Source organism: Lutjanus erythropterus, chromosome 16, assembly GCF_056507025.1.
Source record: "Lutjanus erythropterus isolate fLutEry1 chromosome 16, fLutEry1.hap2, whole genome shotgun sequence".
NCBI classification, from domain to species: Eukaryota; Metazoa; Chordata; class Actinopteri; order Lutjaniformes; family Lutjanidae; genus Lutjanus; species Lutjanus erythropterus.
This window is the reverse complement of record NC_139332.1, coordinates 5,082,427-5,370,784: the sequence shown is the minus strand read 5'-3', so window position 1 is coordinate 5,370,784 and position 288,358 is coordinate 5,082,427. Positions and strand designations below refer to the sequence as shown.

Here is a 288,358-nt window from a genome sequence, read left to right as displayed (position 1 = left end):
AAAACAGGCACTCTAATTTGACTCGCTGGGGTCTTTACCAGCTTAAACACACAAATAAGAAAACTGTACTGCTGTTTGGCTATTAGGAGTCCAAACTCTATGGCCTTATCTACAATTGGCATTGTTACATAGAAAAAAAATTAAAGAATAGGGGCCCTTTCAGTGTGCCTCCCTCTGAGTGGACGAACCTGACATACCACTATCTTACTCAATCTTCAGGTAACATTTGCCGTATTTTGCCGTTTTGGTACTGTTGAACCAAACTCCATTCTAAAAACAGCTGTTTTATGGTAGGATCACATTTTTTCACTTTACAGACTTTAGTTCCACCATCATTAAAACTCTCTTCCGATTCACTTCGATACACAGAGACAATCGGCACGTTGTTTACTCAGTAACATCATGAACTGACTCTCGTCCATCCTTATCTCTTCTATCATTCTTTCTCTCTTATATTTTTGCATCTTTCGCTTTTCGTTTGAATTACACCTTCATTTTACCTTAAGTCAAAAGTTTTTTCATATACAGAAAAATAATTTTGTTTCTTCATGAGTGATAGAATAGTGATATTTTTAGGAATACTTAGGCTACACATCTTTGGCTGTCAAATGTCCATCAGCTGTCATATCCTGCTGTTTATCGCCACTAATAATAATTTGATAATAACAGTGTGTCAGCGTTAAAATGGCAAAACAGAAAGCAGACCAAATGATGAACTATTTTATCAATCAACGCCTTCAAATCTGCAAAAAATAACAAAATGAGAATTTAAAATGAAACTAATAGTGCACTGTGATGCTGTGATGTGTCGTCTTCTCTTCAGCCTCTGCTGCACATGTTGGCCTCAGCTGAAACAGTCAGAAGAACTGAGGTAAGACTTTACATTAAGTCATTAGGTGTGTTGTGAAGCATCCTAGACGTAAACCTGGCTTTAATTAACAAGATAATCACCAGAACACTGTATTCAATCTTAAGTCAAAGTGTATTTAACCCCACATCTACAGTTTTATTATATTCTCCTGTAATTTAACACCATCCTCCTGCACTCTGAATGTGTTTATAATGAAATCGGAGTGCCCTAAGAGAACAACTATCCTGATTGGTAGCTCATAACTTCTCTTCAAAAAGCACATTTCCTCAGTCAGTGCTACATTTCAAACACCACTTAATGGCCCCCCAGTCCCCTCCCCCACCGCTTTAATGTGTTGCAGGTTTTCATGAAAGCACTGTGGAAGTTAAAGCAGCACCTGGACTGTTAACTGAGGACATGAAAGCCTGAGCGAGGACCCTCGCCGTCCAGCTGCTGTCATCGATGGACAGCGTGGGGGGTCATCTTCAGACTGATTGTTGCTCTCGCGGCTCCTTGATTTTGATGCATGTATGTATGAGTATGATTTAACCAGGAACCATGAATAAGTACTTCTTTATATAATATTACTTTGACATGGAAATGGTCTTATCTCAAATGGTCATGTCAGGTTATTGCAGCTCGGGACACATATTTGCACAAACCTCTGATGGACTTTGGATTATCTTGAACATTGACAAGACAGGAATTATCAATTAAAGGTGGGAGGAATTAATTGCAACCAGGTGACATTTTTGACTATTTAGTCCTGGATTCAATCTCCTCCACCATCACTGTGATCTTGTCTTTTTAAGAAACCTGATTTTCTCTTCTGGTCCGCGGCTTTATCTGACGAAACCCTCATCTGTGCTGCATTATATGAGGGTAAATCACTGTCATCAGTGTAAGGCAGGTGCCGTCATTTTTAAGTTAAGTTGAGATTTATAGATCGCAGGTGTCACTTATGCATTTTACTCTCAGAACCTGCATGAGAAAGTTGTTTTATGCTCAGTATCTTTTATGAATCAAACTTCAGCACAGTCGGAAATGATCTCAAGTCGAAGTTCAAGTACAAACCTAAGAACATTTTTGTAAATGAGGCTGCATTCTTAGAGTCTTTTGCATTTTTTGTGGACCTTACCTGAAACTTATCAGCAAGAGTCAATGGGAAACATGCAAGAACAATATCGTATTCCTGTCTTAAATTCTTCTTACTTTTTGTTGTACGAAGGGCTCGTACTAACATGCCATGTCAGATTCAGCAAATGCTCTGTATCTGTATGAGAAACACCATAAAAGGCTATGCTTCCTGTCCAGTATGTCAGGAAGTGTTCATTCATGAAAATGTCACCAGAGAGTAAAAAGAAGAACTTAAGTTTGGAGTCTGACGTCCTGTTTTCAGGGATCCGTAAAGGAAAATCTGTCATTTTAACAGCATCAGCAGTGGAATTAAAACACCTGCTACAGCAAAGCAACGTGAAAATCGGGTGCTGTTAAAGCTGTGCCACTTGAGGGTCGGACTGTCACTGAAATAAAGAGGAAACATCTCAATATGGAAATGGCTTCAAAACGTCTCGCCGCATCAGGGCGATCGATGACTGTAACGGGTGCAGTCAGACAGGATAATGTCAACATGATAATGAAGTGTAATTTATTTTTCAGACTCAAAATGTCTTCAAACTAATGAAATTGGTTTGGATCACAGCAGAATAACTGCACACGACTCTACAACAGGTCTGGACCTCATGAATTGTGTTCGTATCTGAAAGAAAATTCTCATTAATCACTCATAAATCACTCAAACACGCCACTTCAATGATGCACTAACAAAATTTTATTCTAAACAAATTTGATATCTAACTTGAAAATCTTCAGTCTATGCAAGGATACTTTGTGTAGGAATTACTGTCCTGTTGGTTGGTTGGTTGGTTGGTTGGTTGGTGGAGGGTAAAGGGGTGGGGTGGGTGGTGAGGGATAGTTGTATTAGGCAACCTGTTGTACTATCTGGAATGAGTTAGTGTTGCAATAAACAAGGGATAAAAACATTCCACACTGTCTAATATGATATTATGTCATGTCTTGTGAGCACAAGATAATATTCTTGCACAAACAAGATGTCAAATATCTTGTGAGCACCTGTTTGCACAAGCGATCATTTTGTATGAACAAGATATTAGTTAATATGAGATAATATCTTGCATGTGCAAGTTCAGACAAGTCATTATCTTGTATGAGCAAGACTTTGCGTGTATAAAAATCTTTTATTTTTTACAGGACTTGTCATGACTTTCTCTTGATCCTGCCTCGTAAATTTCTACTTTAATTAATAAGTCCTACATTTCCCAGAATGCCTTTTGATAAACCAAGGAGAAGGAGAATAAATATGTTGCAAAGACTACCTGGTTGGCTAGAACACTATAAAAAAAAAATCAAGGCAACTTACTGCAATAGATTTTTGAGTTTTGAGTCCAACTCAGATTCTCAAATTTTTAAATAAAAAGAGTTTTGCCAACTTAAAACTGCCAGTTGAGATAATTTACTTTTCCTGTTTTATAAAATTAACTATTTGAGTTATAGAAACTAAAAAAAAGATTTGAAAAATTGTTCACAGTGAGTTGTGAACTTCATTTGTCATCATTTGAGTGGCTGAAAATTAAATGGTTTTAATCTAAAACATAAAAAAATATTAACGATTATTCATTTCTGCTCCAATGAGTTTACTCAGTAATCTTTAAAATGATTTTTGGGGGTTTCTAAAACTCGAACCTTCAAGTTTATCTAAAGAAGAATATCTCAACAAAGATTAGTAGTTGATAAAACTTTTTTCGAAACTTTTTCAAGTTTTAAGTGTATTGCAGTAAGTTGCCTTGAAATGTTGAGTTTTCTCAATTTTTTTTGTTTTTACAGTGTAGGTGAATTTTGTGAATCAGTGACTGAGCAGACTAACACTCGTTGCTGGCCTCCTCGCAGCAGCAGTACCCGCCTCGGTCTGAGCAGGAGATGACACTTTGCTGCGGTTTGAGTCTCTGACTGCGTTGCAAAACCAAAGTGGAGCAACAGTGGCAGAGTTAATTATGGTTGACACATCGGGAGGGGGAAGGGGAGTCCTCATCCCTCCCTCTTCCCTTCTTCCCTTCCTCCCTTCCTCCTTCACATGCTGCGGGAGGAAGAGTCTGACAGAAAAGGAGAAGTCGCTGATGCATGGATAGTAATGTAACATTTGCAATGAGAAGTAAGTGATCAATGGGAGTGAAAAGGCCACAGTTAGCCAGTGAATAAAAATGTTCTAGGTCTGCATAATCATGTATATTATTATGCAGGTCTAATGTGTTGGAGTGGAGACAGTCTTTGTTTGCAGTTAGGACAGACATGCTCTCATTCCTGCAGCCAAAATGCCAAACTGGTTATTATGTCAAACAACACAGACAGTTAGTCCAAACAGCAGGTGGCTGAACACTCATTTTTCATATTTACTTTCACCATTTTTGTGTCCTTATATTTAGTTTTGCATATATGTTTGGACAGGACCAAACCCAGGATCTTAGAAATATTGAAGCCGTGAGCCCCAGTCCCCCTGACATGCTCCATAAAATCCCTGCCACACACAAAAATGAAATATTTCTCCTTTTGAAAAACAAAAATAGAAAATGTTTATATGTCATATTTATTGAACAGTTGCAAATATATTTTCATTACACTGTATTTTTTAACATGAAGGTCTAACAGAAGATGCAGTCAGCATGTTTCAACCACCAGAGAGATTAGCAGGATGCACTGCTGCAGACCACCCCGGGAGGAGAGCGGATAAGAGCCATGCTAACCCAGCCTGGACTTAAAATCCCCATGAAACATCCCAAAAAAATCAACCTTGCGTTTCGAGTCTGAAACAAATCATAATGTGACAGTGAGTTTCCAGCCTCACTGATACGTTAGCTAAGCAGTAGCCCACTAGCCTCGACTTACCGTTCTGTAACTTCAAATGTCGAGCAAAGCTGGTAGCTGTTGCAGCTTTGTCTGTAATTTTCAACCTAAACAATTCACACTGTGATTTTTTTTTCTTTTGCCAACTTGTAGTTTTTGTACGCGAACAAAATTATCTTTGGTTTCATTTTTTCCAACTGGAGCTCAGTAATGTAACATCTTGGTTCTTCATGGTTGTCTGCTGTACCTTGATTGAATGCTTGATTGGTGTCCAAGTGAAGTTGCCTGTTGCCAAGTTGTCTTCATTGATTTTGTCAAGTCGAGTCTGAAATCATCAAATTTGTGCCTCAAGTCTGACTTGAGTCCAAGTCATGTGACTCAGTTCACACCTCTGGTGAAGACTTCCCTCGAGGGGACCACTTTCATGGCATGGTGTTTATCAAAATGTTTTTAATCTGCTGATTTGTTAAAGTCTGTGTAAAGAAAAAAAAAGTTTCTTTCATCTAAACACATTATAAATGTTAGAAAAATAGTTGCTGAAAACATGTGAAAAGACTGAGAACTACTGAACTGTGGAGTCACACTGGTAAACTGATGTTCGCAATTTTTGTGTTCAGGAGCCATGATCTATGCTATATAAGTCCCATGAACCAACACACAAGAGACATCACCACCCCCTCTCCTCACCTTCACTAACAGCCAGTTACGAACCTACTGTACCTTCAGCAGCTCTCTTAGTCCAAATCAGTCCAGCAGTTCACTTCAGTTCCAACAACCTGACACAGAAGAAAAAAACATACCATCCGGTCACCGTCCTCTGGCTCTCATGCCTTAAACATGTCTGGACATGTCCAATAAAGCTGCTAGACAGAGTCCATGTTTCAGGTCATTTTCAGGTCGTAGTGGTGTTTGACATTGAGACAGTGGAGTGGACACGCCCCCAGCGTTTCAGAACAGAGAAAACTGTTCATTCTTCCATGACTTTGAGACCTAGTTTTATGTGACAAACTGAGAACACAGTTTATTGTTGCTTTACAAGATCTTTCATGCTGTAAAACACTTTAGAACGGCCTGAAGTTGACACCTGTGTTATTACATAATACTGGGGCCTCATCTTCCAGAGGACTTTGGGGCAACCTAGAGGAAAATTGTGAATTTTACTGATTTATTTCTGTTGTTCCCCAGTCAGTCATCTAGAAACTTCTCTCTGGAGAAGCTGGATTTGAGTTAGATAGGCTTCATACTATGAAACTTCAATAAAAGTCCCACTTTATAACTCTGTGCTCCTTTCATGACAACCACTCTGTTTTAACCTGAAACACATTTCACATGTCAGGCCGTTTTATAAAGCGCTACAATGGCCTTTTAAAACTGTCACTCAACTCTCGGTCGCCTTCTTTTAGTGCTGGGTTGTAAACTCAGGCTAACGGCTAACAATAGCCTGGTTTTATCACTTCCTGGCAATAAGTCGGTTCATTAACAAGCTACACAAGGTTATGCATTATTTTTATTTTCACATCAGACTCCCTAAATATCTTACAGAAATGACTCAATGTATTTCAAACACAGTTTTCCTGAGATAGCATTGTAAATACTTTACTTTAAGCAAAACGATAAAAAGTGTCATAAACATGGCTTCCATTAGAAGTCCTCCCCAAATATACAAGAATGGCAAGAATGGACGCATCTATGGACAGCTGCTGACACCACAGAGTCCACACATACGCACAGTCGATCAACATCAAATTGGGGATACACAGATGTCCACACAGAGCCTTCACATACATCCTCTTCGGATGAAATTTACAGGCCTTTGCACACTTGCGGATGTGCAAAGTTAAATACCAGTTTAAGTAGCACGTGAGCAAATCGCAAGCATGTCTGAAGTGTTAAAACCTTCAAGTCCCAAGTTACTGTGGTGAGAATCAAGCAAGTTAAGTCATTGCTCAAACCAAGCAAGTCACAAATTATACAAAATTCTGATAATCTACCCAAGTTATTAAATCAAACACAGTTGTGTTAGCTAGTAACATGCCTGCATAGATTAATGAGTTATGTGGCCTCAAATCAATCAGTCCCAATTGTCTTTTTTGTCTTTTTTTGTTCCAGTCCCATTCATGATAGCTGATTTGTGCATTGCCTGTCTGCTGCTCACCAGCAGGTTGCCAGGTTTGGGTACACAGCACAATAACCCAAATGTAACTTCTCCTCATAACTAGAAAAATGTTAATATTTAATTACAAAATGTCAAGTCCTATTGAGTCATCTGTCTCAACTAGTCTATGTCAAGTCTGAAGTCATGCATACCAAGTCAAAGTCAAGTGCTTTCTGTCGTTTTCAAGCAAGTTTCAGTCCTCAAATTTATGACTCTAGTCTGACTTGAATGAAGTCATGTGACTAAAGTCCCCCACCTCTAGAGAATGGAGAAACCATCAATTTTAAACAACTGACACGAATAAGTAAAGTATTTAGCACATGCTGCAGGTGTAATAGATAGATTGTTAAGTAAACGGTGGTTAAGAAAGAGATGAAGTCTTGACTGTTCTTGAGAAAGGTCTCAGTAAGTTAATGGCTTTCTTTTCTAATCCTGGTTTTGAGTAACTGCTCCTGTCTTCTGTATGTTTCCATTCAATCACACTGAGCTCTTTTGTTGTGTTCTCTACGCTCTGTTATGACAGCTTTATTTCTGCTTGACTTCACTCTTTGACACTGACGCTGTGTTAAACATTAAAATGATGAATCTCGATGACAATGTCAGGACGTCTGTCTGCTGCTGGACCAACACTTCCGGCGAGAAGAGGCACGCGTCCAGCGGCAGCATCAAGTTCGTCATTGTTCACGAGAATACCGGAAAGCAGACTTATCGAGCCTTGTAAAATAAAAGTGCCAAATTTCAACGACTGTATCAAACTGTTGTCGCGGACAATTACCTCTCATTTGACGGCAATGTGGACATGGGGGGTTTCAGTGCCAGTGACACAATTTGCAACCGAATGAATAATTTTAGATTTTTTAAATAAAAAAGTAAAACGTAATTTTTTTTTTACAAGTTTCCAGCAATATTTTTAAGAAATATGCTCAATCACAATCACTAAATATAAATAATAAATAAACAAGTTGTAATAATAATAATAATAATAATAATAATAATAATAATAACAATAATAATGATAGAATAATGAGATGACTATTGGATTTTAATAAAAGAAAATACTCTCAGTATATTTTTTTTATACGTTCAATATATAACAATTTATTATTTAGTTTGTGTTAATTCACATTCATCTAAATTTTAGTATTATTCTATTGGGCACTATTTTTTGGTCCTTATACGCTTTATATTTATTACTCTTATTGTTTTCATTCTTATGTAACTGTAATTTTTGAGCAATCTGTGGCACAAGAATTTCCTCAGGGATCAATTCTTTCTTTATGTGAAGTTCAAGAAGGATCCTACAGATTTTCTGCACATTTTCTCGCGAGTATTACCTGTCTTCTCGTCAAATTTATTATTTATGTATTTATTTTGTCTAAATACACTTTGTTACTATTAATGTATATATTGCATTAGGTACATTTTTCTTGTTTTTCATTAATTTTGTGTGCAGTGAATGTTCCGTTCTTAAAGGTTACATATTAAGCTATTTTGTGCATTTGCTGCTCTGACACGTAAGTGTTCGTTCATGCATCAGTAAAGTTAATCTTATCTCATTTTTTCTTATCAATAATATTGCCGTCTCAATTTATCCATGCTTTTATTTTTTGAGATAATGACCGGAAGTATAGTTCTTCTTCGTTGTAGGAATTTTGACACTGGTGCGTCCAGGCGGCGGAGGCACACACACATAGGCTGTGCACACACACAAAGAAAGGTATCAAATACTCTATATTTGTATTCCAGCGCATCATATTGTGGCAGTTTGTGTAATGTGTGTATTTTAGAGGCTCTTTGGACTACAAATGTGTCCGTGTTACCGTCAGAGGACAATTTAGGAGTCGGTCCATCCTGTGACTGAGCACTGAGATCAGCTGCATGTCGACGGATACAGCTTTAAAAACGCGAGGAAAACCTTTAAGTGGACGGCGTGTTGTGTTTGTTTTGAATGTCGTAATTGGCGTTATAACGCGTTAGAAACGGTCTGACAGCGCTGGGGGAGCAGGCAGACTCGTGTAGGTGAAAGTTTGATTCGCCTGTGAATTGTTGAGGTGTAGTGTTGGGGGCTCCCTGCCGACTGCGACATCGCCCCGTCGATGTATTTCTGCTTTTCCACTCCGACCTGTTCGCCTCCATCGAGATCAGAGGTCCTGTGTGTCGTGTACGGCTCCGTGGTGTCGGGCAGAACTAGGCCTTCAGCCGAACTATTTCACCAAATGATTTCCTTTGTCGCAGCCCGACGGGGCTAAAAATAACGCCCGACTGCAAACATTAGCCGAGGTCAGAATTCAGCGTTATGAAAGAGGAAAACGCTCCGCCGATAAGTTCCTCAATAACGTCCACACTGAGGCGATTTAAACTGATGGATCCAGTTAACCCGGGTCAACGTTTAGTCCAGGCCTGCTAGTTAAAACGGCGGAAGCGTTTATGGAGTCAGGATTCACAGTTGCAATCTATAGCTTCGATGTGCACCGTTTACGTGCGATGAAAACGGCGTGCAAGACCCCTTTAAAAAAAAATCCTCAAATTTAAAGTTTACGCGCTTATCAGCACCAGTTTCCACTTAAGAAACCAGGCTGTGCGACTGTAAAAGAATTTCATGGCTCCTCTGTTAAATTCGGCATACAGGTGTACCTCCAGACAGCTGCAATTAAAAGATAGTATGAGTCAATGTTCATAAAGTCTTAGAGTATTGGATGGATGCCGAATGTTGGAGTGCAATCTGAATGCTGTAAGACTAAAGACTTGCACAACCTGTCTTCATTTGGCCTTTAAAAAGCACTACAGTTAAATGTTAGCTTTTAAACTGGGGTTGGATTTGGATTGGAGATGTTTCAGTCCAGACCTGGTTCTAGTGTTTGGAGTCAGGAATCATACTTTCCACTTCAGAAAACATGATGCTGGAACTATATGGATCCTCTGTTAAATTCAGCATACAGGTGTACCACCAGCCATCTGCACATTTCAATTAAATCTTAGTAGAAAAAGACAGTAAAGTATTTAAGTATTGGATGCATGCCAAATTTTGAAATTCAACATTGAAGATTTTATTTTTCAGATCTCAAGTTTTGCACAAACTGTAATCATGTGGCTTTAACCAATCATCTACAGTTAAATGTTAGTGTTTTAAACAGGTTAAATTTGGAGTAAAAATGATTTAGTCCAGGCATGGTAGTTAAACCCACAGAGGCCTGTATGGGGTCAGGATTTGTAGTTGTGTTCTATAGACACCGTTTACTTGTGCAGGACTCCTTTAAAAATATTCAAATTTAAAGTTTACACACTAATCAGCATCAGTTTCCACTTGAGAAACCATGGCATTGGACTGTAAATGAACTGTATGGCTCCTTTGTTAAATTTGACATATAGGTGTACCCCCAGACAGCTGCACATTGCAATAAAATCTCAACCTAGTTTGGTTCACAAGAGTCATGCTTCTAGTAGAAAAATACAGTGGGAGTGAATGCAGTTTCATTACAGTATTTGTGCACCAGATACATGCTGAATTTTAGAGTGCAACTTGAAAAAGTTCTTCTCAAGTCACACACTAGCTGTAACCATTTACCTTTAAGCAGAGCTCTAAAGTTAAATGTTAGGGTTTTAAACTAGGGTTAGATTTGGAGTAAAGATAATTTTGTCCCAGCATAGTAGTTGAAACCATTTATAGAGTCAGTGGCTGCACCGTGGGATTCCTAGTGGCAGTCTTAGCCTTGATACACACTGTTTATGTGAGTGTATGTATGGGAGCATTTTTTTAGTATTAGTGTGCAGTGCATGCTGAATTTTGTAGCACAACCTGAAGATTTTTTTTTTAAGATTTAAAGTCACAAGCTGTAATAATTTGCCTGTAAGCAAGGCTCTACAGTTAAATGTTAGATGTTAGATGTGGAGTAAAGATGATTCAGAGCAAAGGTGGTTTGGCTCGCGTTACCTTTCTAAATCTTTTGTTTTCTTTGTTCCCCAGGCTCGGTATGTCGGATGAAGATTCCCGTGCCAGCACCAGCTCTTCCTCCTCTTCATCCTCAACTCATCAGCAGCAGCAGCAACAACAGCAGCAGGACGCGAACCCCTCAAAGAAACGAGAAAGCAAAGCCAGCATGAGCAAGACCTCCAAACTCCTCTCTACTAGTGCTAAAAGGTGAGGAAAGATTGGACTGTGATCGCTGACCTCAGGTTGTAGTCCTTTCAAGTTTTATTTTGCACTGTCTACAGTGATCGGTTTCAAGTTTTATAGCTGCAGTTTATCCCAGATATACTGCTCCCTTGTTCCTAGGACTGATGTACTCTTTAGGGAGTATTAATCACTTGTCCCAACAGCTGAAAACAATCTGCAGCCAGTTAGAAGTCCAGGTACACAGAGACTTACCTGTCCAAAACCAGATTATTCTTTGTTTTCTAGTTTCTTAAATTTAAAGACATAAGGTTAATTATTTGTAGACACTGACTAGTATCTACAGTAGACACCAGTTGGCACAAACCCAGTTTGGAGAGTTCTGGTGTAGAAAGCTAAGTAATGTACTGCTGTGGAAACACCTGTATCATTTAAGTGTACGTTAAATTTAAAATGTATCCCGTGCTTTTCCTTGCTGTCAGACAGCCTTTTCCAACACTAAACCACCGTTATATAAGCCAAATATCGCTCAATCCAAACAACCAAACTCCATTGGCAAAATCATTAATTTTACCTCACAGAACACAGGAGTTGCTGGTCTATTGTTGCCTTGATTGGTTAGTTTATTTGTATTAATGTGTGATTTCAGTGAATCCAAACTAATTTTTTAAAACACAGTAACACAAATAAACTAACAGATCGAGGCAGCGTTAGACCAGCATCTCCCATGTTCTGTGAGGTAAAATTAATGATTTTGCCAATGGAGTTTGGTTGAGCAAGAGAGACTTATATTTAGTTTATTTAATGGCCGTTTCCCTTTGGAAAAGGCTGTGTGACTGCAAGGTAAAGTGTTGAAAATATTCTAAATATAGCGTACGCCTAAACTGATGGATTTTTTTAGGTTGCTCAAATGTTTTTGCTGCTGACCCTGTCCACAGCAGAGCATTGCTTAGATTCCTACACTTGTACTGTACAAACTGGGTGGCCTGCAACCCACCATTTACTGTAGATAATACACTTACTATGATAAGTACCTCATACAGTCCCACTTCAAAAAATCTGCACTATCCCTTTTTGAGGGCCATTTTAGTAATTGAGAGGTGTGATTCTTTTGTGAGATTTCTGTCAAAAAAGCTTTTCATGACTCTTGAAGGTCTTAGTTTGACACAGACAGAAAAAGGTTATTTTCCTGTAAAGCAGCTTTTTCTCATTCCCATTAAGCCACCTCTACCTTCTATCCAGGCTTTGAGTTTGGATTTACAGTATTTGATCAGAGCTCAGCAACTGATGCAAGGCTCTTATTTGCCGTTTTTTTTTTTTTTTGCAGAATTCAGAAGGAATTGGCTGACATTACATTGGATCCACCGCCAAACTGCAGGTGAGTGCGTGGCATCATTATTAATGTGTCATTAGGAACATCTGGGTCATTGACATGTGTGTGCCTCAGTGGCAGTGAGTGTGGTTGTGTTTTTTAAATGAGGACATTTAGTCTGTTATGAGAAATTAATGCAAAGTAGTCCTTCATGTGGGCGTCTTGAACGTGAAGGTTGAAAAGCCCCTCATCGTCTGTATGCCGGAGTGGAAAAAGACCTTTCTGCTTCACTGCCTCGTATGTCTAGTCAATCCAAAGACAAAGAGGGACTGAAGAGTCTGCCCAGCAAAATGTGCTCTCTGTTTCTGTCTTCAGACTTTTAAGTATAGATTGAATACAAGGTTTAGTCCTCATACCTATGTAGAGAAATCTGAGTTAAGGTTATGTCTTTGTTTTATATTACTCTTTTCACACTTCAGTTGAACATTATTGTTGGAATGAAAGTTAAACCTGAATATTTTATTGTATCTGGCTGAAATACTGTTTGCCTTTGGCAACTGTCAAGTACTGAAAGCTGACATCGAATGTCTCATCCAATTCAGAGTCTGGATTACTTGTTCTTTTAAGAACTTTAAGATAGTTCCCGATTTCAATGAAAATTTTGCCAATTTTGGACTATTTATCAAGGCAAAGTTCTTGTACAACTAAGAAAACATTTAATATCTGGTATATTTGTCATCTTTTGTTAAATAGAAAAGGGCAATTTGTAAGAAAAAAAAAAGCTTATTGAAGGAAGGTATTATCTAGGGCTGCAACCAATGATTTTTTTCATTATTGATTAATCTGATAATTATTTCCTTGATTAATCAGTTAGTTGTTTGGTTTATAAAATGTCATAAAATTGTGAAAAATGTTGATCAGTCTTTCCTGAAATCCGAGATGACATTGTTGTTTTGTCCACAACCCAAAAATATTCAGTTTACTGTCAGACAGGGGTAAAGAAACCAGAAAATATTCACATTTAAGAAGCTGAAATTGGATTTGGTCACGCTTTACAATAAGGATCTGTTAATTAGCATGAGTTAACGCTTAACATGTTGCTTATTTTTAATTATTGATTAAGCAACAAGTGTATGAACATCTACATCAAAGTAAAGGAAAAAGCAAACATCTACTTATAGATCATGCCTTGTGTCCACTGGTCTCAACTTTTGCCAAAAAATAAGTCAGAAGTGATGGACCATTTCATGCACAGTTATTACTCTTAAATCTCTTAAATGAACATTTATAAAAATGTTTTTATCTTTGCTGTGAACTTCATAATATACATGTTAATTAACATTATCAACCACATACTAATAATTGTTAGTACCCTAATTAACATGTAAACAGAATATAATGCTTATTATAGCACTAACTGACTGTTAATGCTTATTAACAGCATCTTTATGTAATGTATGAATTGATTAATCAGTGGACCCTATTGTAAAGTGTTAACAAGCATTTGGAGATTTTCTATTAAAAAATTTCCCAAACAAGTCCTCAGCGATTATCAAAGTAGTTCATGATTGATTTAATTGTTGATTAATAATAGATTAACCGATTAATGGTTGCAGCTCTAGTATTTTACAAAGTCTTCTTTTGGAATTGGTACCAAAACTCACACTGACACTAGTATTGAAGAACAATATCCACAGTGTCTTAATAAGCTGCAGGAGGTGAATAGTTCATTTTGGAGGTTATAATGATAACTGTAGTTGGTAAATTTACTCAGTTGGAGCTTGAGTTGAGATGATCTGTTCTAATGTTTCTACTGGGTGATTATACCTTCATACTTCACTCACTGGACAATGGACTGATGTTGCTGATCGACCTACAGAGCCAGATTCCATGGTGTGATGTTTTCATGACAGCCGTCTGGGGCTTAATTTGTTTGCCTGCTGTTCTAATGTTTGTGAGGATCATTGAGATACGGAAAGGAAGAGGAAGAAAGGGGGTGACTATACAGAGAGACAGAGACATTGTGCTTGGAGCCTGCAGTCATAATTATGGTTAGCTGTCTGGTCGTCTGAAAGTCTCACAGAGAAATTGTAGGGGCTAAACACACATATATCACATCAACAAATATCCAAACTCAGGTATTGGAATTGGATCAGAACTAATAAGGTGGATTAGCGCATCTGTAGCTGGAGCTAATTAGTGTTTATTTTGTGAGTTGGCCTAAACGACAAGAAAAACTGCTGCCTGTTGTGTGGTTAAGTTGTTATCAGTACGCTGCTGGTTAGGCCAAAGAGGGTTTTTATCGAAGAAGATGGACCACTCAGTAGACTTTTGATGTGTGGGGAAAAAATGGACAGTGGGCACTCTTGTCTTTTGGTGGCTCAAAAACACCAGCTGAGGGGTGAGTCTTGGTCTATATAAACAATCTAGGCGATGTCCGCGGGTCAGATAGACAGGTTGGTATTTGCTGAAGACTGCAAAAAAACAAGACGAGACTGCTTGTAAACAAAATAGTTTCCTGTCAAACTTCATGCTCTTTATATCGTTGTTGGAAGCACTTCTCCTTAAAAACTGGATGTGGACCTGGGGGATTTTAGTTTGTTATTAAAGCTGTGTTCCCACCACAGGAGCTTACCCCAGGGACTAGAAACCTTTGGAGGAACTCAGTGCATTTCCACCACAGTGACCAGGGTCTAAACTAAGTTCTGGGGACATTAGTTTATCCCCCCAAAAGTCCTTCCTCACTGGGTAGTACTTTCCAATAGTACAGGAACTTTGGTGTTGGGGCTTGCAGTGCTGAACATTTGTGATTGATTGAGTACTCGCAGCATTTTTATTTCAGCCAGTGTTTTTGTAAAATCTGCAGCCGCAAACCAGTTTGTTTTTTGTTCACTATGCTTGGACACACCAGCATGATATTACAGAAGAAAGCGGATGGAGTGACGACAAAGTCCAGGTGTTCATTGTTGTAATGAAGCCTGCCCAAAAGTGACGTGTAGAAACAGACATTGTGTTTTTACATGTCACTGGTCTAATATGCCTGATCTTAATGGGTCTTTAGACTGTGGTGAAAACATAGACAACAATAAGCTGAATCTATCTGTCTGTCTCAATCTATTTAGCTGTTATGAAAAAGCATAAAAGGAATCCAATCTAGATATGAGCTAAACTGGTGACTGTATCTACAGAAATCCACCCACCTTTTCTTAAAAGTAGACTTTCTGGCGTGAACTGTGGAAGGACCTCAAAAACAAGTAACTGTATCATTTTATCTGATTCTATTCAAACAAGATACATCTGTGACTGTGTTTGCTACCAGCTCTTTTAAAAAAAGTCTGGATCACAAATACAGACATGGAATAAACGCCCCAAAAATGGCAATTTGGTATTAACTTCAAATTGTTCAGCCCTAGTTGTTAGTTACCATTTCTAGCAGCGGCACTAAGTTGAGGTTTGCACCTTGTCCTGAGTGTATTGACATATTCAGGCCCAGGTTGGCATGCCTAGAAAGCACATCTCTCACCTATGAAATGGTTTTTTGTTTGCCAAATTTAGTCTGTTTGACCTGTCTTTGAAACAAGCCAGGCAGGTTTAGACACGTGTCCTGAGGATGAATTATCACTGCGTGTTACACATGTTTTAGCTACTACAGGTCTCCTGCTACCACTTGTGCAATACGTCTGAGACACAGAGCTGATTCAGTCTGAATCTCTGCGATTGCTATGCATAGGGGGCTTGGATGAATTGTATTGGGTCACTGAAGTGAAGCTGTTGCAATGCTGTGTTGGCACACCCTCGTTACAGTAAGGATCCAGTACAGAACCAGGAGTTGAGAGAGGTGTAAGCAAAGGAAAAAGGTTAAGTAAGACTTGATGCCCCGTCTGAGTACTTTTCTAACAGTTCAGGTATCTTGAAGTGATGACACGTCTGTTGCTGAGTGTATGCAGTAAAGTCAGTGAGGTGTGTCTAGCTGCAGGCCGTTATGTGGAGACAATAAAGGGCTCAAAACCACGAGTTGCACAGCCGAGACCCAAAACAAGCATTCAGACCATGAACCCCGGCCACACAGGAGCTGTTTTCATTCAACACTCCCCAGTCTGTCTCTGTGTGTATGTGAGTCATAAATCTCAACTTTAGAAACATTTAACTGTACCTCCCCAAACCCCCTGTGGTGTCACAGATTAACTCCTTCCACTGAGGCCTGCTGGAAGCTCTGATGGCTTAGAGAGAAAAAGATTTGATGAAGGCAGGATTGTTTATAGAGATTCAGTTACGTACAACATTTTAACTTCAATTTCTGGACTACAGACAATGATGCTGGTTACTTGTAGATAAGCTTGTTAAGTTTGAAACAACCAGCCCTGATTCATCTGAAATACAACTTTTAACTGTATTTTTTATGGTATGAAATGATGTATTTGACCCGTGGTTCCTCATCTAAATTCAGGGAGATAGTGGTGGCAGGTATGCAGGACAGTAGCAATGGCCAAAGACTTTTTGGGCAAGTGAAAGTCAAGTTTCTATTCAGATGAAACAAGTCCAACTCAAGAAAGTCAAGTTTAAGTAGCATTTTCAGTTAGTCGAGACACTTCTAAGTCAAGTGGAGACAGGACAAGTACAGATAGGTTCCAGGCACTCGAGACATGTTCAAGTGAAGTCAAGACAAGTCCAAATAAAGTCTCCAGTTAGTTGAGACAAGTGTAAGTCACGTTGATATAAGTCCAGGTAGAGTTTCCAGGCACCTGAGACAGTTTCAAGTGAAGTCAAGAGAAGTCCAGTCAGTCAAGTTCAAGTCAAGTCGAGACAAGACAAGCCCATGTAGAGTCTCTAGTCAAGTTGAGACAAGATGAGGCTAAGTAGAGTTTTAAATCAGTGGAGAAATGTTTGAGACAAGAAAGGTCCAAGTAGAGTTTCCAGTCAGTTGAGATGATATCAAGTTGAGATAAGACCAAGTAGTGCTACTAGTCAGTTGGGATCAGTCCAAGACAAGCGCAATCAGAGTTTACAGTCAGTCAGTACAAGGAGAGTTTCTAGTTAGTTGAGACAAGTCTAAGTCAAATTGATATACGTCCAGGTAGAGTTTCCAGGCACCTGAGACAGTTTCAAGTGAAGTCAAGACAAGTCCATGATGAGTTTTCAGTCACTTGAGACAAGACGAGTTTCAAGTTGGTCTAAATGTGTCTAAGTCAAGGTTCAAGTCTTTGTAAATAATCAGCAAGTCTCTAGTCTTTTCTGTAAATGGTGATCATCAGTGACGCTGCATTTAAACATTTCTGTTTAAAGCTGGTTTTTTTTGTTTTTGTTTTTTTTACCATAACTGAGATCAAAGTCTTTCAGTGCAGTCACACACCTTCACAATTATATTGTGAAGGTGTGCACAGCATGTCTGTCACCGTCTTAGATAATTGTTATTGTCTTGGGATTTTTGTCAGGTCAGAACATGTGACTTGAACTTTTTTTTAGATTGATTGACTGCAGCAAAAAATATTTCCCAACTAATGGACTATTTCTTTCTGTTCAGTAGACTATCCTAAAAGTTACAGTGTCTTTTTGAGGAAATGACCTTTCTTCTTAAAATGAAACCATTTATTTGTGGTGACCAGTGGGCCTGTGGCTGAGTGCCACAGACTGGGTGGGGAAGTCAGAAAATATTAACACGTTGTTGGTTTTGGTTTTCCCATGAGATTTGTTGACCAACTCCAGTCTTTCTATAAGTCATATCCCAGTCACATGTCTGCAGCTCTGGTGAGGATGTTGGCTTTTAAGTTTAATAAATGTCAGTGTCAACCTGTGAGATCTCGTGAGCACTACAGATCTGCATTGTCTGGCTTCTCTGTTTGTTTATTCTGCAACACCCAACTTTAAGAGACATTGTTTTCACCTGGCCAGATCAGCTGAAGAAGGAAATGCTTCAGAGTTGAGATAAACACGTGTGGTGGTTTGACCGCACCCTGCGTGATTTATCTTTCTATCTCACCACCGACGCCGAGACAGGCCTCATCTCTTCATTTTGTTCAGTTCCACTTGCTGAAAAACCCTCTATTCACCGCCACGTGCAGAAAGGGGATTTTTAGTGGATTTTGGTTCTCTCTGCTTCATTTAGCACAGAATCTGCTCATTAGGGTATGAATGGAGCTGGCCTGCTACGCCTTGCAGATGCTCTTTAATGGATTACACATCGATGAGTCAGTTGGTTGTCGTCTCATTTCTCCTGAGGTTGTGTTTCAGGCCCCCCTCGCTCTTAAAATGGACACTGACTGATGGAGAAAAGACTTCTCCTGACTACTTTCCATTATCATCAGCGCCTCTCTGGTAGCAAACTTTGTTTTATGAGCACTATAAGGCAGACTCTTTCATCTGTCATTTATCAAAATCTAATTATGCTCCACACAGGGAATGCCGAGCAGGCCCCTCTTATTTTTCTACTGCCTCGTTGCCACTCAAGTGTGAACTGCAGACATCACAGGCCTGCTTCACCCCCCTCCCTCCATCCCTCCCTCCCTCCTGCTTGCCCCGTGTTGCTTTTATTCACCAGGTTTTATTCCTTTTCCTCTTGACCAGCTATTTTATTTATTGCTTGCTTCCTGACACATTATTCTCTCTATCTTTCACTCCGCCTTGCGTCCTCTCTGGCTGTCGTTCACTATATCTCCTCTTAAGATGTTGCCCTCGGGTGTCAGATGGATTCCTGACATTCCAGGGTTGGGGCTCATGACAGCTAAGGAAAGTTAGATGCTGTGGCCGGTGGGGTAGTTGGTGTTGAGGAGGCTTGGACAGATATAGTGGCTTAAAGACTGTTATTAATATTTTTAGCTTGGAAATCACTTAATTTAGCTATATTTTGTGCCTTTTTACCAACAGCTAAAGACATGGCCTGTGCCTGAGAGTGTGTCTGTGTGTGTTAAACCAGGCCTGGTGTGAACCATCTGAGCTGCATGTGATCCCTCTGTTCAGGCGCCGATGTTAGCAGCAGCTCTCTCCTCACACACCTCTGCAGTGTGTGTTACCGGCTTGCATGAGGTTTTCTCAACAGCTTCTTCATATCTATAAAAAGCCTCGTCCCTGGAGAGGAAGTGGCTGGCCCGTACACCGTTGTTACTTCGGAAAGCCCTGAAAGCAGCGCCGAGCTCTGAGCTGCTGCTGCTGCTGCTGCAAAGATGGAAGTTAGAAGAAGTTTCCCTTCTGCGTGCCAGGCTTTAGCTGGGCAGCAAGGGGAAGTAGAGGTTTCATTTTATCTCCCGTCAGCTGCAGGTAGGGCTGAGAATCAAAACCCCTGTAATACTTTTTGAAGGCATTTGTGTAAGGCTAACACTACACCATCACAACCATGTCATGACTCTTGTCATGATCATGGAGTCATTATGAACAGCATTAAGTCAACTAGGGCATTTTTTAAGTGGTAGAAGTTTAGTTGAGGTCAAGGCAATTGTTCATAACACTGTTAGAAATGCATATGACAGTGTAATAGCGCTTAATGACAGCTTTACGTTAAGTCCGACATATATCACTGAGAATATTCATGACACAATTATAATAATCTCAGGGCAGCCAGTGCCAAAACCAACCATGTATGACAGGACAATGTAATGTTAACCTATGAAGCATAAAGGGCTGCTATGACATGTTTATGACAGATCATATTGTATTGGTTGAAGATGCAGAACCAGCAAATGTAGAAGCAGCCGTTTCAAGCCCTCTTTGTGTCCAGTGTCCATTACTTTACTCCCACGGGCTCATTCCTCACCTTGATAGTGCTCTGTGCAGCATAAATTATAATTCCATTTTTAATTTTAAAATATCTACATATTTATATCTTTATCACAATGGGCTCATGCAGTATTTTACAAATCTTTTTTATGCTATTTTGTCTGTTGTATTTTATGTGTTTCCCATGGTTGCATGTATTTACTGTCCAGGTGTAGTACCTTGCGATGTTGTTTTGTATTGTATTTGTTTGTGATGTAATGTGAGGGTGTACTGCACTCATGATGATTGCAGCAGTGAGCAGCTTATTGCCCAAGCCAAATCTCCCCTCGGGAACAATAAAGTAGGCTATATCTTATGACAACAGCAATAAACATTCATAAAGACGCCTTCACGTACAAGATAGGTGTCATATTAGTCTTTCAGTATGCACAATCCTTCAAATAAAGTGTTACAGACTGAAATGTGTGTGTGGAGCGTGACATATTCACAACCCTGATACTACAAAAGTTGGGATGTTATGTAAAACATGAATAAAAGCAGAATGCAATGATTTGCAAAAATGTTTTGACCTATATTCATTTGAATATAATAAAAAGACAATATTTAAACTGTTTAACTTAATTGTTTTCTGTAAATATAGACTTCATCTGAATTTGATGCCTGCAACATGTTCCAAAAAAGTTGTGACAGGATCATGTGTACCACTGTGATATATCACCTTTTATTTTAACAACACTCAGTCAGTGTTTGTGAACTGAGGACACCAATTCTTGAAGTTTAGAAAGTGAAATTCTTCCTCATTCTTGCTTGATATACAACTTCAGCTGCTCAACAGTCCAGGGTCTCTGTTGTTGTATTTTGTGCTTCATAATGCACCACACATTTTCAACAGGACACAGATCTGGACTGCAGGCAGGTCAGTCTAGTACCTGAACTCTTTTACTTTGAAGACACGCTGTTGGAACACATGTACAATGTGTCTTGGCATCGTCTCGCTGAAATAAGCAGGGACATCTCTGAAAAAGACATCATCTGGATGACAGCGTATGTCGCTCCAATACCTGTATGTACCTGTCAGCATTAATGGGGCCTTCACAGTTGGCGCTAGTAACAATCTGGATGGTCCTTTTCCTCTTCAGCCTGGACAACATGATGTCTGTGATTAGTGAAAACAATCTGAACTATGGACTCATTTGTAGATGCAGAGACAAACTGTGTTTACTGACAACAGTTTTCTAAAGTGTTCCTGAGCCCATGTAGTATCCTTTATACAATGATGTGGGTTTTTAATGCAGTGCTGCCTGAGGGGTCAAAGGTCACAGACATTCAGTGTTAGTTTTAAGCCTTGCCCCTTTCGTGCAGAGATTTCTCTGGATTCTCTGAATCTTTTCATGACATTTTGGACTGTAGATGTGAAATCCCGAAATTCCTACAGTTTTGTGTTTAGAAATGTTCTTGTTGGATTATTTGCCCACATAGTCAGTTTGCACTGAATTGAATTGAACTGAATACAAGTCGAAAATGATTTGCAAATCATTGTGTACTGTTGTTATGTACATGTTACACAACATCCAGACTTTTTTGAGTTTGAGGTTGTATGTTTCTCAAATTTAAGGCATCAAAAAAGTACTCCTTTTGTAATAGTACAGAAATGCAGATTTTGTATCAGAAATAGTTAGCAAAAATTTAAACAATAACCAGCTACAGTCAGACCTGACAGTGCGAGGGTTTTTTTCAGGTATCTTTTTTTTCATTCCTGACATGTCCTGTAGCGCCTCAACCAGGCCGAAATATCCAATTGTTCATGAGAAATGTAGAACCATATTGGGATACTGCTGTGAAATGTGCTGCTCACATTCATGCTCGCAACAGGACAAATCATTAAGAGATTGGTGACCCCATGACTTTTGCTCTAGCTGAGGGATACATTGTAGTGTCATTGCTGCTAATGCTCTAAGAATAGCAAAAAGTCATCAGTAAGGTGTTTATTCCACTGGGCTATAATGACCACTGCAGCCACTAGATGATGCTGATGGGGCTTTTTTTTCACATGTATGACGATTTGCCTGATATCATTCATAACAGTTAATGGTTGTTAACATCATTTTTTTAAACATCATTTTTCTGGCATTTACGTGTATTAACATTCGAGTAAGTTTCTTACTGATGTCATGGTACTGATTTCATCCATTTCCCTCAGCCCCTATAATAAATCCAATCTGTTTACATGTATCAGACTTGAATCTGACACTGTTTCAGTGGAGGAATACAAATGCTACCATATTACATTCATCCTGCACTGTCCTCATAAAGCACAGAGAACATTTGCAGGCTGATTGCCATTGTATTAAATTGGTGGGGTGAGAGGGGGGGGGGGTGTGTGGTGCCGTTGCATGGAGTCTCTTTGGCACTCAAGTGAAGTGCAGTCATTATATTGTCTCAGTCAGGCAGCTTATTACAGTGTTTCTCCTTGTCATCACAATACCATTGCAGGCAGATCGTGGTGATTGAAAACGAAGCCCAGTGTGCGCTGATGGATGTGTGTATGTTACGGTCTACAATCAAGAGATGAGGCCGACACCGCAGTAGCTTTAGAGCAAAGGCGCAATGAAACAGCACAAAGTGTTGAGATGGAGAAAAATAGATTAATTGAAACACAAGTGATAACAAAGGCATGCTCAGTACAGAAGGGAGAATATTAAGAAAGAGATGTCTCCCTGGTGTTGGATTTGACTTTTTCTTGTTTGGTCAAAACTGTAAAAGTGCAGTGATGATATCAGAACTTTGATTTGATTGGTATCTGTGAGGGCAAATATTAAAATCATTATCTTAATGCTGCATTCACATGATATTTGAAGAACAGGGAGCATTAATGTATTATTCCAATATGGTTACCCAGAGTTGCCACTGCTTCCAACTGTTGTTCTTATTTTCTCTCCCACGTCAAGAACAGAATGGAACTCCCTCCTTCCAGTAACTGAAAAATATCCTGAATAAGCATGTTTTGTTGTCTTATATTTATAGCAATTTGTAAACAGTGAAATTAGATGCAAAACATTCTTTTTAATTATTGTTAATGTTTGATTTTATTCAAATGTAGCTGCCAGCAAAGGGGGCTTTGCTTCTAGTGGTTTGTCAGTTTTGTGGTTCTTTTTGGCTCATGGCAGTAGTAGCTGTCAAAACCATCTGTGACTTTTGTACGTTACTCCAGGACCTTGTACTTTATTCTGTGCCATGATTAAAGCTTTAGGTTGCTGTAGGTTGCTGTAGGTTGCTGTGGGTTTTAGTTTCGAAAGTCAGCAGGTGTTCAAAAACATGCAAAGAAGTTAACACCTAACAGGAATTAGTGGTTAAGTTGGCAAGCATGACTAACTAGCTAACAACAAAGCTAATATGATAATGGTGCTCCCAAATAATGACTGTTAAATCTGAAAAGCTGATGCTTTGTGGACTTTTTGGAAAGGGGAGGGGGGATAAAATCCTCAAAACAATGTTTGAAATTTGACTTTGCATATCCTTGCAAACCGCTTTTCAGTTGTCAGCTCAACCAGTGAAAACACCTACTCAGAGGTTTCAAGGCTTTGACATTGTTTCCACATACACAGTAGCCTACATCAAAAACTGCTCTATCCCCTTTTGAGAGTTTTTTTTAATAATATGCACAATACAATATTTCTTAAGCAAAAAGTGAGAAGAATTCAGTTTGACTTAAAATACTCCACTTCTCTCCAGCTCTCATTTGCTTAATTATTTCTCTTTCTGAATGACTTAAAACTCAACTTTCATGTAACACTAGTGGTGAAAAGTTGCATATTTAAGGTCTACATGTTAGAGCTCATTGTGGCTGCTGCGGATGAATTCTGTCTGCTAACTGAACGTATTCATCCACTGTTGTCCTCCGCTGTGCTGCAGGAGTCTGTTTCGGCTGAACCGCTGTGTGCCTGTTTGAAAGGTTAAAGGCTTAGAAAAAATGAAACGGCTGAAATGTCAGCACTCTTCTTGCAGTGTGTGTATTTGTGTGTACACACAGAGGCCGCAGAAGAAGCCCCCCCCCTCCCCGACATTGAAGTGAATGACAACAGTGATAGCATGGCATATTACTGCCTCACACAAAGCACTGGGTAGCCTTTGTGTGCGTCGATCGGAGGCAGGCGGGGAGGAAGCCCCGGCTCTCTCTGCGGCTCGTCTGTGGATGTGAGACGCCTCTGTTGTCAGGCGAGAGAAACCTCAGTCTGGTTGATTCAGTGGGAAATGATACAATATCTATTCTTGGCAGAGCAGCGGGTCCTGACTGAGGTCTTGTGGTGTGACCAGTATATTAGCAGGTCAGGGCTCTCCTACAGGAACGCTGCTAACACACTGTAAATGAACTGCATTCCTCTGGAGGGACATGTGGTATGTTTCCTTATAACAGGGGGGTGTTTCCCCTCAGTTATTTTCACATCTGGATAGCACACTGTGGCTCTTCCATTATACGTGTTTTGATTTGGCCGCTCCTTAAAACAATTATACTAAGACTAGAGCCTGGATGCTGATTTTTGGGGCCAATACTGATTATAGGGAGTGAAAAAAATCCAACATCAGTCATTGTTCTTTATACAGAGTATAATGTGCATAAACACAACATTTTTGCAATGATCCATCAAGTGTGATTATCAAATAGTTGTACCAAATGTATGTAATGGAATCAGGATATTTTACAGTTTAATAATAAACTTTATTGTCCAAAATGATATCAGGGTGCTGAAACGGTAAACTAACTAGTATATTCAATAATTACAAATAACTAAATATACTTTATGTATGTATATATGAAACTTGAATAAAAAAAAGGAACAGGTAGACACAAAATGCTGTCTGTAAAGCTAACAAATCAAAAGAATTTGCATTATGTTGCTTTAAAAAAAAAGTTTTCATATTGGACAACACATATGCTTTAAGGATATAGACTATATAGCTGTGATAGGCCTGTTTTGGGCTGATTATATTGGCCAACCAACCAAGACTTTCCCTCTGGTAAATATCCTCATGTCCCTGGGAGATCATTACCTTCATGCCAGCAGCTGCTTATAATATGTCCAGTGTAGTTACTGAGAAGATTGACCTTTTTAGTGTTTTGCATTATGACCTCAAAATCCATTTCAAAATAATTTTTTCAGGAATTATCTTTATATTTTAGCGGTTCCCAGACTGGGTGTCAGGACGTCTCAAGGGGTCACAGCATAAAGCTGCATAATGTCAATATTTCTATGACAGAGAAATGTAAATTTTTATTTCTTTTACTTTCCCAAAATCTTTGGGAAGGTTTTGGGAAAGTAAGAGTGAGGGTGTGCATGAACAACAGGCAGCTTGTTCGCAGCTAATCTCTCATACAACTTAACTGTATGCTCAAGGGTCGCAGGTATTTCTGGTGATTCACAATTTTTTGAAAAACCTTAACTTATACCGACTGTAGACTCCTCACCGCTTTTAAACAGCTGGTAGGAGCCACAAGTCATCAACAACTGCTATAAAACAAAGCTTTATTTACTAGCAGTGTAATTAGTTGCATGTAATTGAATTACAAAATGAATGTAATTGTAATCCGGTACAGTTGCTGAGAAAAAAATGTGCAATTGAATGACCGTTACTAATCAAAATATTGGTGATTAACAAAGGCGTCACATCCAGATCTTTTTGAGTTTCCATTAAATGAATCAAGAAAACCTGCAGCCTGTTTAACATTGTTTGGCTATAAAGAGTCCCAAACCAAAAAGGCTGAGAAGCAGCATTGTATTTGATGCTGCCAGGTTTATTTTTGGTTTTGGTGTCAGTTTCAGATGAGTTCCAACAGACTGTATCTGTCTACTACAGAATGATCTTTATCTCATCCACTACACTCACCTCCTGTGACAACAAAGTCAACTGTACTACAAAACTGGTACTTAGCTTAAGACTTGAGCCAAGTTCTAGTTTTCCTTCTTTTATGATCATTTTGATTTTCTCCCTTTTTATGTTTTTGCTAGCAGCTAATTATCACTCATTACAGTGTTAGCATGGAGTACTGGAGCTGACAGTACTGTAGGACAATATACTGAGGAATAAAACCTGCCTTATATGAAGAAAATATGAAATGTGTGATCATAGTAAGTACAGCAGTAGTGAGATGCCATAAAGGGGAGAACAGGTTTTATAAATCTGGCCTGCTCTGATCTCTTGGCCACTTGTTCACTGCTGAACTTCATATGTCTGCAGAACCAGTAAATGTTTTACATTAAGTGTCCCCACTGAGGACATGGAAATGATTTGGTGTCTGTCCCAGCAGTGATTTGAACTGTTATGAGAGTAGTTTAAAGATTGTTAAAAAGTCTGAAGTCTGGAATAGTGTAGAGCAGTGTTTCCCAAACACTGGGGACCAACTTTTTTAAAATGACAAACTATTGCGCCTCTAATCACAACAGGTCTTATCAATACATTCTGTGAAAAGATCATTCATGCATAAATGAACGTCCCTGACCATTTTTACTGCCATTTCTGCACCACCATATACATTAAAACTTTAGAAATGAGAAATAAATTCATTAAAACTGAGTTAAAGTTAAGTAAGTTAAAGGACAAGAACACAGGACATTTCAGTCTACTTCAAAAAGGAGACCAAATAAGTGCCTGTAGGTGGAATGAACAGGCTCTTATTTTTGCCTCTCATCAGTAAATCAATAGACATATTGTAAAAACTTTGTAAAAGGTGTACTGCTGATATAAATCTTAAAATTTGCAGAATTCCCTCCATAGTCTTTTATTTATCTGCGGACCAAAATAAAATCTCCTGTAACCCACCTGTGGGTCCCGACCCACTCACTGGGAATTGCTGCTCTCCAAACCTGGATGTCCTAACTTCCACCATGGGTCACCAGAACTTCATGGGGGTCACGAGGCCTTGTCGATTTTTAAGGGGTGTAAAAATAAAAAGACATACATAGTTGGGCAATATCGCAGCATTTCAGTGATTTTTTTTTTTTTTGTGAAGAAAACTAAATATTTTTAAAGTTTTGATTTGTATTTTAAAGGAGCAATATGTAAGGCGGTACTTCAGTCCAAATAGTGAGCTGATACAGATGAAGTGAGTTGTTTCTCCCTTGCCTGCAGGCTGCAAGGACACTGAACCTAAATGAGTACAGGACTGTGTGCATCATTGTACTATATTATGTATGTATGTGATCAGCTGTTAATAACTGTCAGTTGTCTGTGGATGTTAAGTTCAGCCTGTTACCCTGAAAACAAAAAGCCCACTGCTCTGAAAATACACACTCTGGACTGGAGTTTGAGTTAAGTGGCTGCCCGTCTCACTGCCTGCCAAACTCCATTAACATTTAGCTCAATTTAACAGTTATTAACATCTCCTCTTTCTAAAAGATTATTTCCTCTTATGACTCATAAACAGACATTTACTCACTTGGCAAACATTCAGCATTAATTTGAACTCTATTAAATGTGAAACTGGTAAACAAAAATAGACATTACAGACTGGAATTGAAATTTCAAAGGAGAACATGCTGTCTGCAGCATTGTTGTTAGAGAGGGTGGTAATTTCAATTTAGCTTGTTTCCTTAATCTTCCATGACATATTATGGTCATTTTAAGATTTAGTACAGGAAATATAGAACATATTTCATACAGGATAAGGTCTGATATTTCTAAAACTCTAGAATTCACACCAAAACAGTATAGATGGATGAAAAGCACTACTGGCCAGAGGAAAAATCTATGTAATTTTGATTTTGGGGTGAGCTGTCCCTTCAAGGAAAAAGGATGGAAATCACTATAGTGTTGAAAATTCCTGATAGTGCTTCTTTGTGTGTGTTTGCCTCTCTCTTGAGGACACGTCTCTGCTCTCGTTCTCAGCGGAGATAAAAAGTGTGCAGAGTGGAGCTTCTGCTTCACAAAGTCAGATTATTGCCTGACATTTACCTCTGCTGTCGTTACTCAGAACAGACAGATACACAAGCCACTTATTATTACACGAGCAGTGTGTGGAGTAACTGCTTATGTGCTCACAATCCGATTTGTGTGCTGAATTATTCTTGGAATAGCTGCGTCTGAATAATGTATTATTTTTGTGTTTGTTTATTTAAAACATTCAGATTAGTTCTGTGTCTGTATTTTGCATGTGTAATTTTCCACTGAAGCGACTCTTTTATTTTTCTCTGACAAACATGCTTTAAGAGCTCCACTTGTGTAAAAATGAAATGGCAAACTGTAAAGTGCAGTTTGGAGCGCTTCATCAAGCAGTCGATTATGTGAAAACATCTCCAGTATTAAAGCGCTAACAGAGGCTGCTGTTGACTTACTGTGTTGCTGCTGTTGAATCAAGGCTCTTGTGAAGCGGCTGCAGTCACCAGCCGTGCCACTCTTCAGCTTTATCTCCACGGGCAAACAAAGTCCTGTTGATCTTTTTCCTTTTATCCCTCCCCACTCTGTTGGCGTAATGACTCACACGAGTGATTGCACTCTATTGTTTTAATGAATTACCAATAAGATGAGTAGATTCCTGACGGCAAAACATTAGAAAGATGGTGATTATATAGACATTTAAGTCACTTTGGTCATTTAGCTAATGTTTATTCACTTTAGCCATTGCAACAGCAGAATAAGCCTCAGCACTTAGAAGATAAACAGTCAAAGAAAATCAGAATACAGTTAAACGGATAGTTCACCCGAAAATGAAAATTCAGCCATTATCTACTCACCCTCATGCTGACTGAGGGTCAGGTTTATTTTGTTGGTCCACAAAACGAATTTTCATTTTTGGGTGAACTATCCCTTTAAGGTAAAAGTAAGGTAAAGTAAAGCCCCCTACAGAGTGTTGGATGGCACTCAGATCACTTTCTAATTCACAATGAAAATAATTTGGTGACACTTGATTTCTGGATACAGATGATGTGTGGAGCTGCTGTCAATAAAAAATGAGCAGATGAATTTGGCTTTATTTTGCCACCTCATACCAGTCCCAAACCACTGCCATCAAGAGTCACACCACACTAGCTTCAGTATTGTATGTCATATTTGTATTTTTAGATTTGTGTTAGTGTTTTGTGTGTGTAAATTGCTTGTTTATGTGTACTTCGGTTTGCATGCTGGCTTGTTTTGAATTGCCTCTTGAAGGATTAATTAAGTATCTGGAATTTAATTGATGAATATCACTGCTTTGGCTAAAATGTCATGGTTTTAATGCGACCAAGCAGAGATGATGTGCCCTTATTTTGTGTTATGTCTATGCTCTAATTCAGTGTTCCCCGATCCTGGTCCTCAGGGACCCTGTCCTGCATGTTTTAGATGTTTCTCTGCTCCAACACACCTGATTCAAATGATCAGGTTGTTATCAGGCTTCTGCAGAGGCTTGATGACGAGCTGATCATTTGAATCAGGTGTGTTGGAGCAGAGAAACATCTAAAACATGCAGGACAGGGGTCCCTGAGGACCAGGGTTGGGAAACACTGCTCTAATTGGTCTGTTTGACAGAGGCAGATGCTTTTATTCATTACCTGACCTGCAAATTGTGTCTCAGTAGACTTAAAAACAGTTCAGTGGAGTTGCTGCTGAAGGAGGGGCTTTTAATTGAACAAACACTGAAAACATTCTGCTTAGAAATTAGTATCATAGTTCTACAGTCACATAAGCAGTATCACTGAAAATCTGTGGTTAAGTTGAGCAACTACACTTGTTTTCATCAGTGAAAGACATTCTTGTTTTGTAGTGTCCAAATGTTAATCATGAGTAAATGTGTCCTGTGTCCCAACAGTGCCGGTCCTAAAGGAGACAACATCTATGAGTGGAGGTCGACCATCCTGGGCCCTCCAGGTTCCGTCTACGAGGGAGGAGTGTTCTTCCTGGACATCGCCTTCACACCAGACTACCCTTTCAAACCACCCAAGGTGAGTTCTGCACAGCTGTTAGTGTAAATCAAGCCACAAATGGCTCTATTACACAGGGGTGTCATATTCATGTGTTCCACTAGAGGGCGTCCTTGCACTTTGGCATGCAGCTAAATGAACTCAGCAGCTCACACTTAGTCTTTTTTCACCAGGCCTTTCTAATATTTGTGATCACTCAGCCATACTGTTTTAAGCTGCAGCTGCCACAACCAAACTCCATTCAAAAAAACAAAGAAATTTTCTCTGACTCCCTGTTTCCAAACATAGACATTTCATAAAATATTTCCTGATATATTTTCTAAATCTTCAGCCACTGTTCTTCATATCAGCATAAATGTAGTGTATTGGGCAGCATGTTTAAAGATGCACTTCTGCTCACTGGACTGGATGTTTGAGCTGCTGACCTCTTTTCAGATATAGTCTGGAGTGATACTTAATAAGACAAGAGGCATAAAATTTGGCATTTTATTTATGGAGTTTGGTGGAGAAGAGAAAAGGGATCGTAAATAAAAAAAAGCTGTGGAATACAGCCTCATCTTTTCTCTTGTGTTTGTGTCCAGGTGACGTTCCGTACGAGGATCTACCACTGTAACATCAACAGTCAAGGTGTGATCTGTCTGGACATCCTGAAGGACAACTGGAGTCCTGCCCTCACCATCTCCAAGGTCCTACTGTCCATCTGCTCCCTGCTCACTGACTGCAACCCTGGTGAGAGCTGCAACGAACGCACGCACGCACGCACGCACGCACGCACACACACAAATCTGCAAAACCTCCCTGCAGCTTCTGTTTGTGCCAATATTAAATATTTTTTCTTTCATCTTTTAAAATGTATTTTTAAATTTTAAAGTATATCGACAAACAAGGTGGAAAGTGTCTGAAAAAGAATAAATGGGATAATATTACTTTGAAATACATTATGTAATTGAATGTATATTTTACAGCTTTTTCCACTTTTTTAACTTCATTTTTGTTGGGGGGTTTTTGACAAAAATCACAACAGACAGGGTCATCATGGGTGAAGGGAAATGTCTAACATGTAAAAGAAAAAAAGATTTGAATCTAGGTTACATTATACTATAAAAATCTGTGGTTCTTTTGTGTCCATGATTGCCCTTTGAGATCTTACAAGTGTTTATGATCCATCCAATTTGTGCAAATCCAGAGTATTTCTTAAGGAGGGAGACGTCTTCCCATTCAACACTTAAAAGTCCATTCTGTCAGGCAAATACAAAAGTATATAAAGAAATCACCTCAGATTCAAATAGGACACTCCATTTCTTCCAGTATTTTTCACAGTTTTTGGCAGCACATCTCAGAGAAAGTCAGTTGTTCCATAGTATAAATTTCTTGAACTATTTCGAAGCACTGAGGGATCGTAGAAGACTCTTTGCTCAGCCATTTTCTGGTTATTACTTTTTTTACTGCTTGTATTTGCAACAAATATCTGTCCTGTTTTTTTTTTCAGCCCAGTTGGCACATTTTTCTCAAATATATAAGGCTATAACAGGTGAACTCCCTCCACAAATCTGAGCTTGATGTAGTAGACATTTTCTTACATGTGTCCAGTTAACTTTAAGTCAGCCTCTTTGTCCCTCCTTGATTTAACTTACAAAAAACCCTTTCTGATTGTAAAGAAGGAGGCCGACTCCACTTTTGAAATATTCCACACAGGTTAGTTAATGATGTTAGTGAGTAAATGAACTCTGCCGACCGTTCCTGTTTTTTTCTGTGACAGCGGCACATAAATTGAGCTGTCCTCCCTTCTGATAATGAATCTTGTCAACGGCATGGAGTAAGACAGGAAGTAGGGCTATAACCAACCTATTTCCTACTTCTCTGAGCTCATGGTAAAAGCTTCATCTAAAAAGCACAAAGTAGAGACAGCGTGTCCACTCTGAGCAGATAAATCTGGGGCTGAATTTCACCAATGCCCCCCATAAATGTATAATGAGATCTGTGCCCTTGTACTAAAAATAATAAAACAATGAATACATAATATGGGGTCAGAACAAATGTTGGTTGCAGCTCATCTCAGTAACTGCAGTAACTCAGCTCTCTTCTTTAAAGGGCCTATCAGCAGTAAGTCCCCTCTGGTCTCTGATGTCAGAGGAGAGACCATAAAACTCTAATATAAGCAGGCGTACATGAATTTCAAGACTCCACTTAAATTTTTTTAATGTTCACTTTATTAAATCTACTCTTGACCCCAGCTCTTATTACAGAGCCTTATAGTCTCATATGTCCACATTAAGCTCCTCAGGCTGTTTTGTGTCCAGACTGCCTGAGGAAAAGCCCTTAGTGAAAATATATTTTTAAAATATTTACTGCAGCATTATGGCTCTTAAAGTCATCTTGTTATTTTATCTGAAGGTTCATTTAATTTGACAGTGTGTGACTTTATAACAACACAAATGCTGGATCTGAATAGACCTGTTTCACAGCAGTCGTATTGATACGAAATAGTGGAGTGAACACGGCCTGTTTGAGCTGGATGGAACAGAACCTTACTTAGCATCATTGGTAACACCATGTCAGTATGGCTGATCTGAGACAGGTCTATTACTGGTTCGGCCAAAAACACACATTCCCTCATTATACAGATAAAATAAGGTCCTTCTGGACCTCACAACCATCCAGCCCACTGTCTCCTCCAAGTTCACGTATGCAGCCTTCAAGTGAGCTTGTGGTCATGGCGTGGGAAGTTGTGTACATGATCTGCTTGGTGTTCAGGTGTTAAGATCATAAGAACACTGCTGCTGTCAGCATTTGGAAGCCACCAAGGGTAAAAATTACAATGCAGTATGATGATAAGTTGGCCCCCACCATTTCTGAAAACTTCAGCAAACATGTCACAAACTGTGAATTCAAAAGTTTTCAGAAAATGTTGTCTTTGGATGTTGTTAATACCACAAGAGGGGGACGTTCACGTGGCCTCGTCTCCAGAACACGACCTCATTTGCAGCAGAATTACACAAACTGTGAAGTACTGCTTCATTATCTGCCAGAGACCACAAAAAAGTTTTTCTGTGCTGGAATACTCTGTCTCCAGGTTTCCAGGCTGTAAATTAGTTTAAGGTAATTTGATTAAAAACAACTTTAGTAAATGTATTTAAATAGGCAAAAAAATACTGTGGGGCCCTGAGGAGGATACCTGATTGGTCTGATACAGAACATGTGGTGGGTTTGTGTATGTATGTTACATTGTAGGGCTGCAACTAAGTGTTTCCCAAAGTCTACAAATTTCTTGTTTTGAAGACTAAAGAAACCAAAAAATAAAAAATGTAATATGCTCAAATCAGAGAATTTGGACTCTTTTTTCCTTAAAAAATGACTCATACCAATTAATCGCTTATCAAAATAGTTGGTGATTAATTTAATAATCAATTAATCGTTGCAGCTTTCTTACAGTTTGCCAGAGGGAGAACCAAGTTGTTGTTTATCAACAGTCTCAAGTCTTTCTACTCAAGTCCCATGTTAAGACTTGTCAAGTCTCTGAATGTAACATCACTTTAACAACAGAGCCTCACCCTAATGCTCTTTGTGCAACTTAAAATGCTTAACAAAGTTAGACGTTGTTGCATCTCCTTCTGTAATTTTCACCAACTCGTAGTTTTTCTACATGAAAAAAAAAAAAAAAGATCTGAGGTATCATTTTTTCCAGATGGTGCTCAGTAATGTGACATTAGTTCTTTGTTGTTCTCTCCTGTAACCTGGTTGCATGCAGTCAGATTGTTTTAAACAAAGTGGTTTGTGGGAATTAAGTGTCAACTTGCTCAGAATAACATCAGGAAATGAACTGATTGGTGGATTCACATTTTTAAATAATAGACTTCTTTAGGCTTTGAGGAAGGTATTTTCAAATGAAAAGACATCAAAGTCATTGTATTTGACTGGTTGAAGAACCATTGTGTTAAGTAACTTAAATTTGAATTAAAATGTGTTTATATATGTATTTTCTGAACTTATATGAAAAATAGAAAAACAAAAATATACCCAGGTCTTTAAGTCCAATAATAAGTGTAAAGAAGCAGCATGAAGAAATCTTGATGCCATGTTTTGTGTTTGTGTGTTGACAGCTGACCCTCTGGTTGGAAGCATCGCCACACAGTACACAACAAACAGACCCGAACACGACAGGATAGCCAAACAGTGGACCAAACGCTACGCCACATAATCGCCAGAGGAGCTGCTGCTTGGACGACTTGGGGATGTGGGGGCGTCAGCTCGGGGGGTGCGGCTCCTGGCAGAGGAGGGAGGCGGGGCAGGTAGAGGGGAGGGTGGATTTTTATCTGGGAATTGAAGTCTTAACTCCTGACATTTTGTTGTTTATTGTATTTTTTAAGTTATCTGCGGCCCAACTATAATCCAATCTGGCAATAATGCATTTAGTGTTTTTCTCTTTGACTTTTTAGCTTGTGCTTGAAGATGGACATTAATACTAAACTGCTAGATGAAACGTGTCACAGCATGATTCCCAGTCGATTCTGTCAGTGTAAAATTCTCACATGTATTCAGTTCCAGTTGGTGTTTGCTTCCCCCTCCAAACTCCCGGTCTTTGAAAAGGTGTTTTACACATGTAGACATGTTTAGATATGGATGGATATTGGTTGTGATTTGTGTTCTGTACTGATAAAAAGCTGTTCTGTTTCTCCCTTGAAAATTAAACATGACCAACAGAAGCATCAGACTCTGTGATTTCCATCATCAAACGTGACTGTGTTCAGTAAACACCACTTGAGAGGATGAAATATGAAGAGGCTACATTTTATTCAGTGCATCTTAAGACAGAGTTACAGAGCAGAGAATAATTTAGGGTTAGCATGACTCACTCTGTTCTACTAGCAGCACATTAAATGTTATTACTTTGAAACATTAAGGACACAGAAAACAGCGCAGATCATCATCCTTCACATTGTTTCATTTTTCCAGGAATGTGGCTCATTAAAGTGACAAAAATAAATTAGTTAAAAAATAAATATTTCCTCTCAACACTGACAGTTCTACTGTTAGAAAGGCTCACACACACAGCTTTAACTAATAGCCCTATTGGATCATAACACAGGCTGGACGACACACAAGTGCAACTAACGCCAGACACACACATTATGGAGTCTTAAATCACAAGTAAAGGCAGTACCATGAAGATTATTGCTGCCAGGCCATGTTTTAATATATGAGATGGACTGGACGAAGGCTAGCTGAGTCCTGCCAGAGGACATCCATTCATGCTGCATTCACATCAGATGGGAAATAACATTATAGGTAGGAGATAACTGTTTGAAAACACTGTTCTATAGAGCTGATTGAACAGTTTCAGATTTCGAGTCTTAGTACAACAATCACCTGCCTGTATGTGTGAACATTGTCCAAACTGATTATTTTCATTGTTTAGTAAACATTTAGTTTAACATTTCAAAAAAAAGTGTGGAAAATGCTCAAAATGCACATCTACAAATTGACTGTGAACTATAGTATTGAAAGTAATAAAGCTAGTTAAAAATGAGCCAAGTGGCCTTTTAAGACCTCAGTTGAGTCTTTATTGTTTTGGCTTGCAGCTATACTAGACCATCAGTGGTTGTTCATTAAAATAAAGATCCTTTTATGTGCATCTATGACTTTTATCTTTTTTCCATTGCAACAAAAAGAGCTATAGAGTATCTTTTTTTATATTAATGTTGTATCAGAGTTTAAATTTCTGGTATTGTGACAACTCTAGTGTGTATGTTGAAAGAGGTACAGGCTGCTGTTTTTCCTGGTGCAGAAATGTATACACTAAAACCAACAAAAAAAAAAGTCTGAATTAGATTGAGTGGATTACTTTCACTGTGGCTCTAGATCAGGATCTCTTGGGACAGGAAGGAGGAATGATTACAGCAAAGAATAATGACTCTTTAAATGTAAATATGGGCATGTGAGTATTGTACTAACTTAAGACAGACTAGGAAAAAATCTGAACTGACCCTTTAACTTGGAATGACAAACATTTCAATTGAAAAGGACAGTGAACAACACACATTTTTATGTCAGTTCACAAGATCTGTGTCTCAAGTCTTTGGTACTAAAGTGCTTGTCCATGCTAAGATGGATTGGAGTGTTTAACTGTACAGAAAACAGATGTTACACATGTGGATTTGGTTTGTGGTTAAGACTTATGTTTGGTTTGCTGTAAAAGATCAACTACAACATGCTTCCCCACTGGATTAATTAATGCACAGGGAAATATGCTTATTTGCTTTTTCCTGTGAAGTGAGTGAGTAGATCAATATAATGTCTGTGTGTAAAAGTACAGACAGAGTCAGGATATGATTAGCCTAGCTTAGCATAAAGACTGACAGGCAGAGAAACAGTTTTTTCTGGCTCTGTCAAAAGTTCAACAACACCACTTCTAAAGCTCACTGATTAACACTTATCTTATTTGTTCAACCCAAACAAACAGATATGGCTACGGTTGTGAGGTTGATGTTAACAGGGAACTATAATAGAGCTAATTTTTCAAAATAAAAGCCCCAGACCATGACTGTATCTCAACATGGAACTCAGGATGAGGCAGTTTTTTTTCTTTCAAAATAAAAGGGATGGACCTAGATTAATCTCAGTGATACAGGTACTGCTATTAATACTTATTTAGTACTGATAATATTAGTATGAACATGCACACCAAGCATCATGCAAGCTCAAAATTTTGTGAGACGTTTTATAGAAATGTAAAAATATGTTGGACCCGTTTCTTCACTTTTGATTGGATCAAGCTAGCTACTTCCCCCTGCTCCCAGTCTTTATGCTAAGCTAGGCTAACAATGTTCTGACCACACATCTGTACTTAACATACAGGCTGATATCAATGTTCTCATCTCACTGTCAGACAGAGAGCAAAAAATCATGTTCCCCTAAAACTGTTATCTATGTTACCTGTACATTTACACAGAAGCAACCTGTGTCCATGTTGTCCTGCTGGTTCTTCCCACGTGAGGTGAATGCAGCCTTCTAACAGGAGCACAAAGGAGTGAGAGGTGTCACATGTCGTTGGACGGGGTGCCTTTGCTTTTGCGCCCCGGCAGAGGGAAGGCAGACTTGCTCTGAGGCTGTGTGAGGCGGCTGGTCAGCTGGGTGAACGGTTCGATGAGGGAGTTGCGCTCAGTGACACTCACCTCCCACAGCTTCACCTTCTCGCCCCGCGCCCACTGCTGCGCCACCTCCTGGTCCACCTGACGACGCTCCCGCAGGTCTGTCTTGTTCCCCAGCACGATGACGGTCACCTGAGAACACAACACACACACCTGAACCAAACCCCATTCTGATTTTAAAGATTAAATCAAAGTACATTGAGGGCTGCAACTAACAATATTTTCACTGTTGATTAAACTGTCAATTAATTGATTAATGAATTCGCAGACTTGGTCCAAACACATTTTTCAAATCTTTCCTGTAACGGCTATATTTGTTATCAATCAGTTAATCATTTTCTACATTAACTGATTAGTTGTTTGCTCCATAAAATATTGATGAGTGCTTCCCGAAGCCCAAGATGACGTCCTAAAATGACTTGTTTCACATTTAAGAAGCTGAAATCAGAGAACTTAAATATTTTATTCCTAAAAAATGACTCAAACTGATTAATCAATTATCAAACTAGTTGGCAATTAACTTAATAACCGATTTATCGTTGCAGCTAACTACATTAGGCACTTTAGTGAATGGAGGAAACAAAACAACAATAATTTATATATACTGTGGTCTTGCCCTTCACCCAGTATCCAGTCATAACTGTTGGCTTAAAAACCTGCATCTCAACATTTGGTAAAGATCCATGTTTTCACATAATCTGAAGGTTTGTATAGTCAACAAACTCAATATTCAATAGAAGCGTCAAAATGTGAGAGAAGAAGTCTTACAGTCTTCAGTGGATTTTGTTTTAATACTTTTTGGACAGACATCAGTGATGATGGCAGAGAGATTAGGAACAGAGCTAACTTGCCTACAGAGTCAGGTAAAATATCCACACAAAATAAATGTCACTCAGCAGACATAAGTAAGGCAAGCAAGTGAAGAAGCTGAAAAAACAAAAAGCACTACATTTTGTACAGCAAACTAGAATAACCTCCTGGCAGTTCTGTGCCTCCACCAATCAGTTAAGTTGTAGTTTACATGCATGTCCGTCCAAACTCATATACTGCATGTAGTGAAGACTCAAGGAATTTAACTGAAGGTATTAAATGTATTTTTGGTGAAATGGAAGCTATCATTAAATTGATGTGTGATTCCAGTGAATAATTTCTGGAAAGAAACATAATGTCTTCACTTAGAGACTATTTTCACAGAGGACGACAGGGGACTGATTGAGAGCTGTGTAACATGGCGGAACAACAATCACCTGAAGCTCTACATCAGCAAAACCAATGAGCTGGATACAAAGAAGCTACAAATTCTCAAGTGTGGATGCTTCACATGTCTTCAACCTGCCAGCAGCACAGCAGATCTCTACAATCGGCAGAGTTTCAAGGTGGGCACCCAAGATTACTGTCAGCAATTCATTATCCGACCAAATGTGAAATGCGGTCACAATCTCCCTTTCTGTTTCTGAGTTTAAACACTGAATAACAGCTAGGTAATGGTTTCTGCAGAACATTATGTCACAGTGAAGTCACCTTTGACCTTTATAAAAGGTTATCAACTAATTCAAATGATCAGGTTGTTATCAGGCTTCTACAGAGGCTTGATGACGACCTGATAATTTGAATCAGGTGTGTTGGAGCAGGGAAACATCTAAAACATGCAGGGCAGTGTGCCTTGATGACCAGTGTTGGGAAACACTGGGTTAAAGCATACTTTGAACCAGCAGCCGCACCTCTTTTTTATCTCTGGATTTGTCGATTTCCTTCTTCAGAATGTCCACCTTCTTGAAAGACTCCAGGCTGTCCACGCTGTAGACGAGGACGAAGCCATCTGCCACCGAGTAGTAGTGTTTGGGCAGGTCTTGTCCATCGTGAAGTCCTTTGGTGTCATAAAGCCTCAGCTGCTCTTTCACACCGCGGTCGGTCTCCACTGAGGCCACATACACGTCCTCCTGCGTCTCATTGGACTCAGAACCTGGAAAATAAAGACACCACAACACGTTAGAGGAAGGTACACTGCAATCAGCTGTGAGTGCAAACTACAGGAGCCATTCTGACATGAAATAGTGGTATAAACACAGGTGTTACCAGAGATATTAATTCTGGTTCTGTTGCAGTCAGGTCAAACAGAGTGAGGCTGCTGCTGTTGTGCATGTTGGCTCCAACTGGAACCAGCTTTAATTAGTAACATTGTGAATACCTGTGTTTACTCTACTATTTCAGAACAATATGGCTGCCGTGATAATGTCACTTACCCACAGCGTGATTTCCGTACAGCAGCTGTTCCAGTATGGCAGTTTTCCCAACTGCTGCCTGTCCACACACCACAACTTTACAGCCTTTTCCCATTTTCGAGCCTACAACGTATGAACACAAACGACACTTAGTTTATAGTCATATGTTAGACACGCTCAGCCCCAAACAACTCTGACCGGTCTGGTCTGGTCTGGTCCTAGCGTTGGCTCATTATGACAGCGTTTTGTTGTTTAGCATAACTAGCTAATAGGCTAGCCGGAGCAACTAAATCTGCGTCACCTAAAGACACCAATTACAGTCCAGCAGTGAACCACTATTTGTTCATTACTCCTGCCTTCAGTTAAACTTACTTACTTGTATCAAGTGGATATGTAGCTGTCTATCAAGTCTTTAAATGCAGCATCACAGCCAGAGCATCCATCCTGCTCTGCTGGCTCCGACGACGTCTTTTGACACTGCGCATGCGCGACGCCTGGAGCTCACTAATGCCAGCAAAGTGCGCAAATGTATATAAAAAATATCCAACAAATGCATGTCTCTCCAAATCTTTAGATATTGAAAACAGTGTTTAATCAGAATATCCAACGCATTCATACATCATCCACCAAAATGGAAAACTGGAGTGTAAAAAAGATAAATGTAACAGTGAATTAATTGTTAACGTTTTCTACATGGTAAATAAATATCACATACATGAACGCAAAATGACCAAGGTTACCAAGGTTCCCTGGATATTTTGTGTGAATTTAAAAAAATAGATATTATGACTTATAAGCAATAAAATTTCAAGATAATACATTTCTTCCTCTTTTTTCATGCATCCCATAATGTTTATTATAAACCTAACTGTTTAAATTCGCTCTTTGGGTATCATTATGTTAAGTATGCTACATGTCTGCAATGTTAGTAGTTTGAAATTTTGTTAGTAAAGTGTAAAAAGTAATGGGATACGATTTTTTTTTTGTTTGAATTTGACTTAAAACTCTTAAAATGTGCAATTATAACATAATAGTTGTGACAGAATATATACAGGCACTGTGGTGGTGACTAGACAAATATACAAACGTTAAAAGTATAAATTTATGCATTTTCGTCTGTAGTCGATGTGGCATCATTTGCAAGATATCAAGATATCAGTATGCACTTAAAATGTTTTCTCTACAAGTATTTTTATTTAACGTATTTTGTCTGTAGACTCTACTATGTGTTTTTTTTAATTATGAAATTCCTTTTGAATTGAATATTAATTTAAATACGAAATACTGTGCGTGTTAGATTCTTAAACTCTCCACAAAAGTATCAAAGTGTGAGGGGAGGAACAAAAAACAAAGAAGACTACACTTCCCATGAACCCAACAAAGGAAACGCGTCACTGTCGTTTTCATAAGGCATACTGGTCACGTACGCTCTCTCTTTCCGGCTGGTACGCCATCATGTAAGCGAGTTTTCTATGCTTTCGTACTAAACTGAATCCATTAAAATCATAATGTATATACATTCATCTGTCTTTTTAATTCAGGACATTGTTTATTGACATAACAGAGATATATACGCCTTAAGTATTTTTGAACTAACATTGTTAATAACAAAGATTATAGCCCTGTTTAGCGGTGCTGAGATACAGTCTATCCGGTAGCCATTGACCCCGCTGGCTGCAGTAGCAGGCTAATGTGTTAGCATGCTTTCTAGTACTTTGTTTAAAATTACCAGAGTTTTCGCGTTTTAGTGTATGTTGAAACCGGCACTTGATTTTTTTGTTTCTGTGGTAATTTCAACAATAATCGGGTAAAGTTGGGAATTAAGAGCTACAAGGCTAGTGTTAGCATGCTAGCTTTACTTCTACAGTGATTACTATGTAGCAAGCATGGACTCCTGTACCATTATAACGTGTATTTTTTATCAGCCATAGCAATATAATGCGCTGTATGTGCATTAAGACTATTGCAGGACACTGACCAACTGTGAATTCGTAGCTTTCTGGCAGTAGTTTTCTAGTTTGGCCTGACTTCTCTGGATGTACGGAGTGTCGGTGGTTTGAATCATGTGTCAGTCTGACCAGAGCTACAGGCTTCAGATAGACTTAAATCGAAACGGCAGCAGCTTCACTTTTTAACCTGGGCTTGAGAGCAAGTAATTTAAAGTGCTGGATGACTTGTTTTTGGAGGAAATAACTTGCAGGCTTTCAGATGGCACATGACTGAAACCTTCTCAGTATGCTTTGTGAAAATATTGCAAATCTCAGATATCTTGGATTGAACTGCTGATGCTGGCTGCATGTTGTCCAGCAACAACCTTGTAATGTTGACCATAATCAACTATGAGCCTGCTGTTTTGGGTATCTGCAGACCCCAGTGGTATAATTTTGTCATTTCACAAGTTTCTTATTGTCAGTTTTTCATGACTTTGTCAATTTGTTCCCACTGACTGTGTGTCATGTGTTAACTGTGTTTTTTTGTTTTTGGAAATATCAATATTGGGGTCCTGGGGGACTCCAGCCAACAGAACTGAATTCTACCACTGCTGATTTATTTGATTGAACTATTGTGTATGACAGTTGTTTCACATGATAGTTTGTTCTTAAATGTTGGTAGGATAAGTGTAGAAGATGCTTACCTTACAAGTCTGTTTCTTTCTTTTCTTCAGATAAGTCAACATGGGAGCATATAGGTATATGCAGGAGTTATGGCGCAAGAAGCAGTCCGATGTGATGCGCTTCCTGCTCCGTGTCCGTTGCTGGCAGTACCGTCAGCTGTCCAACCTCCACCGCGCTCCTAGACCCACCAGACCCGACAAGGCCCGTAGGCTGGGCTATAAGGCCAAGCAGGGTGAGTGTTGAGGCAGTATTATACCTGACCATGTGTGAACTGTCTGCCACCTTTCTGCAACCTTGCTAATTGTGCTGTTTGATTCAAACAGGATACGTAATCTACCGTGTCCGTGTGCGCCGTGGAGGCCGCAAACGCCCTGTGCCCAAGGGTGCCACCTATGGCAAGCCAGTGCACCATGGCGTCAACCAGATCAAGTTTGCCCGCAGTCTGCAGTCCACTGCTGAGGTACGTTCATCTGTTTATTAGACTGACTTCAAGGCTAGAAGGCAAGTTTTGTTTGTGCTGCTTTGACTGTCCTTCAGTGTGAATTGAACCTGAAATAGTTTGTACAATTACTCTGATTGCAAATGTTAATATGAACAGGACATTAAGAATGTGGAAGGTAAGATTGCTTGAAAAGCTGCTCATGATAACTTATTTGCCACAATTAATAAAAGAACTTAGAGAATGGTTTAGGAGAGCATAATGAGTCAGCTGACTGAACAGATTCTGTTGGTTGTTAAACAGCAGTTAAAAGGTGTTTAAATGTCCTGGGAACTTTAACGTCATCCAGCAGCTTGGTCCACCTCTCCAATGTATGTTTAGAGTATCATTCATTGGATAGAAAGCCAAAGCCCATGCTTGGTTTTGAAGTGCAGCATACATATTTAGATTTACAGATAAAACCAAGAGTTGATAAATGCACTTCATAATTAAATTTCTTAATGGGCTCCTGATACAAAATAGAGCTCCAACCTTTAATTGATTAGTTGTCAACTATTAAATTGTCATCTATTTGGATGATCAATAATCATTTTTGAGAAAAAAATGTCAAAGTTCTGATTTGAGCTTCTTAAATAAGAATATTTTGATTTCTTTAGTTCTCTGTGAAAGTGAACTGAATCTTTGAGTTGTGGACAAATCACCTTAGGCTTTGAGAAACTGAACAAGATTTTTCAGCATTTTATGAACTAAACAACTAATCAAGAAAATGATCAACAGATAGCCCTATATTCAAAACAAATGATTTTTTAAGGGTTGCTGACAAACCTAGCCTAGCTTATCCAAAACTTGTTTTTTGGTATTAAATATTTTGATGGACATTTGACAGTAGGATTAGTCGATTAGTCACTGGACATTTGCATTGCATTAAATACTTACAAATGAACTCCTCTTCATCATCCCTGGAGTTTCCATACATCCTCTCTGGAATGGTACTATGTATCCAGTCATCAAACTGGCTTCTGAAAGTATGAGGCTGTGTTCCAGTCTAAAAGGACCACTAAATGAGCTACCTGGCTAATTGCAGCTCAGTTGGCAGCAGTGTGCCAGTGACTTTTTGTTTTAACTTTTTTCACAATCATTTTGACATGAACTAGGTTAAACACAGATGTTCCCAATGATACTAATTAAGCTTCCATTCAGGTCAGAGTCAGGGTTGCTATTGTGCTATGTTGGGTCACTGGAAAGGCCCTACTACAATAAATGCAATGTGACCTTAATTAGTATCCTTGGTAACACCTGTGTTTACATACGATTTCATGTCATTATGACTGTTGTGTCAGTTGAAGCTCTCTGGTTTTGGGACTGATGGTTGATAAAACATATAATCTGAAGTTGCCATTGTAAGGCTTTTTATTGACAAAACCATAAAACGATTGGCAGATAATCAGTAATCAAAATTGGTTACAACCTTGGAACACATCTGCTGCTCCTACAAGTCCAGATGTTATAACAGCACATCTTCAGCATAGTTTACCTGATTAAAATTTGCCAACACACGTGTAACTATTGATTTTAAAAGCTGCGTTGCTAAGCTGTTGTTACACACTCTGGTTCACTAGTAGGGATTACTGGGAATACTAAATTGGAAATGAGCCATTGTAAATGTTACACCTGTTTCCTGTCACCTGGATGTTATCCTTATGTAGGATCTGTTATACCTATACTGTTTGACAGTAGTGTTTTCATATTTGTGACTGTAGTAGTCGTCTGTATTGTGTATGAGACGAGGGTTATTTGAGTTCATGTCCTGTAGTAGACTGTGTTGTTTGAACAGTTGTTTTGATGACGTTTTAGATGGAATTTATTTGCAGCTCTTCCATCTGTTGTGGATGCTGTCAGACCAACATCTGCAACATCATTTATTGTTATAAAGGCACTTGAATATGATATTAAACATTAAATGTCAGATGAACAGCTGTTGAATATAATGAATTTGGTTGAATTTAAAGCAGGCCACCAAAAATGAGCGTTCTATCTATTTTTAACTGGTGCCACCTTTTTATAGGATTTCTGGGTGCTGGGATGTAATTTCTTGCTGTCACAGCATGAAGTTGCCATTTCAGCCTTCAAATTGTGCCATATTAATACTGCTGAAACTAATGATTGTTTGCATATGAATCTGTTGATCCCTCCCACTCCAGATAAGTAGTTTAGTCCATTGAATGTCAGAAAATTGTGAAAAGTATTTTTTTCACAGAGCCCAAGATTATGTCTTTGTCTCTTCTTTCATCCATAGTTCAAAGATGTTCAGTTTCTTATTGTAAAGACACAAGAAAATATTTTAAGGAGCTGGACTTATTTATGTATTTTTTCTTAAAATATATATTCAAACTGATTAATCAATCAAAATAGTGATTAATTTAATAGTTGAGTAATTATTCATTATTGCAACACTACATATTGTGTGATTGTTGTGATTGTGTAGGTCTGTCAGAGTTATTGACTCTGTATTGTTTTCCAGGAGCGTGCTGGCCGTCACTGCGGAGCCCTCAGAGTGCTGAACTCCTACTGGGTGGGCGAGGACTCCACCTACAAGTTCTTTGAGGTGATCCTGATCGACCCCTTCCACAAGGCCGTCAGACGCAACCCAGACACCCAATGGATCACAAAGGCTGTGCACAAGCACAGAGAGATGCGTGGCCTGACATCTGCAGGAAAGAAGAGCCGCGGCCTGGGCAAGGGCCACAAGTTCCACCTGACCATCGGAGGCTCCCGCCGTGCAGCCTGGAAGAGGCGCAACACCCTGCAGCTGCACCGTTATCGTTAGAGCATGCCACCTGTCTGTACATTCAAAAAATAAACATCCTTTTTATGGTGACAGGCTGTTTGTCTGCTTCATTCTGTTGTTACAGCATTAATATTTCATGCAGAACTGGCCTTTGGGGTGTTTGACAGCTCATACTATCAGTGTGTATAAATCTCTAACATTTACTAATAGATTGTGTACAGCTGGATGGTTTTAAGGCTACACATGCACACATAAGTGATGATTGAAAGGGATTATGTACTGTCAGTACACATTGTTTTAGTGTGTTAGGAAAATGTAGCAGACTGTACATTTAATTAATGGTTACTTTGAAATTGTCAAATTTGTCAGTCTTAAACATCTGCAAGCAGTAGCACACACTTGGCCAATATGGTTTTACCTCAGATGATGTAGCAGTTCATGTGCAGGTTTTTAACCATAATGAACGTTAATGTTTTTTATGTTTTAATATTATAGCTGTGGCCTGGTTCAGTGAATATTTACAGTCAAGTAAGGGACAATGCAGAATAATAGATAAATACAGAAAATCCCAGGAAAAGTTTGGGAACCACTGATGTAGGAAGAGAAACAAAAAATATTCTTTCCAAGTTCCTTGCTTTATGTGTGAAATGTGGGAAAAGGTTTTGCTGAGTGAAAAAAAAGCCAAGATAATTTGTAGTAATCCTTCCTTTATGTAAACTGGTTAAAAAGAAAAAAAAAAGATTTTATTGCAATACTCATTTTGGCCACAAGAGGCTGGATTGCACCACTACCCCATGTTCTAAATAAAACTAAACCCATTCACAGATTTATGGCGACAATAAAAATACATTTCTAGCCAAAGAAAAGACGAAGTGATGTTATTTCTTACCAACAACAATATATGCACCTTGTATTTAGAGTTCAGGGATAACTCAGAACTCACCTGGACTGAAATATGAATGCTCTTAGTTGTATTCAGAACATGGGGCAGAGGTGCACTGCAGCTTATTGTGGCAAAAATGAGTATTACAACAACAACCACTGAAAAATTATCCTGACAACAACAAAATCACCTGCCAAAACTTTTTCCCCATGTGTTCGTAGAGGTGAAAAATACAAAAATGACCCCGCAAAAAGTTAAAAAAGACAGCAGTCTAAAATGTCCAAGTTGGACCCAGAAAGACACAGACGGAGACATACAGACAGGCAAACTGTTAATAATTTCAAACCTTGAGCTGCTTCAGGTGTAATTGTCTCTATATGAGGTTTTAACTGCAAAGAAGTCAGGCTGGTGAAACTGACCAATCACCTGTGAGCAATGACATTTAATTTTAAATACTCCAAAAAAAGGAAGAAGTAGAGACAATGTCCCACTGAAATTACAGCTGTTTAATGAAACACTGTAATTACTACAGCTAAAAACCACATACGGTGAGTGAGAGGACAGGATGCCGAACACGATGGTGCAGATTTTATTTCTGTGGTGTGAAAAATGAGGCCACCACCATGATGGAAAAAACTGATCATCTGCTTTCTTCCAGAAATGTTGGCTCTCACTTAACATGGGGGTGAATAGGACGGTTGGTTGGACTTGTTCTTTTGGACCTCGGCCAATCAAAACCACCGTTTGCTTCGGCAGTCACACCTCTGTGACCAGCACGACTTCTCCTACAATCTGATGTATAATTTGTGTATGTAGAGTGAACACTGTAACCGTGGCCGCGAGCTTAAGAGAAAATGTCTAGATGGAATTAAACCAAAGTCCTGATTGGATTTTGATCCCAGTGCTCAGAATACCAGTGAGTGGAGAATGAGATCAATCATTTCCAAAGTGTTGGTCAAACTCCAGAACTGCCCTGCTGCCTGCGACCTGAACAAAGACACCCCCTCACATACAGTCCTCATGATGGACATTTGACTGTAAACCACAGTGATGATAACACATTCCTCATCTACTGGCTGATTTTCCTCCAGTTGTAGTAAAAACACAACTTAAACAACAAAAATGAATAATCTTGACCCTGATGTTCTTTGTCAGTACTGACCTATTTCTAAACCCTGAGCCATTTTTAAGATGTTATAAAATGTGGTCTGAAGTGTCATGTGTAATAAACTTAAACACATGCACAGCACAGAGGCAACAATAATGACTTCCCTGTCTTACACTGATTCTCATGGTGTGTGTGTGTGTGTGTGTGTGTGTGTGTGTGTGTGTGTGTGTGTGTGTGTGTGTGTTACTGTAGGTGAGGAGGAGGGCTGTGAGTTCATTTGCAGTGTGGGAAAAGTGTCATCTTAGAGGTGTTTGGGTGTGAGGTGTTGAAGACTTATATTTACATCAGTAGAGCTGCCATCAGCTCTGTAGATGTAAAGGTAAAGCTCGTAGTTTTATGGATTCCAATGCCACTCATTCTTGAGAGTTGGCACAAAACTCTTACTCTTCGATTATGCTGGAAAATATATTTGAAAAGATCAAACTCTGGGTGTTGAACCTTGTAACTGGCCAACCTCCTAGTGATTACATTTCTTATTGTTCTGACATTTTTTCATTTCACAGCATAGATTTGTAGTGAGCAGCAGTTTCACTTTTTGTGAAGTTGCTCAGAGTTCTCTTAATGCTAAACAAAATACAATTTTTTTTTAAACCATTATTCTTATTTATGTTGTGGTTGAGACACGTCCAATAGCAATATTATTTAATAAATTTGTCTAAAAATAGAAATAGGATAAAAATCTGAGACACAACTTTAAAGGGCCAACATTTTAATTCAAAAATCTGTTTTTTTTTCAGAGGTCATGATTTGTCTCAACTCTCAAGAACAGGTATTTTATTAATTTTATTATTTACACCTGCACTTTACCCACTGGCACATTGTCAAAATGTCTTCTGTGTGTGTTACTAGGATCAATTCACATGTATAAATGTCTTCTGTAAATAAGACCTATACCAGTAGGATCAATTCATCGTTGGTTTGGGTCATTCCACAGGATTTGTTGTTCAAGTAAAGCTATGTTTGACAGAAAAACATAAACTTATTTATAGGCTAGGATACTATGGAAGAATACTTTCAAATGTCGTATTGCCTCTAGTTCTAGTAATAATGAAGCATTTTAAATGTTATAAATGTGTCCTGGAGTTCTTGCAGTTTGATCCACAGCTCTGTCTGGAATGTAAAGATCCGTCTGATGATCTTGAAGGTTAAGAGCTTCTTTTACATGTTCATCTGACACGTTATTTTCTTTTCACACACATAATTGGCTCCGCATATTTCACATTAGTGGAAGACTTTCATTCCTTTCAAGGTGCACACTGGGACAGGAAGTTAAAAAAATCAATTTGTATTGATGTATTATGTACTCAGGTTGGGGCTGGTTGAAAGAGAATGAGTAATGCAGACGTTTCTCTTTTAACTGCACATGATCACCGTGGCACTTGGAAATTTTAGCTTCATGAATATTTCCATTGTAAGTGCACCCTTAATTCTCTTACCAACTAGTTTGCTTTGATAAATATTTGATTGGACATGAAGTATATTATAGCAAGTTATAATTATATGAATATAAAAGGAAGAGCATAGTGAGCATGCAGAGAGCTGTTATTCACACCAGCAGGATAGTTGGACACATTTCATATGGCTTTAAATATGACAGGCAGGCTTTTCTTTTCTGTTAAAGTAGAGGAAATACTGCAACCTGCAGTCCTTAGACTAAATCAACCAGAGACTGAAATGACACAGACACTACAACCATTTCAAAATAATTAAAAACCAACACTTTCTATAATGCACGTCTATAATGCATTATAATGCATCATATACATACTTATCATGATGCTTATACTGTGCTTATAGGAATTTATAATTATAGTTATAAACACTCAAATATATGACATCCATGTCTATAATGCATGTCTATAATGTATTATAATGCAGAACACTGTGCTTATAGCAACGTATAATTATGGTAATAAACCTGCTCTATAACAATAATCTTAGCACATTATAAAGCATTTTATAACAACTAGAAGTCAAAAATAACAGTGTATTGTAATTCTCATAGAGGTAATAATTATAACATTTTTTCTAATGCATTATGATCATTATTAGAAAATTATAATACATTATAATATAATATATAATGTATTATGAAGTATTTGGGGATTGAATTGCTTAACCTAAAGCACCTAATGGCCATTTACAGTAACTTAATGCATTATAAACTGTTATAATGTATTACAGCTAAGCGAGTGGTAATATACTGATCCTTCTGTCAGTGACCAGCAATTATGATATTTGATCTTATAGTCATTATAAAATGCTGTATATTTTATTATTATAAAATAATATGAATATTTTTGAATGTGAATGTCATTATAATGCATTAGAGACATGGACATCATAGAAAGTGTTGCCAAAGTAGCTTTTAAATGTAGTATTTCTTCTTATTCATAGTAATCTTCAGGTAAGTTTGTGCTGATCTGTGGCAAACATTAACATTTAAGAGTTAAAGAAGTGGAGTTACACAACTTTAACAGTTAAGCAGAGCTAACACTTGTCCTGAATGTGGGGACGAGAATAATTTCCTGCCCCAAGATGTTAAGATTATTTTAACTGCAGTGTCATATCGTGTCAGTAAATTATAAGGCACTCAGGACAGACCGCTGACCACTACTATACTATACATTATTCCTGTTCTTCAACTTTGGCCTGTTTTAGTGAGCAGTGTCTTCACTGTCATTATGACAATTACTGCCTCCCAGCTTGTTTGGCATCGTCAAAAACAAGAGGCATGTTTTTCCTCATTTTTAACCTTTAAACTGAAGCATTTCTGGCCCAGGACAACAACAATCTAATCTGCTGGCCATCATCTGCCCTGGAGCAGTTCACAGGTAGGGGATCTTTCTGCTCTGTCACTTTCCCCACCTTGAGTGTGTTGAGATGGACCTGTCTGGTCACACAGCTGCTTCTCTGACCTTTAAACCACCACTGCCCCACATGGCACTTAGTACCGTATGCTTTCACCTCATTTTACCTTCAGTGGGAAGGTAAAATGAGGTGACATTTTATGGTTTTCAAGCAGCAGCACCTCTAAAATAGTACACTCAGCTAAACTAGAACAAGCAATGATCAGCAAAAACAACCAAGGGACTGAGCCTCAACAGAGGGAAATGTTCTGTGCCTGCTGGAGAGGAAAGTACACGTGAGTGGTCTGTATTCATGCATTCATTCATTCATTCATTCATTCAGTCAGGGTCTCTCTTACATTAAAACAGTAACAAAAGACCCAGGTTGATGATGTCTTAGTAGCAGGGGAGCATTTTTCATTGTTAAACAACCTGTATTGTAAATGAAAAATCTATCTGACGTGACCCAGGCAGAGGTCATCTTCACAGATGAGGTCAAGTATTAAAGTTGGTCAGTTAGTTGGAGGAAGAGTTTCAGTCGATCAAGTTTCATTTATCCATTAGTCACAGAAAAAAATAACCACGCTCTGTTTGGTTGCTGCACCCACAGATTTATAATATAACCAGACAGGGCATTGTTGCTCAGCCATGCTACCAGTATTCGCAGTATTGCAGCGAAAAATTCCCCACTGGCTCAAAAAGCATTTTCTCCCATAACTGACTGAATTAAGTGCTGACTTGCTGAGAATAAATAGCGTTAACATTAGCTGAGTCAGGAAATGAAGGGAAATATTTGTGGATTCACACTGGAAACATGTATTTTTTCATGTTTCTGTTTTACAGTCATTGTGAAAATGGGCACAAATAGATGTAGACACACCTTAAATCACATGTTAGCACACAGCTGTGGCTATATATAGCTTATAGTGCCCAAATTATCATGACTTTATCATATCTGCTGGTGAATCATTGGCAACCTTATCTCAGTTCCTACCATGACATATTAAAGATAACTAATTAGTTTATTGCTCTCATATCCAAACAGACCTCATTATGATTCATTGAGCAAAAGTACTTTGTGTGATGGGTATTTTCTGCATACTGCCAACAAATTACTGTGAAGCTGGCTAACAACCTAAATGATGTTTTATTATTAATGCTGGGTGCACAAATTCTCACTACACTCTGTTTGTTATGAATTCCACTTATTGTAGAAGAAAGTGGTGTATGTATGTTTTTATACATGTTGCACTGGTGTGAGATTTTCACAGATAAACATCTTAGAAAATGTCACGGCTTCACGTTATGACAGCAGTATTACATTGACCCTTAAGGGTGTAAAGATGTAACAATGTTGAAAAAAATCAATGTACAATAAACAAGAAAAAATGGCGTCTTGAAAAAACATCACTCATTCTTGAAAGGTGGGTCAAAATCGTATTTTGAGGGGGTTTTGACTTTTAATCTTCAGTTCTGCTGGTATATATATTTTAAGAGATCAAACTGTTGGCTATTGAACCTTGTAATGAACTAATCTTCAAGTGATCACATTTTCTATTAATGCAGATGTCAACTCCATCACATGGAAAATCCAGCAGAGTTGACGTCTTACAGAGTTGACAAAATTTTACAATTTTTCATTTCACAGCAAAGTCATAGTGAGCAGCTGTTTCAATTTTGATCCTGATTCCTGATTAGCACCTTACTATTTTCCCCCACCCGTACTCTGCAAACTCTTGGCGGTTGCTTGTCTTCTTGAGTCTTCATAAGCTAGCGACGGATGCCAAATCAACAAAAAATAAGTCTTCCAGGAAAAGAGAGAATTTAACTGTCGCAGCTCCAGGCAGATTTTTTTCTTTTTTTTTGAACAAAAATGGCTCTTTTGATTGTAAAAGTTGCAGACTCCTGGCCTAGATGGTGCAAACAGTGTAACTGTTAGGTCAAACTTAGAGAGCCAAGTTATGACTAACTTAGCTTAAGGCTAGGCATAAGCCCTGTTGATGCAACCATCCCCTGGAGTCGACACCACATTTTACATTTGGTGCCACCAGGTCAGAATGAGCAGGAAATCTGCTGGATTCGGGCACAAAATAGTACAGTACAACTGTGCTGTTTGTCAGGTATAAATATAGCGATGCAGCTTTCTGCTGCCCTGCAGGAATATGGGACTCAGTAAAGTGAGGATGCTCTGTTAGCTGCAGCTGAAATATTTCACTGGGTCATGGTGACAGCATTAGCCAAAACAGAGTTTCCCTGATCTACAGAGTGAAAAGGTCAAATGAGAACATGGAAGGGTGGAGTGAGAACAACGGTCATCTCTCACGTTACTCTCTCTCTATTGTCCCTCCTCACATTAGTCTGTGGGGCGGCTTTGACCCCTGACCTGCTCTGTAAAAATCCTCCCAGTAAAGAAAGTGGAAACCGGGATGGTACGGCGTGGGACTGCTTCCTCCTCAAAGGTCTCATTGTAGTGAGTGAGGAAACATTAGCTGGGATTGAGGGGTGCCTTGGGAGATGTCTGGTGCTCCATCTTTGTGTGGAGCTCTGGTCGTCAGACGGAGAGGAGGGAAGCTTTTTCATGTCATGTTAACCCAGGAAGAATTTAGAGTGGGGGAGAGTGCTGGAAAGGCTCGTGACCTCGTGCCTTGGAACTGGATCCACTAGTCTGATGTGTATCTTATTCAAACAGTATCCAGGGCTGAATAAATACTGCTGTTTGTAAAGTGATCTCATGTAATACAAATAACACAACTATTGAAACATTTGTTATTGTGTTATCAGTGAGTTTTAAAGGAAATAATTGTAATACGTTAGATTTTAAAGGGATGTGATTTTTTCTGACTCTGCAGTTCCTCTCAGCTCTATGGAGCTTTTTAGCCTCTTTTTTTTCACTTTCTCTGTTTTGGTTTTCCAGCCCAAACCTCACTGACCCCCTTTCCAGCAGCGGCAGACAGCTGCTGTCAGTGAAACAGCTCAGATAAAACCTGCTCAGCAGCAAACAGCAGACAGACACAGGGATTAGTAAGTGAATCCACTGTAAATACAGAAACAAACTGAGAAAACTCAAAACTTCAAGGCAACTTACTGCAATAGATTTTTCACCAGCTTTGAAAAAGTCTTACTAACTACTATTTTTTGTTTAGATAATTTACTTTTCTCCTTTAGATTAACTTTAATCTTCTTTTAGAACCCCACAAAAATTGTATTTAAAAAATATTGAGTAAACTAAGTGAATAATGGTTAATATTTTAGCATTTTCACATAAAACCATTTAATTTTGACCCAAATAGTGGCAATTTTTGAAATACAATTTGCTTTTTGTTTCTAAAACTCAAAGATTCAAGTCTATCTAAAAGGGAAAAGTAAATTATTTGAACTGAAAATTCCAGGTTGGCAAAACTTTTTTTTTCATTTACTTTAAAACAGCCTAAAAACTCAAAAATCTATTGTTGTAAATTGACTGGAAATTTTGAGTTGAGGTTGAGTCAGCTTTTTTTTAAAAAACAATATATAGTGAAGCATTTATCAGCTAGAGAGGCAGATAGTTTTCTCACGAGTCTGTGGAGGCCAAAACAGAGCTACAGGTAGGGCTGAATGATTTTGAAGAAATATCTAATTGCAATAATTTCGACTGATATTGCAATTGTGATCTGATTTCTGACTAGGATTATTAAAACGATTATGATGTGTTATTTTCTTCAGGGATCTGTTTTCTTAAGTTTAGAGAATGATGTCTGGGCCACGATATTTAATTTTAAATGGTATTTTGACACACATGCCACCTTTAGCAAAGATTGAACATTCTGTGATTTGAAATTTGCAGTAGAACATATTGACCAGCTGTTCAGGTCTACCTAGGAGGAGAGTGAATACTGGACTGGTCAAATATGTCCCTAGTCTATTCATGACAGAAGACATATCAAGAGCTGATCAAGCCGGGCAGGCAGTCGGACACAGGAACGGCACAGAGCTTCTGGTCACTTTTCAGACTGTAGACTTATGACTGTAAAAACAGACAAAACTGAGCAAATCAACAAAACTGGGCAGGAAAAAGGCTTTGCTTCTGAAATGGTCCTGGTGAGGAGCACAGCATCGTCACAGACCTGTGCCTGGTGGCATCAAGGCATTAGACTCTAATCTCACAACTCACCATCACTTTAGAGTAAGTGCAAATTTTTTACGCAAGTTAAAAAATGTTTGATTAGTCTTCACCTCTGTTTGCCTCAGAGGAAATTCCACCCACTTATGTCTTTCCATTAGGGTTGGGTCCACAGTGATGTCTTTAAATGTCTTTTTTTTTTTTTGTTGTCAGTCAAAAGCCCAAAAATATTCAGTTTAAGAGTTGCTGATTCATTTTCTAGCAATCAGCTAATTAATTAAACAACTAATCTTTACAGTTTCACTTTCCACAAACTTTGTTTGCAATTGCACCACATTTACACTCATCAGCTGGTCAGAAAGTGAGTCAGAGGAAGGGAGCATGTGAACGCAGACAGATGTTTACAGGTGTTTAAGATGAAATTAAACTCTCAGAGTGAAATGATATCAGGGCACTGAAACAGTAAACTGTCACTAGTATTTATAAAAAATATAAATAACTACAAGTAAAAAACATGCAAATTATATGTAAAATATTATGAGGGGTGGAAGTAACAAAAAATAGAGTTTTTTTAAAAATTTAATAATAAAAGTAATGAAAAAGTATGTGAAGTGAAAAACAGTTATAAATTGTCAATGAATTTAATAAGCTTGATTGACATTTTATTTTAAATAGTGTTGCTCTGATAATCAACGGTCTACAGTTTATCATTGACACCACCAGCAGACATTTATCATTTATAGCAAGTGGTCAAAATGTTAAACCACACCCACTGACAAAAGGACAAAAGGTTTTGGACTCTCAACTTGCACGCATGGCCCGATCATGAGCTTTTATCTTGTGTCAATCGAGTTTATCAAATCAATTTCGACACCTCTATTTTTATCAGTTATTTTTTGTTACTTCCACCCCTGAGGCCACTTTCTTTAAATGGTGGATGTAAGATGAAGGAAATAATGAAACATGGTTCTGTTTTCATCATATCAGGATTCTTTCAATCAAATCGGCTTTAAATTAGTCAAATCACTTGATAATTTATCACTCCATTTTTTATGTCACATCCATTTTTACCCAGGGGCGTGTCTATACTTTTTTAAATGGTGTGGCCCAAGTGGGTAACTGACACACACACAGGGGTGGCATGAAGTACATGTGTGCCCACAGCACACACTTAATATCATTACTTTATTTGAAATAGCATTAATTTACCATGACTGTATCTTACAGTTTCCTACATTTCTGAGTTTAAAACTTTTATTTAAAATATAAATAGTCCTACCAATCACACCACCACAAAAATATACAAATGTAATATAAAGCTCTCACACTTTATTTAGTCCTCATAATTCTACCTCCATTTCACCTCTATTCTCAGGCTATGAAACTCCTATTTTCTTTTTTTTTAAAGGCAATTTTTTGGGCTTTTTGGCCTTTATTTAGACGGCTGAAGATATGACAGGAAAAGGGGGGAGAGAGAGAGAGGATGACACACAGCAAATTTGCCACAGGCAGGAATTGAACAGGCAGCCACTGCCGAGGACTGATAGCCTCAACAAGTTCCTCAGCATTCTGCCGTGTAAAATAGTTTCACTTTCATGGTTTATTATTAACTCATCTGTTTGCTGCATACATTTTTTTGTGTATATTTTTTGTTTCTGTGGTTAGCATAACAGGAACTACAACTACAGTGATATCTCATTATACAAATGTAAAATGATCGAGAAATTCAATTAACCTCATAAAAAATTTTGAATAATGCATATTTTCAATTACTTGCTGGTTCAAACTAAGGTCGCACGTCTCACTGGATAGATAGCCAATCATACTTGAGGATGATAGGGTGGCATTTGGGGCAGCCAGTGCACCTCCAGCCCCCCCTCTAGAAAAGCCCCTGTTTTTACCCCTCTAGTTTTCATTTCACATGCATTTTCATCACCCTTTTTTAAATCAATTAATGTGTTACTTCACCCACTCATGAATATGTCCTACTTGCAAATAAAAACAGTATGAATTATGTTATGTTAAAAAAAAAAGCTTTCACATAGGCACATATTTTGCAACATGTATGCTGATATAAATATATACCAATAGCTGTGATATTTACAAAACTTGTAACACAACCTGTCCATCGCCATGGCAGTAATTAAAAGAATGGAGAAAAGTACTTTTATGAAGGAAAAAAGTTTTTTGCAGTATAAGAAAAGAATATAGAAAATAAAATATATAGCAAATGAGAGGAAACTTTTACTTGCATGTAGAGATCCCTGCCAAGTATTTCACCAGAACTTTTTGACTCAACCTTTGATCTCATTTCACACAAAGCACAAGTACAAATTTATATCCAGACTAATATGATATGAATCATAATTATAAACCTGTATGTTGCAACGTACGTGTCTTTTTTGGACTCGGGATGTACTTGCCAACTGTTTTGTTCACTTTGATTGGTGAAAGTATGTCAGTGGGTTACATTGACACCAGTGCAGGGCTGCAGGGAAGGAGGAGCCGATGAACTGGGTCACATGGTTTCACACTGCTCGCTACTCGAAACAGTCAGTCCTCCAACCCAGCGGAGTTGCGCCTTCACCGCAGCTTTTCCCCTGTATTATCGTTGAATGGAGTCCGGCGAATATTCAGGTGTAGCTACATTCAACTGAAAACGTCCGAGCGGAGAGAATTCACCGACGACTTCCAGGACGAAAAAACTGCCATTTCGGCGCTGCTGAAACCTGAAAACTTCGGTTTGATGTGCGATTTTTTTTCTTCCTGTGTCAAAATATCTTCGGTTCTTGTTTGTCACTGACAACCGGCCGTAGTTTTTTACGGTCTTTGCCGCGTATACGTGTCGGTCAGTGTAAATGTTGTAGCTTAAACAGCCAACCGGGATTAATCAGCGACTTTTCAGTTGCTGAACACTTAAACAGAAAAACGGCTTCAGTACTGAGGTAGCAGAGGAGGAGGAAAACCCCCAAAACTCACAGGATATGGAGTCGACCAAAGCTGGTAAGTGCCATTTAATAGTCATTTAAATGACAGCAGCTGCAGCTCGTTGCTACTGAGGCTACATTCAATGAAATTAGGTTCTGTGAAAGTAGCACGACTAGCATAAGGAAGGCACTTTCATGTTGTATATTTTTATTAGTCATTACATTCTGTCGAAGCACGTATATGTTTTATTTGCGTGTTAACATGTATTAGTGTGTTAATGTCAAACTGGGTTAGGAGTACCAGTGGGCTGTTGTTATTACCCAAGTCGAAGGCTCCGGCAGCACTGCAGTCGTCTCTTCTCACATGGACCCAACAGCCTAGCCATGTGCACCTGTGTTTACGCTCCCTGTGCGTCGCCGCTCATTCGCCGAGCGGCGCCGTGACGTAGCCATTGCATAATTCCTCCCCTCGAGCTGGTGTGGGGTCTAGCCGCGGATACACGTGAGGCATCTCACAACAGTTCGCGGTGACCCAGTTTTCCCGGGGAAGAACATGCCTGCTCCACGTGGGGGCGTGTTGAAAAAAACGTCTAGAGTTATGGCGCATTCATGGCCCGTGGGATATTCAAAAGTCTTTTTGTGTTTGCAGTTTTATTCATGGCCTTTGGTTGAAAAATATTTCTGGAAGTGACATTCAACACAGTTTCTATGTGTTAGTAAACAATCTAATATAATATTACATTATTATGTTATATTAGTATATAGAAAGAGTGTAAAATGTCTTATTCTCTTTAAAAAAACTAACATTAACGCTTTTGTTATATTCCATTAAATAATACTGCTTACAAAATAGAATTACAGCATAGACATGGCGTCATTTCTCGCCAAGTATTTGGTTTAAGTAGGCCAACAGCAGGTTTCTCGTTGTTTGTGAGTGACTTTTCCCATTGGACATGAATGCAGCATTTTTTTTTCTGTATTCAGTTTCCAGCTATGTCAAGTTTGAGGAATTAATCAAACCAAGACAACAGGTCTGGTGACCTAGATAAAACACGATACACATTAAGTATAATGTAAAGGAATATTATATAAAATCTTATGGTATGTCACTGTAGTACCATGTAATTATGTACTGAGCAAGACTAATTCATGTTGAAATTGGTGCACACCACATTATTAAGATTATTGCACTCTGAATTGATTTGTGGTGTTTTGACAAAGGTTTTATTTTGGAAAAATAGGTTTAGAAGTTATGCTTTCCCGTCTCCTCTTTCCTTGTCTGGTTTAACAAGGGAGTGTTTTTAAACTGCATAATGATAATGGACCTTTTTATGACTTTTTATACCAGTAATGACATGTTATGCTTGAAATGTTGCTTGGAATGTTTCTGAGAAAATGTCCTTGAATTTATTGAAGTGGCCTTTTAATTAGGTCAACTTTTTAGAGTGATGTGTTTCATTTCCTGTGGAAAATATTCACCACAGTCAGACTATTATTCCCAGTCAACCCTTATACAAGTACTACTATGTATTAATGGTCAATATTTGTCTGAAAATCATAAAATTGCAATATAAGCTGCAGTGTCTATTTGCTTGAGGTGAAATGTATAGGATATATTAGTGCATCAGTTGCATGAAATAAAATCGACCTATATAAAATGTGATTTGGCCCTTCATCCATTGGTTAAAGGGGCCTGTATACGTGAATGGCTGCAGGGAGGGGCTAGACTACCTACTACACACACCCTGGTGAAGCTGACATTATGTAATGGCTGTTACCTAATCATTGAGAATGGCAGAGGAAGAAATCAGGTCAGCCTATGTTGAGGGGGAAAAACTGGCTCAGCGGCGGCAGCAGGCCGTCTGCTTGCCTCCTACTGGCTGAGGAGCTGTTGTCGTATTATATCTGCCCTCTTTTATGTTAAGCTCGTCAGTTCCACACAGCAAAACCGCCCAGGGCTGGTGATGGTTGGAGTTATATTTCATCTGAGGGAAAGGAAACAGCAGGGAATTGTCAGGAGCAGAGATGGTCACCATGACAGGAGAGACAAAGAGAAAAGCGCCACCTACAGAAACTTGAATATCTTCATCAGTATTTTAATTAATATTAAATGTTACTCAACTAGGAGGAAGTAGTGCGTTTGTTGGGGACTATTTTCTGCAGTGGATTAATACACACTTGTTTATTTAATATTTGTGACAGCAGGCAAGTGTATGTGGGACTGACTCAGAATAAACTACAGTGTGTGTGATCACGGTATTGGAGGTCAGCCAGTGCATCAGTGTGACTCGCTGATGTGTTTTATATGTACATATATATATATATATTTTACATCAATGGATCTCTGGTGCAGAGGAAGAAAATATATCAGGCTTTGATTGTGGCAGCCCTTTAACATTTATCAACCGTTCTGACAATTTAACACAGCATTAAAACAATTTTAACATGTTGCAATATACATTTTCACATGTAAAAAAATACTTTTCATAAGTGAAAACTGATTGATGGACATCTTTAAAGTAGGGCCTGACTGATACTGGATTTTTGGCCGATGCCTTTATTACGGAGTGAGAAAAGTCACATATCATCATGTTGGCTGATATTCTTTATACAGAAAATAAAAAATACACAGGGACATATATTTTTTTGCAGTGATCCCTTAAAAGTGGTAAACAAGGATTTGTAATTGAGAAAGGATGATTTACAGTTAAACAATAAATGTGATTGTCCAAAATTATATCAGGACACTGAAGCAGTAAACTTTGGCTGCTATTTTTTAACAGCTAAATTAAAAAAACACACACACACAAATAGAGCAACCTGAATTAAGAAAAAGGATATTTATATACATTCTGCATAGAAAGCTATCAAATAATAACAAACAAACAAAAAAAAGGTTTTATTTAAGCTCATATTGGACAACATGTATGTCAGTACTGAAATAGACTGATACAGCTGTGCCAATATCGGGCCAGGCTTTAGTCTTAAACTTAATTTTATGTATGCCAGTAATTCCTTTTTGAATTTCCACATGTTGAAAGAGAATTGGGATTATTTTCATTAGATTTGAATTTTGGATATGTTGTCCTAATTAGCATCTTCATTTTGGATAAGTACATTGAAGATAGTACAGTGACATTTTGTTTAATTCCTTCTCTGATATCTAAAATTCAAGTCTGGCTTGTTGTAAAATGAATTGTAGATACATCAGATATTATCATTAATAATACAAATATAATTTTATCAAAGTACAGTTATAATCAGACATCTGGAATTACATTCTAACTGGTAGAGCCCAACCGATACTGGACGTTGTATAAAGATAAAAAGTTGTCATATTGGCTCACTGGGCAACATGTACATCAATACGGGTACAGTCAGATATAGCTGTGATATGCAAATATTGGACCGATAATATCGGCCGGCTGATATCAGTCTTGCTCTCACAATTCCAAGCTGACATATTAATAATTGAATATTAACTTGTCAGAAGTAAATTTTAAATATCTAAAATTTCATTTGTGATATCTGTCAGCAATTGTAGAGATCTACAATGAATATTGACCTTCAAAAGACTTGTTGATATCAATAATTAATTGAGATGTAGATGTCTTTAATTAGAATTGCAGCTTGTCAATATTAAACCCTCTCTCTCTGCTGTTGCTCACCAGGAGGCGTAATAGCCTACATCAGCTCGTCCAGCTCCAGCTCCAGCCCGGAGTCGTGCCACAGCGACTCGTCCAATGGCAGCTACCAGTCATCCTCCCCGCCCCACGGCTCCTCGCCCAGCCGCCACCAGCAGGGTCAGCCGGCTGACCCCGCACTCCCCACCTCCGGTGGCCAAAACCTTCCAGGGACCCAGAAAAGTGGACGCTCCTCCTCCACTGCCAAATGTGGCATTACAAGTAAGACAGTTAATCCACTGTGTATGTAAAAATGCTTTTTTTGGGTAGTAGATCGACCCTGCATGCACACATGTATACATTGTTGGACCAGATGTGTTTTATTCTAGTGGGAGACAGTTAAAGCAGCTGCAGGACACTTTGATATTTTGTAGATTTTGGAGCACCCTGTGGACAAAAGTGGTAATGTTTCCACTGTCATAACCACAAGATATAATGTCAGAATTAAAAGCAGCTAAATACTAATCTTTCATTTCTTCTTGACTGACTATGGTGCTGTGATTTTCTTTGTCTGGGAAAATGTGAACATAGGCTTGTATAATCTGACTTCAGGGAAAATCCAACGTGGTGGCAGACATTAAGAATAACTCTGCAGACACGGCTGATGGTCTTATTTGATTACATTCATATTGGGGCATCAGTAATAAATTGAGACATTAATTTCTTAACCAGTTAAAAAAGTCCTTGTAGTGCATTTAAGGACAAGTACCCCAGAGGCTGTCAAAAGTGCATTTTCTCAAACTTTAAGTCAGCAGACAACTCAATAAGATCCAGAAAAGTAAATCTGAGAATAGATTTTATTGTAGGATGGTAGCAGAACCAAAGGTCCACTCATTAAAATGAAAATTCAGAGGGGGATGATTTTCAGGGACAGGTGTGTCAAAATGAGTAGAAAACACTCACCTAGGAGGTAAGAAATCAATTGAATCTTGGTTTAGTTTGTCAAATACTCAGCAATAATGGCACTTTTTATTCATTTTAAAGGGATAAAAAACCCAAAAAAGAAAATTCAGTCATTATCTACTCACCCTCATGCTGACTGACGGTCAGGTTTAGTTTTTTAGTCCACAAAACACTGCTGGAGTTTCACAGGAAAACAGTGTTGCAGAATCTCCCAAATTTCCAGTTTTCAAACAGGAAAAAAAAAACAACTGGAAAAAAGCATAAAATGCCTCCATACTGCTAGTGTGGCGTAATCCAAGTCTTCTAAAGCCAAATGTGCCCTCTTAGATGCCCCTATTATAGATAGAATAGGATGAAGTGTCCTCAAAGTGTGCCCAAAATGTGATAAAGTGCTCTCTGGGGTGCCCTGCTAGCCTGCACACTAGAAAATTATTTGGCTTCTAGGTGGTGCACTGTCAGTCACATGATAAACAATTTGAATCTAAACCAGGGACTGTTTCACCATAAATGCTTGCTGACTTTCACTGCACTGGTGCCCTCTTTTTTTTTTTTTTTTTATAATTTTTTGCCTCTGTCCCTCGGACAGCCTGAGTCCACCACTGACTGGTTTTGTATAAAAGTGTTTTTCTCTCCATCAGAAATCAACGGCCTGGTGCTGCTGTGTAAGGTGTGCGGCGACGTCGCCTCTGGCTTCCACTATGGTGTCCACGCCTGTGAGGGCTGCAAGGTGAGGACACACACACACACACACACACACACACACAGACACACACACACTGAATCAGACTGTGCTGCAGTGACTTTGGGTTGTAGTTGAAGTGGGTCACGGCCAGCGTTGCCATCTGTACGGTTACAACCGGAGACTGAGGTAAACTAGTTCACTCTCCCCATATTTATATCAGCTGCCCCCCATACTTCACACTGCTGTGTGGCCTAGTTAGCCGTGGGGAGCACACACACCACAGCACGCCTCAGACAGGAAACAAGCACACACACACACACACACACACACACACACACACACACACACACACACACACACACACACACACAGGTTGTAGAGTGAGTCATTGATGAGCTAATATTAAACAGCTTGACTGAAACTCAAAGCTACAAAGAATGTAAATAACTTAATGATTGATTATTTGTGTATATATATATATATATATATATATATATGTGGATTATTATTTGTGTCCTCACTGTCTGTCTCTGTGGACACACAGGGCTTCTTCAGGAGGAGCATCCAGCAGAACATCCAGTATAAGAAGTGCCTTAAGAACGAGAGCTGCCCCATCATGAGGATCAACAGGAACCGCTGCCAGCAGTGCCGCTTCAAGAAATGCCTCATGGTGGGCATGTCCAGAGACTGTGAGTATCTGTCTGTAGTCTGCACTGTCAGCAGTCACTCAAATGTAGTGTTATACTGCCATAAAGTTGTGCAAAATAGAGAATCTAACTGTTTAAAGTTAAATGAATATCTAAGAAAAAATGAAATAAATCACATGTATAAACCTGAATTTGTGCTTAATCCAACACATTTTAAAATCCAGCTCACTAAACAGGATTGGATTATTGTAATGCTATGTAATAGACTTTATTTATTCATTTATTTATTCATTTTGAATATTCATTTTTTATCATGTTTCATTTATTGAATATTGTTTATTTAATATAATATACAAATATAATAATATTAATACCTTTTAAGCTTATTAATTTTTAAATTTTGATCCTTTTTACTTCCTCTTGTCTTTGTTCTGACTGATGGAAAGAAAATGTCTTTTTGTGTCTATAGATTTCTCGTAAATTTTACCAAATGTTAGCAATATAAAATGCCTCTTGGCATATTTAGACATAACATTTCTGAAAACTGGAGAAGTTTTATAGTGGTTATTTTTTTTACCCTAGTCACCTGTAGACTCTTTCTAAATGTATGGAACTTTACAGTACGTATCTTTAAAGGCCGTTTTCTCACATTCTTTTTCAGACACTCTGAGCTAGAAATCTCAGTAGAAACTGGATAAGTTTTCTGGTGAAATCTATTAGTTAAATTTGTTTTGACTGTTTTCATCTGTAGTGTTTTGCCAAATGTATGGAATTGTACAACACGTCACACAGGATTTTATTACTGAAGAATAAAAAATTATTACCTGACTCTTAACTGTCTAACTCAAAACTGTAAAACTGAAGGTGACTGAATTCTCTCCTCATCTTGACTCAGCTGTGCGCTTCGGCCGGATCCCTAAGCGGGAGAAGCAGCGCATGCTGCTGGAGATGCAGAGTGCCATGAACAACATGATGAACAACAGCCAGCTGCACAGCAGCCAGACGATATCCATCGGCAAACCGCTGCCAGCCAGTGCCACAGAACCTACCTCCGAGGACGCCGGCCCTGCCCCCTCATGCTCACCATCCAGCCAATCGGACACCAGCTCCGACCTGGAGCCCACCGTGGCCATGGACACCAGCCCCAGCTCAGCATCGCCCAGCACATCGGATAGCAGCGAGGAGGAGGTGATCGGCTCCGTGACCAGGGCCCACCAGGAGACCTTCATGTACAACCAGGAGCAGAGCAGCCTGACGGTTGAGGGCCCGTCCCCCACAGGCCCCCTGAACAACAGCTCCCCCAAAATCACCACTAACCACCACAGGACGGAGGAGCAGCGGCAGGATGCCTGGAACCACCACAACAACCTGGTCACCATGGCAGCACAGGACCCGCCCTCCAGCACAGGACCCCAGCCTCAGGAGGACAATGCCACGACCAACCACTGCCCCTTCAGACTGTCCAGGAGCGCCGCCACCACCAGCCACTGTCCAGCCTACACACATGGAGCGTTCAGAGCTCCGCCCACAGAGGGCCCCATCAATGGAGCCTACACCGGGCCCCTGTGGAGAGGAGGCAACAGGATGCATCTGGTAAGATCACAGAAGAAAGAAACACAATTCAACATGCTTTAATTAAGGAACCAAAATGTATTAAAATGCCATTTATACATCAATTAGAGGTAAAAAAAAAAAAAAAAACCAAACAAAACTGAATAAATTTAAACAAATATCTACAGACAAAAGACATGTCAGGGAAACTGAAATTAAAGTTGTAGTGCAGAAATATTTGGCCTGAGAAAACATCTTAAACCAGCATTAATTGACCCTTTTGGCCACTTGGGGGCAGCAAAACAAATTCATCTGACACATTCTCCTTACATATAAATGATATGGTACACACCTCCACATCCAGCCAACACAGAGCAACATTAGTGTTCATTTGGATTCGTGTTTCTGGCCACCTTTGGCTCCATCAAATCCTGAGGGAAGTATCTGTCTCTTCAGTTGCTGAGCGCTCCATCAACTAGCCTCCAACTGTGTGTTGGCTGTTTGGTGTTGGACAGGAAGTGTGCAGTGGGTTAAGAGCCTTACATCTGGGAAAAAAAACCAGGAAAACTATGCAGGGTTTTCCCTCCAAAACAATCCATAGACTAATGCAAAAAAAATCTCTCTTAATCATCACACAAGACCCACCAGCAGTGTGTGGCAGTGCCTGCATCTAGAGACCCCACCCTCTGGCTGTACCGTCTTATTTTCTCATTATTTTGTTGCTTGGCATGATTTACCAACCCTTAACATCAGTACTGACGTCCTGAGTTTGGGACTAACTATATATTCTACATACAGAGTAAAAGGCTCTGTGGAGCTGAGGTGGCGACCAGTAATTCTCTGTGTTTATCACGACAGTGTATGGAAACCTATTTAGGTCAATATTAAATAGATACATAAAAAATAATTATACTTATCAAACAAACATGTTTATGAAATAAATCCTGAAATACATAAATTAGGTCGTGAAAATATAAATAATGTAAATATAAATGTATAAATAAGTCAATATAGCTCAAACTCAGTGGACAAGACTTCAGTGATCATATTCAAGTCCCAAATCAAAGCTGTTGTCCTCAAATCTTTGTGTTAATTAAATTTTTTTTTGTACTGGGACAGATTCAACACCATTTCAGGTTTTACAGACTTTTTTTTTTGCCAAAGCTGGACCACATACTTTGTCAAATTTATGATTATTAGAATGTATAATATAAAAGTCAAACTATATGAGCCTCAGCCTTATTTACTGTCAGTTATAAGCAGTCAAACAGACAGTATTTCATCCCTCTATCTTCTGTCCTGCCATCAGGTTTGTCCGATGAACACATCGGCTTACGTGGATCCTCAGAAGTCTGGCCATGAAGTGTGGGAGGAGTTCTCTCACAGCTTCACCCCTGCTGTCAGGGAGGTGGTGGAGTTTGCCAAGAAGATCCCAGGCTTCAGAGACCTGTCCCAGCCCGATCAGGTCAGCCTGCTGAAGGCTGGAACATTTGAGGTACACAACATTTTCCTCAGCCATGTTCCTTAGATCTATCTCAGTGTTCATAGAAAGCTGACCAGACTTGACTGAGAAGTTTGTGTTCTGCAGGTGTTAGTGGTTCGCTTCGCCTCTCTCTTTGACGTAAAGGACCGCACCGTTACCTTTCTGGGTGGGAAAAAATACAGCGTGGACACTCTGAGGGCCATGGGGGCCGGGGACCTCCTCAACTCCATGTTTGACTTCAGCGAAAAGCTCATCAACCTGGGCCTCAGTGAGGAGGAGATGAGTCTCTTCACTGCTGTGGTGCTGGTCTCTGCAGGTGGGTTTGTAACCTGTGAAAAAAAAAAAAAAAAAAAAAACGCAAAACAAAAGTTTGGCATCAAAGTTCATTCTTGAGTCCATTTGAGTTGTGATTGTTCTGTTCAATATTTTTGGAAATAAATAATAAATATTTAAGTAATAAATAGTAATAAATATTTACTTAGTTGCTGAGAGTTAGAACAGAAGATCAACACCACTCTCATCTGTATGCTAAATATGAAGCTGGAGTCGCCTAGCTTAGTTTAGCATAAAAACCAAAAACAGCCAAAGAATCTCTATCCTGTCATAAAATCCACCAACCAGCATCACTAAAGCTCACCAACATGTTTTTTGTACAGATTTTTCTAACACTGGGACAGATCCAGCCAGCCTGCTTCCCCCTGCTTAATTCTAAGCTAAGCCAATTGGCTGCTGGCTGTGGATTCGTATTTATTGGATAGATATGAGACAGTGATGACGACCTTTTTGTTACCCTGAATAAACATATTTTTGTGCATATTTTTAACCCTAGGACAGAGTCAGACTAGCTGTTTCCTCCAACTTCCAGTCTTGATGCTAAGCTAAGCTAATTGGCTGCTGGCTGTAGATTCTAATTTAATTGACAGGCACAAGAGGCAGCAGTATTGATCCTTTTATATTACTCTGAATTAACATATTTCCCAAAGTGTTAATCTGGAGATGGCTATCTTAGCTTAGCGTAAAACAACAACTAGCCTGGCTGTAGCGGCCTGCACGTCTGAAGCTCAATAAATCACAGTTTTTGTACAGATTTTTAACTCTAGGACAGAGTCAGGCTAGCTGTCTCCTACTGTTTCCAGCCCTGATGCTAAGCTAAGCTAAATTAGCCACTACGGCCGTAGATTTTAATTTGATTGACAGATATGAGAGGCAAAAATATCAATCCCTTTGTGGTATTTTGAATAAGCGTATTTCTCAAAATGGAATTCTGAAGTCGGCTAGCTTAGCTTAGCATAAACCTTGGAAATAAGGAAAACATCTCCAGAATTGCTTTCTGCACCTTTAATTCCTATCATCGCTCAGCCTAAAATCATCACTGTCTGCTCTTCCAGATCGTTCTGGCATCGAGAACGTGAACTCTGTGGAGGCCCTGCAGGAGACGCTGATTCGCGCCCTGCGGAGCCTCATCACCAAGAACCACCCCAACGAGTCGGCCATCTTCACCAAGCTGCTGCTCAAACTGCCCGACCTGCGCTCGCTCAACAACATGCACTCTGAGCAGCTGCTGGCCTTCAAGGTCCATTCCTGAAGTTTCCTCGAGTACTTGACACAACCCCGACACAAACTATTTAACGGTCATATGTGACGGGACCTGGAGGCCGCCTCACCTCCCAACCCCCCAACCACACCTCCTGCACCTCCACACTTCCCCCATGAGGTTTTGGGTTCTGTTCCTTAAGTCTTTAAATTGAACTTAAAGCTCAAACCAGACACTTAAAGGGGGAAGAAGACCATAAAATGTTCTTGTACTGTACTGTAGGGCGTAATGCCTATGTGATGGTAATGCATACATACAGACACACTGATTGATGTATATGTTTCTTGTGTTTGTGTGTAGCATACTGTATGTTTGCAACTGTACAAACGGTAGAAGCACTTTCCTGTATAGTGTAGACTGGTATTTTTGCATTCATAGTGCAATATGTGACTGCTTTTTGAGTTGAGCTGTATAGTGAGGAGTCAAGAAACTTTATGTATAATTTTCAGTGGCACACGATAATTTGAACAGGTGCTGTGCTCATGTGATGAGCGGGAAGTTGTGTTTAAAAAAAAAAAACAAAAACAGACGCTGAATGACTGAGGTAGAAATCTCTTTAAAAAGCAGACGACAATGAGAAGAATGTGGATGTAAAGCTGCTAAAGAGCTCCAGCTTTCCAGTTCGGTCACCACAGAATGTTTAATTTGAATGAATTCGGGAAGCAAGAGAAGGCGATGTCTTTATTTCAGGCTTTTCATGCAGTTGTTTACGTGCTATGCTGTGTTATTTGTCAGTTGCGGGTCATTTTCTTTTCTAAATTATTTGGGCATTGTGACAAATCAAATGTATCAGTGTCACTCTATCGCTCGCTGATTTCCACACCTGGATCATTGGAAATGGAGAAGCACTGAACCAATTAAATTGAATTCTGGACTTGTTTAAACATTAAGGAAATACATTTACCTTTCTCATATATTTTGCTTTCACTAAGAAAAAAAAGCCCAAGACTTTCTGTGATTGCCGTGTCTATAATGCATTATAAATATACTAGTAATGTGTCATTCTGTGCTCATAGCATTGTGATTATTGTTATAAGCACTCATAAGTATTCCCAATGCATTATAATAATTATTTACAACATTATAAAGCATTTTATAATGATTTAAAAGGACAAGTGTCATAATGCGTCATAAATGGTCACTCACTGCCAGTTCTTTTTTTTTTTTTTTTTTTGCAAGAATCATAGTGCTTTATACCACCCTAACCCATAAAGGATAGGTTATTACATCAGGGAATTTCATTACTTCACTTAAAGCAGCCAGTGACCACTTAGAGTAACTTATAATCACATTATAATGCATTATAACAGTGATTACAGTGCATTAAAATGATAAGGATGTATTGCAGTTGTGAGAATTATACACTATCTTTCTTGCAAGAAAATGCCAATGACTGACCAGCATTTATGAGGCATTATGATACTTGAGCTTTATAAGGCATTATATAATATACATTATGTTATTATTATTGTAAATTATTATAAATATATATATATATAAATGCTCATAACTACAATCATATAGTGCTATTAGCAGATTATAAAAAGTATTATGGCTATTTCTGGGTGCTTATAATGACCACTGAGTTACTTACATTATGATTATAATGCATTATAATGCATTGTAACAGTTACTATAATGCATTATGAAATGATTGTAAAGTATTACAACAATGAAAATTGCAAAAAAAAAGTCAAGGACTGACCAACAGTTATGAGGTGTTATGATACTTGACCTTATCTGTCATTATATGATGTGTTATGATTAAAGTATCATGAATATTTATGAGCACTTATAATTATGAAGTGCTATAAGCAGATTATATAGAGCATTCTCTATTTTTGTGTGTTTATAACTATACTTAAATAGTGCTATAAGGAGATTACAATACATCATAAGTGTTTATAATGCATTACAGACATGGGCATCATTGAAAGTGTTACCAAAAAAAGGAAAAAAAGTGTTTCTGAGATGGTCATGTCTACTATCCTGTCGTGTCCCAGGTCGTGTCGAGTCTCCTACCTGCTCAGTGGTCAAATCCGAGACTTGATGTTGCTGTCTGAGATTGGACAGCAGAGAAAATGTTGTCTCACGGTCACCAGCAACTCCCATTTGCTTGAATAAACTTCATTTCTGTTTTACAAAGTGTACAGGCTTTAGCTGAGTGTAGTTAAACTGAATAGGTAGGACTATTTCATATAAAATATGATTGTAATATCACTGAAGTGATTGTAATTTAAAGAAATTAGCGGAGTCGAGGTGACGGCTGAGTTGCTGGTGTTCACATATTTTTGCGACGCCATCTTTTTTGTTCCCTGTCGGTGAATTCAGAACGTCTGGCCTTTGAATATCCAGAGCTTCTGTCATTGTGTTAACAGTGCTGACATGTGGTTCTGTTCTCCTCTGTGAAAGGATTGCAGTATGCATAGATTTCTATATAAATACATACATACTATCATACATACATAACTGTATAGATGAATATATCTATATAAATAAATTTTATAAATGCAATTCATGTTGTGTAGTGGTTACTAAATTTGTCTGATGTTGATGTTGTGTCCATGTTTAGTTGATTTTCAGGTGATTACCCTGCAAATTCAGAACTAACAGAGCAGGGCCAGCAAGCCCTCAGCTCAAGTCAGGATTAACACACTTTGAAATGTGTCAGTTTCAAAGCTTTTGTTGCCTGGGACTACCTGCTACCTTAGCCTGCGGTTAAGATGGTTCTAAAAGGCTCATACTGCATAGTCTCAGCCCAGGCCTAAGAGTGAACCCAAGGATAACCTAGAATTCACATTACACTTCAACTAACCCCGGTTTAACGTCATGTGACATGTGAATCATGTTTCCATTCTAGAATGATGTGTGACCACTCTTTAATAGCCTTCACACTTGTCTGACACCTTTTAGCCCTGTGTTTAGTTGATTTTCATGTATAACTCTGGGCTAATCTTGCTCCAGAGCAGAGTCAGCCAATCTTACACTAAAATTGGGGTTAGCCAGGAACGTGCCAAGATTGTGCCAGTGTAGTGCTTTTCATGCTGCAGTTAGCCTGAGGCTAAAAGCATTCTTAAAACCTTCTTAACCCCAGGCTAAGAAAGCTTTCACACTGGCACATTCCTAAGTGGGCTAATCCTGAGTTTAGCCTAGGCCCTGCACCCCAGAGTTTGTGGTTTTATCCCCTAAAAATAAACTTATCACTCAGCTAAAGGGTGCCAGCGTGAAATGGCCCTGGTAGAGTAGTCATGTGTCATTCTAGAATTTAAACACTAGTCATTTGTTGCAGCAGACATTTAACCTCGGACTAGTAAAAGTGCAGTGTGAATCATATCGCCCTGTGTTTAGGTTAACCCTGGTCTAAAAACGTGTGTGAAAAGAGGCTAAGTTATGCCAGAGTCTGCTCTTAGCTAAGACTATGCAATGTGAAAAATGTTATTAGCCTGGGAAGACCAGCTCCCTTAGCCTGGGGCTAAGAGGGTTCTAAGTATGCTTTTACCGTATGGCTAAGTGCAGGCTGAAAATCCATAGTGTTGATTCTGTTCATAACTCGAGCTCCACAGAGAGCTGTGGACTCAAAGTTCAAGACAGAACATGACTGCACTAGAACAACAGCAGCTGCCACAATGTAAAACTAATTCATATTTCATTCACTACAATAACCGAGCAATACATTTAGCCGGAAAGCTTTACAGCTCATTGGGCTCACTATCAATTTGGGGCTTGTTTTTATTCATTACTATTAAGCTCTAAAGATGCAGCATTTCAGTTTTAAGTCTTGAAACTGCAGCTGAAATGAAGAGGCTTTCCATCCTGTTTATTTGTCTGTCCCTTAATTAGCAGGACATTTTAATAGCTATTCAACAGATTTCAGTTTAATTTGTGGAAATGCAGACATTGACAAAGCATAATTGCAATTAACCTGTCAAGGGGTGGGATAAATGAGGCAGCAAGTGAACGGTCAGTTCTTCAAGTTGGTGTAGGAAACAGGAAAAATGGGCAGCGTGAGGATCTGAGGGACTCTGACAAGGGCCACACTGTGATGGTTTGATGACTGGGTCAGAGCATCTCTAAAACAGCAGGTCTTGTGGGGTCTGTGGTTAGTCCCTATCAAAAGTGGTCCAAGATAGGACAGCCGATGAACCAGTGACAAGGTCATGGACATCTGAGGCTCAGTTATGTTATTTTTAAAGAAAATGCACAGCTGACCATTTAGAGCTGTCAAATATTGCAAGTGCATATCTGACAAGTTAGATTAGGTGTGCCTAACAGTTATGCAGATATTATACGTTTATTTTCATTTTGCATTTGTGTGGTCGTGTTGCCCAGGGTGCAACTTCGCTCAGTGTGGATGAAGTGATCAGAGGACACATCCGAAAATATTGCAAATCTCGCGAGAGTGACTGTTTTGAGACGAACCGTAAATTTCCCTAACGCTAACCAAGTATATAAAACCATAGACCCAGACGTTTTTTTTTTTCTTTTCTTTTTTTTTTTTTTTTACCACAGTGTTGTCTCCTTATAATTTGGTTATATAACGTGCTCAATGAAGAAACGACACGTGCAAATCACGTGAGAAATACACAATGAAAGATTATGAGTTTAAATCATAAATAACATAAATTGTATCACTGATTATGAAATTTTCTGATTATTTTGGCCTTTATCTCAGAATTTGGCTTTGTAACTACTAATGACTTTTTTTAAAATCTCTCTCTCTCTCTCGCCCTCTCTGTGTGTGTGTGTGTGTGAAGACGTTTATATAAGCTGTAGTTTATATATACCTGAGGGTAATGATGGATGATTATTCCACAGCTCTGACCAAACCAAATCTAACAAAAACATTCATTTATATTTTGTCTTGTAAAGTTTATCAAAAAACCTCACTAACATATTTTGGCTTTTATAGAAGATTTTGCCTGAGAGTTCATTATGCCCTGACACAATCGGCCAATTCAGTAGTGTCATTTCAGTGTCAGAATAATAAACAATATTAGAAATTTCCCATCATGGGCTGCAAAATTTATCATGGTTCCCTAGATACAAATAATTAAAAAAAAAAGGAAGCCAAGCTTTAAAGAGTCACAAAACATTATTGAATTCTGGTCATTCATAATCCATCAGAAAATTATTATCCTTCTTCTTCTTATCATTCGTCTTCTTCTTCTTCTTCTTCTTCTTCTTCTTCTTCTTATTATTATTATTAGTAGTAGTAGTAGTAGCAGTAGTAGATGTTGTATATTTTTATAGTCTTGCATATGACTTTATAGTATGTTAATATATCTATTTTATATTTTTTTACTTCTTATTTTTTAAGCACAGATTTTTCAGATACTTAGATTACTTCAGATTAAAAATATTAGTTTTATGTTTTTCCTATGAAAAAATATATGCAAAAATATTTTTTAAAAACAGACTTGGCTAAGTCTCTTCTGAAAGATTTAAAAAAAACTAATGCATTGGAATGAAAGATAATTGATGAGTACAAATATGCAGTTTTTATCGTAAATACTGAGGTTGGTTTGAATGTGTACAACTCTGAATTCTGCTGACTTCATTTATTTTGTGTTTGATTGTAGATGGTTCCAGGTGGACTGCTCTGGTCTTCACACTGTGAGAAACTATGGAGGAGTCTTCAGGTTAGTCCACTTTCTACTGTTCATTCTGATTATACATATAAGTGTAAATACAGCGGTACAACGGCCCCCAGTTCTGAGAAGAAGAGTTGGTCACCAGCCTGAAAGCTAAACAATGTACTGCTGTGAACAGAGTCAGCAATGAAATGTATTTTCAAATCTTCTTCTCCAGATGAAAAGACGCCAACAAATACCACATCATCATGATTGTAATAGTTTTTTTTTGTTTTTTTTTCAGTCAAATGCAGGTTTTAAAGCAGTGCTGACTGAGGGGTCAAAGGTCACAGATATTGAATGTCACCTCTTACATGCAGTGATTTCTCTGAATTCTCTAAATCTCTTCATGATATTATAGATTTGACATAGTGAGATCTCTAACTTCCTGTCCTGTTTTAAAATATATTGCAGGCATTAAGTATTATTAGTATTCTATTGATCAGGTATTTATAATTTTTAGCATCTAATTTTACTTTTAAATACCCCAAATAATTATACAAACATGTAAATGAATGTATCAGTACAATAGCTATTAACATCATAGTTATCAATAATGTGTTCACTTCAACCTGTTATGTATTGATTTAAGTTGTATATGAAATATTTGACCTGGTCTCACAACCTGACTGTGATCAGTTGGACCACCTGACAGTAATGACAGCAAATATGATGAATTATTGCATTTTTATTTCAAACACAAAAAAGTGTTTGTTTGTTTTTTAGTCAACAATCTCTAATGAAAGTTAGTTTACTACGAAGTTCATGCATTTATGATAAAATAACATTTGACTGTTTTTACATCAGCTGTACCACCTGACATCACAAGAGTTTCAGTCGCCTACAAGAGCTGCATGATGTGTCAAAAAATGAATTTGTAATATGTGATATGATTAGTGGAAATGATGAATTTTGCATCACAATTTTCATGTTCACTGAAAAAAAGTGATGATGTGATATTTATTGAGGTCTGAACCAAACAAACATGTTTTCTTTGACCTGGAGAAGATTTTTAGCTCAGATCATCTCTGCAGCTCTACACTACCTCATTATAAGACTGTTTTCTCACACATTTTTACTTTTTCAAAAAACAAGCAATTTGGATTTTGCACTTGGCCATATTGTGAGTTTATTGTGATTTTATTGTGATTTTATTGTGATTGTGATTCATTGTGCAGCTCTACTACCTACCAGTTGAAAGTAAGTATTTGGAGCAGAAGTCTCCTGTTTCCTGTTCAAACCTCTTTTCCTCACTATTAAAGTACAACTATTACAGTTCTGACACCCCGACATTTGACAACATACAAATTGCTGATTTGATAGTTTTTTTTTCAATAAGCTCAACATCTTTACCACTATGGGTCTTGCAATTTTTTAGTTTTGAAAGCTTTCAAACATAAAATCATGTCACAGTATTTTATTTTAACTAACTATCATTAAAATATCATTTTTAATAGTTTTCTCTTCTGGTTGCACCATCTGACATTTTGGGTAGTTTGAGATGTTAAAACATAAAATATATTATTTGAATGTTTGGATTTTTTTTTTTTTTTTTTTCGAACTAAACAGCCTCCACAGTTTACAGTGATATCTGCCATTAATTGATTCAATTATTTTAAAAGGACATTTTGCACTTGGACACAAAAGTCTGTCTGCTGTGTCACTGACCCTGATATAAATGCAGGGGTGGAAGTAACTAATTACAAATACTCAGATTACTGTAATTAAGTAGTTTTTGGCGTACTTGTACTTTTATGAGTAGATTTTCAAGTCTGTACTTTTATTCGCACTTAAGTATGCATTACAAGATGTAATCTACTTAGTTACTTTAAAAATCTTAGTGAGTACTGAGTATGATTTGAGTTCATATCCAAAACTTTCATCTGAATGTTAGTCGCCAATCAGGTGATCTGATCACAAACAAGCCAATAAAAACACGACATACAAGTGAAAAACAAAACAAAACACTGCAGCAGCACACATCTGGAGTAAGGATGTTAATGATTAATTATTAATCAATTAATCGCTGTTAAGAATTTAACCAATAAAAAATGTATTGATGGATTGAATAGTCGTGGCAGTAACTTCACCTCATTTGATGTTTTGTCTGCTGGAGCTGTTTGTTGAATAAGGAAAATTAAACTAAGACTTAAAAAAAACAGAAAGGAAAAATGTGCTTTGTATCTTATAAATTATTAATGATTAATAATCATTTTCAACTATGATTTAAGGAAAATGCACAAAGTTTGTAACCCTTTCTAGAGGTGACTGACATCAACTTTTAGAAATAACTAACACTGAGCAGTTTTTGTGACAAAAACTTTGTACTTCTACTGTTCTTAAATATGTATGCAACACCAGTACTTTTAGTTGTAATGGAGTAATATTTTAGCAGTGTAACGGTACTTGTACTTGAGTACAGATGTTCAGTACTCTTTCCACCTCTGTATAATTGAACTAAGTGATGGAGGCAGCAGTAGAACAGAAACTCCTCTGTTCTGTGAGTTAAAATGATGTTTCTGACAGTTGACTGTGGGACTTGGACAGATATTTGTCTTCTGTAACGGTGGTTTCCTAAAAGAACAGGCCGCCTCACAGTGAGGTAAAGATACTGTAGGAAACACACTGACTGTGGATCAGTCGCTCAGACAACCACACTTCAAATAACCTGACTTTTATTTCTCTTACACTTGTAGATATGCAGCCTCAATGGAGGACATGTTGGAAGACAACCAAGTGAGAGGACATCTTCACTGTGGTGAGATATTTATTCTCAGTATGACCAACTGCTGCAGACAAAATGTTTTCAATTGAGTCGCTTCTTTGTTAAAGGAGCAATCTGTAAAATATGGCCAGAATTTAAAATTAAAGCATGCAACAAATGAACAAACATTATCAAGTTTGTTTTTCCAATATTCAATAACCAAATGTAGTTGAAAGCAGCAGTCAGCAGTGACTCTGGGGACGTGCTGCCTCCTTCAACACATGGCCATATTTTACATTCTGATCCTTTAAAGCTGTAATATGTAATATATGAAAAGTTTAGAGAATTTCCACTGAAGCCAAATGGACAGTTCACCCCCTAAATCAAAAATACATTTCTTCCACTGGCATGTCGTACTTTTTTTTATCCATCTAGATTGTTTTGGCGTAAAATGCAGACTTTTACAATGACTTTTGAAGGCCAGAGTCGTAGCAATTTCTGCCTTCTCTTCAGTATAATGGGACTAAATGGCACTTAGCTTTCAGTGCTCAAAGCACCAAAAATACATTTAAAAATTTCAAAACCAAAATAATAATCCACAGACCTTGTTCTAAGCAGTTTCATTTAAGAACTACTTTTTTCTAGTAGTAACGTAGTCCTGATTTTTGGAGAGACACGCTGGTTTTTAATTTTTCTCATCTACTTTTTGGTGCTTTAAGGACCACAGTCTAAGTGTCATTTAGTCCCATTATGTTGGAGAGAAGGCAGACATCTCTACGGCTGATATCTCTCACCAAAAATATTTAGATGGATAAACAGCACTACGGACCAGAGGGGAGAAAAGTATTTTTGACTGCAGATGAACTGTCGCTTTAAGAGTTGCTTTTCACTTGGGTTTTGAATTTTACAGGCAGACGCCCCCCAGTGGTCCACTGTCACTGTCAGCTTCTTACATCTTCTTAGTGACGGGGGGACTCTGTCCTCTGTTGTCGTCTCCCACCTGGCTGGAATGCACCACTTGGGCGAAAAGGAGGCAAAAATTAGTGAAAAATTCAGCATAATCCCCTGCTTGTACCTCTGTGAAGACGCGGGGGGGGGGTACTGTCCCCTCCCAGCCTCACACCTCCCTCCACGCCGGGTTCTGAATGGCTGAAGCAGGGGTTTGAACCAGGCAGTGCACTGCCTGCTGACTCTGTAGCCACAACGAACCTCCACAACGCCACCAGAATCCCTTTGCACTGAGGGACTGTTGGACTTCAAAACTGTGCATACAATATTATGTTAAGGTATACATGGATATGCACGTTTGTATTTTATCTGCAGGCTCGGTACTTTTGTGTACATGCATAACATAATATCAAGTCATTTAAGTTTACTTATTTAAAAAGTGTATCCATATATGTACATTTATTTTCTGTTTGCTCCATCAACATGAATTAATAAAAAGTTTGTTCACAAAAAAATAATACTGTGTCAAGATGAAACTGGTGATTTACACTCCTACTCTTTATGCCTGATTAAATCATGTTTTGGTAAAAATCTGACAGAAATCTAGGAACGTTTTTATAGAAAATATATTTTAAAACAAATATGATTGTAATAGTACATTTTTACACCTCGTGTCATCAGTAGTTCTTGTTAGTTTAAACATGTTCTGGGACGAGGCTGTTTTCTGACACAGAGAAAGTTTAAAGCAAACCAAAACATTTCCTCAATTAGACATATTTCATATATTTATATATGAATCCTTAAAGAATAACTTCTCACCAAAAACTGTATTAGAGTGTTGGTATTAATATTGAATATTTAATGTTTGTTGTTACTCACTTTGTAAGTTGCTTTGTAATTGTGGAACAACTTTTCCACATTTGTCTGGACACCTTTATCTGCACACAGTAGAACTGGACAGGTAGAGATAACAGATAACAGACTTGGAGAATATCAAAGGAAGCTGGCAGACCCCAAAAGTCCAGGTCCTGAAAGGTGAGTTCAGTTTCTCCAGAATAAATAAAGGTCTCATTCATTCATTCAATCATCTTTTTGTCTTGTTGATTTTTATTTCACATATAATCATCAGCTTCTTCCAAAAATAAACGGTTGCTTTAGCCGTCCCATTGTAACATCACGTGTGAAAAACAAAACTACAGCTGATAGATTTTGAAATCAAACACTCAGGCTGCTACAGGAAACCTTCACACACACCTGCTGTGTGATAGAAAGATTCACAGATTTTCCTCACAAACATGAAATCATACTTTGATACGGTTTCCTACAGTAAGAATCTCATTCTGAAGTTTCACTGGTTTACAGTTGGACATGAGGGCGAATTTAAAGTCCACATTTCATAAAGAGAAATATATGTACAGAAATAAAGTGAAAGGTCACGTCTACAATCGACAATCTACAATTTAAGCCCCATTCATACTGAGTTCATTTCTTCAGGAGAGCTGGGGAGACTGTTTTTCTGTCAACCTTTTTTTAGTGTAGAAAAAATAGATTTGGAAAAAACTTCAAAATGGCAGAAAAAAGGTCAAGACACAAACGGATGTGACTTCTGTGGATAGATGAGGCTCCTACACATTTTTCCTCTGCAGAAATCTCTTCTCACATTTACCAAAGAGGAGGAAAACTAACCTGAACATATTAAATCAATGACATTATATTCATATATTTGCAGTGGTGGACAGTAACAAAGTACATTTACTTGAGTACTGTACTTAAGTACATTTTTTGAGTATCTGTACTTTACTTGAGTATTTGTTTTCTTGGAAACTTATTACTTTCACTCCACTACATTTCAAAGACAAATATTGTACTTTTGACTCCACTACATTTCTAGGAAAGTTGTCATTACTTGTTACTTTTTAAGCTATGCATAGCTTCAAAGTCAGCTGTTGCTGTTTTTCTTTTCTAAAATACAATTGGCCACACGCTGTGTTCATCACAGAAGGAAACCAATCACAGTACCCGCTCTCAACTGGGATTGATGTAAAAACAGAAATACATCAACCAGGTGCTCTGAAACAAGCACAAGCAAGCTCTCCCTCTTTCATTTAAACAAAACTCAGTAATGTTGACGGCAGGAGAAAGACAAAATTAAATCTTAAGATGTTATTATAATTCTAAAAAGAGAAATAATTCCAGGTAGGCTTTTAATGTTGGATTATTTTTATTGGGGGGGAAAAATACCACATAATTAATGTAGACAATATCTGTCCTTTTTGTTTCTGATTGTATTTCTATGCTGAAGTTTTTATATGTGTTTCTATAGACTTTGTAAGAGTACTTCATTAGGTGGTTTCAGTTACAAGATTCTGTAAATGCACTGTTAGAAAAATACAACCATGTATTGATATTAGAAAATGTACTTTGTACTTTGTACTTTTGAATACTTAAGTATTTTTAAAAGCATGTACTTCTGAATACTTAAGTATTTTCAAAAACAAGTACTCTGGTACTTTAACTTGAGTCAAATTTTGACTGAGCAACTTTCTCTTGTAGTTGAGTAATATTTGACCAGGAGTATCTATACTTTGACTCAAGTACTGGGGTTGAGTACTTTGTCCGCCACTGTATATTTGTATAATGTTCACCCCTATATTTTTTAGCTTCTTTTACAAGTAACTGTAAATGAGTTGAAAAAAGTTGTTCATTGACTGTTTCCATGGAAATACTCATGAATGCAGCCATAAAGGTCTAGTTTTCTTTAATTTGGAAGAGAAAAAGTTTGGCTGCAAAAGCCAGAATTTGTTGGTCTCTGGCACATTCTGCTGCAGACGACTCAACACCAGAGTAAAATGACGCTTCTGGTGCTTTGACTGTTTCTGACTGATCACAACTTTTGTAATTGAGAATCATTCAACATGATTTAGGGCATCAGACAACAGTTTGCATGACTGGTCAATGCAAAAAAATTCAAAAGCATTTTCAGACATTTAAGGGGATTTTAATCATGGGGATAAGTCTGCTGTAAAAAGCACAATGTAAATTCACATCATTTCTTCCCTCATTTGTTGGAAAATGCTACACTCCAAGTGCCAAGTGTTATTACTATTATTCTTTCATTTTTTACAATTCTGAATTTTCTATTCAAAAAACAAAAAGAAAAAGAAAAAGAAAAGGGGCAATAGTCTGGAAACACAAATATTTTTTTACAGTGTTCCATACTGTGTAGGAACCCTGATAGACTCTTCTGCACCAACAAAATCTGGCGAAAAAGTTTCTTTGTGAGACTTCAGGTCCAAAAGTTTCAGGCTGTTAGCAGCTTCCTGTAAAGACAACTATAACTGGATTATTTTGATATTGACAAGAGCTTAGAAATCTGATTAATCACAGACAACTTCTGAAGCATCTTTCATTGATGATTTCTAAACAGATTTATGGAGGTTTGATTGTGATGGACATCAGAGACGTCACACTGAATGATATCAACATGTGGTTCAGCTTCAGGTTTTATTTATAGCATCAAAAGTAAACATGCTTATGATGCAGAAAAAACTGACTTATTTTTACTACTATAGTTGCAGCTGTCAGTTATTCTTTTGATTATTTGATTAGTTGTTTGATTCATAATATGTTATAGTGGAAACAAAGGAACAAACAAACTTTTTACAAAAGTAAAAAAAAGATTTTGATTATTGATGAATTGTACTTGTAATTGTACCATTAAAAAATGGCAGAAAAAGCTGTTTTCAGCCTTTCAAACATGGAGATTCACAACTTTTAATGTCATGTCATTTCTTTAACATCAACATTTACTTTTGGCCAGCGGCCCTCAACCACATTTCATTTTTGGTCCTTCATAGGACAGAATTTGGACGTCTAGTCCTGAAAACCTTCTTAAAACATGTGAAAACAATCTGTTGTTGCTGTTTTTGTGTTTTTATCAATTATTAACTTAAAATGATCTGGAAATGAATGTCTGAAGCTTGCAACAAAGAAAGATGCAGCAATTCACCCTTCACTAAGCCCCGCCCTCCTTAGTTACTGTTGCTAAGTCTGATAAACTTTCCATTCTCGTGCTGCATGTATGCAGTTTACAGTGATATCAGTGGCAGATTGAACATCGAAGCAACTGTTGAAACATGAGGTTTTTCAATCCTTAGAGAAGTTAACAAAAGCAGCTTCTCATTTCTGATGATGGTGGATTTTGTCCGTTAAAATAATGACTCACAAGTAGGTTTCATAAGTGTAGCAGGCTGATGTAAGCTAATGCTGACTCCCTGACTCGGCCGAAAAGTCTGTTTTAATGTTTCCATCTGACACATTTTAAAACAAGAACCCTGTGGAAGTGTAAATGTAAAGTCACCTGACTGCTGTGTATGTGGTATAATGTAAATGCTAAAAGACTGAAGCTAAAGCTAACTTAATGTCAATGTCAGCAGACACTGGTCGGATGGTGAAATACAGCAGGTATATCTACATGATAGATGACAGAAATACACTCATTAACATGAAAAAAGGAAGTGGAAGGACTTGTTAGGTTAGTGCAGCAGACTTGGAGACAGGTCACTCAGCCAGACGAGCCAGACCGCGATTGCGGAAGATAGCTGGGAAAGAAGCTAAGCTAATTCGGCTTAGACCTGAGACAGTGAACCAGAGAGAGATGCATCATCACTGACCCACTCTGATTCTACATCAGCCCACATCCTCCTCCTCAAACCCCCACAGAACAAATTCAGATGCAGTGGGATCTAACAAGTTTGTCTGGAGGTAAAGTTTCTGCAGCTAGTAAGCTAGTGTTAGTTAGCCAGACATGCTAACTTCTCAGAGCCTCCTGCACACCTTCAACATGGAGAGAAATGAAAAGCTTGACAGCTCTAGTTACGGTTGCTAAGCTATGATTGGACAGTTGCTGTTGGAGGTGGGTCTGTTTGCTGCATTCAAATTACAAAGACAGTGTCTTTGAAAATACTTCAGTAAGTTCATGTGCAGCAGCTGATTTACAGCAGATTGTGAATAAATGTAATGAAGTAAAAAAAAGACATGATTATTGCCTCTGAAACATGGTGGAGAAGAAGAATCAGAAAAGTATTGTACTTGAGTGTGCAAGTGTGCGACTTACTCTCTGAGGGTTTAGGATAGTACTTCCCGAAGACCTTGTCTTTTGGGATGTCGGGGTAGAGGAAGCGGAGCGGGTTCTCGGGGATGTTTTCAGCGGCCATCACCTTGTAGGTGCGGATGATGTTGGGCAGGGAGTCGGCGGTCAGCTCCTTCTTCGTGTTCGGCTCCACAGAGTGGAAGACCGGCTTGTCTGGGTTCCAAAATGACAGATATTACAAACTCAAGTTCAAACAGTGGAAAAATTCAAAACTTGGCTCTGCTTGTGGATGTTCTACTAAAAGAAATGTCAAAAAAAAAACAGGAAGTACCATTCATTTCACAATATTTTACTTTTCCAAATGTGTTGAGTTTGACAAATCAAAATGAGTAATCCATCATAAGCTGACATGAGTGACTGATGGTGTGCTCACCGTGGACGTGGTGTTGGATCCAGGTGAAGGTGATGCTCCCTCTCTGCTGCTCTCACTGAAGCTGAGCAGGAAGGTCCCGGGACACTTGTCTCTCAGCAGAGTCTTCTCCCTCTCCTTGCTGATGAAGCCCATGATGGAGCTGCACACAGACGACAAAGACATTTACAAATCCACTCTGGACGTCTCAGAAATGGTCACCACTCACTCTGAAAATCACAAAACACAAAAACGCTGCTCAGCCATCGTTCCACAGGGGAAGCAGGTGTCTTTTAATCACATCCAGGATTCCTTCGATCCACAGCCAGAAGAGAAAAGCTTCTCATTGGCACTTTGCTGCAGGACAAAAGACACAGATGTTTAGTTGAGCAAAGATGAATTAACTGTACAGATATCGCTTATGAAAAAAGTAAAAGAAATACATTTTGCTTTAATCTTTATTTATATTTCTAGTATTATGTTAGTATGCACCAACATGCCACAGCAAATTCCTTGAAAGTGAAAACCTACTTGGCAATAAACTCATTTCTGATTTTGACATTTTCATAACCTGGCTGACTGAGTCTCACCTTGCAGAACTTGGTCCAGGGAATGAGTCCCTCTGGGTTCCTCTGGGCTTTGGCTCCTGCAGAGAAACATTCAGGTTGACATTAAACAGACCTTAAAAACATCTGCAGCTATCAGAAGAGTTCTCTTGTTGCATTTTTGCTTTTTTTGTGTTTGATCGTACCCAGCAGTTTGTCGGCCAGCATGTTCAGCTGCTCCTGGTTCAGGCCTCGCTTGGTGACGGAGGAGAACTGCCAGCTGAGAACCTCCAACAGCTGAGACCATTTTGCTGGAGGAGGAGTGAGGAAGAAAAAAAAATCACTTATTTATCCAACAATTTTTTACATAAACAAGTGACACATAGAAACATTTGCAACAACCTTAATTTTAGTTATATAAATATAAAGAATTGCACTTTCTCTAAAACCTTTTGTACAGTTATGATTACAGACTTTCCCTCTACCTCCTTACACTCTAATGCACCATAAAGAAGCTAAAGATGAATCTGACTTTCATAAATCTTCTATAGATGATGTGATATTTGTAGGTCACCTTGGTCTCGGTGGTCAGCATGTTGTATGACAGGATGGAGGCCCAGCCGCTGGGCAGCTGACACATATTAGAGATGATCACAACAGGGAGAGGGACATGGCCTACAACAACAACAACAACAACAACAAAACACATGCAAACAAGATGTTAACAATAACTTGAAAATTTCACATGAAATTTTGAGTGTGTCTGATGCTCGCTGCCAACTAGTATCCCCACCATAATGCCAGCAGTATTAATAGCAGTAGATGTATCATTGAGGTTGTGTGTCTGTGTCTGTCTGTGCCCATGCTGTCGCACCCATGTGTGTATGTACATGAGTGTGTGTGTGTCTCTGTGTATGTCTGTAAAAGTCCTCTTACAGATAGAAAGAACAGCTTTTGTGTGTGTGTATATAAAGTTTCTAAAATGTCAAAATCGGACACTTCAGGTGTAATTCTCTCTGTATGAGGTTTGAACAGCCAAAAAACAGCTTTAAGTCGATCCACCAATCAGAAGACAGGAGCAGCCTGCGGTTGGTGAAACTGGCCAATCACCTGTATGTTACAGCACAGAGAAATTTGAATACTGAAAGGACCAAAAGAAAGAAAGAAAGAATTTAACTTGAAGCAGATCAAGGTTTGAATTTATGAACAGCTGAAATAGACCGCAGTCTAAAATGTCAAAATTGGACACAGAAAGACAAGACAGACAGAAGCAGACAGACAGGCAGACAGAGTGACAGAGAGAGACAGACATTTTAAACTGTTAATAATGTCAAACCTTGAGCTGCTTCTGGTGTAACTGTCTCTGTATGAGGTTTGAACCATAGACATATATATGTAGACGCCGCACTGAGCACTGAATCATACGTCGACGTCGCCGCCATATTGGATGTGGCAAGAGTGAACGGAGAATATGCCTTATTCATTCATGCAGAGTGGCAACACACTGAAAAAGCTGTGCAAGGCCATTCTTTTCCAAGGCTTCCAATTTACAAACACACACACAGACTGTAGTTGTATAGTTGTATAGATATATGTATGTATATACGTTAGGGGTGCAACGGATCAAAAAACTCATGGTTCGGATTATTATCACAGGTTTGGGTTCGGATCAGCAAAAAAGAAAAAAAGTGGTGGGATTAGGGTTAAATTATTTTAAAAATGCACTTATCTCTGATCTTTGTCTGTAATTATCACCATAGTTATGTAATGTAATAATAATGATAATAGTAATGATGGTGATATATTAAAAACTTCAGACATACAGTGCTGTACTATGTGTATATTATACATATATTAGATCAACTACTACAACTACGCTCTGTAGTCTGGCTCAATGTCCCGCCTACAGCAGCACATCTGATTGGTTAGAAGTCATGATCAATCAATCAATCAGCAGACACACTGTGTCACAGACGGGGTGAGACAGAGCTGCACCGGTGATCAGAGAGGAGCTGTGTAGAAGTTAAGACAGCTGATATCACCACAGTTTCAATGAACATCACAGTTTTATGATCTGTTTCTTTGGTGATAGCAGAGTTACATCAGTGAAAAAAGTTATGGTCTGGATTTCACTCAAGGTGATGTGACGGCTTTGAAATCAGAGATGAGCTGCACACAGCAGCATCTGTCCTGTCTGTTCACTGTAACTCTGCATTGAGATTTCAGGTATTATAACTTATACAAAAGTAACAGTGACAGTAAAACTATGATGCTCACATGTGGTCCGCGGATCACATGCATGCCGAACCGCAGAGGGCGATCCGTACGGGACACGGGTCAACTGCGATCCGTTGCAGCCCTAATATATGTTCATCAATGCCCCCCTGTACAGATAGATGTGTGTATATGTTCATCAATCACTGAATATCAAAATGATTAATCAAAATCAGTTAAATGTAAATGTCTGTGCTCTTTATTCAGAAAACCCATATTATTAGTGTTTTTACTTAAGTAAATGATGAATATTTTGAATAATGAATATTTATGAAGTGAATATTTTCTCCAGCACAGCTCACCTGTCTGAAGATCACCTGGTCTCAGAGTGAGGCTGAGTTCCACTGTCATTATGTTCTCCTCAGAGAGTTTATCATCTTCCTCTGATTGTTGTTGCTTTATGATGTCAGCTGATCAGGTTCTTTAACTCCCAGCTTCTCTTCGTTCTCCTCTCAAAACACCTTGTTTATGGTGACTTCACGGATTTCATGACTCCAAAAATTGCGCCCCAAGCCGGAAAAACATGACCTACCCGTAACTGTGGACATCGTAAAACATTTTAGTGCACATTATACATTTTACTCTCTAACTTCACAATATTATCGCTGCTCATTCAAAGAAATATACGATATACATTTTCAAGTAAGTCTTCTTCACTGAAGTTTTAAAAGGTGGGGCGGCGCCCTCTATTGACCAGCTGCCACTGCTCATGAATAAGAAGAATACATGAGACTGAATCTTCTGCACAGCATGTTTGCATATTCCCAATTGACTTTTGGCAACTTTTTTTCAAATACAAAGCAACAGAACGAGTTGTAATGGAAACTCAGGTGCAACAGCATGAGTATCATAAAGAGGATGCTGTGCAGAGAATTTCATTCATCTAAAACCTGTGAAGATTGAAGGCTCAGCAGTGTGACTGACTGTGGTAGTGTCACTATCCATCAGCAGATGGCAACAGGCAGCTTCCTCTCTCTGTGTCCACTTGCAGCCACTCCCTGCAGCCTGGGACTCAGACACCATCTGCAGCCTGCTCATGTTGCCTCTGGAAACCACATTAGAAGTGATTTCAGTTCCCTGGAAGCAAAACATACTACGAAGAATCAATACACGCTTCAGATTAATATTTTAGTTTATAACGACAGCCTCAAACTCAAGATTAATGTTGAACCTTTGTCTATTCAAGTGAATCTGTGAAAAGATGCATAACTACATGTATACTCATATATTGGACATCAGTTCATCATTGTCCTGTCATATACATTATACATATATAGTGTCAGGATCTGTGGGTGATGTCAGTCATGTAATTTGTACCAAAGTTTGGCTGAAGACCAGAAAGTGGGAAGATATTATGATAGGAATTTAGACTTTCCACCAATTTTGCAGTCAAATGTTTAATGAAGACATTAATATTAAGATTTAACTTGGTGAGTGTGACTTAATTAACCTGCAGAGTGGAAGAAGTACGATACAAGTATTACAGCCAGGAAAAGGGGATTCTTTTTTATTCATCTATTTATTTTGCATTTCTAGGGTATGGAAAATAGAAATGTTGAGAATGAAGTCAAAACGCCAACTTTATTCTTGACATTTCAACTTTATTCTTGAAATGCAGGATAATAAAAAAAAATATATTTATTTACTGTAATGAATAATAAAATAACAATGACGTGTCATTAGAGAGAGAGCAAGGAAACATTAAATTGGAATACTTGCTTCTGTGTCAGCAATGCTGTAGCCACTGTGCCCCCCCCCCCCCCCCCATTGAAATTCCTATTCCACTATTCCAGCCAGAATAACTTGTTGTTTGCCCGAATTCAAATTAATGCTGAATGATGAGTAAGTGTCTGTCTATGAGTGGTAAGAAATCATCAATAATCTCGTAGAAGGCGTAGATGTTTATAACTGTTAAATTGAACGAAATGTTAATGGAGTTTGGCAGGCAGTGAGACAGGCAGTCACTGTGGTCTGTGGGCAAAGTGGGCAAACTTTACTTTGACAGACAACTGATAATTATAACCAGCTGATCAACTTACAGTGGAGGACTCATCCCCACTTGTTATCATCAATTTGTGATGTTGCACACGTCCTGCACTCCTGTGGCCCGCCTGAGCTTTCCCGAGTCTGGGGAGGAGGGGATGGAGGGAAACAACTTGCTTCATCCTTTGTATATTAAACAAGACTTCAGCCTGTTTAATATACAGTCTGTGGCTCCAACTCTCTATAATGTACTGCTGTACTATTTTTTTTTCCATGCACAATTGCTGGAAATTTGCCCACTAGTTACATGCTGTCCTGTTATGTCTAATGGCAAAAGTTTTCATGCCTGTACTGAATGGTCACATTCAAAGGTGCAGTCATCTCTCTACAAGAATTTAGACGTAATGTCTTTCTCTCTCCAAAAGCTAACATTAGCCGCTAACGTTATGATACCTTTCATCATGAAACAATAGGTCTTACCCATTCTGTCTCTTCATAGCTGGTAAAAGGACCAGGAGTTGCTGGGTAAAACAATTAAGGTAAGACAGCAAGATTTATGTTGATGACCTATATTGTGCAAGACGAGAGATGTAGTTCACTGAGTGGTTTAAACAAACAAACAAAAAACAACACTAACATTAGTTAGAGGACTCTGCTGTGGAAAACTGGTGATGTTAGACAAGGTAACAAGAAGTTTGTCTGAAGCTTATTCTTTGGTTTACCTCAAATGAATTAGTAGCGCCTCTGTACCAGCTCATTAAAAGGATTCTTAAAAAACATAATCTAACTTTTTAAAATGCAAAAGTAAACAAGGTATGGAAGATAATCAAGGCCTAAATAAATAGATAATTAAATAAAATCATAAGTAAAAAATAATACATTTGAATCGCTTGTGACTGATTGTGATTTTGTCATTTTTTTAAATACAAAAGTAAGAAATTTCACTTAAATTTCAACAAAATTAAAAGCACAAAACAAAATTCTCTCAAAACCATCTTTATTCTCAAGAGCCAATTCACATTAGCTGCAATCATCAACAATCATGAGCATTAAAATCATTTCCTCTCGAGGTCCTCCATGCTCACGTCAAAGACCTGTCCACAGCTGGACACGGATTACCGGACCATGTTTCCAGTAAAAACACAGAGTGCAAATCAGCATCTGGTCAGATTCACTACTACGCCTCCACACACTTTATCTCCCTTTCTCTCCGTGACGGTTTTTCCAGTACGTGTTGAACAGATGAGTTGAACAAGAAGACACTCAAACACACAAGGAGAGAGATCTGTGTTGACAGTGGATGACTTTTTGTCTGATGCTGGTTACACTTTGACCAAGAAGTTGTCCTTAAATGTGTTCATGTGTAGCTGTGCTGCTTTGTATTGACAGTGAAGTCCAGCTACAGTAATAACTGATTTATTTTTTTCATTAATCTCAGAACTAATGTGCTAATTTCCATGTTTTGTTTTTTTTAATGATCCATAATGTCTTGCTCATTGTTCTTTTGCAGAGATGTGGAAATGGATTTGAGAGCAAGATACTGTATTTTTTTTTTTTTTACGCTATGCAAAACAATATCATGTTCATATTATGCTAACAACATCCGTAAAAAAAATCTGCAGTCTGAAAATATACATCCTTTTTTCCTTTGTACTGTAAAATAGCTTTTCTATGGTGCAACTCTCGTTATTGGTTTGTAACTGAGTAACCTAAAGAGTAACAACTCGTGGGAGAGATAACAGTGTACTGGCACCTCGTCAGGAACAGTAAACATTTTCTGAACCACCAGTCAGCATTGACTATGTTTACATGCACCAACAGCACTGTGCATACGATAATTCAAGTAATTATGTGTGTGACGCGTAGAAATCCAACATATTCTCGCGGCCATTAACGCCACTTTATACACGCAAAAGACAAACATTCGTATCGGAAACTACAAAAGGTTCCTCATGCTAACTCAATTTTCTGTTTGCACATAGTTTTCAAAATTGCCATTTTTAGTTTAGTTTTTTAGGTTAAAGCTGCACTAGTAGTATTTTTTTATACAGGTAGTCGAATGACTACCTGTGATATGATGGTGTCACTTGCGGTGAAGAAGCACTTTCTTCTTTCACCTCATTGTTTTAAGTTTTACTGTTTAGTTTCTGCCTCCACAAGGGTCGCCATCCATCACGTACACGGGACACTCATTCTTAAGAACTTGGAGAGAACTGTATTTTGAAGGGGGGTTGATTTTTACTCTTCAATTATGCTGTAAAATGTATTTTAAAAGATCAAACTCTCGGCTATTAAACCTTGCAACGGGCCAACCTCCTAGTGATTTAACTTTTTATCACATTTATTAAATTAATTACAGCGTTGACAAATGAAACATTTTTTGATTTCACAGCAGAGTCGTAGTGAGCTGCCATTTTATTTTTTAAAGTGTCTCAGAGTACTCTTAATGCTTATTAAAATACACATTTTTAAACCATAATTCTTATATAGCTTTTATTTAGAAGGTCCAAGGTCCAGGATCCATAGGGTATATCAAATTAGTGTTGGTATTAATATATTTTTAAAATTAACTTGAGTCAAATGACTTCCTGTCATATGAAGGGCTCACTTGCAGTGAAGGAGCGTTTAAGCCTCCACCAGCTCACTGTTTTTCTTTTACGGCTCACGACTGTACTGTTTAGGTTCTACCTCCACTAGGGTTGCCACCCGTTGTGTATACAGGACTGTCCCATGTTGAAAACTGGGCTGTCATAATATCAAATTTTCACTCTGCTATTAGCATGGCCAAAAGATTTCATAATAACCACATTACTGTGAAAAAACTATAATGCCGTCTGTGAAACACATCTAACTTTGTTATTTGTGCATTTCTTTCAAATGAATTACACTCAAAGTACGAGTGTAGGGAGGTGGAGAGAGAGTACTTTCTGCCCCCCATTGTGGACTGACTGCAACATTCAGCAGGGGACTGTTATGTCTGAGTAGGGTAAGGGCAGAGGATACATCCTGGAGTTGCTTTGACATCAATCATTTCGCCCTTGTACATAATCTGATGTCGCAGGTCAGTCTCTAAGTGCGTCACTAAACAGAAACTGAGGACATTCTCAAAGCTTTCCTTGCTAAAACTCAGTGGAAACAATTGGAGAGTTTAAAAAACCTGCATTGCAGGACCAATCTTTATGGCAGCCCTTCATATTGGGGTGGTGCCATGGAAAATCGTGAGCCTTCCACTGAGGAGAAATGGATGAAAGCTCGTCCATCGTAGGAACATAGGGGACAGCGTGTCCAAGAAGGTGAATCTTTTTAAAAACGTAAGGGTACGCCCCTTACATTTGTTTGTTTGCCATTCTCACCGCCATTCATGCAACTGTTTTGCATTTCTAAACTTCCAGACCATCAGTGGGCGCCGAGATCTCAGATCGTCTGGTATCACGAGACGAGATGCAACTGTGCTTTACCTTTATTGACTTTTTCTTTTCTTTACATTCATGTTGACAAGAGCAGCGAGGACTTTGAAACTGATGCATAAAAAGCACAAACTGGTGCATAAAAATTCACCCGAATGCAGGAAATGAAGTGTCCTGATGCTCAAAATCTCACTGGGATAGACCCCCAAAAATATCATGGATACAGGTCTGTGTCTGGGACATTTTGGCTTCATTTTTGTACAATAAGACGAAAGTGGGGACATCTTTATTTATGTCAGTGTGGCAACCCTAGCCTCAACATTCCCATCAACTGCTTTACTGGAAAGCTCAGATACCTCCCCTCCCTTAAACGTCACACAGACAAAGTTAGCGGCTAGCTGGTGAGCATCATGAAGCACATGCAGCAGCAGCTATCGAGCCACAACGTTTGCTCAGAAGTTGTTGAAGGTCAAAACAGATTTGAAGGAGAATGAACATTAGACTTACATTCATCAGGTCACCAAAAACACAACTCCAAAATAATGCTAATTCCACGTCTTCAGGTGAGTGAATAGGCAATAGTTTGCTAACATTTTAGCCATTATCAACTGTATAAGGCCATAATTTGTAAAATGAGTGTGAGTTTCATCTTGTTCAGATGGCCAACTAAAAGAGACTAACACAGGTTTGAGGTTACTGTAAATACTTTTGGTTGACGGTAGTTTTGGTCACTTTCCTTGCTGTAAAAACTCACTGGTTGAGCTAACAGTCCATTCCTTTTAAATATCAAATAAAACTGAATGAAAATGAAAAGCATGACAGTTGTAAGCGGTAAGGAGATTAAACTGAAATGTCATGGCTAAATTACACTGCTGTAATGTCTAATACTAATGATGTATTGTTGGACTTTTATTCTGGAAGTTTCACTCTTGCACAAGATGTGATAACAAGACAATGAAAGCTCCAATTACTCTGGCCTAGAAAGCTTTTATAATGCAACGCTCAATCAACTCGTGCCTCTCCTCAAAGACCATTAGCCTTGAAATGAGTTCATACTTTGAGAAACCTGGGGCTGGCTGCACAGGCAGACTTCAATCACACTTTAGACCAGTGTCAAAGTTCATCAATTTCACAGAACCATCCAATCTTGACGCTCTATAAACACAGGTTGAGATTTTTGTTAATTTATACTGACTGCCGATAAGCAGGGAGCGAACGTTCTTGGTCCAAACTGGCCCTGCAAGCATTAGTTCCTCACTGCAGGTTCACTGAAGGAAATGGATGACAATATTCCACAAACTTTGGTTCACAACAGCTAAAAGAAAGCACGGGAAAGATGTTGAAGAAATTGTGCTAATATACCAGTTGGAGGACTGGGGGATAAACAGTGGAGGTTAATGCAGAGTTAATCATGATAGTGTGATATCATCTGGCTTAAGACTACTAATTAATGTTTTTATTAGCAACAAATGTTACAGTGGTCATCATAGACAGTTAATACCCAACTGTGCAGCTCTACAAAGATTTGTGTTTTTTAGCCCTATGTTTTAGTTTCAGTTTGATGTATAGTTTGGTCTCACAAATCTCATCAGCACTGTTTTTCAGCCAAAAATCTCCCGTCAAGAACCCAACGTCAATTAGGCAAACTTAGGGCACTCAAGTACAGACCTCCGACAAGGCCAGATACCCCATCTCACAATGTTCACAAAAGTGGAAAATTATTTGTGTGTCCGCCCTGTGATTCAGATTTGTTCCAAAATTTAATGAATTCAGCTCAAGGCCCTTTTCCACCAAATTAGCTCTGGTTCGGTTCAAGATTCTTAGAAACTTGGTGCTATTTAGGAAACCAGCCACCAATTTTGAGCCAAACCATTGTCACTAAGGATGTCATCAACAGATTTTGCACATTACACAGTGACCTGTAGAATATGACATTCCCACTTTGGTTCCCAAGGAAAACATCAAGACATCTTTTGGTTCCAGCTTTTCCGATTCCAAACCCATCTATTTTTTAAGGAAATGCTTCAAATGGTTCAAACTTTGGTGTGCAACTAGAACGGGCCCAGATCCATGTTAGTGAAGAAGGCCTACAAGTTTCATGAAAACTGAGCCAGTAGTTTTTTTGTAATCCTGCCGACAGATGGCACCAAAGACATACCCTTTAGTGGAGGTAACTAGTTGGTGAAAAAAGTTCCAACCCTTTGTTGGCCCAAAAAAAAAAAAAAAAAAAAAAAAATCAAAAGATTCATTTTTGAAATGACTCATTTTTTATTTTGTACACGTATCTTGACTTTCAGTGTGGCCCTTAACTTGTGCAGGATCCCAGAAATATTTACAGAAACTCTGGGACTCCAGGAACTTCACTTGCATTTCGATCTAAGGAATGAAGTTCCAGTTCTGGTTTCTGAGACATAGATTAAGCCTTCCAAAAAGCCCCTGCACTTGAGGTAGTATGTATTTCTGTAATTGTCCAGCAGCTCTCAGGCTGAAGTTAAATTACTGATGTTACTGACTGGTCAAACACAAGCCTCCAAACTGCTACAGCATGTGTACAGGGTCATGTCTAGAAGGGAATCCCCAGCACCCCGAAAGATCTTGCAACAGTGATCATTTTAACCCAAACCATGATCTTTTGCTAACTCTAACCTGGTGTGTTCTGGCTCTATACCTGACCAGATTCTACCATAGCGTTCCAAGTTTCACAAATCTTGGGTTCCCTTCTAGACAGCTTTGATTCAGACTGCAAGCAAGCAAGCATTGGTGCTGGGATATCAGGGCTTAGCACAGGAATTTCTTTCATTGATGTTGACATTTAATAAAGTTGCAGCCGAATTCCTGAGACTAGTGTAAAAGTGTATAAAAATCGAAAAAAGAGGTAATAGAGATCAAGCGTTCAATGTGGTCCAGTACTAAGGTAGAACATCAAACAGTCATGAAGCAGTAAATTACAAAAGACAACCAGATGATGGCGCTGTCATCCATCTCATTGCACTTCTTTAATGCCTTTTAGGTCTAATTTGCTCATGTAAAGTTTGCTGGTCTAATCTTCACGGTTCTTCAGATGCAATGGAAACGCACCAAAGGGACTGTGAGGTCATTTAGTTCCTGAGTTGAGTTCCTGGGACTGTTTGGTTGAAAGTCTAAGTGCAGAATTAAGAGTGGCCTAACTCTAGGTCAGTCTAACATATGCATACTTGTGCAACCAGCCCCTGGTTGTGATAACGAGCAAATTCATTTCACATTTTTTCATTTTTTGTTCATCTTGTGCCTGTAGCAACTGACATTCAAATGAGTTTAGCTCAATTTATGATCATTCTACCAACATATTAATTTTTACTCAACGTTTTCTACTTTGTTAACTGGTTTATTTATGGCACCAGGCAACAACTCATCATAGTGATGACTTTAACAGGACTATGGACAACAGGGGTGCATGTAAACGTGGCCAATGTTACTTTTCCAAAATGGCTCTGGCTCAGCGCGGCCCGGCACGTCGGCCGGGATGACCGCCCGAGCCCGGGTGCCTTATTCCCCCCGTTCACTCTCTCCCTCTGATTGTCTGTGCATTTATTTTTGAGACTGTACAGTTTGTGAGGTGTGTGTGTGAGGTCCGGGTCATTCAAACACTGCAGCAAGTCTATTGCTTTGATAAAAGGCATCACTTCACAGAAAAGAGAGAGAGAGAAAAAAAAACACAAGCTGCTTTGAGGAGTAGTGTGAAGCTCGAAAAAGCGAGATATACAAAGCAAATGTGTGTCACATTGCAAACGACAATACCATAGCGAGGCTTTTTAGAAGAACAACACAAAAAAAAGAACATACCAGCTAAAATCAAAGAAAGGAAAGAGAGCTACGTTTTCACAATCTCACCAGCTTTCTCAGTGTACCTCGCTGATGATGAGTCATACTGTTTTTTTTGTTTTTTTTGGGCCCGCCAATGTTCACAAATCCCACTGGTTGGTCACAGTGGTGGGGTCTGACCCATATCTTATCCAGGCACACGCATATATGCATACATGTGCATGTGTACAGTATGTGTACTGTATGTGCTGTATATGTGCATGTTTGTGTGTTAGTGTATATGCATGCCATCATAAGAGGGTGGTGGGCTGTTATACAAACATAATGTTCATTTCTGCATGTAAATAACAATACAGTTCAATCAGTCATTTCCCCAACCCACCATAGCACCATGACGTCACTGTTTCAACACACAGTCTCCCGTTTTCAGAGAGTTGTGAAAAAAAACAAAAGAAAAGAAAACGCTTGAAATCATTGTGTGTGGGACCCCACGGCAACATGACCGAGATGAAACATTTAAAACTCATTATAGAAGCTGCTAACGTGGACTAACACGTGAGCCGGAGGGGCGACTCGGCGTGAGCGGCATGCACTAACTAGCATAACCAGTCAAGTCTTATATATCGCTATGAAAGCCCAGCAGGGATTCAATAAGGAGGGCATCATTCACTTGGTTTTGGCACAGCATGTGGCATCGTTACACAGAAACAAGTACTATACTGTATGATTGTCTTTTCCTGACATCAGTGTCATTATGTGCTTTAGTTTAGACCTGACCAGTCTCTGGAGGAGATCATGAACAGACAAGCTCTTTTTTAATGCTTCTGCTTGCGTTCCTTTTTGATGTTGGAAGCCTGAGTCACCAGCGGGTTGGTTGGAATTACAACCATTTGGTGTCTCCATGGTCTGGTTTGGAAAAAGAAAGACAGAAAACACAGACACAAGTAAGATTTTCTTCACCCGGATAGTCTTCTTTTAAAAACGCAGCTACAACAGCATGTTAGAGCCATGGAGGGAGTTAAATTCATGCCCTGTAATACTTCTGCCATTCCATGTGCTGGCATTTATTTCCAGCTACAACTAACAATTATTTTCAGTGTTGATAAATCTATTAATAATTACCTGATTAATCGCTTGCTGCTTATTTCACTTATTTTATCTGACCAAATCCTCCAAAGATATTCAGTTTACTATCACATAAGCAGTGGTAGGAAAGTTGCTGGAATTTAGTAATAAGTTAAAGCGACTTCTCTCACAAGTATTTCAATGTCTTTTCCAATTACTGCATATAAAAGTTATTACTTTCATTACTTACCCTACCAGGAAAAGTATTTTTTATTAATACACACATAGCTGTATTATTTTACTGACAACTGACAATTTTTTATCATTACCATTGTACCCATTATCACAGTTAGGCGTTATTAATACTTGCGACCACTAGAGGGCAGCAACAATTAACATTCTTACATGTAAGCTGCACTTTTATTGTGTGTGGTTTAGCCAGGGGTGTCAAACTGAAGTTTCACCAGCATTTTGGTTGTATATAAACTTTAATATGGACCTGATCATTACAGAATTTGATGATATCCTATGGAAATTAAGTTGTGATTAAATTACCCGTTTTTTGAGTTGAGTTTGGTTTGATATTCTTCATATACAAGAACTTGGACGATATCCAATGGATATTAAGTGTTGGAGTTTGGTTTCAAGTACAACTTTTTTTTCTTTTGAAAACATCACCCCCTTTCATTTTATTGAAAAAAAAAAAAAAACTTCTGTAATGGCTCTAACATGCTGTCATAGTACAACAGCTAAGGTCATCCATGATATTTAGCGATGTTTGCTAGGTAGTTAGCACAGCACATTAGCAACTGTCAGTGCACTTTCACATTTTTAAATTCCATATTTAGCTACTTACCACAAAGGTAAGTATTGGGCAGAATTGTGCTTGTATTTTACTAAAAAATGAAATTGGGTGTTTTGAAGATTACAAATAAATTCAACAGTACTGTTGTGTAGTGTTAACAGATGGGATGTCAGAGAAAGGCTTCGCAGAAATGCCCAGTTTGCTCGCATTGGGTTGCATTGGGCTGTTCTGTTGTAAAGTTCAGATTTTTCCGACATCTCTGGAACGCAGCATTAGGACTCGACGTTGTGACGAGCGGCTACCCAGAGACTTACAAAGGAGCTGTTGTCCATTATGAGCGCTGCTGTTAACGGGTCAGGTCACAGTATGATGGTGAGGCACTGACACTCACCAGAGGGATGACTGACTATATGACAGTTAATCTACGTATTAACCAACAAACGGGTCCAATAAAGTCGAGCAGGTGGGGGAAATGCTAACAGATCACTAACAACGTCTTGTTTTGTGTGTCAGGTGAGCAGCCATTTTGAACTTTTCAACATAAAGGAAGGAAAATACAACATTTGCATGGTTTTCTAATGAATGAACAAGTGTTGATAAAATCACCATTATGCCAACTGTACAATCATCAACACAAAATAAATCTATAGTAAAATCCGAGGTGAGAGGTTATATCCACAACAATAACAACAACAAAACAAACCCAAAAAAAAAAAAAAAAAAGAGAACAAAATGCTATTCACATGTACCCGCACTGTAAGGAATGGTTCCATCCAAAACTAGACCAGAGAGCTACTCCTAAACTATGGAATGAAGTGACACTCAGTAGTGCTAATAGAGAGTTCGTTGTGACGGGCCTTCTGCTGGTTCCACCCCTGAGACCACCAGGGTTCCCAGGCGCTGACGTATGCGCACACACACATACACACATACATACATGCACGCACACACACACATACATTAAAATCCATTGGTCAGTCCTCGAAGACCTCCAGGAAGAGAGGAGGGAATAGCTCGGTAGGACACTCCACTTTCATGTGAAGGAATCGGCTGGCGTGGCAGGCGCCGATCATCCGCAGGTCCGTCACCTTCATTAGCAGCTTGGGCCAGAAATGCGCCACTTTGTGTTTGCGGTAGTTGATGTAATGTTCAAAGGCCAGTAGGAACTCCTCTTGGCAGCGCTCGATTCGCTCCACGCTACTCAGGCCCGACCGATCTGATGACAAAAGACGAAGACAATGTCATTAGTTAGTGTACTGTAGGAATTTAAATAGAAATGTCCACACTATCAATATGTTATCACACCCAATTCGTCAAATATAGCAGCTTGGTCAGTGGTACTACACTTAAAACTAACAAAGTAGATACCCCTCTAGTGTCAGTTAGCAACAATAAATATACAATGTCCAGGTACACTTTGAGAATAAACGTTAGGTTTAGGAAAAAATTGTGGTTTTTTAGTTGATATTCTTGTACTTCTGTGAAATATAATATGAAATCCAACGCAATGTAATGCAACGCAAAAAGAAGTCTACATTGACTTTTGGTTTCACAAGGCACACAAACCATGATTTTTCAGATTGAAATTCCTGTGTTTGTAACTTCATGTATGAAACATAATGTAACGTGAAAGCAGATTACCTGAGAAATAACTATTGCTTTACGCTCTCTGAAAATGTTTGTTGTTTAATTGTTTTCCTCAGTTAGTTTTAGGAAAAGATCATTTTGGGTTGAAATGAGTGACAAAGTTATATACAAGTTCACGTATTGCAACGTAACACAATGTTAAAAATAAGGTAACATAAGGTAAAAGAAAAAAGGTAACGCAAGGTAATGGGGGAAAAAGATTACAAGGCAAAATAAGGTAACAGAAAATAAAGGAACATTAGGTAACTGAAAAAAGGTAACATAAGGTAATGTAACATGATGTAAAAAGTCAACATTGACTTTCGGCTTTACATGGGACATGGTATTGTAAGTATGAAATGTAATGTAACATAATACAACATTATACTATGCTACATAACATACATATGTAACATACATACATATATAACTAAAGTGAATGTAGGCAGAACCAGGAGGTATATCTATAAACTATAATGAATGTTTAAAATAGGCAATTTGGGTATTCTACCCTCCCCCTTTGTTTCCTCTTCCAAACTAACTGGACTAACCTGGAGGTTTATTTACAGCCTGTCTAGTCACAGTTCACACACTTCCTGTGTTAAGTTTTCCTGTGCAATGAGGGATTATCAACAACATTTCTGATACGTTCACTTTCAGGTTCATCTCCAATTTAAGAGGTTCAGATAATCTGTCTAGACTGCTTACGACCTGTCTGATCATCCGACTTCTGCTGTAGTGATCCACGATCACTGATCACTGTAGTGAGTTCAATGTTATACATGATGGAAATGATGGCTGCAGCTATAAAAAATAGGTCCAAGTTGTAATAAACCAAGAATTACCTTGACAAGGCCAGATTCTCTCAGAATATTCTTACTTTTATTTCAAGTTTCATATGAATGTAATCAACAGCTACAATCATTGGATTCTCTCAGAGCAGCAAAGTAAATCCACAATGTGCTTTTGTTCTAATTGCTTTAATTTATGGACCATCAGAGGTGCTGTATCATTTTTCAGTTCTTCTTTTGCAGAATAACAACTGTAATTCAAAAAATGTGTAACATGATTTCTACTTCAAGTAGTTGCTGCAACTATGTGGTTTCAATCACTAGTTCAGTAGGTGAGCTAGCGCTACTTTTGTACCTATGTACCTAGCTTACTAGCTAGCTAGATAAATATGTTTGAGTTTATGAGTATATACAATTATTTATTTCATGAAATGTTTAATTTCAGAAGCTATTTTGGTCTAAAATGCAAGTAGTCTTTTTTTTTTTATTCTTCCACAAAAATTGTCATCTTTAAAGAAAACAATTATAGCATCAACTTTCAATCCAAAAACATTGGTTTTCACCCTCTAGTCTTGAAAATGGTATTGATTAAAGCACAGTGGCTGAGGGGCAGACAGATGGGCAGGATATCCCCATGTCATGTCTACATGTACACACAGCAGAACAGTATTGATCTTCAATGAGATGCGGCGCGTCACACAGCGAAATGGCACCGGAGCCAAAACCAAGCTATAGCTGGACAGTAAAGCTCCTCAGAATGATTATGGTGATTAATTGATTGAACTGCAGGTTTTTATGGATTTCATGTCAGAAAAATACATGTTAAAAAAAAAAACACAGTGTTCATACAATCTGTTCATGAGAGCAAATCATTATTTGAGAAATAACCATTGCTTTACTCTCTAAAAATGTACATTGCTAAAGCATACATTATATATATATATTTTCTATATTCTGTATATATATTTATAGGTATATATATATGGCTTCCCAAGAGGAAAAAAGAGTCTGGAGATAAATGCCAAGCTTTAGAAAAAGGCCACCAGGAATGTAACGGATATGTTAACGTGTTAAATAAGACTGAAAATCTTACCGGATGAAAGCAGGATGACAGCCTGGAGCAGAGCCACCTCAGAGTCATCCAAGTTAAAGGACGACAGTGACACGCCAAGGTCAAAGATGGCATCCGAGACTACTCCCAAGCCTCCGTTCTTAAGCTGCCCTCGCGTGACTGCCATCTCACCATTTAGCGTGAGGGTCTCACTCTCTGGGTCGTAGCGAACGGCAGCTCGCAGTGACATGATCTCCATGCAACAACCTTTCAACAGGATGATCTGGTCTTCACAAGGCAGCTGTTAGAAAGAGAAAGAGGAAAGCTTTGTTAGCAGAAGAATATAGCTAACAGCTAACCATAGCATACACAGCCTTGTATTTTAAAACTGCTGAAAAATTCAGACTCAAATAGTGTTCAGATAATGACAGATAACAGGGAATGATAAATCCTTTGAATAATTAAAGTCACCATTAGTTTACGTTTCTGCTATGAAGAAGCAGCTAACTGTTTTCTAGCTAACTACTTAAAAAGCTAATTTGACAAAACATTAGCATTAGCAATACATAAAATAAAATCTTGTTGTGATGGGACACTTATACAACTGCATTCAATCAAAGCCTTAATCAGTTTTTACTATATTTTTATAAAATTATGTTATCTAAAGGTTTGAACACTATTTTACAGTACAATCTGGATAAATATTAGGCAGGTGTTTAAAACAGTTGAATAAATAAGGCAATAATGACAGATAAAAATCTTTGGACATAAAAATCACAATAAATGTACATTTCTACAGTGAATTTTAGCATAAAGATGAAGCTAACTGTTTGATAGCTAACTAGTCAGACAGCTAATTGAATCATTTGCATTAACAATACATTAACAGTGAGCAGCTGACCCAGTAGTATTAATGAATTATCATGAGTGAATTGTTAAATAATAATTTCCAGCCAAAAATGGTACAGAAATGTTTTTGGTCAGCTCTGTTACAGAAGCAGAGATACTACATGACATCTCTTTTCCACAACCTGGAAACCTCCCTGTGTGCTTTAAGGCAGCTGTATATAAAATCAAGCTAATAAATTAGCTGAAGTAGACTCAATGTTAACTTTCTGAGTTTAGAGTTTGCTCTATTGCCATAAAACTTAACTTTAATAAACTTTTTTTTTCCAGCTCCATAAATTCTGTAGAGTTTTCTGGAACTATGTAATTTGGCACAAATTACATGTCAAATGTAGACAGGGTTGAATTTGTAGGGGAGACTGGGGGATACTGTAACAGGGGGCAAATGTAACTCTGATGTCGTGCATTGCGTGCCCTGATTGATTGTCTTGTCCTTATTAGCGAAAATATATCAATTGTATTATGAAATAGTACACATATACTATATTTTTCCTATATCGAAATATTGAGTATCCCAAGCAGTCTGTAAGCTATGAGGTAACATGTAAAAAATGCTACAATTGCCCTGGTCGCTCTTACACGTCAAATTACTTGCTAACTGCTAATGCTAAATAATGACTGAATATATAATTATTATTTTGAGATCTATAATGATAAGATATATTTTTTTGAAAATAAATACTATTTATGAATATATTTGAACCTTGGATGTGGTCTTTTAAAAATGTGATATCTATGCTAAACTTCTTAAAGTTATCAGTATTCTCTGGTAATCGAAACATGTACTGGTGGTACTGTTTATGGACGACTTCAAACATATTTTTGGCATATTTGTACTGTATTTTGGTCTAGTATGTTGTTGCCTTCACTGTAAATCCACTGTAATGTGCCTGCAGCATTATGAAGTTCAGTTCAGTTAGTCAAATAAGCAGCCGCACTTACCTCACAAAACATAGGCAGTTTTTTGGCAAAGTCCACCACTCGGGTTATGGCAGGGGTGATTATTTTTGTAAACTGACTGAAGGCTTCTATATCCACTTTGTTTCCTTCAGGTGCATTGACCATGGACGCTTGACCAATTTCCTCAGGCTGAAACAGCAAACAGAGAGAAGGTCAGTGTCTGAACAACCTCTCCAAATTTGAGTACAAAAATACAAAGCTCATCTATTAAGAACAGTATTAGACTTTATGTACAAAGACATAACGTATGTAACAAGCTCAAAGGTAACATGAGAAGGGTAAAGCATAAATGGTCAAATACAAAAATGGAGTAACTTGAAGGTGAGATAAATTAACACTATGTGAAGTGGTTTACTTTCGGTTTAGCAAGATTTTGACTAAGTGATGTGATGTAAAAACATAAAAATGGCAATAGTCACTACAGTATGGAAGCCCTGAGAGGCAAGTGAGAAAAAAATTCTGGTGAAGCGTTTGATCTAATGTGTTTTTCTCCTGTGTTTCTGACTTAAGAGCAGGTGACAAAAAGCTTAACCTTTCTAAATTTGTGAAACAGGTAGAATAAAAGTTTTTTGCCGTGCAAAAAAAGTTTTGATAGGTGAAAGTTTTTTTTTCAAGCGAATCAATTACTTGTTGCTGTAATACTCATTTTGACCACAAGAGGCTGAAGTGCACCACCTGCCCATGTTCCTCCAGCTGAGTTACAATTTCTTCATACACTCTAAACACAGTTTACATGTTAGCAAATTATGTCAGTGTTCTCAGTTTCCAGATTCATTCACTGATATTATCATGATATAAAAAACTGCAGGTACTCTCTACCATTAATATATCTCATTTTGGGAGTCACTGGCACAGACTAGCTGTGAGTGCGTGAAGAAATTTAAAGTCATCTGGAATTTTGAAAAATGATGCTGACCCCCAAAAAATTTGGGAAAAAAAAAGCTTTTTCCCACCTGTATCACAGAAGAAAAAAATGTATAAATGGATCACAAGAATGTTTTTTCTTACTTTCCTCTCAGAGCTTCTGTACTGTAGACATGTAACGCTCATATTTGTACCACACTTAAATAAATATATTATGCATGTAAATATATTCCGTATCCTCAACACTGATGTTGGTGATGAAACTATACAGGCTGAAAGGCCCTACATCGGTTGGAATAAGTATTTTCTCTGCTGTGTCTTACCTTAGTTTCCTTCACCCCCGCTGCACTCTGGTCAGAAGTATAGAATAAATTACATGTTATTTCATTAAGAAGCATAGCTTCCTCGACCTGTTGGATAATCAACAGGAATCGTGAAGTTTCAATGAAGAACCCGTGTCAAGCCAACTAAAAAGAAAACAAGTTAAACTGAGGACAGATGAAAGAGTGTGCAGAGAGAAAACAGGTGAGGACAGAAATCCAGGATGGGTTTCTATGGTGAGATTCAGGCTCAGGACCATGACTTCAAACAGGTCCTCAGAAACACTCCAACGACCGTCGACGACACGGAAATGAATTATTCTATTGTAAACAATGTATGACAGTTTAAACAAAACCCTTAAATGACTTCAATTAATCAAACTGTTTGTTTTTTTTACCCCATGTTGAAACACTTCATACTTGTAACAAGCTTTAGTTAATAGGTAATAAGGCCCTCATAAGATGCTTATTAACATTAATTTGTGTTAATAAGACTATGTAAGCATTGTGAGATTATAAGACTTTTATAAGCACTTATAAGACACTGATTAACAGTTTATAGACTATTTAAGATTAAGGTTAAAGATTAAGATTAATTAATCCTTTATTATGCACTTATTAACAGTTAACTATGTATTTTGGCGGTACCGAGTCTAAAGAATGAACAGTGCTTATAAAGGTTAAGTACCCCTTTATTATGCACATTTTAACAGTCACCAGATCTTTAAAAAAGAACAGTGCTTTTTAAGGTTAATTAAACCTTTATTCTGCACTTATTGTTGACTATGCATTTTGGGGGTACCTGAGCTAAAGGTTAATTGCTCCTTTATTATGCACTTGTTACCAGTTAATCATCACCTTTCTTTTGAACTATTAGTATTTTGAGGCTTTTTGTCTTTGTTGGACAGTGACAGCTGCAGAGAGAATGGAGAGGGGACGTCACAAGCTGGAGTCATGAAGCATGCACTGCACCAGGTGAGCTACTGAAGGATTTCATGAAAGTGGAGCCCAACTGAACTCAGCTCAGCTCAACTCAACTCAACTCAACATCTTTTATGAAACACCTTTCATATAACCATGCAGCCCAAAGTAAGGCTGGGCAGTATGGCCTAAAGTTCATACATTACAGTGTAATTTGAAGCATGCATGGTAATGTTATATCCTGCAGTATATTTGTTTTGTTTTTTTATTCAAACACATATGAATGTTAATAAACATCTTATGAAGGCCTTATTACTTATTAGCTGATGCCTTTTAGAAGCACCTTAATACAAAGTGTTACCCAACATTCTTACAGAATTAAACAGAAGTAGTGAAATAGATTTCACTATTTTTCTATGAACTGATGTGTGTGAAGTGACTTTTGGAAAATTTAGCAAATGTGACTTCTCCAGTACTCTCAAAATTTAAGAATACGCCGCAAATTCCACAACGGATGAGAACTCCTCTACCACGACCAAAAAAAACCGAGTCCATTCACTTTTACGTGAGTGTGCAAGTGTTCGTTCTGATCACGCCATAGAAACCCAAGATAAAGTCAACAGCTGAGACGCACTTTCAATCTGGACAGAGCAATTATACACTTGACAGATAAGAAAACAAATTAGTCAACAAAGGGTGAGGTGTGAAATCAAAAGCTACAAACACAAAGAGAGAAAAATGAAACAGCATGAAAAAAGCAAGTTATTATTAGTATTAGTGATTAAGGATCATTGCTCGGAAAGCCATAAAAAAGACAAGAATAAGATGTTCCATTATAAATTAGTGCTGCTGCGTTGAGGAACACACTTTTCTCCATCGTCCAGCTAATTCTCCCCACTCTACAAGGAGATACAAAAAAACACATGGACATATTAACACAGGGAACAGTGGAACAGTGGTGGAGGTGGAGGTGGAGGAGACAGGGGTACGATATGGACGGGGGGGGGTTCTGTGAGGGGTGGGACGGGGGGGTTGGGGGTGGACTGGATAAGGCAGGGTAATCAATACAATGAGGGCTGTGGTGAGGAGGGAGGGAGGAGGAGGACGTCTCACCAGGAATTTCCGCTTCTGCTTCCAGTGGTTGCCCTGGGCGTTCGTGGCCATATGGGCCTCAGTCACCATACGGATGAGGTCCCACTCCTCCTGGGTGGGCTCCAGTCGGTCCCACACCGTCTTCTGCAGTTCCTCCCTCCGACGGCGCTCCCGGTTCTCCTCGATTAGCTTCCGCTTGGCCAGCCTCTTGCTGTTGTCCAACACCACTGGGGGCGAGGGAGGAGGGGGCAGGAGCAGGAGAAGAAGAGGAAAAAGCGAGACAATGAGAGTGGACAGGAAGGAGGAGGAAGACGAGGAGGGAAAAGCATGAAATAATGAATCGGTGATGCGGTTTAAAATACAGGGCAAATGAAATGCATTCAATTTAGTTGAAATGTCGAGAATAAAGTCGAAATGTTTAGAATTAAATCAAAATGTTGTCAATAAAGTCAAACTGTCAAGAATAAAATTGAAATACCAATAATAAAGTCAAAATATCAAGAATAAAATTTAGATATAATAAATAAACTTAAAATGTCAAGAACAAAATTGAAATGATAAAATAATGTTGAAATGTCAAAAACAAAGTTGAAATTTTGAGCATTAAGTTGAAATGCCAAGAATGAAGTCAAAATGTCAAAAATAAAGTCAAAATATTATAAAATGAGTTCAAAATGTTTAGAATAAAATTTAAATATCAAGGATTAAGTAAATGTGTTTAGAATAAAATTTAAATATCAAGAATTAAGTCGGACATGTTGAAAATAAAGTTCAGTGTCGAGAATAAAGACAAAATGTCAAGAATACAGTAGAATTACTTATAGTAAACCAAAATGTTTAGAACAAAATAGATATATCTAATAAAATTTAAATGTAAAGAATAAAGTTGAAATGTCAAGAAAAAGTTGAAACATTGAAACGAATTAAGACAAAATGTCAAAAATAAAATAAAAATGTAGAGAATATTGAAATGTTGAGAATAAAGCCAAAATGTCCAACATATATGTATATATATATATATATATATATATATGTATATATATATATATATATATATATATATATATATATATATATATATATATATATATATATATATATATATATATATATATATATATATTATTATTATTATTATTATTATTATTATTATTATTATTATTATTATTATTTATTTATTTATTTATTTTTGCCTATATATGTTAAGTAAATGTCCAAAGGACAGTCTCCCTCTGTGGTCCCTGGGCATGTTGACACATTAAACACATTAAAAGAAGCAGACACAACTGGCCGTCTTTGCCTGTTTGACTTACAGTCGGTTGCCATTCCCACTGCAATGCACTTCTTGAAGCGACATTCCTGGCACTGGTTTCGGGTCACTTTGTCGATGACACATTTCCCCTCGTACTTACAAGCGTAGGTTGGGTTGAGATTCTTCTGGATCGTCCGCCTGAAGAAACCCTGGAGAGCAGACACACACACATGCTCAGAAACGCCTGGAACAAATTCACTTCATATAGAAGAAGTCTACACCTAACACTTTATAATAACCATCATTAATAAATGCTGAAATGATCTTTACTTAAACATTAGTTAATAGTTATTCATCTGTTAACAGTCAAATAATGTTTATATATGCTTTATAAACCATTTATTAAGGACTTGTTAAGTTTTATAAACTTGCAACTTTATAATGGCCGTTTAAACAATGTTTATAAACACTATACTCTGATCACCTCTTATCAGGTTTGATACAATATATAATATATAAACTAATTATTTTTAATTATATCCCAAAATAAACTTAATCTGGATTACAAATCCTAATAAAAAACTATATTTTTAATTAGCTATAGTGTTTGTAAGATACATAAAATAACATATATACACATCTAAACTGTTTCACTAACACAAAGAAGTACAAACAAAACATAAAAAATAAAGTCTTTCATGTTCTTAAAATGTACTGCATTTTAATTTGTAATGGACTGTTTCTGTTGTTTTTGTTTTTTGGCATTATTCACATTCCTTACTATCATTAACAAATGTTTAATATAGTATATTAAATGTTATAGTGTGTGTAATCTGATCAGAATGTTACTCTTATTGGCTTAATATATAACTTATAAACTAATTATTATACATTATGTTTCTTAACAGTAAAATAATTATCAGGTAGTTTATTAATGATGGTCATTATAAAATGTTACCATGGAGACTCGCATGTGTTACCTTGCAACCTTCGCAGGTAATGCAGCGATAGTGATAGCCTGTGGCTTTGTCCCCGCACACTACACATAGCTCATCCTTGTCCAGGTAACTTGGAATGTACCCTGAAGAGAAGAGCAGATGGTTAACATTAGATTTTACTGGTGAACAAAAAAAAAAAAAAAAAAAATCCCAAAAAACACACAGGATTTGTAGTCTGAACTGTATTTCATGACCACCGCAGTTTCATTCACCAGAGCTCTCACATCAGAGTTTAGTTGACCTAAAACTTAAATAAACTTAATAATAAGATCACATTTTTAATGTTTCTGTTATCTTTTACAAAAGGTTCTTCTTTACCTTCTCATGTAGGAAAAAAATTAAACTGCAATCGCAGGGGGATCAAAGAGGAGGATAACTGCTATTTATAGATAGATAGATATTTATAGATTATGTGCAGTAAATCTACTGCTCCTTTGTGCTGCTTTGAAACATCTGATTGATACGGAGAAAATCAAATATCACACCATTTATCAGATATCTCAATACTGATATTTATCAAAATTGGGAAAATATTCTAGGGATGCTTTCGCAAAATAATAACACTGATGTTGTTCATAAATAACTGATAATTGATTAAATTACAAAGTGGGTAAAGGCAGATGATAGAACAGCTAGAACAGACAGAAAAAAATAGATCCTTCCACTGTAATTCAGACTTTAACACCAGGAAAAGACAACACTTATATCACAATATCATGATAACCAAAATCTAAGACAATATCTAGCCTCATATCATGATATCGATTTAATATTGACATGTAGACCAGCCCTCGGGTTACATCTAATAATATTTGACTAGACACACTTCTACAGAAAGCACTGCTACTTCCTGTTAACTTATTTAACTCCTGACCCAATTTTGGGGTTGGCCTTAATGAGTTCAGTCCTTGACCTCTGTAATGACAGATGACCTGGAGTTCAAGAAACTGATTAATACATTTTTTTGAGTTTGTTAAGAAAGCATCGGCCTTCTGTTGCTTCACCACCAATCAATAAGGTGCCCCCCGCCTGCCCGCCTCAAACACACTCACAAACTCTGAGCATCAGATGCACCAAGAGCTGCCTGTCACCGCATCACGCCTTAAATCTTGGATTTACGCTTTATCAGACTTAATTTGAAAATCCCAGATGTCATTGATTCATTGATCTTGGATGGGAAGCTAATTACCAAAAATGTTAAAACTACAGCAGAAAGATGGAGCATAAAAACCATAAAACAACAGAAACAAATTAAATCAGTCAAGTCCAGACCTGACACACAGAGCAATTCTGCCAAAGCAAAAACAGTCACCTTTCTTATGCGCCCCCTGCATCCACTGCAGGTGAGAGAAGTCAGGTTTGATCTCAGGGAAATATTCAGGCTGGTGATGGAAGTGACTAAGAGGGATCTCCATGCTGCAAAACTCGCTCTTAAAAACAGGAGGGCCGCCGGCGTAAGAGCAGGAGTAGTGCTGGCTGGGCGGCCAAGCCTGCTCCATCATGCAGGGCGGATGATGGTGCAGGGGCTGGGGTTCACAGTGTCCGTACCCGTGCCCCTCACCTGAGTACATGCAGTGCTCCCCACCGCCCTGCACCATGTAGCCATCCATCCCTGCGTGAGGCACCTCGTACATGTCCGGCATGCAGTAGTTCATCATGGAGAACTACATAAAAAAAAAAGTTCCAAGTCAACTCCAAGAACAGCCCGTTCTCAAAAAAGAAACTCAGCTTCTAAAAAAAAAGAGAACAAAACGTCACAGAGCTTGACCCGACGTAGCTGCACAAACGTTTCATCCACCAAATCCACAGGCTACAGACTACACCTAACAACTGCCCCACCCGCCACCACCCGGCCGAATTGGGAAGCAGAGATTTATGACGACGTCGAGCTCTAATCTTACACTCCACAAATCCTCGATGTGCCACAGACAGAGGCGATGCCACAGATTAAGACCTCGCGTGTTGCACCTACAGTAAATACCATCCGACAACATCTGAGCCGAAAACAATCTTAAAGGAAAAATTCCAAGAAAACTTAATACTTTAAAAGCCTTTTGAAGCAGGGCCTCATATCGTAAGCGGTTCTCTTAACCCACGTTAACGTTCCTAACCCTCTAACCTTTAACCTGTGCATTAACTCCCTTCCTTATCCGGTGGGTATCTTAAACAGAATCCGCAAACAAGCTCAGTTAGGACAATGCAAAATAATTATTCCTGCCAACCATGTAGTGAATATTATGAGACTAAGAAGATTTAAACAATTGCTTTGACATTTCACCCATTAAGACTGTAACTGCAACTAAAACATGTTACTGACTGACTGACTGACTGAGCACTGACCTGCAGCTCAATGTGGGAATGACTGAGAATAAATGACACTTTTTAAAAGATCAACACCCCAAATAAAAAAGATTAAACAATTCAAGAAGTTTTATTTTAATTAAAAAATACGAAAATTTGAAAAAATAAACGGAAAAGAGAAAGTTAAATATTTTCTATTTTTAAAATTTATTGCAATGGACTGTTTTCATTGTTGTTTTTTTTGTCATTATTAACACTCCATACTATTTAAAATCTTTTTCATCTAAAATAAGAATAAAACTATGCATACAAAAACATGTACATACATCTAAACAGTCCCATCAATTCCATGAAATTCTATTCACATTCCGTAGTATTTATACTGAAATCTTACTAAATAAAAACATTTTCTAAAATAAGAATAAAGTTACACATATCATCACATGCACATACATCTAAACTGTCAGGCGAACACAATTATCAATGTAATGAAATTTTATTTTTAATTAAAAAAATCTTCTTAAATTATATTTTAATGTAATTGTAATGGACTGTTTTCATTGATTGTATTAATAATAATAATAATAATAAACTTTCTTCATACAGCACCTTTCATACAAAGCATGCTGCTCAAAGTGCTTCATAAAATAAAAACTATGAATAAAAACAGAAAGTACAATATATATACATACATACACATATAATAAAAATCAAGCAATAATTTCACATTATTCACATTCTGCTCTATTTATAAAAGAATATGAAGTTAAATAATGAGATTTCAATGTTGCCCTCTCTTTGGTTGATTGATTGATTAATTGGGACTGTTTGAAGAGATAAATAAAATATAAAAATTCATTTATATGGAGAAAAAGAAATAAAACTTTTTACTATTTTTTAAAATAGTAATAAAACTATGCACATAATAATAAAAACGATATATTTTCTATTCTAAAATTACATTGTATTATAATTGCAATGGAGGGTTTTTATTGGTGATTTTTTTCTTTAACATTACTCACGTTCTGTACTATTTATAGTGAAATCTTACAAAATAAAGCTGTTTTCTAAAATAGTAATAAAACTATGCATATAATAAAAATAAAGTTTAGTTTTTTTTATCCTAAAGATGTATTGTACTGTAACTGCAACAGATTTTATTTTTTGACATTATTCACATTCTCTACTACTCAAACTCAAATCTTATGAAATAAAACTATTTTCTTTAAAAAAAAAAAAAAAAAAAAAAAACTTTGGAAACTTTTTTCTGCCAACAATAAGCACAGCTCCACATCACAAAATCAATATTGTTTCACCACCGTGTCAGACACGCGAGCGGCACGCTGAGTGACACATTGCGTGATCTGTTTCAGATAATGCACCTATTATCCTAGACACCGGGCCGCTATACTCAGCCATATTGATTAGGCTTCCTGATCAATAAGGATGGGATAAGCCTTATGGCGGTTGGGGATTCATAATGCCTTCTTCAATAATGTAGCAAGGTCGCTTTATGTGCCTCAAAGTGAAGCCCTTTAGAGAACAACCTGTTGTGGTGCTTGTTCAGTGCTGTCACTACAGGCTGAGCGTGAACACACACACACACACACACATGAACAGACAGAAAACCTACAGAATAACAAAGGAGACGTTTGTGACTGTCAGGACTTTTATGTTAACTTCAGGTTACTGATGACAACAGAAACTAGTTAGATTCAACTCTAACTAATTTATCAAGCTTGTTTAATGTTAGATTTTAGTCATTAGGTGATTACTTTCACTTTTCATTTGTACTCATACTCTCTCTGATATTATAAACATATTTTTCTGTCTATTTACTAATTGTATGCAAGCTTCTGATGTGAGTATTGATCATCACTTCATGTTCTTTTCTGTTTATGTGGGTATGGATGAGTATATGCTCACCTAATTCAAGGGTTTTATAGATACGCATGTCTAGATGTATGTCTTGGTGTATATATTCATTTGCATTAATTACACTGACTTTGCTTTTGGTGGCTCTGTCATTTTACTGTTACACTTGACTGACCAGTCCTTATTATATAGTTTTTTCTTTTACAACTTTTATTCACTGCTGTATCTCTGATTGTACTGTTTGTTTCAAATGATAATAAATCTTTGATCGACTCTCTACCTCTATGTTTTTCGATTGATTAGTCATTCAGTTTAGAGACAGATCATAATGCGTGTTGGTAATATTACTATAAAACATACAGTATAGTTGAGATTATATGAAGCCCTGTTTAGCTTTGACATTCTTAGAGATGAGAAGAGACCACTGGTTCAAAGGTAGTCCACTGTACTGCAGCTCCCTTTGAATTACTGGATAATTAAAGATACATAATAAAGAGAAGAAGACAGAGAAGAAAATAATTATCTTAAAATGCCTTTACTTTGATTAAAGATGTTACGTTTGTTTATGCTTACACTGGAAAAACGAGGTTCCATTGAGGAATTCCATAAGACATGGCAACCCTGCATTGATCATCTCTTTGGTATAATAATCTGTCAATAATCACATGTAAAGCAGCCTTGTACCTTGGTTAGTATTCATACTATATGTATTTATGTGTCACATTGTTTTATGTGTGATTGTGGATGTCAGTTCTGTACTTTTTTGTACTATTTAGCAGAATTTGTATTCAGTACTTAATTTTAAACTAAAATACATATAAGCAGATGTTTTTTTTTTTTGTTTGTTTTTTTTTTAAAGAACAATAACAAAAAGTATTTATTTAAGTATAAAGACTACAAGATCACTATATTGGCAACAATTAACAGTTGAGTCTGTGAACCCAGAAGGTCCCAGAATGTCATTGCCATGTGAATCTATCTACTAATGTCCAAGTCCATCTCCATTTCCAATCTCAAAGATCCTCTCTGCTTGTCAAGAAACTCTGAGAATCAACAGACAAATCTTCATGAGTTAAAAAAGTGATGTTTTAAATCAGTAATTAGTAAAATCATAAAGTTTATCTAAATAACAGCAGTTCATTTTGCATTTTAGGGAAGATACAAGCTTATTTTAAAGACAGTTCAGGTAATATTTGATCACGCAGACGCCTAAATCCACACAGATTACCAAACAGCAGACAGGCAGAACATATTGTGGGTTAGTAGATTTTAAAAGTGTACCACAGACACGCAGACATGAGGATGTGTGAGCACATGGTGTGAAGTCTGAGTAAAGATGCGTGCAGTTTTGGCTTTAAAATCCCTGCTGCTTGTACTCATCTGAACTCTGTGAAACACGCCGCGTCTGCACGCTCCCTGTCACGTCTTTGGAAAAAAGGCACGATCAATACTGCTGGTGACCGGGATTATGAAGAAATACGGATAATCAGGGTTCATATGGACTGTTGTCCACAAGACTTGACATTTTTGTCATTGACCAAATGTCCCAATTTTATTTTCTCTTTAATTTGATTTATAAATGAAGGCTTTATTTTCCTGAATATTTTTTTTGTGCACTCCAAGAAATATCAATCAACAATTGTTGATTTATTTATGTTAATGTTCTTTATGTTCTTTGGTCACATTTAATCACTGTTCCCCATTACATCATTTCCCTTTAAAACGCACCAGAGCAAGCCCAGAGTTTTTAACCACAGTTGACACACACTGTAAAACTGAATGCTCAAATTAATTATCAGTAGTAAGTAGAAATTTAAAGTTTCTTTAGGGGTTAAAAATGCTGAGTGCCAATACAATATTCTTTCTTTTGTGTTAATTAAATTCATTATTTTAATTAATGATGGAAATAAGGTTTTTAAAACGGCCTCTGAAGCACAAATATTTTAAGAAAAAAGACGTTTTTATTTATTACAATTTTGAGTTTACTGAACATGAAATATAATTAAAATTTATTCTGTTCTGATAACTTTTTGCCACTGAAAATATCTGAGTTGGATTAATCAATAATCTTAATTTAACTGTTTTCAAAAAGCACATGCAAAACCAAATCCACATTTTTAAGCTCTGAAAACTTTAACTTAAACTTTTCTAAACGTTTCTGCAGGTTTTAACAAGTTGAATTTAAGACTTTTTAAGACCACTGAAGACCTATTTCACATTCATACTAACATAAAAATATGTTTTGCATTAGAGGTTCTGGGTTCAATGTTAGTTTTGGTTTGTAGTTACTGAGTGATCAATACAATTTTCCCCAAAACACATTTAAGACTAAAATGAATCCAACTTTATAGAATAACATTCAAGACATTTTCAGATATGTTCTGATACATGATTATCAGATTTTAAACATTTTAAGACTTGACCTGCAGAAAGCCAACCTCAGCAGGTGACATACCATAATGTCACTAATGTCTCCATCTAGTTCCCATTTAGCAGATACAGTTTTGTCATCAAGCTATTTAAGACCTCCAGTTAAGACAAATGAGTCGCTGGAGAATTATTTTCACTACTGCATGACGACTGTTTTCACGATTAATAATTTATTCTATAAAATGTAGAAAAAATATTGAAATAACAAAGAAAAGCAGAAATATCCACTTATTTGAAGCTGGAATCAGCAAATGTTTGACATTTTTGCTTGAAAAATGACTGAAATGATTAATCGATGGCAACAAATGTGACAGTGAAATGATTCAGTATTGGCACATGGTGCTCAGAATGTAAAGTCAGCGTTAAGTAATGTGGACTGCATACAACTGAAAACACTTACTCTAAAGTGGTATACGCAAAAAATACACACCCTGAACACACTTTTCAGTAAATATATGTTATCTTGTTACAATATCTGAATGACCTCTTCTGCCTAGTCCCTATGGCAACACTGAGATACACGAATAATAACACATTTTAAAAAGTCTGTGCATCTTTTGCTGCCTATTTACTTATTTACAGGCAGTGTTTTACAGTGTGATAATCCTGTAATCCTGAAGTGATTATGTGTCATGATACAATATGACAGTTAAAGCGACTTACTACAAGGTGTCAACCAGCTCATTATAAAGTGACAGGTCAGATTGCAGAGCACTGGCTTTTTAATCTCATTAGTTAACACACACAAGATGATCTGCGTGACAGCAATGTCATGTGTGTCATGTGAAGGACGCACATTCGGCTCAAACAGGCTGAGATGGACCTGACATTTCTGTGAAAAATTAGGCCTACAGGCTTCATGAAGCGTCACAGCATAGTCATTGTAATAGTTAAAGTCAAAGCATAATCACCTGTTGAGGTGCTTTTATTTTAGATGACAGTATATTTCAACTCTCAAGTATTTTACTTTATCTCAAATAGAGAAACAAGTAATATGTGTTAATAAGACTATATAACTGTTAAGAATATTATAATTAACATTGATTGCTAGCTTATAAAACATTTATAAGCACTTATAAGAAACTTGTTAATAATACTTATTAAGGTTATATAATCCTATATTATAGACTTATTAACAGTATTATGCATTTTGGAAGTGCCAGACCCAAAGTGTGAACAATGCTTATTATGGTTAATTAACCTTTTTATTATGCACTTATTAACACGTAATTTTGCATTTTGGAAGTACAAGATCTGAAGTGTGAACAAAGCTTATTAAGGGTAATAAATCCTTTATCATGGGCTTATTAACAGTTAATTATGCATTTTGAGTGTACCAGATCTAAAGTGTGAACAGTGCTTATTAAGGTTAATTAATCTTTTATTATGCACTTATTAACAGCTAATTGGACAGTGACACCTGCAGAGAGAAAGAAGAGAGGGGAGCCGTACGGTTATAATCTCACAATCAGCATGTTGAGAGTTAATATGCTATTATTAATATATATAGTCTCATTAACACATTATCTTGTAAGGTAATTCTAAAGTCCTACTAACTAACATTAATTACAAGCATCTTAATTTAGAGTGTTACAGAGAGATCATTTTTCATGTTGTCAAAAGCTTGCTTGTCCAGGTCACAGAAACAATGTGATGGAAGACTGATAGAGCTCTTTGAACCCCACAACCCCCTTTGTTGGTTGAAATTCCAGTATCCACATTCTTTGTTTTTTTTGTTTTTTTTTTAAATCTGTCATCTGTCATCTTTGAGGCTTGTTCACATCAGGCTTCCAACACATTTTCATGGACAAAATGTCTTTCCATGATATATTTTTTTCCATTCACAAGCTAAAAGCACACAAACAGAACTGTACTATACAGGTCTGTTTGTGCACTATACAGACCTGTACAGTATACTTAACCCCAAATGTTAATTATGTATGAAAATGAACAAAATGGCTTCACAAGGACTTATATCTGGCACTAGTTTTCAAGCATCAGGGAAAACACAACCGATTGTATTTATCAGTGTAAGTCTGTAAAACACCACAATTATACAGACATATATTAGATTTGAGACAAAGTCTAGAGCTGGTCTTCAAGCATCAGGGAAAACTGAACTAAAAACATCATATGGCAACAGAAGCATGAAGACTTAAACTCAGACTCAGACTGTTGTTTAAAAAAAAAAAAACCTGTTTCAAGCATCAGATAAATGTATTCTTAGAACACTGTCAGCTCCAAAAAATGCCACCTTCAATGCACAAAGTATCTCAACTGCTGTAGTCACAGTACCAATGGGTGCTGCTATATTTAAAGTGTGATGTGTAGCTGTAGCAAACGATGCCTGGTTGGAGGAAAGACTGCTGGGTTCACAGAATGAGTAATCATCCTGAGCGAATGAAAAACAAGTTTCATTTCATTTTCATAAAGTCAAATTATTAAAAATGTTGTCAAAATGATGAGAATTTCAACTTTATTCTCAACATTTCAACTTTATTCTCAATATTTTTAACATTTCAACTTTATTTTCTACATCTCAACTTTATTCTCAACATTTTGACTTTATTTTTTAACATTTTAACTTTATTCTTGACATTTTTAATCTTGGCATTTCCACTTTAATCTCAACATTTCAACTTTATTCTCAACATTTTGACTTTATTTTAAACATTCTGACTTTATTCTTAACATTGTGATCATATTACCTATACTCAATTTTAATCTCGACATTTTGACTTTATTTTTAACTTTTTATTCCTCTCATATTTTTTCATATTTTTATGCCTGGGCCTAGTACTCTTTTGTACAATATGATTTAAGACAAATATAGTTATATTTCATATTTGGAGATATCTAGATATCTACTATAATTTTCACTACAGATCAGTTTTAGATTTCATAATAGTGGGAAATGCAAATGTACTGGCATGGGTTGAGAATGAGATACATCTATAAAATAAAGTCGGGCTTCATGGTGAGAATTTAAAGCAGTGTGCTCACTGACAACACAGTGATAACTATAGAACTACAGATATAGATGGAAACAACCTGAGCAACATTTGTTGTCTTAACTTGAATCGACCTTGTTCTTCTGTAACTAACAATGATTAGTTACAGTTACAGTTACAATGGTCAACATAGCTGTGTTTGTCTCGTCTGTGAGTTTCTCTGTGAGACCATCTTTGATTCCTCACAGTATTAACAGCTCGTCTGTGAGATGTCTCACTGTGATCTCTGAACGCCCCGAAGTCCGATTCCGTTGTTTATTTGGACCTTTTCTCTGGCGAACGCTCAAACTTGATTAGTGCTTCATTAAAAACAGGTGGAATGGAGAGGTCAACCCGTTAAGCCTCTGTATGTTAAATACAGAGAGACGCTGCTGGCAATAAATGGCAAGATAAACACGTTTTCCTGTGTGGCTCATTAAAGTGACTGAGACTCAAGATACATACAGACTGTGCAGAGGAATGCTGGGTGACACTCCTGAGGCTGTGTGCAGTGGGGAATAATAATTAGAATAATAAAGATTTGAACAAATCTAAAGGATGACAATTTTAAGACGGAAAATAAATAATAGTGATATACAGTGTTCAAATGATTTCAGGTATGGGAAATATAAATCTGGCCTCTTGGCGCTTTACTTCTTTTAAATATTCTCTTAAAAAAGTTCAGTTTCCCAGTTTTGGTTGCAGCAGATTTTTGTAGATTCTATCACAGTCCACATAAATCTGCACAGGTTGTGACCAAAGATGGTGACAAAGCTACACTTGACCCACGCAGTTTGTTTGACATCAAACACGCCCTATGACGACAGCCTTCCCTGCTGTCTTCACAGCTGTCGGATAAAAGACAGACTTCAGAAAAGCATCTGTCCTGCAGAAGTGGTCAATCAAAATGCGGGACGTGGTCTCAACATGTGCGGGACACGGGACAGAAATGCTGTGCAGCTGCGGGAAGTTTCACGAACATATAAAATAACAACATCAGGACCAGCTCTAAGCTCTGCCTGAGACTTTATGTCCACAGTGATCCTCATATAACATCTCAGTGTAGAGCCATGGACTCTGGGGAGGGTGTGGGGGAGCAAATTATAATGAGGAACTGGAGGAACCTTCTTTTCAGGAATGGCTCACAGAGTTGGCAAAAGTGCTATCATATGAACAAACTTCCTTCAGCTCTGCAGGGATGGGTACTATTTCAATGAAATGTATTAAAATATGTTTTTAATTACAGTGTAAATCACTTACAGTGGTCACGGGTACAGGGATCAGTGGCTTACATGGATCAAAGTGCTTGTGACAGAATCATTCACAAATTACTTACAAATGCTGTTTGTATTTTGCTGGGCAGAAACAAAAAATGAACAAGCTTGTACTTGTGTATTTGAAACACTTGGTTTAATATGCAATCTTATTCTTAAAGAGGACACATCTTTAAGTGAATCTTGTGTTAGTCATGATCAGTATGTTGTGGTGTTTGGTATTGAGGTATGTCAAAATGTCAAATATCAAAATGTGATCAGATATCACATGCTAAGGCAGGATCACTGAATGACACTAAAATACAGCAAAATAAAAGAACAATCACCAAACACATGTGCTCTGCAACTGTCAAACAGTGACATCAGGTTGCGATGGTTTGTTTTGTGTCTTTTGCACTCAGCCAGTTGGCTGCTTGTTAATTCGGGGTTCTTGGAAATGTGCTCAGTCCACTGCACTCACGTGTATTGTTCTTGGAGAAGCCATCTGCTAAATGTCCGCTCTTCCTGTCATCTGAAAGAAGTGGTGCTTGACTGTGGCCTAATTGTTAGTCAGTGTGGTCAGCCAGTGGTTGCTGCGACTGACAGAAACCACCCAGCATGCACCCCTGAGTTCACAGCCTGTGATGTCAAAAGCTCACGCGGTTCAGGTCAGACTCACACTGAGGCTCCTAAATGCCTGAAATCTGATTCAATGTATTTGGAATTTTCAAGTGACTTTAAATCAAATAACTAATTTATTGAGAATTGGGACAAAGCAGTTTTCCTGCCTTTTTTAAACCAGGAAGTGAGACAGACGGAGTTGGGACACAACTTTAAATGACTGAACATTTTCATTAAAAAATTATTGTAAAAGAAAGATGATTATAACAGCACATTTTTACACCGGTGTTATCAGCAGGTGTTGTTAGTTTTAGATTTTTAAGGATTTTAGCACATTTTTAAATAGTTTGAAGTTTGAATTCTTGTCTGGGACTAGGCTGTTTTGACACAGAGCAAGTTTATAAATGAAAAAAATTAAAGCAAACCAAAACATTTTATAAATTATATATTTACAATGATTATTTCTCTGCTCTGTTTTATAAGAAATATTTAATTGTTTAAGGTAACTAATGCCCTGTACTTGCCAACCGGCATGGATCAAGAGGTTGTTTCTCATTTCCATCTGTACAGAGGAATGAAAATATGGAATAATTCACCATCAGAAATGACGCTTAATTGTGTTTACTTGCTCAGATTTTGTTGATTTTGCTTTATTTCAGTCATATTACATGCTGTTTTTAGTGCTATTATTATTACTTTGAACAGAATGAAATGCTTCACTTATATTTTTAGATCTAATGTGGGAATGTGATGCCTTAATTGTCGTCACTGGCAGTTTTATTGGTGTTGATTTTGTTGTTAACTGGTTTTGTTGTTTTGTCTCCTTTTACCTTGAATTTTAAAGTTGTTTTGCATTATGATAACATGTTTACTTTCTATATCCCAGGAAGAATAGTTGCTAACTTAGCCATAAGCTAATGGGGATCCCAATACATAAATAAATAAATAAATAAATGAATGAATAAAAATCCTTAAAGAACAAATTCTCACCAAAAATTGGAATTAAAGTTTGTATTAATATTTTTTAAAGTTGTTTTGGTATGACATGATTTGTCCCATTACTCATTAACGGGTTAGGAATATATATTAGACTTGTGTGTTTTTTTTTTTTAAATTTGATCATATGTTTATTATATATTAATTGTTCACCAGAATGTGGAAATGGTTGTATAAAAATTCTATTGAAAAGTAGATTTACTACCGAAAAATGCTCAAACAACCTTTAACTGGCATGATACGAATGAATTTGTTAATTGTTTCACTTTCTTTTAAACTTGCTGCTGTTTTACAACTGTTTTATAGAAATTACTACTTAACATTTTTAATGCATACTGCAGTGAATGTGCACACAAAGGCAGTAACTGGATTTTAAATGTCACAAATGAACAGTGTCAAAACTTATGGTGTATTTGAGGATGATTGTAAAAACTGGAGAATGACAGCCAGGCCAAACACAATGATCGGTGTTTAAGTGATATAATTTGTCTGGATGCACAGTTAAAAAGGCTTACTGCAGGATTACTGACTGCATTAATGCACTGAAGTGTGAGTGTGTGATGAGTAGATGTGGTCAACATGCAACAGCTGGTAAGAGGCAGGTCCTATGAGGCCAATCTGCTTGCAAAGAGGGTTTGATACCAGTTTAACTTTTTCAAGAGGTGACGTCCTGGACACCGACTAATCTTGTTTGCAGTTAGAAGGCTACACGAACTGTTAAGCGTTCATCAGACAGTGTTTAACGCCTGTCAATACAACAATCTGGTGTCTGAGCAGACCGTATTAATGCTATGAGCTTTTATGTTTTTAACAATCTCTCCGTATAAGCTTCTAATGTGTTTTTCTTAATTTAATCTATTAAATACTTATTATTATTTATCTGTAAATTCTGTGACAGATACATTATAATTACAATATAATTACACTGTGCATGTATTCATTATTTACATTTTAAAAAATATTTGTCTAATAAATTAAGGCATTGAACAAATTATTATTACATGTTTGCTGTAAAAAAAAAAAAAAAAGTTGAGACAACTCAAAACTTGCAGGGCACTTACTGCAAAAAAATATTTTTGAATTTTAAGCCCAACTCAAAATCTTAAACTTGAAAAAATAAACTAAAAAAGCTTTAACTTGAATCTTTGAGTTTTATTAACTCAAAAAAGTAAATAAATAAATAAATAAATGTTCACAGTGAGCTGTGAAAAGTAATTTTTGCATGAAATTTTCTTTTAAACTCAAAGATTCAACTTTATTTATCTAAGAAGAAAATTAAATTATCTCAACAGATGATCAGCAGTCAGTAAAACTTTTTCAAAAATCTATTGCAGCATGTTGCCTTGAAAATTTTCTTGAAAGTTTTCTCAACTTTTGCAATTTTTTCTTTTAAATAAATAAATCAGTTATCTAATTAAGCCAGAGTGTGGAGTTTGATTCAAGATTACTTTGCATTTCTTTTAATACTATGGTATTAACAAAAGATTAAAAAATGTAAGATCAATAGAAGATTCATTCAATATTTTCAGTAGCACCTTGCAATGCATCAATTTGAGCACATAAAACTAAGTGCATGCATTTCAAGTTGTTTCAAAATTCACAATATATTTTAGACAAATAGAAATATTTATCTACTTACCCAGCTGTCTTTTTTATCAGTTGCATCTTTTTCTCTTTAACCTCGCTCTAATAAAAACATGCTGGAGCAGTGCGTCCACGAGAACATTTATTATGCTGTGTAAATACTCCACGGAATAAATAATTGCCTCCGGCAGCTGAGGTAAACAACAACAAGACCTTTCTATTTTAGATAACAATGGACTTCTTCCCTCATGGAGCTACAAACAGGACCATGGTTTCTCTGTCGATGTCACCTCGCCACTGTAGCCCTGCAGCGGGCTTTTGCACAGATATATTCCCTGCCTGATTGATTACTTTAGGCTTCGGGGGTTCACAGCCGGTCATGTAACAATTTTTGGATGTGAGGAATCTCTTTCACCCCGGGCCCTCGATTGACATGATTCCTTGAGCCAGATGTCCCCGGCTACTCTGTGTTACCTGAGGAGGGCACATTAAGATGGTGAACCTTTCCCCTTTAAGTTCAGGGTAAGCTCAGGGGAACAACAGAAGGCTTCCATCCGTAAAGGTTAAAGTATGAGAGGATTATCCCGCACTTTGGAATGAAGTGCAGGCATCTATTTTAGATACTACTCGTCTTTTTTGCTTCATTTTATATGCACTCATCTCCTGCAAAGCTCCTACAGGATGCTTTGCCCTTAAGGTTGGTAGAACTCAACACTATCTGCAGAGAATTCAATCTCACTTATCACAATTGTACTATGAATCAATTCTATAAACTTAAGCGGGTACTAGAAAATCTGGGCAACTGACACCGCAATGCATTGCAAATACTTTAAAACCTGCTCAGACAAATGAGCAGCAGGTCAAGTTCAACAGAAGCATATAAGGTCAGTCAGTGTGGACTAACAACACACTGTGAAGGCTTCTTACCCAGAAGCCTTTGCCTGATTAGAGGTGAGTCTACCTGTCGCGCAAATGTGATGCAAACTTTTGAAATACAACCAAAAAGAAAAAAAGAGAAGGAAAATTCAATTTAGCCATGATTCTATTAACCGGTTTGGAGCAGATAAACAAGGCTACGCAGAGCATAGTTTTATCAGTGGTTGGTGGGAAAGACTGCATTAATAAACAGAATACAAGAAGTAGAGACTGCAAACTGGAAACAAAATGGGACTAACACTTGTATTTGTTGGCTCTCATTGGGTTCTATATAATCATCTCATCACTTTCTGGATAAACTAGTAAAACCGTAACCTAAAAAGTTGTTTTATTCACCTAATATTTGCCTTAACACCAAGATTAGATATTCATTTACAAAGATACACTTAGATTTTGGCTCCTTGCGCTGCTTGCATGGCTACAACCACAACATTAGACATCCCTGATTTTCTAATGACTGTAGATAAGCTGTTAAACTGACCATCGAAACATAATATTGGAAAATATTACTGAATCAGGGGCGTAGTTGTAAATACAGCAATACAATACTTTTTTCCACTACACCCCTTAAATAAATAGTGCCAAAATATATTGACAAGGTGGACAAAATTTCGTCCAAAAACACAAATATACAAAGATGTGGGGTCTGAATTCTGATATTAGTGTAGTATCTTTTGCCAAATGGTTTTACAACCCTAGCTCACTAACTTCTAATAAATGTATTTATTATTTATTTATGTGTGTATTATTCAGTCTAGTTTGCCAGATTTGCTAAGCTTTAGACATATAATTAGTCTACACTTTCCCACTCATTCCAAGATTTTGTCATGCACTCAGACATTTACGGAGCTCGTCAATGAGCTGCTACGTCCTGCAAAAAACACGCCCAACTGGGGGAAATACCACGTTTTTAGGGAGTCCCAAAACCAACCACGAATAAACCTCAAAGAAGAAGAAACAAATCCAGTCACCTTGTCCATCTACAAGAGGAAAGTGGGGAGAGGTTCTCAGGAATTTCCAAAAACTAGGAAAGTTGTAATTATCAACCATTAGTGGTTTTTGTAAAACTGTAGATTGCACCCTCCAGGTTGTGAATGAGTTGCTGCCTTAAGCAAAGGAGCAAAGGAGTTTAAGGATCTGTTGCTAAAACGAAGCGCGTGTTCGACAGGAGGATTGATGCAGCATCTGCAGTAATGCAGACATTGTACTGGACCACTGTTGTGGAGAGGGAGCTGAGCCAGAAGGCAAACTTTTGGATTCACCAGTCGATCTACGTTCCAACCCTCACCTGTGGTCATGAGCTTTAGGTGGTCATTGAAAGAGTGAGAATGTGGATACAGACAACTGAAAGCAGCTTCCTTCGTAAGATGGCTGAGGTCAGCTTTAGAGATCAGAGTCATAAACTTGAATATTCAGAGGGATCTTGGAGCAGATCTGCTGCTTCTTCATGAATAAAGGACCCAGCAGAGATCATCATCTGATCAGGATGCCCAAATGCCTCTTTTTGAGGTTTTCCAGGCACATCCATCCTGGGGCAGACCCAGAAATAGCTTGAGGGATTATATATCTCATCAATGCCAGGAAGAGCTGGAGATCATTGCTGGGGATAGGGATGTCTGGAATACCCTGCTAGCCTTTTGCCACAACAACACAACCCAAAATAAGTGGAAGGAAATGGATGGATAGATGGAAGCTTCTTCACTCTTTACAGAAACAACTGATTGAATGCGATACTTCAAAATGTGCATCAAAATACGTTGATGGAAACACAGACACTGGCAATAAATGTTCTTCATCTTTCGGCAGCTCCCGTTAGGGGTCGCCACAGCAGACGCCTGCTCAGAGTGTATGGACCAACATCCGCACATTTGACTTCCTGTCGCAACCATCCCCATTTATGCGGGCCTTTGATCTGCAATTTAGGAATGTGCTGACAATGGCTGCGGACACATAAGCCAGTGCATCGATGCTCTGTGCCTTCTGCATGGATGTGTTTTGTACACTGATGATGCTTTTATTCCCCAGGTTAAAGTTTTTACATGAAGATGTCGACCATATGATCATCACCATCTTGTTGCTGCTGTTTATGTTCAACCTGATGCTGAACTACAACTCTAACATTATTGTACAACCCTGTGTTGTGTAATAATACTTTGATGATGCTCTTCACTTTGCAATGCCCATTTACTCATTTCTAGACTTCCTCCATGTGTTTTGACTTTCATATTAAGATTCTGTTTTTACTGACATTGACTTTTTTATGATAGCCTCCTGGTGCATCACAGACGACATACAGCAGTACATCATTATTTGGGTATAGCTTGGATGTTTTCTCATATTTTATATCATAATCTTATGATTTAATTCTCTTGAGGTTTTGAGGAATATTGTTCTCTTTTGGAAATGACTTACCTTTATTGAATTTCCTACCTTGTGTTATTTTGGGGATGGCATTTTTATTCATTCTGGTGTATATTGATGTATACTGGTCATAAATTTTAAGGTGTCACAACATGTGTGACTGCAATTATTTTAACACAATATTCACATCTCCTAATAAAAAACGGCAAAACATGCTTGCCGTTTTCCTTTCAGAAGTGTTTATCATTTAAAAATATACTGAAATTAGGTTAACAATGAAAAAGAAACATCCAGCGCAAAAACTTTGTCATAACTGTAGACTCATTCTTATGCAAGTGACTCTGGTGACTGTCACAAACAGTTGATCTGAGCTGCTTTCGCTCCTCTCGCTGACCTCATTAAGAAATGTGCAGACAAGCCACTGCTGAGACAGAGATGTAATGACTGAATCATCGCGGCAGAGATTTGGAGAGGCAAACATTATTAAAAGAGATTTCTTCTGAGACGCATAGAGTTCAATTCCAGCACAAACATCAAAACAAAGCTGTCAAAAGCACTTTGAAAGCGGCAGTAATGTGAAAGCGTATGAAACTCTGAATGTGAACAAGTGTGGTGTTTAGCTGAACAGCTGAGAGACAGACTGTGAAGATGTCATCTAGAGAGAAATGCCAGCTGCTCTGTGGACTCTCACCAGAACTGCATTTATACTCTGCAATCCATCCCTATTAGGATACGTTCTCAGGATAAACGTGCTTCATGCCATGACATTAAAGTTAAATCACTGACAGTCAATATTTAAAAGTTATGTTTCTACAGTAGCTTAGCTATGACTTTTCTGGCATAGGAAACTGCACTTTGCTTCACAACAAATGTTGTATTTTAGGTATTCTATGTACTCTATTTTAACTTTATTTTTCAGGCATTCTACCCCTACTTTTATGTCCACATATCCCATGTATTCTATCCTTGTCTTTATCATATTTTTTACCATTATTATCAAGCTTTCTATCTCATTTTTACAGTAATTATGGTAGAGTTCAGATTTTTAGAACAAAGAAACTGCATGCGCTGAGTGCTACACATACATTTGATACAGAATGCACATAAAAACTGGGAAAAAAATGATGAGCTTTCGGTTCAGTGTCACAGATGTCTTCAAGAGCTTACAGTGATAATCAGACGGAGCTGTGGATGACTCATAATGCCTCGTCACGGCTAAGGTTCTTTAAAGACTAATGATGCGCTCAGAGTTAAAGTCACTTTTATTTAGTGCTGAAATTAATTCGATGAGAATGAAAAGACTTTTCTTCTTCCTTCTGTTTCACATAATGACATATCTTGAATATCTTCTTCAGACTAACAACTTCATGAAGATTTTCACATAAATTAATTTCACTTTTGCAAGACTCTGTGGGACCATTATTGTAGCCAAACCAGTTACAAATGAGAGTGGAGAGTTGTGTAACTGTACCTCAATCTGTGTGTGTGTGTGTGTGTGTGTGTGTGTGTGTGTGTGTCATCAGTGTCTGTGTGCATAATCAGACTGTGTATAAAAAATCTCCAAATTCACACACAGATCTGTGTATGTGTAGACAAATCTGTGAATGCATAAATGCGACGACAAATCTGTAAACACGTACACAGACCTGTGAATCCGTAGAAAAATCTGTAACTGTGTGCATAGATCTGTGACTGTGCAGACAAATTGCAAATACGTACATATATATGAATGAATAGACAAATCTATAAATGCATAAATAGATCTGTGAATGTGACAAGTCTGTAAATGTGTGCACAGATCTGTGAATCTTAATGTGCACATAGATTTATGAATGTGTAGACAAATTTTTAAATGCATACAGAGATCTGTGAATGTCTAGATGAACACAGATCTATGAATGTGTACTTTTACAAACTTCAATACACTTGCAAGTCTGAATTGCATTTAAAAGTCTGCTTATGCACACACTGATTGAGATAAAGTTACACAAGTCTCCATTCACATTTGGGAATAGTTTTGCTAGAATGGCCCCGTAAATTATTATCAGCGAACACAATATTCAATTGTAATGGTAATTAATAGAGCAGGGTGTTGTGGTTTGTGTTCATTAAATTTGAACTGTTAAATCAGTCCAGGCTACAAGTGCACTCTTCTTTGTTTTGGCTGTACATTCACAGTAAGCGTCTGACTGCATTAACCTTATTACTGACATATCTGACACCATGTCCACCTCCACTGCCGCACAATGAAGTACCAGACCTGCTGCTGCATATTTGCTCAAGTAAATCTGTCCTTGTCTGGTGGCTCTCAGTAAAAGAGGCTTTGTTGACAGAAACCCCAGGTAAAAGACAATGCATACAGCCCACACTGTTTGACTCACTGTGGTAATGTAGAAGACATTGTTTGGCAGTGATTAACAATGTTATTACCACTGGAGACATGTGCAATGTCAATCAAAGTCATACTGAACTCAGTGTGTTTGGTTTACTAAGCTACCGCAGGGGCCTAAAGGAGAAGAAGTGATGAAGCAGTGTGGACAGACGTGGAGAATGCTATCAAGAAAATGTCACTCATACAGTTTTCTCTGAATATACACCAGACATGTCTTTGTATAAATAAATACCTCTCGAAACCCTCTAAACTCAACAAATGTGAGCTGTAAAATGTGAACTGAGGCGATTTAAACTGCGCTGAGATGGTTTTAAAAGTCATCCTTTCATGCCAACAGGCATCACAGAGGACCAGAAATTAGTCGAGTCTATTCACAGCAGTCTGGGCCTCTATGAGAATGTCATATGAAGCTGTAACAACACTGACTGAAGAGTGTCCTTGAATGCACCAGCGATCAGTGCAAAGTATAAAACAGCTGCCAGGCATGATGGAGACTTTGTCTGAGAGACTCTTTGTGAGTGTGTGTGTGTGTGTGTGTTAATGGACATGTATTGCTCACATTGTGGGGACATAAACTTTTTGACACATTTACACTGTGTGTATGTCAATGCAATGTCCTTTGAAGTGATGGAACCACCACTCTGTGTGTGTGTGTGTGTGTGTGTGTGTGTGTGTGCGCGCGCACTGCATTTTATTGGCCTTACTGTCCTACAGTCATATGAACAACTCTGAAGGAAGTTTCAGTGACAGAAGTTTGGAAGGTGTAAAGTTTTAAATGCATGCTTTACAGACCCATTCAGCCCAGCAACACACCAAAACAAATTCAGCTGGCTTAGTCAGAACTGCAGATCCACCAGAGAACAGTGTGTCAGCATCACATTTTTCCTTTTCTAGATGTAAAAAATACGAGTATGAAGTTGCAGTGCCAGCAGGGAAGAAGAATTATGGGAACAAAGGAGGAAGTAGCAGTAGTATAAAGAGTAGGGAGGAAAGTTGGTGCGGGATGGGTGGATTAAACAGTCCTTTCACAGAGTAGAACAGGCTTCACTTTCCATGAAAAACCAAAAGTCAACATCAACTTATTTTAACTTTTGTATAAAAGTTAACTCACATAACATATTTAACTTACATCATGTATGTAACACAAGGCAACACAAAGCAATTCACATCACATAAAGCACTGCACCATAATGTACCATAACCTGCCATAACATTCTGTAACGTAACATAACATAACGTAACGTAATGTAACGTAACGTAACGTAATTAGGCATTGCTTGGGAACTAGTGCTGCAATAATTAATCAATTATTAAATTAATTACATCAATGATATGAATCTTTTTTTGAGAAAACCTAATAAGTCTAAATCCTCTGATTCCAGCTTCTTAAATATGAATATTTTCTGGTTTCTTTACTCCTCTGATAGTAAACTAAATATCTTTGGGTTATGGACAAAATAAGACATTTGTGGACGTCATCTTGGGCTCTGAGAAACACTGATCAACATTTTTCTGATATTTTATAGACCAAACAACTAATCGAGTAATCAAGGAAATAATCCACAGATTAATTGACCGTATTGGGAAGCCTAACTTTGCATTAAAATGACATAATTAACCAACTGTCAGTGACAACAGTCATAAAGATCTCTTATGTCCACGACATGATGATGGTGTCATGTGATTCTCGCGCACACCTTCAAATTGTGTAACTGTCTACTCAAACATAACTAACTAGCCTAATCACACTGCAACTGCAACTAGGTGGAGGTAGTGTGTGAGGTGGTGAGTGGTGGTTTTAGATAATATTTTAACAATACTGTGCATTTATCTGCAGGTCTTTATATCACTATATAAACCTACATGACCAGTTTTTAGCTTATCCTGTTCTGTGAGCTTCTATAAAACAAATACAATGAAATAAAAAGGTATGACTTCTGTCTGTCTACAGGTACACTGCCATATAGCTACAGAAAAAAAAAAGGATTTAAATTAGATTTCAGTAAAACATTCGCCAGGAACAGAATCAATCATGTCATTCAAGGCCTTTCACAACATTCAAAGCAAAATGAAGGAGGTTAAATCAGAAGCAGCGCCTCGTTTTTTTTATTTTTTTTTTTTTAGTGAAAAGCTCTACATTCATCATGAGTGCTCCAAAGCTCATACCCAGACTGACAGAGAGGAGGAAAAGCAGTGCTGAGAGGGAGGATAAATATTACCATTTTGCATGGCCTCATCTTTCCAGCGGGGGGAGCATTTTTCTGCTGGCTCTAAAATAGATGGGAGAGGCACTTTAAAAAAAAAAGATCTACTTGCTCAGTGAAACAGGTTGAGAGAGGCAGGCTGACGCTCCTCTGCTCCTCACATCAAATCAAACAGTCAGACGCTCATTAAAACAGCAGGTTATCCTAAACAACAGCATCAGAAACATCATCCTGTCAGCGTGTTGTCGTCTGGGGGGTCTGGTGTTACAGTGAGTGAGGGGATCAAGCTTGTTTCCTCATGTGATACGTGTAAGCTGGTGTTCATTGTACAGAGATCGATAACATATGTGCCGGGTTAGTCAGGTCAGCGGGACCGGCTAAATCCACACGTGACGGCCGATTCGCCCTGGACACTAGAGTATCTATGTTGAGTAAATACGCACACGTCTGAACTGTCTGAACAATGTATGGGTCAACCTGTCTGCAGACAGCAACACGTATATCCTGTTCAGGAGCTTTAGCGTGTCCTTAAACGGCTTTGGAGTTTAGTGTGCACTGAATGAATGATAATAGATGTTAAGGGTGTGGAAAAGGAGTGTGGCTTTTTCCAAGATCAAACTGTGAACTTAGAAATCATTAGCCATTAAAAATTAAAGTATGTCATTTCTGCTTGGTAAAAAAGTTGTTGTCAGCTACACTTTTAAGACTGAACTTGTGATTATAGAGATTATAGGGTTAGATTTTGAATGTCAACTGATTTTCAGCTGGATTTTATGTTGTATGTTATGATTTAGGGATTGTCTGCTCACATCACAAGAGTTTTTGTTTCTTGGTGCCAGAGGACAGTGTTCACTGCATTGTGCTGTGCTGTATGGAGTCCTCTGGTGGTCAAAGTCAGTTTTAGATGGTAATGGTCTTTTTCTGATGCCCTCTACACATGATCAGTGGTACGAGCTGTGTACTATGTAAAGCTGGAGTTACGTTCTGCAAACCAATAAAGCGAAAGGTGCAGCCTGATATAGGACCAACACCTCCTACATTTGAATGACAAGCTCACGTGCGATTCAAGTGATCAAATGAAAATGGTCAACAAGTTGTGTGTACAAGTAGGAAGGACACAGATGTGTGGAAGTCTCTGAACGACCACCTTCGCCTAAATGCCCAGAGAAGCATGTCTCAGCCTACAGAATGGGCACAGAGTTCAGCAGAGTTGAGGCAAAGTGTCTCAGTTTGCTAAAAAAAGCACCTGTTTTTCACTATATTCCAAGAACAAATCTGGTAGCACCACGTGATTACTGACATTCTGACATTCTTTTGTCATTACAGCAAGATTTTGGCTCTACAACTTAGTCTGGGAAGCAGATAAACCTGCAAGCTCATGTTTCAGTTGCTCTGGTAGGTCTGGTCCCATTCAGAGAGATTTTCACCAAATTTGGGTCTTGTCAAGCCAATCACATCCGTTTATTCAATATGGGGCAGGTTTGATACGGCGACTGACAGAGCAGTGTCATCAGTCCAGATTTGAAAAGTCTGGACCACACCAGGCGCATGAAACTCAGATCAAACCCTCAAACGCAGCAGTGCTGATCAAATATGAAAGATTCTCTGACTGCACTGCCTATTTCTAACATTGCATGTTTTTCAGAAACCAATCTGAGCGGTGTAGTCTGAGAAAGTTTGCGACCAGGTGGGCAAGTTTTTAGGAAGGTCTGTCCAATTATGTGCAGATGCTTTTTGGTCTGCGCCCCTTGGAAATCAAAAATGAACTGCAATGCAAGGCTGGACAGAAATCTGGCTTTTTTGTCCGTGTCTTTCATGTTACATCGCAGATGGTTGCCATCTCATTAGCTGCGCATAGACAGGTTAATGACCAACAAGGTCAAAGTGGAACGTAAAGGTTCACTCTTGACCTTGGCAACTGCAGTGTGCTGTGTCTAAAGACATGTTAGTTCTGGAGCTTTTGACCGCATTGCACTATCTTCATCAGCACATTGTTTTTTTCTAAATTGCCACAGAAGTGTCGGGAAGTGATGGTCTTGCCCTTGAGCAAGACCCTTGACCCAAACGGCTCCAACTGAGCCGCTCAGTGCCACTGCAGATCAGACTGTGGTCATACTGGGCAGTTTCCAGTTGTGACTGTGTGAATGTGATAAGCGTGCGAAAGGGAGGCTTCCCCTCAGGGAAGCTTAAAAAATTTAAAACCTCCTTGATTCAGCACGCCTTTAGACCACATCCATGTCGGTTAAAAATGAGTTTGACTCAGTATTCTAGACCTCGGAAACAGCAGCTGATGAAACATTCTCAAGGTCCAAAAGGCCAGACTTGAAACTGGCTGAATTTTGAGCACAGGGACGAGGTGTACAATCGAATCGCACTGCGGCAAGGTTAGCCCTCTTGGCTCTCTCTATAGAAAGACTCACACACCTGCAGGCGGTGCAAAGTGATTCTGCCACTGATCACGTGTAGAGGATTGTCAGATTGAATGCATTTAAGGTCCCAGACCTAAGTTTGCAAAAAAAAATCACAAAATGTCCATTACAGTCTACTTCCTATTGCTGACAAGAATATAAATCAGGGGAAAGGTGGAATACTTTCTTTTCAAACAAGCCAAAATTAGATTTAGTGAAAATTGGCTTAAATATCAGCTATCAGCAACTTTAAAACTCAGTGTAGTTGCATTATAAAGCTTACTTGGAATAAACCCTGGGGGTTTGGGGCTGTGAGTGTGTGTTTGGGTGATCAGGTCGGATGTCTTACCTGACATACTGGTGGGGTTCAAGGCCAAGACGTCATCCTCAGAGCCTCCTCAGACATCTGGGTACCTACCTAAGAGAACACAGAGCCAAGAACCCATCAATCACTCACTGCATTCCTTATAGCTGATAATAACAACACTCTTAAAATGAGCTGTTCTCTGCTCAGCATCGTCTGTCCCTGCTGAGCCATTTTAACAAACAACTGAAATTGTGTGTGAAAAGGGAAAAAAAAGAGCAACTAATTGGATGCAATCAGCCTCTTCAGCTGGATAAATCTGACAGAAAGCGGTGTTTGATGCTTCTGTTTGCAGAGCAGGAGACATTCAGTGATGCAGCTATTACTGTGTTGCACACACACTGCTCTGATGTTAAAGCCCTTGTGGCATTTAGTCTCTGTGTAGGGTGACATCTAGTGGTCAAACATTGAAAAAAAAAAACAGTTTCCACAACCTCATAACGAGCTTTAGAAGTGTCAGGACTCAGGTTTTTTATTTACAATGTTTGCTTATTCGTTTTTCTCTGTCACATTCTTAGTGTGATAAAAAAGTAAGTGAGTAAACACAATAAAAGCATAAAATGTTACATTCATCACAGTGTGTGTGTGTGTGTGTGTGTGTGTGTATTAGTGACAAATGATCTGCTGTAGTTCACTAGAAATGCACACAGACAAATGATGCATACACACAAGCACACCAGTGGTGTGTGTGTAACAAAATGCATTAATTTAAGTACTCTACTTGTACAATTTTTAGGTACTTGTACTTTACTTGAGTACTTTACTTTTACTTGAGTCCATTTTATGTTACTTTATACTTCTACTCTTTTTACTCCACTACAATTATTTGGCAGCTTTAGTTACACGTTACTTTAATTTTTGATTATTAATACCAAACATACATCAACTAATAAATTAAAATATATTACTATGAGCTAGGACTTTGGTTCCCAACCAGGGGTCCATTTTTTCCCTAACTCAGATAAAACTGATCTTGTAGGTTTTATCCTGCTTTGCCAAAGAATTTTCAGGTAGGATCATTCTAATCCAGATACCACAAGATCAGGATTACAGAATCTAGATTTGCAGTCTTGGGTCAGTCCTCCTTCTGTTGGTCAAAGTAACATTTCATTAACACAGACACGTGAAAATGCTGAGCAGAAGTAATTCACATTCCCTAATCTGCATTACTACACAACAAGGTACACAAAAGGTTACTGATAGTTTCCATTAGTGCTGATAAGGTTGTCAAAAGTATTTATACTTTGATACTTCTTCGATACCATGTGTTTAAAATGATACAATCTCTGTTAATCACACACTTGACAGTATCAAAAGTACTGAAGCTATTCAAAAAATGATCTAAGTGCTCATTCAAGACCTCAGTTCATTTCAGCATTTATTATCCTGCTTGAAATTTGGCTGCAGCCAACCAGACAGCGTTCAGTGAATTTTATTTTTCTGTGCAGGTTGTTCAGAAAAAAACTGACTTGTACTTGTGATATTATTTTAACTGTTCAGGTTAGTCCTGTTTCAGGCGGCACTCACCATATCTGCAACAACAATAACAACAACCTCTGTGCTCGCAAGCTACACGCTAAAAACGGCTAATGGTACAAACATACAGAACCGGATTAAGCCATTTTAATGTGAGTCTCAAGAAAACAAGTTCCCCACTAGGACTGGACTATCATTTAAAAATACCTTTTCTATTGTTCTGGAGTCATCTCAGCATGCTGAACTGCCAACTCAGTCAAAGAGACCACACTCAACTTCCTCACACTATATATAGACTGAACAGGTTGTAGCTGCTGTGGTGATGGGCCTACCACACATTGCATTAATCAGAGAACACTTGGCGGTGATTGGCTGCAAGCAAAACAACTCTTTGTAGATCTGGGTACAAGTATCATTAGGCTGCAGAAGTTTTTATACTACTCAATTCTGAGTTATTTCGGTCAATACCTTAAAATTATTGAGTACCGATATCCAGCCTGATTCCCCACAACAGTTTAGCAGCAGTACTGTTGGTGCATCCTGGGAACACAAACCAGGCAAACTGTTTTTTTCCACTTTAGTAGGATGATAATATTCTCTAGCACTGACACAGTACTGTGGAGATCTGGTTATGTAGAAGTAGTACAGCGTAAACCCACTTCGGTTTGTTGGTTTACCAGCTCAAACTCCGGGATCTGGCTTCTCAATGAGACCAGTGGTGGAAGACGAGAGCAATGTTACAATTTGTGCTCCGGTTGACAAAGCAATCTCACTTAAAGGCCCACTTAGTAGCTCTTCTGGAGCTTCCAGGCAGACATCCAGTGGGACAACTTGAGACAGTCTTGCCAATTTAGCGTCTATAGAGCCTAATGAAAAATGTAACCACTTGTTGTTGCAGACATTAGCTGCCAGTTAGCGGTCTTAAACAGGTAACTGATTGCAACCAGTGTGTTCCAAGATTGTGCAGTGGGGAGTGTGTTAGTGGAGGTGTTGTTTAGTGTACTGGTGAGACATGAAATACCATTTAGAAACAGACCGAGTGTCTGAAAAGCCTCTCAGAATGATAAAATTAACATCAGAGCTGCAACTAATTAATCTGTTGATTATTTTCATCATCACTTGTAGTCTCCAGATGTCAAAAGTTGTTCATCACAATTTCCCAGAGCTGAAGGTGATGTCTTCACATTGCTTCTTTTGTCCGACTAACAGCTCAAAAGATGAAGACTCTTCATTTACTCTCATAAATGACAAAAAAAGCAGCAAACCCTCACATTTAAGAAGCTGGAATCAGCAAATGCTTGACATTTTTGCTTGAAAAATGACTGAAACAATGAATCCATTATCAAAACACTTGGCAACTAACTTTCTTTTTCGATCGACTGATTGTAGCAGCTCTACCCAACATACAGTAGATTTCAGAAATGAGGCAGAGCAGGGTGGGGTGGACAAGTAACATCATTTTGTGGTTCCTGACGAAAACACCTTTCTAGATAGACGTGGTTAAGGAATAAGAAAAAGCAACAAAAACACAGTTTTCCCCCTGATGTTCTCATGTGAATCACAATTACACAGGATTGATCGCACAATGTCATGCTGTTCTTTAAAAACACCATTCCTATTCTAAAATATTCTAGTCCATTTACATAAGGCCTACAATTTAAATGATATAATGTGAGAATCTGAGAGTCTCTTTCAGCGAGCTCCAAGGCTTTTTTCTTGAATGCTGCAGATGCCATTATAATCTGGAGTGTCTGCATGTTTCATCATGTTGAATGCAGTTAAAATGAGCACAAGAACCATCAGATAACCAAAAATGAAAACTGTCCTACATACAGGTTAGAACATTCAGGTTGGGATGATTTATCACTGCTGCATTTTACGATGTTTGTTTAATGTCCATTTGACAGCATTTCAACACATGAGTAGTGATCTTTAACTGTTAACATGGTCTACAAATGCAAATCGTATCTGCACAGAGAAACAGAACTGAACTGGCTCTGTGTTAGTCCAGACACAAACCATTAATCCTGGAAGACAGTAAATAACCTGTATCCACCCTGAAGGGTCTTGCCTTCTGGTTGATTAAGTGCCCTCTAGGTTGCTTTTCCAGTGGATAAATGTGATACAGTGCCTTCTAGAGTGTTCTTCAGTGGACAAAGTGTTGTAACGTGTCCTCTATAGTGCCCTTCTAGTGGACAAAACATGATAAACTGCCATCTAAAGTTCCCTTTTGGAGGACAAAATGTGATAAAATGCCCTCTAGATCAGTGTTTTCCAACCCTGGCCCTCAGGTACCCCTGCCCTGCATGTTTTAGATGTTTCTCTGCTCCAACACACCTGATTGAGACACACCAGGGTTGAGAAACACTGCTCTAGAGTGCCCTTCTGTTGGACAAATCGTGACAATGTGTCCTCTAAAGTGCCTTTCTAGTGGACAAAATATGATAAACTGCATGTTTCTCTGCTCCAACACACCTGATTCAAATGATCAGGTTGTTATCAGGCTTCTGCAGAGGCTTGATGATGAGCTGATCATTTGAATCCAGTGGGGAAAATGGGATCAATTTGAATTTTTGGGCAGGGGTCCCTGGGGACCAGGGTTGGGAAACACTGCTCTAGAGTGTCCCTCAGTGGACAAAATGTGTTAACGTGCCCTCTAGAGTGCTCTTCCGGTGGACAAATCGTGATAGTGTGTCCTCTAAAGTGCCTTTCTAGTGGATAAAATGTGATAAAGTGCCCTCTAGAGCAGCATTTCTCAACTCTGGTCCTCAGGTACCCCTGCCCTGCATGTGTTAGATGTTTCTCTGCTCCAACACACCTGATTGAGACACACCAGGGTTGAGAAACACTGCTCTAGAGTGCCCTTCTGTTGGACAAATCGTGACAATGTGTCCTCTAAAGTGCCTTTCTAGTGGACAAAATATGATAAACTGCCCTCTAAATTGCCCTTCTAGTGGACAAAATATGAGAAAAGTGCCCCCTAGAGTGTCCCTCAGTGGACAAAACATGATCATGTGTCCTTTAGAGTGTTCCCCCAGTGGACAAAACTTGAGAAACTGCATTCTAGGTTGCCCTTTCACTGGACAAAATGTGGTAAAGTGCTTTCTAGGTTGCCCTTTTAACTGGGCAAAACATGAGGAACTGCCCCCTAGAGTGCCGTTCAGTGCAAAAAAAAAAAAAAAAAAAAAAAGTGGTAAAATGACTTTTAAGGTGCCCTTGCCCTTTCAGTGGGGAAAATGTGATCAAGTGCATCATGATTTTCAGCATGCTGGTGCCCCACCACATGCAGCTGGTACCCTTATTATTTTTGCCCTTGCCCCTCATACAGCCTCTGGTCATACATGTCCCAATCATGTTACCAATGATTAATTGGTAATTAAATAAACCTTTAAAACAACCAACCACTAAGACTTCCATTCTGAAACTCAGCTTACATGCCGTTTCAAAAAACTCACTGTCAACACGCTGAGAAAGAAAGAAAATGCAAAAAGTATTAGCTGCAGCTTCCATAATTCCTTTGCACTGGAAGAACAGCTGGCTTGAAAAGCATTACAGGAAACTCTGCTTCGGTTTGCTGCTTTCCACCCTAGAGAGCATTTAATATCCAGACAACAGCTGGGGAAGGCCTGAAAGCTGCTTCATCCATACAACTGGTTTCTAAAGCTCAGACGAGGACACAAACAAACAGATAAGATAAATAGATGCCCAAATATTTTCTGGCAAAAACAAATATAAGAAGATAGATGGAAAACAAGCAATGAATGGGGCTGCAATGTGCATACACAAGAGGAAGGATGCTGAAAAGTGTGAAAGTGACACTCCTCACAGGGACATTTGTATCAATAACCTCCTGCAGTATCCATGTCATATAGACAGTGGCTGAGTCTGTTGACTGAGACTGGAGGGAAACAGTTGGCTCCAAGTTAGACCAGATGCTGAGGGGAAATGATATCTCACCATTGTTGGATTTTCAAAACTGATTCCATTTTGGGTCCAGTTTCAAGCTGGTAAAATCTTACATTTGTTAAGCCCTTAGACTAAACTAAACTCTGATCAAATTCTCCTATAAACAATAAACTTTATCCAGCTCTTTTTTTAAATAGAGTTTATGAGAGGGCCTGTTGGTTCCAAAAGACCAATATAAATTCCAATATGAAGGTTTACTTTTATAGTTATCCTCAATGTTCCTCAGCACTGATAATTTAAAGATAAAATAGACCTACCTACCTAGACCTAGAGGCAAATACGCACTTAAACAATCTCAAATATTTTCTTGCACAACGTGGAATCAAAGTATTAATGGCTCAATCTTATAACACAACTATCTTATTAAAAGCAATAAGATGAAAAGTGGAAGATGTGCAACAAAATAAACAAAATTAACTCACAAAAGTTATTTATTAAACAGAAAAATAGAACTGAGCACTTTCTGAATTCAAGTTTCTCTCTTTTGCCAAATTAAGACAAGCTTTAACTGCCTTTCTTTAAATTTGACAGACAGAAAAAAAAAAGATAAAACTCACCGAAACCACCTCAGTTAGTCTTTCCACTGTTATAACAATCACCAACTCTGGTTTTGTGGTAAAAATTCCTCAATTTATCGCGTTAGAATTGTTTGAATTGTGGCATCAGTTCCACGTTTGTTTTATCGAGTGAAAAGATAATTTTACAAGTCACTATTTGTGATAGGTTCATTGTATTTTAGTGTGAAACTGCTCTGGGACCTACATCTCTCGTCTCGCACAATATATGTCATCAGCATCACCTGTTGTTGCCAGAATGACAGTCGTGTATTGTGAAACAATGACGTCAACTCATGTGTCTATGCTGCTGGAAACTTCCAGCGAGCAGAAAAGATGACAGCAATGTCTGTAAAATGATCATTTCAAGTCAGGGTGGAAAACAACAGCAATATAATTAAACTATTTTCTACACAACATGGGTTTAAATTCCAGGAACGTGTGTATTTGACACTGCACGCGAGTGTCAGCGCTTCCAAACTCGGCGGCACGTTCGTTACTGAAAGTAAATATCCTGTGTCATAATTAGTGGTGGGAACTGACAACTGCTCCCAGTTCAGAGCCGGTACCAAATTAAAAAGCAGTTCAACAGCTTTTTCACATGTGAGTCGCATGCAGTACTTTGTTCTCTTACAGTTTCTACACTGCGGTCAGACTCAGAGAGAAGAAAACAGCTGCAGTGATACTGAAAACCTGTGTAAGATTTTTTCTTGCACAGAAAATTGATCAGGAATTGATAAAGATGTATCATATTTAGGCAGAAGACAAGAAGACACGAGTATTTACTTAAAATAATTTTGGCTGCATGTAAGAAAGACGTAACTAGGAAACAGTTACAGCCTGAATCACATATATCACAAGAATTACATGAAATTACTAAGGATATTTATTTTATGGAAAAGTTGACATTTTCTTTAAAGGTGCAAGTAAGTAGATTCCAGTCATATGGGGCCAAATGAGTACAGTAATCTAAAACCATAGAACCTGGTTATTATATTTTGTAATTTATTTCTTGGGTGTAAACATTAGACACAATTATTTCCCTACTAGAGGTCTAAAGTGAATTAAAGAAATATGTAAAAAAGTTTATTCCAGTCTGCTGTTCTGTTTTTTTTTTTTCTTTTTCGGTCACTCTTTGTCTGGTTTTGATTCTTTTAAATAGTTGACTTGATTTTGAATGTTGTTCTTTGTCTTGTACTTTTGTCTTTCTTTTTTATTTGATTATTTAAAAAAATGAGAGTCATGCTGTAAAAGGCCTATGGCGAAGTCGGGATGATGAATAATTTATGTAATTCTCTCAGTAAAAAAACATAAATTGCAAAAAAAGGAAAAAAAAAAAAAGAATTGAACTGATAAGCAGAATTGATAAGAGCATTTGTATCAATAAAATCAGTTTCCATCCTTATTCAAATTCATGGTCTTGGACACAACAGTTGCCAAAGTAATCTCAACTCAACCTCCACTTACTATGCTTTCTCATTGCCATTCAGAACAAAAACACTTTGTGACTGATGCCAGATGTATCTAAAATCCACTTTAAAGTGATAGTTCACCCAAAAATGAAAATTCAATCAATATCTACTCACCCCTGTGCTGATGTGAGGATGGGTGAAGATCTCCAGTTCACAATTTTTTTTACATTTTAAAACTGGTCACCATTCACTTCAATTCTACTGGATTTGGCTGCAATTCTGTTTTCCACTGAAGCTCCAGAAGTGTTTTGTGAACTGGAGATCTTCACCCATCCTCACATCAGCACAGGGGTGAGGAGATATCGAGTGAAATTTAATTTTTGGGTGATCTACCGCTTTAAGAAAAAGTGAAAAGTGAACAAACTGAAACTGCTGATTATGAGGTTTCTACAAACTGTGATTATTAGCTGCTGTTACTGCTGTGCACAACTGATATCAAAGATATCTCTCAGGAGAACTCTGCTTGTGAGTAACAGTTGACTTCTCTCCTTACGTTTCAGTGTACAGAGCTTTGCACCTTTGATGAAAGAACCTGATATTTTCTCACAGTCATGATTCAACCAGAGGAATTTAGTGCCCCAATCTAGAGCAGACTATGAAGAAAATGAGTGTTTTACTTCCAGATGCCTGAAATACTTTTTCATACTTTAAAACTTGTTCTTAAAAGTTGGAGCTTTTTTTTTAGAAGGCTAAAAACACAACTGGTTGGGCTTACAACCAATCAGACCAATGAAATGGGTGATGTAGTGCTGAGTGACACAACAGACAGAGGAAGTGGAGGGAGCTTCTGGGTCTGAAAAGGGGGCGACTCCAGTGGTGGCAAAAAAAAAGTCTGATTATATTGTACATACTTCTCACTTAATTTATGACCTCAGTAAACAGTTTTCCCAAGTCTTCCAGAGTTTAAAGGTTTCCGGGTATACTGATGGAGCTACCATAACTCAGATCAACTTGTAAAACTACGCAGTACATATTAAATATGAATCAAGGTTCTGTTAGTACATTGCATAATTTTTGCTTAAAATATTTTCAGAAACATATTTTGTGCACTGTTTAGTTGTAATACAAGAAAGATCAGGACCAGGTCATCATTATGTCCTGCTGGGCAGATGATATAAAACCAAGCTCCACCCACACAAGTCGTGGTACAAGTACTAGATCCATGCTCTTGTCAGTCCTGAGCATGCAAAAAAACAAGATGGCAGCCCCCACAACACTAGTATCAAAGCTTTAAAACAGTTGGCTCTGTCCACTGATCCTTGTGACACAAGCAAGTTGGGATGGAGCTTGGTCCAGTTTCAAGCAGAAAAAAATTGCAGCCTGGTGAAAAATATTCTTAAATTACAGATGTTTCTGAAAACATTTCAGGTGAGTGATCGGCATTACAGTGAGAGAATCTTGATATTTAATCAGCAGTTTCTGAGCATGGTATGTTGCACTTGAAACGTGTCTGGACTGGTGGCGTTCCTCTGTCTGTCATCCTATCCTGTCTGAGCAGGACGTCGGCCAGATGTATCTGCCAGAGCAGATAAAACATGAGCTTGCATATTTACCTGGCTTCTAGGCTCGACGGGATAAAATAAGTTTAATTGAATAAATTTGGACTAATGTATATGCGGCTATAAAGAAAAAAAAATGGGCATCAGAGGAAACAGGGATTGAGGTAACCCAAATTTTATCCCACATCCAGCAGTTTCACCTAATATAGGGGCTCAGAGGGAGGCATTTCAGGACAACCCCATTCCATCAGATCGGAGGTCCACAGATGGCAATTTATTTTGGAAGGGGGAGAAATCATCCAGCTGAGTGCTTTTTGTGGCTCTCTAATTGCCATTTCTGCACATTAGTGTCCCAAATAAACAAAAGTGACAATAATGGACTTCCACCGCAGGCGTAAATTAGCTGCAGTGGCAGAGAGCAGGGTCGCTCCAGTCCAGCCTTTCCCTTTTCATCCAGCTTTGGCCTTTTCTACTTTCCTGCTTCCATCTGATGATTTTGTACTTTAAAACAGAGGAATTAGGTTGGACTCTGTGCGGCGTTGACTGGACACTGAGATAACTTCACTGTTTGAATCCTGACTCTGTGCTCTGTACAAAAAAGGTTTGGTGTTGACTTTTACACAGCTGATCTGAATCTGTGAACCTGCGAACCCATAGGAAAAAGGTAACTGTATCCCATTATAATTACAAAATGAAAAAGATGTAATAATACATTTTAAGTAAAGAATATACTACCATATGTAGTGCACACACATTACAACATTTTCATCTCACAACTCCACTGTGGTCTCAGTGACAGCAGCTAATCATAATGATTCATTATCTCTTGACAGAAATATTTTCACTAGGACATTTTGACATGATCTTGTCTCAGGTTCTAATTAAAGAAGAAATACAGGTAAAACCAACCGCTAATGTTAGCTACACAGACCAACCGCTAATGTTAGCTACACAGACCAAATGCTAATGTTAGCTACACAGACAAAATGCTAAATTCAGCTAAACAGACCAAACATTTATGTAAGGTACACACAACAAATGCTAACATTAGCTACACAGACTGAAAGCTAATGTTAGCTACACAGACCAAATGCTAACCATAGCTACACACCAAACATAACATTAGCTACACAGACCAAATGCTAACCATAGCTACACACCAAACATAACATTAGCTACACAGATCAAATGCTAACATTCGCTACACGGACCAGTTGTTACTGTTAGCTAAACAGGTCAATTGCTAACATTAGTTACACAGACCAAGTGCTAACTTAGACCAAATGTTAACATTAGCTACACAGAAATCCAGTTAGCAAACTAACCTTTCAATACTGAGGAAAAATATTTTAGGACTGTGTGATGATGCTGGTCACTGGGATGGTGTGTGTGTTATTTGAAGTTTGTTTGAAGTTTGAGTGTGAAGCATTAATAGCATAAAGTTACATTTAAATGTGCAAAATTACCGCTATTAATCTAAACATGTATTTGCACATAATGAAGGAAAGAATACCTGGATGAACAATTAATAAAACATACAACAAAAATAAACAAGTTACATAACTTAAATACTACATTTTTTAACAGGAAGTTAATAACTATATCAGAATATATTTTTAAAGTAACACTGCTTTATAACCCAGCTGGTGTTATGGAAGGCATGGTGGCAACAATATTCAATATTTTGTGCAATTATAGTGAGGACAGAGGAAGCTAAACCACGGTTATTGTGCAGAAAAGCTCCCATCTCTTCTCTTTTCAAGTTCACACAAACAGAATCTGTCAAATTTATAGAAAGCCTCCAGGGTTTCCTCCTTTTCTTTGAAAACACAGGAGCAGTGCTCCAGGCGTGGAGCTGCGGTGTGTCTCACATTTTCTCTGCTTGTACTGTATGTGCACATATTGATTTCTACTCTTGACTTTTCCTAGAACAGCCAGCAGCCCAAAATGTGGGGGAGGAGTCTTCAAAGAATCCACATTTTTCCTTGATGAGAAAACACTGAGCAAGGATGCTGGTGTTTACTCCGGGTCTGTGAAAGTTATGTGTCATGGTATGCATGGAGTGGTGTGTGTGTGTGTGTGTGTGTGTGAGCATGCGTGTGCATGAGCTAACATGTTGCAGCCTTCAACATCTCAATCAGATCCCGCTGTCTTTTTCATACACCTCCACAGCTCATGTTAGTACTGGTGTGAGCATTGTCAGCTGTGCAGGTGACGTTCAACCAACCCGCTCTCTTTAATCTTGCAAACTGCAGGCAGTGCGTGTGGTAAAAAGTGCAATTTTGCATGAATTATTCCCATTAATTTCTGTTGAGACCAGAGCCATAATCACATGACCTCTGCCGTCATGGGAACAAAAATAAACATGTGGTTCTCGTTTTGATAGCTGTTTTGTTTATGAAAAGATCATAGTTTGGATTAAAATAGTTTGGGTTTCACACATGGGACACTAACACCAGTCTCCTGGGTGAAAGTGTTTGATCGGCTCATCCATCAATCCAGGCTTCCACCCTGTTCTGACTGTTATGGCCCACCCTAAGGTGGCCCTTCAACACTCCACAATAAACCCAAACAACCCACAGAAAGACAGAAATCAAGATAACATTAAATTAAGATAAACCAATTCAAGATACAAGAACAGTTTAACACAACAAAAACCCTGGGCTGAGAGGCCAGACCACCAGCAGCCCTCTGCCACAAGCCTCTGACTTCTGATGTCACCTGATATTTTTTATGGGGTCATTTTGATACTGATGCCACCATCAATAAATGACTCTGATACTGTCTAAAAATAATTTATTAATCCGGAAACAGGAGCCTGTTACTGTCCAGGAGCATCCTGTATGTCATTTTCCCCCCAGGATGGCAAAGTCAAGGTCCATGGATTTCATTTTCTCTATGCATTTGTTCATTTTTTAAAAACGGCATGGCAACAATGATACCACACTCATACCACGACAAAAAAGATACAATTATAACAATATAAAGGAGCAATACGGAGCAGTAAATGAGTCCTGCAGTTCACATAGCAAGTTGGATCCACAGACTGTATATTGAATAGGTTGCATTTGTGTTTAATATATGATCTATGGTTATATTGCAATTGTGATATTAGAGGTAATATAATTGTGACATCATTATACTTACTGTGATTGCAAAACATGGTAAAATTACTTTGGTGTGATTTTTTTTTTTTTTTTTTTTTGCAGGAATCTGCACAAATTGAAGATGTTTAATTAATTCTGCCTTTAACAAATATTTCACCTGCGGTTTGAAAACTGCAGAAAGCTACATTGCGATTTTGATACATTTTGGATTATTTGTGCAGCCCTATTTTAAAGTGTGAAGTTGTGTAATTTGTATGCAGATTGAAGAGACCAGGCTGGTTAAACAGATTCATCCATAGTACACACACACACACACACACACACACACACACACACACACACACACACACACACACACACACACACACAAATAAATCAAATAAAAAAGTGCCTGCTCAGAAATGTTTCCAGATCAATATACAATATGCAATTCTGTACATGCAGGCGTATAATTGGCATCAGTGGTTGATACTGTGTGAAATAAAACTCACAATTATTAATTAGAAATAATTATCACATTTGCTTCTGTAAAAACAACAAAACATTGGGCTTTATCAGGTCTAGGGATTCATTCTCAAGTGTCACATATAAGTGATTTTAGAACATTTGTGCACATGTTTTTTTTGGGACTTTTTTCTCAGGTTTAAACAAATTTCTCAGTTGGTTCAGACCTGTTGTATGACTCATGAAGAGAATGCCTTTATCCACAGGAGAAAAATGCTCATTTTACCTGAAATCGTGATGTCTCGATCCAAATGAATTAACAAAAGCAAACTTTAGGCAAAATTCATATTCTGTTCGCCAAATCCTGATCATCACGGGTGCCAATTTAATTTAGTTAGATGTGAAAATATTTGGAGGGAAGTGAGATGGAGCTTCAGGATATCAGAGAAGCAGTGGGGAGAAACGGTGTGCACAGCCAAAATAGTTCACATCCAACTCTGTGAACTAAGCTTCTGGTGATTGCTGGAACACTGGACAGACAAACCAAGATGAGTTTTATTTTTGTTTCTGTCAAGTTTGAATGAAGTGTGTTCTGCGATGATAAAATCCCAGTTTCTGTAAATGGAGTCTGGTAGGTTTGGTGAGCGATAAATCGTCTTTTTCTGATTTAACATAAAGGATCTTATTCTTTAACAGAAACATCTATCTTTGCATGGATCCTCTTCCATAATGTTGTCACACACTCAGAATAACAATCTGAGACAGTCAGTGGCCCAAAGAAGCATGATTTGAGCCTGTTTTTTGAAATGGACCAATTTCCAGCATTGTCAGGGGGTAGTGAGGCCTGATGAAATGCCCCAAACAGCCGGATGGATTTCTGACATGTTTGCAAGAAAGTGCCTGCAATTACCATGGTAACAAAATGAGAAAAATCTGGTCAGCGTGGCTCGCTTACCTCCAGTACTCTTTGCAAAACGGACAAGCCATACTGACCCCTTCTTCCCAGTCACCTACACTGCCATGTACACTGATGCCTCTTCAAGACAGCATGTTTCTGCCTTTTTAGCATTACTGCTAGCAAACAAGCTACCTGCCATGGAGCTTTCAAACAAATCTTTATTGTCAATTGTCAACAACCAGCGCAGTCTGCAGGGGGCGACCATAGACTTACAATAGAACTAGACAGGGCACTGCCAGTCAGCACTGCCACAAGTTTTTCCCAGTGGCCACTCACGGTATTGCAGTGAAAATTCCCCACCAGTCCAAAAAGCGTTCTCTCCCATAGACCTGTTGGCAGGAGACCTCAAACTGCAAACAAAGTCAGTTATGATTCTTTGTATTATGAATCTTTGATCCAAGGAGCTTTTTCATTTATAAAACTTTCCTCAACTTCCACTTGTCGCTAGCTAGCTTGTGAACGGGCAAGAAGAGATGGGCATTCAATTTTGGCTTTGATTAGCCAGAGGAATTAAAAATCACCTTTTGGGGAAGTTTTTTTGCCGATTATTGACCCATGATGAGGATTTGAACAGATGGTTACCTCGCGAGGCGGCTGGATTTGTGAGATCAACTATGCACGCAGCTACTAGTCCCTCCTATGATGCTGATTGGCTGCACCACTTTTGATGCTGACACAAACGGATAACTTGAAGCCTGCTGGGATGGATCCTCCAGCTGCCTCTTACTTTTTAACAAACACCAGAATTTCTTTTAGTCTGAACCTTGAAAACGAATTCCCTCAAAAAAAAGAAAAACAAATTGTTTCTTTAGGGTGAAATCTTGCTGATTTACTGAATATTAGAAACAGACGAGTTTATTTGTTCTGCTTTGATTTGACTTTGGCTCTGAGTGACTGTACAGGAGCCAGCAGGGACACAGTTTGAAGGCAGAAGCCAACATGCTGAGTGAGTCATTCAAATGCTGTTGTCTCAAGAAGTCAGTGGCTAAGTTAGAATGAACTGTCCCTGACAATGATGATGTAAAACACTTGCACTTAGGAGACTCAAGGGGTCGCCAGCCATCGAGTCTCAGGCTGAGTTACAGCTGACTGTCGCACTCAGATTTCAGTCAGTCAGAGCCTTTTGATCAGCAGTCAAAACAGTTAAACCCATAACCAGGTTCACGCTCGTCATTCCCTTCACGGCTCTCACATCTTACACCTGCAGACACTCAACAGACTTGGAAGACAGGTTCCCACTGTCTTGTGGGTGTGTTACAGCCTGAGCACTCTGCAGGCTGCGGGCGAGCACTTCCTTCTCTACGCTGCACTTTACACACATAATTTCTCCACCACAACAGCTACCACATCCTGCATGACAAAGAGCTGCAGGAACAGTATGTACTGTGCATTCCAAAACAAAGAGAAGAAATGTAAACTCATGAGCACGCCCTCGTCACATGTTACCTCGCCTGCTCATGACACCACTGAAACGCATTATGCAACTTCAATGAATGCTATGTACTACGAGTTGATCATCACAGATAGTGAATCAAGTACAGTATGTACAGGACACTCATGTTATACCGCAATGACATTTATTAAAGCTATGTGATTGTGTATTGCTTACCAGTAAACACTTGCCCATGATGTTTTTAAATGTGCACTTATCAATGTTTTTCTAAAAACAATTGATCAACTGACTGTATGATAAGAGTACCTCACAGGGTGGTATACCCAATGTGTGACCCGCAAAAACATTGTGCAACAGGTGAAAAATATATTGAAATAAATTCATTTAATTTGGATGCAGGCACAGCTAAAAATTAAATAATCTGCTAATACAATAATATCAAGTCTAATCAGCTGGCAGGCTTTTATTGTGAAAGCATGTCAAGCATATACTTCTCCCTACTCCTTTTCAAACATAGTTTGTGTTGCTTGAGTATTTGGCTATTGAGTATGTTGTATAGGTTTATTGAACTTTATTGATATTCCTGTTTGTTTGTTTTTAATTTATATATATATATATATATATGTATATACATATATAATTTTTTACATGTTCACAATTAAGAATTAGCCTGTGACACAACATTTGATCCAACATCCTGCCAAACAATGAGACACCACTGTTTGATCTGACAGCGGTGAAGGCTAGCTGATAGCTAAAATTTATGATACAAAGACAAAATTAGCCAGCAGATGACGCCAAATTGTGGACAATACATTGTAAAAAGCCAAGTCGGACATTTGGAGGATTTAAGTGCGCTCAAAGACTGTGAGAATAACGCTGTCAGTGGCTTTGCTGCTTGTAAAAAGTTTCGAACAGCATTAGCTTTTGATAGATGCAAGTGAGGCATTACACTGACAGCTGCAGGAGCACAGAAACTCAAATGAGTGACTGTGTATGTGTCTTTAATCATGGGTGCCGGTCAGGCCATGGAGCTTCCATTAACGGTTCTGGGTGGGTGCAGATTTGACTAAGGGATAATTGCGGGTAACGGGTCGGTTCTGGATCTTAGCTTTGCGGGTGCGGGCAAAGGTGCAGGACACTGCTGTGTAATATGGAATGGGTTGCTCATAGCGATCAGCCGATAGAGAATTATTACTCAGGACTCTCTGCAGAGAATTGTGCGACCTTCCAACAGGGCCGTGTTTACTGCATTCATGCTAGAAGTTCATAGAACGGGTGTGCCCACTTGCTAGCTTGCTAAATTATTAGCCTCGGCGACTTCCAGACATCAGACACAACAGTTTTGGCGTCCAGGTTGCTGTTGCCTAGCAGCGGTGTCTTCACCATTCATTTATCCACTTGAAAGGCAAGCATATTGTGTACACAATATCCCATATCATAACCACAAGCTCATGAGTTTCACTTGAAGGCAGCATCAGTGTCCTACAGCTAGTTTTTTTGGTTTTCCTACCTGCAGATAGTTCCGTGGCAGGCGTACAAAGTTAGCTGGGTGCTGGTGAACATACAGCATGTAGCAGCTAAATATCCAAAATATTCTCAGGACTTGATGGAGAGTGTTGGACTTGGATTTATCAGCTGGACAGAATCCAAATGAATGCTAACATTGCTCCATATTGTATTGGATGTATGTATATATTGGATGTGTTAACCCTAACAATTTTTTAGAGGCAATAACATCTCAACAGATGTGTCCATCAACTTATTTTTTTGTGCATTTTGAAGAATCGCATTAAAAGGTCTTTTAATTCCATCATCTTGTTGCGCCCTCTTCTTCTGCAATGGTGTAATTAAGCAATATTACACTTGAGGGTGAGCTTTAAAGTGATTATTTGCACTTCAGTGAAGGTTACGGACCTCCTGACTGCATCACCGTTGTGCTAAAAATCATGTTAAAGCTCACCCTTGTATGTAATATTGTGATTACACAACAGGTTACAGACAAACTAAGATATACAATCAAAATGTATTCATAATTATGGGGGCAGTTTCTCTCAAAATGAAATAAAAAAAACTTGAAACACACTGGGTCTGACTAATAAATGGAAAACAATCAGCCACTTCATTATAACTCCAGTGAAACCTTATTTACTACTCCAGCAAGTAGGCCAGCCCTTAGTAGCAACCAGCAACAGAAACTTTCTAGTCCCTGTTGAGTCAGCAGCCAAATTGAGTTAACATTAATGCTTTCTAGAGATCATTTGACTACCTAAACTGAATAAATACCACACATACAAACACTAAACTGCTTTGTTAGTTCAGTCTGGTTATGAAGGTGGTGTCACAGACTTACTGACACAGCTCGACTCGATGAATGGAGTTTCTGTGTGTGAAACATTTCCAAGACTGAAAATGTATTGGAGTACAATAATTTCCAAACTTCCCATATTTCATATTTGGTGCCTTTTTCCTCTCAATAACAACATGTTCACTGTGGCCACAAAACTGTTTGCTCTCCTGTTTGTCACACACAAGGGAGGAAGCACCTGTATTAAATAGAGATGCACTAATTTCAATTTTCTTGGCCAATTCCAATTCCTGATTTTTTTTAAGGGTCTGACCTGCCGATTCCAATTCTGTCCGACTCCAATTTTTAGTCTTCATAAGAACTGTAATTGACAGCATTCACAAACATTTTTGCAACTTTTCTTGTAAAGATTAAATTGGATGTTCATAATAAAACAGTGACTATTAAATATTCATTAAATACTATTTTACATTTTCTCCAACGTCTCCTGGTTACAGCCAGGTCTTATTATAGTTTTATATTAAGATTATGAATAGGGTGAACGCACTCTCACAACATCGGGGAATTGCGCGGGATTTTGCGGGACGCGATTGACTGTTGCAATCTGTCGCTGACACCAACTTCATGCAAGCATGTGTGTGTGTGTGTGTGTGTGTAGCTGTGATCATGATATCATGGTCAGTTTGTCTGCTGCGTGCATGACATGACCATCGTGCAGAACACATGTGTGACAATGATGGGCACTGAACTGGATATGTGACGGTCACCGGTCAGGGCCAGTCACGCTGAAAACCAGACAGTTCCGGTCTCTGGCCGGTCGATTGGTCGATCATCCCTAGCATTAAAGGGCTGGTCTGCAGTAATCTAGCAGCACCATAAATTATATTCATAAAAGAAAGCTGATTTCATTATTCTTTAAATGTTAATGTGAAACCGCTACAGATGATCCAGAATGCGGCGGCGCGTCTGGACTACAATCAGCCCAAAAGGGCACATGTCACCCCTCTGTTCATTGAGCTACATTGGCTACCCTGGCTGCCCGCATCAAATTCAAATCACTAATGCTAGCCTACAAAGTACTCAAAGGTTCTGCACCTACCTACTTAAATGCTCTCATTAAAGCTCATGTTACCCCTCTGCAACTCTGGTCATCAAAGGAAAGCTGCCTGGCTGTCCCAGCACCTCGCACAAGACAATCCAGACTCTTTTCATGCGTTGTGCCACACTGGTGGAATGACCTGCCAAGCGCTACCAGAGCAGGGGCGTCCCTCTCTGCCTTCAAAAAGCTCCTGAAGACCCAGCTCTCCAGAGAGCATCTCCTGTCCTGATCTAGCGATACTCTTCTGTGTAGCTTGATTGTTAATTCTCTTTTTGTAAGTCGCTTTGGATAAAGGCGTCTACTAAATGCATAAATGTAAATATAATGTAAATGTTACTGAAACGGCAACAAGAAGTAGTCTAATAGGAGGTCAGAGTCTATTAGAGTCCCACTGTGGTTTGTGGTTTATTCTCATGAACAAAAACGGTTCAAAAACAGCCTCCTTCTATGCAGAGTAATATCTGTACAGTGTGCTGTCATGCTGATCTGAGCACATTCTAAATGTCTAGTGGACCAATCAGATTGCTTGGTTGTAACCACCTGTTGCATACTGTTTTTAATGGCCACCTCCTGCTTATCTAGATAAACTAAGTCATAAGAATCATATAACGGTGGTGGACAGAAACAGATTTAGTCAAAATTCAGTGGAAACTTGTGATACATTTGGATGGAAACATGGCTGTGGTTGTTTGAGATGCTTCCCTTGAGTGGCCAAAAATGCAGCAATGCAATTTTTGTGTATTTTTATTTACAATTTTGACAAGTTTGTATGAATGATATCTTAATAAATTAAGGTTCATCAGTCAGGCTCCTTCAGTCTTCCCCCTGATGCTAATACTGAATTACCAAATATCGTTGCTGTAAATAACAAAACCTGTCAACAGACAACCACTGATCTGAGCAAGGCTCTGAGTGAAACGTTATGACTGAACTCCTGCAGCCTTACACTGCACAAGCTAATGTTAGCTCTACCCCAGTAGTAACAATTACAGCTCTCTGGAGGCTCATCATTTCTTACTGCTCTCTTTTTGGGATCCTTTCCATTCCAGGAAAGTTGGGGAACCAGCGATTGTGACAGATTTGTATGTTTATTTATTTTACAACCCGCTACACAGCAGCAGCTTTTCTGCATTTTCCTTTCTTTCCCATTATATGAATCCATAAGTTTTCCCGCAGAAGGGGGCGTGACCTTGCTGACTCGGGCTGGATAACATATTGCCAGTCTAACATATGTAACTGGCTGCATTATGGGAAGTGTAGTAGACTTAACACATGCTAGGGACTGTCAGGATATCTACTTCAATTTTGACTGATCTTTTTTCAGCACAATGCAACTTTATGGATGTGCCATAATAAATGATAGAATGGCCCTTTAATTTCTGTGATAAGGCAGTATGTACACTGTTAACAGACTGTGGAAAAAACATGTAATTATAAAACCATGCTTATTTAAGAATATTCCCACAACATGCTTATGTTAATTTTGGCAGCACGTTTTTCAGATGAAATCTTGAGAGCACTCTGAGGGAAAATTCTTTTTTATGACACTGCTTCACTAATGAGTCAGCTTTTTTACTGGGAAATCCCATCCTCAAATACCCTTACATGTTGTAATACCCACTTTCCCTCAGCCTGACTTGTCAACAGTTGAATAAAGCTTTTGAGATTCTCTGGGTTTCCACGTACTGCTTTCAGTTTGGCTCAAACATGCGCAGTTGGACAGAGATGACAACGACATGGAAGCAAACCTCATGCTTAAAAAATGATGTTTTCTGCTATCAAACCTCGGCCTCTACATGACATCATATGAAGAGAGCTCATAACCAGCACAAATTATCACATCACATCCTCATCTTTCATCTTTAAATGAAAGTAGAACCACAAGAACTGATGCAACGACACAGACAGTAGCTAATACAGAAATAGCATTGTGAAATAAGCCACAAGTGTACAGCCAGTAGCCTGGGGTTAGGCAGGAAACAGGAAATAGGTCCCTAATGGGGTACAGTACATGCTGTTCTTTTCCTCATTGCTAGCATCCACAGAATAGATTAACTGATTATCGTCAACAATCCTTGATACCAGGCAGGACAATGAGATGATCTGGACACAACAAACTCTTTATATTTCTTCCCATTCTTGAGAACTGGCACAAATCATGTCATACAAAAAAAAAAAGTAAAAATACCAACACTTCAGTTCCAATATTTTGGAGCTTTCTTTCTTTCTTTTTTTTTTTTTATGTCTTATTGGAAACATGCCTTCCAATCTTGCAGGGAAATTGAGAACCAAAACCCAATTTTAGATACTTATTTGCTAAATAAGAGTGGGAACTAAAACCTCCTTGTGTCAGATGTTTTCAGGTGTCACAATCACTTGATTTAGAAATCCACTATAAAACATTTATTGCTGGAATTTACTGCAGTGAATGTAGGTCAGTGCTCTGTATTTGTGATAAGCCAGTATTGGCTAATATTGGCCGCAGTCGGACTGAGTCTGGCTCTAGTTATTGTGTTGATGTTGCAGCCTGGGCCTTGTGGAACATTTATTTCATCATTTACAAGATTTTATTTGGATATAATTGTAACAATAATAATAAACCATCTTCTGGACTTCCTTCAGTTCAAGCAGTGGAGATTTCTTGTGTTATTCATTATTTATTAGAGTTATTTATTGCCTTTATCCATGAATATAATCTAATCAGATGTTGCAACTACATTAACAGTGTCTTAAACCCATCAGGGTGCCCTGGACTTTTACAGGATAAGGTTGGTGATAGTTTATATTTTTCTGATTGTAAGCAAATCTCATATGGAGCCATAAACCAGCAATGATGGGATCTCACCTTCTCTTAAAAATAGGGACAGATCATGTCCTATCAAAAACAAAAGCAAACACATTTAAGACCAACACTCTAATTCAAATTTTTGGTGATTTTTTTTTTTTTTTTTAAAGGGTTTTATATTTGTAATATGTGTAATTTGTAAAAATGTTTTGGTTTGCTTTAATGTTTTAAATGTTTAAACATGGTCTGTGCCAGAAAACAAGAATTCATAACTTCAAACAATTTAAAAATGTGTTAAAAGTTTCAAAACCTAAAACTAATGTAAGTTAACGAAAAACTTACTTGTTACCTAATTGAACTATTGAAAGGCTGTGGGTAAAACAAGAGCACGGGAACTTTATCTGTGTAACTCAATCCACTTTAATGTCCGAATCAAACGTAGAACAACTGAATACTGACAACAAAAGTGTCATCTCACATCTTACATATCACTCCGCCAATCTTAATCATAACTCACATTACCTGCACTTGAAAGTGCTCCATATTATATAGTTATATAGCTGAAACATAACAACTGTCATGTCAACTCTGTAGTCCTTTTAAATCAAAGCTTAACAATGTGTAGTTTGATTAGCATTAAGAGAACTCTGAGCAACTTTAAAAAATAAAAAGGCTGCTCACTATAACTGTGCTGTGAAATGAAATCTGTCAGATTTTTACAAAAACATGATTTAATCAGGCATATAAAGGGTTAGCTATACTCTAAGGACCCCTGTCTCACTTCCTGGTTTAAAAAAAAAAAAAAGGCGGGAAAACTGCTCAAGCAGTGGTAAACTTTTTTTTTTTTTTGACAAATTCATTAAATAATATTGCTATCAGATCATGTCGACTCTGTAGCCCTTCTAAATCAAAACTAAATAAGAATTATGGTGTGAAAATGTGTATTTTGATTAACATTAAGAGAACTCTGAGACGCTTTAAAAATAAAATTTCTGCTCACTACGACTATGTTTCTGCTCACTATGACTATGTACGTCTGACTGAATTGATGTCTACATTTAATTTAAAAAAATAAATAACTAGGCAGTTGGCCTGTTACAAGGTTTAGAGTTTGAAGTTTTTAAAATATATTTCTCCAGAATAATTGGAGTAAAAAGCAAAGCCCCTTCAAAATATGTTTTTTTTCCCCCAACAATGAGTTTTTAGTATTTTGACACAGAAAACTACAGTTGACCTGAGGTGAAAGACAAGGATGCTGTGAATCAGTGTTTGTCTTTGCATTCAGCTCGAGTGCTGCGGATGCTTCGCCCGCGACAGCGCATGAACATACAGATAGAGACCTTCAGCTGACTCTTGGCTGAGCGCTCCTCTGACGCCTGCTATTAGTTAGTTTTACACGCTTTCTTCAAATGTCAGCGCGAGCCTGTAAAACCTTTCGCCAGCATGAATGAGGGCAACAGATCTATGAGAGGACTGGCACAACAAGAACAACAAGCCATCAAACTAGGGCACAGGCCGGAGGCATGAAAGAAGTCAACATTCCTTGAGTCTGACATAAAGTTAATGAAAAACACTTAAGCATTAACAGCATCCACTTGGAAAGCACTCCAAAGACCATTTTTCTCACTGTAATGTATTGTTTAGTTGTCACTAGAGAACATCCTGTAAACCTGAAACTGTCACGCTGAGAGAGATAAGAATGAGTGGATCAAAGGTTTCACCCTCACCATGTTCAGGCTCCCACCTCTTCTAACTGAACGCACTTCTTGTAAACGCTCCACTTTGGCAATGTGAAGTTCAGTTGAGGAGGGAACACAACATGATGCAACGTGCGCACAGGGTTTCTCACGCTCCAAGTTCAATCTCAGAGCATTTTAACAGCATCATACTAAACTTTTACAGATGCCTTGAGACTGAAAACTGAGAGCTCATTTAAGCTTAAAGGGACTTCACCTCAAAATCAAAAATACATATTTTTCCTCTCACCTGTAGAGTTATTTATCCATCTTGATAGGTCTGGTGTGAGCTGCAGAGTTTTGGAGATATCGGCCGATATCTCCAATATAATGGGACTAAATTGCACTCCACATGTGCTGTCCGAAGTGCCAAAAAATACATGTGACAAACTCAACAGCAATGTGTCTTTCTAGAGATCATAACCTGGTTACTCAGCATAACCACATAAGTCTACAGTGAGCAGTTTCATGTAGGAAATACTTTCTCTCTGCAGTAGAATCTACCGTAACTACTTCAGAATTTACTGGAAGAAGTTACTTTCTACAAAAAAGAAAGTAATTCTACATGAAGCTACTCACAAAAAAGTCTGTAGATTATCTTGAGTGCCTTTTTTGGAAAGAAACACTGGTTTTGAATTTTTCAAATGTATTTTTTCCATTCTTTGAGCACCGCCACGTGAATTAGTCCCATTATATTGGAGAGACGGCAGACATCTCTATGGCTGATATTTCCAAAATTCTGCAAGTCACACCAAAAAAAATCTAGATGGATAAATGGCACTGCAAGTAAAAGGAAACATATAGATTTTTTTTTTTTTATTTTAGGGTAAACTACTCCTTTAACAAAGGGTAACACCGCAAACCAACAGCCAAAAAAATCCTCCACCCAAGTCAAACCCAAATGTGTAAATTACTTGTTACTTTCATTTCCCAAAAAACCAAGCTGATTGACTTGTACCAGACTCGAATTCATACTTCTGCAATATATACATGAACTAGTTCATTTAAAGTCTGTGTGAATCTTTGTGTGGAACTCTTGTGAAACTTGAAACTTACACAACACTGACCACAAGTGTGTTTCCTGAAGTGATCCTAAAAAAAAACACAAGGCATCAGCACTTGGTCATACTATGTAGGAAAGGAGGAGACGTACGTGCATGGAGAGAATATAGAAAATTAAGACTTGCATCCTCTTTTCTATAGTGGAAGCTTCTTCAGTTGCACTGAGCTTCCTGCTGATCAACATAAGTCAGAACTGAGGAAACGACAGGTGCTCCAAACACTCCAACAAACACTCCAAGAGTGCACAAACATTATAGATATGAATATTCATTTCTCTAGCCTTAATTATGGAAGTGCCATTGACTAACACTTGAAACTGAAGATACATGGCTGTCTTTTTTTGTGTAGTAATAAAAGTTAAAGATATGTTACCTGCATAAATGGTAAACAAAAAATATTTCAGCAAAACAATCACCGTGGTACATATGGAAGCCTTTTTCCACCTGTGAAAGAAAAATATATCCCCATGGTAAGACATGATTATGATTTAAAAAGTAACAATTATGAGATAAAAAGGCAAGAAATCAGATAAAAAGAAAACATTATAAGATAAAAAGTTATAATTAAGAGATAAAAGTAAAAATCTGATATTTTTATATTTTATCTCATAATTTCGACTTTTTAATCTCATGGTTTGTTGTGAATGTGTGTTAGACTCTTGGCTAAAATTATAATATCAAACATGGTCCCAATGACTACAGAATCTCTGAGAGGCATGAGGCAAAAAGGCAGAAACCACCAGCGTAAAAACGTATTTGTGAAATTGAGGAAGTTTTTTTGAATTTTGTTGTTTCCACATTGTTCAAATTTGAACTCATACAATATCGATATCAGTGGAATTCCGAACCAAAACCTCTTTTTTTTGGTACTTTACCCTTTGTAATGACAAAAATTGAATTTTAGTGGTGAAAAATAGGCTAAACTTTCTCATTTCAACACTGTAATATATTTAGAACATTTTACAGACCACATAAGATTATATCTCTCCCTATCTCCTCTCTCAAAAATGTCTTTACAACCTTCAGCCTGTCAGTCTGTCACCAGGGCATATCAATGCTGTTGTTTGTGATATCCTTCCTGTTGTGTTACTGTCGTCACTACCATTGTGCTTGCTGTAACCTTTCCCCTTCAAAGGTATGTAATTCATGTAGATTTGTTTTCATTCTGATGTTTCAGACATTCTGGTAATTCCCTCTTATTAATCAGTGTCAGATTCCTTTCTAGTCGACAAAACATGGTAAAGTGCCCTCTAAAGAGCCATTCCAATAAACAAACGTAATAAAGTGCCCTACATGGCGCCCTTCTAGTGGACAAAATGTGATAAAGTGCCCTCTAAAGGGCCCTTCTAATGGAGGAAACACAATCCAGTGTCAGTGACAAAAGTGGCCTCTTGTATGTCCCTAAGGTAGATAAAAGGTTCTTGTCTAGTGGACAAAACATGGTAAAGTGCCCTTCTAGTTGACAAACCATATTAAAGTACCCTCTGAAGTGCCATTCCAGTGAACAAAAAGTGGTAAGGTGCCCTATATGGTGCCTTTCTAGTGGACAAAACATGGTAACATGCCCTCTAAATGGCCCTTCTAACAAAGGAAACACAATCCAGTGCCAAAAGTGCCCTCTTGAATGCCCCTATGGTAAAGTAAATGTGATGATTCCTATCTAGCGGACAAAAAGTGCCCTCTAAAGTGCACTTCACATGGGCAAAATGTGGAATTTTCTAATTGACAAAACAAAGTAAAGTGCCCTACATGGTGCCCTTCCAGTGAACAAAACGTGGTACAGTGCCCTCTAAAGTGCCCTTCTAGTGTAGGAAATGCAATCCTGTGCCAGTGCCAAAAGTGCCCCCTTGAATGCTCTTATGGTAGATAAAATGTGATGAAATGTGCTCTAGGGTTCCTGTCTAGTGGACAAAACATGGTAAAGTGCCCTCTAAAGTGCCCTTCACATGGGCAAAATGTGGAAAAGTGCCCTTCTAATTGACAAAACAAAGTAAAGTGCCCTCTAAAGTGGCCTTCATGTGGACAAAACACAATCCAATGCCATGCCATAACCTACATACTAGAAAATTATTTGCCCTCTACATGCCTTAAAATAGTTCCCTTTGTGTTTTTATTATGATTAATGTTTTTTGCCACACTGGGACCCCACCACATACAGGTGGTGCCCTTTATATTTTTCTGCCCCTGTCCCTCAGACAGCCCACCACTGGCAGAGAACAGAGTACTTTCACTTATGATACTTTAATACTTTTACAGAATGCAGGACTTTTTCCTCTACCCCTGAATGCATTTTTAACACTCTGCAGCACACAAACACAACACAAGGTGCACTTGAACAAACAGCAAATGCTGCATTCACCTGTAATAAAAATTATGGCTTGTTGTTTTTAAACTCCACAAAGGGCATCAGGGCTTTATCTGAGTCTAAATGTCAGCCCTCCTAACAGTCTTCAGCGGTAATCTCATTGTGGGCGATGTCAGCTCGCATCATTAATCAACAGTGACGGGCAGCGGTAAATAATAGTCATAGCCTTGACCAATATGCATCTTATTTGAGGTGGCATTCAGATAAGAGTCCGTCTTGATCCGCAGACCATCGAGCTTGGACCTCTCTGATTCTTTATTTACGAAGCCGCATCACGCCGTGCAACGTGATCCAGGCTCATCATCATGGCAACTGGTATCACAAAAAGGACAGCAGATGGTGTTTTCATTAAAGAATTCAAGCTGATAGAAGAATCAACCGAATGACTTTGTGTTGGAGTCTCCGGTGCACTTATCATATTACATTAAGTTCTCAATATCTGCCGGGAAAAAACACACAGGCCGATGTCGAAAAGGATCCGTCCAGAAATGCTTCTGTTGCACCGTACACTGAGCATGATCCCTCACTGGAGACTATTACAACCAATAATCCATGCAGCGCCGTAATGAGCAGCAGCGAAGGACGCAGTGGTGACAAATGGCCGACAGCTGCGGCTAACAATCACCTGCAGACCCGTCGATGATGTTTGGCGTCTCGGCTATCATCATTACATTTTAGCTCCGACACATTCTCCCACTTTATGTGTGCAGATGGAAGCCTTTTTGTTTTCACTCTGACATCTCCTCTGTGCTGCACGGCCAGTCTGTTAGTTTTCATTTTTAATAAGCTGTCACATATATTTCCCTCCCTGCAATATACTGTACACAGTCCTGGGTTTACAGGGTTACACAAGCCTTAGAGGGGTTTATTTAATGGGGTTTATAATAATAAAGGCAATAAACTGCCTTTATGTAATGCTTAAAACACTTCCAATCATAATTTTTTTGTAGTTAGTTGACATTAAATCAGTCACAGTGAGGTTTTCATGTTTAAGTTCAGTGTTTCAGTCCCCTCAGTGAACAGCAGAATGAGCCTATAGGGGAAGTGTTTGTATTTAGTGCTTTTTATAGCCAGCATTCTGCTCCACTGCACCCATGTGACAGTCAAACTGTTGGCGAGGTAGCTGATTATAGTTTGGAGAACAGAGCGCTCATTGTCCAACAACATCTTGGAGCATATCTGTGGTTAAAACTGGTCTGGTCTGATGTCCTACATATAAGGGCTGAAAGAAGTAGTTTAAATGTCGTAGGCTGACTCAAAGTTGAAATTTACACAACATACCACAGACTATATAAATGTGATACTATATTATTATGTTGCAATATGCGATGCTATATACTGCACTGTAGCTAAAGTGTTACAGGAGAATTTGGATTTGACAACATGCAATGTGCATTTAAAGCCTGTGGAACTGTGGCTTTAAACAGTAAAAATGCATACATGATATCAAAGGTTAGTTTCTCTTTAAGCATCTGTGAAGATCTGAATGAAAATAAACATTCAGAACTGTTCAAAAACAGCAAATTTTGCTGTTTAGACCATTTCTCAAGACTTTGTGGGTGTGGCAGATCATGTTTGATTGACAGCTGCCTCAGGGTTGCCATACAAAGTGACCTTCTAGTGGACAAAACATGGTAATCAGCTGCTTCGAATAGTCACACATCTCTCCACAGCGCTCAGTGCTGGAGAAAAGTCTGGCTCCACACGTACTCATTCTGCTATAGGGGGAAAAAACCCCGCCTTGTTTGTATTTCTTTAAACCAATCACAAATGTCATGGGTGATGCTACGCCCAGGATGCAGTGACGATGCTGCTACAAAATAGTGTCGAGGGGGAACTTGTTTTGTTGGAACACTTGCATGTCGGGCAGCGAGGTCTGTGCATTAAAATGACTACATCACTGGTAACAGCTGTTAGCTTGTTTACATTTGTACCATTAGCATCTCAGTAGCCAATTTGCTGTTTTCAGCGTGTAGGTCGCAACTTAGAGGTTTCTCTGTTGTTTCCCGGGGACTTTGAAAACGTAAACACAGCCTCCGTGAAACTGCTTGGAGCAAGCGACCAATGGCAGGACTTACACCAGCAGTGTGCATCCGGTGAGTCAGACTATAGCCACCTAAACAAAAGAGCACCTAAAGAAAAAATCAATATCAGTTGAAGTTTATGCTATATTTAGAACATCTTCACCGCTTTCCTTTGTTGCCTACCAGACTCCATGGACAGAAACAGTCATTTTACCTTCCATGGACATAGGAGTTGTTGAATTACTGCTGCCTCGATCTAATAATTTGTTTGTGTTACTATTTTAGTTTGGTGTTTTAACACATTTGTTCGGGTCCGAACTAACGTTACTTGCTGTGGATCGGGGTGGTGGTAGACCAACAACTTCCATGTCCTGCGAGGGAAAATTACTCTTTTTTTCAATGTAGTCTGGTGGCTGTGAAAAAAGCACAGACGGCGGCTTCAGTTCTCCATCAGTAAAGACTGTCTAACGCCAAAGTAAAGCTGGGAAAATGTTCGAAATATAGCGTACACTTATACCAATATTGATTTGGGCGGCAGGTGATGTTTGTGTTAAAGATTGGTTTGTGGATTTAATTCCTAAATAAAAATTAATAGGGACATTCTGACTTTTTATTTGCATTTTTCGGCAAAAAAAATGTATAATTGTTGTTACTGGTATCCACTTTCGATAGCTTGTGAACTCCAATATTAAGCTAGTTATTATTGTCTATAGTAACAGCTAACTTGACAATGGCAGTGACAAACTGTGGAGCTGGAAGTGTGGCGATAGGCGTTTATTTAAAAATTGTAGAGGATGGTAAATGTCACTGGTATATATGTTGTCATTCAAAAGCCATCTAATTAATATGTAGGCTACACCGGGGTTTTAGTTTAATGTTAACTTTCACTGATAGCCAAAATTTGGTTCTGCTTTATCTATGTCTATGTATAGATGCCTAGTAAATGTCTTTTAAATGCAAAGTTCCTATCCAGAGGCAGGGAAAACGAGTATCCCCACAGGGGCTAAAAAATAAATGACCACACTGGGGGATATCCAAAGCAGAGAGGGGGAAAATCCCACCCATCACCTCCCGGCAATTCTCACCCAGGCTTTACTTTACAACTCATCTGTGGACTTCAGCTAAAGTTGCTGGCATGTTTGATAGACCTGGCAACTTGAAACTTCATCATGAACCAACCTTCTAAGCATTTGTTTTGTTGAAAGATCTAAAGATCTAACGTTTAAGATCAAAGTAAGAAGGCCTCTAACATTACATACACGTTGCGTCATCGCTCATGTAAACTGGGCAGACTCCACCCGCTAATCAAAATCCTGCAAAATGCTCCAAAGCTCCAGAACACAGCTGATAAATGTATCCTGAGGTGAGACTGCTCTGTCAAACTTTGAAACTAAACTTTTAAAGCCAACAGGGATGAGAAATCCTTAAAGTGCTCAAAAAAGAGAAACATGGCTTGAAGATTCGTAACATTTTCAAGTGAATTCTCTGTTATCTAACATATTATTTAGTTCTAGAGCTGCTTGTAGTTTTGATTCCATTTGATTAAAACAATTCAACATGTTTTCATATTAATTATTGCTGACAACAGACTGATTAGATCTGGTTGTTTTGAGTCTAAATCCATTCAAGTGGTGTAACTTAAAATTGACGACTTGATGCAATTAATTCATTTTTACATCACAAATACCCTCAAATTAATTGTGATACATTTGATAATGACGCTGTTCACTGGATACGATCATTTATTGACTTTTCAATCTAATCACATTATTGAATTACATTGTGATGAATAAAAAACCAAAGACTTGTTTTAAAATCATTTGCATACATTTGCCATATCACTATTAGATACATATACACCAATTTCTATAAATGTCATGTCTATAATGCATTATAAGCAGTCATAAAACAACTGCATTTCTAAGACTTTTAACCTTGTTTTAATTTGTCATACATGATTATAAGTGTGGCACATAATGTATTCTAAGTTCAGCATTCATAATGCTTCATAACATGCCAGAGTGACAAAAGTGTTTGAAAGAATAATCTTGGGAAGAGTCCTGGGTTACACAGCACATTATAACTACAATAAGTAGCCACTTATAAAGACACATAGAGAACTGCTTGAACATATAACAATGTAGGTTCTAAGCTTCTGGAATGGAATAATGCCTTATAAACATCATACAATTAATAATAACCTCATAACCGTGCTGTCACTTCACTTAGGGCTCACAATATCATGCTATAGCATATTATTGATATTGAAGTTCTCTATGTGTCTTTATAAGAGGCTAAAGTCATGGTAGTTATATGTAGTTATATGTGCTGTGTGACCCAGGAGTCAGAATCTTCTTTCAAACACTATTGTGACTTTGGCATGCAGCTAAAAAAACATTATGAATGCTGAACTTGTAATTACTTGTGTCCACCACCTATAATACTTATAACAAACCTTGTTATAAGTTGCTATGGGAGTTTAATAAAGACTTAATGCATTATATGGTCTTATGAATGTTATTATAATTATGTCTTATAATACTTAATTTTTTATAGTTTTATAATGTCTTATAAATGCATGATAATGTCTTATAATTGTTATTATAACACATTATGTCTAACACTTATAATGCTTTATAAACCTTGCTATAACTTGTCACACATGATTGTTAACATTTATAAAGAATGAATGTTCTTGTAATACATCATGCCCACCACATATAATACTTTTGAAATGTTAATAATCATGCACGACAAGTTACAACAAGGTTTAGAAAGAGTTTTATAAAGCCTTATAAAAACATTTTAATGTCTTATAAGTGTTCTTATAAGATGACCTCCATAGAAAGTGTTATCAAATATTCACATTATGAAAATTACACTGGTTTTAACCACATCTCTCAACCCAATGACACTCCTACGCACAGATGCAAACTCTACAGCTGCCAAATCCAAAGACAAGAAGCAGCATAAACACAGAGATCACCAGTCTGCCACAGAATGATTTAGCCTGGATCAGTACCAAGATTAAAGCTTCATTACATTTACATCACGACTCGCTACTGCTAGAAACATTTGATTTTCTGTAAGTGTGTGTGTGTGTGTGTGTGCGCGCGTGTGTGTGTGTGTGTGTGTGTGTGAGCCTCGGCCACAGCAGGGAGGTCTAGCAGAGAGAAACACTGTATTGGCATTCTGCAGGCTGCAGGACTCTGGCTGTGTGGAATTGAGCAACATGAAGGTCTTACCAGAGGAAGTGGTGAAGTCTGACTCCAGGCAGCGCTGAGGAGCCGCTGAGCTCCCCGGGAGAAACACCTACAAAAACACACACACAAACACACACGGCCCGGTCAAACTAATGAGCACCGAGATGAAAATCACAGTGGGTCTAGAAACGAACGCAAACATGTTGCCATGGCATTAAAAACTGACCCGAGGCGCTGTGGGGAGGGGAGGGGGGTCTTTAAAGTTTAAAAGCAGTGAGGTCAAAGGCATTAAAGTCACCTGCGCTCCAGGTATCTGCTGTGTTTTCATAGAAGTCATGAAGTCAAGATAAACATGTGACAATGAAGCGCTGTCATCAGTTTGAACACCTTTTGTTCTGTGTGGCAGGATGCAGTCAGAACACGACATCCGGCTATCATGACCTAAATGCAACACTCAGAGCAACTCCCACAGCTGCTTTAAAATATCCTCTGGTGGTTTCTACATGTGGTCACGGTCACAAATGCTACCCCCCGACTGAACGCTGCATGCAGCAAGGGTGGAGAAGTCCCAGTATGAATTTCTTCTTCCCTTTTGGACCAGACGTCCCTCAAATGAGTCAATATATCTTTTAGTGTGTCAGACCCTGAAGCGAAGAATGGCATTTTGGGAGGAAAACGGCCATAAATAAAACAACATGTGCAGGGGAGCAGAAACGAAAACGGGTCTGGCTCCGAGTCGGGTGTTTGCCCAAAAAAATCAAAAAAAAAAATCATCGGGAGTCATGTTAAGTTCACGGTGAGATCTCAAGGGAAGGAAAAAAACAGAGTGATTATGACGAGAGCAAGAAAAGAAAGCATTTGTTTATGTCATTAATTCAGTGGCAGGACAGGGCTGGTCAGCTCTCTCCGACAGACGGTAATCACTTGTAATCAGACTTAATGGGCGCTCTAATGGGAATGCTTTTCCTCCCTCCGTGCTCTGTCTGTCACACTCTTTAGCACACTTGTCCACACATGAGCTAGAGTGCGCGCCTGTGTTTGTGTGTGCACATTTGCATTCCATCTGAAGGGGGGGGCGCACTTCCATCTGAGAGGGACTTACTGTTTTAATAACAATGTCTATCCATAACAGTACGACATAATCAAGTCCCATTTGTATGTAATATTAATTTACATATTTGTTTGGTTCATATTCTCTTCAGGCCTCATTTGCATGCATTCATTCGTCTGCAGAGGCTGGTTTCTCCACTCAGTCTCCCCATCAGCACCTCTACAATGTTACAAACACGCAGTTTACATCATTCGTTAATCTGCTTTATTGCATACAGGACTCGACTGATACTGGGAGGAAGCAAAATCAAAAATACATTCTTCCTCTTACCTGTATTGTTAATAATGCCTCTAGATTTTTTTTGCAAGCGTTACAGAGTTTTGGGGATTTCAGTGGCAGAGATGTCTGCCTTCTCTCCAGTATGATGGGACTAAATGGCGCTCAGCTTGTTGTGCTCAAAGTGGCAAAAAAAAAAAAAAAAACATTTGAAAAATTCATCACCAGTGTCTCTTCTCCAGAAGTCATGACCTGGTTACTCAACCTTCTTCTGAGCAGTTACATGTAAGAATTACTTTCTTCCTGCAGTAGAATCTACCAGAACTACTTTCATTTTAGTAGAAAGAAAGCAGTTTGTACATGAAACTGCTCACAACGAGGTCTGTTGGTTATCTTGAGCAATCAGGTCATGATTTTTGGAAAGAGGTGCTGCTTTTGAGTATTTCAGACATAATTTTTGGGCACTTTTTGTTTCGTTGTATTCTGTTCATTATTTTTATGGACAGAATTTCTAGGCCAAGCCAGGGGCCGGAGGGAGTCCAGTTCAGGGACCACAGGATTTCATCTCTGCTTTTTGCAGATGATGTTGTCCTGTTGGCTCCTTCAAACCAGGACCTTCAGCTTGTACTGGGGCGGTTTGCAGCCGAGTGCGAACCTCCAAGTCCGAGGCCATGGTTCTCGACCAGAAAAAGGTGGCTTGCTCCTTCCAGGTCGGAGGAGAGGCCCTGCCTCAAGTGGGGGAGTACAAGTATCTTGAGGTCTTGTTTATGAGTGAGGGGAGGATGGAACGCGAGATTGACAGATGGATTGGTGCGGCAGCAGCAGTAATGCAGTCGTTGCGCCAGTCTGTCGTGGGAAAGAAGGAGCTGAGCCGAAAGGCGAACCTCTCGATCTTCCGGTCAATCTACGTTCCTACCCTCACCTATGGTCATGAACTTTGGGTCATGACCGAAAGAACAAGATCTCGGATACAAGCAGCTGAAATGAGTTTCCTCCGCAGGGTGGCGGGGCGCTCCCTTAGAGAGGAGGAGCTCTGTCACCCGGGAGGAGCTCGGAGTAGAGCCGCTGTTCCTCCATGTCGAGAGGAGTCAGCTGAGGTGGCTTGGGCATCTATATCGGATGCCTCCTGGGCGCCTCCCTGGGGAGGTGTTCTGGGCATGCCCCACTGGGAGGAGACCCCGGGGAAGACCCAGGACACGCTAGAGTGATTATGTCACTCGGCTGGCCTGGGAACGCCTTGGGGTCCATCCAGAACACCTGTAGGAAGTGTCCAGGGAGAGGGAAGTCTGGATGTCCCTGCTCAGACTGCTGCCCCCATGACCCGGCCCCGGATAAGCGGAAGACAATGGATGGATGGATGGATGTATTCGGGAGATGGCAGACATCTCTACAACTGATATCTCCAACTCTCACCAAAAAAATGTAGATGGGTCAATAGCACTATGGACCAGATAAAAAATATGCATTTTAGATTTTGGGGTGAATTGTCCCTTTAACACAGAATATAACATACACTATAAAGAACAGAGACACAGACAAAAAATTTTTTTACAATGAAATGTGCTTATCAAACACTTGTGACAAAGATATCTCATAGCTCTAATCATAAATAACTATAAATAAAAAAACAAATACAGCAAAATCTATGCATATATTTTTAACATGATTTAAGAAAAATGATCAAATATGCATAAAATATGCTAATAAAGCTAACAAATAAAATAATTAGCATTATGTTTCTTAGAAAAAATCCCCATATTGGGTGTAGCAGGCTACAGATACCAATATAATTAGATTGATAGAGGTGTGACAGGCCAATATCTGGTGAAATATATCGGCCAGATCATATATTGGTCAGGCTCTAATGACTTATTTTTGCTTTCTTGGCTATTATCAGTTATAATAACACTGTACCCAATAACTAGGACTTAGGATGACAGTAAAATCCCTACAACAAACCAAAAGCTCCTAATTTTTGTACTTATTTTTGTCAAGACGTCCCTCATTGTGCCTGAAAACTTGCTGCACTATTACAACAACCAAATGAAAACCGTGAGTTTCATTTCTTCCCTCTTGATTGTTAGACGTAAACCTAAAAAATGTAGTTTATATATTCAGCCTTTTCTGACGGGAAACTTGTTATAAAAGCCAAATATTACTCTGCATAAAGCAGCCAAAATCCATTGGCAAACGCGCTAATTTTAGCTGGCAGAACGCAGGAGCTCTTGTGTCCTGCTGCTTCGATCAGTTAGACCGTTTGTGTTGTTGTGTGACTCCAGTAAATCCGAACTAACCCTTTAAAACACCAAAGTCACACAAGAACACAAACAACCTGACCAGTCAAAGCAGTTGTAGACCAGCAACTCTCGTATTCTGTGACGTAAAATTACTGATTTTTCCACAGGAGTCTGGTGGTTTGGGCGAGCGCAATATCTGGCTTTATAACTGTGGCTTACCGTAGAAAAAGACAGTTTGTCAGCAAGGTAAAGCAGTGAAAATATTCTAAATACAGCGTGCACTTAACTGACACTGATTGTGGGTGTCTAAAATACATTTTGCTGCTGACCCTGTCCACAGCAGTACATTGTTTAGCTTCCTACACCGGTTCTCCTGCTGCTTCTCCAAACTGCAGGCGTGTCGACCTCAGAAAAGTAAATGCCAATTTAAATTTTCTTCCTTTTTGGTAGTTACGATTTTGACCAAAGTACCAACCACACCAGTAAAAAACGAAGGGATATATGATTTCTTGTCAAAAATATGTTTTAATAGTTCTATAAAGGAAGTTCATGTGGAAGCTCATGCTTTTGTGGTATTCTGGTAACACGCCAGCATACGCTGCGATGTGCTGCCAGAGACACGGGAGAAGACCGCAAGCTAGTTGACATGGATGTAAACAAGGCTTGATTTAAATACTTAACAAAATCCGCTTTGCAAAGACGTGTGCTTTTGGTGAATTAGACTGAAAGTAAACATTACTTTTTGTTTGTTTATAAGAAAACTCCACAGGCCCCCTTTAAGAAGCCAAGGCAGGAATTTTCCCATGTGCACAGTGTGGATAGAGGTTTTGGAATGCACCATTTTTGGGCGTGAAAAACACTTAACATTGAGGAAAGGATTACTGACAACTTTAGCTGACTAAAGTCAAATCAAATCTCCTGTGGTCTCTTATTAGTTCTTGATCCATATGTAGATTGACACTTTTCAGCCTCAGATGCAGTCCATCATTATTCAGTCAAATGACTGCAGAGTATCTTCTCTGTCAGTCTGTTCTCACTCCCAGCGTGTCACATATAGCAGCTTGGCGAGCGCCCCTGTGACTCAATCTATGATTCTGTAGATACCCTGTTAGTGTCATTTCTGGAGGCACCTCTCTACACATCTCTAGCATCATGTTTTGATGTGCAGTCAAAGTCAGGTGACAAAGTTCAAAGAGTGAAAAAGTCCTTGCTGACTTCTTTTAAACTTGTGTAACATACTGAAATCACTCAGCGCACGCAAGTTATGTTATCTTGCAATGAAATAAGTACATTAATTATGTCAATTAATGTATGTAATGTCAACATATGTGAGTTATATTATAACATAATTCAACTTCTGTACTTATTTTAACCAACACCATTATGTTTTCCTAAACCTTTTACCCAGGAGGCTGGGGTTTGTTTCCCATGTGACTTATTATAAATATATAAGTATATAAATAAGTCTGTTAGTCTGTTAGTTATCATTTATATGTATGTAACATACACAGGTTAACATAGGTAAGAAGAAAAGAATACATCGCAATATATATCATTACCGCATATACTTCAAGTTATACCGCAATATAAATTTTAGGCCATATCGCCCAGCCCTACTTGACAGCATCATAAAAACTGACGAAACAAAGGAAAATAAATACATACAATGTAACTACTTAATATTATCTTTGGTAGATATATTCATTTAGAAAAGCTCACACAGTGTACATGATGATGACAGTGGAGTTACAATGTGCAAGATGTTTTTGATTAAAACTTCACTAGTCACGTTTTCCAAATTCCTCTTCCCAAACATGCAGCTGTTTCTAAGATATATTCTACCAACAAGTTATTTCGGACTGTGTTGCTATCATCCAGTCAGAAATGTGTGTGTATATATTTTGGTGAAGAGAGACACAAGGAGAGAGATGAAAAGAAAGTGTGTGTCTGAGAGAGAGAGAGAGAGAGAGAGAGAGAGAGAGTTGTGAAAAAACACCCACTGATACACTCTGTTACTCAGTTTCCATGGTGATTTGAGTTATATTTGACAATGTGACGCACATTTTCAGCATCCACTTTTTGCTGTTAGTCTTCTTCATCTTTTCCAGTGCACTGAGCTAAAAGTATGAATGGCTTATATGAAATAAAAGTGAGATTAAATGACATTTGGGCCTGTGTGTGGGCCTGGAGACCATAGAGAAGACATCCTGATGACTGTTGACAGGCTGGGCTGTAATGATTTTAAGTATTTAAGTTAAAGGCTGTGTGAGGGCAGGGCTCCTCCTCAGTATTTTCCTCCAGGGGTGTGTCGAGTGGTCTGTGGGAAACTTAATGAATGCAAGGCTTTCTTGTGCCTGTGATCCCAACATGAGGCTTTGCTCCTCCTGTTTCCAGTGTGTCTGCTAAAGTGCACTGAGTCTCAAATTATTTCGCTATTAACTAAAGGAAGACTGGTGGGGTTGGCCAGTTGCACTGCGGGTGCTCCCGTGTTTTAAACAACACTGCAAAAGTGCCCTCTAGTGTGCCCTTCCAGTGGAAAAAATGTAATGCAATGCCAAAGGCTGCCCTTCCTTTGGACAAAATGTGATGAAGTGTCCTCTAGGGCAGTGTTTCCCAACCCTGGTCCTCAAGGCACACTGTCCTGCATGTTTTAGATGTTTCTCTGCTCCAACACACCAGATTGAAATGATCAGGTTGTTGTCAGGCTTGATGATGAGCTGATCATTTGAATCAGGTGTGTTGGAGCAGAGAAACATCTAAAACATGCAGGGTTGGGAAACACTGCTCTAGGGTCCCTTCAAGTGGACAAAACACGATCAAATGCCCTTCCAGTGGACAAAATGTGAGAAAATGCCCTCTAGGGTGCCCTTTCAGTGGACATGATGTGATTCAGTGCCCTCTCCAGTGCCCTTCCAGTGGACAAGACTGATGAAATGCCCTCTAGGATGTCCCTCCAGTGGAGACAACATGACAAAGCCCCTTCTACTGCTGCCTTTCCATGGGGCAAAATGTAACGTGGTGCCCTCTACGGTTGTGATCCAGTGGACAAAACTTGATCATGTGCCCTCTAGGGTGCCCTTTCAGTAGAGAAAACAAGATGAAGTGCCCTCTAAAGTGCCCTTCCAGTGTAGACCATGTAATGAAAGGGCCCTCTAAGGTGCCCTTCCAGTGGACAAGACATGACAAAGCCCCTTATATTGCCACCTTTCCATGAGGCACAATGTAATGAGGTGCCCTCTTAGGGTCCGTTCCAGTGGACAAAACATGATCAAGTGCCCTCTAGGGTGCCCTTCCAGTAGAGCTAATGTGATCAAGTGCCCATATGAGCGCTCTTCAAGTTAAGAAAACCTGATAAAATGTCCTCCAGTGCCATATAGGCTGTCCTCAGTGCTTGAAAATTTGTTGTCCTCTATGTTATTCTAAATGGTTAAAGAGTTAATAGTTCCATATGTGTTTTTATTACACATGTGTAGCAGTTAAACAGTACTCTAAGTCACATGATAAATGCTCATTAATATAAACCAGGGTTTGGAACTGTTGCACCATAAATGCCTCACGACTTTCTGCACGCTGGTGACCCACCGCCACTGCCAAAAAAATCAGCACTCAGTCTGGATGCTGCTACAGCGTCTCTGAACCTGCAGTGCATATATAAAGTAAATGTGAGAAAATACATGTGATATTTAAAGATGTATTAGTCAGTAACACAAGCACTGATATTACTGGCTTTTAAAAGCTCACAAACATTCATACAAACAAGAAAACAGCTCTATTATTCCAGTGTTTTTCACGCTGTGCTGTTTGTGTTGAATCTGCTCATATGAGCTACAGTAGCTTAGGGGATGATCACCCCCGTCACCTTTTCTGCAGCGAGAGGTGCCTCTATTCAGTTGTTTACCACAGTATTTTTGCATACTGCTGCTGTTGTTGCGCTTCAGGCACCTGACGTGCCTTTACGGGTTTTTGGAGAAACGGCCTCTTCAGTGCCGCAGGTTACAAAATGTTCACATTCCCTACATCACTGCAGCATTTTCTCTTAGGTCCAATCAGATAAAAACATACACATGATGTGCTTCTGTTGTGTTCCATAAACAAAACTGAGTGAAGTTTAAAATGGAAGAGACTGTCATGATGAAAATAGAGAGCGTGCATTAATCATATAACTGCCTTGTGCTGCAGTATAAAGACCAACCCAGTCCACTGGTAAAGGATGTTTTTTTTTTACTAATTTAATGTCCTTTTCTTTGGTGATTCTCATCAGGGAAAAAAACCCCCACAAAGATCCTTGGTTCGAATGCCGCTCTTTATCCTCCTCCAGATCTAAGGCCGGTGCCTTGGTCAAGGACAGTGTCCACGTGTGTTGGTGTGGGAGGAAAGTGGAGCACTTAAGGAAACCATGGGAACATGGAGTGAACCATCGCTCAGTTTCAACCAGAGGGCAGTTTTGCTTTTGGGCAAAAAACAAAAAAAAAAGAAAAGAAAAGAAAAGAAAAGAACATGAGGAACAAGGATCCACAAAATGTAAGGTTTGACACCTGGCTATGGTTTTAGAGTCACAGTTCTGGTCCAACTTTATTAACATGATTAACTTACATAGTACGACTTCTCTGGGCCCGAGCTCATCTGAGATGGACTGATGCAAAGTGGAAAACTGTGCTGTGGTCTGATGAGTCCACATTTCAGATTGTTTCTTGAAATAATGGACATTGCATCCCCTGGGCTAAAGTAGAAAAGGACCATCCAGATTTTGCAAAGTTCAAAAGACAGCATCTGTGATGGTGTGGGGGTGTGTGTTAGTGCCCATGGCATCATGGGTAACTGTCACATCTGTTAAGGCCCCATTAATGCTGAAAGTTGCATCCAGGTTTTGGAGCGACATATGCTGCCATCCAGACAACGTCTTTTTCAGGGATACGTCTGTTTATTTCAGCGAGACAATGCCAAGACACATTCTGCACATGTTCCAACAGCGTGGCTTCGGAGTAAAAAAGTTAACTTACTAGACTGACCTTTGTGCAAAGAAAAGAAGATGTATCCCAGTGGTAAACATGCCCCCGTCCAAACTTTTCTGGAATGTGTTGCAGGCATCAAATTGAAAAAGAGCGTATAATTACAAAAACCAATAAAGTTAATCAGTTTGAACATTAAATATCACATTTTTGTAACATATTCACTTCAATATAGGTCAAAACGTACCTTCTAATTATTGCATTTTGTTTTTATTTACATTTTTCACAATGTTCCAACTTTTTTGGAATCGGGGTTTGTAGAAGGGATCACATGACCGAAAGTCACTGAAAAATACAGTGGACATCAAAACAAACAACAAGCGGATCAGAGATCAGTCACTGGGCTGCCTCCCAAATCTACAGAGTAAACAAAGTCACGCAAATGCTTATCATCAATAAACACTTGCTGTTCCCACACTTGCCAAATTTGGGTGTAATGGTGGGTGGAGAAATGCGGACAACAAGGACACGGGTGACTGACCTTCAAATGCACCGAACATGGACAGTGTACAAGATTATAAACAGCTTTTCAGAACCTTCTCAGTTTTTGGACTGTTTTATTATGCTTACAATTGCAATATTGACAGTCCTGCATAATTTTAGTGGAAACACCTGGCAATGACTGGATTTCTGGTACTAGACTAGAACAGAGTGTAACTTTGTTCGATCAGATGTGACATCCAAGTCATAACTAAAAATTCAGCCAAATAATCTGAGTCAACCGCACTGCCCAAATAAGGTATTTGCACAGGCTTTGTGATCATATTTGAGATCTTTTTAAGAGAAAAAAAGGCTCCATAAGGCTTATTTCTACCCTGCCCTGTTTTGCTTCATCTATTAAGTCAAAAAGGGAAACAACCATCGTCTTGTTCTTTGTTAAAATGCAGATCACAGTCACACAAACTGCACCAACACCTGCTGAGCAGAGTGTATAACTAACAGTGAACAAATGAAGCCATGGAAATTGTCATAGTTTTGAAATAAACATTAAGATCTGTGTAAAGAGAAGAGTTTTTCCTCTAAACACTTTATTCATATTAGAAGATAGTTGCTGAAAATGTGAACTATGTAGTACTGAATTACGGAGTTAGTTCGTTTAACTATTGCCCACTATTTGTGTTTTCAGGATTTTTGGGGTGGACTTGAAACATGGCTCCGTGATGTGCTGGAGCCACGGTCCCCCACGAACCGACTCGAACGCCTTCCCTTCCCCTGACCCAACGGTCAGTTACAAACGTACCGACTCTCTCAGTCCAAATTAGCCCAGCAGTTCACTTCAGCTCACTTCAGTTCCAACAACCAGACACAGAAGAAAAAAACACCATCCTGTCCATCCTCTGGTAGCTGAAACATGTCTGGACATGTCCAATAAAGCTGTTAGATGGAGCGTCCATGTTTCAGGTCGTATTCAGGTAACAGTGGGGTTTGACAGTGAGACCGCAGGGTGGAAATACCCCCAACGTTAACTCATTTTTTCCATGACAAACTCAGAACACACAGTTATTGTTGCTTTATGGTATCTCTAACATCAAGACAGAGCCAAAAACTTGACTAAAAGTCATTCATTCCAGATCACTGAGATCTTTCAGATGTCAAAAATAAAAACGAACATGACTTTTTCAGGATATGAAAGAATATTTATGAAGGAATTAGGTGCCAAAAGCTGACAGAGGCATTTCAAACAGTGTCATAAGAACTGTGGGAGATCAAACTACGTACAGAGATGATGCAGGAGTCTGGTTTGAAAAGAGGAAAAAATGCTAAAGAAGACAGAGAACTGTCAAGACCGACCTTCAAGAAAACGCTTTCCTTCAAGTGAGAGGAGCTAAATGAAGCGAGAGCACGGGTAAAGATAACTGACATAATGAGTCTGAGTCAAGGGGCACTTTGAGCTGTCAGCAGCACCTGAATCACAAGGAGTCAAATCACTGCCAGTGCTGATTCTATAAACTGCTGAATAAACCCTGAGAATACAGTGCGACAAACATGTTACATGATCACACTGATCGTCATATTGTACTGCAGTAAAAACTGAAACGCTCCACACAACGGCTCATCTTAGCTCTCTGATCAGATCTGCACTCACGCACCAAAGTTCATTCTCGACCTTGCAAGCTTTTTTCAACCATACAACAATGTCGCCATCAGTGGGTAGAGTCTGCTGGAAACTCCATCTTGGAAACACCCCTTCAAAAACATGGCGTGGGCTCTCCATCTGCTGATGGAGTTTGTGAGTTCGAAAGGCCCAGAAAAAGATTTTAATTGGATCCCAACTCAAGGTCCCTTTTTGAACCTATCACATGGTCCTCATCAAAACTACAGCCACTGATAAAGAGCTAGTGATTAAGGCTGTAATGCCTGGGAAAAGGCCAGTAAGTGGGTCTTGAGTCAGGATGTTTTTGACAATATATATATATATATATATTTATATGCTCTGAGATACAGCCTTTATGTGAAAGAATAGAATTCTTAAAAGTGCACGGAGGAGGTTCTGGATCTGAAATACATGAGGTAAAGTTATTACAAAGAAACAAGATAAATGAGACTTATAAAGTTTAGATATTTTTTTCCCCTATATCTCAAATGAAATTCTTGTGATTGATATTGCTAAAAGAAATTGCAGTACCATAAGATTAAAATCAATAGTTATAAATATATAGACGAACGTCTAATAGAATAATAATAAAAATATGATGAATTAAAGAAAAAGTAAACTAAAATAAAAAAAAAAAAGATACTGACAAGGATACTGGAAGTAATACTGCCAGTGAAAAGTTATGAAAAGTAATATTGCACGTTGTTGAATCAGTAATATTATGAGTAATATTACACAGTACCAAACTGTATAACTCACCCACCCCTCTGCAGATCAGACAGCTGAAAAATCAGATACTACATAACAATAATATCCATCATATCATATAATATTATGTGCAATATCACTTCTTCAACATCACTTCTTGCACTATGGAACAAATATCACGTTATTAATCTCTATAGACATATGCTCAAATTTATTGGGAAATTTAGTTCTGAAAGGATGACAGGGAGTATACTACAATTGTGTTTGTGCTGGTTTTTGGATTGACTGAATTATGGACAGATGAACTGTATAATGTGTTTTAAAAAACTGTACTCCTTGTACATTTAAGAAAAACTGAAAAGCAGGTCCAAAATGTCACAATATAAAATCTTATTTTTATGCATCTGTAATTTGTGATCTTCATTTAAGACTTACAAAAGAAATAAAATGTGTTCCACTTCGTTTTTTCAATATTATTTATTTTCATCTCTTCAGCCAGTCTCATCAATCAAAGAGTGAACTATAAATCTGTTGTAAAATGATAAATAAATCTCCTCCATCTCGGAAAAAATCCTCAATCTCATCTTAATCGACAATCACAATAATGGTCAGTTACAATAATGACAAAAGTGGCAAATCCTTACATTTGGGAAGTTGGAAAAAGACAATATTTTAAAATTTAAAAATGTTGATTAATTGATTGCAATAATTGAGGATTAATCCTGTATTGATTTACTGATTGATTAACTGACTATTGCTTCAGCATTAAATACATTATAGCCGACGAATATAATATGATAAGAGGAGTATGTGGAAAGATTACAACTGCAGAGCAAATTGTGTGTGTGTGTGTGTGTGTGTGTGTGTGTGTGTGTGTGTGTGTGTGTGTGTTTCTGCAGGGTGCATTGAGGACACGCAGGTTGATATTGTGGATGTACGGAGCGCGCGGAAAACAACGTTCGACATTAGAATGCTGCAGATAAGAAAAATATCAAAATTCATGCATCTCTCACCATATTAACGTCACCATCTTACACAATATGCACACACAGGCACAGACTCACACAGAGACACAGACACAGACACAGACTCACACACACCCCCCTCTCAGGCTGACAGTTGCTGCTTTCGCCTGCCATACGAGCGAGCGAGTGTGGGTCACATCAGGACAATGCGCCGGCTCGCAGACTGTTTGCAGCAATACCGACTTTTTTTCCCCCCCTCTTTTTTTTTTTTCAGCCTCATGGACACTATTTCAGGGCCAGAATGAAAAAAAAAAGCAAAAAAGGAGGGGGGAGGATGAAAAAAAAGCCCTTTTCAAATTGATGACAGCAGTGGGCGCTGAGGGAAACCAGTGAAAGGAGTGTATAAAGCAGCATCATAGCGTCTGCCTGCCCCCCCCCCCCCAACACCCCAACCCCCCCTTCCCTCCCCTCTCTCCCGACATCAAAAGTGTGCGCCCATCCTGAGCCGACAGAGCTCCAGATCGCTGCGGTGCATGCTGGGTAAGAGAGGACAACTCAGGACACATGCAGGGACTTTAAGGATACTGCAGTAAGCTGTTCACAATGAAAAAAAAAAAAAAAAAAAAGAGGGAAAAAGATGCAGAGAGACGGAGGGAGGGAGGGAGGAGAGGAGAGGGGAGGGAGACAAAAATACTGGCAGCAGGATCAGCGGAGGATGGAGGAATTCAACCATCGTTTCATTCTGACAAATATGAAAATGTTTGACGCAGCGCTTATCTGTTTTCACTCTTTATGTCATTAGATCTGCATCAGTACACAGACGGGAGGACGCTGCTCTGCACCAACGTACCAATCAGTCTCAACCATTTAACATGAATTCTGTTATTTGTTTTTTGTTTTTTTTTTGTTTTCCAGATCGGTATTATTTTAATTTTTCATGAAGGCAGAAGTCATCTCGATTGCTCGGAGGAGCAGAAACCTCTTCTGACGGCGTGTTATTTCCTGCATTTGACCAGAGATGACGCAGTACAGCTGAAATACAGACGCATGAACCGATTCTGTGTTCCAGCAAGTTCTGACTTTTTAAATAGTTCATTAATGCAGCATGTAATCAAATTAAAGAGCCAAGAAATTAGATTAACTGCAAAAATCTGACTGTAAAAGAAGTGGGGCTATAATTTATTATTTTCATCATCAATGAACTTAAATGAACTGAACATGAAATTTAATTATTTTCTTAATTAATTGATTAATAATTTTGTCTGTAAATTGGTTGAAATTTCCTTTTTTAAGTCCAAGATATTCAAATAATAACATTATGAAACAGAAAAACAGCAAATCCTCAAATCTGAGGAGATGAAACCAGCAAATGCTTGGACTGATAAATGACTTGACAGATTAATAGGTTAACTAAATTGTTGTCAATTAATTTTATTACTTATTTATTGGTTATTTTAAGTAACCGTTGCTATATCTGTGTTAGTATGAGTTGGTTTCACATGTAGTTCCTGTACAGATGTTACAAAATCAGCCTAAAAACAAATATATGACAAAAACCATCATGGAAATATGACATATGCATGCAATGCAATTATAAAAATGACATATTAACATTGTTAGTAAAGATAATATTACAATAATACATTATATGCTGTATATAAGCTATATTTTACTAAAATAATCAGGTACTAAATCATGCAATACACAGCACACAGAGCCTTAAATAAAGTGAAATAATAGCTCTAATCTGTGCTGGGCTACATTAAAACAAAATACATTTCATCTTTTCTATATTTCATATATTATGTTTTCTGTGTGTGTATATTAAAATATTTAAGAATAAACCATCTGGATTTTGATGTTTTAAAATCAACAATGACAGAGAAAGATTGTTAAAATGTTTTCAGAGATGACAGTTTTTGAACATGTGTGCAGAACATTCACTAACAATTTATTTCCTTTCTTTTCCTACAATATCTTCTTCTGGCGAGTAAAGCATGACTAACATTTTTATTCTTAGGTTAGTGTTTCTCAAATGGGAGTACTAATTCCCCCAAGGGTACGTGAGATTTTTTGAAAATATTAATTATGCATACAAGGACACTGGTATTATCTATCATTTACAACAAGGTTGTGTAACGAGATTTTGACGCAGTTCCCTCTTTGATTTGAGGAGTATTGTGCTGCACTGACATACAACAGCATCATTCATAAAATAATTATTCTATAATAGGTTCAATAAAAATGTAATTGTAAGTTTGATTAAACCACATTTTATTTATTATTCAATATTCCTATCTTCAATGCAATCGTCCACTGCTTAAAACTCACAACTGCTGTAAGACCTCACAGAAGAAGAAAGCGACGGACTCGCTGTGAGCAGGAAGGCAGTTTCTGTATGTAATGATGGATGAAAATCAAGGATGTGGATCTGTGGTTGAAACGTAGCAGCTATACAGCTGAAAGAGCTGGAAAAGAAAACAGAAACAGTGCCCACAAATTACCGCCAGTGTCAAGAAGAATATGTTTTAATGAGATTTAGCTCAGTGATCGGACACTGATGGGACATCGCTGTGCGGCGCCTCTTTATGTTGGCTTTTCATGCTGCTCAGGGGACGTTTGGCTGGAAAAATATGAACCACTGGATTAGGTAACTCAGTCCACGTGGGGTGATTCTACATTCTGTAGATGTAAAATCCTATGATGAATAGCACGCTTGTTTGTCAGTTACAAAACAGCTCCAGTTTTGTCACTATAACAATCTTAACTTCATTATCTGCCCATGTTCTCACCTGATTCTTGTCAATAAAAAGTATTTATGATATGACGTAAGAGGATGAGAGAGTATGCACATCAATTTCTAACATTATTCTAATTGAATATTGGATGTTGTGGGCAATCCAGTCAGGTAAAGGCGACATTATTCTGATCTTATTCTCTCATTTGAACCTGGTTGTTTTGCCATGAAGAGAAATGTGTACATTTAATAATTATCAAAGGAAAAAGCAGTCATTTCTTTAAGATAATTTATAAAACTGAAAACCTGTCTCAACCAACTCACACCACATCAACAAAGCAGAAAACATGGGAACCAGATCTAACATAACAAGTTGCTGTCAAGTCGACTAAAGGTCTAAGCTCCGCCCAGAGGAACTGGTGTGATGACAGCAAAACGCAGTTAAGGAAATAAGAATAATTATTAATAATAGTATTTTAGGGGTGCTAAGATGAAATTTCAGCATCTCTAAAAAGAGTCTAAAATTGCCAAGGGTACCAAACATTCACCAACCACCGCAAAAACATAAAGCACTGAACATAATCCATACAGAAATCATGTTTCATCCAAAACATATTTGGCAAAATCATTTCAGTCATATTTAGCATTGAGCACACATGGAATTAGCGGGAAACAGTGCTGACTCCACTCTGCTCCACAGAGCCTTGAGGATTTATTTAGGCCCAGATACAGGCGGGGGGACAGCAGGAGGGATGACAGGAGGGGCGTGTTGTTGGATATGAACTGAAAATTATAAATAATGTGTCTTAAAAAAATATGCAAGACAGACGCGCACGCAGTGAGAGCAACTCACACGTAAAACGCTGCTACATGCATAAGACACACTGTGCATGATTACAGTGGTAACACTTTCTAAGCCGCCCATGCCTATAGTGATCATAAACACATTATAATGCATTATAACAATGATTATAATGCATTATAAAAGGGTTAGGCCTATAATGTATTACAACTATGAGACTTATAATACAATATAATCCAAAAAAAAAACCAAAAAAACTCACTGAGTGTCCAGCGATTATTAAATATTATGATACTTGGGCTTATAAGTAATTACAATATGACTTATCATGAGTTATGATTATTATTATAAAGCATTAGGAATATTCATGAGCACTTATAACTAGAATTCTACATTTCTATAAGCACAATGTAATACATTATAAGTGCTAAAACTTAATAATGCATTTTAGACATGGTCATCACAGAATTGCATTATAATTGTGTTTATAATGAATTATAAAAGGGTTATAATGTATTACAACCTTGAGAATTATAATAAATGATCATTTGATCAATTAAAAAAAATAGTCAGCAGTCTCCAGCAATCATGAAGTATTATGATACCTGACCTTAGTCATAATTTTACGTAATTTATCATGTGTTATAATTATTGTTATAAAGCATTATGAATATTTATGAGTGCTTGTAACTATAATTCTACATTTCTATCAGCACAATGTAATGCATTTTAAGCACTAATGCACTACAGTGCATTATAGACATGGGCTACATAGAAATGCATTATAATAGGGATTATAATGCATTATAAAAGGGTTGTAATATATTACTATTATGAGAATTATAATACATTATGATCATTACAAAAAGTATGTCCAGTGATTATGAAATATTATAATACTTGACCTTGTAAGTCATTATAATAGGACTTATGATGTGTTATGATTGGTACAAAGCATAATGCATATTTATGAGTTCTTATAACCATAATTATACATTTCTATTAGCACAGTATAACATATGTATACATGTATATGATACATATGTCTGTGCTTCATTATAATGCATTATAGATGTGCATGTCATAGAAATGCATTATAAAGGGTTGCAATGTATTACAACTGTGAGAAATATTGTTATAAAGAATTATGAATATTTATAAACGCTTACAACCTTAATTATACATTTCTATCAGCATGCATTGTACATATGTCGATAACTATACTATTTATAATGCATTATGGACATGGGTGTCACAGAAAGAATTACTATTACAATGAAACTATGGTGGTTAATGCAATGTAAGTAATTGATCTGACTGATCAACTGAATTGATCTGAAGCAGTAAAATGTAAAGCACATCAGATGCAGACTGTGCTGACAGTAGATTTAAACCATGTTGGTATGATTTTTTAATGTAGCCTGTGTCTGTGTGTCCATCTATAACCTGGCTCACACAGTCTCACCCTGGCTGCAGTGTTGTTAACACTGACCTTGCATGCTGAGCCAACTCTCCCTCCCCCCCCAGCCCCCCCGCTGGTGTTTAACTGTCCAGCACCGCTGCGACCGCCGCAGCACTGACATACTATCGTCTGCTGGATGGCTCTATATGAAATCCCGACCCCTGCGCGACCTCTGCGTGTGTGTCTGAAGTGTGTCAGTGTGTGAATTAGTTTCACCGGGAGTGCTGAGGCTGTATGCTCGCAGCATAAAGGGAGAGCTGCGGGGAATACATGTTTGCGTAGTGTGTGTCAGCGCCGATCAGCCGCCGCTGCCTCATGCCAGATGTGACAGTGAGGCCGCAGGCGTCCAGACTGCGGCCAGGCCCGGGGTGGGGGGTGGGGAGTCCCCCTGCAGGAGGCACAGACCTGCTGTGAAACCTGCTCTGCACACTCACACTGTTCAAGGTGTTTTAAACATCATCAGATCAGTGTCAAATTAACCCGCAGACCTTAATGTCATTACTGTAAACTACTGAGGCTACACTGAAGCTAATCGCTGGCTTCTGTCTCAGTCCACTGGATGTGGACGCTGGACAAAGTAACAACAATACTTCATCCCACATATCTGTTAGGGCTGAAACTACGTAATATTTTCATTACCAGTTATGTTCTTGATTAATCAACACACCATTTAGTCAATGAAATACCAGAAAATTATGGACTTTTCTATCATGCTAGTGTTCAGCAATTATGAAGTCATTATAATAAGATTTATAATGTGTTATGATTATTGTTATAAAGCATTATGAATATTTATGAGTACTTGTAACTATAATGTTACATTTCTATAAGCACAGGAAGTGCTAAGGTGTTATAATGCATTATAGACATTGGTGTCATAGAAATGCATTATAATAGTGATTCTAATGCATTACTATTATGAACATTATAACACATTTGTGGATTATGACATTATGATTTTTTTTTTTAAAGTTGGTGAGTGTCCAGCGAAAACAATAACAGTTTTAACAATAATAATCTACCATATCTGATAGGACTGAAACTAGACATTATTTTCATTATAGATTCTTTTCTGATTAATCAACACACCATTTAGTCCACCTCATAAATAAAAAAAATCATAAAACATCAAAATCTGTCAATTCCATTCAATTAAATTTTATGTCTGTCTTCTCTTATAGAGCAGGTCTGTAATACCTGTTCTGTGTCAAGATTATAGCCACCACTCCAACGATAGTGGAGTTGTTTTAATGCTCCTCTGTTGTAAGTCCAGGCTCCATGTGTCCATTGTTTCAAAATAAAAGCTTAACTAAACTCTAATACCCATTGTCGGTCGAGGTGATATGGTTCAAGTGTGTGTGTGCGTGTGTGTGTGTGTGTGCTCAAGAAGGAGATAAGCTGGTTAAAAACTGTTTGCTGGGACTCCATCCCTCCAAGTGTTTCCAACTTCCCTTTGTTAACTATGCCACACCCCCACCTACCACGTGGGGCCGATTTGTCAATCAGTGGCTGAGCTGTCAATCAAAATGACTGAATCAGAACTATAACAAAAAATATGGGAAGTTTGGAAATAATTATTGGTCTTTAAATAGAGACAAGGACTGCTATTTTGGCTCCTGCAAGGTCTCGACAAAGTGATAATTGCATTGTTTCAGCACTAACGTCTGCAAGAGCTGAAACAGTCTGTTGAATTTATGTCTCACCCGGTCTTCACAAATGGGACAAATCATGTCCTACCAGAAAGAAAATTTTATAGATGAACTATAAGGATTTTATGAACTGTTTTGGTTTTGGCACCCTTGTCTCAAATAATTTAAAACCTCTGTTAAAAGCCTTCAAAATCTAAAACTAACAATACCTACTGATAACACAACACATTTTTATGAAAATGTCGGCCCTAAAGTTGTGTGCCAGATATCTGTCATCTCCCTTAAATTTCCACAAAAACATGATTTAATCAGGCATAAAAAGGGTCAGCGATACCCTAAGGACCCCTGTCTCACTTCCTGGTTTAAAAAAGGCAGGAATACTGCTCAAACACTGGTAAACTTTTTATTTTTTGAAAAATTCTTTAAATAATATTGCTACCAGATGCGTCTCAACTAGGGATGTTCCTGGCGACTAATTTCCCTGTCTATTAACACAAATTTAATTTAGAGTAGTTGACTAGTCTAACACTAAGAAAACACTCAGGAAGCAGTTAAAATTTAGCAGAATTTATTCATTTATAAGGTTAAACATTGTCCGAAAAAAAATAGTGTGTATACTAAGAGTCATTTGAAGAGGTTAATCACAGTCTACAATCGCCAAATCGTACTTTAAATGCTGCTGAAATGCTACTTTGCACTGTGCAATACAAACCTTACACATTAATGTACAAAACATGACAACAACTCAATAAACACTTCACCTTTTCAGACTGAAGAGGGTCACAGTGTCTGCAGGTAAAGGACACAGAGCTAACGTTAGCTGCCAGCCTGACACACAGTGTGGCTAATGTTAGCAGTGCTAGTAGCAGCAGCAGCTCTGCTTGCAGGTTTATGTCTGTGTCTGTGCTTAATGTGGTCACATTTCTCCAGTTGAGTCAATATATATCAGCTTATTCTGTCACAGTCTACAGTCATCTGTCCGACTTCGCTGATGTAAACATCTGGGGTTGCCAGGGCGATTGAGACATATGCGCTGGGTGAGAGGAGCTGCTGTCTGACAGTGTTGCAGCCCTGACTAGTGGCGGGTGGCTGCATAACATCTTAGAGGCAACAGATAACTGGAATCCTGTATGAATGAAATATTGATAAATATTTTAAAGGACTAGTATTTCTGGTGCCGACTAGCATGGGTGGGGATGTTTAATCATATAGTCAACTAACCGCGCGCATCCCTAGTCTCAACCCTAACATGTCAACTCTGTAGTCCTTCTAAATCAAAGCTAAATAAGAATTATGGTTTGAAAATGTGTATTTTGATTAACATTAAGAGAACTCTGAGACACTTTAAAAAATAAAATGGCTGCTCACTACAACTATGCTGTGAAATGAAAAAATGTAACATTTTGTCAACTCCATACCCAGACAGAGTTGACGTCTACATTTAATAAAAAAATGTAATCAAAATGAGGTTGGCCTGTTACAAGGTTCAACAGCCAAGATTTAGATTTTTTAAAATACTTTCTGGCATAAATGACCAAAAATCAACCCCCTCCTCTAAAAATGCAGTTCTCAAGATTGAGTAATATACATCTACCACATCATACCAAATAACAGCAGCTCCCTGGCAACACTAGACTGTACACATGTAGTTTTTATTAGATATGCAGCAACAGCTGGAGGCTGCCCTCACCACAAAAACGACTGCATTAGTTGCCAGGGTTTCCCCCAGTGTGTTGCAAATACTGGTGGCCCACTGGGCTGAAGCAAAGGGGAATTTTATTTTACATTTCTTCGTTCCAGTGCCCCCCATGGGAGCTTATTTCAGGAAAAAATATGTGTAATAGTTAACAACAAGAGACAAATAATTGTTTGATTCTGTTTGAATGAATCCTGTACAACAAATTACACGTATGATGTTTGTCAGTTTAAATCATTTTTAGGTCACTGTATTTATTTTTATTTCATTTAAGTCAAAAGAGCCACTTTTTTGTTGTTGTTAAAAACAGCATAGCACTGTACATAGTTAGATTATTTGTAAAACTCTACAAAACTAGTTGATTTTATTTGAATCTGTGTTGAATAAATGATTTATTGATTCTGTAGGTCTAGTAATATTTTCAAATCTGCAGTCAGCTTTTAGTCCTGGCTTGATGTAGGTTATGTTAGGGTATTTTTGAAATCCTGGCCATGATTATGTTATCATAGAAACTAAAGAGCGCTGTGTTACAGCTGGAATCAGTCGGTCAGGGTTGCCAGATCTGCATTTTTCCACGGTATTGGGCTACTTTTGAAGTACTGCCGCGGGATGAATTTTTCTGTCTGACTCCAAATCAGCATGTCCACACACAGACCTGGCACAAGTCACATGCATGACAAACACACACAATTACAATAAGCCCGTGCTCTTCGCCTGCCGACACCAGTTTTATCCGCCACAGGGCTGGTTTTGTCACGCAAATCTGGCAACCCTGCTCTCGGTTGCTGGCCCACGACGGGTCCCTGTCAACAAAGACGCTTGTCTGATGGCCCCTGTCAGAAGACCCTTGGCCCACCAGACCGAACATCTTTGTTCAAATTCAAGTTCGATTTATTGGTCACATGCAGGTTAACACAAAAGAAGGTAATCAAACATGTAATAAAGTGAGTATTTCTCAATGTATCAATGATTCAAATCCACCACAACACCCTGCTTGTCCTGGATTATTTTAGATAACCTGTACAGAAGACTGGCAACTTTAACAAATCTATTAAAATTCATATATTCAATTAAAAAACTGAGCGGTCTTGAGAGCCTTTGGCAAGCATTTTTAGCATCTGAGTGGTGGTAATAGCAACTGCAGATATCAACAACTCCTTTTTGATTAGTTAGAATTTCAAACCAACACATCTTTAATGTCATTTTGACTATTTGAAATTTTAATTAAAGATATCTACAATTCATTTCTCTCTCAGAACCCGGTTACAGATATCTAATATTCTATTAAGACATGTTATAATTCAAAGTCGACATATCCATAATGTAATGTTGATCAGTCACAATTGTGCTTAATGATGTACAACTCAATATCACTGGTCAAAATAGTAGTTACTGAAGTCATTTCTTTAATTTTAATACAAGAGCTAATTCTTATTTACAATGATGGTCTGACAATTCTCACTAGTGACAATGTTCAATGTAAATATCTTGTAAATATTGTGAATGTAATTCTAAATATCTAAAATGTAATTCTGACTAATTATGTTAAAATTAAATTATTGATATGTCAGCTTGGAATTGTAACAAGTAAGAATGTAATTTCATTGCATTTCAAACATCTGAAATACATTTGTAACTAGTGAAAGTTATGTAATTCATACTAGTAAGAATTATTTGAGATATCTATAGTTCCTTTCATATGATCATAAAATTAATTTTCACTTGTCAAAATGTCATTGTAGATATCTTCAATGTACATATCCAACATTAAGATGCTAATTAAGGCAACATATTCAAAATGGTTTGACGGAAAGGCAAATGTTGATAATGAATATGCTAATAAAACACATTTATGCACTTTAAACAGATTATGAAACCATTAAAGGCCTACATTTTAACCCAATAATGTAGTCAACCTCCTTAAAGTTTGCTCATTGTGCCTGCCGTTTGAAGTATAAAGTGGTAAAGTGCTTTTATGAACAAAATGCTTTAAGAAGTGTGCCAACCAAACAGTGAAGAAGATCCATCTGTCCAACAGATAATCATGTGGTGATGTTTGCTGCCAAAGCAAATATTTGTGCACCTCAACCGCCCACAAACGCTGTCGCCCTGACTGGTCCAGGTGTAATACACACTCTTGTTCTGGTTGTATGAAAATTTGTTGATGCATTTGGGAATCGAATTCTCATAGTTGTCCTCTCAGAAAACCTGTTAGTTCACTTCCACCCCACCGATGGAATTTACATTCATTTTTTCGTAGCGTAGACACACAAACACTGGTAGCGTGTGGAACTACTGCTTGTCTGACAAGTTTGGTTTCTGAAGTGAGGCTGCATGAGGCCTTTATACATAGTCAGTGCTTTATATATGGTAGATGGAAGTTGGCAAGCTCAAGCAGCAAGAGTTAGTTAAGTTAAGCTTAGATGTTTTAAAGGGTTAGTTCGCATTCACCAAAGTCACATAATAATAAACTATCTGACGAGGCAACAGTAAATGAGCAACCCTCATGTTCTGCCAGGTAAAACTACGGTTTTTGCCAAAGGAGTTTGGTGGTTTTGGAGAAAGTGATGTTTGGTTTGGATTGAACTAAAATATGTTAAACAACAGCTGAGTCAAGCAGCTTGAAGTGAATGGTGACCAGTTTTCAGACAGAAAAAAACAACCAAAGAAAAACAGAAATTACCTCCATACTGCTCATCCAGTGTAACCCAAGTCTCCTAAAGCCCCATGACAAGTTGACTGAAAAGACGTCATTTACACCATGTTTTTAGCCTCAATCTTCACCGTAGCTCCTTAGCTTGGAGCCACGTTCATGTGCATACTATCTGAACTGGGTTTACGTGGTGTGATGGTGTCCGAACCGCGTGTTGGGCCTTTAAGAGACTTTGATTACACCAGATGAGCAGTATTTACATTTGGAAACTGGTCACCATTTATTTCCACTGTTTGGGAGATTCTGCAACGCTGTTTTCTTGTTAAACTCCAACAGAAAACCCGACCTTCAATCGGCATGAAGCTGAGTTGATAACAACTGAATTTACAGTTTTGGGTGAACTATCCCTTTAAGATAAGATCACGCCATACTCACTGTAATTCCAAAACAACATCCATCTACAGTGCTCCACTGCCACCTACTGGCCATTATTGGTATTGCCGATTGAACACACATTTACTGCTGCAGGCTATTAAACTGAAAACGAACACTGAACATTTATTAATACTATTAATATAACTATTTAGAACATTTGAACATGCTGGTACCACTCTTTATTATGTAGTATATACTGTAGTAATAATAAGGGTTTCCTCTAATACAACAGTACTTTTTTTTTTGGTGTCCTTCTTGAGAATTTTTTGTGCATACTGTTCACCTCAAGAGTCAAAAGACATATCCACCCTTGGTAGAGCAGTGAAAATATTCTAAATATAGTGTACACTTAAAGTGATTTTGATTTTTTAGGTGGCTAAAATACATTTAGCAGCTGACCCTGTCCACAGCAGTACATTGCTTAGGTTCCATCACCAGTACTGTGAATAAGTACCTCATACAACCACTTCAAAACCATCTACAGGTCAGTTAAAAGCTAAACTTGTCAGACAAACAGTAGCTCAGCACGTTAACAGTATTTGTGTGCCCACGCTCCAAAAAAAGAAATGCAAATTCCATCCACGGGGTCAAAGTGAACTAAGAGGCTCTCTGAGAGAACTCTGCTCTCACTGGCATTTCACGAATGAATCACAAGTTGTAAAGATGAAGTCACACTGATGGATGGGTCAACTCATCAACTAGAAAATTTTTGGTGATATCATCCTGCATCACTTGCACACCATCAGGACCCACGTGGGTCAAATTCTTGAGGCTGAAAACAACTCATGCTGCACTTTGTTGCTCCTTCAGTGTTTATTTATGCCGTCTGGTGTCACAGAGAGCTCACGGTCGCTACGTCACAAGACTTCTTGAATGACTTTATAAGCTGCCAAAGCACACAGTGTACAATACAAGCACAATACACACAATTTGAGATGCTTTTGACTGTGAAAATCACCCAAAATACAGAAAATATTCACAGATCACACAAATATACACTGATAACTGTTATTGTAAGAGATTACATAATCCCAGAAACGAACTGGGGATGCTATGGTGAGGACATTTTCCCACCGATTAATAAACTTGTGGCCACACTGGTGTTACTGATTACGAAGGACCTTTTAGAAGAAAAGATTTTCATCGATGCCATCAATGCTCATTATCTGCAGAGTGCTTACATTGATCTTTAACATTCTGGTCTATCTGGTTGAGTTTTTTGCCGCGGGGCCCATTTTGACAGCATCATTCTTTCGGTGCATTTGAAGGTGTGTGGAAGTGTTGCCTCCAGATGTTGCCACCTTCATCTGACAAGTTGACAGATTGCCTCATTAGCATTATCAGGTTTCCAGTTAGCACTGGGTTTAAATCCAGAATACTGCCAAATAAGACCTTTTGCTTTTTCTTTTTGACACCAAAACCTTCCACTATCGTCTTGTCGGTCAACTGTCTTTACTGTTGTCACGTGATAAGCGAAATCTAACTCCTGCTACTCTGCAAACACTTTCACTTTATAGTCATAGCATCAGTTGGAGAGTGGCAGTAGCTCAGTCAGTAAGGACTTTGCTTGGGAATCAGAGGGTGGTTGGTTTTACCTTGAAAAGCAGCTGGATTTGCGAGATCATAAGATTCCATCTTTGTGTCCACACCAAAAGCAGCATAGCTAATCAGCATCCTAGGAGGAACTAATGTAAAGTCCCGATGCTTACTATTTTACAGATTAAGAGTTTTTTATTTGATGAATGTGGACACTGATACACAAAGTGACCTAAATTGGTTTTATTTATGTTGGACAAGTAATGTTATTTGTGTATATGCTAACAGGACAAATCACCACTTGGCAGCAGAGATCCTCCTTTATGAGCTGATCTCAGTTCAGTTGTTTGGTTCCCACCAGAGATTGATTGACAACTTTTACACCCACGTAGGTTGAGTGCGTTAGTAAGCTGTGTGCTGTCAAGAGAGAGGGTGTGTGTGTGTGTGTGATGTTATATCTTGAATATCGTGAATGTAGCAGTGCAGTGTACGTACAGTTCAGGGTGTTTATCGGTGAATAAATGTTACAGCTCCTCAAAACCCAAGCCAAGATCCTGTGTCTTGGTTGATGAGTAATAAGGGGGTGACCAGCAACAACGTCAACCCAAGCCCGCCTAAGAAAGCCTGACCTTTAACATGGACCAGGCCGGCCACTGTCATTTTCATGACAAGACACTTGTTCACACACTTCATGCTGCATGATTAAAGAAAAGTTTTATTTCACATCAACATTTATGTCCATATTCACATTCTCTCTTTGCTACCAGTCTGCATCACACTTTTTCTTACAAGTTGACAATGAGAGTGAAGGACACTCACATTTACTTTCAAAATGTGGACAAGTTCCCTCTAGAGTGTCCTTCAGTGGACAAAATGTGATGAAGTTCGCTCTAGAGTGCCATTCTTGGTGACAAAACGTGATAAACTGCACTCTAGAGTGAGTTTCTAGCGGACAGAATGTGATAAAGTGCCCTCTAGAGTTTCCTTCAATGGACAAAATGTAATAAAGTTCTCTCTAGAGTACCCTTCAGTGGACAAAAAACATGATAAAGTTCCTTCTAGAGTGCCCTTCAGTGGATAAACATGATAAAGTGCCCTCTAAAGTGCCTTTCCAATGGACAAAATCTGATAGAGTGCATCACGGCTTTTGGCGTGCTAGTGCAACCCAACGTATAGCTGGTGCCCTTATTTCTTTTACTTTCATTAGCTGCAAACTGATATGCTCAGTTCACCAAAACATAACCACACTCATAAGAGTGTGCTCTTTTAGCACATTCCTGCACAACACTGCTTGGACCCAGCCAAGGTTCCAGCTTCGGTCTTGGTTCCTGGGACTGGACCTCCAGTGAAGATCTGTAGCTCTCCTGAATCATGTCTCAGAATAGAGATGGGATCAAAACTTGTGCATCACAGCAAACGGAAAACTGGTAGCCCACCAACACAGTACAAAATATAGACCAAAACCAGTAGTCTATTCTTGGTGAAGCACATACAGTATTAAACCTTCCACCAGATTGCTCACAATCACTTAAAATAACCAAGAGAGACCAAAGTATTAGAGCATTTAATTATAACTGAACCTAATTCAGTCCTGACTTCATGTACTGATAGCTTCAGTTCTGGTGGCACAGACAGACTGCCTGCACAGCCACAATGCCTGTATACAGGATTACTGTGTCCCCGGGTTGCATATGAAGATGCATTTCAACAGCTTATCCCAGACAAGACCTTAAGTGTGGCATTATCTATTATTCAGAACAGTATGTAAACACAATCCCTGAGAGCACAATGTGCATTATACAACACTCTGAGCAATAACACAATGCATTCTGGCAACAACATGGCACTGTCCTGAAAATGAAACTGGAAAGCTATCCTGTAATTCAGCACCATTACAGCGTGTGGTTGCTTGTGTGCGGTCTTTGACTTTGAAGAAAGTACTTAGTGGCAGCTCTGCATGGGGAGGGATTTGCAACAGCAACACTGATTTAAAGAAGTGACCTTCAGACCCAAACCGCTGACCTTTCCTTACACCAGCCCGGCCTGCCCTAATTCAGTCCCTGCTGGCCTACTTTTCAGGGACTTAACTGGAACTGTTAGAGCTAATTTCAACGATCCATCCAAGCTGTCGTTATACTTTTACAATTCACTAACAAGGGCAATAAAACTGCATATAAACACATTAAATCTGCTGCAAACGCTGCACAGTGAATGCCTCAATATGTACCTCAAAGTAGAGCCTATTCATAGAATGCACCGCACTGTAAAAGCTTGACTTTGTTAGAAAGTCTTCCATGTAATTTTAAAACAAATGTTTTACTCATTAGTCTTTGTATTTTGAGACTCAAGAGGTTCCACTATAAAAAATAATATATGTTAAAGGAAGTGAGCTACTCAGCAGTGGTAGACTCAGAGGGGGAGCCTGGTGGCCACATGTTCGAAAAAGTGCCCTCTTGGTTGCCCCTAAGGTGGATAAAACATTAAGTGCCCTCTAGAGTGCCTTTCTAGTGGACAAAAAGTGATTAAGTGCCCTTGTAGCAGACAAAATGTAATAATGTGCCCTCAAGAGCACCCTTCCTAAGGAGAAAATATGATGAAGTGCCCTCAAAAGTGCGCTTCTAGTGGACAAAATGTAGTAAAGTGCCGTCTAGGTTGTCCTTCCAGGAGAGAAACTGTAATAAAGTGCCCTCTGGGGTGCTCTTCTAGTGGATAAAAAGTCATAAAGTGCCCTCTAAGATGTCCTTCTAGTGGACAAAAAGTGATTTAGTGCTCTTGTAGTATACAAAATATGACAATGTGCCCTCTAGAGTTCCCTTCCAGTGGACAAAATGTGGTTAAGTGCCTTATAACTTGCCCCCCCAGTGGAGAAAATGTGATAAAGTATCCTCTAGGGTACCCTTCTAGTGAACAAAAAGTAATTTAGTGCCCTTCCAGTAGACAAAATGCAATAACGTGCCCTCAAGAGTGCCCTTCAAGAGGAAATAATGTGATAAAGTGCCCTCAAAAGTGTATTTCTAGTGGACAGTGGTAAAGTGCCTTCCAGGTTGCCCTTCCAGCGGAGAAACTGTGATGAAGTGCATTACAACATTCAGAATGTTGGTGTCCCACCACGTACGGCTGGTGCCCTTTTTTTTTCACCCCTGGCCCTCAGACAGCCTCAGTCCACCACTGCTGCTCAGGATCTAAATCCAGCCAACTATAAACCAGTAAAATCTGGGTTTTCCTCCCAATGGTTTTGCAGCACTGCCCAGTTCTCCACAGTAAACACTAGGTTTTTCCCAGACAGAGAGGGAGGGAAGGAAGGTGGGCAGGCAAGGGCTGGGGAGGGAAGGAAAGGACAGAGGCATGATGGGTGCCAAGCTGCCAGTACCATGGCAAGACATTGGATGAACAAGATGTTCATTGGCAAATGCACAGGAAGCAGTTTGTGCAGCATTCCAGGCGGCAAAATCACAAAGACGTACAAGAAAACAAAGACAAGGAAGGAAAAACAAAAACAAATTAAAATGAGAAATTCATGTGGAGAAGATTTCACTGAAAAACAAAACAAGAACTCAGTGAGTGAAAGTAATATTGTTACAACTTGATCCAACTTTATGTGTCTTCTTAATAGGGCTGCTCTGATAGTTTACAGGGTTTGCAAAGAGTGTCAAAGCCTGCCTAACTGCAAATAGGTCAGTAATGGGCACCCTAGGATTTTCTCCAAAACTCCTCTGATTGGTCGGTTTCCATGTCTCTGGGGCAGAAACCTGGTTACCACACTGACACAACCCTCGCTAGCTAGGAACCCTGCCAGGTTTTAGGAGAAAAACACACTCACACACACAGTCAGTTAATACCCTGACATTACACAACATTAAATGCATGTGGAACACAGTGGACAGCAAAAATGGCCCACATACGCCCAGACAGCGAGACCTCCAGAATCCCAGCATTCACAGCATGCGCATGGTGATGTCACACAGAATTGCTTGGATTCTGGATGCATATAGATTTGGCTTCTGTGCACACTGGGCTCATCTCCACCCAACAGCTGGGGCCACAAGGCACTGGAAGATTGATTTCTCTGAGCCTGAACAGCACACACAGCTCTTCCCAACAGCTGGATGGGGAACAGGATAGTTAAAGCTGTCCGTCCACTGCTGCAGCACACTGCCATTCTCTTGTGAAAACTCATTAAAGGATAATTCCAGTTTATTACGACGTTTAATAGTTTTGGTCAACATATCTATCAGCAATAACAGGAGGTAGCGGCTGAGATCTGGAGACATGGTGACATCACTAAAGATAAAGTTTACCAAGCCAAGAAACACGAGCTGACAGGTTGTGAACAAACTCACAGATTAGCCAAACTGACTTGGAAAATAAAACAAGTCCATTGTAAACATCCCACACAGTTTACAGATTGACAGCGCACAGTTTTCCTGTGCAGTACTAACATTCGGTTTAAAGGCCCATCCTCACCAGCAGAAATCAAATAACACTGTGGTGATAGAACCTGCTCGTGGGGGCAAAATAAATCTGCGCAAATATTTTGTGTCAAGGTCAACTTTGCCACTCTTTAACCTGCAAATTTGTGTTGCTGACTGATAGCAAACTGTCCTGACAGGCTGACGCCTGAAGAAAGAGAGGCCTGAACAAAGTGTCAAATGGTCAAATGTCTCTCGTGAATAAATTGTAAACTTGCTACAACCAAGCTACCTGGGTAGTATGTTCCAGACATGTTAGGGGTCATTCCTATGTTCTCATGGTCCTATAGTTCTACAGAGAATAGAAGGGTTTAGGGGTTAGCACGGAACATAGAAGTCAGGGAACATAGGGCCTTGCAAACACTTTGGGAATACAGGAACCTGGAGACACACAGGATCTTACAAACATATGTCCTTGGGAACATAGGACCCTGGGAACATAGAGGCCTGGAGACATGGGAGCCTGGAGTTGTAGGAGCCTGAAGACATAGGATCCTAGGAATGTGGGATCTTACAAATGGAAACCATAGGGCCCTGGGAACATAGGAGCCTGGAGACATAAGATCTTACAAACATAAGACCTTGGGGACATAGGGCCTTGCAAACACAGGACCTTGGGAACATAGGAGCCTGGAGACATAGTATCTTACAAACATATTGCCATAGGACCTTACAAACATATGTCCTTGGGAATGTAGGATCCTGGGAACATAGATGCCTAGGGACATAGGATGTCACAAACATAAATCCTTGGGAACATAGGAGGCTGGAGACTTAAGATCTTACAGACAGAAGACCTTGGGAACATAGGAGCCTGGAGACATAGGGTCTTACAAACATATTGCCTTGTTAACATAGATGTCTGGGGACTTAGGATCTTTAAAACATAAGTCCTTGGGAGCATAGGATGCAGGGAACATAAAAGTCTAGGGAAATAAGTCCTTGGAAACATAAAGGCCTGCAGACATAGGAGCCTGGAGATGTAGAAGCCTTAAGACATAGGGCCCTGGGAACATAGGAGCCTGGAGACATAAGATCTTACAAACATAAGACCTTAGGAATTTGGGAGCTAGGGGATTCAGGACATTGGGAACATAGGATCCCGCAAACATAAAAGCCTGGGGAAATAAGAACTTGGAAACACAGGACCCTGGGGACATAGGGGCGTGGAGACATATGAGCTTAAAAACATAAGACCTTGGGAACATAGGGGACGAGGACATAGATAGGGTCCTGCACTTTAGCTGTTAGCTCACCAGCTACACAAACTGTGACACTTACTTCTTGTATTAACTGTCAACATACAGATTAATCCGTAATGAAAATAATCATTAGTTGCAGTCATGTACAAAATATTTCTAAATGAGCTAAATATAATTTCTTCTTTGAGTACTTTTACTTTTAATTAATTTAATACACTTTCTTGATTATACTTACATACTTTTAATTAAGTAATATTCTCAATTCACGAGTATTTTTACGGCATTGTATTAAGTAAAGGATCAGTGTGCTTCTGTCACCACTGAATTAAACTCGGGTAGTTTACATTTGAACAACTTGTGAACGGAGCGTAGTATGTATCTATTTTTAGTGTGCAGAAAGGTGCTGTGACAGTATCACCTTCCAGCAAATGATGCAGTGGATTACATTCCTGACGTTATTCATCTGTCTCAGTCTACTTCTATCTTGGCTCTTGTTCTCTTTAGATTACCTCGAGGTGTTCATACAGAGTGAAGCTATGACGAATGAGAGCAACAAAACAAGTCAAACACGGCGGGTAACTTGAGTAATTTCAGTTCCACAGTATTATGCAATAGAAAACCTCTTGTTGTCTGTATGCCTGCAAATATCTATACATGTTTTTGTGTCTAAGGGTGTTTTGCGCTGAAAAGCACTGATCTGATGCTCTGCAAGTCTAATAACATTTAGATTAAAATAAGGATAAATTTGGTTGAAAAGTGATATCTAAATGTTGTTTCAACAGTTTTCAAATGCGTTGATTTAAACTAAAACATACTTGGAAGTAACCTAAAGGTCTAAAATACTTTTCAAATCAAACATGGCCAAGTCTGAACCTAGATCTATTGGCTTGCTTGTCACTAATGGTTGTTCCAGTTGAACTGGGAAGTTGGAATGTCCAAGCTCCCAGTTGGAAATTTCAACTGGAAGGCCCCCGTGAAGTCGGTTTACATAGAAACCTCACCAGCCCCTACCTGAAAATCCAAGGTGGCTGCTCCGGGCAGTAGTGAAAGCATCTGGTTGTAAATTGGATAAACAGTGCACATTTGTGCATCACTTCCCTCAAACTTCAGAAACACTTTCTCATTCTGTCTCCTTCACTCACAGTAGTGTTAGGAAGAATCCCAGCCGATGACCTCGCTCATATAATCAATGTTTTCACCAGTTTCCCTGCCAACACTTGTGCTCTGAGCACATGTGGTTCTTAAAGGTGATGAGAGCTGACTTTCTGATTGGTTTATTGCATGTTATGCCCAAAACACGCCCATGAGTCAATCAAGGCACTTGTGTGGTGTGTCCCGCTGTGCGCCACACGTGCACGGGGCGGGACAAGGCAGCATACCCCTTGGCACAAGATGGCAAAAGTGGATTTGGACATGCCTCGGATAAATTAAAACCTTTGCAGCTTGTGCTTTGAACCATGCGCTTCAGATCGCTGTCAGATAGGGACCAAAGTCTTATTTATGTCCTCATCCAGCTCTGTGGTCTGAACCGCTGCAGAGCAGGTGAACATAACTTTTACTTTTGGGTGAAAACAAGCGCTGTCAAAGTGCCGGCACTGAATAAAAAAAAAAAAAAACTAGATGCACTCTGCCTCAAAGCTGCTGTGTCGCATTTTGAAAACAATAAAATACCCCAGTTTTCTGCTTCAGGCCAGCCACAGAGAGGATGAAGCAGGTAAACTGTGACACTGTATGACCGTGCCAGACACTCAATCACAGGTTAGTTAATGATGTTACTGAGTAACAGACATGTGCTGATTGTGCCTGATCAAAGTGAATCAAAAAAGAGCCTTAGTGATGGTGTAACTAAAGTTTTTACTGTGGAAAAATATGACCCTACCATAAAACAGCAACTTTTTGAATGGAGTTTGGTTCAACAGCCTGTCCACTAACATTTTACATAATTTAAGCTGATCTTTTTTCTTATAATGAACCTTGTAAACAGCATAAAGTCATGTTGGAGGTGGAGCTAAAACCAACCTGCTTTCTACTTCGTGTTAAAAGGTTACATAATAACAAGAAACAATCAAAGCAGAGACAGCGATTCCGCTTCAGCACGGCGGCTGGTTTACAGTAGGGTCAGATTTCAGCACAGCACCATCCCCCTCTAAGCTGTAATGAGATCTGCACCCTCGCACTAAAACAACACTTGGAAAGCAAACATAGGAGCCAATTTCAAGTAAAGTCAAAAATCTTGATGGACTGTAATAGATGAACATCTTACTTACTCGACTCTGGAGTCAAGTCAAGCGAGGCAAACACGAGCTTAATCTGATCCTAATCATAACAGAGACCATTGGAGTGTGACTGCCAGTCAGGTGCAGGAGCTGCACTACATTTGGCTTTGTGTTGGATTGCACTGAGGGAACTTCGTGTTGAATGGAGAAGTGTGGCTCTTTGCTTGGTTTACCATTCAATCTTCAATCCAACACTTGACAGGGGGGTTAATGAGGTTTGGATATTAACCAGAAGAATGAGGCCTCATGCTTCATTTCAGTCCAGGCCTACTAAGCATCACCGCCTGTTGAAGGACTGACCACTTGACAGCGTTTCTTATTGGAAACGTGCCTTCCAGTCTTGCAGGGAAATTGGTGCTTTTTCAAACCGATTTTAGTTACTCATCTGTTAAACAACCCACTTTTAGAAGATGTGACCTGAAAATAAACTTTATTAAATTCCTTTGAAAAATATAAACAGGCAGTCAAAGTGGGAACTAAAACCTCCTCCTTGTGTCAGATGTTTTCAGGTGTCACAATCACTTGATTTAGAAATCCACTATAAAACATTTATTGCTGGAATTTACTGCAGTGAATGTAGGTCAGTGCTCTGTATTTGTGATAAGCCAGTATTGGCTAATATTGGCCTCAGTCGGACTGAGTCTGGCTCTAGTTATTGTGTTGATGTTGCAGCCTGGGCCTTGTGGAACATTAGTTGCAGAATGATGTGCTGAGGCCTCACAAATTGAATTTGCAAGATTTTATTTGCATATAATAGAAACCATCTTCTGGACTTCCTTCAGTTCAAGCAGTGGAGATTTCTTGTGTTATTCATTATTTATTAGAGTTATTTATTGCCTTTATCCATGGGTATAATCTAATCAGAGAAGTTGCAACTATATTAACAGTGTCTTAAACCCACCAGGGTGCCCTGGACATTTACAGGATAAGGCTGGTGATAGTCTATAGTTTTCTGTTTCACAATGAATGACGTAAACCGGCAATTAATGTATTTCACCCATTCTTGAAAATTTGATAAATCATGTCCTACCAGAAAAAAAAAGAATAACACCAACACTCTAATTCCAATTTTTGGTGAAAATTTTATCATGTAAGGATTTATATGTATGAGATATATGTAATTTATTACATTTTTGGTTTGGTTTAATTTCTTTTTATTTCAGAAGTTGCTCTGTGCCAGAAAATATCCTTGATCTGGACCAGAATTCATAACATCAAACAATTTAAAATAAAAGTAAACAATATACCTGCTGATAATATATAAAAATGTATATACATGTATAAAAATGTGCTATTATAATCATGTTTTAAAATGGTCTTTTTTATCCCTTTAATGTTGTCCTACATTTTTACAAAAACATGATTTAATCAGGCATAAAGACAAATTCTTTAATAATATTTCTATCAGATGTGTCTCAGCCATAACATGTCGACTCTGTAGTCCTTCCAAATCACAGCTAAATAAGAATTATGGTTTAAAAATGTGTATTTTGATTAACATTAAGAGAACTCTGAGACACTTTAAAAAATAAAATGGCTGCTCACTACAACTATGCTGTGAAATGAAAAAATGTAATATTTTGTTAACTCTTTTGTCTGTGCTGATGGAGACGACATAACTGAGTTCTCTTTAATAAAAATGTGTGAAAATATAATTAGTATTTTTTTCAATTTAATAAAAAATAAATAAACAAACAAACAAACATCACTGCACCACTTGGCCACCCACTCGAAAAAAAGTCTGGACACGCCTCTTTGTGTGACATCAACTCTGTCAGTTGGCTTTTCAAGTCAAGAAGCTGATAGAAGTTTTTTCTGTTATATTCATTAATTTCATGTTTATCAGAATTTATAAAATGAGTTTACTCAGACAAAAAAAAATCATGGTACACGTACTGTGTGTACTTTCTGTTATAAATGATATTCAAGTCATCAGCCACAAAAAAATCTATGTAATAAAAAACTGAATCACTAGAAAGTTGCTGCTTTACACGGTTTAAGTGCAAAGAGTTCGATCTTTTCAAAATATATTTTCCAGCATGACCCCTCAAAATACAGTTTCATCACAATCCTCAAGAATGGCTGATATACAAATCTCAATTAGATGGCAATCTGCATGAGAAATAACAAAAAAGAAAAACAATTAATTAACACACACTGCACTTTACTTTGACTCAACCCCACTCACACAATCCTGCTGCCAGAAATACTCACTACAGTAAACGTGGATTAATCCACCACTGAAAATAGTCCCCAATAAATGCACTATTTCCTCCGATTTGATTAACAGCTATTTTACTATTCAACTATAACTATAAACATTAAAGCTACCGGCTTCTTTAAAACATGATTTTTAATAATGCTGCCTCCGGTTTCATTTTTGACCACAGTATATCTCGGTAGTGGTAATAAACTAAATGAAATCTGCATAATTAAAAAATAGAAAATTATTTAATTTCATGTCATTTTGATTGCAAAATGTCTTCTTTTTCCCTGAGTGCTGTTTGCAGGCAGCTACAGCAGCCTGTCACTATGGAAACAGAGTACACATCACACAAATAGCCTCTGATTATCAACCCAAAATAAAAAGTTTGCAGAGAAGAAGTTTACACTTTCCTGAGCGGTAAATGGGGAGAATTCTAAGAACATAGTTTTTTTTTACAGGTCAGGAAATGCCGATTTGAATGGTTTGTTTGATTTGGTTTTATTATTAGTTGTAAATTGAAAGCAGGAGGTTCGGCCTGTACTGTCAGCTGAGGACAATACTGACCACAGAAGCCCTCCGGCATCGTTGCGCTGCTCTGCTGATTGAAAGCAGATATTTTCACGGCACTGACACAAATGTATTTTCTTCAGCTGTTTCCAGCGAATGGCAGAAATGTAAGCAAAGAGGGAAAAAAAAATGGAGGAGAGAAACAACACCTCTGTCAGCCTCTCCCTCAGGTGCACAGTGGTTTGGACCTCATGCAGATCACTGGCCACCGCATCACCCTGGAAATGGATGCTAACTGCACACAGAAGACAACAGATCAAAACGGGGAAAGAAGAAAATAATTCCAAATTCTCTTTGTTCATGGCAGGCTCTGGCCGTAGTTAGATGCCGTATTTGTTTTCTCAGGATGGATACGAACAGCCTCGAACCAAAGCTGCATACCAGAGAAAAAAGGATTTGATTCATTTCAGCTCTGTAAAAAAAACAGGTGCAGCGTTAAAGGTGCCCTGTGGAGGTTTCTCTGAACACAAACACATTTTTTTGAATTCAACGTTTCGTGGGATTCAGATGCACTGTGTGTACCCTGAAGGCCTCAGGAACATGTTGAAGTCATTTCCTGTACATAATAAAAAACAGTAGTAAAACTCTGCCTAAATTTCAAGACTTTTTAAAGACCTTTTTAATTCCACTTAGGATGAACTTCAATGGGAACTCGCATCTTACAGAGCCATACTGGCAAAAGTATGGTGGATAGAATGGAAAGTCAGTATGGATTTTAAGCCCAAGAAAAATCATGTGCATGATAAGGTGCCATAGGCGCCCGATGCTGGCAAACTGTAGCACATGCAACATGTCATTCAAGCTCTTCCTATGGGAGTCCAAAGATATAAATCCTAAAGCTTCAGTTTGAAAGATTTTAATTAGGGCTGCATATGATCAAAATCGCAAAGTTACCCAAAAAATATCCAAACTGCAGAACCAGAGCCAAAACCAATTTTTTTGAAGAAGGAAAATGTGAGAAAATTACATTATAATGAGGCATTGCTGCATTTGAGTCCTTAGAAACTGTTTGGAAAAGGGCTGGCACTTTCAAAAAACACTTTGCAAGTGATCGGATGAACCATCTGTCTATCACGTCTAACACAGGCTAACTTCAACTAATCAGATCAAACTCTTGCCAAAGCCAGCTATCACATTTACGCTAACCTCTCCAGGAGCTGCCATTGTTGTTCAACATGAGTCACTTCCACTGATGCTTCTTGCTGTTGTTGCGCCTAAAACCCCGCCCATAGCTGCCAGTAGTCCCTCTTAGGACAATGATTGGCTGCACCACTTTTGGCGCAGACACAAACGGATAGCTTGAAGCCTGGCAAGATGGATTCCAGAGTGTGCAAAATATGCTCTGGGCTAAAAACCTTCTATTCCAGATGAAATACAGCTGTGAACTGCAATGCAAAAATGATAATTCCCACTGATCGTATCGCAGTTTCAGTCAAAATAAATCACAATATGACTTAATTGCCATATTTTGCAGACCTAACTTTTGGCAAAAATAACATTCTCACAGTCCTGGCCTTGCATTTATTTGGGATTCTGCTAAAACAACCTGACTTGCCCAGTCTGGGGTGACAAGCTAACATTAGCTCATTAGTCAGATGGTGTAACACATTTCGCACACACACACCACAATCAAAAACACAAAGAAATACACTCTTATAAACAGTCATAACATCCAGCACTTCAGACAGAGTAAACTGTAACATTAAACAGGTGGAAGAAGAGACCTTTGTAAATTAAGTTCAATACTTTGTAAACTTTTAAGGCCTTATTTTGACACGTTTCAGTGCTTTTTAAAAATACATTTAAAGATACAAATTTCACATTTCCACATAAAATGTGTCGGTAAATTCTCTCAAATGGTTCTAACAATATTAAAAATTCAGAGAAAGCTGTAAGTTATTGAAGGTTACGGTGCGTTTCCTGCTAGCTGTTTCTTGCTAGTTGCTACAACTTCCTAAAAAACACAGGATACATCAGAGAGTGTGGAAGGAAGTCAGTAAACGTAACTAAACGTAATGTGAACAAAACTTTAGTATCACCATGTCCATGAACATGATTCCTACCTGACTCATGTAAGATATTTTCTTCATCTATGGTGGTTGTTTAACAGTGAAGACAACAACTCCCATGATCCCACACTACCTCACAATGTCATAAAGCTTTTGTTCCTGAAAAGGAAAAGGGAGTTTTTCTTCTAAACACATTATGAATGTTAGAACGTAGTTGCTGACAACATGTGAAAACCCTGAGAACCATGTAGTGCTGAATTGTGGAGTTAGACTGTTAAACTGTTGTTCACTTTTTTAGTGTTCAGGATTTTTTGGGCAGACCTGAAACCAAGAGCCACATGAGCCGACACATGAATGACACCGCCTCCCCTTCCTAATGATCAGTTATAAACATACCTTCAGTGACTCTCTCAGTCCAAATCAGTCCAGCAGTTCACTTCAGCTCACTTTGGTTCCAACAACCCGATACAGAAGAAAAAAAAACTACCATCCTGTCACTGTCCTCTGGCTCTGGTGGCTCAAACATGTCTGAACATGTCCAATAAAACTGCTGGATGAAGCGTCCATGTTTCAGGTCATTTCAGGTTGCAGGGGTGTTTGACACTGAGACAGTGGAGTGGACACAGTGAAAACTGCTCATTTTTTCATGATTTTGAGACTTAATTTAATATACTTAGAGATTTAATCATTCAAATTCAGCTGGGTGTTTAATAACACATGTTTTTGTGGTGTGACAAACTCCGAATACACATTTATTGTTGCTTATCACAAGCTCAGTCAAGTGCATCAATTTAGGGATCCTTGGCATGAAAAAGTTTGGGAACTTTTGCTCTGTGGCACAACTAGTTGTGAAAAAACTCCACACAGTCTTTACAGTGACTCCATCAAGAGTTAAATAAAGCAGAGAAGACACGCTGTTATTTGGCACGGATACAGCGTGACTGTGGAAACATATTAAAGACACAGCGGAGGTATTTATTGAGTGATACACACCACTCTTGATGACAAATATATGTGTGTGTGTGTGTGTGTGTGTGTTCTTGCATGTGCAAACAACTTTTAAAAAGGTGAAGCACAAAGCTGAAATCACAATATGATCCACACATCTGGCAGCAGCATCTGTACAACTCCTGAGCGTTCAACCAAGGGGCGAAGTACACAAATAGACTACGATACCCAGTCTGCCCCGATCTGTGTCAGTGTTACCAACTAATTCAGTCACTCTGGACACTTTACAGCCTTTAGCCAACATTCACCAAAACAAATAAACCCAACATGAAACATGAGCGGATGAAAAAAAAAACATCCAGATATGATATCAGACAAACAACTCTATGAAAAACTACAAATGGCTGTTTCCCCTCTTTGTGACTCAAGTCTTTTACTAAATTTAGAGACAGACGCACAGACAGACACATGTCCTATTGGCACTATAAGCAGGGTTAAGCTGAAACGTGCACCATACGGCTGAATACATGTCGAATGAAAAGCTTCAGTCCCGGATACGATGACGGGGTAAAGAAAAGGTTACTTTGTGAAATCCCATAATCCAGCCGGGGCAGCAACAGGCTTTGCCTCACAGCAATAAACAGCCACACTACAGTAAGTGATGACTAATGCGGATACATGTGTGATGTATTTCCCCAAATGCCAGACCGTGGAACAAGTCTGACATATTTACCAAGAAAGGAAACTAAACTAAAGCTGTCACCAGCACCACTTTTATTTCTGCTTGATGTGATATGGCACATACTGTACATGTATGACAGCACAATGGGATGTTGTCACATACAATAACTGTAAAAGAACAACAGTGACTCAGTGACTGGAAATAGAGAATGAAACAAGGGCCTGGAGGATGTGAATTCTGGAAAGTAGCTTTACAAAAAAAAAAAGGTTGTTCAAAACATATCTGTGATAGGCCAATATGTTTCCAATATGTCATCATCAGGATGACTCAAGACCGCTCCACCTCGCATCAGGTTCCTGCATCACCTTACTGGGGTTTATTTTGAATTACTACATGGCTTTGTTCAATACTTGATATTTTGTGCCAAAATATTGATTATTTTGGGACATAACCATGTAACAAGCAGGATAGTGTACAGTGAGAAGATCACCAGTACAAAATAAAGCCATAAAATCATTTTAAAATGACTATTTTGTGTCAATTTATTGACTTTTTTTTAAACTATGTAATAAGCAGGGAGCAGGTCATTGCTGCGAAATAATCATTTTAAAATTATTTTATGGATTTAAAAATTATCTAAAATTATCAGAAATAACAGACCTTAGAATGTTGTAACTGACCAATCAGAATTGAGTGTTTAACAAAGCTGTGTAGTAATGGCCAATAAAATCAATCATTTGAATTTAATTTAGTATATTAGCATGTTAACATTTGATGATTAGCATTTGGCCAGAAACCAAAGTATTAAAAACATTAATTTAAAAACATTCGGCCTGAAGACAGCACCAGATGGAACGTTACAGGATTTCTAAAGTACGTAAAGTTTATCATCTGGGAACCATGAATGAAGAGTATTGGGTTTTGGACTGCTGGTTGGACAGAAGAAGCAATTTAAAGACATCACTTTGGACTCTTTACATTTTTTGACATTTAATGGACTGAACCATTAATCAATTCATTGTGAAAATAAATAACAGGTAATCTAATAATGAAAATAACCATTCCTTACAGCCCTACATGTCATAGTAATGAAACTAACTGAATTTGAACTATGATAATTATATACAATTCATGAATAATTATTTATTTATACATATGATACAAGATAATGATAACATTTCCAATGATAAATTAAGAATTAATTAATATTTACTTGGGTTTAAAGAGAACAGTACTTTATAGGAAATCAACTTTACCTATAATTAGTACCAAATTTTGTTCTTTAAAAAAAACAAAAATTGTATTAAATTCCAGAGTAGAAACAATTAAATTCTAGGGCTGTACTGAATAGTTTGAAGCTTTCTAAATGTTGATTTTCAATTTCTAATTTAACACTTAAATGCAAAACTTTTTGCACGTCTGTTCATTCTGTTTAAAGCCATTATTTCTGCGCAGTTGCAGATAAAGATCAAACTATATTAGTGGATCTCAGACTGTTTCTGGCGGCCTTGAAGCTGAAAGTTCCCACCCCACACCATACTTATTGTTGAAGATTGATTAAAAAAAACTGATAGGGGAACCAAGTAATAAATCAGCAAACCCATTTTTGATTATTTTCCCTACATAAATCATATTCATCCAACTTAGTTGCACTTCACAGTTTGAAAACCACTGGGCTACATGGAAATGATCAGTATTCTAATATTTAGAATTAGATTCCAGTGGTGGCTGCGCAGAATTGTTTTTGACTCTTGTGATTGAAACATTTCCAGTAACTCCACAATGTCGCAAAGTCCAAAAGTCAAGATTTATTGAAAAAAGATGGATGTAATCACCTCCAAAATTCACCACATGTTTTTATCAAAAGAAATATTCTGCCTCGGTCCACATTTGTTGGTGTTTAGCCTTTCAAAAACAACATTTTCTTTGTGGTTAAAAACTGCCTGTTCTCCCGCCTGCTGCACACAAACGGAGGCGTGCAGATGTATTAACAGGACGGTTGACAGCACCAGAAATTACTCTGATGCATAGAGCTGCAGAGACGACCTGGCCTAAAAAATCTCATTCTCCAGATGAGAGAAAACATGTTTGTCTGGTTTAGACCTCAATAAAGCTTTTTTCAGTGAATATGAAAATTGCAATGCAAAATTGATCATTTCCAGTAATTGCAGCGCATATCACAATGCAATTTCAGTAAAAACAATCACAAAATGACTTTTTTTACCAAATCATGCAGGCCTTATTCACCTGAATTGGATTGCATCGCAGCGTGCTGGAGAGACTGACTTATCTACATTCACAGGCCTGTCAGAGGCCTGTCCTAATAAAGCCTTTCTCTCGCAGTCACAGCTCCCACCTGTGGCCATTTTTCCTCCCTCTTATCCACCCTCCAGCGTCTTTTCATCAGAGAAGAAAAAACATTGATTCAGACTTGCTGGTTCTGTGGCTGAAGAGCTGCACAAGCGGAGCATGAGCGAAAAGAGAAAAAAAAAAAAAAATCAGCTCACATTCACGAACAGTTCACTGAGCAACCACATTTAAAATGGAAAGAAGGGGGCGAGGACGGTGCCAGAGCAAACTCCGCCCCAAATTAAAAACCACGCAACCTGAAATAGCAAAAGACACATGTTGAAATCAATGAGCTCTAACGTGTTATTAGAAAGCCTCGTCTCCCTCTCTGCCCACGGCTTAATTGAAAGGGGATGACAACAAACACTTCTTCCTCCCCCCTTCGCCTGCCTGCAGGCCTACACAACATGTGCATACTTGGTTCGATCGTGACGTCGCAGCCTCTGGGATCGCTGCGTTCGGAAAAATAGTTTCACAATATGTCTCTCTGCCTTATTCATCCGTTACTTCCTTCATTCCCTCGGCCTCGATCTCCTCCTTTTCCCCCTTCTTTCACCGCTTGAAAGCAATCCAGCTTTCAAGCAGCACACATATTTTGGCAGGCGCCGTGCTTTCTTCCCCCCCAAGTACTGTATCCACATTCTGTTTTTTTTTTCTTTTTTTTCCTGCACGGCTTTTGTTTTTGACACAACCCTTGGCATCAGCAGAGAGACGGAGGGAGGCAGAGGGGGGTGACTGAGGCTTTTGTGCAGTTACTTCACTTAAACGTGAATCTGTAACTATTCCAGGCGACTCGCTTTGCCTCAAAACCAGCCTGAAGCAGGCAAAACAGGAGACGCATCTAGCCGAGAAGAAGAGGGACGGCTCCCGAATCAGATTCTTCCTCTCACATGTGACACAGATTTGCTGATTTCTAATTTGAGAGCACCAAAAATGCAAAAATCCATCTGGTCCACATACTGGAGATTTGTGCAACAAAATAAGGTCGAGAAAGATGCAGACTGCAAGTGACTTTTATTTCCTCTCGCAGCACTGTAGGAGGATTGCCAAATACATCTTACATGAGTCATCTATAATACTGACACCAGAGCAGTTTGGCTGAGCCAGCATTCACAAAACAATGGCATCAAAGCTAAATTGAAACTTTATTAGTGCTGCCAATCACGGACAAGGGCGTTAAAGGGAAAGTGGGAATGACTACCAGGACACCCACTGTGAGCTTGTCTGTGTTTGCAATCTTTAATTACTTAGTAATGAATGTCTTCAAGGTGAAATCTGCAATATATTCACTCTAATAAATGATGAATGTGTCATCAGAGATCAAGGAGACATGTTAAGTTGAAATGATCGCTTCAATTGACAACACATGAACGCGACAACCGTGGTGTTCCTCCTTGGAATGTCCAATAATAACTTTTGTATGTTGTCCGTTTTCACGTCAATCAAATTAACGCTGAATTGTTCGCAGAATGAGTAAGTGTTTGCTTATGAGTCGCAATAATTCATTAAAAGTCTTGTTGAAGGCGTAGATGTTTATTACTGTTAAATCGAGAAAAATGTGAATGGAGTTTGGCAGGCAGCGAGACCGGCAGCCACTTAATCCGTCGTCCAGAGTGTGTTATTTCAGAGCAGTGGGCTTTTGTTTTCAGGAGACCAGACTTAACTTTTTTACATTGACAGACAATTGGCAGTTATAAACAGGTGATCAACTTACAGTGGAGGACTGTTTGTCACTTGTTACTGTCAATTTACAAGGTTGCAAGCAGCCTGTCTGTCTCTGTCGTGTCTGGAGAGGAGCAGGCTGGAAGAAACAACTCACTTCCACCATAGATCACGTACTTAACAGGACTACAACCCATTTAATATACAGTCTATGGCTCCAACTTGCTATTTGAAGTGCACTACTTATTTGTACATGTGCAGTGGCTATTTATTGTTCCTTTAACTAAATTAAAATTGGCTCAATGAATCAATTTTGCACTAGGATTTGTCTCTAAATGCAGCTAATTGAGCAGAGTGACTGAAAAGCCAAAGTGCACTATGAGTCATGTCTTTCCACAAGAAAGAGAAATTTGGATCTCAAAAAAGAAAGGAAAAAAAGAAAGAGGAAGAGAGCAAAGCAGGGAGGGACAGCTTTTGACAAATTTCTTTCAAAAGAAAGATGAGCACAAGTTACACAGTTTAAGTTTGGGAGCTAATATCAGCAGCTGTTTAGTGTTTAGTGAAGGCAGTCAGCCAGGAGTGTAGCTCGGAGCGTGTTTGCCTTGTACAACACAAATGAATCAGCATCGTTGTCACTATGTCATATGACATATTTATCACCATTACCTACCAAAGCTTTTAGTGTAAGTGTTTAAGTGACAACCACTGTAGGGGGCGTGGCTTTATGGGTACATAGTGTGTAATGTGGGAGGTAACGGCGCTCATTGTAGCAGTAACAGCTAGTTAACTGCTAACTAACAATGGGCAGCTGCCGTCACACTACACTTAGAAACTGTTTGGAAAAGGGCAGGCACCTTTCAAAAAAAAAAAAAAAAAACACTTGGCAGGGGATTGGTATCTTAGTCCCTCCTAGGATGCTGATTGGCCTGGCAAGATGGTTCTCCAAGGTAAACAACGCTGTAGCCCTTCTGTTTATCATGAGATCATCAAGGGAAAGAATGCAGCTCTGGTGGAGCTTGCCAAAATGTAAAAATATTATGTCGAGGGTTGGCAAAAAAATAGTGTCAAATCTGAAACTATAAATGATGAGTCTCCAATAGCGTATATTTAAAAGGCAAATGAACACTGTTTCACAAACTCAGACTCAAGAGTAGGGGCTGGGGAAGGTGGGCCATCCAAGTCTGATTTTAGGAGCTTAACATTCTTTTTTAATATAAATTCCATGACGTAGAGCAGTCTCAAATGGTTGGCTCTATCTCAGTCTTGGCCTTGCAAGTTTCAGGATGATTTAAAACAGTGGGTGGCATTCTAGCCATATTCAGCCCATGAAATGCTTAAAAAAAATATTAGAGAGAACACCAGGACTGATGTGTTTCATCACAGCACAGTAATATTATTTAGTTTGCAGCTCAAATGTTCAAGAGTGCAGGACGTCTTTCACATCATGAAACAGCCTTTGAGACTGGAGTGGCGGCAGGACCTTCATTTTATACTGAGGACGTGAGACAAGCGGAGCTCATGAAGTGGCTACTAAAAGTTATTACAACAGTCATCTGACATTGAGGTGCTGCAGACCTTGCTGTAAAGACAGTTCAACTTTGGAGGGTCAAACGCTTGAGTGACGTTTTCCAACTGCATATGCTAAAGGAATGTTATCTCTGGCTGCTACTTTTACATCAGATCCCTCTTTTGCCATCAAACAGAAAATTTAGCATCCCACAAACTTGGCTGAACTGATAGCAGGAATCTTTTGCTCTTTTGAAAAAATAAGAGGTTTTTCAGTAGGCCTCAATGATTATTTTTATATACACAAAATTCCTGTTTGTCTATCCATCTATTATAATGAACTAATGAACCCAGCCTCACTCTTTCAATCACCTTGGTGTTGCCATGTTTTGCCTCTTGATATGCAAGTCTTTTATAATGTTTAAAAGTAGGTGTGTTTTTTTAAAGCACATGTGCTAGATAAATAAAACTGACTTGACTCGTTTCTGCTCCCAACCAGTATTGTTTTCTTTTGTGCATGCATCTCTGCCCAGGACTTGCAAACTGTTGGTTGGTTGGTTTGTTTATAAGACACAGAAACTAACAGCAAATTGGTAAGAGGCTGCGTGTTGCATATTCCAAATGTGCTATACATATGTCCATAGAAAGCTTCAGACAATATCAGTATATCTCACATATCTTAATCAGAAAGTGCTCAGCTGCATTCAGAATAAAGCCTACTTTACATGACCCGTATCAAATTCGGAACAATAGTGAAACATTAGCGTGCGTGTCCTGTGACTATACACTGAATGTAAAAAAAAAAAAAAAAGACTGATTAAATTGCTCGCACTGCAGCCACTTCTTTGTAATGTCTGATGTAACAGATCTTAACAGTGACCGGTCACTTTGTCAGCAGCTCTGGTCCCAGAAGAGAATTTCCCATCATTCACTTAATTGATGTTTCATAAAACCCTTACATAAAGAGTTTTAAGCCTGGAACAGCCACCAAAAAAAAAAAAAAAAGGTTCAAGACTGTGTACATAAACCACTGCGAATGATGCCACTTCTTCTTTAATTTAACTTTTGTCATTATTATAGTATTTATATTGTTAATAACAGTGTACATATTCACTGTAGCATAATGAGGTATTTCTCCATGACATCGCATATAAAAAGTATTTTTCTCAAGACAAAATTGATATCCAGTGGATTTGTGGCTCCTACAGAAGAATAAAACATAATTTGACAATCTCATAAGTCATAGTCAGTTTACCTTGGATGGGTACAAAATTCTGACTAATAATCTATATCCTCTATTCAGAAAGCGAATGGGAATTTCACTCCTGGAACCTCACTGTTGAGCGCTATGTAGTTTATGTTGTGTTTTGTTATTTATGTGAAACAGTGTACATCTCATGAAATTAAAAAAAAAATATTCGGACAATAAAGTGATATGAAACCAAAATTAAAATCAAAAAACAAAAGAAGGCTCAACTTGTATTTGTTCTGTTGTAGACAAGGGAAGTGGATGGAGAGCTGAACAGATTATATCAATAAACAGCATCAGCCCTGGAGTGACTCCACTGTGGATGGTGAGCTGTTTCCTCTTGAGTTAGTAACAACATTAGCTAATGTCTTCAGCCAGGCTAGCTAAGCGATTGACAGCAGCTGACTCTGCAGTTGTCCAACAAGAGCAAAAAGATCCTGCCAGCAGCTGTGCCTGTGCAAACTTCTGAGAACAATTCGATCACACTGGACAAAGTGTGTTCAGTGAAAACCAGTTATTCAGGCTCAGTTCTTAGTTATGAATCTGGACTTGGTCAGGAAACAAGCCAGACCACTTAGCAAACTTTGGGGATATAGTTTATTTGATGGTGAGAATAAGCAGTGCAGTTCTGTTTCCAAATAGTTACAGGCTGATCCAGATGCCTGCAAGGTCATTTTGGTCTGTGCCTATTGATGAAGACCCAAACCAAGGCAAAAAAAAACAAACCAAAACAAACCAAAAAAAAAAAAAAAAAAAAACCCCACCAACATCTCAACACAGCCAGAATTTTGTGGTCTGGCACTGTAAGACTAAGCAAGGGTCTGTGGTGAGAAAATAACCATATGGTGTTGGAATTCAAAAATCTGAAGCAATACCGCTCCAAAAAAAGGTGAGACTCAAGCAAGATGGAAAATAGATCTTGGCAAAACAGTCTAACAGTAAAGGGATTTCCAGAGAAAGCAGCAGATTGCTGACTTAGGTAGGTCTTTCTTAAGATCTCTTAAAAACTTTCAACTGCTTTCACAAGAATCATCACTCTGCTCCCACATCCTCCCTGTAGAGAGATTTTACACATTTAAATGAATGAAATCAGGTCATTTCAAAGGTTAGTGGTTATTCTTAGTTACCAATAATCCTTACAAACTTTGAATATTGGATGGTTTGCCAAACCCTGATGTAGGTTCAATGCCAACATTTGTCAAATTAATTCTTTCTACTATAGAAACTCTGGTATGGGTAAAGTTCAGGTGGTATGACGGGATGCAAACTCTGGACTTCTGCACATCTAAAGGCAAAGGTGTTTGGCTGTTCTGAACAGCAACAGTCAAAGGCCGGGACAAAACTACGCAGTAAATGGGAATACTGGTGCACATTTTCCGACAATCTTTCCATGAAAGCATTTGTTGTGTTGCACCTGATTGTACACCAGAGGTGGCAAGAGTACGCATATTCTTTACTTAAGTGGAAGTACAGATACATGTGATATTTGCATCTGTACTTCTCTGGTAAAAGTAGAGGCACTGATTCAACTTCTGTACTCAAGTAAAAGTGAAAAAGTACAGGAGCTGAAAGTATATATAAAGTATAAAAGTAGAAAGTTGGCATCTGCAGGACATTTCTGCCAGCTGATTCCCTGCAAAGCTTACTGAACTTTACCGTTTCTCTACGTTCAAGTCTTCCTCTCTCATCTGTTTCATCTCATGTCTTTTATGTAATTTTTGTCTTGTCACAACTTTTACATTGTTGTCAATGTTGTTCATTTTCATCTTGTTACATTTTGTTTGTTGAAAGATGTTGTTTGACTTACTGACACGCAATTCATTTTTAGCATACCTTCACCTTGGTACATAAAGGAACCACTACTTCCTGCACCAGAGGTGAACTTTGCTGTTGGACATAAAACAAGGTGCAGAATCATCCAATATAAATGCAGCAGACATGGGCCTAGTCTCAATGCTGATGTTGTCCCATGTCCAGATGGCCCTCCATGACATGAGGGTTAGACCACTGAGGTTTAAAAACAGTTGGATCACAGTTAAGCACATCCTGTGCCAAGGATATTGTGTAGTCACCTTGATGGTGTCAACTTTACCCCTGTTTTTCCAAGCACGTATCCAGAATAATGAAATTATGATGATGAAATTTTAGAAAAGTGAAAATACTTTCATGTCACCACCAACCCTGAGTGCTGCCTTCTAAGAAGATTCGCCAAGGTCATGACAGCAGCTCTGCATGAGTTTCCTTTGAGTTCTGGAAGAAGTTAGGACCAGCCAAAGAAAAGTGATGTTATATGCTAAGACAATCCTAATTCTTTTTCCCAAGCCACATCCTCCTGGATGTGACCACAGATGTCTCACTCGGGCAGAACGTAACCGATGAAGCGAATCTTGAAATACTGACAGAACCACATGTACTTTAAGGGAGTCGGCTCTCTGTACAAAGTGCTACTTTTAGCCACGGCACCCAGTTTGGGGAATCTGGGCCACATCACAACAAGGAACAATACAAAAGGGACAAACAGGACAGACAGGGGTCTCTTTCATTTGGACACTCAGTATGGACACTCAGCAGTCTAATACCACGTACTGCTTTGCCTTCCATGCCCCATGTAGTGTGCTGTCTCACTCTTTGAGCTCCCTCAGCTGACTGTATTGTGTGATTATGGCTTATTACTCATATTGTGGGAACATAAACCTGTTTATACACTCACATTGTGGGGACTTTCTTTCCTTATGGGGACTCCAGTCCCCACAATATTTAAGAAAGAAGACTTGGGTTAAAACGTAGCACTAATTACATGCTACAAGGGGCACAGGCACGCAGGGACCATAAGTGTTTCAAATACTTTAATAACATCTCTCATAAAACAATTATTAATGGTTAAAATCCCTCCATCAAGAAATAAAACAAATAAAATAAAATAAATGAAAGGTTTAAAAGATCACAGGCACAGGTGGGGGTAGCTAGAGCATCACTTCTTATAAAAATTCTTTCAACTTCCACGGTCTCTCCCCCGACTGTTAAGTTAATTATAATGAAGTCTGTTAAAATGAAAATAAATGAGAGGAATAAAATAATCACTGACCGTAAATAATCATTGACTGAGGATGACTTAAATAAGAAGTGTTTTTTTTGGGGGGGAGAAAAATTTATTAAGACATCAAATTAATTGGAATGCCTGGTCTGTTTTTTCTACACATATATTTATACACTGAAGGTGAATAAAGTGCTTAAAATATATAAACACACACACAAACACACACGTAAAAAAAAGGAAGTGCTAAAAGAAGATAAATGTGATAGGTATAAAACTTCAACATTAAAACACACAGAGGTTAGTAAGGTAAAATAAAGTGTATTTGTATGTATATATCTCCATGTGTGTCTGTGAAGTCAATTAATTTGGTATATAACATATAAGAAATATAAAAGAAATAAACTGATATATTGTAGGTTTATAAAACAAAAAAAAGACACGTCCCTTAAGGAATTAGATAAAATTCACATCATTACCACAAAACAATACACAGGCTTAAAACATTCACTCCAAGGTGGGGTTAGGGTAAGTCTCCAGGAAATGAATGTGAGTCAGTGTAATGTCCTCTGAAGTGATGGAAACACAACTTTGAGTTCGTGTGTGTGTGTGTGTGTGTGTGTGTGTGTGTGTGTGTGTGTGTGTGTGTGTGTGTGTGTGTGTGTGTCAATACGCAGCCAAAGTAGGGCAGTGAGTCCAGCTGAAGCCTCATGCACAGCTGTGAGCCTAGAAGAGGCCCTTTGTGTTGGGATACATTCATGCGCCCTGGATGAACATAAAATTGTAAGTCGGTGCATAAGAAAGGCCCTGGTATAGTTGGGAGTAATGGATGCATTTTGGATGTCTAAAGCCAAGTACAAAGCTCTTCACCGCTGCTCTCTCTAACAAATCTTCCTGTCGTCGTTAGCCTCTTGATTATCTCATTCTACATCCATTAGTGCCGGGTCACATTTCTGCATCCAGTAATTCACCGTTTTCCCCTGACTCCCAGCCAGGGGAATTGCTCACACTCACACCATCAACATCAACTCATCGGAGTCCATTAATTTCACATAAAGTGCAGCTAGATGACCAAGGAAAGTCAAACGATGTGCGGATGAACGCTAAGTAAGTTTGTTGGTGGAGGAAAGTTGACCGTGACTGATCTTTCCATGCTAATTGGCTGTCAACAGCAGCTCACATTTGCATTCCCCCTGGCTGACCAGTGTTTCCATCTGCTTTTATGCAAATATGGATTTGCATTTGAAAAGACTGAAGTAAAACACCAGAAACTCATCCGATTAAAGAAATGTTTTTTTGCAGCTAGGTGGGAAATTATACTGATAAAATGAAGATATACTTAAATATCATGGAAACTGTTGCACTTTTTCCACAATTTTCAAGATAATAGAGATAAGATAAGATAGAACTTAATTAATCCCAAAGGACATTCTTGTGCCAGAGCTCACTTAATACAAAAAATATAAAAACAAAGTTATGTTAGCATCTTGTAGTCTTTTCATCTTTTCTGAAATGTACTAACGGGAACAAAACGTGCTACAGAAATAAAGTTTAGTTGATGGATTGACTGAATGCCACATTAAGGTAAAGCACCAATGAAAATCCGTTTATGGAAATACAGCATTTGCATACCATGTGTCTAAGTGTAGCATTAGCTGCTCCCGCACAAAGCATGATTCCCCCTCGGAACAAACCACAGCTAAAAAATTCTCATCCACAATCTTCTAAACACAAACAAGCGTGAAATACCTCTGTCAGTTTCTGAGAGCGCAGCTCTGCTGCTGAGCCTGTGTCTCACCGCGCTCTTATCATTTTATCCTGTTATCTTTACTGTATACGATTGATTAAATAAATCCATGTCATAACCATTTTAAGCTTTAAGTCAAGTAAAATACTGATTCTTCAGGGAAAGGGTTGCTATAACGCACATTGATGATATTAATGTGTCACAGCCATTCTTTTATATTTGAGGTCTTGTATTTTTTTATTATCAGGTATCTGACAGTTAGGGGTCCATAACAATAACAAGTATTATTATTATTATTATTATTATTATTATTATTATTATTATTATTATTATTATTCCAATCTTGGCTAGGTCACTCTTGAAAAAGAGATTTTTAATCTCAATTAGGCCTTTACCTGGTTAAATCAATGATTATTATTATTATTATCAAATTGATTTTAAAATTACCATTATTATTATCATTATTCTAAGTATTTGTCATTTATTTTGGGTATATATATTTACTTTGTTATATTATTCAGGTAAATTAATTTTTTTTATATAATAATCAACAAATTAGTAATTTAGTCATAGATTAATTGACTAATTGAAAAAATAATCATTATATTAACTGATATATCAGCGTTACAGACATTGTTTTGAATCTAAAATTTTGCTGCATCCATTAAAGCAGAGGTCTGCAACTTTCACGATCAAAAGAGAAATATTGCCAAAGAAAGGGAGGGGGGAGGGGTCTGTCTGGAGCCACTATTATTAAGTTCTTTCTTTCTTTTTTTTTTTTTGTTTGTTTGTTTGTTTTCAGCACCCATAGCTACATTATGGAGACTCAAGACTAGCCACCATCAAAATGGAAAAGGCACTTAGCCACAGATGTAGGAAATGTTGCAGATTTTAGTGGACGAAATATTAAAACTTTTTTAAAATGTGGTGTGTAAGCTGCATGATTTTAGAATTGGAGATGCAGTAATCACTTTCAACCTACAACAATGATAAATGAAAATTAAAATGGTAACAAAAAGAACTGTTATTCATATCCATATACTTTTTTGCCACTGGAGAGTGGAAAAAGAGGTTGCAGACCCCCACACTAGAGCACTGGTTCCCAACCTTGGATCCGGGCCCTTCTGAGAGCGGCAGTAAAAATCACAAGAGGTCCCCAAGGTTTCGACTGCTTTAAGGCTGTCAAAATTAGATTTGCACATGTTCACTAAAAACACAGTTTATAGCTAAATTTTTTGTCCTCATCACTTGAAAACAGTCGACCCACACCTCTGTGACCGCTCAACCTTTTTATGAGGATGAGTGTGCACAAGCTGCTCTGTGAATTGTCAAAAGAAAAAAATGTTAAGCTCCTTCTAGAAAAGAGACATTTACCAAATGTAAAGGTTCTAAGGACAAGAGGTTGGGAACCACGTCACTGGAGAATATTAACACAAAACTGAAGGTTTCATCACAGCCGTTCAATGTTCAACAATTGTTCTGAGCTTTTTGTGTAAAAGAGAAGTAAACGCTGTTTGGAGAACAGTTAATTTGTGTAAAGTTCTGAAGTAGTTTGGAGGTCCTTTTGTTTGTTTTGCATTAATGCTTGCAAGAGGTTGACTCATCACAATGATGACAAAGCAAATACTTGACAGACCACTCTGCTGAGGAGCTGCACCAAACTGCAGGATAGATGCAATCAGAGCCTCTGATACCAGCTAGAATAGAGACACCCTCTGAATGCATTGTGAGATAGTCCTAAGCGATTGTTCAGCCTTTCACAGCAGACGCTCTACTTAATGCTCAAAAGCAGGATCAGCCATTATGAAAACACACACACACACACACACACACACACACACACACACACACACACACACACACACACACAGAGCAAATTTCCCCGCCGATGTGCTAACTGTACACTGACAAAATTAGAGACGAGCCTTGACCAGTGGAACGCTGACCTGAATCCAAAGCTTGAAATCACCATGTGAAATCACTTTAAAGTGGCCTGAATGCTTTCTCACCCTCCACCCACCACATACACCACACACACACACACACACACACACACACACACACACACACACACACATATTGTCTGACGTTTCTGTTCATCCACCTACTTCGTATTACTCAACAGGTTTTGAAAGATAATATGACTTAAGGCCTGATCACACAGGATGCACATTTGGCAGTGCGAGCTGCTGTTCTTTAATTATTTTCTGTACGGTTTTAAGTGTTTTTGTTCTGCCTCTGCTCCCTCTGTGCCTCACATTTTAAAGAAAAGCTTTGAGCGCACAGAAAAATATTCAGTATTCAGCGCTGAGTTGAGGGGCCTTACTCACAGTACATCACGGCAGCCTCTCCTGCTGCCGTCCAATTACAAGTAAACACAGTCAGACTTGTGTCTATTAAGTTTATTGAGTTGGTGGTTGTTACTTTAAACCCTGATTTACTGAGAGGGAAATCATTAACAGCATTAAGCTCAGACTGATAAGGCTGATTTTTTTTTTTTTTGGAGCTGCTTAACAACATTATCTAATGTCATTAGCTACATGAGCTAAGTGACCGGCAGCAGGTGAAGGGGTCTTTGCCTGTCAAGACCAGCTTGTTTCTGATGCTCCTGCACATGCAGGCTTCTAAAGCCAGAACACTTTATATCAGTGTGCTTGTAATAAGCGTCAGTTAATAGGTAATAAGGCCTTTATAAGGTGCTCATTAACATTAATATGTGTTAAGACTTTATGTGTCAATAATAGCATAATAAACATGCTTATTGTTGCTTATAAGACATTAATAAGCACTAACAAACTTGTTAACAGTTTATAGATTTCTTAAGAACATTAATAAAAGCCTTATGAGTTTCTTATAATTGCTTATAATAGCATTACATACAAACTTACCTATTATTTAATTGTTAAACCTTTACTAAGCTTTTGTTGTTGCTTTATTAAGATTTTTACATACTTTATTAAGCATTTATTAACACTTAATTGCACATTTTGGGGGTACCTGATTTTAAGTGTGAGCAATGCTATTAAGGTTAATTAATCCTTTATTATGCAATTACTTACAGTTAACTATGCATTTTGAGGGGACTAATCTAAAGTGTGAACAGTACCTACTGTAGAGTTGTTGGTTCAACTTAATATTTTAAGCTTATCAAACATGTTTTCTCAACAAAATTAACATCAAATTTATTTGACAAGGAAGGTTTTTTTTTCTTTTGAATGATCACAAAATTACCTCAACTCGTCTTTTCAGATTCAGTCAACTTATAATTTTACAGCGGCCTTGATACTAACTTTTATAAGTTAAAACAAATTGTTGTGGGGTTTTTTTTCCAAGGCAACAACAGCAGGTCCAGTGAACTTTCATATTGTGCTGATTTTGGAGGCCCCTGTGGACATAAGAAGTAGTGTTTCCACAACCATAATCCAAAAATAGAACTATCTGACTTGTTTTTGAAAAATTATTTTCAGTTTGGTGAGATTTAGGAACAAAAACTACTTCAGTACAATATCATGGTTTAAGGTTAAAATAGACCCTTTCACAATGTTATAAAGGCTTTTTGGCAATCACAAGGACAGGTTGTCAGGGCAACGAGAACTAGCGAATCATAATACAGAAGTCATAGTCAGTCACAGCACAGCAGGGCAGGACTAGTATAAATCATGTGTTTTCTACACAAGACACAAAAAAATTCAATTTCTGATCAAGCTGTGATTGATTATTGAACGAAACAATCATTGACAGTACCATAAAATGATCAATCCTATGTTGTAAACAAATGTCAAAGAAATGCATTCCATCAACTTTTCTTAAAAAATAAAAAAAAAAAGTATGTAATTTATAACCTGCAAGCTCAACAACAGAAATACACAAATGATCTACACTGATTCCAGACCCAAACAGAACTGACACCCTCATTTAAGGCATTTTCATTTGGTTCATTTGGTCCAGATAAAAGAAAAAGAGTGGCACACTGTTGCATTTTAGTTCTGGTGTGGTTCTTGTTCACACTGACTCCATACCAACAAACCAAGAGCAGTAAATATGAAGTTATACAGAGAGCCAATCCTCCTGATTTTCTTGGGAGATTCCCATTTTTCATTCCGCTCTCCTTATTTCCTCCCATTATCAGAATTCCCGTGTATTTCTCCCACTTTCTGATGAATTTTCTCACTTTTTTTTTTTTTGAAGTACAGACACAGTACAGCGTGTATCAGCCTTATACAACTCTAAAAGTCTACCGCTTCCGTCCAGACAACAATACAGCAACACCAAACCAGACTTCCCAATAAGTTTCCTCAGGAAAGTTTTAAAGGGGCGCACATTGTTGCCACATCATGTTTTTTTAGGAACTGTGGCAAAAAAAATAAATGAATGAAAGAAACCTGATGAATATTAGTTCATTTAGTCATGTCCACAATAGAGGGAGTGCACTTTGCAGTGTTATTTTCATTCTTTAAAAGTCACCAGAATGCAGGAAACAAAGTCTCGCAAAACTCACTATTTTTGGTTGTGAAACCTCCCTATTTTTGAGGTCTCAAGGTTGGCAAATATGGCGACACGGAAGTCGTTCTCATCCCATCTCATCACACATGGACATTTATTGTTGAGTGTACGCACAGTTGGCGCAGCGTGCATGCATACTTCACCTCCATGAGTAATCTAAATCTTCAGAGTCACCAGGATGTAACAATAACTGACCTCCTTTGCTTTTCTACACACACAATCACATCTCTGAACCCCATTATGTTTGTCAGTGCTTTAGAGCTTTTGATCAAACAACCGATGCTGTCATTATTCTGCTGAGGACAGTCTCTTTTATACCTAACACTTATGACTTGTTTGTCTGCTTTTCTTTTTTTTTTTTTTTGCATTTGTTTGGTTGGATTTTTGGCGGCGACTGTAAAAACCATTCACTGTGGTGAAGAAACTATTCAACAAGCATTTCATTCATTTTATTTACTTACGACTTAAGATTTAGTCCCACAGCAATTATTCTTCTTTAATTTGACACAAAGCGAGCCGAGCTCTGTTTTACAACCACAAAGAATAAATATATTCTGGAGAAATCAGTTTCATACAAAAATTAAGAAGATGCTTTTCCCCCTCATCTACTCAGTTTGTTCAGAAACACTTGTTGCCATGGAGTCAGTTAGTTAGCTGTGGGCTACAACTCGAGGCCTGTGTTTTTAGACTACATATGTTATAATTTGACAAACTGGCACCATTCAAAGTAAACATAACTAGCTATTAAGCCATCTTAAGCCTTATTCACACAGGACTTGTTACCATTAGTACCAGGAGACCTCATGTGATTTATAAAAATACTCCCACGTCTGTGTTTTTCTGTGGCGCATTCACATGGGACAAGTATTTTACTCAAATGTACTGACATTATCCCACGGATATCAAGTCGAGGCTCTGTTGTCTGATGTCAAAGCTCAATTGAAAGATAGAAAAATATTCCTCACGGCATTCTGCCATCCATGTCATCCATCTCATCATCTTTCAAGATTTTGCTCCTCTGATGGGTTTGAGCTCGCTCTTTCTCTGAGTGGGTCCCCATGCTTTGTAGCAAATGAGCCTTATGAATTTGCACCCGAAACGCTGTCAGAAACTTTCACTTGTGACTGCAAACGCAGCCTCCGTAATTCTCAGCTGCAAAAGAGGCAGAAAAGAGGCTCTGACCAAGGCAACAAAATGACCAAAAAAATCTTGCCAAAAAAACCCCAAAAAAGACCAAACCACAGAGAGGCAGATTTGCACAGGACGTCTGTGTTGGGTGAAATATGACACGTAATTTGTGGTGGAATTTTTACTTTACAAATTAAAGGCATGACGAAGACGTCCCCAGGTAATACTGGTCTCCTGTGAACAGTGTAATATAAAAATATGTGCATCATATCTGTGTTCAGATGTGACTGTACTACGACTGTGAAGGTGTTCGATTTAGAGCTGCAACGATCAGGGGCGTCTCTAAAGGTGTGGAGGGTTATGGGCCACCCCTGAAATCTAATTGGCCATCCCAAGTGCCATGACATTATCCTTCAAGTGTGATTGGTTATCTGTCCAGTCAGAGGCAGGACCTCAGTTTCAACCAATTTTCAATTGATGAGTATTTTTAAATGTGCATTGTCTTAGGCTTTATTTTATATTTGTAAGGTGTCACTCTATTGAGCTGTGATGACTATTTAGCTTTGAAATACAAATTTTAAACACAAGGGTAAGAAATTGTGAGATACTGTGATGCTGGAAATTAAAATAGATATGAAAAAGGGTACATTAATGTGTGCATGTGTATGTGCATACGTGCTCAGGCTGCATGCCACCCCTGCATAAGTGAATGCCCCACTTGGGCCACCCCTGTCAAAAAGGTCTGGAAACGCCCCTGGCAAGGAGTAGTTGATTAATCGATCAGTGAATTGAAATGAAATTAACTGCCAACTATTTTGATAATCCATTAATCGTTTCAGTAATGTTTCAAGCAAAAATAAAAAAATATTTGCAAGTTCCAGCTTTTTAAGTCTGAGGAACTGCTGCTTTTATTTGTTTTTTTTTTTGTGATAGTAAATGATTTTTTTTGGGTTTTGGACAAAAGAAGTGATCTGAAGATGTCAGTTTGGGCTCTGGAAAACTGTGATGAGCGATTTTAGCTATTTTTTTTTATGCACTAAATGATTAAAGGAGCAACACGCAGCCATTGTGCTTGCAAAAATGAGCAATGCAGTCCTGTGTCCTTAGCTGTTTCCAGCCCCCTCTTCTCCAGACACGGCACAGACAGGAAGGCTGCAGGAGCACCGCAGGATGCACGCAACCTTTTAAGATGAGCAGCTGTTTATAACTGTCAGTTGTCTGTCAATGTGAAGTTCAGCCTGTTGTCCTGAAAACAAAAGCCCACTGCTCTGAAATATCACACTCTGGATGATGAGTTTGAGTGGCTGCCTGTCTCACTGCCTGCCAATCCCCATTCACGTTTTGCTCAATTTAACTATTATAAACATCTACTAGTTCTAAAAGATTAATAGTGATGTCTTACAACTCATAAACAGACACTTACTCATGTGGTGAACATTCGGCATCAAATACGAAACAGCTATTCCCGTCCGGAATGGAAATTTCAAAGGACAACACAGCTGGAGTGAGTATTTCAACTTCACACGTTTCCTTTTTCTCTGATGACACATCTTGGTCATTTTAAGCTTTATTACAGTAAATATATTACATGTAATCAATTAAATGTGAAAATACTGAGCAGATTAATCAATTTAAAAAACATAATTGTTAGTAGCAGCCCTAACATCACTGCCTCCATGAGCAATATGCCGCAGCTCTGACCACTACTTTGCAGTACACCACAACATTAACAGCCAAACTATCCTGATGCCTTGAGAGCATCCTAAAGTACATGTGTTAGTTTAACCTGTTATTCTGACAATGACAGATGGTGATATTTAGCTTCAACACTATATGTGACAGATAACAACTGGCTTTACTTCGTTCTGTGTGTAAAACCAAATGCTGTGTTTTAGCACAAACTAAAATAAAATCCGCAGTGGGAGGAAGCCGTCCTCGCCTCATCCTTATTCACAGCTCCTTGTTAGACACAGTCTCCGTGGAGAGGGAATCACAGAGGAGCAGCAGATATAAAAACAAAATGGTGCAATAAGACCATGTGAGGGAGAGCGTCAGCTATTTCAGTGCATTGTAATTTCAGAGAGCCGAGTGAGTCAGCAAAAGAGGAGCGAGCGGACGAGGAGGAAGACAGAGGCTTCAAAACAGGGAGGATGACAGATGGTCGGTGTAAAGGAGAGAAGAGGAGAAAAATGAATTAGACTAACTACAGAGCAGCGCTAAACAATATCCAGAGTCCAGAGCGGAGCCCTGTGAAACAGTGGGGTGACGAAACCTCCTGCGCTCCTTGGCAGCGGGACAGCGCTGGGGCCACGCAGCACCGAGCACCACAGCCAGAGCCTTACGTAACAGGCCACAGCGCTCAACGCTCCCATTCCAGCTCCCTGCGAAGGTGAAGACACACTCGCCGCAAGACAGGAAGACGGACAGAGGAGGCCAGACCGAGAGCTTCAAGCCTCTCAAGCTGCACATTAGAGATGTTCTGATACCACTTTTTCCTTCCCGATACCCGACTCTGAATCCCAATACTGATTCTGATAGCACCAATCTTCATTCAAGACATTTATCGTCATACCAGTTATACAACTGCATTGGTGGGAGAAACAATCTGATACCACCCTTAAATTATATATATAAGGGATTCAAGATGTGGATTTTTTCATCTGATACAGATAACTGATAATTACCAGAAAACTAATAACAAATATGTGATGAATGTGGGAATGACTCAACTGGAGCAGATTCTGCAGATGACTGACACTTCGCATAGCCAATGCAATTCAGAAAATGACAATACGCACATTTTATACGTAATATGAAGCCAAAACATGGAAAATCTGTACATTTAGGTAGTTTTACTGTGAGTTGCTTTTTATATGAACTGTTTTTCTCCACCACAGCACTTGTTCTGATGCATTCATATGCACAAAGAATAGTTTTAACATTTAATGCACATATAAAAACGTGTACGGCAGTCCAAGTAATGGATAAAGAACAAAATAGATTAAAATCCTATTTAATATACAATCTGGTTTGAAGCTCTGCGGGCTGCAGGAACACTGCAGGAGCATAGGATGCGTGCAATGTCATAAACTGACAATAACTAGCGAAGACGGGTCCTCAACTGTAAGTCGATCACGTGGTTATAACTGTCAGTTGTCTGTCGATGTAAAGTTCAGTCTTTTATTCTGAAAACAAAACCCCACTGCTCTGAAATAACACACTCTGGATGTCTGGAGTTAAGTGGCTGCCTGTCTCACTGCCTGCCAAACTCCATTCACAATTTGCTCAATTTAACAGTTATAAACATCTACTCTTTCTACAAGATAATTAATGATTTCTTACACCTCTTAAACAAACACTTACTCGTTTGGTGAACATTCTGCAACAATTTTAGCTCTAATTAACAGGAAACAGGCAAACAGAAACAGTTATTCTGGTATTTCTAAGCAAGCAAGCTAAAATGAGACAGCTGATGCTGAGATAAACATGTTTACTAAAGCTGGCCCTACACCACAGGGGTTCCTATCAGATTTTAAAATGTGGTTGCACCACATACATTTCCTCTTAGCATGTTTCCTGAATCTCAAATCATGGTTATGAGAGATTGCAGTAATTATATTACAGATTTCCCCCATAAATACAAATTGGAATATTTTCATTGTGTAATTTGCATATTCCCATACATGCGACTACATGCCACTTGTGGGAACATGTTTCTTACATGTGATCACATGGTCACATGTGACAAACATGGAAAATTCATGTGTTCTTTCTGCAAGGGTTGTATTTACGCTTCAGTTACTCTAAAACAGGGTTTTTGGGGGTCTGAACATGTCTTTTTTTTTTCAAAACGCATGGACATACCATCATATTCATTTTCTGTGACATTGTTTAGGGCTGAACAATTAATTGAAATTTTATTGAAACTGCAATATGGTCTACTGCAATTTCCAAAACACAGGATGCACAATATTTGTGAAAGGTGAAATGTGTGTCAAAATACCACTTTAAATTACACACATTATTCTCTAGACTTCAGAAAACATTTCCGTACCAACATTTAGTACAGATCCCTGACAAACATAACACACTAAAATCGTTTTGATGTGTTTGTCAATGAAAATGACAATAATTTGAAAAAAACAAAAACAAAATATATCACATGCAATTTGCAATATCAGTCAAAACAATTGCAGTTAGATATTTCTTCAAAATCATTCAGTCCTAATATTGTTGTTATTATTGTTTGAACTTGGGACTAGTTACTGCTAAATGTTGCTGTCTCATTGGATTTTTCCAGCTATAAGTCACAGTTTCAGTCATCTACAGGAATGTTTAAAAAAAACAAAAAAAATCAGGCATAAATGAAAACCATCTAACAGTTACTGTGATTCTGACTGCCGGGGGAAAAAAATCAGTGTTGCCTTTCAAAAGAGATTAAGACCATGCATGTACTCTAAATGGTTCAAGAGCAGTTCTCACTTCACTTTGCCTTAGATCAGCGTTTTAAGCATACAGGAGGTGAACTTCTTTCACAATTGCAAACTCTAATCCATACCATGAGGTAAGTCTCCTGTTCAAGCTATAGTATTTGGCATATTTCCATTTGCAGTTAAACTTATTCATCCAATATAACTACAAACTGCAGCCAGCGGTGCTACAGTTTGCCTGCTAGCATTACATAGTTCTCCTTATTTAGCAACCTGCCGACAGCCATGACAGCTTCAGTGTGCAGTATGAGAATGTTAACATGACTACCAGCATGATGGGAAAATCAAAATACAAGACAGATGTTTAGACATGGATCAACGGCGTCCCAGAAATGTGCAGGCTGGATGGGAATCTACAAGGGAAAGGCGATTGGTCTGCCCCCATTAGCATAGCTCCCCTCCATGTGCCATCGATTCTTCAAAGATAATCATGTGCCTTCTTACCCCAACTCACCCCATCACTTGGAGTGCACCGTGGAGCCGCACAGCCAGGGGCAGAAGAGTGAAGATGAAGGCTTTTACAGCTCCTCTCCCTCTATCTCCATGAATAATTCAACCCCATCCAAGCCTGAGAGCGTTTTTCAACTTTCCCTGAAGCATGAAAACACAGCGCAGCTCCACACTGACTGCCAGGGGGTTCATAAGCTCCTCATACCTAACATAAATCCACTCCCGATTATAACAGGATCACATTAGGCCACACAGCTCGAGGTTTTTGCTGAAGGCACAGGCACAGGTAATGTGTAAACCCACACAGGGCCTTGTGTTATCCATTTTGTAAAAACTGTGCACTGAAAAAGGGAATCTGGATTCAAAAACTGAATTTAAAATTGATGCACAAAACCAAAAGGAACACCAGGTTTTCACAAATTTGCTGAAAACATGCTCTCAGTGATAGAGATAGAAAGTAACCTTTCTGAATGTGCAATTTGAGCAGAGCTGCTTTGTGATTTTTGGTGGAAGATATGAAACATTTCAAATCTGGAAACAGTCACCAAGTGTTTTACAAAGTACTCCAAAATGCTCTCATATAAATATTTGCAACCACTTCTAAGCAGAGCTGAACTTTTACTACTTTTGTGCGTGTGTCTTTATCAAGCACTCACTTTTTTCAATCTACTTAATGATTCTCTAAAAATAATGGCATATTTTTGCATTGTTGTATCTAATTACAATATTTTAAAAAAGTAGCAAATGCTCTGCTCACTTTGTTAAAAGTACTAAACTGAAATTAGCACTGGGGAGAGATTTTTTGATACTAGCGCTTTGTGAAACCAAAATGTTATTAAAAGTTGTAAGGTACACAACAGTACATGTGTTTGTCACGTGACTTTTATGTCGTGAGTGATGCGATATATTAAAATTTTCCAACCAATCATCGTCAGCCCATCCACCAGCGATTGGCAATATACACACAGAACATCAAATAATTTCATGTGTTCTGTTAAAAGCTTTCAAACTCGAAAACTGACAATATGTACTGATAACATAGGTCTAAAAATGTGCCAGTACAACCATCTTTCTTTTAAAATATATACTTTTTTTATTTCCGTCAACTCTGTCAGATTTTAACAAAACATGATTTAATCAGGCATAAAAAGGGTCAGCTATACCCTAAGGACCCCTGTCTCACTTCCTGGTTTTAAAAAAGGCGGGAAAACTCCTGAAGCACTGGTAAACTTTCAATAATGTTTCTATCAGATGTGTCTCAACCATAACATGTCGACTCTGTAGTCCTTCTAAATCAAAGCTAAATAAGAATTATGGTTTAAAAATGTATATTTTGATTAACATTAAGAGAACTCTGAGACACTAATAAAATGGCTGCTCACTGTGAGTCTGCTGTGACATGAAAAAAAATCCACATTTTGTCAACAAAATGTAGATGCAAAAATCTGACAGAGTCGACCTCTACATTTAATTAAAACTGCAGGTTGGCCCGTTGCAAGAGTTTGATCTTTTAAAATACATTTTCCTGTAAAATTGAACAGTAAAAATCTAATCTCCCTCAAAATTCAGTTTTGTCCTAGTTTTCAAAAACAAATGCTTTATTTATGTCTCTTGTATTTTTATATTGTAATTTTTTTCTTCACTTTTATATATGTGTTTTATTGTTTTACAGCACTCAGAGTGGGAGGCAAAGGACGAGTTTCTTTGTACAGGGACACTTGTTGTAACTGTGCGTGCGACAATAAACACTTTGACTTGATAAGCGGCCAGATAAATCCTTTACTTCAATAACATGCAATCAAAAAATCTTTTTCGATCAACTTTTGGTTCTTAACAACATTAACACAAAAAATTTGACCTTAAATTGGGTTTTCATTTCCTCACAAAGCTGTACAGTTCACACTTGATATGGAATAAAAGGACTTACCTGTAGTGGTGTCAGAGGTTGGTGATCATGATCCAGTCACATAGAAGAGAAAGAAAAGGGTACAGATCAGTTTATTGAACAGTAGATTACTCATCAGACAGTTCACTGAAAGTCACATGAAAACTTTGGAGACTTTGGGCTATCTGATCCGGCCTGATCAAGTTTAAGTGGCCTGCAGTTACAGTACATTTTGGTATACTTTAAACCTCCCTTCAATGCCATCTTTGTTAAAGGGCAACAGCACAGTGACTGGATGATATATCTGTGAGGAAATGTTTGTGTTGATAACCTGCTCAGTGAAGGATGGCAAGGGAAGTGTGTGTCAGCATAAAGATGGCACATGAGATAATCTGCCATTAACATCTCAGGTCAAACTCAGCACTCTGTCTGAACCACGTGGGAAATGACAAATGTGTGGAAGAACACCCCCAAATTCTTACATATGATTTAATCCTTGTGGGGCTTTTCTGCACAGAACCGGTTTCAGAAAGTCAACACTTTGTTGATATTCGTCTGTGCATGTGAAAACATTCAAGGAGTCGAGGACACAAAGAGTCCTATCTTACACCCGGCACAAAGTGGATGGCAGCAGTGACACAGGTGGATTTGCTATCTTACGCCGGCGCAGCTGCCATTTTTACCACATCTGCAAGATAGCAAAAGAACTTGCGCTTGGTCTGTGCGCCTGTGGACAGGAAGGCAAAACAAAGGTGTTACCAGGTGCGTTTGCTATTTTGTGCTCAGCGCATTGGAGTCAAAACCACTTGCGCCTAAAACCTGGTCAAAGCGCAAAGTCTGTGGTGCATTAGGTCTGCCTGCACAAGATTGCAAACAGCGTGTTTGGCTGAGACACCTTTATTTGTGTTAAACAGCATGCATTTGTGTTTGTCTTTAAAGTTATTCTCACTAATAAGGAATAATCAATTGTTATTATAATTATGAAGCCTAGTAAATCTCAATAGACCTGCAAAGTGCACATGGGACGGGATCACAGCTGTCAGATCGTCTTTAACAGAGTTTTTGTGTTTGCGTGTTTATCGGGATCCAGAAAAACAAGGACTAAACAATTATGATTTAAAACATGCAAAATGATGTGAAGACGATGTGACCGTGAGACCGGCCCGACCCGAGGAGAAAAAGGTATGTCAGAGCCTCATGCTGGTTGGTTGGTTTTGTGTACAGGTCAGACTTCAGAAACACTCTGATCCTGTTTCCTCCACCCACAGTAGTCTTAGCGGGATGGAGGAGCGAGGGGGGGGTGGAGGCAATGAGGATGAAGAGAAAGAGGAGAAGGAGATGGAGTTTACAGAAGCGCGGCAGCACTCCTGCAGTTACGAGCCATCCCAGACTGGCCCGTGAAGCTGCACCTCAGTCCGGCTCAGGTGGGTGTTCAGCTGGATCGAGGTCCAGCTTCGCGACCCGTCTGGGCTGCCTCACTTCTCCCCTCCCTCGCTCCTGCCCACTGGCTCCTTCTTCAGGAGCTTCAGCCAGCAGAGCTGCATAATAATGATGACAATAATGAATGATAAAATATAACATAATTTCAAGGTGCTTCAGTATTTTGGAAGCACCCTGCCATCTCCATATATTGCCCCACTTCTCGAACCAGTAGATCTGTCTCCTCGCTTGAAAATCTTTTCTCTTTGTTTACTCACGGTTATTTTGCTATCAAGCTGTAAATGCTTGCTTCTCCTGCTTCTTAAAGGTGATGAGAGCTGACTTTCTGATTGGTTTATTGCATGTTCTGCCTAAAACGCACCCATGAATTAATCCAGACACTTGGGCACAGCTGATAGGTCTTTCCTGGTGTGTGCCAGGAGGGGGCAGGACAGAGGAGGGCTACAGAGTTGTTGAGACACATCTGAAAACAAAATTATTCAATGAATTTGCTGCAAAATAGAAAGCTGTCCAGTGTTCAGGGAATATTCATACCTTTTTTAAACCAGGAAGTGAAACAGTAAAAAAATCTGGTGGAGCTGATAGAAAATCCGGGATGCAAATTTAAAGGGACAAGATTTTCATAATAATATAAAACAAAGCAGGTTGTAAAAGCACATTTTTACACCTCTGTTATCAGTAGGTAGAGTAAGTTTCAGATTTTGAAGGCTTTTGACACATCTTTAAATTGTTTCAAGTCCTGCATTCTTGTCTGGAACAAGGCTGTTTTCTGGCACAGAGCAAGTTTAGAAATTAAAAAAAATAAAGCAGACCAAAACATTTTATAAATTACATATATTACATATATAAATCCTTAAAGAAAACATTTGGAGTGTTTTGGTAGGACACAATTTGTCCATTTTCTGGGTGAGATACAATAACAAAGGCACCAAGTCAGTCCACTTGGAACCATAGCACCACTATCAGGAAGTGACTCTCACGGGAGTCACATTAGGTAGGCCTTTGTATTCAAAGCAGATGAGATGGAAGATGCAAATAGACCTGTTTGTGCTTGTACGTGAATGGAACCATATTTGTTTGACAGTTATCTCAGATACTGGGTGATTGAAGCTCTGCCAAGAGCAACAACACTGTCAGAAGAGTCACCTCAGCTCCGTTTGTCCTGGTGTTGTCCTATGACTACCTGCAGAGATTATTATCTCCACCAGATGTACGCCTGGAGGGGATAATGCGTTTTGTTGTATGAGTGTGTGTGTGTGCGTGAGAGTTTTACAGCCTTCCGCCTTTCACTGCCTGTTGTGGTATCATATCAAATCAAATGACCCTTCACTAAGCCACGCCCTCCTTAGTTACCATTGCTAAGCTGGCCAAACTTTCCATTCTTGCACTGTATTTATGTAGTTTGCAGTGATAACAGTGGCAGATTTAACATCGGAATTGAGAGTAATTGTAGAAACATGAGGTCTTTGATTTCTTAGACAAGTAAAGAAAAGCAGCTTCTCATTTCTAGCTGACGATGGTGGATTTTGTTGGCTAAAATAATGACTCACAAGCAGACTTTATAAGTGTAGCTGGTTGATGTAAGCTAATGCTAACCAAAAAGTCTGTTTTAATGTTTCCATCTGACATGTTTTAAACCAAAAACCCTGTGGAAGTGTAAATGTGAAGTTACCTGACATGTACATGGTATAATGTAAATGCTAAAAGGCTGAGGCTAAAACTAGCTTACATCTCAGTAAACATTGATCAGATGGTGAAATACAGCAGGTATATCTATGTGATGACAGGAACACACTCATTAACATGGGAAAAGGAAGCGCAGGGACTATGTTTGTGCAGTGGACTTGGAGACAGGTCACCCAGCCAGAAGAGCCGGACCGTGATCGCAGAAGACAGCCGGGAAAAAAGCTAAGCTAACTCAGCTTAGACCTGAGACAGTGAACCAGAGAGAGATGCATCGTCATCGGCCCACTTTGAATTGAGCCAAATTACTCATATATATGTTTTGTCTTGCAAATCTGCGTTGGTTCCATCCACACTGCAGTAGGTACTTCACCATCATTGCCTGGCAGAGATCTGCACTCTGCTGAGTCACTTCTTCTTCTTAGTGTTTTTAATCACCAAGAAAATCCACACTTGTACACAACTGTTATCAGCAATTTGTAATAATTGGTTATTTTTGATTCTGTGCTTATGTGTAATATCCAAACAGCAAAAATTCAAACCCAAATTGCTGTGCCTGCAATATTTTGCCAAACACAGCTGTGATCTGATGAAATACAGTCATGTGCAAGTGATTTGGATTTTTCTTTTTTTTCCCCCAAGAATTCCTTGGGTTTTTTTTTCCTATTTTGCCAGATCCACCATTGTGGAGGGTGTAGTGGACATTACTAATGAAAACTCTCTGAGAGCACAGAGGTTGGATCAGGACCTCGTTAGCCATGTCGCTCTAAACAGCAGCACTGTACTTACTGTAGAGATTAAATAAATAGGACACAACGTGTTAATCATTAAGCATTAGTAGTAGGACCTCTGGCACAACTTCAGATTCATTCCAAGGTGCACTGAGATACTACAGAGTCTGAAGAGGTCATAAATCCAGCAACACTTGTCGTATAATTAGGGTTGGGCATTGCTTGTTGTTCCCGACACTGGTGCCTGAATCAACACTATTTTTCAAAAGGAAGCACAAAATGACAATTATTGAGGCTAAAGACTGGCTTTTTTAAATCGCTAAGGCTGTTATTATTAGCTATTAACAGTTTAAAGTACACTTAAATATATAAATGAATATAAACATATACATGAATACAAAAAAAATCACTTTATGTAGCAAATTCACACAATAAGGAGAACCTAATCCAACTACACTGATTTAAATATTTTTATTTACATAACAGTTATAGTACTAGTAACTGAAAATTAAATCTTGAGTCTGTAAACCCACTGTGTCGTCAGATGCTTCCCCCTCATTTGTTGGACGTCCCACCTGGTATCCTTTCAAGTGATATATAGCCATACTTTAGACCGTTTAGCTTAGCATATTAACAATGTTTAAGGTAGCTTCTAGTAAAAGATAGGCTAATACTGCCTGGTGCCAGAGCGAGAGCTGCTAACTAATGATGGCATACGTGTTGATGCTTCTGTTAATAGTAATGTCTGCACCAGAGGGCAACTACATCAACAGAAAGCTCAAATGCAACTGAAATCTGTGTTGTGAGTCGGTCCAAGAGGCACCAGACATGTAGGAACGTATAGTATATGTCAGTATCATGGACAACTTAATCATGTTTCGGCTTTTGAGCCTCATCAAGGTCACCATAAAACATACTTGCTAAGCTAGGCTAATCACTTCCTGACTCCAGCTGCACACTTACAACATGGTTTCACATCCAATTGATAATTATAGTGGCTTGGTGAATGGCTCTGTGCTTCAAACTACAATTACTTGTTCAGACACAAAAACCCCTTGGTTGGGTTATGGAAAAGACCTTGGTTTGGGTTAAAAATAATTAGTAACTTATGGAAGTTAACGTATGTAACATACATGATGGAATTTACATAAGTTCTGTAAGTAAAAAAAGAAGTTAACATGACTGTTGGCTTCACATGGGACACGGAAGTCATACAGCAGCTGCATGCAGGAATTCATGTAGGAACTAGTCACTTTTTAGTAATAGAAAGTAGGTCAGCTAGATTCTAATGTATTTCTGTCAGATTCAACTGCAAAAATAAAGTAGTTCTTACATGAAACTGCTCACAACAAGCTCTGTCAATTATCTTGAGTAAGCGGGTCATGATTTTTGGAAAGAGACACTGGTTTTGAACTTTTCAGATGTATTTTCTGGCGCTTTGAGTCCCATTATACTGGAGAGAAGGCAGACATTTCTGTGGATGATATCTCCAAAACTCTGCAACTCACACCAAAAAAATCTAGATGGATAAACAGCATGACAGGCCAGGGGGAAAAAATGTATTTTTGATTTTGGGTTGAACTGTCCCTTTAATAAACAGACATAAGACTGACTTTGATCATCTCATATCAGTCCCAGAAAGCCAGCACTTTGGGGTATTTCCACAAATATTGAACTGTTCCTTTACATATTTCCTCTTTCAGCGAGCACCAAAACAAAACTCCCGAGTCCACCGCAGCACTGTGGCTTCGACAACACAGATCAAATTCCAAAACTCCAAGTTCGCTGGTCAATCCTGTCCAGAGTAAATAAAGACTGTGAGTGTAAACTGCAGTTTGTTTTGTTGGAAGTTATTTTTCGGTATCCTAAATGTGCAACAATGAACTGCTATAAAACAGAAGAGTATAAAGCAGTCTGTCTGCAACATTCAAGTACATGTGGTGACCCGCTGTGTCAGATTTTTCACCACCGCAGCACTCCCCCCTTTTCATAACGCTGCTTTATTTATCGCCAGTTACCAGCAATCATTCAGTCACTCAAACCATATTGTCGCAGCAGGCACTACATTTGGTTTGTTTTGTTCCATTCATCTACTAAGTTATTGTTGACATGTGCAGCTACTGGTGATAACTCAGCACTTCCTGCATGGGCTTCACAATAAAATGCATTTAAATGTCATCGGAAAGGTTGACAAGCCATTTTTCTCTAAAAGCCGTTAAGACTTTTTCTTTTTTTCTATTTTTTTCAATGTTTTTGGCCACTTTTTGTCTGGAAGTTGGTTTGAAATATGCAAGATTTCATCTCTGACGAAGCATAACAAATAAGAGCAGCTTTGAACAAGAAGGATATTCCATTTTGTGAACAACAATAAACTTTAATCTGCTGGATTTTAAAGATCGTGGAAAGCAACAATAAATGTGTTCTGAGTTTGTCAAACCGCAGAAACTTGTTATTAACCTCCCAGCCGAATTTAAATGATTAGAAAATCACTAAGTATGTAAAATTAGGTATCAAAATCCTGAAAAAATTAGCAGTTTTCGCAGCTCTGAAACACTGTGGGTTTGACACTCTGGACAGTGAGGACAGTGACAGGATGTTTTTTTTTCTTCTGTGTCGGGTTGTTGGAACTGAAGTGAGCTGAAGTGAAGTGCTGGACTTATTTGGACTGAGAGAGTCGCTCAAGTTGGTTATTTGTGTCGTTCGTGTAACGGTTTGTGAGGCTTATACTGTTGGGGGACCATATCTCTGGCACATCACCGAGCCATGTTTCAGGTCCCCACAAAAATCCTGAGTAAAGGTGTAACTTCACAATTCAGCACTACAGAGTTCTCAGACTCTGTATGTTTTCAGCAACTATTTTCTAACATGTAGAACTTGATGAGAAGGAAAACTCCCTTTTTTCTTGACGCAACCATTAAAGAATCTGAAGAATCTGTGTGGCAGTTTTGGTTTTAGTTTGGAGGTCGGAAGAAGAAAATGATGGTGCCTTGTATTATAAGATGGGGTTTAAGATGCTCTTTGAACTAAACCTCCAATCAAGGTTACAGTTCTCTAAAGTTTGGCCGCCCTTGTAGCACATGCAGAGCACACAAGCAAATTACAGCTTCTAGTGGAAATGCATTCCACTTAGAGGAGGTCCTGGTACTGTGTGTGCTGGCTCTCTTCAGTAGCTTACTGGAAGACTTAATGGAACTGTGCTATTGTTAATGTTGTCAATTAAACCTATTCTTTTCCTACTATAACAGGTACAAATGTATACATATATATGTATATATACATATATATAGATATGTATACACCATGGTTATCATCTTGGATTAGCATACAAGTGTGAGTAATTAGTAGGAGTGTCACAATTTCAATATTATATAGAAGGTCGATCAAAATGAACTTACTAGTCATTATATCACCCTTGATACCATATAGACTATATATTTTTTTTAATCTTTTTAAAGATCTTAAGAGCACGGATGATACCAAATTAGCAATGCCAATGTTAGCAGCCAGCAATGAATGAACAGAATGAGAGAGTGGATTAGCCATACTAGAACAGAAAACCTGGATGTATTTTATCAGCTTTTCATTTTATGCCTTTAATGGACAGGACAGCTGGATATATGACAGGAAATGGGGAGAGAGAGTGGGGGAATGACATACAGCAAAGGGCCACAGGCAGGACCCAAACCCATGGCCACTGCAGAGGACTCACACCCTCTGCACATGGGACACACGCTCCACCACCGAGCTACCCAGGTGCCCCTTTAACAACCTTCTTGGTAATCGGGATGGGGGGGTGGGCTATACAGCTGTGAAGATAAACATGTTACTGTGGTCATGTGATGCCTCCCACAGGGTTCAGCCCATTACCGTCATCACTGCAAATTTTATTTTGAAGGGTTGATCTCACAAATGCGTTTCAGATCAGCGCATGGATCTATTAATACACCTATGGCTGCCATGCAACAAAAAACAAGTTGGGAGCACAACCTCTGATTGGCTGAAAGACTTAGCCCAAGGCATGTGATTGCCAGTGGACAGCTAACAACATGCTGGCAACTACAACAATTGTTTTTACAACTGAAAAATGGATAGATAAATCTCCTAAAAGACGCTGCAATTCAAGGCTAGATTAGGATGCTTCTGAAAGAGATACCATCAAACCAGAGCTATGGTTGTAGGCACAAAGGTAGTGCTGTTGTTAGCCCTTCCTGCTCAGCTTGCTCTGGGGCTGTCACTCTTCACGTTTCCAGCATGTGGGAAACAACAGACTTTTCTTGGTCTTGAGAAACTGCAGCATTTATTAACTGACACACTGTAACCTGAACTGTACATTTACTGCCAGACTGACAGCATATAGCTAAGTTTCTGCTCTGTTGTGAGCAGCACCATCACCGCTCTCCCCTTTGCTCAACCAGTGCCACTCTTGCTGCGTACCACACTACTCCGTGAATAAGTCACGCTGCTCATGAAACTAATCCGATGCCACCACACCTGATGCTGTGACACGAAAAGTGGACGCATCAACACATGCAAACTCTATAAAACATCTAAAGAACCTGTAAGACACAGAGCTCATGGACTGTCTATAAAACTGTTTAACAGTCCACTTAAAACTGAAACAAACTCAGATAGCACTTGTAAACCACAACCGGTGTCCATGTAAGTGCCTGTATTCATACTCGGCCTCAAAAACAAAACAAAACAAAAAAAAAGCAGTATCGGTGCATCTACTGTGAAGACCTCTACCAAAAATGTCAACCTTATGACGGTTCCTGTGGAAAGGTTGAGGGAACACCAAAGTCAGTAAGATAAATCCTCTTGCAACCATGAATGTTTGTAGCCAATTTTATGGCAAGTATTTCAGTTTGAATCACAGCGGTGGAAAGGCTGACAGACTTGCAACACTGAGATACGCCAAGCCACACCGATAGTGTGGCTAAAAATAATGACAGGCAGTTCAGAGCTATCCTTGAGATATCCACCAACGGCATGAGGCTAGTAACAAAGGCTGCACAAATGTATCACTCATATGTGTCTTCTCACTGAAACAAATGTCTTAAATAAAATAACACTGTCAAAAGTCTGACAGAGAAAAGTAACAGTGTTCCTGCTTCCAGGCTAGAAGAGGATTAGACTACCAAGGAAGATTAGAGATAGCGTGGGCTACTTAATGCGTAATGAAATAAGCTTATCACTGCCCAGTCATCAGGGCACACTGGGCATACTTTCCACTGCTACTATACTACGCCTCAGAGTCAGATTCTCTGCAGTTATGATATGCTGTATGGACTTACCCAAACTCATCTGTTTTTCTACGATTTTGCTCCTGCTGTGTAATTTTGGAGGTTATTCCCTTGAATTTGGCTCTCTGAATTCTGGTCTGGTTTTTCACCACAAGGCAACCGAAGATAATTGCTTTTGTTTGAATTGCTCAGATCAGTGTATCACGGAGCGGACCAAATTGCATGTTCCCGAAAGCAACAGTGCACAAGAGAAGACGGACAAATAACCGACTGAAAAAATAAAAGGTCAAGTTGGTTGTAAGACAGGACTACAGCTTTTTACTTAAAAAGCACCGGCACCCTGCTTGTCTTTTATATTGGAAAAACACTAATTCTGGCTGCCACACTTTTATTTGTGTGTGCGTGCTTTTCTGGGAACTGCTGCACAGTTTGCTCTCCTCACTGAACTTTAAATTTGTATGCTGCACAGTAGCCTCTGTGATCAGCAGCAGTGTTTTCTAATCCACAGGGGTCCTTCTTAGAGAAATGTCAAAGAACTTTTTCTTTTCAACCAAAATACAACACGCATTAGTTCTGGGCTGTTTTGCAGAAATGGCAATTAAAAACGGTCAACCTCAGAGCTAAAGTAAGTTTGGAGTGGACCGCTGAACTTTTAAATAAGACTGAGGCCAAGACTTTGAATCTTCCTGAGGAGTTCATTCATTTCAATTACTGCTGCACCGCTGCTCTGCAGCATGTGCTCAATACTGAATAACTAAAGTAATAAGACATGACTAAATTGCGTTACATACAAATGAAGTGATTAATAGTGAAATAATTTCAGAAATGATTAAAAAGCAACATTATGCAATGTTCTTCAAATATTTGGCTCTGTTAACTAGAGGCTACAGTGAATAAACACAGAACAGTAACTGGCTTCAAGTCAAAGTTTGATTAAAAAAAAAAGAGATACTTTCTCTGTGGTTTGTTGGTCATCTCTAGAATGGAAGGGAGATTTGCAAAACTGATTCAGCACAGTAGCGCGAGTTATTTTCAGTTTTTTAGAAATCATTTTCAGTTGGGTTAAGTTTAGCCACAAACACTACTTGGGAACATTTAGGAAAGTATAGTGTTTTATGGTTAAAATTACAATGTTAGAAAGGCTTTCTGGCAATCACAAGGACACCCTGTTGACGAAACAAGAACTGTGCACATCACAGTGCAGTATCAGTAGCCCAACACAACACAATAAAGCGGGATCGGTACAAATCTTGCAAGAGTTTTGCAGATCTTGCAAATCTCAGTTTTCTTGACACAACTTGTTTTTTTCTTGCCAACAAGAGCTAGCTAGTTAGCTAGCTGGCATTCCTTCAGCCTTCAAAGAGGCTGGGGGCTTGTGATTGGCTGAAAGCTGAGGGTTTGGGAACAGATGACAACTCTTTTTTTGCAGTTTCACAATAAAGTTCAAAATGTCCAAAATAATATCAGGGCACTTTCACCAATATTTGTAATAATTTTAAATAACTTTAAATTAAAAAAAACAACAACTTTTTAGACTTAGCGGACTTGTTTTTTTCTCAGTTTTTTAAAATTATTTTCAGTTTTTACAGTTGCAGTTTGGTTAGGTTTAGGCTATTTGGGAAAGTTTAGGAAAAGATCATGGTTTATAGTTAAAACAGACCCTTTCACGACATTAAAAGACTGTCTTGCAATCACAAGAATACATTGTCAAAGCGACAAGAACTAGCCAATCAGTGGTAGTGCAGTAGTGGTAACCAATTACAGCACAATAGGTCGGGACTAATCCCGCAAGAGTTTTGCAGATCCCGTCAATCTCAGGTTTCCTTCTAGACATGACCTGGTTTGTCTTACCAGGAGGAGGTCGCTAGTTAGCGAGCTGGAAGCTGGTGACCCTCAGGTGACAGGTGACATCTCTAGAGTGAGTTATTAAGGCTCCCATTATATTTCTTTCTTTCTGATCAGCTTACCCTGATATTCTTACCCTATCTCACCCCTCAGGCCTAAACTTAACCAACCCAACCAATGAAGGCAGCTGATCAGAGGCAGAGCAGGGTGGGTGTTGCCAAGAAAAGCAATGGGCTCCACAATAAAGCCTCTAGAGCTTGAACAATTAGCAGCCTGTTCTCATTCCCAGGTCATCAAATACAGATGTTTAGTCATGCCACTCAGCGAGGTGGGGCGGATGGATAGTAGGGCCTGACCAATACTGGACTTCTGGGACTGACACTGATATTAAAGACTTAAAAAAAACATCTGATCGATGTGTTGGCCAGTATTCTTTATACTGAATATAACATACAGGATATGAAATATAAACATAAATACACATTTTTTGCAATGATCCCTCAAATGTGGCTAACAATTGTGAAAAACATAATGATATTTTACAGTTTAACAATAAATGTCATTGTTCAAAATGATATCAGGGCACTGCAACAGTATTTTGTAATTATAAATAACTGTTAGGAATGATAATGATTATTCCATGATCAGTTCATCAATCATTAAGAATTTGATCGATCTACTATCAAACAAAGATCTGAAATGTACCGGAGATTATTTTTATGAGCACGCTACACGTTATCTGATATTCATATGTGTTTAATATTTAGGCCTTTACTTCTTCTTCTTCTTCTTTATATGTAACAACTGTTCAATTAATATATTGTTAATGTTACTAATGTTTGAATAAAGTAAGTATTTACAATTTAGCTATAAATAAAAAGAAACACACAAATTGAGCAAAATATCTGTATATATTCAACCTGAATTAAGAAAAGGGATCATATCTATATAAAAATGCTGCCAAATAAATGATGCTAACAAATAAGTAATTTCCTGTTAAAAAAAAATATAGGCGCATATTTGACAACATATATGCTGATACCGATATAGCTGTGATATACCAATATCAGGTCAATAATATCAGTTAGTTGATACACTGGAGAGTCAAACAAACAGAGGGCTTTTACCCAGGAGGCCAGGGTTCATGTCCACTGTGAGACCAAAAGTCAATCTCAGGTTTTAAGTTACGTAACATCACACAAGTCACGTGACACATGTAATGTAACGTGCTTATTTTAACCCAGGGATGCACAGTATGGATTTTCTTCAGCTGATAGCAGTGACTGTTAATCACCTCCTATGGACAAGATAATGAATATTTTCATAATTTTGTATTTTAAAAGAATATGATGGATGACTGAACCAAATCTGACCGACATCACTATGAAAACAAAAACAAAGAACAGTTCTGACTCTTCAAAGGTTTTTCCAATAAAGTTCATCAAAAACTTCACAAATACACCTCAGCTTTTATAGAAGATTTTGACCAAGAATTCAACTGAAACGTGTCAACAATCTGTCAAATCAGATACTATTGTAGGTGATATTTGTTGGATTTATCATTTATATCAGATATAGCTGTGACAGGCAATATTGGTCAATAATTTATTGTGCATCTCTATTTTAACCCAAATCACAACCTTCTCCTAAACCCAACCAAGTAGTTTGGTGCTTAAACCATCAACTATGAGTTAAAAGGAAAGTTCACCGGAAAAGAAAACTTCAGTCTTTATCTTCTCACCTTCACGCCAACTGAAGGTTGGTATTAGTTTTTTAGTCCACAAAACACTGCGGGTGTTTCACAGGAAAACAGTGTTGCAGAATCAGCATGAGGGTGACGAGATAATGACTGACATACAACTATCCCTTTAAAAAGGCTTCCTGTCAGATGCTAAAAGGCATCTTGTGCATCTCTATGATACAATGAGGGATGTGACAAATATGTTGGTATTTGCTGACCTGAGATCAGAACAAGTTGCAGTTAGATTAATGTGAGGAAATTAAAATGAACTGTAACAAAACTCAAATTATTGTAAAATCAAATTTCAAATTTCTGCTTATTTCCTAATGTCCTATTTATCTACCTAATATTGAACACGTGTGCTGCATTTCTTTCTGTTATGGCTAAATAACGCATTAATTAATTTAGATATTTTATCTGAATCAAAGCTGCAACATCCATCTGATCCATCTGCTTTCAATACATGTGAGCGTCTACAGTACACCCAGAACACAAAAGCATTGATTTGTCAAGTTCTTCTTTAAAAAACAAAACAAAAAAACTCTTGCATCTGAGCGTAGAGCCAACACACCACATGCAAACAAACACAGTTCAAAGCTTTCCCAACACATTCCCAGAAAACCATTAAATCTTTGCTGAAGTTCCAAATGTTTGAATTTTAAACCGAAACAGATTGTGATTTAGGCTCTGATTTTCAACACCAAAGAAGATTTCAATACAGGGTTTTAGTTAACATAAATCTACAATACGCTTAGTAGTAAAAAAAAAAAAAAAAAAAAAAGGTTAAGGTACAGGACAAAATCTGCTTTAGTCTCAATCCAACATTAGGAGCAGTTGGAGGGCTGCGGCAGAAGCACCAAAGCCTCTTGTTTACTTCTCAGCCATTTCCTCCAAATCCGGGTGAATCATCTGATTACTTAGATGTCTGTAAATCTAATTAGCCTAATGTGTCTTCTCTGAAAACCCCGCTGCGAAGACACAAAACTGGGATGCTTTTTCAGAAAACCTTTCAACAGTGTGAGCGGCCCCCATGTCTCATCCGCTTACAACAAGCACGCTGCTTTCTAAATCCATTTTCAAGGTTTCGTGGAATTGCAAGTACAACTCTGACTGCATGCTTCCTCTGCAGCCCCGCTCAAACACACGGGCCATTATTAAGCTTATTTAAAGGGTTCCTCCACCTTTTTCGAAGTCAAATTCAAGCACCTTTCAAGGCTTTCATGATGCATTTTAAAGTTTTTCTAGCATCTTACAGCAGTGGTAAATGACAAATTTATATTAATATACATGCTCAAAATGTTTCAAGCGGATGTTATTGTGCTATAAACAACCAAACGTGTGTTTTGTGACTTCCAGACCTGCATTCTGATTACTGATTAATCGTTTTGAGTCATTTCTGAAAGAAAAAAAGTGAAAATTCTCTGATTTCAGCTTCTGTAAATCTGAATATTTTCTGGTTTCTTTACTCCTCTCTGACAGTAAACTGAATATCTTTGGGTTGTGGACAAAACAAGACATTTGAGGACGTCATCTTGGGCTTTGATCAACATTTTTCAACATTTTCTGACATTCCATGGACCAAACAACTTTGTCGATTAATTGAGAAAATGACTGACCGATTGATCAACACTGAAAATAAATAACCTTTACTTGAAAAATAGGCTGAAACATGTGGAGCGCATGGACATACACCCTCATGTTTGGACTTATTTTACAATATAGTGACAGGATTAATCAATTAATCAGGAAAATATTTGATACTTTCATTGACAATGAAATCAGTAATTAGTTGCAGCCCTACTGGGATCCTATACAATCTGGCATAGCCAATATCTGACTTATGTGTCAATTTTAAGGAAAACAAGTGAAAATTCTCTGATTTCATCTTCTTAAATGTGAATATTTTCTGGTTCCCAAACACGTGGAGCGCAGGAATGTACGTCTTTGCTGTGATGATTATTTTCAATATTGATTAAACTGTTTAAGTGCAGTTAAACAATTTTTCCTGATTAATCAATACTGGCACATCTATCCTGGCACTATCTTAAAAAATAGGTCCAAACAAGTGCAGCGCATGGACGTACATCCGTGTGCTCCACATGAAAAGATAGATTAATCGATTAATCAGGAAAATTTTTGATAGCTTAATCAATAATGAAAATAATCAGTAAAGACTTGAAGGATAGCGCAGAGACCCTGCAGGGACCCTGCGCTTCACATTTGGACCCATCTTTCTAGATAGTGACAGAATCAATTAATCTAATAATCAGGAAAATTATTGACAGTTTAATCAATCATGAAAATAATAATTAGGTGCAGCCTTATTGGCATCCTCTACAGCCTGGATGAGCCAATATCCAACTTATTTTGTTTCTTTATCTAAAAAGTGAACTATTTAAAGTAATGCACAAAACTAGGAATTCCAGCACCCATAAGAAACCTGTTCTTTCATTAAGTTAATCTCCTTTTTGAAATCATAAATACAATGAATGTTGCATGTATCTGACAAGTGAATACAAGTCTGCAAAATAACCACTCACTCAGAATTCAGTGTTGCGCAGGATTCTTCTTCTTCCCTTGCTCTTCAAATGATTTTAACATGAACAGACAACCACAGAAACGCACACACTCGCGTACTAGAGACTGACACACGGTATAGGGAACAAGAAAAGAAAAAAGAAGTGACACAGGAAGAGAAAGCAGAATGACAGGGATGAGTCAAGAACACCGCATGTCAAAAAAAACAGAGAATAGAAGGACGATTGGCCAGCCTGTGTTCTTCTGCACGATCATACATACTGAGTGTACATCATGCCAGACAAGAAAGAAACAAGACAGTGTCAGTGTGTAGCAGCCAGGGCACAGTCTGACAGCTTCCTTTCTGCCTCGCTATCTGTTTTACTTCCTTCTGTCGAAGTGTCTGGCTCAGTGATATGCTGAGAGAAGACGAGAGGAGAGGAGGGTGAAGACGTGTGACTGAAAACAACATGGCTGCATGCAGAGGCTTCACAAACAAACTTTATGTTTGTTTTTACAATATGTGAAACAGACTGTTTGCCAGTATGGAAACAGTGCGTGATACAGCTGTCTCTCTGCTCAGCTTACAGCTGACTGGTTAGTACGGTGGCCCTGAGGGTCCAAACACAGCAGCATTTCAGAAAACACCACATTTGAGAAAATAATGTTTTTCTTGAAATGTTCTGTTAGGTGAAATGTGTTACATGAAGTGTTATAATGTGAAATGTTTTTTGTGAAATTTCATGTTACATGAAATGTTTTACATGAAATGTTTTTATTAAATGTCATGTTAAATGAAATGTTTTCTGTTACATGAGTTACATACATGAAGTGTGTTACATGTAATGTGGTGTTATATGACATTTGTTTTGTGAAATGTAGCGTTACATGAAATGCGGTGTGAAATGTGGTGTTATGTGAAATGTGTTTCATGAAATGTTGTGTCACATGAAATGTGTTACATGAAATGTTTTCTGTGTTGCATGACGTGTTTCTTGAAATGTCGAGTTACATGAAATGTGTTACATGAAATGCGGTGTTGAATGTGAAATTTGTTTTGTGAAATGCAGTGTTACAGGAAATGTGGTGTGAAATGTGGTGTACCGCGTGCGATGTGTTTCACAAAATGTTGTGTCACGTAAAATGTCATGTTTTGTGAAACATGTTCCTTGAAAGGCATTTTGTGAAATCAAGTGTTACATGTTGTGAAACATGTTTGATCTGTTTTGCGAAACTTTGTGTTTCCTTAAATGCCCTATTTTGTGAAATTGTATGTCTTGTGAAATGTTGTGTTTTGACCCTCAGGGCTGCCGTAGCTTAGACTGCTGCATATTTGCTCAAAGACTGAGTCAAACGCCTGAGTCAGTCTCAAACATGTTGCAGGCATCAAATTCAGAATGAGTGTACGTTTACAAAAAACAATAAAGTTAATCCGTTTGAACATTAAATTTGTAATTGAATACAAGTCAAAAGGAATTTGCAAATCATTGCATTCTGTTTTTATTTATGTTTTACAGTGTTTTTTTTACCCTCTGACATATCTGCACCATTAAAAGTCATGCTGCAACAGTTAATAGACATTAGTGTTTGCTCCGTCACCATGGATGTACAGACAACAATGAGTGGGTTGTAGTCATGATGAATTCCAGCCAACATCTTCAGTTAGGTATAAGGAACATCTTAGGTCTTTTCCTGTGGTAAAGTAGGTTTACTAATATTAATGGCGTTATAGCCATGACTGGAAAGGAAAGTGTGTATCATGTTTCATTTTGACTTCTTTATGACTCTGAAAAGACGCTGTGGGGTTTTTAGCCAAAGGTGGATAAGCCTCACGAAAAGATATATCGAGATACAGCTAAATGTAATCACTGTACAGAAATATTCCCCTCTGCACAAAAGTGTATACTGAATCTGCTATAGTCATAATGCCCAAATTTATAAAGCCACAATAGGCTAATGCTACATTAAGAGCTTAAAAGTTCATTCTAAACTCAGAAAATAAAAGTTTGACTAAATGGTAAATAGGCAAAATAACTTTACAATATAAAACTCTTTTTTTTTGTCTGTCACCTTAATATGTCAGAGGCCCTTCTGTAGGTGTTGTTCTCAACTCTGAAGCCTCTTTTGACTCCTGAATACAGGAAGGACGACTGCAATGGAGGTCGAACTTAAATGCTTTTGAAAATACCTCCCTGGTATTGAGCAATTGTGGCATAAAGCCTTGAAACGCAGCGTGTGGGATATTTCTCTGCCCAAACAATTCTTTACAGACACAGCCACGTTTTTCTTTTATTCAAAGAGGTTTAAGTGGAACACAAAAGGAATGACATCGATGAGCATCACCAAACAGACCTGAGTCAGTGGCGTGCTTTAAGATTTCATTTCTCCCTGTATTGTGTCGCTGCTCCGACACGACTGCCAGAAGTCCAAGTCACCTGTAGACACCTTCTGTTGCAGGACAGGAGCCAAACTACGTCACAATATGATCCTTTTTAATTAGTGTCTGCTGAGTATCTCAATCCTCTCACACGTCCTGCAGCCAAGACTTCTCAACTTTTATGTATATCACTCATTCTTGTGAATTGCAACAAAACTGTATTTTGAGGGTTTCTTTGATTTTTATTCTTCAATTATGCTGGAAAATACATTTTAAAAGAGTCAGTCCCGAGTTTGTTTACATCTGCTTCCACACGAGATCACGTGAAATCACGCTCCATATGAGATCTCGCGTGATCACGCTCCCTCTGGTACATAATCTTATAATCTAAGACCTGGCTGTAACCTGGAGCACTTTTGAAGAAAATGTTAAAGTTATTTAATAGTCAGTTTTATTTTGAGCATCCAATTTAATTTTGCATTAAAAAAGATTTCATAATGTTTATGAATTCTGTTAAATTTAGTTCTTTAGAAAGACGGAAAATCAGAATCAGTCAAAAAAAGTGCAACTGCTGCATCTCTAATGTGTATGTTTATATGTATATATGTTATAACATGAGAAGTCTATGTTATAACGAGACTTTTTTCATGTTATAATAAGATATGTTCACATTATTACAGTCTACAAACTAATCACATTGTAACAAAGAAAATGTTCTTATAACAATACAGTAATTATCCTGTTATAACATGAAACCTTTCATGTTATAATGTAATAAAAAGTATGTTATACTGTTATAACAATATAAAATATATAATATTATGGCTTTTCACATTATAACTCTGTGTGTTTGTGTGTGTGTGTGTGTGTGTGTGTGTGTGTGTGTGTGTGTCTGTGTGTGTGTGTGTGTGTGTGTGTACATGAGTTTAACAATACACTATTTTCATGTTATCGCATGAAAGGTTTCACATTATAACAGGATAAATATTGTAGTGTTATAAGAAAATGTCATTGTTACAACATGATTAGTTTGCATATTGCAACAACAACATGAAAATATCTTAATATATATTATTAGTATATAACAATATGCTTTCTACTATTTAACTCATATTTTTCTTTTTCTGGTGCAGTAGCAAATTCAGAACAGTTACTGTCAAATTAAAAATGACATGACAGCAACATTTTCTGTGTGTTTTAATCTCTGATTTAGCAGATAACGTCATCAGTTTTAGTTGTCTTTCTTCCCACTCTGGCTCTCTTGAAGTTACTTTTTTATTTTAATGGGGAAACTAGTTTCGTGGTTTTCTTTACCACAGAATAAATAAGCCACATTTCAACAGTCTCGTCATCAGCGAGCAGTGTTAAGATCATCATTTGAAACTACTGGTGTGGTCCTTTAAATGACTCAGCGTGTGCAAAAAGATTATTGGTCTGACTACGTAATACCTTTTGGCGCGAACCCCAACCACTACACCTGGGAAGCACCAGGAACCACTCAACATCTGGATAACATCTTTCTTGCTGTGGAGCGCGGTGGCAGCATGGCGGGTATGGATGTGCCTGGCAGGGGCTGGGAGTGTGGTCAGCGCTGAGGATGTGACTGGAGAGACAGAGAGGAGTGTTCCTAGAAGAAACCCTGCTGCAGAGCGCGCACAGCCTCAGACAGGAAGAACACGAGTGGACGAGGCACCGAGCCAACATAAAGCTGGAGCCGCTTCAAGTCTGCGTGTCCTTGAACGACCCAGCCAGAGTTTGAACTTGAACTCCAAAAACAAACTGGAGAGTGAGCTGGCGATCACAGAGAACCAGTGATTCACTTCAGATCTGACTAAACTTTAGAGGATCTGCAGGGAAGATTCTGCTCAAATCAAAGTATCCAACAACTCTTACACAGTCAACAAGACTAAAATTCATGACTAACAGAACGACCATAAGGCCTCATTTTGACCTTTAACTTCCAAACAACAAAAAAAAAAACAAAAAAAACAAAAAAACAATCTAATTGCTTTGTTGGCACGAACAACAAAATGTTGCTGCCAACACAGTTTACACAAAATACCAAATTACATACATATATACAACATATTTCTGTATGATAAATACCAGACTAAGAGACTAAAGTGCTTATTCTTAGATTCTTAGACACTTTTTGAACATGAATTAACACCAAAATCTATTTTTTGTTTCATACACACACACACTTATGTATGCATATATTTATCAATATGCAGCCATCCTGTGTAGTAAACCATAATGATTGCATATATTCACAGCAGTATTTTTCTGTAGAATAATAACCATCAGTGATCTGACTCACATTTTAGATTCATCTAGAATTACTCAGGGTGAGAAACATTTAAATGTATTTTATAAGATTATAAACATGTTATTTTAGCATTAATAATAACAAATTTCCATTTAGAGTGTTACAACCCTCCCTGGTCTCCCCTACTTTATTCTTAATTGAGTCTAATTAATTCATTATTTGTTTTTTAATGTTGGGAAATTGGACATTGAGAGCACGTGAAGTTTTACTGACAGAGACAATGATAGTTGCTAAGCAACTAAGATGCAACTGTGCAGTAGTAACGTTTAAAAATTGTGGTGGGGTAAATATGAGGGCTTCTGGCCAAAATCAGTAAAAATGATCACATTTTCTTTGCCTTTTGTGTCATTTATATAAAAACATTTTCAATGAAAAGTCAGCTAGCAGCGGCACTGTAGTTTTTAATTCAACAAAATGATTGCACATATAAATTTGAAAACAGTCAAAATGACCTCCTTGGCTGCTGGTGTGAAAATTGATTATATTTCAACTAAACTTTCTCAACCTGCTCCCTCGTTTTAAGGTGGACTGTTCAGTAATTACACAAAAATACTGTTTGATCACTCTGAACTTAAGCTCTACAAGGAGTTTTTAACTAGTTATCAAACAGTCTCACTTTAATACTGAGGCCTCCATCAGTCTTTTCCAAACACAGGTGATTTTATCTGGGTCACCAAATAAATAAAAGACTATGGAGGGAATTCTGCAAATCTAAGATTTATATCTTTATTAAAGCATTAAAATATGTATACTGTTTTACTGATGAGAGGAAAAAATAACAGCCTGTTAATTTCACCTAAATGAACCAATTTTATCTCATTTATGAAGGCAGCTAAAATGTCTGACACTGTGAAAACAAAAAGTTCTTGTTTTTTGTTTTTCTTCCACAGCAGGGGGCTCACTGTTATTATTATTCACACTACTTATTCACTTTAATTTATTTACTTTTTTCCATTTATTTTTAAGGACTGTCCTTGTCCTTGTATTGCATATCTTGTTCTTCATTTTATTTAAAATCACTACAAATAAAATAATGGGAAAATAAGTTAAGAAGACTTTAAGTTTAAAGGAATCTTACTAAAATTTTAGAAAAAGTCTTACCAACAAATAATGTTTTGTTGTGATAATTTACTTCTCTTTTTTAGATAAACTTGAATCTTTTTATTTTAGAAACTCCCCAAAATTTGCATTTTAAAAATTACTGAGTAAACACAAAGTGAAAGTGAGTAATAGTTAATCATTTAATATTTTCAATTAAAAACATTTAAATTCAGGTACCCAAATAATGACAACTCATGTTCACAGCTCACTATGAACAAGTTTTGAAATACTGTTTTTCAAGTTTATCTAAAGAAGAAAGTTAATGTTCTCAACTAAAGATTATAGGTTGGCAAAACTTTTTCTTATCTTTCTTTTTTAAAGTGTTCCTGACGAAGCCCTCATCTGTATTTTATCATATCGTGGAAATCACTGATTGCAGCAGCTGCTGTGAATAAACTGAGATTTATAGATCACAGGTGCGTAAGTTGAAACTGTGTGAGCAAAGTTTTTTATCTTATCTTATGAAGTTCAAGTGCAAAACTAAGAATATATTTACAAATGAGGCCCCATCAGTGAGAAGATAAAATCAGATGGATGAATAATACTGCAGATAATTACATTTTTATGCATCTGCACTGGCGACAGATGTAGCACGAGTTTTTGGTTTGTCCGTCCGTACATTTGTAATTGTGAATATGATATCTCAAGAAATACTTTGATGGAAAACATTCACTTGGACTCCGCGATGAACTGATAAGATTTTGGACCTCATGTCCGTCCTGTTCTTGAGAACACCTGGATTGAAATTTCTTTCCATTTCCTACGAACGTCCACTTGGACTCAGAGATGTCTCAGAGCCTCTGTAAACTCACAAAAAGTTTTTTGGCCATAACTTAAGCAATCATTTGCTTGTTATGACAAAATATCTAACATGAGAAAATGATGAGCTGCTGACATTTTATATTCAAAAGGCCAAAGGTCAATTTCTGTGTGTCATCATAACATTCTGTTAATGTTTTGTCAAAAAACAAACTCTCTACGTATATGAGCCTGGACAGGCCCGGCTGTAAACTGGAACTTCACTGGTTGCTGGCACCATACAACCACAATACAGTATTTCTACATTGTAATTCACATTATATTTTACAGTTATGGTGGTGGAAACACTACTGCTTTTGTCCACAGGGGCCTCCATACCAACACAAGCTGCTCGTCGACTTCATCTGCGTTCTGTTTTTGTGCTTTTCAGATGGAAAAATCCCACTCAGTTGTCAGCCGAGTTTGGATTTGACCTCACAAAAAAACACTACGGAATTATAGAAAAACCACAAACTAAAAAAACTAGAATTTCCACATCATGGTTCCGCGTCTCTGCCAGCAACTCAAGTTGCAGTTAACATCTATGCCTGTCAAGACTCATACCTGCAACAGAGAATTTAATAAACCGTACTGAGGGGTTTTTTTTGTTTTTTTTTTGGCAAAATGAAAGTTCTCACAATTCCAGTGAATAATTTCCAGTGAGAAACATGCTGTCTTCACAGGACTGAGGACTGATACAGAGCTGAACATTATGATGTCACAGCGAAGTTGACCTTTGACCTTTTGGTTACAAAAATGTCATCACTTCATCATTTTTTCCTATGAGCAGGGTTCAAAGTCAGCTTTCACTTCCTCATACAAATGGTCTCATTCATTAAATGTCAGATTAAATTATTTATACAACATCAGAAAATGTCCACCCCAGTTAGTCAAAGCCGAAGGTGACATCTTTAAATGTCTTGTTTTGTAAAAATCCAAAGATATTCACTCCAATATGATAATAAACAAAGAAAATCCACATATCCATGTCTGTCAATCAAGTACTAATAGTTCAGTAGTTTATCTCTTTTTTTACCACTTAGCCTGGTAGGGCTGCACAATTAATTGCAATCACAATAAAATTGCAATATGGCCAAGTGCAATATCCAAATCGCAGAACCAGAACCGAATCAGAGTCTTTTGAAGGAAGGAAAAATGTGTGAAAACAGCATTATGAGGTGCTGTAGTGCTACAGAGACGAGCCTGGAGAAGAGTGACAACTTTTCCACAGAGAATGAAGAAATTCTCTCTAGTTCTGATATAACTGATGCTGTCACAGTATCTACGCTAACCTCTTCAGGAGCCGCCATTGTTTGCTCGAGATGAGTCGTTTCCATGGACGCTTCTCGCTGTCGTCGCACCTAAAGCCACGCCCGTACCTGCCAGTAGTCCCTAGGATGCTGATTGGCTGCACCACTGAGACGGATTCGAGAGTGTGCAAGAGATGCTCTGGCCTTAAAATCTCGTTCTCCAGATGAACTTTTGTTTGGTACAGATTTTTTTTTTCAGTGAATATGAAAATTGTAATGCAAAACCGATCAATTCACAATCACTATTTCAGCTAAAATAATCAAAATAGGACTTTTTCACCAAATAATGCAGTCCTAGTGCCTGGTTGGGTAAGTGAGTTGCCAGATTTACTTGTAGTCCTTACTGTCGAATCCTGATTAGACATTAATGTAAATTTTTATCAGAATCAGCCAAGGAATTCCTAAGTTATGGCCAGAAACATGTTTTGTGAGGTCACCGTGATATTTGACCGCCAGCATTTACTTAATTCATCGCTGAGTCCAAGTGGATGTTCCAAGTCGATGAAACTCCCTCAACTCTTCAATTCCTGGAGATATCGTGTTCACGAGAATGGGACGGACGTGATGCCACAGTAACCTTTCACCTTCAAGCACCAAAACCTAATCAGATCATCGTTAAGTCCAAGCCGATATTTGTGCCAAGTTTGAAGAAATTACAACTCGAGGCGTTCCCGAAATATCATGTCATCAAGAATGGGAGGAACTGGCAACCAACAAACATATTTCCTCTGGCCTCAGCTGTGTGGAGGCATAAAACAAATCGACCTGCCCTTTAACTTAACGACTAAATGAAAGAAATGAAGGGCTGTAAAACCTGTAGGAGGCCTTATGATTGGAGAGAGCTTCAGTACGTGGCTCAAGGACACAGCGGGGCACGGGGTACAAGCTTTTGGTTATAGGAAAAGATACCGCATGATTCCTCCATCGACAAAAGTCTGATGTCTCTTAAATACCACTTCAATGGAGATGTGATTTCCATTAAATAAAAACCTTACAGAATGTTTGTCATTCATCGACTCTTATGAATGACAACACCTCTCGTCAGTATAGCTGGAATGCTAATTGCTGCGCGCCGTCATTCTTTCATGTGCGCCACAGCTGACATTGACAGAGTCACTCTGACATGAAGGTCAGGGTGAATTACACACACACACACACACGCACACAAAAAGAGTCTACTGCTGAGAGATTTCAACTAAATGAAAGATGTATTCAGTGAGCTTTTCAAAGCCCTGTAGCACAGAACCTCCATATGAATGATACTAACTTACACTGACACGAGTGTTTTGAGTTTTTAGTTTGGCAGGCAGCCACTTTCTCAGAGCTTATTAGAGGTTCATCAGTGAAACAAAACGATATGATGGCAAAAAAAAACCTACAGCTGAAATTAAAGTCAATGGGAAGATCCAAGTCAAGAGAAAACACCAGGGCTGTTCCGATGTCAGTATCAGAATTCAGCGTAACTTGCTGGATAGAGTATGTCAAGTGTACGCACCGATTAGGTATCATGTAAATTATTAGGCCTGAAAAGTGACCCTGCTACTTCCCAGAAGCATCCTGTTTGTTTTTTAATCTGAGCCAGGACATACAACTATGACAGCATTTATATCACATCCACACAAGGGTTAGTATAAAACAACTGTTAAACACATATTTTTATATATGGGCCATTGTACCGAACTGGTGCAAACGTCTGTCCCACAACCAAAAAAATTAACTTAAAAAGCATCTGAGCGAGCAAATCTTAGATATTCACTAAGATCCTCCATTCAACTATCAAAATACAAAATAATATTTGAGATGGCAGCAAGCTACATATATTAAATCATCATTTTTAAGGTGCTTTAAATTGTCAGATGGCTGTCCCGAACCCTAACCCCCAAATTCAACTTACGAAAATTACACTAAAATCATTTTTTGCAAAGTTAAAAAACTTTCTTTTGTATTTTATATATAAATCTTTAAAAGTAATGACTTTTCACTTGTGACAGGATTGTTTTGGTGCTAGAAAAGTAACATTTAATAATTGTATTGAGGGAAATAAACACAATTTTAGCCCAGTTTTGCCAATTAAAAGTATTTTAGCATAAAATCTATGTCAGTTAAAATTCAATAATATGATGTTTGAATATCAGCTAAAATACTTCTAAAACTGTCGCTACTGAAACATGGGATGTTTTATCAAAAATAAAATACATTAAATTAAAACTAAGATGTCATTATGGTGTTTTGGTTCACTTTATATTTGTTGCAAGTTGTAAGCACTTTCCTTAATCAATTATTGGTAAATTAATGATACATTAATAGATTAATCATTATTTAATCAACATTAAAAAATTGCTTACACCAAACAATACAAAATTCATTTGTCCCTCTAAATCAAAGCTTTATGAACACGGCAACAAATAGACTTTTCTCTGGTTCTCATAAACATATACTTAAATATCAAGTGGACTGTGCTCATACAACTAATTTGTTTACTTGATAGTAGATCAGTTAAATTTTACTTATATATTTTTAACTTTTAGTTGATTATCGATTGATCGTTATCATCCCTAGTGTATATTAAAACACACAGATCAGTACTTGGTATCCAGCGATATGCAAAGTTCAAGTATCAGAATCTGCATCAGGAAGGAAACAATGATCTTCGAACATTTCTAGAAAACACAAGCAGCTGAGGCCGACTGATCGCAGTCTTGTAGTTCACTGTTGCCGAGTTACATTTGGAGCTGCAGAGCCACACATGCAGACGACATACAGTAGGTACACAGGGGTATAAATATCCACGAGTCATGCAAGGCTACAGCTAGTGCCTATTTTCTTTCAGTGTCGATGAGTTCTTCTCTGAATGAGTGGATAATTGCTCTGTTCAACATCGGTCTGGTGAACAAAATGGTGAAAAATACCCGTCACAGTTTCCCCTCAGTACAACATCATGTCCTCAAATTATCTTATTTTGTGTGACTAACAGCTCAACGGACCTGAAGATCTTCTCCATCCTGGAGAGATCTTCCTGAGCATCTTTCTTTCCCCCATCCCCTTTTCCTTTTAAAGGGACGTTTCACCCCAAAATAAAAATAAGAGACGCTGGTTTCGAGTTTTCCAAATGCATTCTTTTGGTGCAACGCAAGCCGAGTGCCATGTAGTTCCAGTAAACTGGGAAGAAAGCAAACATCGCTCTCTACTCTGTCTACGGCCGATATCTCCAAAATCCACGTAATAAATAGCACATACTGTCCCTTTAAAGGACAGCCTCTTGAGGGAAATTGGGTGGATTTGGGATCAGAGAAGCTGGAACGTTCTTTTAAGCCATGTATCAATCATTATTGATTAAAATCGGTCTCTGATTTTTAAGTTGATAGGCTAAATGCCTCACTGGTGAATCAGTTGAGCTCTAGAATCATTTTCACAAGGAGATTAATAATGAAGTTAATCTACATTCCATGTTTGTTGATCCTCAGCTAAGTTGATAAGGCGCAGACTAAAGCTGCAACTATTAATCACCTGTTAATCAGCAACAATTCTGATAATCGTTTAATTGTTTTGACTTGATTTTCTTATTGAAAATGTCTTTTTAAATGTTGAATATTTTCTGCGTTCTTTACTCCTCTCTGACAGTCAACCGATTATCTTTGAGTTGTGGACAAAACAAGACATTTGAGGACTTTGGGAAACACAGATCAACATTTTTTACCAATTTCTGACATTTTATTTCAGTCAGTATTATCGGCCTGGTATTGACCTATCAGTCTGTATCAATATCTCTGTATATGTTGTCCAAATATATAGTTCTTTTTTTACCAAATATAATGTAAATTTGTTGTTTATTTTACAGGCACATTTTTTATATGTAATTGATCCTTTTCTTAATTCAAGTTGTTCTATTTGTTGTTGTTTATAATTATCAAAAATAACAGTGAAAGTTTCACTATCCAAATGTGGACTGGATTTGATGTATTTAAATAAAGAATACTGGACACTTTATCATTATTGAATATTGGTATATTCAGTAAATTCAGTATCAGTCAGGCTCTAGAGTGCACATGTTCTTGTAACATCAGTATCCTTAAAGATCAAACACCACTTCTGCACAATTAATCACAATTGCAATAAAATCACAATATGGCCGAGTGCAACATCCAAATCACAGAACCAGGAACAAATCGCGATTTTCTGAAAGATGAAAAATGTGTGAGAAAACAACAGTGAGCAAAAAATCTTGTTTTCTAGACATTTCACGTTTCTTTAGTACAGATGTCAGTAAATATCACATCATCACCGTTTTTGTCAGTGAACATGACATTTGTCATGCAAAATCGATCATTTCCAATTGTTGTGTTGCAAATTGCGATCGCAATTTCAGTCAAAATAATTGTTTTTACTTTTTTACCAAATCATGCAGCCCTAGCAACAACAACGAACAAAAATCTGAATCACAGACTGATTACTACTGTTTGAAACAAGCTGAGAAAATAAAGTTACACCTTAGGATCCCTTCCAACTCCTGACAGAGGACAAACTGTGCTTTAAAAAGTGAATTATTTGTGTCTCATTTCACCCCATGACCACTAATAAGGCATAAATACAAGGGCATTTAGTTTAAATGGTTTTACAACTCCAACAGAATGACCAGTTCTTACTGTGTGTGTGTGTGTGTGTGTGTGTGTGTGTGTGTGTGTGTGTGTGTGTGTGTGTGTGTGCGTGCAATGTGAGCAGTTGTTTCTGACAGCTGCAGAGTACAGTGTGTGCAGCCAGCAAAACATCACACCAGCCGCCACAGTTTGTCAAGAGTTTGGCCTCATCGTCGCAATCACAGTTTATCACAGTCAAGTAGCAGGATGTGCTGCTGATAGACTCATATACATACATACATACATACATACATACATACATACATACATATAAATATATATATGTATATATATATATATATATATACATATATATACATATATATATAGAGAGAGAGAGAAAAAATCTGTATTTTTGATTTTGGGGTGAACTGTCCCTTTAAGATGCTACGGTTTCTGGTGTCTGATTGAAAGAAACAGCTCAACAAACAACTCTGACACTCTTGAGGCTGCAGACATCACCGTGAGTCTTTGCAGTTCAGTTTGACTCGTGAGTTAGTTAAAAAAAACACACCCACAATTCACCAATAAACATCCAGTCAATAAACACTTAACTACTGCATTGTTCGGGAACAGAGGAATGTCTTCAAGTGGTTCCTCAGGGAGTAAATCCTGGCTCCAGTATGGGGGATGTCTGTGCTGTCACAGCACAATGAAATGATTTATGGCGAAGATTATTACTTACACATATCCACAATGTCTTTGTTATGTTTTTTTACACAGCAAGGGATCGTGAGATAATCCCACAAAGCCAGTAAAACTAAATGAAAGGACTGGGTCACACCACCATCCATGACTAAATAAGAAACAACTAAATTCAAAGTTAATGTCCACAGTTTTAGACTCAAAAAAAAAAAAAAAAAGATCAGCTTAAGTGCTTCTTAAAGCTGCTACAAGCAACTCTGGAAAATAAGATAACTGATTGTCGAGTTTCATTCCCAGGTCCTAAAATATCAATACAACCCAAAGTGTCTGCATTTGACCTGAGAATGAGATCCAATAATCAGCGATCTTTCTCCAGAGCTGCTTATATCAGCTTTAAAATGTGTGTAGGAGTAGTTTGATTAGATGTTACTGACAGTGACCTGGCAACATAAGGAAACAACCCCCACAACTGCTAGTGTTGCTAAATCCTGATCAACAAAGCGTAGAGTCCAAGAGTGGACCCATTCAGACAGAATTACCATTACAGGGGGAGATGGGGAATGAAATGTTCACTCTGCTCCTCGCTAATTTAACTAATTTCCACTAACGAGGCCAGTGGACATTTAGCAGGACAAAGACAATAGAGAAAGACAAACGCCTCCCAAGGGGTGTCTGGAGGGACAGATGTGAGCCATAAATATTGTATGAGATGAGAGTCAAATATTGCACTACTTGTTGTACTACAGTCAAAACCTGAAGACACATGACACATACACACAGAAATTCATTCAGCGTGTCCTAGACTCCCAGAGGATGTCGCTATCTCTCATGGCCATCTTAAATTAATTTCCGTAAATCCACATAGAATTCATAGAGAAGAGACGCTTCAGAACTTGCCTGAGAATTATAATGTTTTAAAGTTTTCTTCAGTATCAGAGAAATCCAGTGATAACTGTCTGGACATCCATGGGGACGCTACAAACAGGAGCTGATACCAGCTAATTCGGCATACTTTTCGTAGCGCTACTTTTAAACAAATACAGGCTAAAACACAGTGCTAAAAAGAGATTTTTATTTTGTTTTTAATTTTGTTTGTCTTCAACTTCAAAATGGTAGCCCATGTCAACATTCTTTTGGATATTTCGACTTTTTTCTTGACATTGCAACTTTTTTCCCAACACTTTGACTTTATTCTTCAACTTACAACTTTATTCTTCACATATTCTGACTTCATTTTCGACATTTAGAATTTTTCCCTCAACATTTCAACTTTATTCTCAACATTTTGTCTTTGTCTAGTTTGACTTTATTGTCAACTTTAACACCAAAACGTTGAGAATAAAATCAAAATTTTGAGAATATTCTCAATATTTTGACTTTCATCCCAACATTTCAACTTCACTGCTCACATCACGACTTCATTCTCTCAACATTTTGACATTTTTCTCGAAATGTATTTCATTTTTCACATTTTGACTTTATTCTAAACATTCTGACTTAATTTTTGGCAATTCAACTTTATTCTCAACATCATGACTTTCCAACATTTCAACTTTCTTCCCAGCGTTTTGACTTCTTTTTCTACATTTCCACTTTATTCTCAACATTTTGACTTTCTTCCCAAGATTATTGCTCACATTACAACCATGTTCTCAACATTTTGACTTTATTCTCAACATTATGACTCCCTGCATGCCTGGCAACACTCTTCTGTAGGACCAGTATTGGTTCTCATACACACCTTATTAAATGGCCTGCGTGCTGCTCTGACATGTCCCTCCCACATACTTTTCTCAAGTCAACAGAATACATTTTACATGCCACAAACCTTGTTGTGTGTTACACTCTAACAGGTAAACTATGAGTCATATGGATGAAATATTCAGCTGCTCGATGTGGTAAAAACAAAAAAACAATCACGCTTCAATTATCTTGATAGATATTGTGATTACGATATGATTCACGAACAGAAGGAATGATCATTTTTGCACCACAAGTTTTATTTTTGCCGAAAATATTATTAAATTCACAATAATGTGACATTTGTTGGGGTCTGTACCAAATAAACATATTTTCTTATATCTGGAGAACAAGATTTGTAGTCCTGGGCATCTCTGCAGCACTATAGTACTTCATAATAATGCTGGTTTGTCACACATTTTTTTCTTTATCAAAAAATTACAGCTCCTGCAATTTGGATATTGCACTTGGCCATATCGCCATTTTGATAATATTTAAGTAAATGTTTCAGCCCTAATTCAGTCACAGTACTTTTAAACCATTTATGGATTAAAATACCACGTGAATTTACTGAATTGATTTTTTGTCTTTAATTTAGATTTGTTTTGGAGGATCGAAACTGAATTACATACGTGAAATAGGCATTTTATTAGACTGAAGAAGAATATTCCTATCCAACAATGCCAGCCCTGTGATTGATGCTCTTATAATGGAGAGAGAGAGAGTGAGAACAGATGATGCAATTAAAAGGGAGACAGTCAAACCCCCCAACAAATAAAAACCATGTGTAAACATGACGAAAGTACTTGTTTGTTTGGTGGATTGATGTGAGGAAGTCTCAGTCTCCTCATCACTGCCTCGTCTCCAGAGGCTTCAGTGACTCATGTTTCATGTATGTCATCATTCATATGACACATGGCACCAACTTTTCCACCTCAACTATGTTCATTAGAAACAGGTGGATGGAAAAGCACTTTGTCATTTTTAGCTCAGCGCACTGGATGTGGCAGCTTCTTGAGAGAGTTTGCCAGACAGCTTAAGGGGATCCTGAAGTGATTTAGTGCTGTACTTCCAAAAATCTGTGGGACTTACAAGAGACAGATTTTAGGAAAAGAGAATCTTTAAAATCAATGCAGCAGACACAAAGGTACGGAAGCCCTTAGAGACAAGTTAGAAAAAAGTTTTGAAGTCTCTGTAGTTCTTTCCCCTTCATCAGATTAATATTTGTCTTGATAAATCAGCCCTTATGTACATTTTGAACTATATATGAAATGAAATAGATTTTTTCTGCACACCTTTACAGATTGTTTTGTCTCTATTATAGAACTTAGATACCATGATGGATTTATTTAAACTGCACATTCGCTGTTTGATGTGAATTTTATCTGTGTTCAAGCCAAGGTTGCAAACTGTGAGCTCTTTCCTCAATCGATCAATGGCTGAATTAACCATCAATTAATCGATCAGTCATACTTACAAATGTTGCATTTACCCCTCAATCAAAGTTTTATTTCCATGTTAGCATGTTGCATGTGCTACATACACCCCTTAGAAATAAAGGTGCTAACTAGAACCATACAGGGTTCTTCAGCTTGTCCTCATAGGAGAAACATTTTTGGTTCTTGCCAGAACTTTTTTTTTTTATTATTAAAGTTCAATTTGAACCCTTTCAAAGAGTTCTACTTAGAACCCTGCATAAAAGGTCTGTGAAAGATTTCACCTCCTGTGACAGGCTCTGTAAGAGAACCCTTTTATGGTGCAATGGTGCCAACAAGCATCCAACCAGGAGGTTCTACCAAGAACCTTTGTATATTCCAAAGGTTTTATCTAGTATCAACCCAGGGGGTTCCTCAGAAGCAAACTGTTCTGGGTAGAACCACAGCCCTTCAGGAAGAACCCTTTTGGAACCCTTACTTCTAAGAGTGTAGCCTATGAAACATATAAAGAGCTACATACTTCAATTGTTTATTTGATAGAGGATCGATTAAAGTTTACATGATTGATTAAATTCTTAACAACTGATTGATCGATCATCGATTGTTATCTTTAGATCAAGCTGAAACCAAATTCTAATCATGTTTCTTTATGATAACTGTGCATTATGAACTACTATAAACTTTTTCTTGCAGAATATTTTTTTCTGCTCATGGTAGAATGATTTATTTAAGGAGCATATTTCTAATTATTTAACTGAATTAAGTGACTGTGTAGCATGACCTGATTGGTCAAGATATTTTTCTGTTTTTTTCTATGAATGATGTCATGTTGTAGTGTGACCTGATTGGTCCACGTGGATTACTCCTACTATTTAAACAGTCTCCCCTTATGTTTTGTAAAATGAACTCGATGAAGGTCATTGTACTGAAACGCTGTAAATAAATCTTGGTGTAAGTGCAGACGACAGTGTGAGGGAGTCTCTTTGCTTTTCCCTTTTATCATATAAAACAGAGTTCTGTGTAACAAGCGATCTCCCATGCTGGATGTTTTCAAAGTGACGTTGTCAGCAACGTGCAGTTTGATTGGTCAGATGTGTTCGCGTCAGAAGTGATGATGTGAAAGTTTGGACTGACTGGATACGGGTTTGAATTACAGGTCCTTTTATTTTGGTCAGGTCATTTGTCAAAGTGTTTTTTGTTGTAATACTAATTTCATCCAGAAGAGGATGAAGTGAACCACTACCCTATCAATTTAATAGCCAAAAAAAAAAAAAGACATGACAGTGATGTTACGTGATTGAGAGTGCGTGGAGAAATTAAAACTCACCTGGAAGAAAACATGAACGTTTTCAGTCCTATTTAGAACACGGGGTTGTGATGCACTTCAGCCTCTTCTGGACAAAATTGGTATTACAACAACAAACACTTGGAAAATTTATCCTGATGAAAAAAAAACAAAAAAAAAAAAAACTCACTGGCCAAAACATATTTTCACTTGTTTAACAGATGATGAAAAAAAAAATAATAAAGGACCTCTGGACTTTTGCACACCAGATACATTTTTCACTGTATCCTGTCAATGCAAGCTTTCATATTAAATACAGAATTTTGCTTCTGACATGAAGACATCAGGTCGATCAGCTCTCTGAAACAACTCTTCTGCCTCTTAAAGCTCGATGCCAACTGTTACTTAAGTGCTGAAATATGCTGTGAAGCAGCTGTGGGAGTCTTCCTCTCTTTCTCAATATTGGGTGTACCCTGGTATACATTTTTTCTGAATAACGTAATCACAAAATCACATCGCTCTTTATGTTAATAGTCAGATGTATCTCAAGTTTGCCTCCGAATTTGCAATTTCTTCAATTTACATCAATTTTTTTTTAAACGTAGTATTTTATAATCATTATTACAACTTTCTGTTTCCTTTGATCTTTCTTGTTATATTTAGTTTCATTATCACTAGTATTATTATTACTATTGTTAGTGTTATTATTATCTCAATCATCATTATTATTATATATTGTTCTGCGTATGACCTGAAACTTTCAAAACACAAAACTGTGGGAAAAAGAAAGACTATCCTGGCAAAACCTTTATTTCACCTTATCTTAAGTCATAAACACAGGAGAGGGAAAAAAAATAGGTTTAACTGAGAAAATAGTTCAACAGTTTGTTGTTGTTTTTTTTACGTTTGCCTCTCTGGGCTTCCGTACCAAGATATCCTGACCTCTAGTCCCAAGTACAGCTCAAGATCCAAAAACACTGGATCCTCCGGACTCACTCAACAGCATCTTTTCATCCTCTATGACTGGTGTATGTCCACATCCTTCCAGCTGCATGTTAACACTTTTATTCTCCCAGCCCAAGCTGAGATGACCCTGATGACATCTCATCTCACGGCCTGATAAAAGCTCCTCCAGAGCCCCAGAGGATGTTCGACAACTGTTTTTAAAAGCTACGTCGCCTAAATGTTCACTCCCTGCCTTGCTGTTTACCTGTTGTTCTACCTGTCTGGTTTATCGGAGCAGTTGTCTGCTGTAATCCTGCCTCAGTGACCGAGTGAACCGCCTTTAAACACAATCTGCTGTGTCCTGAAGTGAGCTTTTGGATCCAGTTACCCGCGTCCTGATACTGGAACCCACACAGCCAATGTGATTTGATTTCAGCAACAATAGGTCGACCTAGCACGTGCAAAATGCATAAGAAGTTTGACTTCAGCCATTCAGAGCTGAGTGAGGGAGGGATCAGATTTACCAACAGACATCTCTGTGCTTATGAGACCCACTGCTGAGAGGAGAGAAATTAACTTGTGACCATTACTGAATATTGCAACCGCTAGATTAATTAACATAATTGCTGTTGTTAGTACTGTAATTTCTTTTGGGGGTGATTCTGCAGGGTGAATTATGCATGATTGCAATTATGCAATCATGAATTTCACTGTACCGTAATAGTCACAATAAAACTACTTCCACATGTGACGGGGGAAGTGGTTATGGTTCATTGATGGACCACAGTGAGTCGATGCAAATCTGTGGGATATAGACGGAGCAATGGACATGATGTGAGCAGCAGGAAAACAACAGCTGCACTATTTGGACCAGCTTCCAGACTGTGGAGGCCCAAAACTGGCTAAAGAGTATGAGAGGAGTCAAAAATATAATACTCATTCATGAGAACTGGGGCAAAGCCAAGGGTTTTAAGTTTTAGTCTTCAATTGACCCTTCGCTAAATCCCGCCTCCAAACAGTGCTTGTCCAATCATAGGTTATCAACCGTTCAATCATAGGTTATCAACTAAAGCTGTCAAGCTTTCCATTTCTACCCATGATGAAGTTGTACAGGAGGTTCTGTGAAGAGCGTTACTCTGTGTTTCAGGAGTCTAGACGGTGGTGTCCTTTTGTAGTCTCAAACTGCAGTCTCAGTCTCAAAGTAGTCTCAAAGTCTCATGTAGCTATACCTGCCATGTTTCACCATCCGACCAATGTCTGCTGAGATGTAAGCTAGCTTTAGCCTTGTTTAGCATTAACGTTATATGCGCAGCTGTTAGCTAACTTTACATAAACACTTTCACACGGTTCTTGATTTAAAACGTGTCAGATAAAACATTGAAACGTCAGCTGGACACTTCTCAGCTGACTCAAGTCCAGTTAGCATTAGCTCACATCAGCCAGCTACGCTTATGAAATCAGCATGTGTCATTATTTTAGCCAACAAAATCCACCGTCATCAGCTAGAAATGAAAGGCCGCTTTTGTTTACTTCTAACAGCTAAATTGCGTTGCATTGCGTTATGGCTGCACCACATCAGCCAGAGCTGATCGACACCACTCTACAACATGCTTGTGATTCCAACAGCAGCGCCTCGGTGCGTCCCAGAAGCAGCTCTCCACTTCAAATACACGCTGAGTCTATTTCTGACAAATGACATGTCAACTAACACAGAGCAGATTGGGCAGGAAGTCAGACACAGAAAAGGCAGGGAGAATCCTGTTGATTTTCAAAATAAAAGCTTTTAACACATTTTTAAATAGTTTGAAGTTGTGAAAAAATTAAATCAAACCAAAACATTTCATAAAATACATATATAAATCCTTATAAAATATATCTTAATCCCCCCAAAATGGTTTTGAATATTAATGAGATGGAGCTATGCTATCAATACCTCCATGATGATGTGGTCTTACACCTGAATAACCACATGACCAAACCATAAAGACAACACCAGCATTGAAGATTACACTCAGGCGGCATTCAGATTAGAACCTGACACTGATACTGTCGTATCACGACATTCGGATTACACGCCCAAAAGTGATCTACGGTTAAACCACAACAGAAGCTCCTTCTATTTTGGAAAGATCGCATTAATTCATACCAGAGAACACTGACTTCTTTGTGATGAGATAGTCCAATAAGAACAACATGAGCCCTGTACAACTACCAGCATGTCCGCCTGTACTTGCACGCAGAGACACACTTGCCAGCTTGCATAGCCAAAGGCTGGAGTAGTACCGGAGAACTGGATTTGGCTTGTGCTTGCATCACAGAACAGGGAGAACTCCTTTGAAATTACACTGCGGTTTTTGGATTCTCAAGTTGAATACTTCTCATTCAACCGATTAATTACTGTATATCAAACTCTGTGAGGATGCAAACGCCTACAGAACTGTTGCATTTTCTGCATAAGTAAAGACAGTCAGCTGGCAGCTCCCTCAGCATTGAATCATCTGTTTGTTTTGTTCCACTTGTATGTCTTCCTTCCCTCCACATGTTTCCTGTTCACTGTACTGATGCACTGTGTTGTAACATGAGATGTACATTTTCCAGCAGAGTGGACATAATCCACAACAACTGCATATGTTTTATTTAAAACAAATGGGACACGCCTGATGACGACATTTCATTGCATCATCTATTGTTAAGATCGACCAATATTAAAAAAAAAAAAACATTAAACAGACCGGACTTCAGCTAGAAAGCTCATTAGGAGACAAGATGTGAAGCAAGAGGCTGATGGGAGCTCACATTTGGACTGAGGGTCACATCTAATTGTTAAGCGCCAAGAAGTCAGTAAAATCTTCATAAATGACTGTGGATCCTAGCACTGATTATAATAATAGTGGTTACATGTTTCATAATGAGATGTTTCTGAGACGGTGCTACTGACAAAATACTGCACTGCCTGTTCTGCAGCTGTTTTAACTTGTCACACAAATAATTGTGATTAATGATAGAACTGTTCATTTTATTCTACTATTCTAATATATTTCTGTTTGCCTTTCAGGCTTTGACAACTAAGGCCGCAGCTAATGAAATGATTATTTACATCATAGATTAATCTGTAATTATTTGTACAATTAATCTATTAATTGTTTAGTCTAGAAAATATTTAAAAAAAAATGTAGGAAATGTTCATTACAATTTCCCAGAGCCACAACTGATGTCTCCAAATTGCTTCTTTTGTTCAACCAACAGTGCAAAAACCCAAAGACTCTTTATCCTCACATTTGAAATGACTGACACAATTAATTGATTATCAAAATGTTTGGCAACAATTTTTTTTTTAATTTGACTACTCAAGTAATTGATGTCTACATTTATTTTTTTTAAATGTAGTCACTAGGAGGTTGACCTGTTACAAGGTTTAATAGCCAAGAGTTTGATCTTTTAAAATAGATTTTTCCAGCATAATCGAAAAGTAAAAATCAAAACCCTTCAAAATATAGATTTGTCTCAATTCTCAAGAATGACAGCTAAGGCAGAGCAGGGGAGCAGATATAGTTTTTTAGTCACTTTTTTTTAAAAGTAGACTAAAGGAGTATTCCACACAAAGTCCGTCATTGAACATAAACTGTTCTGCGCAGGAATCTTGCGCACTGAGTCCGTCGTGCGTTCCTGTTCTATCCGTGGCTGAACTTAACGATACGAGACAAACTGGAGCTGTCCAGCAGTCAGGACGAGTTTGCGATCCTAGCTCTCACTTCTAGGGTAGTTTCTCTGGGGTGAGTCTCCTCATGTTTGGGGGAGAGGCGAGCTGAAGAGAAAGGTGGACACCTCATCTGTCTGCAGCTCCTACAGGGCCTGACACTGCTGTCTCTGTGTCACGAACTCCGTCTCTCTCGTTTCCTCCCCTGCTCCTCTCCCTCGACTCACACAGAGGGAGAGACGGACGGAAGTTTTGGAGTCGGAGGGTAAATGTGATTAACACAATGTGAGCTCATTAGGGCTGGGTGATATGGCTTATAATTAATATCAATACTTATCTTGACATACATGTTTTTTCCTCAAATACCATAAACCCTCCACAGCAATGATCTTATATAGGATATCATGCATTACTGTAGATTAAACTACCCAGCAGCATATAAAGTAGGGCTGGGCGACAAAATTAAATGTCACGTTAATCTTGAACAAATACTTCTATCAGTACAGCCATGTAGCAGTGACTACTTGTGCTCAGTAACACAGTCAGATTTCTGATAATTAATCATCAGTCATGTGGATATAATGACTAAATGTGTAGAGACAAATGGTAAAACAGCTAGAACAATCTGATAAATTCAGAAACTGACATTACTCAACTGTAATCTGGCCTTTAAAACTATACCTAGGCCCATATCATGATAATATCAATGTATTTCCCAGCCCTTGAGGTTATATTTATTTTCACATGTGCAATAATGTTGGAAAAATACAAACTTGTGCAAAGGCTTTAACTGTAGGTGTCAGGTAACCATGAAGTCCTGAGCTGATCCTTGTGATCCTTCTATGACACTGAAAACAGCTTCTGTGCAGAAGGTCTATTAAAAAGGCATTGGCCTGATTACATAGTGAATGTGGTATTTTAAGGTTGTATTTGAGTGAGCAGCGAACGTTCTCATTTTCAATCAAACGTCTGTGGGAGTTCAGGGGGAAAGGAATGTGACCAACAGGAGGCACTAGTTAACATAACTTAACAGAACAGAACTGGGAGAAAAAACGTATTTTGAGGGGTTTTTGATTTTTACTCTTCAATTAATACTGGAAAATATATTTTAACAGATCAAACCCTTGGCTATTAAACCTTATAACAGGCCAAACTCTTAAGCTTATTAAAAGTTAATGCTCAGAGTTCTCTTAATGCTAATAAAAATACACATTTTTAAACCATAATTCTTATTTAGCTTATTTAGAAGGACTACAAAGTTGACATGTTATGGTTGAGACACATCTGATAGATATATTATTTAATAAATTAAAAATAGAAAGTTTACCAGTGCTTGAGAAGTATTCCCGCCTTTTTTAAACCAGGAAGTGAGACAGGGGTCCTTAGGGCATAGCTAACCCTTTTTATGCCTGATTAAATCATGTTTTTGAAAGAATCTGACAGAACTGATGGAAATTTGGGTTATAAATTTTAAAGGGCCAACATAAAAAAAAATATTTTAAAACAAATATGATTATAACAGCACATTTTTATACCTATGTTATCAGTAAGTATTGTCAAACCAAAACATTTCATATTTGACACATATTTCATATATAAAAATTACTTAAAAAATAAACCAAAAACTTTGCTATTAGAGTGTTGGTATTTACATTTATTTATTTTTATTTGAGTCCTTCAATAGTTTCCGCCAATAGTGAGTCCAATCTGTTTAGTTTCAAAATTACTTACTTATTGTTTTTTGGGGCCACAACTAACATTTATTTTCATTACTGGTTAATATGTCGGTTATTTCCTCAAGTAATTATTTGGTCAATAAAAGGCACAAAAAAAGAAAGAAAGAAAAATGAAAGTAATTTTTAAAAAGTAAAAAACATCATCATCACATCACAATATTCTGCACGTCTTTTGATGCTTCCGGACAACAGTCCAAAAAAATCTAATACCCAGTGTACTACAGGCCTAATGTGAGACCAAGAAAAGCAGCAAAGTCCCACATTCAAGACTCTGAAAACATCAAACTTTTTGGCATCTTTGCTTGAAAAACGTCTGAATGATTAATCTATCATAATTCCACTTTTTTTTTTTTCAATCAACCATTTAATTAATCAACTGAGCATTCCAGCTCTACATTCATGTGCACAGTACACACTTGGCCCACAGTAGGCCTGCATTAAAATTAGGAAAGCGGTGAACTGTAGACAAATCATATCTGAAATGATGATGAGTAGTTCTGTAAGAAAATACCAGCATTCTTATAACATTATAATTAGTACATTATCTGTCTGTCTGTGTCACAGTGAAGCTGCTGAGGCAACAGCATGAACAAACTTCAAATGCAGAGTTTAACCAATAGGAGCACTGTAGAGTAGAGCCGGGAAATATATCAGCATTATATCGATAGTGTAGTATGAGACCAGATATCATCTTAGATTTTACTCACCAGACTGTTGTAGCTCTTCTATTATTTGTCTTGTGTGAAAACACCAATAGTTGTCCCTACAATATTGATATTTGATATTTGGTGGGGAAAAAAAGGGATATTTGAATTTGTTCATATCTCCCAGTCCTATTGGACCATCATGTGTGTCACTATATGAAGATTTACAGTATGATACTTTGGAAAAAATGTGCATTGAGATATACAGTATATTGTTTTTCATTGATTAGCCTAAAATAGATTAGAAAAAACAGGAATATCACCCAGCCCTACAAGCAGAGATGATTCTAGTCACAGTCGACACAGTAGCAACAGTACAGACACTTAATCAACAGCAATGAGGAAACTGTTCAATTCAATTTTCAATGCTTTCACTGAAAAGCATCACAAACCATCACGAAAGCATATTAAAAAAACATCCAGCTCATAAACAGCCTGTCATATCCCCTGATAGTGAAACATGCTACAAGTGACACGCAAACAGCCAATCACATCGACACATGACACAACAAGGCAGAGCGTGGACTGACAGAATGAGCGCAGACAGAAAGTCTTAATAAAAAGACACGTCACATTGCCCATATTTTATGTCAATAATGGTGACATTTTTCCGTTTAACCATTTTAGTTTTAACGTGAAAATTATTACCTGTGTGCCTTGATAAAGAAAATACATAAATTTAATACAAAGTGGTTAAACTTTTTTGCCCCTGGTCTTAATATCGGCTCATTTTATCATGATACATTTTTCAGCTGTGTCACAGAGCTCTAGAAGTGTTCGACCACTATGGGGTTTTCAAAGGCTGGTGCTGACATTTAGAGAGCGGGTGGCTGATGTAATATGTTGCTGATATTAAAAGAGAGAAAAATCACATATGCTTCCATTATTCCATGCAAACTACAATATAATATACATGTTTCAGATGGGATTAAACATGTATATTATATTATATGTACATTATTAAACATGGAATAGAGAAATACTTCGATTTAGATTTATGTCAGTATGTCAGAAGCAACCCCATTCAACTGCTTTATTCTTAGTCAGATGCTTACATGTATTTGAAAGAATCTGGCGATATAATATGTATCACGATACAGGGGTTAGCATTCAATGTATTTTAAAACTTTTATTTTAAAATTTTCAAAAAGTGAGCTTTTTTTTCTGGTCATTAGGACTTGTTTTCCTCTTTCCTCTTTTGCCAAGGTTTTGAAAGAGCCGAGAGTATAATTTTTTTTATAGTATTATATCACAGATTAAAGTGTAAGGAATAAACATTGACATCTGACTTTAAAATGTAATGCAATCAAAAGGTAGATAATGCTGCAGTCAGGGTTTAAACACAACACAGAATGAACCACTGCTGCAAATATTTGCATGTATCACGATATCATGATTGTTTTTGAGAAACGATACAGTATCATAAACCATAATATCGTGATACTCATACATCAATACTGCTGAGTTAAGCTGTGTTAAAGTTCACCATCTCTACAGGAAGCTCAATATATGGCTGGTGGACAACCGGCCTCATCATACTTAAAGGAGTAATCTGTAATATCTTTAATATATTTAATCATAAAATGACCACAATGTGTCATCAGAGAGGAAATGTGGAAATGTGGCATCCTCTGAAACTTCCATTCTGGACTGGAATAACTGTTTTGTATGCCTGTTTAACATCAATCAGAGTTCAAATTAATGCTGACTTTTTTGCTGAATTAATAAGCATCTGTTTACGAGTTGTACGAAATCATTAATAATCTTGTAGAAGGTGTTGATCTTTCTGTTAAATTGAGCAAAATGTGAATGGAGTTTGGCAGACAGGCACCAATCTTAGCGTCCAGGTTGTTATTTCAGAGCAGTGGATAATGGGCGTGACTCTACACTGACAGATAATTGACAGTTATAAACAACTGATAAGTTTACAGTGGAGGATTTATAATCATTTGGTATTGTCAGTTCAGGAGGTTGTGAGCATCCTGCGCTCCTGGGAAGCTCCTGCAGCCTGCCTGTCTCTGCTGTGTCTGGGGAGGAGGGGGCAGGAAACAGCTCGCTTCAACCACAGATCTTATATTAAACAGGATTACAAACTATTTAACAGAAAGTCTATGGCTCCAACTCGCTATTTGGACTGCTGTACTCATTTTTGTGTGTGCAATTGCTACATATTGCTCCCTTAAGTGGCACCAGAAGCTACATTAAAAGCCCTGTACTACCTGTTCTTTACTTACTCTGAATGCATCACTGCTCAGGTTGAAGTTGCTAGCACTTATGTGAGGTCACCAAATTGCTATAAACAGTTGCCAAATTTGTCTTGTCCTAAATCTGAGAAATAAATTGATGGGTTCTGCCTCAACAAGTGAAAAGAAAACAAGAGAGTGAGGAACACGTCAATCAAGCACGGTCTGAACATGCCTACAGCATGCAACACGTGTAATCAGGCTAAATAAGTCAAAACACCTGTGTTCACCATGAGCGCATAGAGCCTTTAATGTTCCCGCCCTCATACTACAGGCCTACATGTTCAAACTTGACCCGACAATAGATGGGTAATAAATCATTGTCTATTCAGCCACATGACAAGTAATGATTTACATACTGATGCACTTTATTAGAGATGTGTGAGGTGCAGGTAAACCTCAGATTGGGCGAGTCACAAAAATTTACATATTCAAGTAATGGTGATCGGGTTGCGGGTGGGTGAAATCATTATGATAAAATACTACGTTTTCTAAACTGTGAACACATTTTAAGTTTAATTTTTTAACAGGCAAATGCTAATGAACAGAACGCCTGTTGCAGGGTCCTGTCTCGCCACACTCACGTTTTAATGCCTTTCCTGGGATGTAACTAACATTTATGAGTGGATTATTTTCTGCATTAATCGATTTAAAATGTCAGAAAATGGTGAAAAAATCTATTATTGTTTCCCAGAGCCATCCTCAAATGTCTTGTTTTACTCGCAACCCAAAGATATTCATTTTCTGTCAGAGGGAAGTAAAGTAACCAGAAAATATTCATACTTAAGAATTTTGACATTTTTCTTAAAAAAAAATACTCAAACCGATTAATCGATTATCAAAGTAGCTGGGGATTCATTTAATATGTTCTTTCTTTGTCATCTGTGACGTGAAAACATCACAGTTTCACACAGTCATAGAAAGTAAAAGTGTGTGTCAGCTATTAGCTGTAACATCCTGCAGAGTTTCCCTCCAGACTGCTACAGCCGCTCTCCGGCGTCACCTCTCCTGCGCGCTCCATGTGCCTCCACGCAATGAATTAAGGGTTTATTTCACCCAAACTAGAGTTGGTGATTGTTGGAACAGTGGAAAGATAAACCAAGATGCTCTGGTGAATTTGGTGACAGCAATTAAACAGCTGTTTCGGGGTAAATAAAACGTGTCTCACTCTTACTCTCATTGTTGCAACCCTTTCCATAATGGTGTCAAACAGCAGTCTGAGCCTGTCGGTGACAAAAACAAGCACAAGTAAACAAGAAAGCGTCACCTGTCCTGTGCGTTCTGCGGTGCGCCACCGTGGCTGTGGCTCACAGCGCATCAGCTGTGCTCCTCTTCTCTTCTTCCGTCACAGACAGTTTTGCGGTTTGTGGTGATTTACAGACTCGGTTTGTAAAGTTCACGGCCTCTTATTCTATTGCATTGCTCTGTGCATCATGTTGCAGCCTAAAGGCAAGTGCTGAAACTTTTTTTTTTTACCGACCACTCATTTCACCTTCTCTCATCAGTTAACCACCAGCACACGTTGTACACTTGTGTATAGTGCATTTTTCTTCTATCCTGGTGCATTCTTGTTCTAGCTTCTGTCCTATAACTGTAATTCACTGACTGACAAAAAGAAAAAAAAAAGAAAAAAGAACGCTCGCCTGGAAGAATCTAAAGAAGGTTAAATTAAAGACATAAAGACGTTATGTGTACATGCAGTTTGGGGTGATGCCAGAGAGGAATATCACGTTTCAAATTACAGCACATGTATATGATGAATACACATTCTTTGCTTATTATTGCTAAATCAAATCTTGGTTCATGTATATGAATAGAAAAACTGTGATGAACGACATGGGATTGTTTCCGATATTGGATATGCAGATATTTTCTCTAGATTTGGTCTAAAATTGATCACAGTATTGGACAATGCCTCAGATCAGGCTAAAATGCAGTATGAGTCAGTATGTGAGTCACTGCACTGACCTGCCACCACAAAATTTAAGAACCTAAAACGTGGCCCTGCTATGTTCCCATGTCTCGTACAACCCCCCCACACACACACTCTTACTGTACACACATTTATATAGTGTTAGTGTTACATTTGTATGAATAAAGTGTTGTATTTTATTTACTTCACTGCATTTTTACTGTAATTTCTTAATAATCTTATTTTATCTCTTTGTTCTTCTACTACACATTTCACCGTAGCTTTGACCCTGTGTTAACCAGGGTTCCTCTCAGTGTATTTCATGCCCTGTGGCCCCAAATTTCACAATTCCAGCCATGATTATGTATCACAGAAACTATAAGGCCCATCCTCAATGCTGCCATCAGTCAGTCACTGGTCCACGCCAGGCCCCCATCAAAAAGACACTTGGCTGCCGGCCCCCATCAAAAAATACTTGCAACCAGGCCAAGAAACTTTACTTGCGGAAACAGTGGTTAAATAGAGATATTCTGTTACCATTTTTTTCATCCCAATACCAATTCTGATACCTAAATATCAGCCAATACTGTATAGTATTTTAACGGAACAACACAACATGGAATCATTTACAGGGAAATAGTGCAAGTGTCCTACTCCTAAACCAAACATAGAGATGTTCCAATACCACTTTTTCCTTCACAATATAAATCCCACTTTGTGTGTCAGCCAATACCGTACAGGGATCCAATACCAGTGCATTAAAAAAATATATATGTTTTTAAAAATGTTTACTACTGTATACTACTAAACCCTGTATGATGTGATATGATTGCTGTAGCCTAATTCCTGCATGACTTGGCTCTAGTTAAATCCTTTGCAAAACATTAAGAATGGATACCACAGAACATGACTTCTCCATGCTGGGGGAAAAAAATAAAGAATGCTGGGAAGTAGTAGAGTTCTATTTCTGTGTTAATAAATGATGTGTTATTGGAATGGTGCCTAGACTTGAATATTTGCTGATACCGGTATGAGCATTTTAAGCAGTATCTAAGGCAGTTCCAAATTTACAAAACCAGCATTGATATTGGAACAAACCAGCCAATAAAACTGAACATGAATCAATTACATAGAAATAGTGTGACAGTGTCTTACAGGCCCAACTGTAACATAAACACCTCAAGATTAACCTGCACTATACTCATTTTTCCCTCCCCTATATGACACCTGAACTTATGTTAAGCCGATACTCAGCACCACCAGTGCATGAAAAAAAAAAAAAAAGATATAACAGCCTTACCCTACTAACCATGTACAGACGAGCTGGGTAGTGATCACTGTTGTATGACCTGGCTCAGGTTAAACCCTTTGTAAAACATTAGCATCTTGGCCTGCATTCAGAGAATGAATACCAAAGAGCAGCCATTCCTAAACTTAAGAATTCCACAGCACAATCTGAAATCTGAACATCCTCTGTCACCCAGCCAGACCTTCACTTACAATGCTGATCAACACACAAGACTACTACAAAGATACAAGATACATTCTGGTGTTAATGTGACAGGTCAATAAATGCAATTCAAACTAGGTCAGATAAATAAAAAATAAAGTATTTTAAATCTCTTGGCTTTGTTTTATTAGCTCTGATTGATTTTTTAAAAATTAATGATAATCATTTTATAGTTATTTCAAACTTATAGAACTGAAACTTGAAACTGAAAGGTTTTATTTAAGGCCCCGACACATGATCAGCAGTAAAAATGCTTTGCGCTGGCTGTCCCATTATTTTCCTATGGAGAGAGCGGTGGCGCCCGACCTAGCGGCACCGCTACCCTCGGCGTGGCGCACCGCTCGGATCTGCTGCTCATCGCTGCGCCCAAAGTTCAAATTATTTGAACTCTGACCTCGTTTGCCACTGACCTTTCAAAGCGCAACCAATGAGATAACAGCTGAATGTGACGTAGCCAAAAGTGACACATACAAACAGAGGAGGGAGAGAAAATGGAAGAAAAACTCATTCTCTGTGTTTCCAACTTCCCCGAACTGTATAACACATGATACCACGATCTCGGCAGGAAGAGTATTGCTTGGCGAAATGTCAGTAGTCAGATCGGGCTACCAGGCTTGTGATTATGCAGAGTTTACGAGCTACCGTTAAGCTAAATACAATGCTAACGTTTGTGTACGTTCGCTATTCCAGGCAGAGACAGTGACAGGATCAGTGCTTCGTAGCTATATAAACTGTCCTTTAGCTCAGCAACAGTAAATCCTATCATGTTGTTACATAGAGCTTTCCTCCTCGTCTTTTTTCTTTCCGGAGTGACAAGTAGCGTTTGGTGTTGCCTAGCAACGGTGAATAGCTGATGATGATGATGACGTATACCTGAGCTCCTCCGTGTCTGCTCAGCGCCTCTGCGCCCTACCTGGCGATGAGCGAAGAGCAAATTTCTTGTCATGTGAAGGTCCCTTTAGGCTATTTATTTTTCATGACCTCTCAAGACCTTCATGACCTTCATGGCCCACCAGTGGGCCACAGTCCACATTTTGGGAATCACTGCCATGGATCATGACTTAATCATCCTGGTGAAAAAAAAAAAAAAAAGAGAGACGCTGCAGAATCCCATTTCAGGGTTTTAAAAAATTCTGCAGCATCAGATCAGTGCACATAGACCTGATCTTGGTATAGGAACAACCTTACTAATAAAACTGAATCTGAATCATAACGTGGGATCATTTACAGAGAAATAGTTTGATGATGTCTTCTAGGTCTGACTGCCGTAAACACAAAAAGTTTAACCAGCACTATACTAGGGATGTTAATGACTAATCATTCCTTGAAATGAATTAACTGATAATGTATGTTTTTGGACCATTTCTCCAGAACACATTTTGGTTGTGGCAGCATCCCATTTTGGGGTTAAAAAATTTGGTAGTATCGGATCATGCGTAGACTTGCATCCTTGTTGATACCGATACCAGGATTTTAGGCTGTACCAGAGGGATTTTCCAATACTGGGTTCAGCATCAGAACAGCCCTACTAATAAAACTGAACTTGAATCAGTTGCATGCGATAATTTACTGTAAAACAGTGTGACAGTGTCTTACAGGCCAGAATGTAACATAAACGCCACAAGTCTTATCTGCACTCGACTCCTATAGATCAAACATCCTTCCTGATACCAGGTCCAATACCTCTGTAAACCGAGCACCAATCCGGTACAAGTGCATTTTCATTTATTTATTTATTTATTTATTTATTTATTTATTTATTTACTACTAATTGTGTATTGATGTGGTATCATTGGTATCATTGTTGTGTGGTCTGGCTCAGATTGAAGCCTTTGCAAAAAATGAATTAATTCAAATACAGAATGAACGCCATAGAACATGACTTCGCCATCCTGTGGGAAAAAAAAAAAAAAATGGTAGGTATCAGGGTTCTGTTTGGAAATGAATAAATTTCTGATCGGTGCACAGACGTCCACAGTCGCCACTGCTGTATTTTTCCATACTGGTATTGTATCGGAACAACCCCACTAATAAAACTGAAACTGAACTTTAATCAATTACATGGGATAATTTACAGAGAAATAGTGTGACAGTGTCTTACTGGCTGGATGGCAACATAAGGTTTAATCTGATTTAGGGCTGAACAATTTTGACTGATGTTGCAATTGTGATATGATTTGTGATATTAGAGATAACGATAATTTTTACATCATTATTCTTATACTCATTGAAAACATGTTAAAATGACTATGATGTGATTTTTTTTTTGTTTTTGCTGGAATCAGTACCAAATGAAGATTCATTCATTTAAATGTTTTTGAACACACATTTTGCCTTTAACAAATATTGCACCTCCTGTGATTTGAAAACTGCAAAAAGCCATATTGCAATTTTGTTAAGATTTTGGTTGATTGTGCAGCCCTAATGGAACTAATGTCCAGAATAAAACTTAAACTGAGAAAAAGACATTCATTTGTTGCATTAAACATTAATAAATAATTGATTATCAATTGACATTTTCAACTATTGGTTAAAAAGCACAAAATTTGCAACCGTACTCTACACTCCCAGATCAGAAATGTCTTGTTCAACACAGAGCTCATCCCTCTTCCTCCACTACGTGTGAACATTCAATACTGATGCTTTCCAGCTGCTTGCCCCGTGCCACAAATTGCTCCTGCATGCACACAAATAACATTATTTTAAAAGAACCCTGCTGTATGCAGCTTGCAGTAATATACACAGTCTACTGTAGGCTGCACTGTTGCGAACATGAAGCCCGCTCTGTGAGTTGAAGATTTCCACACACAGAGGCTCCCACAAAACAGCAGCAAACAGGCAGACAGAGGGAACGACCTTAAATACCCTCAGCTCAGAACTGATGCTGCCTTCAGTAGCTCTTCGGAAACTCCCTTTCAGCATGACGTAAACATGAATTGTCATGGATTTGAGTGCTTCTGGATTGAAAATAAAAACGGCAGCATCAAAAGTATATTTTTAATGTATTTATGATGTTTTTTATATAATGAAAAGAGATAAATAAATAAAGTGGATGAACAAGAAAATGGTCATATATCAAATTATATCTTGGAAAAATATTAATACTGACATATTTTTTTATAGAATTTTACTTAAATGCATAATTATTAGAAAACATGATTGACAGGTTATATTTTCAATGCCTCCCAATGATATCAGATTCTGGCCAATGAAAGTGTTTTGTCTGTTTTACAAATAAATGCAAAAAATATTTCTGTTTTTTGTACTTTTTTAGCACAGAGGAAGACAATGTGCTTTAATGAATATCATACACATTAAGTACAACAGCAGCTGCTGTCACAGTCTCACTGCTATCCTCATCTCGACACCCAGAACATTTTAAGAAAAGCCTCCTCTACAGTCACCTTGCTGGATTGCATTTATGCAAAAATGCATTTTCTGACAGCCTTTGAAGGCATCATTCTGTGCTCATAGCATGTCACCTATTATACTTCAGACCGACAGGACAGTTAATAATTATATGTAAATAGGTCTGGCTGACTTTACACCCATAAACAAATCTTTTCCCTGGTCAGAGGAAGCATTAGAAAACAAATCAGACTTGTGTTTGTGCAGAGTCACTGATATACTGAACTGTAATGTTCAGAAGTCCAACCTTTAAGGTCACTAATGCACTGTGAAAGGCTTGCTTATTATTTTGCATGCCAGATGTTTATCGAGCTCTTCAGCGAAAGTTCACTTTGCCAAAGCGAAAGGAAAGGTTACATCATAAAAATTAATTTCTCACATTGTATTTCAGGTCACCGGAGTGAAAGTGAAGCAGACCATGTCATACGAGAATTAACCACAAGCTGTTAGGATGCCCTCGGGTGTGAGGGGAACGATAACTTGGGCCCATCAAGCAAGTCCCTCAAGTCTTCATACAGCTACGTCGGATACGTGCTTGTTTTTCTCCTGTGCTGACAAAACCTCAAGCAAAATATAAATCAATTTAAACTCCACTCGCTTTTTTTAAAATTAACAGCCTATACAAATAACTTGTGAGTATGTCTCTGAATTATTACGATGTGGTGTTCAATTCGGCTTTAATAGAATACAGCAGAATAGAATATAATTAAACTTTTTTGATTAAATCTCTTTTCGTACCTGCTGGCTCCTCGCGACCAAAACACAACATCGTGGGCGTAAGGGAGCAGTGTTAACCAATTGTTAAAGTTTAAATATTACAGTAATAAAGTAATCATTGCTGGATAAATTGTACCCCGAATTGTCATATAGACTCATCTGATTCTGGAAAGGTCTAAGTCATGTTCACCCAGGTGTGAACAGTCTGCCGATTAGCAAGGCAGCACTGAATTGCAGAAATTTTGAATGTAGTTTGGCACACACACTCTTCCCTCCACATGACATAAATAACACATTGGTGGTCATGTTAAAAAGCGTGAAAATTAATATGAACATTTCGCTTTAGGAAGCGCAGTGTGCGGCCACCTAGCTGCTGTTACTGTCAAGCACCCAGTTTTTTTTTTTTTTTTTTGGAGAGGCTGTCATTGGCTAGACATGTTGTCAAAAATATCCCAAAAATGAAACATACCGCATATGCAAGACGAAGCTCGTATCCAAATGTTATTGGGAGTCCCAGTGCTTGTGCATTCCTCCTCAACTGGAACCAGTGTCGATCTCCGTCGGCTAAACTGAACGGGACACAGCGCCAGGGTTTAACCTGAAATGACCCGCATAGTGCAAATCAGGCGAGAGCTGTGCGTGTGTGTCTGCGTGTGTGCTGGATCTGTGCGGAGCTCTGAGCGGAGTATGGACGAGCGGCGACGAGACGCCAAAAACTTCAACATGGAGCCGAAAACAAAGCTCAAAAAGCGGCACACTGACCAAACTGACAATTGTAGCGCGCCGACTGATCGCTACGGGGAATCAGAGAGCCGATTCACGGGCAGGAACCGAACAAAATAAGCCTCGCCCTTATTACAAACTCCAAGTTTTTTTTTTCTCTTTTTTTCGATGGCGGTTGGCTGTCTTTAGGCCTGGTACATGCCGACAGGGCAGGAAACATGCTCTAACTTACTGTGTGTGTGTGTGTCTGAGTGTGTGTGTGTCTTCACAGAAAAGTAGGAGGATTTAGACTTTAGTAATATCACTATTATTATTATCATTATTATTATTATAGCACACAGCTTTCATATTATTGATTTAATCGTATTTTTATGTATTTAATTCACATTCTTTCACATTTATATTTTATTCATTATATATTTTTATTTTTATAGGTTTAGTGTGTGCATGCAATGGCGTAGGTTTCCTTTCAGCATTGAGGGGTGGACACATTAAAGGGGCAGTTCACCCCAAAATCAAAAACACCTGCGAGGTATTCCATCAACGTGGGTAAAGGAAAATGCCTAGATGATTTTGAGAAGTCTTGCTAATTTAAGTGAGATATCTGTAGCTCATATGAATGCCTGCTCAGTAACCATGGTAATGTATAAAACTGAACTAGCCTGCTTCCTGGCAGGTTAGCTGTCAAGATTAAATTAGCCGCATGTCAGAGAATTGCCATCAAGTAGAAACAGAGCCCCTAAAGATAGATCTGTCAACCGTCTTTTTGTGCTCGCATCACTTATATCCATGCAGAAACACAAGTTTAGTCCTCTTTCTGTGTATCAACACATGACTTTATGTGTTTACTTTAGTTTCAAAGAATGTATTAATTAAAAAAAATTAAGAAAATCATGTCTCACAAATTTTACTGTCTTCAAAAACACAGAAAAATCACAGAAAAAAGTGTGCTAAAGTTATTTATTCATTCACTCATTTTCTCCAAGCTGTGAGACAAAAAACTAAGTAGGCTTGTATATCTTCATATATACATATGTAGATATATTAAAATAAACTAGATGGTGAATACAAAGATGGCACCCAATCAGTCCAATGAGAGTTGCTCAGCAGGCGTATAAGATAAAAAGTTTTCTTGCTGCCAGACTGACTTCGTGGTTATACGGGTCACTGAATACATGCAGTAGTGTTTCCCCCTTCGGCCCCACCTGCCAGTTCCTGCTCAGCCCACTGCCTTTACATTGTGATGACATCAGAGATTTTTAATAGGCTTTTTTTTGGCTCAGAGAAAGTTTTACAAATATAAACCTCCATGAATCAAAAAATCATAATAGAAAGAGTCATAACTGAGCTTGTCTGCAGTTCAAGGTGTCCTGTCAACACTTTTACAAATGTCTCTTGTATAATGATGGCTTGTGGGAGAAAATGCCCTGTGGGCCGGTGGGGAATTTTCACCGCAATACCACAAACAGCCACTGGGAAAAAAAGTGGACTGAAGGGAAAGTCAATACAGACCCAACCCATACCACCTGTTATGAATACAGCTGTTCTCAACCACTGGGTTGCGGCCCACTGGTGGGCCTCAGACAGGGGTGTCTCTAGACTTTTTTGGCTGGGGTGGCCAAAGTGAGGCAATGGCTCATGTAAGTAACATTAAATATCGCACAGTTTTGTGGATTCCTGTGTTTTTGTTTTAATCTAAAGAACTCTAAATTTATCATCAGCATTCCACCAGTAAAAATAGTTTTACTTTTATAATTTATATTTTTTATTATTTTTATTGATTCAGTCATTTGTTTGTATAAACTTTTTGGTGGGTGGGGGTGGGGTGCGCTTGAGATTTCAGGGGTGACCAGTGCCCCCTCTACAAATGCCCCTGTCCTAAGAGCCATTGAGCGCCATCTAGTGGGCAACAGAGGCAGTGTTATGGCCAAATGGTTAGATTTAAAATTTATATTATATTTTGCGGTCACATACAAAACTAGTTATTTTTATGTCCAAATATATGCCACAGAATTCACAAAAACATAAAAATAAATTGCATAATTTCAGTGACAACTTTTATTGTTTTAATATCATTACACCATCAAGACACATCATCACATAAGAGACAACTGTTTCCTCATTTCCTCAAATGCAGTAACACAAGAATGGATCAGTTTTTTAGACAGTGGTCCTCAGAAGTCAATCTCAAAGGGATAGTTCACAAAACAGTGTTGCAGAATCTCCCAAACATTGTAAGTGTACAGTGACCAGTTTTCTACTTTAAAAAAACAACCAAAAAATAGCCTAAATCTTCACTGCAGATCCTTAGGTTGGAGCTGCATTCACGTGTGCATGCACACTGTCTGAACTGGGTGTGTGCGTGGTGTGACGGTGTGCGCGCACAAGTGAACGGCATGCTGGGGCTTTAGGAGATTATACACATGTGAAATGTTGTTTGGGGGGCCTTGTTCTGTGAAACTGTGGTGGAGAGTTTCCAAACCCTCTAATGCTGTCCAGAGGTATGCATTTGATATTTAAATGTATCAATATGACTCACTTCAAGAGAAGAGACTGGATCTGGGAAACTCCTGAAAACTTAGAGGACAGCAGCTTTGCAGAAATCGAATTATAACATCAGCCAGAAGCATGAGACAGATTTGAAAGTTAGGAACAAATTTGTCAATGATTGTTGCATTACTCTGGGTTAGATGATTGCTCTCACTTCTTTTTCCACATGCAAACAACAACGGATGTGGAGGTTCACACCCACTAAGTTAAGACGAAAACATTCACGCTATTTCAACTCGTACACTTGTCACAACATGTGACGGAGCTTCCTCTTTAAATAAGATGTCAAGTTCTTGGATGATGACAGTATTTTTACAGATGGAAGCAGAACTGTCACTGTACTGAGATGTTGTTCCTCTTTTCTGACTTATAGACAAAATAATGGCCAAATTTCCACTAGTGAAGCATTTTTCACTCCAGGCCGTGATGATGACTTTGCAACTGTTAGATTCTACGGTTTTACTGAAAACCAGTGTTGTGTGTGCACACTGTGCATGGTGGTGTATTGTTTTTTAGTTTGAAGTGTATTTTAAAATTATAATCCTGCTAATTTTCACTAATTGTATCTGATTGCATCTTTTATTTCTGTAACTATAATGGAATTGTTACCTTTTTTTGTATTCTAATTACATAATCCTGTTACATGTAACCCATTACTCCACAAGCCTGCGCATATTAGGGTTGCCACCCATCCCTTGTAATACAGGATTGTCCCATATTAAAACAATTAAAATGCTCTGTCCCTAACTGAATCATTACAGGACAAGACTTGACAAGTCCCTTATTTCCCAACACTGAAGGAGGCAACTCTGGTGCATGTGCACAACATGATATTATTGTATTGTGCGCATAATAAAATGCTGTAGTCCACCTAAAGCAAGGCCAACTCATGACCAAGACCAGAGTGTATCGAGACAGACACAAGACCAAGACAGCTGCTGTCACGTGTCTAGTTCTTACACCCAAGTGAGACAGCAGTACCGCAGCATGTAGTGTCTCGTCATTGATTGCTACAAACAGAAACAAAATGTTTGCTAGCTAGCTTGGTTGCATTTGAAGTAGGAATTTTACATGTAATCACAGTTAGGACGTGCATCCTGCACTTTGAGAACTGCAGTAGGCCATATAGCAATTCTGATGAAATTTTGATTAATTGTTCAGTTCTAAAGGAACATTACCCCCTCTGAAAAAATACACATTTTTCTCCTGGCCTGTAGTGTCACTTATCCAATTGCAGAGTTTTAGAGATATCAGCCGCAGAGATGTCTGCCTTCTCTCCAGTATAATGGGACTAAAAGGCACTCAGCCTGTAGTGTTTTAAGCACCAAGAAAATACCTTTGAAAAATTCAAAACCAGTATATTTTTCCAAAAACCATGACCAAAGTTACTCAAGTAAATCCACACACCTTGTTGTGAGAAGTTTCAAGTAGGAACTACTTTCTTTTTGCTGTAGAATCTACCAGAAACTGTTCACAACAAGGTCTGGATTATCTTGAGTCTTGGTCATGATTTTTGGAAAGAGTTTTGAATTTTTAAAATTCATTTTTTGGTGTTCTGAGCACTACAACCCAAGTGCTGTTTAGTCCCATTATATTGGAGAGAAGGCAGACATCACTACGGCTGATATCTCCAAAACTCTGCAACTCTAGATGGATAAATAGAACTACAGATCTGGAGAACAGTATGTATATTTGATTTGGGGGCGAACTGTCCCTTTAACAAACAAATCCAACAATGCATTGCATGCAATTTCGGGATACCCCCACCATTATCACCTTGATCAGTCTTGAAATAAAAGCTAAAGTTGCCCAAGACTGAGATAAGACTGAGTAAAAATATGTTTGATTCTGAGACAAGACTCAGACCATCTCCAGTACTCAGACAGGAGTTTTACAAGAGTTCCAGCGAGGCTGCCGTTTCTTGAAAATAACTAATTTAATGTCTTACATACATAAATGTTTCTAGTACACTGAGCTCTGTGAATGTTGCTTCAGAGACATAGTCATCAGCAAAGTAAGTGATTATGTAGTGGAATAAATCTGTATATGACCCACTGTGATGTGTTTGGGTTCCTCACATCAGATCAGAACTACAGGGCGAATATTAAAGCATTTATCTGGAATTGGCCATTTCCAGATAATGTAACAATAAATGTGGAGTATATTACTGTAAGATATAGAGAATGGTTATGGCTTTTACAGGCCATCCAAATTCAACACTTTGCTGCTGAAGAACTATCAGCCCATCAATCACATATTCATTAACATTTAACACATTTTAATGACTGTTAAGGCAGAGCAGGAATAAAAATGAGATCAGGACATCTTAGGACTATTGCTGCAGGCTGCAGACCTCTGTGGTCACTTGTAAAGTCGCACTGAGGCCGGAGCTGCCACAGCAGGCTGCTGGTGCTGCACGTCTGACAAAACAACCAGAACAATGGTATTTCCTCATTTACAGTGAATTCACAAACACTAAGCTAACTTTTTTTTTCTCTCTTACATGAAAACAACTGACATTTCTTATTTAATTAAACTAACTTAAAATACATAGTTATTTAAATTTTTAATATTTGCTGATTCTTAAGAATTGGAATTAAACTGGATTTTGAGGGGTTTTGACATTTATTCTTCAATTATGCTGGAAACTATATTTTAAAAGATCAAACTCTTGGCTGTTAAACCTTGTAATGGGCCAACTTCTTGGTGATTACAGTTTTTATTAAACATCTTACAGAGTTAACAAAATGTTACAGTTTTTAATTTCACAGCATAATCAAAGTGAGCACATTTTTAATTACATTTTTAAACCATGATTCTTAAATACTTCCATGGATCCTGTAAAGGCTGATTTATACTTCATTTACAGCCAAAAACAGACACGTCACTGTCACTGTCCACATACTTCCATGCGTCCTTTATGTTGGCATGGATATAGAGAAATTCATAGTTTTCACGTGACGTCACGTCCATATGGGAATGCCCCCTTGGAGGGCAAAACAACGCTGTCTTCCGCTGCTCGCCAGCTTACGAACTGAATGGTCTCTGTTGCGGTGTGATCAGATGCACTAACCAACGAGGAGACAAGCCCGGGCTGTGTTTCTACAGAATCCCGTCCAACAAAGAAAACTCAGCAAGGAGGAGATTGTGGATTTTCTGTCATTAGACGCGCCTCTGTCCCCAGGGAGGGCAAACAATGGTAACCATCAGAGTACACAAATATTTACTGCACACACTTGATCACATGGATCACAATGACCCTAAAACTAAAACCTGTGAATTAATGTTAGATGGTTAACATTAGTTAATTACTGCTCACCTTTGCTTTGACAATGAAAAATTTCTTGTCCTTTACCTCCCGAATGCATTATTGACCCATCCAGACCACAAATATAACTGACTGTGCTTTTGCACACTTTCATCCAGATTGGCAGTGTAAGGTGCCGCAACATAGATGTAAACATCGCCTAAGTGGAGCTCTGGCAGGGACTTTAGTGAGTTATGTATGGTGGTGGGTGCTATATATGGATCGCAAGTGCCCAAAACTTGTTTTTCTTTGGTTGAGAGGTGATCCACATGTTCATGGCTTAAAACAGAGGGAAGTTCTAGCAGTTCGTGCCACGCTTCTACAGAGAGTGCAGTGTGAGCCGCCATGTTGGCACGTTGTTTTTGGCCTCCAGGTCACGGTGCATGTCACGTGACTGAAAAGTACAAATACATCTGCTGGAGGGCGCCGCTCAGAGTCAACCCCGAAGAAGAAGAAAAGTTTCTTGAAAGTTTTTGACAGCAGCAAACATGTCGACGCTGGAGGAGGCTGTAATGATGTACCTCTTGAGAAAGAGACAAAAGTGGAGGCAGAATTGTAGACAGAGGTTGTCTGTGCGACATTAAATACATCACAACATGTGGACAGATTTTTTTTTCACTGCTTATTTGACGACAAGTGTCTCACTTGAACTACTGACTACACTGTGACACTGCCCCGACGACTACCTGTGGTACTGCTCTGTTTGGTACGAATCTGCAAGCTTTCAGAAAATGTGCAGAAGTACGGACAAAATGAACATAGAGTACGTTTGTGGATACGAATGCAGAGTGTAGAACATGAATGAACGTCAAGTCATTAAAATGAGAAACTTTATAGTAAAATAATAATAAGTTAGAATCTCAAAATAGTGATTAAGTATCTCAAAATAATGAAAAAGTTTCAAAGAATAACTTACACACTGAGTCACTATTTTGAGATAGGGGAGACTGGGGGCAATTGTAACATTTTTATATTGTCTTTCATAACTCACAGACTACTTCGAATAAGCCAGTCATTTTTTGAAATTAGAAACATATATGTGTGCACTAATTAATAATACCACTGATATATTTCCACCAATAAGGATAAGACTGAATCATTAAATTTAATGCGAGAAGTCAGTGTTACCGCTAAAGTAATTACACTTGGTGCAACCAAATGGCCTGCAGTGACCCTGAAAATAATATATAGAGATATATATTTTGGTTTCAGTAGTTTTAGTCTTGGGTTTCTGTCTTAAGTTTGGGTTTACAGTTTACCCACCCCACTACAGTCCTGGCCTCATTTAACTCTTACCTAACACCACATGCATTGAAGGCGGGTATGAGGACTGGTGATGTCGGGCCGTTTGTTGTGGGCTGGTCTGGGCCAACTGCCAGGGCGGCCTTTTTGTCCCAGTCCACCCCCCCCGCTCGTCACTCATCCAGCTCACTGTTCCTGATCCGTCACCACTTTTTGTCTGTGCTCCACTGACAGATGTTAGACATGTGGACAACACCTCGAAACAAAACTTTGCATGGAAAAGGGGAAAGTCTACTGTCGTCTCGCCGCAGCAGTCAAACAAACAATGTCTCTTCACTTCCACCTCACACAGCTGCTCCCCATTGTCTCAGTTAATCAGTCTGACACGCCCCTTTCAAACTAACACCTGCTGTGGGACCAGGTAAGCCCACCCCCAAGCTTGGCCACCATGCATATCAACCAATGGGGAGACGGCGTGCTGTGACAGACTCGGCCTGGGCAGAATTCAGAATCCCCTGTGTGCAGCAACGGAAACCACATCATCGTTACCTGCTGTTCTTTGTGATAGAATTGCATATGATGAATTATTTTATGGGGCTTAATTTATGGCAACTCCATGTGGTTAATAAATAACGTAAATAAATAATAAAAGAAACAAAGCACAACTTAAATATGCATCATTTAACTGAGCCACACACACAAACCACAAAGTGGTCTCAATAAAATTGCAGGGCTACTTTAAAGGTGCAATATGAGATTTGTCCATCGGTCGAAGGCCAGCCTTCAAATGTGTTGCAGCTGTTATACTAGGTCAGAAAAATTAAGAATATAAGTTCTGATTACTTTTTAAAAATTCATCATGAATATTTTGGTCAACCTTTATTTTGCAGTACAGTAATACGACAAAACAAGCCACACTATGTATCAAATTAGACTAAAACTTATCAGAGGCTCCCATTATCTAGCAGAGTAGCCAAGACAGATGCTCGCTCAGATCTGTCTACAATATGCAGACACCCACAGACAAAATATTCTTATACTTTTATAATTTTGTCTTATACTTGTTAGATCTGGTTCACATACTGTTTTTAAATGGGAACGTGACAGATGGTTTCATTTCAGTTTATGGTACAGATCTGTTGCAATGTGTCCCTAATGACCCTCTAATAAAGTCTAATAAAGGTCTAACAGTGGTAAACAATACACTTCAGTTTATAGTACAGTTCTGTTGTAATGAGTCCCACATTACCCTCTAACAACATCTAATGAGGGTCTAACTGTGGGAGATACTTCACTTTAGTTTACAGAACAGCTCTGTTGTAATGTGTCCTAAATGACCCTCTGATAAAGTCTGATAAAGGTCTAACAGTGGTAAACAATACACTTTACAGTGCACTTCTGTTGGAATGTGTCACTATAATTACCCTCTAAATTAAGAGTCTAATATTGTCTAATAAAGAACTTATTACTTGTCTAATTTGATACAAAAGTACTGCTTGTCATGTCTAATTTGTCTATAAAGTTGAGTGTGAACAATATTTTATGGTAATTCCAAACTAACTTTAAAATTGAAACTTTAAAATGTTGCACTGGGTAATATCAGGTGAATTTTTAATTTCAATGTGCAATATTCAATATTTCAGTCAGGTGTATCATCATTCAGTGTGCAATATCAATATTGCTCTGGGGATTTTGATGTCAATGTGCAATATGAATATAAACATTGCCTCTGTGCAATGGTGTGATTTCAACTTTCAACATATTTGATATACTGTTCATTTTTTATATTTCCTCTGTTTACATTGTTCCTCTTTTCATATTTCCTGTTTATAGTGCTCCTATTTTTATTTTCATATTTCCTCTGTTCCTCTGTTGTTCATATTTTCAGATATTTCCACTCGCATATACTTTTATATATATATATATATTTTTTTTTTTATCTTTTTTTATTTTTGCTATCCACTTTGCTACTGTAGCACTATAAATGTCCCCACTGTGGGACCAATAAAGGAATATATTATCTTATCTTATTAGTGGACTGTAAATTAAAGTGTGACCAATACTTTATGGTACCTTAAAAACATTTTATTTATCTTTCATGACCTCTCAAGGCCTGCCTCCAGACTAAATATTAATTAAGACCTGCTTGACAGCACAATAAGAGTGATGGTGGAGAATACATTTGTTTGAAAGTTGTATCACTAAAAAGTACATTTGTTACAGTGTACATGAATTTAATAGATTACATTTCCTGGCTATTTCAGAAGACATGAGGCTGTGATGGCAGGCTCCATGGTGAACCTGTATTTAAGTGCCTGGGTAATAGAAATACTCCGGCTAACAGCCTAAAAACACTCCATCCTGTCCTCATCAGTGACGCAACATGACAGAATCGTGGCTGAACTACAAAAAAGACAGAAGACAAGTTTCACTTGTGCATCAGTCCAAAGATATAACAAGTGAAATTATGTTTCAACAGTGAGAATTTAAAGAAACAGTGTCTGCACCTGTGAATCACTCAATTTAGTTGTATTTGCCAAATAAATCAATACAAAGTGATGCACTTTCCATCTAAAATCTATCAAACCTGACTTTCAGTTGGCACCTTTCACCAAACCACAATACTGACACTGCAAATGTAGCTCCAAACAATTACACTAATTAGAAGAGCATCGATCACCCCACACTCTGCTCATTACATCAGCTCTAACATGCAGTAACAGAGTGAGCAGTCTCACCTTATAATGGTTTAAGACAGACGAGAGGATCGATATCTGCTTTGTCTATGCTGCAAGTTCAAACCTGCCAATGTGTAAAGACTAGCTTAGCATAATGACTGGAGGTCAGTGGAAACAAGCTCCCTAATAAAATGACACTTGACAAGAACTCCAAGACCACAGTAACATGTGGTCTGAAGTGCACGGTGCCTCAAGTCGAGCGGCTGTAAAGCAGTGGATAGACGGTTCGTGTACGTCTCTGGGACAAACACACCGTTCCCACAAATTCTTCACAATAAAAGTGAGAAAGTGATGCAGCGGTCAATAGGGTATATCTAAACCCTTTTTTTTGGCCTGATTAAATCATGTTTTTATAAAAATGTGATGGAGTTAACGTAAATCTGGGACACGTCTTTCAAGGGTCAAAATTATCATAAAAACTCTTTTAAAAACAAAAGCGATTATAAAAGCACATTTTTATATCTATATATAATGTCATATCTATCATCACATTTTTTAATCATTTGAAGTTATGAATTATTATCTGACATGATATACATTTTCACCAAAAATAGAATTACAGTGTTAATAGAAGTCATCTTTGTAAGGTTTTTTTTCCATTCATAAATTAGAATTAGAGTGTTAGTAGGACATGATTTGTCCCAGTTCTCAGGAATGACCTCCATAAATCAAAGGGGTGTCCTGAGGTAACATCCATATGAAGCACTGCAGTCGATCGCAGGCTCTGGTTTTGCCGGTATTGACCTTCAGAACCAAAGCTTCCAGGTAAATGATTGGTGAAAGGTGTCAAAGTCTTCTGGCAGTGGTTTGTGAACGTTCCTGCCATACTTAAAGTGCCATAGATGCCGGTGTAGTCCTGTTCACTCACCTTATACTACCTGTGCCTTGCTGTACTGTACGGCGTGTTTAACTTGGACGTCATCCAAGTGTGCAAAAGGGCAGTGCTGTAGTTTGTCTGCCTTTATGCAGGAGAGGATGTTTGTGCCTTTAATGGCAAATTATGTCTGCAGCTAACATGAGAGAGAAACCAGCTGTATAGATTATTGAGCGCTCTGCTGCAGCTCAGCTTCAACAGGTGTGCAGAAATCTGTATTTTAGATGCAAATGCAGGCAGAAGATTGCATCCTCCTACTATGAATGTCTATGAAGTTCAGAGCATTCCAGT

At 38.3% G+C, this 288,358-nt stretch overlaps 5 protein-coding genes and 1 pseudogene across 9 annotated transcripts; 3 read left to right on the top strand and 3 right to left on the bottom strand.

Annotated features, from left to right (window-relative positions):
- The first annotated feature begins 8,508 nt into the window (after positions 1–8,508).
- On the top strand, positions 8,509–34,646 carry LOC146312662 (ubiquitin-conjugating enzyme E2 E1-like). Of its 2 annotated transcripts, none has more exons than XM_084738725.1 (6): positions 8,509–8,640; positions 10,888–11,061; positions 12,362–12,412; positions 29,832–29,964; positions 30,525–30,672; positions 34,044–34,646. In XM_084738725.1, the coding sequence occupies exons 2-6, from the start codon at positions 10,895–10,897 to the stop codon at positions 34,139–34,141; spliced, it is 597 nt and encodes a 198-aa protein (XP_084594851.1). In that variant the 5' UTR covers positions 8,509–8,640; positions 10,888–10,894; the 3' UTR covers positions 34,142–34,646. The 2 variants fall into 2 exon arrangements, with proteins under 2 accessions (XP_084594851.1, XP_084594852.1); XM_084738726.1 differs by lacking the exon at positions 8,509–8,640 and adding an exon at positions 8,782–8,938.
- A 2,049-nt stretch (positions 34,647–36,695) lies between these two features.
- Positions 36,696–39,546, bottom strand: nkiras1 (NFKB inhibitor interacting Ras-like 1). Its single transcript, XM_084738722.1, has 3 exons — positions 39,335–39,546; positions 38,813–39,054; positions 36,696–37,223 (listed from the first exon to the last, which is right to left on the bottom strand). Exons 1-3 carry the CDS (start codon positions 39,426–39,428, stop codon positions 36,981–36,983), a joined length of 579 nt encoding a protein of 192 aa, XP_084594848.1. The 5' UTR covers positions 39,429–39,546; the 3' UTR covers positions 36,696–36,980.
- Positions 39,547–40,677: 1,131 nt separating this feature from the next.
- Positions 40,678–45,245, top strand: rpl15 (ribosomal protein L15). The gene is made up of 4 exons (XM_084739097.1): positions 40,678–40,770; positions 41,979–42,160; positions 42,252–42,388; positions 44,889–45,245. The coding sequence occupies exons 2-4, from the start codon at positions 41,989–41,991 to the stop codon at positions 45,192–45,194; spliced, it is 615 nt and encodes a 204-aa protein (XP_084595223.1). The 5' UTR covers positions 40,678–40,770; positions 41,979–41,988; the 3' UTR covers positions 45,195–45,245.
- An 11,434-nt stretch (positions 45,246–56,679) lies between these two features.
- Positions 56,680–70,138, top strand: nr1d2b (nuclear receptor subfamily 1, group D, member 2b). The gene is made up of 8 exons (XM_084738551.1): positions 56,680–57,157; positions 60,753–60,986; positions 62,306–62,394; positions 62,894–63,038; positions 63,892–64,589; positions 65,857–66,042; positions 66,136–66,346; positions 67,419–70,138. Exons 1-8 carry the CDS (start codon positions 57,139–57,141, stop codon positions 67,613–67,615), a joined length of 1,779 nt encoding a protein of 592 aa, XP_084594677.1. The 5' UTR covers positions 56,680–57,138; the 3' UTR covers positions 67,616–70,138.
- Positions 70,139–76,907: 6,769 nt separating this feature from the next.
- On the bottom strand, positions 76,908–85,577 carry LOC146312658 (signal transducer and activator of transcription 1-alpha/beta-like; annotated as a pseudogene).
- Positions 85,578–96,515: 10,938 nt separating this feature from the next.
- Positions 96,516–277,546, bottom strand: thrb (thyroid hormone receptor beta). 4 transcript variants are annotated; one of them, XM_084738629.1, is made up of 11 exons: positions 277,103–277,546; positions 163,276–163,342; positions 131,769–131,837; positions 129,027–129,077; positions 107,051–107,151; positions 106,132–106,279; positions 104,840–105,045; positions 102,809–102,895; positions 101,604–101,750; positions 99,798–100,056; positions 96,516–97,503 (listed from the first exon to the last, which is right to left on the bottom strand). In XM_084738629.1, exons 3-11 carry the CDS (start codon positions 131,773–131,775, stop codon positions 97,262–97,264), a joined length of 1,248 nt encoding a protein of 415 aa, XP_084594755.1. In that variant the 5' UTR covers positions 131,776–131,837; positions 163,276–163,342; positions 277,103–277,546; the 3' UTR covers positions 96,516–97,261. The 4 variants fall into 4 exon arrangements, with proteins under 4 accessions (XP_084594755.1, XP_084594756.1, XP_084594753.1 ...); XM_084738630.1 differs by having other exon boundaries at positions 102,809–102,835; positions 277,103–277,545; XM_084738627.1 differs by lacking the exons at positions 129,027–129,077; positions 131,769–131,837; positions 163,276–163,342; positions 277,103–277,546 and adding an exon at positions 108,381–109,056.
- Positions 277,547–288,358: the final 10,812 nt, after the last annotated feature.

Excerpts from the sequence above, each read along its gene's own strand:
- LOC146312662 (XM_084738725.1), top strand. The coding sequence starts at position 10,895 with ATGTCGGATGAAGATTCCCGTGCCAGCACCAGCTCTTCCTCCTCTTCA. Across the intron at positions 12,413-29,831 it reads GATCCACCGCCAAACTGCAG|TGCCGGTCCTAAAGGAGACA; the intron begins GTGAGTGCGTGG and ends GTGTCCCAACAG. Across the intron at positions 29,965-30,524 it reads ACCCTTTCAAACCACCCAAG|GTGACGTTCCGTACGAGGAT; the intron begins GTGAGTTCTGCA and ends GTTTGTGTCCAG.
- nkiras1 (XM_084738722.1), bottom strand. The coding sequence starts at position 39,428 with ATGGGAAAAGGCTGTAAAGTTGTGGTGTGTGGACAGGCAGCAGTTGGG. Across the intron at positions 39,055-39,334 it reads GTACGGAAATCACGCTGTGG|GTTCTGAGTCCAATGAGACG; the intron begins GTAAGTGACATT and ends TTTATTTTCCAG. Across the intron at positions 37,224-38,812 it reads AATCCAGAGATAAAAAAGAG|GTGACCGTCATCGTGCTGGG; the intron begins GTGCGGCTGCTG and ends TTGTGTTCTCAG.
- rpl15 (XM_084739097.1), top strand. The coding sequence starts at position 41,989 with ATGGGAGCATATAGGTATATGCAGGAGTTATGGCGCAAGAAGCAGTCC. Across the intron at positions 42,161-42,251 it reads GGGCTATAAGGCCAAGCAGG|GATACGTAATCTACCGTGTC; the intron begins GTGAGTGTTGAG and ends TGATTCAAACAG. Across the intron at positions 42,389-44,888 it reads GTCTGCAGTCCACTGCTGAG|GAGCGTGCTGGCCGTCACTG; the intron begins GTACGTTCATCT and ends ATTGTTTTCCAG.
- nr1d2b (XM_084738551.1), top strand. Across the intron at positions 60,987-62,305 it reads TGCCAAATGTGGCATTACAA|AAATCAACGGCCTGGTGCTG; the intron begins GTAAGACAGTTA and ends TCTCTCCATCAG. Across the intron at positions 62,395-62,893 it reads ACGCCTGTGAGGGCTGCAAG|GGCTTCTTCAGGAGGAGCAT; the intron begins GTGAGGACACAC and ends GTGGACACACAG.
- thrb (XM_084738627.1), bottom strand. The coding sequence starts at position 108,726 with ATGATGAACTACTGCATGCCGGACATGTACGAGGTGCCTCACGCAGGG. Across the intron at positions 107,152-108,380 it reads GCAGGGGGCGCATAAGAAAG|GGTACATTCCAAGTTACCTG; the intron begins GTGACTGTTTTT and ends TCTTCTCTTCAG. Across the intron at positions 97,504-99,797 it reads TGTCATCCTGCTTTCATCCG|ATCGGTCGGGCCTGAGTAGC; the intron begins GTAAGATTTTCA and ends TTTTGTCATCAG.